At 42.8% G+C, this 259,746-nt stretch overlaps 12 protein-coding genes and 1 long non-coding RNA gene across 33 annotated transcripts; 7 read left to right on the forward strand and 6 right to left on the reverse strand.

Annotated features, from left to right (window-relative positions):
* Positions 1-933: 933 nt before the first annotated feature.
* gckr (glucokinase (hexokinase 4) regulator) lies at positions 934-6,363 on the forward strand. The gene is made up of 20 exons (XM_076978439.1): positions 934-1,216; positions 1,481-1,594; positions 1,700-1,846; positions 1,953-2,021; positions 2,150-2,218; positions 2,362-2,435; positions 2,522-2,588; positions 2,765-2,818; positions 2,937-3,031; positions 3,419-3,524; positions 3,892-4,010; positions 4,121-4,219; positions 4,309-4,406; positions 4,563-4,639; positions 4,790-4,886; positions 5,069-5,166; positions 5,282-5,362; positions 5,470-5,619; positions 5,870-6,004; positions 6,152-6,363. Exons 2-20 carry the CDS (start codon positions 1,580-1,582, stop codon positions 6,269-6,271), a joined length of 1,770 nt encoding a protein of 589 aa, XP_076834554.1. The 5' UTR covers positions 934-1,216; positions 1,481-1,579; the 3' UTR covers positions 6,272-6,363.
* A 248-nt stretch (positions 6,364-6,611) lies between these two features.
* LOC143481097 (tyrosine-protein kinase Src42A) lies at positions 6,612-10,987 on the forward strand. Its single transcript, XM_076979046.1, has 9 exons — positions 6,612-7,009; positions 8,063-8,184; positions 8,278-8,444; positions 8,553-8,709; positions 8,835-8,987; positions 9,097-9,152; positions 9,275-9,428; positions 9,508-9,636; positions 9,723-10,987. The coding sequence occupies exons 1-9, from the start codon at positions 6,717-6,719 to the stop codon at positions 9,914-9,916; spliced, it is 1,425 nt and encodes a 474-aa protein (XP_076835161.1). The 5' UTR covers positions 6,612-6,716; the 3' UTR covers positions 9,917-10,987.
* Positions 10,988-12,285: 1,298 nt separating this feature from the next.
* rp1l1a (rp1 like 1a) lies at positions 12,286-35,941 on the reverse strand. 2 transcript variants are annotated; one of them, XM_076979109.1, is made up of 4 exons: positions 35,603-35,941; positions 20,323-20,961; positions 19,741-19,918; positions 12,286-19,462 (listed from the first exon to the last, which is right to left on the reverse strand). In XM_076979109.1, the coding sequence occupies exons 2-4, from the start codon at positions 20,944-20,946 to the stop codon at positions 13,566-13,568; spliced, it is 6,699 nt and encodes a 2,232-aa protein (XP_076835224.1). In that variant the 5' UTR covers positions 20,947-20,961; positions 35,603-35,941; the 3' UTR covers positions 12,286-13,565. The 2 variants fall into 2 exon arrangements, with proteins under 2 accessions (XP_076835224.1, XP_076835225.1); XM_076979110.1 differs by lacking the exons at positions 19,741-19,918; positions 20,323-20,961; positions 35,603-35,941 and adding an exon at positions 19,657-19,708.
* c17h8orf74 (chromosome 17 C8orf74 homolog) lies at positions 35,036-39,849 on the forward strand. 3 transcript variants are annotated; one of them, XM_076979111.1, is made up of 4 exons: positions 35,036-35,163; positions 35,858-36,047; positions 36,273-36,670; positions 38,589-39,849. In XM_076979111.1, the coding sequence occupies exons 1-4, from the start codon at positions 35,116-35,118 to the stop codon at positions 38,793-38,795; spliced, it is 843 nt and encodes a 280-aa protein (XP_076835226.1). In that variant the 5' UTR covers positions 35,036-35,115; the 3' UTR covers positions 38,796-39,849. The 3 variants fall into 3 exon arrangements, with proteins under 3 accessions (XP_076835226.1, XP_076835228.1, XP_076835227.1); XM_076979113.1 differs by having other exon boundaries at positions 35,085-35,163; positions 35,862-36,047; XM_076979112.1 differs by lacking the exon at positions 35,036-35,163 and adding an exon at positions 35,200-35,696.
* A 682-nt stretch (positions 39,850-40,531) lies between these two features.
* LOC143481176 (L-threonine 3-dehydrogenase, mitochondrial-like) lies at positions 40,532-44,420 on the reverse strand. Of its 2 annotated transcripts, none has more exons than XM_076979120.1 (9): positions 44,257-44,420; positions 43,171-43,357; positions 42,901-42,943; positions 42,692-42,762; positions 42,441-42,590; positions 42,165-42,337; positions 41,916-42,006; positions 41,534-41,803; positions 40,532-41,338 (listed from the first exon to the last, which is right to left on the reverse strand). In XM_076979120.1, exons 2-9 carry the CDS (start codon positions 43,352-43,354, stop codon positions 41,199-41,201), a joined length of 1,122 nt encoding a protein of 373 aa, XP_076835235.1. In that variant the 5' UTR covers positions 43,355-43,357; positions 44,257-44,420; the 3' UTR covers positions 40,532-41,198. The 2 variants fall into 2 exon arrangements, with proteins under 2 accessions (XP_076835235.1, XP_076835234.1); XM_076979119.1 differs by having other exon boundaries at positions 43,171-43,362.
* Positions 44,421-47,825: 3,405 nt separating this feature from the next.
* xkr6a (XK, Kell blood group complex subunit-related family, member 6a) lies at positions 47,826-65,694 on the forward strand. Of its 4 annotated transcripts, none has more exons than XR_013121966.1 (4): positions 47,826-48,403; positions 57,581-57,777; positions 58,038-59,416; positions 60,193-65,694. XR_013121966.1 is itself a non-coding variant. In XM_076979115.1 (4 exons), the coding sequence occupies exons 1-4, from the start codon at positions 47,835-47,837 to the stop codon at positions 59,003-59,005; spliced, it is 1,629 nt and encodes a 542-aa protein (XP_076835230.1). In that variant the 5' UTR covers positions 47,826-47,834; the 3' UTR covers positions 59,006-65,694. The 4 variants fall into 4 exon arrangements, 3 of the variants coding, with proteins under 3 accessions (XP_076835230.1, XP_076835229.1, XP_076835231.1); XM_076979115.1 differs by having other exon boundaries at positions 47,826-48,113; positions 48,219-48,403; positions 58,038-65,694; XM_076979116.1 differs by having other exon boundaries at positions 47,983-48,117; positions 48,219-48,403; positions 58,038-65,694.
* A 1,752-nt stretch (positions 65,695-67,446) lies between these two features.
* fam167aa (family with sequence similarity 167 member Aa) lies at positions 67,447-72,911 on the reverse strand. Of its 5 annotated transcripts, none has more exons than XM_076979122.1 (6): positions 72,054-72,377; positions 71,094-71,209; positions 70,857-70,908; positions 70,676-70,761; positions 70,188-70,585; positions 67,447-69,627 (listed from the first exon to the last, which is right to left on the reverse strand). In XM_076979122.1, the coding sequence occupies exons 5-6, from the start codon at positions 70,536-70,538 to the stop codon at positions 69,364-69,366; spliced, it is 615 nt and encodes a 204-aa protein (XP_076835237.1). In that variant the 5' UTR covers positions 70,539-70,585; positions 70,676-70,761; positions 70,857-70,908; positions 71,094-71,209; positions 72,054-72,377; the 3' UTR covers positions 67,447-69,363. The 5 variants fall into 5 exon arrangements, with proteins under 5 accessions (XP_076835237.1, XP_076835238.1, XP_076835239.1 ...); XM_076979123.1 differs by lacking the exon at positions 71,094-71,209 and adding an exon at positions 71,556-71,642; XM_076979124.1 differs by lacking the exon at positions 71,094-71,209.
* On the forward strand, positions 72,753-75,846 carry enpp4 (ectonucleotide pyrophosphatase/phosphodiesterase 4). 2 transcript variants are annotated; one of them, XM_076979117.1, is made up of 4 exons: positions 72,753-72,901; positions 73,673-74,550; positions 74,639-74,809; positions 74,919-75,846. In XM_076979117.1, the coding sequence occupies exons 2-4, from the start codon at positions 73,710-73,712 to the stop codon at positions 75,287-75,289; spliced, it is 1,383 nt and encodes a 460-aa protein (XP_076835232.1). In that variant the 5' UTR covers positions 72,753-72,901; positions 73,673-73,709; the 3' UTR covers positions 75,290-75,846. The 2 variants fall into 2 exon arrangements, with proteins under 2 accessions (XP_076835232.1, XP_076835233.1); XM_076979118.1 differs by lacking the exon at positions 72,753-72,901 and adding an exon at positions 72,936-73,079.
* A 2,059-nt stretch (positions 75,847-77,905) lies between these two features.
* clic5a (chloride intracellular channel 5a) lies at positions 77,906-83,217 on the forward strand. Of its 2 annotated transcripts, none has more exons than XM_076978794.1 (6): positions 77,906-78,277; positions 79,588-79,713; positions 81,252-81,377; positions 81,478-81,584; positions 81,766-81,947; positions 82,096-83,217. In XM_076978794.1, exons 2-6 carry the CDS (start codon positions 79,658-79,660, stop codon positions 82,258-82,260), a joined length of 636 nt encoding a protein of 211 aa, XP_076834909.1. In that variant the 5' UTR covers positions 77,906-78,277; positions 79,588-79,657; the 3' UTR covers positions 82,261-83,217. The 2 variants fall into 2 exon arrangements, with proteins under 2 accessions (XP_076834909.1, XP_076834908.1); XM_076978793.1 differs by having other exon boundaries at positions 77,911-78,277; positions 79,604-79,713.
* Positions 83,218-92,454: 9,237 nt separating this feature from the next.
* On the reverse strand, positions 92,455-127,748 carry runx2a (RUNX family transcription factor 2a). Of its 4 annotated transcripts, XM_076979244.1 has the most exons (8): positions 127,620-127,748; positions 127,307-127,433; positions 110,225-110,487; positions 108,754-108,910; positions 104,830-104,934; positions 96,635-96,811; positions 95,598-95,759; positions 92,455-93,084 (listed from the first exon to the last, which is right to left on the reverse strand). In XM_076979244.1, the coding sequence occupies exons 2-8, from the start codon at positions 127,362-127,364 to the stop codon at positions 92,588-92,590; spliced, it is 1,419 nt and encodes a 472-aa protein (XP_076835359.1). In that variant the 5' UTR covers positions 127,365-127,433; positions 127,620-127,748; the 3' UTR covers positions 92,455-92,587. The 4 variants fall into 4 exon arrangements, with proteins under 4 accessions (XP_076835359.1, XP_076835361.1, XP_076835360.1 ...); XM_076979246.1 differs by lacking the exon at positions 96,635-96,811; XM_076979245.1 differs by lacking the exon at positions 127,620-127,748 and having other exon boundaries at positions 127,307-127,580.
* Positions 110,386-179,290, forward strand: supt3h (SPT3 homolog, SAGA and STAGA complex component). 5 transcript variants are annotated; one of them, XM_076979249.1, is made up of 13 exons: positions 110,386-110,526; positions 110,796-110,872; positions 115,215-115,318; positions 143,723-143,807; positions 153,121-153,207; positions 153,449-153,542; positions 156,030-156,166; positions 160,348-160,423; positions 161,923-162,035; positions 162,403-162,513; positions 163,536-163,703; positions 165,845-165,955; positions 179,006-179,290. In XM_076979249.1, the coding sequence occupies exons 3-13, from the start codon at positions 115,215-115,217 to the stop codon at positions 179,045-179,047; spliced, it is 1,128 nt and encodes a 375-aa protein (XP_076835364.1). In that variant the 5' UTR covers positions 110,386-110,526; positions 110,796-110,872; the 3' UTR covers positions 179,048-179,290. The 5 variants fall into 5 exon arrangements, with proteins under 5 accessions (XP_076835364.1, XP_076835367.1, XP_076835366.1 ...); XM_076979251.1 differs by having other exon boundaries at positions 110,414-110,541; XM_076979252.1 differs by lacking the exon at positions 110,796-110,872 and having other exon boundaries at positions 110,398-110,526.
* Positions 179,291-179,794: 504 nt separating this feature from the next.
* Positions 179,795-180,888, reverse strand: LOC143481277 (uncharacterized). The gene is made up of 2 exons (XR_013121994.1): positions 180,209-180,888; positions 179,795-180,038 (listed from the first exon to the last, which is right to left on the reverse strand). It is a non-coding gene; the product is annotated as an uncharacterized LOC143481277 (long non-coding RNA).
* Positions 180,889-199,232: 18,344 nt separating this feature from the next.
* On the reverse strand, positions 199,233-207,282 carry cdc5l (CDC5 cell division cycle 5-like (S. pombe)). The gene is made up of 16 exons (XM_076978521.1): positions 207,076-207,282; positions 206,501-206,604; positions 206,227-206,388; positions 205,996-206,123; positions 205,782-205,881; positions 205,406-205,624; positions 205,139-205,283; positions 204,682-204,870; positions 204,438-204,586; positions 204,179-204,341; positions 203,745-203,909; positions 202,914-202,994; positions 202,470-202,712; positions 201,585-201,782; positions 200,058-200,270; positions 199,233-199,823 (listed from the first exon to the last, which is right to left on the reverse strand). Exons 1-16 carry the CDS (start codon positions 207,118-207,120, stop codon positions 199,716-199,718), a joined length of 2,412 nt encoding a protein of 803 aa, XP_076834636.1. The 5' UTR covers positions 207,121-207,282; the 3' UTR covers positions 199,233-199,715.
* Between the last annotated feature and the right edge of the window lie 52,464 nt (positions 207,283-259,746).

Consider the following 259,746-nt stretch of genomic DNA (forward strand, 5'->3'; position numbering starts at 1 on the left):
TGTTATGTATTGCTTTTCTGTATACTCATATTCTAAAGTAAGTATGATTAAATAAACATAATCAAAATGAAATCTCTGCATACATGGCTGAACTAAGGAACATTGTGAATTTGGCGGTGAGCCAAAGAAACTGCTTGTGGGGTCAGGAGAGAAGAACACATCACTGCTTCAAAGGAAGCAGGTGCAATAGATGTACAGGGCTGCAGTCAGAATTGTAAGCATACTCACACTGTGCTCCGCACGCAGTGTATCAACTGAGTGCATATTTAAAGAGAAAAATCTAGAATTAATCTAATTAAATGATAAAAATCTAGTTATAAGCACAGTTCAGTAATGACAGATACAAAAGTAAAAGAAGATTTCAAAAAGGGCACCACAGATCTGCTGTGGGTCAGATGGTGATGACATGGCACTGGGTAATCTGGACATTTACCAAATGAAGGTTGACAGAAAACGAACACCATAGCTCACTCCTAAAATGGTGAGACCTAGAAACTGGTTCTCCTGTATTTGTCATTTCCTAGAGAGAATATGAGCAATATTTTAAGGTTCCTGCATTGACGTCACCTGGTATTCAGGTATGGATGTATACTGGAGAAAAGGTCACACCAGTCAGTGTTGTGCTCATGAATGGGAAATACAAAAATGGCATGCAATGCTACTTAGATGATATTATTACAGGGGAAAGTGCAGAGAAGCACTTCAAACACCTCAACACAATACTGGAAAGGTTTGCAGAGTATAGATTCAGGGCTTGTTGTGACCAGAGTGGGTTTTCGTGTCTGGCATCACTCGACCCACAACATTGATCCACTAGGGTGCATAAACTCTGAGGTCCTTTTATGGGATTTGTCATTTATTACCACAGATTTCTTCTGACCACAGACCTAACCACAATCTGTCATCCATTAAAGAGTTTGCTTCAAGGGAGCAGTAACCTTGTTTAAATTAAAATATATTTTCTGTTCACTTTAAGAAACACAGTAACTTCCTCTCCTCGAAGAGTTCCTCTCCTCGTATTTGTAGTTACAATTTCGGCTAGTTTCTGTTTTCCTTCTATGTATGCTGTGTGAGAACCTCTTTAAAGACTATTCTACCTGCAAGAAAACAGGTGTTCTTCCGTACCGGAGCTACCAGTAAATCTAGAGTCGCTAGCACTTGACCTACTGGTAGCGGCTCTGTACGCGTTCAACAGCGGGATAACACGCGTGTTCAGGTGAAACATTTACTAAATGTCAGAGAGCAGCATGGCTGATAGGCTTTAGTAAAACGTCCAATTCATTTAGAGTTCGGTGATAAAAAAAACTCACAATGCATAACATTTGATGTTTAATAAGTAAATTAATAAGTAAATAATTTATTTGAGCAATAATAGTAATGAAAGTTACTTGCCACCTATTTTCACCTGGTTGCAACTGCTTTTTATAATCTGTATCAAAGTCCAATTAGGAAGCTGTTTTGTTTTGCTAATCGCCAACAGTGAATATAGGCTATAACCAGCTTTACACACAGACTTGTGTACGTGGAGCTATTGCACACTGTCAAAAGGACACAAAATTGTGACTACAAGGTGGAAGAAATGGAACAGTGGGAGGTAAGAGTGGCGCGTGCTTCCACTGGGGCTTTAGAATACAACCTTTCTCACGTGCGTGCGTTTGATAACAATTGCATTATTTTGGTTTGTCTTTCTGCTGTACAGCGCAGTTACGAACCCTCCTTACCAATCACAGAGCAATCTAATCCAATCACCGTAGACATTGACAGAGCAAGCCCTGAGGAAATTGTACAAATGCTGAAGAAATGTGACGCAGAGATATTTGAGCGAACAGTGGATGCCGTTGGTCAGGTTTGTGCTCAAACTGCACGACGCACTCCAATGGCAAATAAATGGTAACAAGCACAATTACCTTCGGTTGTTCACAAACACCAAGCCGTTTAATGTCCATTTGCAGAAACTAAACAACTGGCCTATAGTTCAGACGATGACGGATGTTTCTAAGAGGGTGGAAAAGGTTCTCAAGGTATATAGATATATTTATCCTATCTTGGTCCCAGTGGAAATGTTAAAAAACATATATCTGAAGTATGTGGAAAATAACAAACAAGAGAAGAGTAAAGTAAAATAAATGGTAATTACTTTTTGCAATAGGATCCAGAAGACAGCATGATCATTCTAAGTGGCTGTGGGACCTCGGGCCGTGTGGCATTTCTACTGTCGGTAAAAACTAACCACAGATGTTTCTCAAACGATCAACATTAAACGTCTAAATAAGATGTAAAAATTTGATTGTTTTGTGCGGCTCACATTTCCCTCCACCTGTAGTGTTACAAGCTTTGTGTGCTTGTCTCGTTGCGATGTAGACATGCTTTAACAGACGGCTTGCTGCTCTTCATCAGAAGCAAATATGTTCTTACATCATTGCTGGGGGTGACAAGTGAGTAAACGTGGGTTGTGTGTTTGAAGTATTGGTTGGTAGTGGAACATGACTGTGCAGTATTTAAGCACTATGTATTTTTGAAGAGCCCTGCTGACATCACAGGAGTCTCCAGAGGACAGTGCCTCGCTGGGAGCTCTAATGCTGGAGAAGGTGAGAGGTAGGGCAGAGAGAGGCAGGGAGCTGTGCATGTGTCCCACTGCAGCAAGACACTCTCACTCTGGATTACAATGTGCAGCACCCAAACATTACAGAATAAGAAACAGCACTGCAGTATTTAACATATTCAGTCAAATAAATACTTTTAACCCATTGTTTTTTTTCTGCAGGCCTGTACAGGCAAGAAGCATATACTCTTCTTTGGAATATCCTGTGGCTTGTCTGTATGACTGATACATCAATATCCTTCAACTGCATATTAATTTCTCCACAGTAGCTATTATTTATAATGCCAATGAAGGTTATGACATTAAATGTATTTATTTTCTTTATATCATGAAGGCACCTTTTGTCGCAGGCCAACTTAATTTTTGTCTGAACAAATTGGAAATCTTCACTCCAGTACTGATTGGATTTAACCCCATATATATGGCACGGTACCTATGAATAAATTACTTAATTAGTCATAGGTTTGCTGCTTTTCAATCCAAATTAGTTTGTAGTGTACCTCTAATTCACAAGTGTTTCTTTATTTCTTTCTTTATCTTGGTGTATTATAGGTTTATTCAAAACATTCTGGTCTGATTTTTTGTTTTAATATTCTTTATGAAGAAAGTGGACTTGGACTGTGTTTAAGACTGAGAAACCGACCTGTATATTTCTCACCACTATCTGTGTTATGTATAATCACATATGTTCAAAACAGCAATTATAATAACATGAGGGTTGAACATTGCAAACCCACCCTTGTATTTGATAAATGGATCTGTAGGATAGAAAAGAGTTTTTTATTACAGTGTAAATTACCTTTGCTCTGCTAATAGGACCGAACCTATGCAAGACTGTCCGTGTCACTTCAAGGAGCTCGTGGAAAGAATGAGTGAAATGCAGAATCAACAAAAGGCCTTTGTGCTCAATCCAGTGGTGGGGGTATGAGCTTCCGCACTGTAATGGCTTCTGTTTAAAGATGATGTTCTGTGATTTCTGAACACTTAAATATGAGCATCCACATGATTTACTATAAACTGAAAAATACAGAAAAATATGGTCTGGAACTTTATTTGCGCTAAATCTTTTATAAAGTATTACATAGTGGCATCTAAATATATTTAGTACAAATAACAATAGTCTCTGTAGACAAGTGCACTGATAGGAAAACTATTAGAAAGCTTTGCCGAATGGCTTTCTGTTTGTCATCTTTAAGTGCAAACCAATCCAGTAATGATTGGGATCTAATGAAATATGTATTTTCATAGTATATTTTTGTTTGTTTGTTCTTGTTCTTTGCGTCTTAAAGCCTGAAGCTCTCAGTGGCTCTTCCAGAATGAAAGGAGGAAGTGCCACAAAAATACTCCTGGAAACAATCCTTTGGGCAGGATGTGATGCTGTTTACAGCAAGCAAGCCATAACACCTGAGTACATATTTCAACTCAATTCAACAGTCTTCAATTTTAACTAAAATGTTTGCAGTACACTAGTGACTTCCTCTTCTCTTCAGCTAATCTATTGCTGTATTTGTTCATCAGTGGTATTTTAGCTTCTGTCAAAATAATTGAGAAAGTTCATAAAATCACGTACTCTCAGAGTGAGAAGCTGGCAGCACTAATTCAAAAAGCTGGAATGAGGTAGGCTCTGGATTTCAGCTGTCATTCTGCATTATATCCCACATAAATCTTTAGAAGGATCTTTAGAAATAAGTCTTTTGTGAACTCAGCCTACGAGAGGAAGGACGCGTGTGCTACCTCGGATGGCAGAGTCTCGGCATTATCGGGATTATTGACGGCACTGAATGCAGTCCAACATTTGGAGCAGGTATTTCTATGGATACATGCTGTATAGTACAACTCAATACAACCAGATAAAATGTCTTTTAGAGTTTTATAAATATATTCAAAAGAATGAGTATTTCATTCTGATGTAATATTCATGATTTAATCCTGAAAATAGCCACCTTTCTTATTTACTCAGCCTTTGAAGATATCAGAGGCTTTATTAGCAATGGATTCAGTGAGATGAAGAACACAGAGGGAGACCTGTCACCCCTGGTAGGCTGGAGCCTTGGGCTCAGCTAGAATAACATGAATACTAGCAAGATGTTGTATATCTGCCTGTAGTGCTTTACTTTTTCTTTTATTTTCTGTTTGCTATCTTTTGCTTTCTCTCTCTCTTCCTGATTCACATCCTAACATGTCCAGGGAGAAGAATTTATTATTGGCCATGAGGATTTTGTGAACACTGTACTACCCAGTCTCAGCACTAAAGACATGGTGATCTTTCTCTTCACTGTGAATGGTAGGCAACATTCAGACCATGTGCTACACACATGACTATCACATGATTATCACTGTACAATGATCAGTGTACAATTATGACTGTACATTTATCACTACAATCATGACTGTACAATAATCACTGTACAATTATCATTGCAGCCTCAACAACTTTGTATCTGTGCACATGATTCTAAAATGTAGATGACCTGAATAAGGTTTCAGAGTTGGCCAGGTGTGTGAGGCAAAATACAACAAACCTTCATGCACTTGCACATGATCTTCAGGAACTCTGCATTCCTGTGAGTTAAATCACTTTGCATTTTCCATATTTTGTCTGTGGCATTTTATCTTAGACTACAAACTATAAACAGCATTTATTGTTTTTAAATAATTTGCACGATGTGACAATTTCAGGCCTTCATGCAGAGCATGTTTACAACAATTCTGACCTTTACATGGCCATCATCCTTACATGAGCAGAACACTGTCCGAATGGTAAGACAAAACTACGGTTAAAACTAGTCAGTACTAGTGTGTGTGTGTGTGTGCATGTCCTGTGATGTGTAGCAGAATAAAGTACAGCCCTCTCCATCATTACACAGAAGCAGCACTGGGAGCTTTCTACCAAGTGGTGCCTGAATGCAATCAGCACAGGGGCTCATATCCTAAAGGGGAAAGTGTACAGGAATTATATGATAGACCTCAGAGTATCTAACAGCAAACTCTACAAAAGAGCCCTTCACATGCTGGAGGTATGGTCATGCCTTGTGCCACCATCACCACAGCTCTCTCAGAGGACGTTTAAGGTGTAGGTGTAAATGCCAGATCCAATTATTTACCACAAACTCAGTGGCAAATAATTGTAGTGTCACATGGATGTGAATTGTCACTATTGCTATTGAGTAATTCTGGATTCTTGGTTAATCAACTCTTCAGTATAATCACAATTGATGTCAGATTTAAATGGAAAATTCTGTACTTTAATGTTTTTTTCATCTTCAGGAGTTCACAGGTAGCACCCACATACAGTGCAATATGACTCTTCTGAGAGCTATCTATGGTGTGGAGGTGTTGACTGATGAGATGATCTCAGCAGATGTGATACACCACACACTAATGGCTATCAAAAAGGACAGGGTAAGAACTCATTCATGTATAGCACTGAATGAAACGAGGAAGTCTTTACAAAATTCATAGGCAGTGACGAAGGTGTCAAGACATATACTATGATACACAGGAGTCCATGACTTCCATAACTGGATTGTTTTGGGTTTGTAATTGTAGGTGGTTCCCACTGCTCTGGTGATGCTGCGGTCGGGCTGTACACTAGCGGAGGCTAGATCACGCCTTGCTGCTCGCCCTGTCATTCGAGAAGCTGTGGCTGCTTGCCTGGAGTCGCCATAGTGCAGAACTACCACAAATGTAATAAAAAAATGAACAAATCAGTAGCTCGCAAGGATGTTGCTGGACGTGTTCTCAATTCTGGCATGCTAGGACATTTCTCATGTCACAAATTCTAAATAAAATTAATGTTGTTATTAATTGTTGTAATTATTTGTTACAGCGTATGAGTGCAGCTATGGTTTTATTAAACAGTGTAAAACCTGTGACCTCATTAAAAAAGGAATAGCTATAAAACACATAGCTAACTACGAAAGCATAACTAAACAAAAGACAGTTTGTGTGACAGAGAAGGAATTTTGCATTGTAATAAAAAAAACAGCTTCCTTTCCAACTGCTGGGAACGTACACAAACCAGTTCTACAACCGCTGCCATGACCGTCTATGTGCATCCGAAGTAGTCTTGTCATAACAACTAACATGGTGACCTCGAAAACATCTAGCAAAGATGGGCAACTGCACCTGCACCTGTAAGTGCTGCCGTTTGCTGTGCCCAGAACAAGAGGATGAGGAGAGCATCAGCTCAAAGGACGCCTACAAATCACTGTATGATTACCACTGTCGTTCCCTGAGGGACCTGAAGCTCAACAGAGGGGACATTCTGGAGGTGATTGCGGAGACCGAGCACTGGTTGTATGTAAAGAGGCACACAGTGAAAGACAAGAAGCATGGAGCTGTTGAGGAGGAGGGCTATGTGCCTCGAAACTACGTCAAACCAGTAACTAGTTTGGAGGCAAATATGTAAGTATTTGGATGGAGTGGTTAGAAATAAAACTGGCATGGATATTTTTTAATGGTCGAATAAAATGTATGTATGCTCTAGTTATTTTAGTGATTGGTCTGCACAAGTGATTTCAAGACTGCTGTAAGCTATGTAAAAAAAATCTAAAAATCTAAAATAGTGTGTTGTCCATTGAAACATGTTTGTCAAACCTGTCGAAACTCCGGCTTTGTAGCCTGCACTTTAGTATGAGTCAGCGCAGTAAAGAAGGATCAGGAAGAGGAAGGACGTTCCTACATGTCTGGTTCCTCAAGTTAGTTTGGTTGTTCTTTTGATTAGTCATACTGTATTATATCTCTTGAATCATGTTTGAGAGGTATAAATGGGTAATGTGTGAACAGCCCTGCTCATGTATGACGTCTCTAGTGCAGCCTTATAAACACTTGGAAATAAAATACAATTAAATGGGGAACCACCCTGAATAGCAAGGGAACATAATTACTTTTAATTATCACTTCATTAATGATCATATCACGTCAGTTTCAACTCAGAAAAGTTCGACAATGTGACTGTACTTGAAATTAGGAATAGCACTCTTGAATCACAAGCATGCAGATAAGTATTTTAAAAAAAAGGACTTAACTTATTTTTAGAAAATTTTATAGCTCATAATTAGCTTTTTATATTCTAAGCTTTTAAATGCAGAACCTTATAGTTTTTTTTTGTGGTCCTTTTGTAACAAGAGGTGGACTTTTTACTTTTTTATTGTTTATGATCATATATTTTACCATATATTTTATCATGTACTTTTATTATATATTTTACCATGTAGCACTTTGAGGTTTGTTTTCAAATGTAAAGTGCATTACAAATAAAATGTATTATTATTATTACTATTATTAATATTATTTTGTGTGTTTATTTTGTAATCAGAAATACTGTAAAGTAAAGCTGCATAAAGAAAATTGATCCAACCTGTTGCTGGTTCACAAGCCCCGTCGCTTTAAACTTGTTGATTTGCATCCTGGTTCTTATCAGTGAGCAGGTGATAATAACACCAACCTTATTTACAGATGGTATTTTGAAAATATCAAAACTCGCATTGAGGCCAAGAGGTGTTTGCTGAGACCAGAAAACTGTGAGGGTGCATATATTGTGTGGAGAAGTTCAGAGAACGATCACTTCTACCTATCTGGTAAATACTCCCCAATACTAAAATAATAACTTTTGAAGAACACCACTTTTAGTGTGACTTCACACCTGAAATCACATCTTTTTCTTTTTTCAGTAAAGAACGAGCCCCATGCAAGGCACTACAGAATTAAGGAGCAGGAAACTGACCACCGATTTTACCTTGTTTGTCAAAAAACATTCCAGACCTTGTCTGAATTAGTGCAGTTCTACTGCACACATCAGGATGGCCTGTGTGCACGCCTTAGCCAACCGTGCATCAGGGCAAGTATTCTGGGGACTTCTGACAAATACCATTTCACATTTAACAGAGCAAAGGATGGCTGTGCTGTGTTCACCGTGCGAGGCTTAACTTTGACTGATCTCCAACAGGACGTGCCTTCCCTCCCCAGCCTGTCTGTGGATGCACAGTGGGAGGTAGACAAAAACCTGCTGACCAAAGTGGAGAAACTTGGCAGTGGGGAATTTGCTGAGGTGTGGCGAGGGCTGTGGGCCAACAAGATAGATGTAGCTATTAAAGAATTTCGAGGTAACTCGTTAAAAAAATATCACGACAGATGTGTTGTCGTATTTCAGTTCAAATATGAGAAGGGAATGCTTTCTTGCGCACAAGAGCGTTCATGACTTGTCATTCACCTTTGACCTTTCGTGCAGCTGTCAGTCCAGACATACATAACGAAATAGAGATCATGAAGGAACTTTGGCATGAGCGTCTGCTGAAGCTGTATGCCGTGTGCACTATTAGTGAACCTTTCTGCATCATCACCGAGCTCATGAAGAATGGTAGTTTGAAGAAATACCTCATAAGTAAGTGAAATGATGCTAACTCAGCTGCTAAAACAGCTAATTAAAATAAAGATTGTGTATATCTTATAATTTGTTTATATAAACAATTAACATCCTTATTGTCTTTCAGATCACAAAGAGAAGAAAGATATTGAGTTTTCACTCATGGTGGACTTTGCAGTACAGGTATCAGGACCCATCTTGCTTCTGGATATATAATATGTCCAAAACAATATATAACTGACTAAGGTATTGAAATCCAAAATTGGATTTTCTAGTTTTGTTTCTGTACTTCTCCATGTTATCAGATTGCGGAAGGCATGGCGTATTTGGAGAGCAAGAAAATAGTTCACAGAGACCTGAGGGCAGACAACATCTTGCTAACTGACATGCAGTCTTGCAAGATAGCAGATTTTGGACTGGCTCAGTTTACTTTCCAAAGCGATCAGAATATTGCGTCTGGTAAGCACCATATTTATTACAACATAAATTTCATTGTCACATTATAGATTCAAGTAAGCAATGTTTCTCTAAACTTCAGTCAAGGTTCCAGTGAAGTGGATGGCACCAGAAATCTTTGATGGAAAGGAATACACAACTAAGTGCGATGTGTGGTCTTTTGGAATCCTCCTGACTGAGATCGTCACATATGGAAATGATCCATATCCAGGTAAACTCCTATTAAAAAGACTGAACGAGAATGGAGGATTTCACAGCATTGAAATTCTAACCCCTTTACGTTTTTTATGAATGCAGATCAAGACAAAATGGCTTGCATCCAGGCTATTCAGAGAGGGGAGAGGATGGCTCGGCCACCAGACTGCCCTTTAGCACTCTATGACATCATGTTGCTTTGCTGGATTTCCAATCCTGAAGAGAGGCCTTGCTTCACAGAGCTCCAGGACAGGTTAATAGCTCTGGTTCCTGAGCCTGTCTTAGAGCTTGAGTAGGGCACAATGAAGAGATAAACAGAGATTGCAAATCTTTTGTCAGAAGTCAACTTTGATCAATTGATTGTATTTCCTCCATGAACAAAATCACTAATATCATAAACATATAACCAGACACAGACACAAGATATATAGCTACACTTTACCCATCAGACTGCTGATTTTAAAGTTGATTATCTGAAGAAGATTCCAGGGAGGAACTGCACTGTAGTGTAGTACAGTCCATAATATATAACTACCTATATAACGATGTAAAGCATACCTGCTGTCTCTTCAAATCCCCAAATCTGAATATGCACGTTCTTCCACATTCTAAGCACTTTCTATCACATTCTAAGCACATTCTGGCTGTAAAGCTGCACTGACAGAAAGGCCAGCATGAGAGGCATCATGGCTGACTCCTATGTGAGGGAGTCAAAGTCCTGGGGGCATGAATGTTGGAAGTCACCAAGGCAAGCCTGACGATGCCACATCACCCAACCCCACTTCATTAAGCAAGCGGGATGAGGCTCAGAACAGCAGCAAGATTAAGTGTTCCCTCTTGTCATCTGGAAGCAAGCAGAGAGCCGACCTTGACCACCAGTTAAGGTTTCCTGTGGATCACCGTAACCTCCTTATGGCTGGATTTCTCTGTCTTTCCCTGCTAAGGTTGTTTATTGTGGCTGAGCTGACAGTTCCATGGGAAAGTACATAGAGCTAGCAGCCTAGTGCTCACACAGAGGATGGAGCCCAGGCATGTTTCCAGCAGAAACAGGTTGCAGATCACATATGAGAAGATGCTCCCGGCGCTTTCTGAGGTCTCCTGGATTCAACAGATCCATGGTCTGTGTTCATGAAGGTTCTTAAAGACCTGTCAGAAGAGGCAGCACAAGGGAGTTTTTGACTTTGGCTCCAAAGAAAGCACAAGGATTAGGAAAAGCACGGATCCTAGAGCCAGCCAGAACCCTGTACTGAGAGACGTGTACTGCGGCGCTGAACAGCACAATCACACGTGCGTCAGGCAGAACTGCCAAGGAGCTGCTGACATCCAGATTCCTCAAACTTAAACAAGTACTGTAGTATTTCGAACTCTATTATCTTTATTTGTTTGAACTTTATTATCTCTAAAAAGTGTTAGATTCTGTTCTTTCCTGATTATTGCTGCATACAACAAATTACACAACTTATCAGTGGTTATCAGTGTTTTACTTACTTACTTTAATTTGGTTCAGAATTCTGTTCACAGTCTACACTGAGGCACAATTTTCCCACCCTTAATGTTAACAAGACTGAACTTATTCATATTCTTTGGCTAAAAAAAAACCTACTCCCATGAAACTTAAAATCTGTTTTTTTTTCAAATCTCAGAATGACTTTGTTTTAATGCTGCTTTGTTTTAAGTTCAACCATAATAAGTTATTCTTCAACAGATTCATAACACTGTGAGGTTCCGATCATGCCTTTCAAATCCTATCAGTGGCTACCTTATCCATGCACACGCACACACACACACACACACACACACACACACACACACACACACACACACATACATACGATCACACTGCATTGAAGATCAGTGATGAACGTGACCACTTCCAGAGTGATTCGAATCACTTAAACACTTGATTAGTTATTGATTTGTTATTGTTAGTTTTTCTGTTACCCCTTCATGATTTTACATGACTGTATTCTACCACTGTTGTATACCACAGTACAGATAAAATAAAATATGGTATTTTAATTAAAAATTGTTTATTATTATTGTTGTTAGTAGTAGTAGTAGTAGTAGTAGTAGTAGTAGTAGTAGTTCAGCTAGTTAATATTAGTTACCTAATAGCTAAATATGTGCCTCTTGCAAATATTTCCAAAGGGCTGCACCAAGGAGCCTTAGACAGCTGAGAACAAAGCTATGCTTATGTTTTGTATGATTTATGGAGTATTATAAAACTCAGATATTTGCGTCAGCCTCCCTGCTCTTATTGGGTTAGGTTTAGTCTTTGGGTAGATTGAGATTGAGGCAGATTAGCCTTAATCCTTCCTTTTAGCTAAAGATACTTGCACTGCAAAGACAGCAGGATTAGCATGATGCAAATAATTCTGTTTTGGTGCCTAGACACACAAATAATACTATTACATACAATATAGTACAACATGTTCTGATGCACATATAGATGTTAAGTATTTCAAAGAGGAAGTCTGCGCTTTATACTGCGATTTATACTAGACTGTATTCTTTTATGAACCTCTTCTTTTACATCCCTGATTATTGTATCAAAATTAACACTGTTTTCCTTTGCATATACAATTGGCATACGGAGCCACCAAGAAAGAATATGGTCTCCAATTTGGTTTAGTAAAAAGTAACATGCCGATTTTCTTGGATTTTATTGTTTTATTGATCATAAAGTAGAGTAACAGTATTCTACAAACACTGGCCATGTGTTTGAAGTGTCATGCATTAAAAGAGGGTTCACGTTGTAAAACAGTTCAAAAATCTGAAAATCTCACAGATACAAGAATTAGTAAATAACACGTAATGCAATGCATGTAACGACTGAGACAGCAATGTAGAAATGTTTGTTCTAGTGCTCTTCTCATACTAAAAGGGCCTCACATTCCTCCAGCAGTACTCCAAATTCCACCCTTAGGCTTTGCACCCGTCGGTTTTCTCACAACAAAAACTAAAAGATGGGATTGTAACAGATTATTATTAATATACTCTGGGAAGGTACATAGTGTTGTTCATCTTAAAGACATAATTATTGTTGCTTGTGCTAGCATTCTCCCAGATGTTCTGCTGAGAAAAAAAACTATTTCTGAGAAAAGAACTTCCAGAACACTTGTTTTCATTTTGTATGGCTGGTTAAACTTTTGAGACTTCCTTACTTCTGTACAATTAACCTGATTTTTCTACATATTGCATTTTACACATGTAAGGTATGATTTGGAAGATGGATTTGTAACATCCTGGAAGTAAAATGTTCACTGTAAAGGAGTCTGTGAAGGTCTGTCCATATTGTATGGTGTCCTCTGTTTTGTGTGTATGTCAAGAATATTAACCAAATTTATTAATATATTTGTTATTTGTTTGTTTGCTTTATTTATTATAAACTAAAACATATATATTTATTAATTTTACACTTCAATATAAATTAGTTTTAACAATAGTTATCTATAAATATAAATATAAATATACACATAATATTACAATACAATAATATACAGGTTTAAATATAAGGGTGAATATTAGTCCCATATTTCACGACACTCGTAGTTACATACTCAAGTAATATGACAAATTTCTTAAAGTGTAGAATTAATGTCCAAAGAGAGACTAAAACTCATACAGTTCAATATTTCTGTCCAATGGCTTCCTTTGTTTATTGAACTTTATTGGAGACCTATTCCTTCTATTATGTGTAAATTGTCGTTCAATTACCTCATTCCATACTTCCACTTCATTGCCACATCATTGAGACTCTGTAAAAGATCCCAGTTAATCACTGGAGATTTCTATAAAACTACAATCACCTTTAGCTTTGCTTGGACTGCAAGATATTTTGAAATAATCCAATGATCATGGTTTGGATTCAACTAGATGTTTTCATTTTGTATTCTCTGCCATCCTGGCCTCCATTCCCTCATCTTCTTCTGCTCGATTTTCTCCTCATTCCCTGTGCTTTGTCTTCTCTTCTTCTCTTTCACCCTCGTCGGTGGTTTCTCCCTCACATTCCTGCTCTCCTCCCTCTACAACTCCAGATTCTTTGTCAAGTGGATCCTGATCCTCTTCAGCCTCCTCTTCTCCTTCTCCACCTCCCCGCATTGCAGTTTCTGATCGTTTGGCTTCTCCCTCTTTGTCCTTTGATCCTTTCCCCTGGTCATGTACGCCCTTCCCCTCCTCAGCCTTTCCATCTTCAGCACTCCCTCGGCCTGTTTCAATCTCCCCTTCCTCCCTCCTTTCTCCTGCTGCTGGCCCGGTGGAGCGCTCCTCTTCTGCCCCCTTCCCATCATCAAGACGTTCTTCTTCTCCTGCTTCTCCACCATCATTATTTACCCCTACATCTGCACTCTGGATCTCAGAGGCTGCAGCTGCATCCTCTGTTAAGTGTTCATCAGCATCAGCAGAATATCTCACTTCCTCCTCAGCTTTTCCAAAGTCATCCGCCCGCCTTTTCATATCACGGTGCACTTCTGGCTCCTCGCCAAGCACATCTAAATTTCCCTTCTCTTGTACTCTAAAGCAGTTAGCAGTCTCTTTTATTGGATCTTCCTGCATTGACTCTGTAGGCCTGCGAACAGGAATAAGCTGCTTTGTTTGTAGAATTCTTCTAAGATCAAAATCCACCACAACTGGAGGCAACCTCTGAGCTTCAATGTGCTGGACCGTTCTGACTGCAGTCTTCTTTCTCACGCATGTGTTACATGGACAGTACTCATCCTCGCTGCGCTGCTCACTGAACTCAGCACCACAGACAGGACTGGGAAGGACTGACTTTTTCCTCATCACTTTAAGGAGTCTTCGCCGTTGGTCAGTTTGGGCCGTAAAGTCCCTAGACAGACTGCTTATTAGTGGTTTTGGTGTCCTGCCTGCTCGACTTTGGATTTTCTGAAACTCTCGATTTATACTAGACTGTATTCTTTTATGAACCTCTTCTTTTACATCCCTGATTATTGTATCAAGCATCTCATTGTCAGTTAAATCCCATTTTACTTTGAACTCTTCCACTGCATTTGCATAGTGAGACATGAATTGCTTTTCTATTTTCTTTAACAAGCTCAAAACCCAAACTGGGTCTGGGTCTTGTGAAATGCTCTTTGTAAAAGCACCTCTCTGAACGGATGGGCATGTTCCCGAGTTAGCATTTCCCAGTTGATCCATTTCTTTATAAACTACTGGGTTTAATGTATTACTGTAATTTCTGCAGCACTTTTTACAGAAAGTTGTATCCATTTTCTTTCTTTTTTGTTGATTTTCACTTTGAATCATATCCTCACCGTGAAGGCCCTCCTCATCCTCTGGCTGTTCCCCATTTGTTTCTTCCACTTCTGGACTGCATCGCACTCTCTCAGCAATGTCTGGAGTCACAGGTTGTGAAGTGGGATATGAAACTTCTGCATTCCCTGGTGTACCAGAGTCATGCACACCCTTCTTACCAGTGTTTTCATGAATCAGCAGTGAAGGCTCCTGTTCAGCAATGGGTGCTATTCGACCCTGTGCTGTATCTGATTTCTGAACCCCACCATATACACTAACTCTGACAGACCCTAAAGAGCCACTGCTTACATCTATCCCTGATGAAGACCTTGGGTTAAATTCATCATCTGCTAAGCCATTGTCTTTAATTCTATGCTTGTCTTGCTCACTTTCAGAGGGATCAGAAAACCATAGTGATTGGAAAATGCTTAATATTTCATCGTATTTGTCATCTTTGTCATTTTTTGAGTTAATTAACTGTTGATTAATAAGGCAGTCTAGTAGGTCTTTGGCTGATGTACTTAATTTTTTCCCATATGTGGGTGAAACCTCAGGCAAGCTATTGCACCGGTCCAGTTTTGGACTGAGCAGAACCTTCATCACCTGTACTGAGGATTGACAGCGTGTAGGTAAAATTTCTCTCTTGGCTAATTTTTCAGGAGCACTGGAATTATTGCTGGCTGCAACCGTATGAGATTTCTTATTACATGTCAGTGTCTCTTCATGTATGGCACTGACATCCTGCTTGACAGTGACATTCCCTGCAGACCCTTGAAATTCTTTAATTTTTATCAGATCTTCAGACATTCCTCTTATTTCCTTGTGCAAACTCTCATCTGCATTAACAGGGACTGCTTCACTGTGCACATTTAATTCATCCCCCATGTCAAACATTGGGCCATCAACTGGTATTTTTTTAAGCCAGTCATTTACAACCTCTACAGGAGATGCATTAGGTAAATTAGATGGCATCAGTTCTAAACCCTGATCCCTATTCTTTTGTGACAAGAGGCTTTTTCCCCTCTTTTTATACCTGCTACTCTTTTCACACTTAAGACAATTCTTTGTCTCTTCAAAGGTGTTTGATCTGTTTTCTGGAGCCGAATTTCCAGACTTCTCCCCTAGCAAATCTACCGCAGACCGAGTGTGAGATAAAACACTGTCACTTGAAGAACCAAGAAGTATTGTTGGCATCGTGTTTTTGTTCAGAACTTTACCATTGTGTGACACATCAGTCACAGCCCCTGCATTTGTCCTGGATGTCTGCTCTCCTTTCTTCTGTGCTCTTTTGCCTGCTTTGGAGGGTTTAACAGACTGGATAAGGCTGGTGCCACTTCCATTTATTTCCAGGTCTGAGAAGGAACCTTTCTTGATCTTTTTAGCACATTGATCCTTACACTTAGCCAAATTTGTGGCCGTACCTTTTCCAGAGACAATTTTATTTTGACTCAATTTTGAGAACCTTTCCAATATGGCTGAAGCTTTATCTATTTCACTTTTATCACCATCTTGGCTTCCATCGACTGCTTGAGTGGCACCTTTGCTGTTTTTTATGAATGAATTGTTTTTACTTGGCTTTGAGGCTCTGCAGGATGATTTATCGCATGAGACATCCGATGACCCTGACCAACCAGAGGGCAGAGCACATCTGCTATCATTTAACTGACTATCTGTCATGTTTTCAGCCTTTGATTTTGTTGATAGGATACTCCCAGATTTAGTTGCTGAAGTAAGTGAGAAAACCTGTTTAGTATTCATGCAGTGGTCTTGCGAAACAAAAGACTTTTTTGTATTCTCTGAGAGGGCTGAGTTCATACCACTGGCTTTTATGGCCTTGTCTGAACTGTTGAGGGCACAGTCTGATGCATCAGGTTTAGGTATCATTATCTCTGCTGGACACTTCTCCTCATCTACATTGTGTGACATGCTGCTAATGGACTCTTCACTTAGGTGTTCACATTTGTCTTCCTCATTGAGTTCAAGAGAGATAGAGGCTGTGGATGTTGGACTTAGTAGTTCACCTAACTGACCATGAAGACATGCAATTGGAGATTTTTCAGATTTCAGATCACTTGCCATTGTCCGGAGGCATCCATCGTGGTTGTTAGAGTTTGCTTCTATAAGTTCTTGGTATGAAGAACAGTGACATTTGCTGGACCTTCTTGGTGATACAGTGTCAGGAATGTTGTTGTTCACTTTGTGAGACCTATAAGATATTTCAAGGCAGTGTGCTTTAAGTACTTTTCCTTCAGTTTCAGAAGTTTGGGTAGCAGCATTCTCTGTTTCACCTAATTCTCTCTGTGTTGTATTTTGCTGTATCTTATTCTGTTTTTTTCTCAGTGTGTTCAATGCTGTACATGTTTTAGAACTATCTGCTAATATATTAACTGCTTTTTCCTTTTTGCTCTCTCCTGGCACTAGGTTATATGTCTTGTCTGGTTCTATAGGTGATGGGATATTAGTATGCTGGGATTTGGCAGATTTAGAGGAGGAATTTGATTTGGTTGACATGGCACACTCCAGTATCAGCTCTTGAAACATATGTCCACTTTGAGTTTTATTTGCTGATAAAACAGGGCCATCATTTTCTTCAACATCCTGAGATGTCATCTGTTTAGTTGAAGTTTCCCCTAAATCTTGTCCTAATGTTGATACTCCATCTTTTACTGTACGGTTGGTGTTTGACTTTGCGGATGTGTATGATTCCACTGATCTAGCACTTTCAGGTTTCTTTTCAATATTTGTCACTTCAGCATTTTCAAAACACATGGATTCTGCGTCAGATGACCTGCCTCTTGTTGTCTGATCTGAATTGTTGCATTGTTTTGATAAAACAAACAGTATACTTTCAGTACACTTTCCCTGTGTATCTGCTGTGTCTGCGCCATAATTTTGTATACCATTCTTAAGCAGATCTGAAACAGGAGAAGCTATTTGTGGTACACAACGTGTATGATTTGCAAATGCATTAGACTTGTGTGACCTAGGTGACCTGACACCAGGTGACTTAACCTCAACATCTTCATTTTCCTGAGCTTGCGTATGCCGAGCATCTTCAGATAGTCCTGACTCAGCAGTGTCTGCATTTTTGCATCCGCTGCAACATGGATATACGGTGGACTTTCTAAATTGCCCTGAGAGAACACCTGTGTTGGCTGACATGGTGCTCATGAAACTATCGTCACACTCTCTTTCCCCCGCTCTCACCTCCTCAGCACCATACACATCTGACTCTGAGGTCCCAGGGCAGTTCGTTCTAGCTCTAGATTCATTACACACTTTGTTGCCCCTACACATTACAACCTGAGTGCTCTCTCCAAAACTAATGTGCATGCCAGATGCCATTAACCTTGGCAACGTCTCTCCACACCGACAAGACTGAGATCGTGAGGACACTTTTGAAGCTATAGATCTGGCACTGTCTGTCCTATAAGTGTTTGCATGATCCTTCAACTGGTGTGGCATTTCTTGCGACGGATGCACATTTCTGTACTTTTTGTGTTTTGATGAAAGAGCTGAGCAGTTTGAGGCACTGGTTGGTGGCCGGGGGGATAAACATATGTTTTCTGAAGCTTGACTGATTTTGCAATGTACAAACTGTCCAGGTTTCTCACCCTGACACCATGCACAGGCTCCCTGAGCAATTGAGGGAAGGTCATCATCATCACACCAACCCTCTTTGAGTGACTCGAAAACTTGAGATGAATCGCTGACTGCAGAATCTGAGTGATATTTTTTTGGGACTTTAGAACTCTCGGGATCACAGAGCGAGTCATGAAAATCAACTGTGTTTGGTTTTGTGTCCGCATCAGAGAGACATTTACATCCAGCATCACTCTCACATGTGCCCTCGGTGGTTCTTCTCATTTTTGCAGGAGTAGTTGATACCTCACTGCAACAGTGATTTACTGAACAATACTGAACCCTTTTTTCCCTTTCTATAGCAGTCTTTTGAAAGCACGATGCCTTCTCTACCACATGCTCAGTAAATCCTTCACTGGAGCGGGAGGGGGTGCGAACACTCTCCACCGATGCCTTTTTGTGCATGATTTTGCAAGCTGAGCTACTAAAACCAGGTGACTTTCTTCCCCCATTGTACATGGGGTTTTTCCAAATATCATACTCCTGGCAGTTTGCACAGTAAGATTCATCCAGGTGCTTTGGAGAAAAATCCTCCTCACCCTCCTCGACCTCATGTGCAGAGCTTGACTCCAGGTCAGAGAATTCAGGTTTGGCTTTAAAATAATGAGGATCTCCCTCCTTCAAAGGGCTACATTTATTCAGAGTTGCTGTTGACTTCTTGATTTCAGTGGACCAATGAAGGGTTTCGTCACTGACTAACCGGAAGCGAACTTTCATCTCCACAGAAAGGCTACCGTCTTTGTTAATAAGTACTCTTTTTTCAATGTCATCATTCAGTATGACTTCCTTTGTGCAGGGACAAGTGTTGACACAAGCAGGCTGTCCCGGGGTCACACATAATCCATTCTGGTAAGATTTCCCAGAGGAGAGTGAGAATCTCATGGATTTATTACAAGAATCCGATCTGGGATGAATGATGCTTTTCTTGGTCTCAAGCCCAAAATTCACTGTAAATACAGTATGATAAATCATAGTGAGATCTATATTGCATCTAGTATGCATACTGTACATGTTCATTTTCTTGTACCTAGCACATATTAAACAGCTATTTATATATTTGCTTACTACACTAGTATCTATTAATACAATAAGAAATCAATATATTTATTCATATTTGAATCACAATGAAAACCACTAAGACCTGATTAGAATGTTTCCTCAAACATTCTCTTCAGGGATTCAGTGTAATGAAGTCATCACGATGAAATGTGCAGTCAGGCTGTACCATATTTCTTGTTCTCATGTCCCTCGCTGCAGTTGCTGGAGAGAGATGTTGAGCTCATGCCAGGCAGGTTCTCCTCGACGTGTGTCCCCAGGGTCTCAGGCAGCAGTGCCCTGAAGGGCTCCCGGCCCACACACACCAATACACTGGGGCACTGCATCAGACTCTGAACACTGTCAATCTGTTGGAGCCAATTATATACAGTTAGGGCACAAGGGCTTTTTAAGCAATGAGTCTGCTGTGTGAAAGCTGTTGTTTATAAGCTATTGCTATTTTGAATGTAGGTGAATGGAGGTGAAAAGTTCACATTTTGTAACCATCTCTTTATTGTTTCTGAGGATTTGAGGAAACGTGTTTGCGTATCAGTTGATCAGAACTTTAATACTATTTTACAAAAGTCACAGTTGTGGTGTTTCACTGAGTAATAAAGCCTACCGCAATATTTCAACCCACTTAACATATGCTGGGGACATGACTGCTTGATGTCATTCTTACAAAATAATTGATAACTGATGCAACATCAGTAACAGTAAAATTGTTCAAACAAGAGTGCTAAGAAAGATTTGGCAGAGAGAGTGAACTGACCTTCTGTCCTTCCAATGTGTACAGTTTCCTGACTTGGTACTGCATGACTTCGGAAATCTTGCTGATGAAGGCGTGGAGGCTTCGGGCCATCCTCCTGCTTAACGTGATTGACCTTCTCATTGAAGGGTTAGTGTTCTTCACCAGTGTGATCCTCTTCAGGAACCAGTGGTGCTGCTGGCCAGAATGTGCTGTGGGGGGCTCCTCGGGGCGGACTGGCTTCTTCCAGCTGTTGTGTTGATCGCTCTTGGGCCAGACACTGGGCCTTCTCCCAGCCGCCTCTACATCCAGAGGTTTAATGGAGCGGCGGTCGGAGCAGACGTAGCAGCCTCCATCTTTGAGCTGCTCCAGGCACCGGATGGGATGGGTGCCTTTAGGTGTGGTAACGGTCCGCACGCCGAATGGCAAAGGTACCCTCTGTGTGAGGTCGTCCAGCAAGGCATCAAAGCATTTGAAGTTGCGTGTGTGAATGGCCATCTTGACGCCACTGAACTGGGTGTCCCCACTCCTGAAGAAGGTTATCTTCTTGGGTGGGTAGGAGTTGGTCACTCTGGAGATGTGGGATGCTGGACATTGAGGGTCATTCTTAACGGTGTAATTTGTTCTGGAGGAGCCTTCCTTCTGCATGTTCCTCAACGCAGACTGTTGGCGACAACATCAAATGTACATGTTCAAAATCTGAACTGCAGCAACATGGAACTGAGTGGGACAATGTTACAGATAGTTCAAGAACAAGAAAAACAGGATTTTCAGTAAGATATTTTACCAAATTGTTCCACTGCAGAAGTTTCTAAGAGTTAAACCTTATTTCTCTGGGCGTCACAAAGAAAGCAAGCATTAAATGATGTCTAAGGATTACCAGATGCTGTTTTTATAGTCATGGCTTGGACAGCACCCAGTTAGAGGGACATGTCTCCTCACACACACACACACACCAGATCTATTCTCAGTCATTTTCCCACTCCCAGTCACCTGCTTATTGACATCCATCACGTATTCCTCTGTTTAATTACATAATTCCAGTGTCATTCATTGTCATTCCTAAAACATGTCTGGTAATATCACTAAATATTCAACTCTGGTTGGTGTACTTTCTAAGAAGAGACAGCATAAAACCCAGCAGCAAGTTTCATGAAAATTTAATATAGCAAACATTGAAAAACCCAAACATATTGTATCCAACTGGTTAGACAAAAGGAATTTGGAATGAAAATATTGGGCACAGGGAAACAAAAAGTACAGAAAGATATATGAGAAATCACTACTCATGTGACTGAGAAGAATTTACTTTAAGGTTTGGTATAAACACTGACATTTGCGTGCCCCTGGCTCAGATGCTGTCTCTCTCATCACACACACACACACACACACACACACACACACACACACACACACACACACACAGTTCTTTGTTCTTTTGGAACCTGGACAATTTGTAATATCATTAGAGTTTTCCCTAGATGGGACAGCATTATTGAAAGGAGTTGATTGATATTTAGAGGATTTACTCAAGCCACAACCAATCTATAATTGACCTGCATCTTACATACACTGGAAACAACTCAAACCAGTCTCCTGCAGATCTTACCACCCACTTCTAGGTGACTTAGGAGAGGAGAAAACCAATTTTGAAGGCAAGCTAATTTCTGAAAAGTTGTTAGCTGTGATATTAGAATTTAGCCTGCAGAGAACAGCATCTCATACAGGTAGTTTGTAATTTCATTCACATGCCATAATTCAGATGAGATAATTAGGCCACAAAATCTTCTCTGAAATATTCCTAAATTATCTTTTTATGGATTTGTAATTCTTCAATTTTAACAGTCAGATTTCACAGTGTCACATCACGGCAGTTAAAAGTAATTATTTTAACAATAATTATATTTATAATTTAATAATAAGAATATGGAGAAGAAGAAAATAAACCATAAAAGTTAAACAAATGAAAAGAAACAATGTAGTCTACAGGATATGATTGTCAATAATATTAAGTATATATTCTAAGTATTAAACTAATGTCTAGTAGTTGTACATTCGGAAAGCTTTCCACAATGTGTATGACATGTACTTCTGTTAATTCACTCCTACTCTGCCAAGGCTGGGGCTTACTGTAATCTCTAGCAAAGCCTGAGCATCCTCAGCTCTCTTAAATAAAGTGACCCTCTGTTACCTTAATGTAACTCTTTGCTTAGGCTGCAACTTAGGCTGTTATAAGTAAACTTTATAAATTTTGAACTTTTTTTGAGCAACAGTTCTCTACTTGGCATTATTAGCACTGTACAACTACTGAATCAGTTTGACATAGTTTTAATAGTATATTGTACAACCTGTATACAACTGGTTTATTGTATTTTGTTTGTGATAATTCACAAAACATGGGATAAATTCAGATGAAAAGAGATTAGGGCTGGTAGGTATTTGTGAAAGCCTTTTAATCCGTGAAGTCTTTATTTTATAAGTGTATTTACATTTACTCATACATGAACATAAACCTCATACTATGAATAAATGAAAAAACACTCTCTTCTAAATATGCTTAATTATGCTTACAAATGTTTCAATTGCAAAGCAAAGTATTCAGAAACTGAATGTGTTACAAAAGACTAAAGTCCTCCTTCTCTGCTGTTAGAATCCCCATTTGGTGCTTGTGAGACTACTGGGAGCAGTGTGCTATAAAGCCAGAGAGGCATATCACTAATCTGACACAGATGCCTTTTAGGGTCCAGGAGCTGAAATAGCAACAGCAGTAGCATAACAGGTTATCCAGTGCTGTTCTATACATACAACAAATTTAAAGTGAAATCCCACTTCACTGTCATCATGTATGTGTGCACAAATGATGTAAGTAAGTAAATAAGTAAATTTTTATTTATATAGCACATTTAAAACCAAAGTTCTGTACAGGGTTTACATATTAATACCGCATTTGTCCACTTCATTCAGTACATAAAACAACACATGTGGTGGTCCGTTATCGCCGTTATCGGCGTTAACGGCGTTCGATAATGTAATACTCTTATCGGGCGATATAAAAAATATTGCCATTAATTAATTCTTAAAGTTGGGTTGGGAGCTGGGTCAAAATAGGTAAGCAAACTATGATGACTTTCACCTTGATAGTTTAGCTCGGGTGTATTCCTAAACAAACTGCACAGTAGGGGGCGAGAACGAGTTTTCAAACCTGTGAATTACAAAGACTACCACAACAAATCACACAAGTGTTTACATGAATGCAGCTACGAAGCCACCATGCTTGCTTCATGGAAAATTCATTTTTAAGAAGCTTCCTAATGGACACATTGATAAGACTAAAGTTGTTTGCACCTTATGCAACGCGGAATTAGTTTATTGAAGGAGTTTTACCAGTCTGAAGTACCATTTAAACACAAAGCACCTGTTTGCTAATGCTGCTGACGCTGGGCAGCCCAGGGGAAGAGTCGCATACGTTTAACATTAACACAGAACAGGCACGTGTAGGACTCTAATAAAGACGAGCACGGGACACTGCGCGAACGCACACTAAATAGACAGACCACATAATCCCCGCGTGATGACGAGACGAGTCACAGGTGAAACTGATGAACACTCGGACACATCCACACCCACGATGATACACAGACGCAGACAACTAGACGTAGACGACATAAACACATGCCCAAAGGGGAGGGGTCAGGGGCTGTACCGTGACAGAGTGTAACGAGGTGAGTACAGAGACGTACACACCACGTAAGAAACAGAGAAGGGAGGACCCAAGTGCCGGTTAGTAAAAAAATGCAGAGCGTAAAAAACAGAGGTGGGACCAAGTCAGTGTTTTGAAAGTCTCAAGTAAGTCCAAGTCTTTATCCTCAAGTCCCGAGTCAAGTCTCAAGCAAAGACAGTCAACTCAAGTCAAGTCTTGAGTCAAGACAGGCAACCGTCAAGTCAAGTCCCAAGTCTGAAACTTGGAATTTCAAGTCCTTTCGAGTCTTTTTTTTACAGGCACCAACGCTTTACGAATGCTACGCTGATGCATTTCTTTACTCGTTTTGTTGGTGTCCGCCAGCCAAAAGATGACAGATCATTTACATTTTATCTTCTCTTAATTACATAAATGTACTTAAACAAGAATGTTTCGTTTTCATTTTACAAGAAAATAGCAAGCTTAATCGTAAGCAAGATGCTGTCATTACGAATGGTTATTCTAAACATTTGGATAAAATGTTTAAATATAGACTAATAAAAGGTTAGGGTTATTTTTTCATTGTTTTCTGTTATTGTGGGGTCACGGTGTAGGCTACTATTGTTACCTGGAGATTCAGCGGGGTCACATATTCTGATGGCTGCTGTCAGAATTGGTCATATATTCATATATTGGTCATATTTTGGCTCGTGGATACCAACAAAACGAGTAAAGAAAGTGCATCAGCGTAGTTTACGTAGCATTCGTAAAGCATTTGTGCCTCTGAACAAAAACTGTGAAATAGCGCCCCCTGTGGTCACAAAACTCGACGGTCACAGAATCTGGTGTAACGCCGGTCTGCGTCAGAAGGACGGAAATGAAATTAATGGGGCGCACTTTATAAATATTAATATGCGTTTTAGATTTAGATTTGGGGTAAAAAAAATCAAGTCTTTGCAAGTAAACAGGTTCAAGTCCAATTCAAGTCCTAAGTTATTGGTGTAAAAGTCCAAGTCAAGTCTAAGTCTCTGAATATTTTTTCAAGTCAAGTCAAAAGTCTTAATATTAATGACTCGAGTCTGACTCGAGTCCTAGTCATGTGACTCGAGTCCCCACCTCTGGTGAAAAATGAGCGATAATGCGCGCACACACACACCTGAGCAATAAACAATACTAGAGAAAAATAAACACGACGCGCAAAAACGAAAAGGAAACTAAACCGTGTGAGCACGGTAGAAATACAAACAGAAAACAACACGGAAATATCAACGTGTAAGCAGACAAGATAATGTCGTGGAATAATAAGGTAAAAACTATAAACAGAAAACACGTGGAATCCTCAACACGTGAAAACCGAAACTAAGGACGTCAGGGAAAGACTGACAGCAGGCAAACGCCGCAACATAAAGACAACCTTCCCAAAACAATAAACAATGGATAGGAAGAGAAAACAGATTGGGGAAAACTTGAGAGGGGCCAGATAGCGGCGCAGGAGGTAGATTCTCGAATAAGTAACAGCGGAACGAGAGAGAGAGAGAGAGAGAGCGGTGGCGAGACACCTTGAAACGTAACAATATCACAGAGAGAGAGACAGGCTGAAAGCGCAACGGCAAGAGACCAAAACGATTCAGCAGTGATTCGTCTCCACAAGCTTCCTTAAGAAGCCTATAAAACAGCTGAGACGAATCACTGCTGATTATGCCGATTTAGTCTGGGACTGACTCGGGTGCCCCGTGCGGAGGTAGAGGGCGTGGCATCCGAGCCAGCCTTGACAGAGCCCCCCCCCTCTAGGCCCAAGACCACGCGGGCCCAGATTAACAGCCCTATCGCGGCGGAAGTCACGGATGAGAGAGCGGTCAACAATGAGGGACGAGGGCACCCACGACCGCTCCTCGGGCCCATACCCCAGCCAGTCCACGAGGTACTGAACACGACCCCGGACACGACGCTCATCCAACAGCCTGTTGACAGAGTACACCGGGCCCCCGTCCACTATACGGGGAGCCAGTGGCGCACGGGGCAGGCTACACAGGACCGGATGGAGCCGGGAGACGTGAAACACGGGGTGCACCCTCATGGATGGCGGGAGCAGCAACCGGTAAGTGACCGGATTAATGCGCCTATCTATCTTGAAGGGACCCAAGTAACGGGGCGCTAACTTCCTGGTACCCCCACGTATCGGCAGGTCCTTGGCGGACAGCCAAACCCGTTGACCCGGGCAAAACGAAAGAGCCGGAAGGCGATGCTTGTCGGCGTTACGACAGTAGCTGGTGGAAGCTGAGAGCTAGGCCTTACGGGCCCTACGCCAGGCCAGCCGACAACGTCGCACCATGGCCCGAGCTCCCGGGACAGCCACTTCCTCCTCCTGGTCAGCAAATATAGGAGGGGCATACCCATAAAGACACTCAAAAGGAGACATCCCGAGGGCCGAGTGCCACAGGGTGTTATGAGCAAACTCGGCCCATAGGAGCTGGTCAGACCAGGAGGAGGGGTTGGAGGAAGCCAAACACCTGAGCGTCTGTTCAAGGTCCTGGTTTGTACGTTCCGTTTGTCCATTGGTCTGGGGATGGAATCCAGACGACAAACTGGCTTTGGCCCCCAAGAGACTCAGGAAAGCACCCCAAAACCGACTGGTAAATTGGGGTCCTCTATCGGACACAACGTCAGTAGGAAAACCGTGGTGCCGGACTATGTGATGCAAGAAAAGGGAGGTGGTCTCACGGGCAGAGGGGAGCTGAGGTAAAGCTAGGAATCTCGCAGTCTTGGAAAACCAATCCACTATCACAAGAATAGTGGTGTTACCCCGAGAATGGGGTAGCCCGGTGACGAAGTCCAAAGACACATGCGTCCAAGGCCTTGACAGGCTTGGTGTGCGTAGCCTTGTTTCTGGTGCATGTTTCACACGCAGAGACAAACCGACCAACCTCCTGCTCCATCCTGGGCCACCAAAATCTACCCTGAAGGAGCTTAAGTGTACGTCGTGACCCAGGATGAGCAGCAAAAGGTGAATTGTGACCCCACTCCATAACTTTCTTCCGTAGTTTGGGGTGGATGTAAAGACAACCAGCGGGACCACCACCGGGCCCAGGATCACGAGTCAGGGATTGCTTTACCTCAGTCTCCACAGCCCACTGAAGAGGGGCCACTATTTTTGATGCTGGAAGTATAGTGCCGGGCTCAGAGGAGTGAGGGGGCGACTCCCACTGGCGGGACAGAGCATTGGGCTTGACGTTTTTACTTACGGGGTGATAGGATAGAGTAAATTCAAAACGTCCAAAGAACAAGGACCACCTGGCCTGTCTGGGGTTCAGGCGCTTAGCCTGCTGGAGGTAAGCCAGGTTTTTATGGTCTGTCCAGACAAGAAAGGGGTGCTTGGCCCCCTCCAGCCAGTGCCTCCACTCTTCAAGAGCTAACTTGACCGCTAACAGTTCCTTGTCCCCCACATCGTAATTCCGTTCGGCGGGTGTCATGCGGTGAGAGTAGTGAGCACATGGATGGAGCTTAGGAGGGGTCCCCGTTCTCTGGGAGAGGATGGCACCCACCCCATGGTCAGAGGCATCAACCTCGACCACGAACGGTAATTCGGGATCGGACATACACAATACCGGTTCTGAAGTAAACTGCCCCTTAAGGCGATCGAACGCTTGCTGGGCTTCAGAAGTCCAGACAAAGGGACCGGGTTTATTTTTTGTAAGAGTGATCAGAGGTGCAGCAAGGGTGCTGAAACCTTTGATAAAACGGCGGTAGAAGTTAGCAAAACCCAGAAAACTTTGAACCAGGCGGAGTGAAGTGGGAGTGGGCCAGTGAGCGCCAGCTCGAACCTTAGAAGGATCCATGGCTAGGGTGTTCTGGGCTATGTGATAACCGAGGAAGCCTATTTCTTTGACATGAAATAGTGACTTCTCCAGTTTGACATAGAGGTGGCTTTCGAGGAGTAACTGCAACACCCTTCGGACATGTTTTACATGTTCCGTCTCAGAGTGACTATAAATAAGGATGTCATCCAAATATACAAATACGTATCTGTCCAGGGCCTCTCTGAGAACTTCATTAATGAAGCGCTGGAACACGGCTGGGGCATTCATTAAACCAAAGGGCATGACCATATACTCATAGTGGCCAGATGGAGTTATAAAAGCGGTCTTCCACTCGTCACCCTCTCTTACCCTGACTAAATTGTAGGCGCTCCTCAGGTCGAGCTTAGTAAAAATGGTGGCCTGCTGGAGGGCCTCAAAGGTGGTGGCCATGAGGGGTAGAGGGTGACGGTCTTTGACAGTTATCTTATTGAGCCCCCGGTAGTCGATGCAAGGTCTTAGTCCCCCATCTTTTTTCCCCACAAAGGGTGGAGAGGTGGATGGTCGGATAAAGCCAGCTGCCAGAGCCTCCTGTATGTATGTTTCCATGGCTCTACGTTCCGGTACGGCCAAAGAGAAGAGACAGCCCCTAGGGGGGCTAGAACCCGGAAGTAGATCTATGGCTATGTCATAGGCTCTATGCGGAGGGAGGAAACTAGCTTTCTTTTTGCTAAAGACCTCCCTGAGGTCGTGGTAATCATCAGGGACTCGGGTAAGGCCTACTGGATCGGGTGTATGACCGGTGGTGATTTCGGGACTGTTTCTTAAGCAGGTTTCCTTGCAGAGGACCCCCCAATTCCGGACGGTGCGGGAAAGCCAATCCACTTCCGGGTTGTGGCGTTGAAGCCAAGGAAAGCCCAAGATGAGACGCATCTGGGGCGCACTGATAACATAAAGGGCCAACTGTGCTCTATGACCCCCAATGCTCATATCAAGCGGTATAGTCTGCTTGTTGACTTCACCTGATGTTAAGGCACGTCCATCAACAGCCGCCACAGACAGTGGTTGGTCGAGGTCGGTGAGCGGTACTCCCAGTTCTTTGGCCAAAGAAACATCTATAAAGTTGGCAGCGGCGCCTGAATCAACAAACGCCAACAATCGCCTATCTTCCCCCCCTCGCCAGGTAAGTGAGACATGGATATATAATCCATTGTTAGGAGGGTTTGGGACAGAACCCGCCAGGACCTCCCGTGTTACTGGCGGGCCGCTCCTTTTCCCTGTAACTCGGGGCATCTAGAACGTTGATGCCTCTCGCTACCGCAGTAAAGACATCTACCCCCCTGGAGACGCGCCTGTCTTTCTTGAGGGGACAGACGCGTGTGGCCTAGTTGCATGGGTTGCGGCTCATTAACAGTCTCACGTGACTCTAAGGCACGTGTAGTATCAACCCCCTGAAATTGTAGCCTCTTAGTGTTTTTGCGTTCACGGCGACGATTGTCGAGACGCACCGTGAACGCAATCAGTGCATCTAGGTCAGCCGGGGGGTCACGAAGCACTAGCTCATCCTTAAGGTCGTCTGACAACCCTTCCTGAAAGATTGCCATGAGTGCACCAGCACCCCATCCACTTTCTGAAGCCAATGTTCGGAATTCTAGGGAGTAGTCAGCTACTGACATCCTCCCTTGACGTAGGCGCAAGAGACGTGGACCCACTACACCCCCTGAGGATGGATGGTAAAAGGCGCTTCTCATGGCTGTAGCGAAGCGTTCATAGGAAGAACATACTTCCGCTTGAGACTCCCAAAGAGGGGTGGCCCAAGCCAACGCTCTTTCAGATAACAGCGTCAGCACGTAGGCTACTTTGGCACGCTCAGAGGGAAACCTGGAGGGCTGCTGTTCGAATATTAGAGAACATTGTAGTAAAAACCCTCTGCAACCCTCTGGATCTCCTGAATAGCGGGCCGGAGATGGGAGAGTAGGTACAAGATGTGAGGCTGAGACAGATGGTTCACTTGGGCGAGCAGGAGGGGGAACATGAGAAACAGGAGCTGAACCAGCTAGGGTCTGCATAGTGACAGTAATGTCATTAAGCTGCTTAACAATCTGCCTTAGAACCTCGTCGTGGCTGCCAAGCAACTGTCCCTGATTGGTGAGGGCAGCTCTTAACTCTGCTGACTCTTGTTTAGCGGCTGGGTCCATGTTTAGGCTGAATCGTTCTGTAACGAGGTGAGTACAGAGACGTACACACCACGTAAGAAACAGAGAAGGGAGGACCCAAGTGCCGGTTAGTTAAAAAATGCAGAGCGTAAAAAATGAGCGATAACGTGCACACACACACACCTGAGCAATAAACAATACTAGAGAAAAATAAACACGACGCGCAAAAACGAAAAGGAAACTAAACCGTGTGAGCACGGTAGAAATACAAACAGAAAACAACACGGAAATATCAACGTGTAAGCAGACAAGATAATGTCGTGGAATAATAAGGTAAAAACTATAAACAGAAAGCACGTGGAATCCTCAACACGTGAAAACCGAAACTAAGGACGTCAGGGAAAGACTGACAGCAGGCAAACGCCGCAACATAAAGACAACCTTCCCAAAACAATAAACAATGGATAGGAAGAGAAAACAGATTGGGGAAAACTTGAGAGGGGCCAGATAGCGGCGCAGGAGGTAGATACTCGAATAAGTAACAGCGGAACGAGAGAGAGAGAGAGCGGTGGCGAGACACCTTGAAACGTAACAATATCACAGAGAGAGAGACGGGCTGAAAGCGCAACGGCAAGAGACCAAAACGATTCAGCAGTGATTCGTCTCCACAAGCTTCCTTAAGAAGCCTATAAAACAGCTGAGATGAATCACTGCTGATTATGCCGATTTAGTCTGGGACTGACTCGGGTGCCCCGTGCGGAGGTAGAGGGCGTGGCATCCGAGCCAGCCCTGACACAGAGCCCCTCACCAAGGGCACTACCCATCCCGGGATGCCAACAGAACTGAATGCCCCGAACCCACGCCAATGGGCAGATCCGGAGCCCTCAGTCCTGCGTCTGGGAGATGATCGCCCTCGGTGGGGAATCCACCACAAACAGCTTAGAACACCCTCCCTGGGAAGACAGGGGAAAAGACATTAGACACAAAACATGGAACATTCACAAAAACACAAACAGGAACATTTAGACACAAAAGGGAAAAGGGGATTCGGGAGCAATACGGGGACAGACACAAACACTGGAACAAAGACACATGAAAACGGAGCCAGGCTTCGCGCCTGTAAGAGCGCTGCCAGAGAGGGAAATCCTCCCTGAGCTGCGGGCGCTGCAGAGGGCGGTCTCCCTCGCGCTCCTGCCGCAAACCCTCCACCGGTGAGCGGCACGACTGGCAGATGCCCCTGCAGTCCTCTCGGTAGGCGTGCAACCGGTCTCTTCACGCGCCCTCGGGGTGCGTGCGGTCGGGTACGCCTGCCGACGCTCGCTCTCTTGCATCCGCGAACCCCACAAGGGAACTTCACCTCCGCGTGGTAGGGAGTCCTCTGGTCTGGCTCCGGGTGAGGGTTCCTCCGTCTCCATCCCCTCCTCCGAGCCACCTGGGCTCCATATCATGGGCTCCCCTGGGGTGTGGCACCGGGAGCAGTCCATCTCGCTCCCCTCAGTGTATGGCCCGCCCTCCGAGTATTCAGATGGAGTATTATAGTATTATAATATTATACTTAGTATATTATTATAGTATTATTTTCAAATTTAACTGAATAAACCACTGAACATGTGTAGCCTATATTTTATTGAGCATGGTTTTTTTTTCTTCAAGTATCAAAGTAGAACTGTGACGTTGCGTGCAGGGCGACAAACGAGGCACAGAGTCCAACTTTACGCACAGCGACACTTTATTCGAATACAAGAAAAGCGCATACACCGCACGTTTAACATTAACACAGAACAGGCACGTGTAGGACTCTAACAAAGACGAGCACGGGACACTGCGCGAAATAGACAGACCACATAATCCCTGCGTGATGACGAGACGAGTCACAGGTGAAACTGATGAACACTCGGACACACCCACATCCACGATGATACACAGACGCAGACAACTAGACGTAGACGACATAAACACATGCCCAAAGGGGAGGGGTCAGGGGCTGTACCGTGACAAGAACAGCTTTCTCAAGCAGTCATTGATGCATTTTGGAAACAGGAGATGAGCCCCTGGTCTAATGCACCCTCTGTATTTAGAAGCCCTATCTCAAAGATTGACTTTTAGTCATTACTTGGGCAGCACGCATATTCTGAATGAGCCATTTTAATCTAGATTAATTTTAAGATTTCAGTGAGATTAATCTAGATTTAAAGAATTTATCTATGCCCACCCCTAATAATAATCATCTAAAGTGCTCCAACTGTCTAGCTTTAATCTTGATTTAAAAGTGTTTACATTATTGGCAAGCCTGATGTGAATAGGGAGCAGCCACTGAGAAATCACGATCCCTTTTTAGTTTTAGACGAGATCTTGGGACCGTCAAAAGTTTCTGAGATGCGGACCTTAATGATCTAGAAGGCCTATGCACAAAGAGCATGTTATTAATATATGCCTGAGCCTGACCATTTAGAGCTTTAAAAACCATCAATGCCAGTTTAAACTGCACACTGTAGTGTACTGGGAGCCAGTGCAGGGAAGCCAAGACTGGAGTGATGTGCTCCCTTTTCTTGGTACCAGTTAGTAGTCTGGCAGCGCTGTATAATCGTTTGACAGATGTTTCATTTATTCCCATATACAGGGCATTACAGTAATCCAGTCTAGATGTAATGAAGGCATGGATGACTTTTTCCAAATCTAAAATATTAAGAAAACCTGGTAATTGTTTTGAGCTGGAAAAAGCTGTTCCTGACCACTGCATTTATTTGCTTTTTGAATTTTAAATCAAAATAAAAAATAACTTCAAGGTTTTTAACATGTGCTTTTAAAAAGGTGGTTAATGAGCCTAGGTTCTTGGATATTGTGATGCCCGAAGGAGGAGGCATGACGAGCGTAGAAGTAGTAACACATACACACTTTAATGAACACGAAACAAAAAGTCCAGCACGTATTGCGCAAGCACGCAAAACACTCACTCACTGGCATGAACTTTAGACAAAGACGAGCACAAGACATTGCGCGAAACGCACATTAAATAGGTGATTAACGCATACCCTCGTGATCACGAGACAAAGCACAGGTGAGACTACGAACACGCTCACAGACGACCCACACCCACGGAACTACAAACATGGACATAACGGCATGCAGACAATGTAGCGACACGCCCACAATGTGTCATATTTTTGTCAATTATGATTTTTTTACACCGCAATCGAAATTTGTCCTCCGCTTTTAACCCATCTGTGCAGGTTGAACACACACACACTAGTGATTACTAGGGGGCTGTGGATCACACGTGCCCAGAGCAGTGGGCAGTCCTAGCCCGGCGCCCAGGGAGCAGTTAGGGGTAGGTGCCTTGCTCAAGGGCACCTCAGTCATGGCCTCAGGTCTGGGAATCGAACCCACGACCCTACAGTCACAAGACCAGTTCCCTACCACCAGGCCATGACTGCCCTGCACAAGGAGGGGTCCGGAGCTGTCACCGTGACAGATATGGTAGATGGACCGAATATCATGACCTCTGTTTTGCTGTCATTAATTTTAAGAAAATTGTTGGTCATCCAGTTCTTAATATCAATTATACAGTCATGAAATTTATCCATGCAAGTCATCCGCATAGCAGTGGAAGGAAATATTGTGTTTCCTAATGATTTGACCCAGGGGCAGCATATATAAAGAGAAAAGAACTGGGCCCAACACAGACGCTTGTGGCACCCCACAGGTGATGTTACAAAGTTACTTGACATATTAACATTACATGAAGAATAACAGACAACATGGGGGATTGCAACCAACAGAGCAACTAATGGTATTACTAAGAGTACTATTAAATGGCTGTTACGGAAAATGTTGAGTTGCTAGCTTCTGATGTAAGACAGTATTTTTGAAAATAGCATGCAAACAAATGAGGAAGCTCTAGGTCACTAGACTAGACTAGACTAGACTAGACTAGACGAGAGGAGGAAGAAGACAGGAATGAAGACATGTTCTAGACAGAGGACATGTTCCAGACAGAAGCAAGAGTGCTGAGTGTAAATAAATGTTTGTTTGTTTATAAATAAACACATGCTTTGTGGCAAATGTATTTGTACAATTCACATTCAAAACAGCTGAAAAACGTATTGCTTATTGCAGCAGACAACTTTCAGTTAAAACAATATGTACAATAATCCTTTAACATGAACATCAAACCATATAAACAGACATTTTCTCAAATGCCACCAACACAACTGTCTCTAATCTGACCAAGGAGGGTAAATCCTAATTAGCTCAGAGGATTTTAGAACATCCCTATTGAGTTTGACATTCAAAGGCATTACTTCAGCGTGACAAAATCCAGCATGCTGTAGCCATGCTCCTGTGCCCAGTTCTACAAACTGTACTTTTAATTATGACTTACTCATTTGATAAGGCCCAGTTCATTTTTGGTCATCATCCTTTGCCAAATGCTCTCCATAGCCACATTGCTCTTCTGTATCTAATCCCCAGAATGCCTCACACAGATTTGCAGCTCACCCTGTGGCCAAGGACTCATTGTTGTGTGTGCTGTTCCAAAAAAAAATGTCCAAACATTTTGGCACTGCCTACGTGGTTCAGCAGGCCAGCTCAGCAGGCTGCAGAACCCTGAAAATGGCTGTCATCTTTCGCACAAGCAGGTAAGGAGAAAGAGGCCATGGCTCTATCGTGACTTCACCTTCTACGCAGAGTGTCTCTCAGCACCTACAGAGACCCACTGGATGGGGTGACACGGCTGCATTGTTAACCACACACTCACTATTCCTTTCATTAGGGTAATTACCAATTGCAGGCTATCTTCCATACAGGGTGCAGGAGTGAGTCTATGAAAGAGGATTATGCTGTTCCACCATCTGTGCAAAAAATATATTAACTACAAGTTCCCCCAGAGCAAGGCATGTTGCGCATTTATATCAAATGCACCTTAACAATGTATTTATTAATTTTAAAGACAAATTTTAATTTTAAAGGGTACCGTGGTGAAGTGCCCTGGAATGATAAGGCCTATCTGATTAGAGTAAAACGTACTCTAAAGCGTTTTAACAGCTCAAAGGAACTGTACGTACTCTACCACACATTACACCTGAAACTGCAACTAGGATATTAAAATTCAAACAGGCCTACATGGTGGCTGCGCGTCCCCTAGTAACGAGTATTTCCCTAACAACAGCATGGTTCGTTCTCTAACAACATGGTCTCTATAACAGTGAACGTGTTGCAGGAGATAGCAAGGCTTGAGGTAATTACCTACACTACGATCTTAATTATTGTTTTTACCATGTTCATTTTCTGCAGTGGGTTTTAAACTTAGACAAAACGACCGTCGTTTGTTTGTGACATCTATAAGGATCCTAGCTATCTAGTAAGGCTGGCCCATTAGACGAGGAAAGGGCTTAGTAGGTTTAGAAAAGGAAGACAACAGATTTTTAGGTTATGTTTATTGTTTTGCCGATATAAACAGTCGTGCGCAACACCCGTGTGATCACTGTCCTTTACGTCTATACGGGTCGTAATGAATCTGATCTTGCTGCAGAATTTTGTTTGCGACTAATGCAACGGACCTGCAACAGGTTCGGCACCACGTACTCCTCCTCAAATCACGCCGTGTCCTACTAAGAAAGCAGAAAATCCTGGCGGGACTCACCGCAATGGACAATATGTACAACAAAGATTCTTACCTCTTTAAACCAGTGTCATTCAGCTGATCCTAGTAAACATCAGATAATGGCCAGTGGTTATTAACCGGTTCCAGTGGGTCGCTCCTCAAGGCAGGTATGCACCAGTACCTTAGATCCAAGAGCAGGCGGTGATGTGAGTGAGCTAAATCCGATAAGGTGGACCATAATACGTACAGGACTCTTAAAGCCAGCATTTATGTGGCGTTCCGTTATTTTAGTTTGCGTGGTTTGTTATCATTCTCCATTTTGTTTTAGAAAGACAAGGGGATTTTGCGACTGAGCAGCTGTTTTCAGTGGAGTGAATCTGAAGGCGACGACAAAAGACACTATTTGCACCAAGAGTTCGTCTATGAGAATGTGATGTATTCAGTACAGCGTGGGCTTGCGTGGTCTGCAGTGGCACAAGTGGCAAATATAACTAAAGTGCTCTTCTATGAGCTTAAAGGTAAAACACTGGGATTTAATGCAGTCTATTACATTTTAAACAGGGAAACTGCAATCAACTGTCTTTCTGAATTCAATTCTACGTGGCATACAATCAAATCACTTTTTTCAGCATTGAACAGATTTGAATATGGCATGGTTTTCTTTACATCTTATGACTATAATTAGTCCTAAAATGTTTTTGACGGAGAATAGGTGTGTAACCCTATCTGTGTTCCTGTGTCAGGGCTGGAGAAATCTGAGGTAATTTCTCTCATCCAGAGATGCTTGGCGCAGTGTCAGCCTCCACTCCCTCGTGATCAGCACAAAGCTTTGTACGACTTCATCGTGGAGACCTGTGTCTGTAACCACCGCCTCTACCAGGCTTTTCTAAACGGACAGGTGAATCTCCAACGCATGCATTCGCACCTTGAGATCTGTGCTCCACCACACCCCCTACCACTGAGCGAGGGCACAGAAATGGCCACGTGGGAGAAGCAGCAGGCTTTGCAAGGACTAAAGGCAGCTGAAGCTGAGAAAAAGGCAGAAATCCACAGACTCAAAGAGCAGGCCAAGGAACGACTGACTACTGAACTGCAAGCCAGTCTTGGTAACCTTTCGCTCTTAGACAGATTGAGCAAACAGGTACAGTTGTGATCAAATTTATTCAACCCCCACTGAAATAAAGTGTTTTGGCCAGTTTGACATTGATTTTGATCATTTCAGTCATCTTATTTACAATTATATCAAAGAGGCACTTATAAATTAGACAAACATAACATAATATTTATGATGGAATAACCACAAATGTCTTTACTGTGCTCACATCATTATCAGTTTTATTCAACCCCCTAGTGACATTATTTTTTAGTACTTAGTACAACATCCTTTTCCAGTTATGACAGCTTTCAAGCGTGAAGCATAGCTTGACACAAGTGTCTTGCAGCGACCTATGGGTATCTTAGCCCATTCTTCATGGGCAAAAGCCTCCAGTTCAGTCACATTCTTAGGCTTGCGCACTGCAACTGCCTTCTTTAGGTCCCACCAGAGGTTCTCAATTGGATTTAAGTCTGGTGATTGCGATGGCCACTCTAGAATGTTCCAGCCTTTCATGTTCAACCATGCTCTAGTGGACTTGGATGTGTGCTTCGGATCATTGTCCTGTTGGAAGGTCCAACGTCTCCCAAGCCGCAGGTTTGTGACTGACTCCATCACATTTTCCTCCAAGATCTCCTGGTACTGAAGGGAATTCATGGTACCCTGCACACGTTGAAGCTTTCCTGTACCATTAGAAGCAAAACAGCCCCAAAGCATAATTGACCCCCCGCCATGCTTCACAGTAGGCAAGGTGTTCTTTTGTTCATAAGCCTGGTTCTTCCTTCTCCAAACATAGCGCTGGTCCATTGTCCCAAACAGTTCTAATTTAGTTTCATCTGACCACAGTACACTGTCCCAAAACCTTTGTGGCTTGTCCACATGACTTTTGGCATACTGCAGTCGACTTTTCTTGTTCTTTGGAGTCAGCAAGGGGGTGCGTCTGGGCGTTCTGGCATGGAGGTCTTCGTTATGCAGTGCGCGCCTTATTGTCTGAGCTGAAACTTCAGTGCCCACATCTGACAGGTCTTTTTTCAGTTCCTTAGCAGTCACGCGGGGATTTTTCTCCACATTACGCTTCAGGTAGCGCACAGCAGTCGCGGTCAGGATCTTCTTTCTGCCACGACCAGGTAACGTTTCCACTGTGCCCTTTAACTTGAACTTGCGAATGATACTTCCGATAGTGTCTCTTGGAATATTTAACAACTTCGCAATCTTTTTATATCCATTGCCATTCTTGTGAAGAGCAATAACCTCTTCTCTTGTCTTCTGGGACCATTCTCTTGCCTTCACCATGCTTGGAAACACACCAGTATATTCTAGAAGGAGCTGAGTATCACAGTCCTTTTAAATCTGCCTAATTGGTGCTTATCATGCTTGATTGCTGCTCGTTGACATCCACAGATGTTTTCAATACCTGATGGAAAACACTGGAATGAACCTCTGTTCTTAGGAGTGGTAGTCGTAAAGGGGTTGAATAATTGTGTCAATGAAGAAATCACAAAAAGGCCATTTAATACTTTATGACAAAAAAAATTGATGCTATCTTAGTTGCATTTAGTTCTTTAACAAGTCCTTGTAAGATTTCATTATGAACACAATTACAAATGTGCACTGAATTCCATAAAACCCTTCGCAGCATTGGGGGTTGAATAAATTTGATCACAACTGTAAATATGTATGGTTCTTCATGGCTGTAAAGTGCTACTGTAAATGTGTGCACACGTGTTCAGTGGTAAATCAGCATAAGTGTAGGCCTAAATACTTGTGAAAATAGCATGGGGCAGTTGTTTCTCAACCCCAGCTAGGCTCGATAAACCAATTGTGTTTGTTAAGAATCTGGGGTATATTTATTTTTATATTCAATATTCTTATAGAATAACTGTACAATTGGGTATTTTGCACTTTTATCAAGGATGAGAAAGTGCTGTGTGTCCTCTTCCTGATCTTTTCTGGGACTTCCCTTTAGGCAGTGGAAAACACGGTACGTGCCTTTTTGCAGGCACAAGGAGACACTGTAAAGGATGTTCTGCTGCAGGAAATTAAAGCTGTCCAGGAGCTGCTGGACCTAAGACTGAGGCAGAGTTCTCTTCTGTTACCAGAACAGTCTTCAAACTCATTGGGCTTCTCTGAGAAGCTCTCCACACCGAGGTCCACAAAACCAACAAAGAAATGAGGTCAACAAGGATAATCTCAATATTTAGAGGAAAACATTGAAAATCATTGTTAATGTAGTAAAATACAGAATTTTGAATCCCACTTTTGCTGAAGATGCTTGCTCAGCTACACTTAGTAGTAGGCATTAGTATGAGTGCTAAGTGAATGCGCTCTGTATATGAATAAGACATGCATATAAAGCACATAATCGACACAAAGAATAAAACACTGAATCTGAGAATCATTCCATGATGTTGTAGTTACATAGTACATAAGGTGAATAAGTATATTACATGAATAATAAATCAAGGACAAAAACATGGCAAAAATCTTTAATGACAGAAATAAACAGCAAAGAGAAATCATTGTTTTAGAAAAATATACTTTAAATCACGTCTATAATTAAGGAGTGGTCCTTAAGCGTTATGAATGCCATTCTATGGGCAAAAGGGTTTAACTGGGACAGAGTGCAGAGGGAGTTGCTTTCTGTCTTTCAATAACAAGCACCATATTCGTAACAGCTGTTCCTATAAATAGCAATCTAAAACTGTTTTTCTTTGTGCATACATATGGTAGAATAAATAACAAATAAAAGCTAAATGTTACAATTGTATATTACTACCAACTCAAGAACAGTGTATTGTATGAACGTGAAAAAATACACCAAAACTGCAAAAAGACACAAAAAATGTAAAGCAATTATAAAATGTCAAGTATTTACCTTCTGTGAAAAGGGTATCATAAATATTTGGTATACAGTAACAAACCCAAGCATATGTTCTTATGCATGTTAATTGATAAAACAACATAAAATAAAAACACAATTCAGTGACACTTCATTTTTGATTTCAGCATTCAGACTAGGAATGAGTATCATTTAAAGGTTTCACATTTCACTCTAAGGATACAAAAATGCCAGGAAATTAGCTTTTAACATAACGCAATGTATTTAAACTCCTCAGCTAATAAACAAGCCCCGTGTGAGCCTAGAAATGGGTCGAGTAGGGAGACCTGTCATAGCAGAGAGACCTGTCCTAGCAAAGAGATCTGTCAGAGTGGGGAGACCAGTAAAATGGTGCAGCAGAATTCCTAAGACACACTGGCACATACTATCACACAATCACTTGGAAGTGACTGTACAACTTATGTGCTTTACTGGGATGGAATATCACAGGATGACTCACTGCAGACTTCAGTACCTCACCACAGGAATTTTTTACATTATGTTAAAATATTAGGTGTAATACATGTTATACATATATTACACCTATATTATACATATATATATTATACATATATAATAATATAGGTGTAACACATGTTAGGTGTATGTTATCTGACACACCTGCCTGTTGGTTAATATTCCAAAGAATGGTTTTATGATGTTGCAAGACACCCGATGACCCCAGGATACACCACTGATGATGAGTCCCAGTGCATCCACAAGGTGTATTTTGTATACTATTTGCACAAAACTGAACCAGTCACTGGAACCAGGCAGCAGCACCAAGCATGATTTTTAAATGACAAAGCAATTAAACCTTACAATATGTAAATTATTATTATGTAACTAGCTATATATTACCTATTCAGAAGTAAGGATGTAATCACACTTCGAAAAAAAATCTAAAATGTAGAGGTATATGACTTTTGCCTTATTGGCCTAAGAACATCCCTCTTCAGTAATCTGCCAACATACTCCACTTTCCACTTTGATATGAAAGTATACTTTATATATATATATATATATATATATATATATTAAACAAACAAACAAAAAAAAAAACCCATGGGGTGAGTAATTATGGCCATTGTCACACGCCTCAGTATTTCAAGAGTTAGGCCACTGATTAGGCAGCATTAATATGTTTTGCTTGTGGTTTGTGTTGTGCTCCACTTGTTTCATGTATTGTGAAAACAGAGCGGTCCTGGTTGGTTTTGTGTTATTTAGTCTGAACCTTGAGGCCTAAATAACACCAAACAACATACATAGCAATAATCTTAACAAGTAAAAACAAGCTAATGAAAAATGGCTGCTTGTGGGAGTGTGTGTGCATGTGGGGTTCAGCAGAAACTGTCTCCTACATGCTTGTCTCCTCAGTTTTCTTTGAACTCTCTTGCTATTTTATGTCCTTTCTGTTCTTTTCTCATCCATGTCATGTAAATGTAGCAGAAACAAATAGCACCAGCATGAAAAGTGTCCATCTTCAATACTCAAAAATCAGTCCTACACAGATGCGGTCTGAATCCTAAAGGACGCTAACACTACTTTGCTGGAAGTCAGTACCCATCCCTAGTCTTGGCTTCCAAACAGAGCATGATGAGCAGCTAAGCTAACAGCTGAAAGCTCTTCCAATGGCTGGACCCGCTTGGTGCGCACTTTCAAACACTACGCAACTGTGCAAACGCTAGGCGACGGTGTTCAGTTAGCATGTGCTGCTCTCGAGTCCGAAATGATGAAGTTTACCATTGTCTGGACAAGTTCTGGCAAGTTATATTCATGCTTCCAACCCCAGTCTTTTCTTGCATTGCTGTCTTCAAACTTCATAGGCCAGCTGTCAGCTACGCAGAAGAGAATAAAAATTTGAATTAATCAGAATAAATTTATGTAATCAAAAGTTTTTTTTTTCAGCAAGAAAGTCTATTAATGGAATATTCAGCATAAGTAAAAGTGCAACAATATAATATGCAGTTTACATTACTCCATCTCTGGCCTTAAATGAGCATGAGGATTCTCATCTACCCTTAGCCTCTTACCGATGGCCTGTCTGACTGGGTCGATGTCGTAAGTGATCTGCAGGTCAGGCATATGTTTCTGCACCTCGCGGACCAGCTCCTCAGGGGTGAAGCTCATGGCACCAATGTTATAGGTGCGCATGGTAAGCATCTCAGCAGGGGTCTCCATCACCTCCAGCGTGGCTCGCAGGCAGTCATCGATGAACATCATGGGCAGGCAGGTGTCAGGCTTCAGGTTGCACACAAACTTCCCCGCTTTCACAGCGTCGTGGAACATCTGGACGGCGTAGTCTGAGGAGATAGAGTGGTCACAGTGAAAGCAGGTCTGCAGCAAGCAAGGTCATTTACAACCCCACAGCTGCACAGTGAGGATAACAATGGAAAGGTAACATGGAATGGTAACCTGTGGTTCCTCCTCCAGGCTGTGAGTCTGCCGAAATGATGCCTGGATACCTGAGACAACGGAAGTCAAGGCCATATCTGTGGTGGTAATACTGCCAAGAGCAAAATAAACATTCACTAAGATTTCATCCTGCACCTGGACATGCATATCAGTTACAGTCAGCATTTTGGACAACTTGCCTTGTCTTCCCTCAGTATCTTAACATTTAACATTGCAAAATAAAATGATGGTGAGTAGGTAAGGGTGTACCTCTCCCATCAGCTCAGCATGGACCTTGGACACCCCGTAGATGGTTCGAGGGCGCTGGATGCACAGGTCTGGAGTGGGGTCACGCGGGGACGTGGGGCCAAACGCACCAATGGTGCTGGGAACAAAGAGCCGCACACCATGTTCGGCTGCAACGTCCAGGACATTGTGCAGACCTTAAATAGAGGAAACCCGAGTGGAAGAGAAATAAGCCAATCAGCGCCATCCTGACTTTAACACAGAAAATATGCAAATTCAAATTTTGTCTTTGTCGCTAACCAGTGATGTTGACGTCGCGAGCAAGAGTCACGTTGGCTTCACCAACTGCACTCAGTAGGGCGCTGTAGTGCACCATCCATGTTATACGATTGTTCACAACAATCTCCCGTAAATTCTTGTAGTCCAGTATATCAGAATACATAAAGGGACCTAGAAATCAATAATTACAGTATTAATTACATTGCAACTGTCTGACTGGGTGGTTTGTAATTAAAGTAATATAAATAAAAACAAAAAACACTGTAACCTACCACTTTGGTAAACATGATTTGGGGGCTTTCTAATGTCAGAAAGAATGACATTGTTTTTTCCAAATCGCTTCCTGCAAAAAAAAAATGGTAAACTGCAATACAAACTGTTATTTGATAACAGTGATATTTGATATCACACTGCTCACAAGCATTTCAACTTGTCAAAAATATCACAAGAGTGTGGCTGAGTTTTTTTAAACCAGACCTACCGAAGGAGCCCAGCCAAGCCAACGCCTAGCTGTCCAAGTCCCCCTGAAACAAACAGAGAAAATATCATCAGTGACATCAGCCGTCTGTTGCCAAGGAAACTAACAATTTTTCTAATGACTTTTAGAAGAAAGATGCTCTTTCTGTAAGAAAGACGCTCTATGTGGACATCTGCAGGGAGATAGGCCACACTACTGGCTGTAAGATGACGGGTTTCAAAGTACAAAACAACTGAGTTCATCAAAGCAGACATTACAATAATGGTTTCGCACCAGTGATGAGAACCTTGGGATGGTCAGTCTCAGAGAAGGACACGGAGTGAAAGCTGGCGTCGGACGTGACCTGGCGTGGAGAGAAACTAATGCTCCGTGCTGATGCTGAGAGAGGTTCAAAGCCACACCCTGCAGCCAGGAGGGCCTGCTGCGTGGCCTTACTCACAGCTCTGACAAAGGGCATGTCCTGTACTATCAAAACAAGGATGTGAAAAGTAATTTAGTGAAAAGGTATTGTGTGTTAATACAGGACACATTTTTGATGGTGATGACTTATGCCTGAGTCAAATCTACTCATGGTTGTATCAAAGGTGTTTTTTATACTGTCACCTTGCGGGCGTAGCATTATCATCTAAAAATAGCCGGGATGATGAAAGCTTCTCATGAAAGGGCAAATGAACCTAGTTAGCCAACTCGCTGAAATTGTGGGACTCTCACATTTGTGGAGTTTAAGTTGATAAATTCCTGAGCGAGTTTACAACTAATAAGTTTAGCTAATTGGCTGGCTGATTCACTGAAAATTAGGGAGACGATTCAAATCAATTAACTAGTTCTGTCTAGCTACTCTCGTCCTTGGCAGTTGTCTTAAATTACCTCAGTAAACCTGATAACAGCCCTTATGGTTCAGTATTTCAATACCAATAGGGGGATGCAGGATGAAGTCCAGCACAGCAATCAGGACACAGGCCAGGAGACGGCTAGCCACAGTCAAGATCACTCCCCCTTCGGCTGAGGTAAGTTAGCTAACTAGGCTAGCTAACGTTAGTAACCGGTGTTCTAGTACAACGGTGTCTATATCCCTGACCTACTGTACCGGCTAGGACACATACCATGAGCAAATGACAAAGCACTTCTGTAACGTTAGGTTATGTCGCTCTGGATAATATTGTCCGCTAAATGCCGAAAATGTAAATGTAACTAAATTCATCAAGTTATGTGGTGACGCTAGCTGTCCTACCTAGCTTAGCTAATTACCTAGGTTAGTAAGGTAGCTACTAGCTACTTTTCAACAGTCAAAACCCTAAGAGAATTGCTCTTTTCTCATACAAATTACACAACAAAGCATACAACATTATTAAGACTCACCGTTGCCAGAGATAAATGTCCCGTTTAAAGAGAAGGTATCCAGAAATGTTTCAAAATCTCTAGAAAATCATTGATGACTGGACATTTGGACGCTCTAACTGTATATATATTGCGACCTCCCGACGCTCCATAAGTAGCTATTGCATCAGATTCAGCCCTGACTCAGTAAACCAGCCGCTCTCCTCTCCTATTGGACGAGAGAACAGAGGCGTGTCTGTCCGCGGCTTTGAAAACCCTCCCCTTTTGTCCAGCATAACGTATAGGCAGACACAGAATATAGAGATTATAGAATAGTGCTGAATTGTGTGAGTAAATGATAAATGTATTCTAAAAGTGAAAATACTTTTATTTCCATGTAGTAAAGACTTTAAAAAAAACTGGTTCTGTTTTCATTATTGTTGTTATTAGTATTATAGTTTTTATTTTATTTATTTGTTTTTTATTATTTCCACTTGCAGCTGTACTTGATGAACTATTCACACACATAGTTTCATCACAATCTTTTTTGGATTATTAAATCATTTCTGTAAAGAAATTGCTCTGGTAACCAATGAGGAAGGATTTTTGCCCTATACAATTGATATTCAACAGCAAAGACTAAGTATTACTTTAAGTCAGACTGTGTTGATTTCTGCAGTCTACATAGATGCCAGTCAAACTGGCCCAATCATATGGTTCAAGTAGGTATATACACCATGCACATAGACACCTAGAGCAGGTCACATTCACTCTCGCTGATGAACATTTATAGACCGAAATGTACTACAGAAACATAAATAAAACTGTAAATGTTATTGTCATACTCTTTTTAAATAAGTGAAACCTTAATAGTTCAGGACATATTGTATAAATAAATATGTTAATGCTTTTGTGAACCAATGCTCAATGATCTTCATTTAAGAATAAGTTAAGTGGAATGCCAGCCAGCATTTATATAACTATTAGTGTCCTTATATATGGTTTAGGGGTTGAAGTAGCATATTACAACATGGATCAATTGCCAAGAGAGGATAAGTCAAAGCAATGGACAAGCTAATAGTGCAGTACATCATATGAATACTTAAAATGGGCACAGCTACCCAACAACCACTAAGCTCCATTATGTACATATCAAACCCCTCTACAGCATCCAACCTGTCACAATACCACCATATCTGGGATCTCCAGGTGTCATTTAAGTGGGCTCTAGACTGAAATCTCCTGAACACATGTCTGATTGTGTAACATAGCCAACATAACATAACTAAACCATCGCTATCCATTAGCCATCGCTAAACCTTATGAATTAAACTGAAGCTACTTACAATGAGTAAAATAAGTATTTGAACATCCTGCGACTTTGCAAGTTCTCCCACTTAGATATCATGGAGGGGTCTGAAAATTTTCATCTTAGGAGCATGTCCACTGTGAGAGACATAAACAAAAAAAAATCAGGAAATCACAATGTATGATTTTTAATAATTTATTTGTGTGTCTTTTCTAAATGGGAGAACTTGCAAAGTCGCAGGGTGTTCAAATACTTATTTCACTATATACTTATATCACTATAAGTGTGCTGAAAGATATATTTGTAATTTCAAATCCCCTAATTGCAAAGGACTAAGGATGTTTACCAACATAAATAAAAATGTAAAATTATTTAAATAAAAATATATACTTGAATGTTATTTCAAAGTCACAGTGAATTGGAAAATGAAATATTTCTGAGGTATGCCCCTTTTTCTAATTGTAAGATGTACCAATTTCATAGGTGTTTACTCATTCTAAAAAAAGACAAATCTGCCCTTAGACTGCAGTCTTCAAATACTCATTTTCTACATTAACAAGAACAACTAGAAAGCTGACAAAAGATGGATGAGCCTCAGGCTTCATCATATCACTGAGTACACCTGCAATTTCATGTGTTTTTTGTTTTTCTTACTTTTGCTAAATAAATACATAGTCAACTATATATTAAGCACGTCATTTCTGCACTCAAACCATTTCAGTTCACCAAAATTCCAAGAAAAGTTAAATTGTATTAGACTGAGTGACTAGAATAATCTGGCTATGTTATTTCATGTCTGTTCTAGTTACGGGCACATGAAAGCAATCTTCATCTCCAGGGTTTTCCCTATAGTTATCTCCCCTACATTATTCACTCCACACTCGTGCATTTACCCTCTTTGCCCTAGGGAAGATTACTGATACAGCATTTGATTTCATAAAAATGGCATGGTGTTCAGAAGGAGTAGCAAAATACACACACACACACACACACACACACACACACACACACACACACACACACACACACACACACACACACACACACACACATATTTTCTTTCATAAAAATTGCATGCTCTTGAGAAAAAGAAGAAGTAGCAGTAAGCCACACACACACTCACATGCTTTTGCACTGAGTGGGTTTCTAAATGTTACAATTTCAGGCTCAGTCACCAAAGTAGTCAAGAGAAGGCTTTCTACATCATATTTCATATGATAGACATCACTTGAGTGTATTTGAATATGTTTTCTCATAAATACACATCATACTTTCAATAGGTTTGGTTTAGAGTTTGGAAGGCTGGCTAATAGAAGATATAAAAGAGGCTTAGAAGTCTGAAAGCCTGTTTTAATGGGGTAATGACAGTGTCTATAAATTGTCCATCTCTGAAGTATTAATCCTAATTGAAAATGTATCAATATACAAAACAGATTAAATTAACGTATTTGACATAAATATATAACAATAATAACCTAGTGTTCTAATGTTAACATCATATTAGCACAGCAGCATTAATTAGTTAATTAATTAGAAAAAGCTGATTGCCACCCGATATGCCATTAATGATGATGTAACTGCCCAGAACGTAAGAGCTCTGCACTGAACACTGGATGCTGTTAACCTACCAGTTACCTTTTAACTTTCACAGAAACCAACATGTTCTAAAAGTGTTTCGACCTTTCGATTCGAATTTCTTCATAACTATGAAGAAGTCAGTGGTCTCCAACCACACCAATGGCAACACATAAAAGAAATGATGCAGAAAATGAGAGAATGAGAAGGGTGAGGTCTGAAGACTGAAAATGGGCAGATTCTAAGAGACATAAAGACACTTTGAAAAAAATGTCATTCAGAAAAATGAAAAATCAGAAAAATGTCATTATTATTAATATTCTTATTATTATTTTAGTAGTAGTAGTTGTATAATGTAGCAGTTGGGTTATTATTTCAGTGGTTCACATCGTATTTCTTATTAATAACTACTTAATACCGGTAAACAAAGTACAATACTTGATCGTTGACTCGGTTAACTAATCTTAACTTAATCTTGATTTAATCTTAAATGTCAAGATTTTCCTGTTCGACGTCACCACCCGTAAAACGTTTTTCTCAATTACCCTATCCCATATCAATTGTGCATTTGCGGTCCTCTGTATTAGAAAGACGATGCTCGTATATATCGATTAATTAAACGACAGGATTGGCTAATTAATTTCTTGCGGGGGGGGGGGGGGGGTAATAACGTACAGGTATATAGGAAGTGACGTCACTAACCCCGGAAGGGGGACGAAGTGTTTCAGAGAGCAAGATGGCAGCAAAATCTGATGGTGTGGGGGTCGTTACCGGTTTCGCCCAACTGCACAACCAGGACGAAACAGGGGGGAACGGGGATGAGGATGCTTTGGACAGTGCGGCTATACACATCTGCCACTGCTGCAACACCTCGTCTTGTTACTGGGGCTGTCGGAGCGCCTGCCTGCACTCCCTCCTGGGGAAGGGGAACGCAGCCAGGCGGCCGCAGCCAGAGGAGCGCCTGTGGTTGGACTGTCTGTGGATCGTCGTGGCGTTGCTGGTGTTCTTTTTGGATGTAGGTACGGACGTGTGGCTAGCCGTCGACTATTATTACAAAAGGGACTATCTGTGGTTCGGGCTCACCCTTTTCTTTGTGCTGGTTCCCTCGGTGCTGGTCCAGATTCTAAGCTTCAGGTGGTTCGTTCAGGATTACACCGGGGGTGGGCTCGGGGATGTCGAAGGACTCAGTCGGGCAGCAACGGCTGGACTAAGCGCAGGCGTCTATAACAGGGACATGTGCTGTCAGATCTCCATCTGGATATGGCAAATATTTGTCCACATTCTTCAGATGGGGCAGGTGTGGAGGTAAGATTGAGATTTCTGACATCAATGTAATCTAAAGCACTCTCTTACACACACACACGCGCTCCCTCTCACTCACTCATTCGCACGCACGCACACAGACACACTTCTCGTTTGTGCACTCGCACACACGTGCACGTTTTTGGCGCGCGACACCTGAGACAACAAACTGCTTCAAATGCTTCGCTCCGCTCCAGGTCGTGGGTTACGCGCAATTAAACCTTTATCCGATTAACGGCGCCATCTGTGTGAAATGAGTTGTGCAGTTGAATTTATTGAATTCCTCATGTTGGAGTGTAGGAAGGTCGATTTGGTCATCATTTTCGCTGGACACTGGCGCACTCGACGCACGGAGGAAGCTCCCCCGGAGCCTTGTACGCTGGCGCGTGGGCTCAGCAATCACGCTCGCGCGCCCGCATGACATCATATCAGCCTGTACGCGCAGCACCTGGATGTGCGTTGACCGTGTCTGGAGGCGATTATGGGTCGACTAATCGCAAACACACTGACACCTCGTCGACGATTTTGACATTTCACTCAGCAGTAGCTAAAACATCTCAGGAAATTGTAGTTGGGACTGAACATACATTGAATGTGTTTATTTATATTTGACACATTTTGCTGTTGGGTCTGTCACGTTTCAGGCTGTCAGCCTTCAGGTGGAAAGACAGATTTGCCGCGGCCTTTTAGGTGTGAAATCAATATAGATGGTAATTAGTTTACCTAAATGACCTCTAGAAGAGGTCGTGTGGGGAACGTTGATTCTCTGGTGAAAATCGAGTAGGATTTTTTTTACCGCAATCAAGCAGCAGTGCTGGTGGGTTTGCAGGTTAATCATCGTGACCACTAAATTCAAGCGGCTCAAGCTTTTCCGTGACCATAAGCCATGGAGCAGCATGACTGAACGGTGGTTAGTTGAGCACGTCAGGTCTCATTAGGCACACGACATTCCTCTGGTAGGATCGTCTTAAATGCATTTACGGATCCAGTGTGCTAAAAGAAATCCAAATTTTGGTCTTTCAGTAGGGATATAAATGTCAGCGATCAGCTTGGACGCATCGTCTAAGCCTCCCAAAACTTTTATACATGTGAGTGAGAAACTACTGAAAAAGCCTCGATATTGATTATTTGTTTATGCTTTTAATGATATTTTGCCTCATAGACTAAACTTCTTTACATCAGCAAGTTGTCCATTTGTTGCACATATATGCCCAGTTGTTACATTGCGATGTATTACCTGGACTAGAGTCTGTTGTCAGTTTAACTACTTAGGCCTGGATTATAGTCTGTTGTCTGTTTAATCACTTGGGCCGTACTAGACTACCTGTACTTTTATGCCTTGATTCATGCACTGCTGAACTTTTCTCCTTTTGACTGCTTCTCTTCCCTCATTCCAAGGATTCCCTGCATTTTTAAATCAATGCTAAACTTTTCTGTAGAAAGTAAAAAACAAAAAAGATGACTTTCTTGACAGTGAATTGTGAATTGTATACATTTTCATTTTATAGTGAATCGTATACATTTTGTATGTCCTAGACAGTACTCTGTGAGTCTGTTTAAGTTTTGAGGCACTGTTAGATTAATTATTTAACAGTGTATTGAGCACATGGTGGTTAAATGTTGGAACTCGTTCTAGTCTGTTATGCTCTGCAGAGGAGTAGATGGTTATCCTGGCTGATTGCTGCTCCGTGATTGTCCCATCAAGCGCACGGCAGGCACTGGGCTGGCAGGTGGGTGCACAGCGTTGGTTCCCTCCCTGCTGGCCTCGCTTAGCCTGACTGCATATGCACATATGCTGCCCTTGGCAAAAGCCGACCATGATGAGTCTTGATTGGAGCAGTAAGAGCCCCGGCCCCCAGCCTGATGAAGAGTTGGGTAGGCACGAAAATCCCCTGCAGCATTACTGCATTTCTCACAGTGGAAATCTTTGATTTGTAGTTTTCTTATATTAAATTTAATTAGATCTAGACCAAGACCATGATGAATGATTCAGTGCATTATGCTTTTAAAAGATCTGACCTGGGCCCAATCAACTTTTTCAGACTTCATAACATAAGTCAGTAAGTGTATAGAGGTAGGACTGAAGCAAGATGTCTATCCAAACAGAATCTTCACAGGTCCAAGTGATGGGTTTGACACACTAACCTGAATTTCCCAGTCTGTGTTTAGTGCACTCCTGATAACCCCACACCTCCACACTAGTACCTCACACACCTTCACAGCATGCAATATACAGTCTCCACTCAACCATTATATCATGTAGTTCACGTTCCTGCTTGTACATCCTGGTTTACAGTCGCAACTTCACAAAATGCAGTGCAGTTTTTTCAGGTCCACTTTGAGGACACCAGTCCCATTGAACACATTCATCATCACTTAAATGAATGTGCTGGCTCTCTTGGATACAGGCTACAAATAAAACCACACCAAGGTGGTTTTGAAATTCTGGCTAGACACAGCAATAATACAGTTTTTTACACTTGAGCAATGCAACGGATCCTCCTCTGTGTATTAACCTCTCCATCAAGAGCCCCAGCTGTGCGGTGTGATGATGGTGGGAAACAGTACAGCATAGTGGAAGAGGCAAAACGTTTAAGAGGGTGGAAAAAACAGACAGGCATTCAGTGAAAAGAAAGGAGAATGAGGCCAAAAAGAGACTCCATCTCCAGCTCAGACTGAAGATCAGCCTTTTGATGGTTAAGACCTGACAGGAGTGGAAGAATAAGTATTAATGGCTCATTGTGATGGTTCCAAATGCAGGAGAGATTTGTGTTTCTACGGCCTCAGGGATGTGTTTCTGAATAATTGCCTGCATGAATGAACAGCTTCTGCTCAAGGAGTTCCGCTGCTTTAAATTGCCTGTCGTACGAAGATATGAGACTGATCTGCAGTTCTTTTAATGAATACTTCTTGTCACTTTCTTCTCGGTTACTGTTCTAAATACCCATGGCTTTATTAAAATGTAATACTGCATGCAGAACCAAGTACTGAATCTTGTATAATAAACCTCCACAGGGACTAGCACTGAAGAGTAGTGAAGAGAGCAGCAAACCGCATGTTCAGTGCTCCCTGCAAGTAATAGCTTCATTATCCAAACCCAGAAACAGAATGTGTCATTAAACGTACCTTAAGTAATTGGACTCCAACTATGTTTTAATAATAACACCATTTCTAATAAGGTTTTAAATTATCTGCCACTGAATGAAGGTAAAGAGAAACTAATTTTGTTTGTTTGGGGTGTCTGAGGTAATTGTTATGGCCCCCTCCTCCATGATGGCCCCCCATTATGTGTTTGGTGAGTTTTTGATGTGGCTGTGTTTGAGTCTTGCTGTCTGCCACACCCCCCTCATTATGTGCCGCACCTGTGTCTTGTTATATCCCTTGTTCGCGTGCGTATTTAAATTCCTGTGTTGCTTTATTTTCTTGTCAGTTGTTGGCCAGCCCAGAGTGAGTTACGAGCTGTAGCCAGTGTGTTAGATTAATGAGCATCTTCGTGTGTGTAAACCAGTTTCATTTTGGTTTCACCGTTTGTGTTAATGAACATCATTGTTCCTCTATTGACCTCGCTTCACCATCCTGCCAAACTCCTCCTAATATGACAGGGTGACTGACCGCCAACGGAAAAAGGGGTGTAACAAAGAGGAAGCAATGCTGCACCAGCTCTGCCATGGAGGCAACGGTGCTCAGCGCTGCTCAACCGGCTCACTAGCTGCGTATGCAGGGGAACTCCCCTGGACTTTCTAACTGGGGGTAGTCGACATCTCCCTGGGACAATTCCCTCAGATCAACAATTTTAAACTTCTACAGCCCCCACTGATGTCCTTGAGGTATCATCATGTCTTGCATTGGGAGTACTGACTCCACTGGCGCCTAGAATCCACTGACGACATCCAGAGTCCTTACGTATCACTCCAGAGCCGAGGCGTCTACCCGCAGGACCACCAAAGGGGAGGACGTGCCACCTGAGCTCATAGAGGTGCTGCTGCAGGCGAAGCACTATCGGCCAGCCGGTGCCAGCCGGTGCCAGCGGCTGGGGAGTTTTCTGTAACCGGAATATTTTTCCCCTTTTTGTCGGGTCCTATTGTGTGTGTCGGTGTCACTGTTGACGTCCCTGTTCCCATCAACGTTACCCTGTCTGTACCAGTGTCTTCCTCTGTGTCCATCCCTCTTCCAGTCAGTGCACCTGTCCCTGTGCCAGTGGTTGTCTTGGTGCTTGATGTCCTCTGTCTTGCCAGCGCCAGACCACTTTTGCAGGTAGTCAGCCCTGGTCCATTGTGCCTTAGACTGGCGCTTCGGGGGACGTTACTGTAATGTCACCCCGTAACATTGCTGTTTCTCTATGGACTTCACATTTGGCATCCTGCCTATGTCCTCATTCCTCCTAGTGTGACCAACCATTATAGGTCAGTTTCTAATACAGATATAAGCCCTATAGCGACACATGTAAAGATACTTATTTTTTAACAATGCAAGACATGGATTTTGAAAAGAAGTGCTTTATACAGAAGTAGATTTATCAGAGAACATCATGGCAATCTTTGGCTGTGGCCTGCAGGGCCTAGAGGTGGATCACTGGATCACTGGGTAATTATAATGGTTTGCACTTCTGCTTCGTTTATGGCAACTTAGTCTATGGGTAATTTTTCTTCAAGTAGGTCAGTCAGAGCCTGAGAGAGAGAGAGAGACACTTTGTAACACAGAGCTAGCCTGTCACACCTAGCTCCGCCCCCTTCCTGTCTGTCTGGCCTGGCTCCTCCTCCTCTGGTCTTCTCTGTTTAGTTCCGCCTCTACATTTGTCATCTGGTTCAGCTGTTGCTTGTTGAGTGTTCATTAAGGTTTGTATAAAGTCTTTGTGTTTTGGGTTTTCTTTGTGGGTCAATGTTATGTTTGTCGGAGTCAGAGTTATATGCTTCTGTGGTTCGTGTTTTCTATCAGGTTCTTGCTGATGCTATTGTTTGTATGTTGTTGTAGGGATTAGGGTTTTCGTGTGCTTCTGTGTTTGTGTGGAAATCAGAGTCTTGTGGTGCGTGTGGTTTATGTTTCCATCTGGTTCTTGTGAGTTCTACTGTTTGTATATTGATGTCAAGTTAAGTTTTGGTTGTGCTACTGTTTGGTTATCTTCCTCTGTGTGACAGTAGCTGTGTGTACTTAGTTCTTGTGTCTATGTGTGAGGTTCGCTTTTGTTATGTTCACGTTTCCCTTTGGATGTTTGGTTTGCCTGGTGTTGTGCACGGTTAGTTGTGGTTGTGTTACATTTCCTTACGTTGCAGTCTAGCTATGTGTCGCCCTGTGTGATTGTGTTCAGTTCTAGTAGCTTACGTGTTCTGTGTTTCCTGGTATAGAGTGTTGTGTAGTATTCTAATGGTTTTCGTTTCCGTATTGTCTCATCGTATGTTTTGGTTCTTTGTATGTATTCATCCTCATGTGCTTTGTGTAATACAAGTGTCCTTTCGTGAGTATCTGTAGTCTGTTTGTCGGTGCTTTATTAACATGCCACGTAAGAGCAAAGCGCTTCGTGCGAATACCACACGGTTAGCCAGTATGGCTTCCGCTAGTGGCTGTGAGTCCCGCTCTCTTGCGCCTGTGCGTCCGCCCCCTGATCATGGCACACCCCCGACGTTACATAGCCAAAATGAGTTATGTGAGTGAAAGCCAGCTAAAAGCTTGATCCTGTGTTGTTTGGTGTGTTTACTTCTATCCACCATTCAAATAAAAAGCAGAAGGAGTGATTATTTATTTCATTAAAAGAACTCTGAGTTATCATACCTTACTTTTACCCTCTTCCCACCCACGGTTAGTTCTACATTTCACAGCAATATAAATGATGTAATGAAAAATAAATCGGTACTAATTCAATATAATTAAAAATAATTTTGTAATAAATTATAAGAAGTTAATGGATATCTATATAATCAAGGAGATGAGTATTAGGACACCCAAGGCTTCACTAACAACAGCCATTTTATGCAGTTAAATTTTGATTTTGTCTTTAGCCATTCCCCCTCAGGGTCAGCGTTCTCTCATACTTGGTCAGTTTGGTTTAGTTGTATGTTCTTTACCCTCTTCACCCCATTCTCATTTCATGAGTCCATTATTTCTTCTTTTGTTTGTTTTGCTTCAGTTGCCCCGACGGACTGGTGCCCTTACAGAGAAGCTCTTGGGTGTGGGAGGGGGGGGGGGTACACTCAGTCACACAGCAGAGAGGGCAGAGGGACCGGGTGGCCTGCTGGGCATGGGCCAAGCTCCTCGTAAGTCTCTCTCCCTACATTCATCCATACTGTCCTCTTCTGACATTGCCAGATCTTATTTATAAATGACAGCACTGAGCTCTTATACAGTAAATAACTTGGCCTTGTTTTTCACTTGCTCTGTAAAGTATTCTGTATTCTGACTGAGACGAAATGATAACGTTCCACGCATGAATCCTCGCCATTAACCAACATGGCAGCTTGTCTTTCCAGTGTGGTGTCTGTGCGCTGCTGAGGCGTCCACAGCTCAGCTAAGTGTCCCATGTGTTTGTTCGGTGAGGTGAAATAGCTAGGAGAGGTCGTTTAACAGCAAGCGCCATCAAGCTTTTATGGGAAAATCCAAGAGCCCCTTATAGGATTTCACAGACGTGTGTGTCTTTCATTGGAGACGTCGTGCAGTCGGGTTTACTGTGTACCAGATCAATAGAGGAGAACCCCTCTGATGTTATTCCACTGTGTGTATTTACCTTTGTAAAACACGCTGGGTGGGTTCATTGAACAGGCTGCTGCAAATCTTTTCATTCATCAGTTTGCGCTTGTTGTGAGTTGGTCACATGCTTGAAATGCTCCTCTTGTATGTTCCTTGCTTTCTTTTTTTCTTCTTTATGACTCTGACTCTTATGGTTATTTCTTTAGTTAATGAGGTGATGTTTTGTAGTATCAAAATACTACTTAATTTGTAATGACATCTTGTGTATTGATCTATAAATGTTCCCATATATGCACATTTATCAAGATACAAGCTGAAATCTCTGATCCTGCAGCATCAAACTGTCTTAAATGGTAATGGTTAATTTGTGTCCACCTGTCAAGCTCAAAGCTGGGACACAATTTACATTTGGAATCTGTTGGAGTGATTAAACATGAGTACCAGTATGATATTTTAAGTAAGAATTTGATTTTGAAGGTATAGGTTTTTACCCTGCTGAGGCCAAAGGTCTGCTGTTGTATGAAAGCTCTAGTGACCTCTACAAGTGGCATATGAGCTTACCCTACCATAATTCTACAGAGTTGTAGTATTTTCTGTTTCCTCTCGTCTTGATCTTCGCAAAAAACTGCAAACCACTAGCATGTACAGCAGCTTCTGATTCCTCAGTCTCCAAGCTGCACTGTTCCATCATGGCTACAGGTGTGGATCATGTGTGTGTCCTGATTTTCATTAAAACCTGGAGCTCTCTGCGTGGTTGTGGGGGCGGTCAGAATCACCAGTACATTGTTGAGGCTAATTTCCTTCAGTTGCTCATAAGCAGTGTGAGTCATGGCTGGGCTTAATCAGAGGTGCCCGTGAAGGTGTCATACGCAGGTCCTGGCGAGGCTGTGTGATTGCTGGAACCTTCAGGAGGTGGTGATGTTAAAAGCTCTGGAATAATAACTATGTCCATTTTCTACCAGAGTCTTAATACCTTTTTTCCAGATAATGTCCGAGTGTTTTGTACAGAGCTGATCTTGACTCCTTGATGTCTGACTGTGAAATGTTTCTTTTCCACTCTCGCTTTATTTGCTCATGCTGGCAATGTGCTTGTTTTCCCTGAAACACAATTTACAAAGTTTTTTATTTCATGTGAGTTCTTATGCTGCATATGTGATTTATATGACATACAGTAGCAACCTTGAGTGGTATATAAAATGCCTAGTGCGTTGTGTGGAATCGGTCCTTGAAAACTTCCTTCCTTCCTTCACTACATTTTCAATGCAAACTAAATGGATAAGGAACACTTCACTTTTCGTGCACAGCCCACCACAATGCAGTGTGAGGGTATTTTATCGAAGGACAGTCAGAGAGCAGGGCTGGTTATGCTCTTGGACTCCTGGCTAGGTGGCTTAGGCATGGTCCGAAATTGACACGTCACTGGGACATTAATCCTCTTGGCCAGTTTATACGACTTAGAAGTCCCCAAATAGGAGATTATTTATCTTACATTCTTTAATTCTTAATCCTAATAAATCTCATTCAAAGATGCCCTGTTGAGTGACTTATTCTGTAATCTCTTGTTCTAGTATTTTGTTTAGATGTCTCCATTAAAGGTGGATCGGTTTTAACTATGTGCACATAAGCTATCTATTTATCACCTGTGTGTGGTCTATCTATCTTTAGCCTACATGGGAAAATCTCATTACCGTCTGCTTGAACTAATTTCATGGACGTAAATAAATCACAGATCCCCTATGTGCCTCTAGAGTTGTGCTGCCACAGGCGTTCTGTAGGAGAGATGTTTATGTGCCACAGTTGTCCATGTTGCTCAGTCTGTCCACATTTGAGTTCCGTACTAGCTGTCAGTTCACTCAGTCTAAAACTGCTGTAGAACACCCATTACATGGTCCAGCTGTACTGGGAGCTGGAATAGAACCCATATACAGCTTAGTTGTGAGCTGGCTGACAAGTGACTTCAGAACTTCACATTTTATAATTGCAGAATACGTCTCAAATTTCTCTGGAGGCACTTTACAGAGGCATGTCAAAGTTAACTTCCTTACTGCATCATTCTTTTTAGTCACTGAAAAAAAGGATTTTTGTGAGACAGCTTTGTGGGCTCAGATCAGCTAATGTAATATCATGAGAGTGGTACCACACTGGCTGTCTGGCTGCAGGTGCATGAGAGCTACTTCTGAAGCATCGTGACCTTCATCAGCTCTGTGGCGGTCATGTTATTGTTGTGTGATGAATTCTTAGTTCCATTTTAGCTAGCATAGGTCTGAATCATTAAAGATCAGGATGGGTAGAAGGTTATTCAAATAACTGCATTCCTGCATTGAATAAGTTGAATAAGTACATCTTATGGCTATGGTTCATGAGAGAGACGTGACCATTAACTGTTTAGTTATAACGTCATTATGAATGTGACCTGATCCATTTGATGCTTTCTCATTCAACACACTTAAAAACACATTCAGATTGTCAAATTCCTGTCAACTGTGTCTCCTTTCTGAACAGGTACATCCGCACTATGTACCTGGGTGTGCAGAGCCGGCGTCAGACGAAACACAGGCGCCGTTTCTACTGGGCTATGATGTATGAGTATGCCGATGTAAGCATGCTTCGGCTGCTGGAGACCTTCTTGGAGAGCGCCCCCCAACTGGTGCTACAGCTCTGCATTATGATTCAGAGGAACCGAGCAGAGACACTACAGTGTAAGACATCCCCCATTAACCTCCAGTTACTGTCAGTCATTCCGGTTAGTAAGGTTTGAGAAAAAATATGTAATGGTTTACTGGGCACAGGATATGCTAGCCAGTTAGTGAAGCATAACTGTAAAGCACTTTTAGTCCATTACATGGCTTGATCTGAGAGTGGGAAGCCCTGGCCAGAGTGTTTTCAGTGGCTACGCACAAACCAGCAAACTGGTAAGTAGTTGCCAATACTCAATGTATTTCCACTACATGCCTTGCAGGTGTGTCCTTATTATCGTCACTGCTCTCCTTGTCCTGGGTCTTGGGGTCCTACCATAAGCTCCTGAGGGACTCCAGAGACGACAAAAAGAGCATGAGCTATCGAGGTGCTCTCATTCACATATTCTGGAGGCTCTTCACCATCTCCTCACGGGTGCTCTCCTTCGCCCTCTTCGCCTCCATCTTCCACATCTACTTTGGCATCTTCGTGGTGGTGCATTGGTGCGCCATGGCATTCTGGATCGTGCATGGCGGCACGGATTTCTGCATGTCCAAGTGGGAGGAGGTGCTGTTTAACATGGTTGTTGGTATCGTGTATATCTTCTGCTGGTTCAACGTGAAGGAAGGCAGGACCCGGTATAGGATGATGATCTATTACTTTGTGGTGCTGGCTGAGAACACGGTGCTTACCTGCCTGTGGTACGCGTACAGGGATCCGGCCACCACGGACTCCTATGCAGTACCGGTGCTTTGTGGAGTCTACTTAAGTTTCGCCTCAGGGGTGGTCTTCATGGGCATCTACTACGGTGTCCTTCACCCCATGGGCCCTAGGATCAGGGTGCTAGCCAGCTCCTGCTGTGCTGAGCTCCTCTGGGGTCTCCCGCTACCACCCGAGGCTGAGCCAATGGCCCCCACCCCTGGTCCTCATGCCTCTCAGCCCACCCCAACCCGGGTGTCCTCACTAGGATATGGCCAGCATGACGACTTGGCCGCAGACACCTGCCTGCCTGTGTTCCAGGTGCGCTCCTCCGAGCCCGCCACACCTTCGGGCCGCTACAGGTCTGAGGGGCCCCTCATCAAAATCGACATGCCCAGGAAGCGCTACCCAGCCTGGGACGCCCACTTTGTGGACAGACGCCTTAGGAGGACTATAAATATCCTGCAGTTCATCACCCCTGCGGCCGTAGGGATCCGTTACAGGGATGGCCCACTGCTCTATGAGCTCCTGCAGTACGAGTCCTCTCTGTGACCACATCCTCTTTTCCACCCTCTTCTATCTGACTCTCACTTTTTTCTCATACCATCTCATGCTTTTTCTTTTTTAAATTTGTATTAGTTCAAAATATGTCTTTTTTGCAAGTTTTTATTTTTTCTATCTTTAATATCAATAATTTAATGTGAAACTTGATCACATATATATATTTTTTTTATAAGTTTCAAACTTTGAGTGTATATTTAGTTCTTCATAAGCTTTTTCTTTATTAAGGTTCTGTTTTAAAGACGTCAGCTTCCCTTTGAAATAACATATATCTTCAATCATGGTGTTTACAGCAGGCTAAAAACTATTATACTGGAAAAATGGAGGTAGATCAACCATGCCAGCAAGTCCTATCAATCCCTTGTTATCTGAAGAAGTGAAACACTACCTTCCATCGTACCTGTGAGTTACTGTTATATTTAGTTGTCTTCCACACTGTGTGTCAGCCTGCCAGTGTCCTGAAGGGTTCCAGTTTTTGGCTGGATCTTAGACTGACCTCTGCAGGCAAAAGCCTACAACCATTTAGACTGATTACGCAATGGCATTCATTGTCTGACTGCCTTAAAATAACTTAAAGGGAAGTTGTTTTCAGAAATGTTACTCATGGAAGATATACCTCATTAACTCAGTATCGCCTAGCTTTCAGTAAAAAAAAAAACCTCACATAGCCCATTTCCCACAGTGTGTTAAATATGTATTAACATTATATTAAATATGTATGGACAGCTTATGAGGTAAGACCACAGTATTCTCTGAAATTAGTTCCTTTGTACACAGCTGAGAAAGATATATTATACTTCAGAGCATTGTATTCTCGCTCGTTGAGCGATCCCTACTTGCTCAGTGAAAAGCACAGTAAAGTCCTCTCAGAGGCAGCATCGTGTCAGTGGTCAGGTAGCTCTCCTCCATTTTTCCTGGCTTCCTGCAATCATTTTCTAGCTGGCGTTCCCACAGTGTTCAGTCCCATCCTCCATGTGGTCAAACCAGAATTCCAAGTAATAGATTTATGAGGTGCAAAAGTTTGTCAGATGTTCCGTATGGAATCATGACATGGATTTTTTTTTTCCTTCTTAATGTTGCAATTTTTACCTTTACTTTTATTCAAGCTATATTGAACAGCTAAACTGATAAAGATGGAAGTTATCTTTGGCTGAATATATCTGAATGGTTTTCCACAGAGGAGAAGACACAGCAGTGTTCCACAGCAGGACTTTCCTAATTGGTTGTGCCCAAGAGGACGCCTTCCCACGGCACAGGGCTTTCTGCCATCAGCTGAACAATACAAGGCCAAATCACATCCACTACTGTAATCTATTGCAATCCTATCTGCTATTGGTGCACCCAGCTGCCTGTTAACAACGTTGTACCATGAATAGGTGCTTATGGCAAAATCTGTTGAAAAACCTGTTGACCCTAGGCAAGCTGTTAATTGGTTTATATGGTGCTACATTTTTACATAAGTTGGCACTTGGTCATATTCTTTTGTGGTAATTATATAGTTTGAATGGCCCAGTAACACTGCTGAACTGATTTATATTTGTTTGCTTGTTTCTATTCCAGACTGTATATTTGCATCCTGTGCATGATCGTAGTCATTATCCTAGAAAACGTTCAGTTTCTCCCCATTTTGTCAGCCTCATGTTATTTTGCACATTTAGACAGAAATATGTGTCACTTAGATGACAAACACATTGCTGTGGATTTGATCACAGGTTGAGGTTGGCTCGGTGCACCATATTTAGGAGATCACTGCTGTCTTTGACTCCGTTGTGCCTGCAAAGATACTAACAACCACATGCCATGCAGGTGCATCCAATAAGGTGAAGGGTTCTTGCCAGGGATGGAGCCCAGGGGAACAGCCTATGGGGTCTATATTACTGGAGAGAATCCAGATGCTGAGGTAAATGTCTTTTTTTGCCTCTCAATATTTAATAATGTTCTGAAGATGCATAACATTAATTATATGGATTTTAAAAGATCGGGCTGGGGTAAGAGAAGCTCTTGTGTGCTGAGTCTCTTGGGCTGACCCTCTCCCTGGTTGCTGCTAGCCCTTCCCTTAAGTTAGTGTATGGCTCAGGTGGATTCTGGTGCAGATAATCTTGTTTTTTTGTTTTGTTTTGTTTCATTTTTTATGCTGCTGTTCTTTTGGGTTTGGTTTCAAATGTGTTGTGAATTAAGTGGATATTTTTATAATTTAGTACCTCTGCATAAGGAGTAAAAACTGAAACTCGGTAGCTGCTTGAGGTCTGATCGTTTCAGTTCTGCTTGAGGTCTGATCGTTTCAGTTCCAGTTTTGTGCATCCACTATATTCTGGTTCACTGTTGTTTGCTGGAGAATGTCCCATCTAAACTGTTCTAGCATGTTTTAGTTATTTAAATGGGCCTTAATTTGCAAAAAATATTTATATAGATTGCTGCTAGATATGTCCAGTGGAACATTTACCCTCCGGGTGCTAATACACTGTGATGTTTTTTTCTTTTCTCATTGCCAACATCTCTCCACTTGAAATGTGCTCACCAGACAAAGACGTAATGTTGAATCATAAAGCTGAGTTTGTTTTTTTTATGATTCTGTTTATTAAAAATGCTACGTAGAAAATCACACCAACTAAATCCTCAGGAGCTTCCAGTGCTGTCTAAGGATTCAAACTGTATTGTAACTGTGGTTCATCTTTAGGTTTTAGAAAACATGCTCACAACCATTCCCTTTGCACTAGCCTTTATTTTGTGTACTGGAGCATTATTTTGTGATGATGCATGGTCTTGTGGACAATAAGATGCAACTAATCATGGCAACTGTAAACATTTACTCAGTCACATACCTGTCACAGCAGCTTTGTCTTGATAATGGTGTACACACACACAATAATTGTGCATAAGTCATTTAAATTATTTTCTCCATACCTCTCTTTATTTGACTTTGTGGTGCCTTTATATCATCGGTGCTTAAAACCGCCAAGGCAGCCAGTCCAGCAAACAACAATGGCCAGTGCATATGTACGTGGGTTCTTTGCTTTGTTTAATTGTTAATCCTTCCTTTGATGAGACATATATCAACATGTACAACATGTCATTGCAGCGGGTGGTTCTGTATACATTCCAGTGTTGTTGCAGACAGGAGGTGAGGGGGGGGGGGGGGGGGCGTGGGAAGCTCCCAGGCAGAGCCGTTCTCTGCACTGCTCTCGAGAGGATTTTAGCTGAACGCACAGCAATACTAGATATCGGTGACACTTCATATTTACTTACATGATGACTCTGAGGAAGTAGAGTAAACCGTTTCGAGGACTGTAGAGTTGATATTCCTACATTTGATTTACAGTATTGCTCTATTAGTGGGGACTTTTGGGAACAGTATCCTCAAGGTGCTAATGCTGAACCTCCTTTGTATATTCTGGTGGTATGAATATGTAAATAGAACTTCCTGTAAAGCCTTATTGTATATTAATCACTTTTACAGACTGTTCTGTAAACAGAAATGGAACAGAAATTGCTTGTAAATAGTGTAAAACACATAGTTTGGTTATGTACAGAAATGCAGCCTTTTAATTTACTTACAGTGTGTCCTCTTATTTGACAGTGAGTTCATTGGCACTATAAAATGAACATGCACATGGGAGTGATGTTAAACTGTCGAATGTTTGTGGAACAGCCAAAATGTTTTCATTTTCATTCAATTCCAAGCTTTTAAAAATTGGCTTTAAGCAAACTGATATCGTATAAACCCCGTTTCCAGGCCTGGGATGAATATGATAAACGTGGGCTTAACGGAGGTCTCCAGTGTGGAATAGGGTCTTTTTTCATTTAGTAATTATCCACCATGTAAAGGAGCTACTTTCTGTGTTATTTTTGAAATAGATTTACTATTTCATTAACAAAATGAATCTGGTAAAAAATCACGAACATTTAAACATTAGGATCTGGTTTTTTGATAGAAAGTTATTACTCAAAACTATGCAATCTGTGACATGTACAATTACATAATCTATAAATCATACTTATTTTTACACTGAGTACTTTTCTCAGAGTCAGTGTAAGAGAAACGAATATCCTCTGGACTACTACAGATGCACAGAGACCAAAACTCAAACTGCCTCATAGTCCTCAACATTGCATTGACATAATCCTAGTGGTCAGAATCTATAATCAGGGCTTTTGCTTTAATGCTGTTTGGCTGGGCAGTGGAAAGGCATTCTTTCCATATTCACTTTGAGGTTTTTTGACTGCACAACTTTCAGGTGTTTTATGTTCTTTCTTAAATTCGAATAGCTCATTACCTGAACAGAGTCAAGCCTGACAAGTTGTACAAGAACATTTACTCATTGTAGGTCCTCCACACGTTTCCTAGTACACGGTTCTTCAGATACTAAATTTGTTCATTTGTACATATCAAATGCATCTTACTTTGTTTTTAACTAAGCAAACTAAGTGCTCATTGTGTCCTGTCATAAATGTAGTGGTGTTCTTCTTCCTTTTTTATTTTTATCAATATGTAAACAGTGGAATATGTAAACGGTAGAAATGTTCACATTTATTATTTATAATGTCATGGTAAACTATGATTTATGGAGTTGAATCATAGTCAGAAATACCATGACTACATTGAATCACTTCATGTTAGTCAAGTGAAAACCAAAGTACTTTTGGAAATCCCATCTAAATCTCACTTGTCACAGTAGACTTGTGTTAACATCAGCATTACCCTTGTGTTCTGCCCTTGTGTTGTGTTCTGTAGTTTCCTAAAAGGGGACATCACCTTGTCTGGTGGAACTGCGTTTCCTGTTGAAGCACAAGAAAACGTTCTTTGGTATCCAAACAATGCAGTATAATTGCTTCCTCTCTTCTGGTTCTGACACCAGTTGCTTTGCTAAAGAATATCACACCACTTTTATTTTTCTGCATTTAGATAAAGTGAAAATGCAAATACTGTACAAAATGTGTAATTAATAATGTATGCAAAATATATATTTGTTTTCTGCTAATATAATCCATATATTTTGCCAGTGGTATAGAAAACAGGACTTTTGATAAGGTGGTACACTTATTATACATTCAATAGCTTATATTTATGATATACTGTGAAATGAAGCTATATTTCTGTACTTTTTGTCCAATTGTGAGGTGATGGCATCACAACTGTGAGGTCATTATTGTCTACCAATTATTGCTTGACCTAGTATTTTCGCTGTGGACCTCAAAAACCAATTGCCTGGATCATGTAATGGCAACTCCTGTCAAGGAACAGAATGTGCAGACAATTGAAGACAAAGTTTAAGACAAAACATTCTGTGCGACAACTCCAAGTTATCCATTATTACAGCACTCACTGGTACAAATGAAGATATAATAACAATAACAGACCATGGTTATGGTTCTTTAAGGGCTATCAAATAGCTAGACTACATGGTCAAGTATTTTTCGTAATGGCATCAAAAAGTGTAATAGTCAGAAGTACTTTTGCTCTTGTGGAGCAATACCAAATATACTGGCACAACAAGGTGATTGCCCCTTGCTTTCACAGGACTTTTAATGTGCACATTAAAGAGTCTTTACTCACTCATTTGTTTTGTTTGTTTGCTGTTTTTTTTTGTTTTTTGTTTTTGTTTTGCTGGTTTTTGCTTGACATTTTTTGAAAGCACGTGTAATGTTGTAACAATATTTTTATGGTTCTCCACAATAGTCCTGTGTGTTTGAATGAAATCTAGATCTTAATCTGTATGTGTGTGTATGCATGTGTTTCCCCATGTTTGAGATGTTTCCCATGTTTTCATGCTTTACCAGGTTCAATTTACAAGTTTGGCTGAGTGTCTCAGTGTGTCCAACTGGTATCAAATGGATTACTTTTCAGGCTTAAAAGAGTTTAACTTCTGAATAATGTTTTTTTCTATAACACATAAAACAGATCAGATTTGGAAAACTGGTTCTATAATCATTCAGTCCAAAAGACTGAACACTTCTGCTAACCCAGTTAGGGCCAAGCTTTTCACTTCTTGACTCCAGTAGAGAATTCAATAACTGAAGTAATGTTCTTTTGAAATGTCTACACACAGTGAAGTAACATAAGTCATAGCAGAACTGTGAATGAAACAGAATTATAATGTGCACTATGTTTAGTAGCTAGGCAGGGTAGTGCTATAACAGATAATCTGCAAAAAAAATTTTGGTTTGATTCTTTCCGAAAGCACTATGAACATTGCATGATTATCATGATATTCTGTGTAGTTTTTTTTTTCTTTCATATTTCCTCCTCTAAAACACAATTATTAAATGTTAGCAGCATAATTAAATGTCCTACATCTTGCTTATTATTATATTAATACCATGTTACCTCTACCATTAAACAGTACCCAAACACAGAAACAGGGCAAATATTTGGAACTGCATTATATGGAACTACATGTAATTAGATGGATGCCAATGACCAATAATTAGTAATCTAAATAATTAAGATAGCTGGGAAAAAAAAGCTATGCTTTAACGCATCAGACCTAAGTATTACAAAAATGTATATAGCTTTTATATATATATATATTAGCTGGCAGGTGGGGTAGGGGGGCCAAGTTAATCAAAACTTGTTACATAAACATGAAAGTAGCAGACTGCATTGGGTTTTTAGATGTTGAAAAACAAACAAAAAAAAAAGCTGAAAAATGTCCTTATGATATCTAGTCCTGAATGTTAAATGTTTCTGTAATTGGAAATACCTCACCTTACATTACATGTACCTTCCATTTTTTTGTGCCATCACCCAAGACCACGCTTACCTCACGTAGTGCAGTTCATGGCTCTTCTAGAACATTCGGTGTTTTCCTGAAAACAGGCAAGGTACTGCCGCACTTCAGGTGTTGTGCATTCCCACAAAAAGTATTAGGGTTTTTTAGAATAGAAAGGCCTGTATCTAGCAGTGGTAAATTGTTAATCTACATGTAATACCTTTTAAACACAATTGTATCATGTCAATTTTCCTCATTTTAAAAATCAATTAGTGCTTATTAATAAATAGTTTAGTCAGGGCATACATCATCAAAAGTGTTATATTGGATATCACTATAGAGATGTTCCAAAAGAAAAACTGGTCTATCCAGGTACAACTAGGTACAGGTAATTCCTATGCAGAATTAATAAAAAGGAATTTGTTCAAAATAAATATTGCCATCCAAACTGTGTATGACATCAAATAATATGTTTAAATCGTAAAAGTTTTGTTTTTACTTCTAGTAAGATTTGTAGGAAGCATTTCAGTCCTGATTTGTGCTATTCATGACTACAAGCTGGTCTATTTATTTATTCATTCTTTTGGGACACATCTTTTTTGTTGTTTTCTTTGCTTATTTGTTACTTAGGATTTGTGTTTCACATACTTTAAAATGTCTTTAGGATGTTCACATACTTTAAAATGACATTTAACCTTCAATGTCTGACTGGGAGGTTTGTTTTTAACTAAGGTATTTCATTGTAGTATGTTGATCTATGAACAATATTGTTAGTTAATGTTATCTGATTGAAGTAAATGTCAAATAAATATGAGATTCTTTTAATCATAAATGTTATTTATTTTTTTGGATGGTGTAATGTGCTGTCCAGCAGCAGTTTGTAATCTGAATATGTATGTTAGCTAGCCTATCTGACTGATGTGGTTTAGCTGTATCTTTATCAATGAACTGTATGTTTTGGTAGCTTTCGAGATTTGCTGAAATATGAGTTTAGAAAAAATGTCTGTGTAATTTTGCATGGGTATCTAATGGTGCATTGAGGAATACTAAAGATTAAGATTCAGGGGTTTGTTAAGATTTGTTTTTTATCTTGTTACATAGTGTGTAGGGCAGTTCAATGTGACTTTGTGTCAGAATATGATTTTATGGTCCCTTAGTACCTTCAACTGTGAGACTCTTGATCAGACTCCTCCAGACAGCATAGAGACTGAGAGAAGCTGTTTGTTGTGTTATGAGGCACCTCTGAAGTGTTCACCAGCAAGAGCTTTACCTGAAATACTGGCTGATAGATTTCTATTTTAAAAGTATTTTACTGTATGTAAGGAGATGACCAGTTGGCCGGCTTTCTTTGAGGGTAAACAAATGTATGGTATCCCTATATTTTACAGTACATCAGTATTTTTACACAATTACTTAATTTCAACCTATAGCGCTGTACTTCACTGTGCATAAATCAACCATCTGAGATAGAAATACATGTGATGTGTTGGTGGTTCATAGTAGACAGTAATATAAAATCACAACTCCAAATACAGAATCCTTGCTATGTATTTTAGTTAATGGAATCACGCAGTGTTTAATCACCAGCCATCAATACAATGCATTTGTACTGAACATTTTGAATTATAAACAAAAGTGTCCAGCACTAACAGAAAGGGGGAAAAAATGAACCCACCTATTTTAATCTTATTTAAAGTATCTCAAATATTTTTATGACCGCTATGACATGCTTATGTTGGCTTATTCCATACAGTATAACTTATCTATCACATGAGTATTCTATTTTACAGCTATGGTTGTTTATGGTCTTTAGTTTAGAGTTGTCTTCCCTTGTAAGAAAAATGAATGTAAGTAATCCACAAGATTGATTTCTTTGGATTGTATCCAAATTGCTTCATGTTAAAATGCGTACGAGTGCAAAAAAATATTCTATTTGATTTTAATAGTTGACAGATCCTGAAGCATCTGAGACTGGAATGTCATTTTCTTTGTGTTTACACTTTTATACATCACCTTACGTTTTATGAATATACAAAAATATGTAATGTACAGATGAATAAGAAGATACAAATGTTCACAAATCATTTTCTATCTTTGTCATTTTAATACATTAAAGTGTTGTGACTAAAATTAAGAAAAACCATATAAACATTTCATTTTCCTACAATTATGAGTGACGTGTTTTTTTAAACACCTACATTGAGGAAGTATGCATGTATGCTTAAATATCCATAATAAACAATATTGGGAACTGTTTGAATCACTAGTTACCACTTATGGCCTTTAGGTGGTGCCATGGTCTCTGTACTTCAACACTGAATAAATGTTTTAGGTCCTAAAACAATAAAATATAGGACGTCTATAACGCAGATGTCTACCTTATTAACTTCTTTGAATTACAACACAAATGTATACTCACATCTACTAATCATGGCCTCAAATAAATGTATAAACATACATATAAGTGTGTACCAAAATCTGGCCCTACTAGTTTGTAAAAGCATTGCAAAGCAGATCACAAACACACAAACGATCACATGTTGCACAGGTACACAGCTAAAATTACACAGCCATAACTATTTTGATAACCCAAACAGCATCATGGTATTTAGGCCCAATAATTGCATTCTCTCACTGACAGGGAATGAAATATAAATAACAAACAAGAAATGTTTTAGTACTGAAAATGGTATTAAAATAAGCAGAACTGTAAATACTTGAATCAGTCTGCTTCCTTAAGGAAGCAGGAACCTCTAACTTCCTCCTTACATACGACTCACACACGTCACATAGAATCACACACAGCAAGCAGGTCCTGGTTACAAACAGGCCACACATACATACATACATACATCTCCATACATGCATGGAAATCTAAAGAGTATATCAAATTACAGTAGCAAACCGAAAAGGTGTCAATGGAGATGGTTTAATGTAGTCTTAGTTAAAGGTAGCAGTAACCTTATACAAAGTAATGTAAATATGTGTTATGTATATTTTCACATTCTATTGGATAAAATAACAATTGGAGGTTATCCAATAAATTGGAGCACACATACAAATAAGAGACATAGAAAAAAATCTCTTTATAGAACAATGTGAAATATTCCATGACTAGCCTGTTTCTAAGGTGATGCGGTATCAAGAATACATCTTGACAACTTCTCTTGATCACTTGATGCAAGTTACAACAATTGTTTTTCTAAAAATCTTTAAATTAATCATTCACAAAGCTTCCATATCTTGCAATATTAAAATGTACACAGATTATAACCTACAGTAACCTACAGATTATTGAAACATGCTAGAAAGCAGGCCAAATTAAGACTTTAACAATATTTTTGTTGCTTTTTTAATCCTTGAACTTCAGGAAAACAGTAGCAGTTATCGATCACATATTGATTTAAAAATGAGTCACTTTATGAGGAGAGTTATAAAAACTTATTTTCCAGATATATGCCACATTAATTCTAAGAGTAAACGCCTTATTTAACAACTATTGAATTCCACTATAAAGTGAAATGTGTAAACATGACTAATAAGCTGTATCAGTAAATGTATCACTAAAGCTCTCAGACTAGATCTTCAGCACATATTATTAACTTGTGAAGGGACCCAAAACGTGTGTGCACATGGCTGCTAGCAGAGGGAGAAGCGTCTGGAGTTGATGTTCATCTTTGTGATGCCGATGAGCTTGAGGGGTGTGGAGAGGCTGAATCCAGAGGAGACAGGCACGTCGCACAGCAGGTCCAGCATCTCGTCACGCTCCTCCAGCTCAAACGTAGCATCGTTTAGCATCTTGCGGTGTTGGCTACACGTCTGCTCGATTTTCAGCTTGTTGAGATCACTGTGCAGATGTATTAGCTGGTGGGCCAGCTGCTGGTCCTGCAAGTGCATCTCTCTCTATAGCAGAATGTACATCGTAACAGACAATCATCACAATATTAAATTATGTCAAGCATTTCAGAAAACACATACCGGTATTTAGAGATATTCGAAATTGGTTAAAAGATAATTGTTTATATCTGAGGTACTTGTAGATTCACCATGAATTAGCACCCCCAGCAAAAACACAAACACACACATACATACACACACTATTGTGCTTCCACATACATACACACACTATTGTGCTTCCACATCCTAGCTGTTTTTTTAAAGTACACTACAATCCCTCTATAGTAATCACTGGCCAATTTCTGCCAACAGCATCACTGCTCAGTAACATACTACTCCCCACCCAAAATGAACACTGACGTGTTGGTGGGAAGGCTGTGGGTCCTGAACCGACTGTAGTTCTGTGACATGGACAATGGGGTAAAGGGGTATGGGATGGATAATTGTCAATGGCAACAGGTGAGCTATTCCCCTTACACAGCGTGAATGTGTATCTAAGGGAAAGGATTTTCCAAGAAAGCGGCTGATGAGAATATGTAAACGAACGGTTTGTATGCATGACTCACCAGCTCTTTTCTAAGCCATTCCAAGGTCTCACCTACACTTCCAAACCCTGTCAGGCTCTGAGGGGAATGACTCTGTTCCGGCTGCACAGCACAGCTCAGCGACGACTTCTGCCACCTCAGAGAACTCCAGGCTCGCAGTGGCCCTTCATTGACTGCCACCGCCGAGGCCTCTGGGCCCCTGGCTCTCTGAGTCTCCAGCTGGCTCCTCCAATCCAGGGGGGATGGTCTCTTTGTCTCCAGCTGTAGCTTCTCAGCCAAGGCCTTCAAAGTGGAAAGGTGGTCATTCTGCTTGTCTGGATCATTTGGGGTCTCCAGTGTAGTCTGGGGGACTGGTATTGTCTTCATGGACATTCTGAACAATATAAAGGCTCAAGGAAATGTCTAAAACACATTGATGTCTGCAATAAAAAAGAAGGCATTTAAAACTATCTTAAGTACATAAATTGTATATATCACTAATTCAAGAAGATACAAGTATTTGTTTTTACCTTGGCAATTACTTTTATGGTTTGATATTTTACTTTTTTTGCTGGAGGGTACCCATTTAGGGATAAGTGAGACGTGTACTGATCACCTATAAGAAAACAAACAATTTATGAACTTATATAGTGAAATATTATCCACTAGCTACATATTCTACTTGCATAACAAAAAAATATATTTTTGTACATATGGATCCACCGTGAGGCTTCTTGATATCTGCTGAATGACCTATAGACTTCTAGAAAAGATAAACAATAAATTAGCTACTTATCAAGGACTTGCAGACAATATAACCAAACAAGAATACATAAAGGAATTGTTTCTGGTTTAAAGTATTAGTATTACTATAATTGTAAAAGTATTCATTGATGACACTGTATTAAGAAAAAAAAAATAGATAGAGGCATCATAAACACTGGTTACCTCATGAGTTTTCTGTACGCAAAATAACCTCAGTGTAAACAGTTCGTTGTACGCAGAGTCTTATGACCACCCTATCTATCAGGCTTACAGTTTCCACTGTGGTCAAACAAATTTAGCTGTGTGTGTACAGGGTACAGGTTACAGGAAGACTCATGCCAGCAATGTGTGTGTCTTCACACTTCACAACATTTTCATCACATGAATTGGATCAAGGGAGGAGCTTTAACAGTTTTGTTAAAAACTAAATACACATACTACACATTTAATAACAAATCTACAAAATAAAATGCCCTCGTATATTAGAAAATGTACTGACATTTTTTAGAGTGTTTGGCTGAGCTTTTCTAGGTCCTGAGATGTTCTTGCAGAGAGTGAATAGTGAAGTAGGCCACAGTGTTGCCTGCTAAACTGAGAACCCCCTGAGTCCAGCCCGAGCCATCTCCCTACCCCTCTACATCTCACCTGCTCAGCAACAGGAAAGCTCCTGATCTCAGGACAACTGCCAGTTCCTTAAGCCTTTCCCACCAGCAAGCAAATAGCTAAGCATAACTAAAATATAAACAGGCAACAGGACAACAGGGCTTCTGTAAGACTGGTTTGTTGTTGTATTGTGCAACACACTTGCCAGAAACTATTGAACAATATGATGTAAAATATAGAAATCTTGAATCATGCAGTCATAAATATGCCAAAATAGATTGATTATACAATAACTATTAGCATATTGTGCCCTCTTCGTCATATCCCAAATGAATTTAGTGTTCCATACACCTTTAAATATTTAAAATACAACTATCCTGACATTTGAATTCACTCACAGTCCATCAACACCCAGTAGCAAGACATTCCAAAATACCATGAAGAGAAATACAGAGAGAGAGAGAGAGAGAGAGAGAGAGAGAGAGAGAGAGAGAGAGAGAGAGAGAGAGAGAGAGAGAGAGAGAGAGGCAAGCCATTTACCAACACTGACTACATGCACCACCTGGAATGTTCAAACACTGCCAACATGTAAGAGGAATATGAATAAGACTGAGCTATGTATTTGGTAGGCTGGTTTTACATTTCACAAAACACAATTTAAAAGAATTATCTTTTACATACACGCCCACGCCCACACACCCCGTTGCTCTTCTTCTGATAATATAGCAATGATATAACCTAAACCGAATGCCCCATCGTCTCAGCACAAACTATAACGCCGAATAAAGGAGTGGTTTCTTCCGCATTTCAGAACATAGCATAACGCTTTTGTATTATGCCGCATAGCGGTCTAACTGGCATGCATGGGATAAATGATCAGTTACCTTCAAGATATATTAATGCGGCGTCAACACAGGTGCGCGTCCGCAGTCTCGATAGCACCCAGTACGTTAGACATCACCGCTCAAGCTCATCGGAAGGGAGTGAGGTGGGGGCGTTTATGGGGTCGTTGCCCAAACACATATGAGTAATGCCCCAAAAGATCTCCATCCACGCATTGGGATGGTCATTTAACAGGTAGCTTTTGGCAGACGGGTGCTATTCCTATTAAAATGTTAAAATATACTTGTTTATTTTTCCAACAAATTCCAAATGATGGTATATCCAAAGTATGTGCTATCCCTCAGTTGCTGAAGTGCTTGAGGTAGAACACTAGCTCCACAGCCGAGTGTGTGTCGGCGTCGGCGGGCACCTGCCCCTCCACGAGTGCGCGCATTTGGGGCGCTGACATTTTGCGACTGCTCCATTGGCCTGTTCGTTTATTTACTACGTCACGGAAAGCATATTTTTTGAGGAAGTGAGAAAGTCGGCAGTAGTCAACTGGCTCGGTAGGTAAAGCGACATTCGTTACTCCGTTGTCCGTTCAGCATGATAATATGTCGTAGCTAAACAAACGTGCGGACGAGGCTGTCGTTGCGCTTTCAGTAACAGTTAGGCGAGTGTGTCCGCGTGCGCGTGCTGCGTATGTATTATGACGCTCTCGGTCGCCTAGCTAACGTTAGCGAGGTAACGCACCTAGTTAGCCAGATAACGCTAACTAGCTTGAATGTAAAGTATTATCCGTAATAAATAGTTAGGTAGCTAGCTAGTATGTAGTTTGTTTTATTCTTGTTGAATGGTCCTCCCTCTCATGGTATCAACTAACTTAAACATAGGTTGGCTTCGTTATCTATGTCTAGTTAATTACTTCCTAACTCTAGTGAGAACTTGTTTCATCACTTTACATTAATTTGTTAGAAGACTATCGGGCTAACTTGCTTATTCTTAGCTAGCTACGTGGCTAACTAAGCTAGCAAAGTAAACAATACAGTTCAGATAGCCGGGTAACTGAGCTGACAGCTCACATTGGATTCAGAATAATGTGTGATACTGCCAGTGTTCCCCTTTTTCCGGGATAATGTCCACTTTCGAAAAGATTACTGGTAAAACCGTCATTAATAACAGCTTCTGGAACTGTTGGTTATGTAATGTTAACTCAGAATGAGGACTCCTACTATTCAATTTTTAGTCACACAGTGACTACAAAATCACAGATATTACACCTAATATGTCTTGATGAGTTCTAACAGTTTTACTGATAGAAATGTTTCCCTCCACAGTACAGGAAGCTGTAAGAAGCCTACACATGTTCACAGGATGAATCTCAAGGCTGTTTTATGTGTCCTGGCAGCTTTCTGTGAATCGGTCATCTCTCTAAAGACAGAAAATGGGACGGAGACTGCAAAAGACCCGAACCCTCTACTGATTTTATCATTTGATGGCTTCCGAGCAGACTACCTGAATAAATTCGCTTTTCCTAATCTGCAGAAGTTCTACTCAGATGGTGTTCTTATTAACCAACTTACCAATGTCTTTACTACTAAAACCTTTCCTAACCATTACAGTCTTGCCACTGGACTTTTTGCAGAAAATCATGGTATGTTGGCTAGTCGCATGTATGACCCACGAGTTAAAAAGTCATTCACTCTTCAAAACGATAGTGATCCTTTTTGGTGGAATGAAGCAACGCCAATTTGGGTGTCACTACAGAAATGGGGTTATAAATCAGCAGCTGCTATGTGGCCAGGAACGGACCTGCAGATCCAAAATCACACATCCTCATACTTCCTGAAGTATGACTCAAAGGTGAGCTTCAGGGAGAGACTGGGGAACATTACAAAATGGCTGACCAAAGATGACACTGTAAAGTTTGCAGCTTTGTATTGGGAGGAGCCAGACCGCACAGGACATATTTACGGACCGGAGAACACAACAGAGATGGCCAGGGCACTGAAAGAGGTGGATGACCATGTAGGTCTTCTGATGGAACAGCTGAACCAGACGGGGCTATGGGACCGAATGAATGTTATCATTACTAGTGATCACGGCATGGTCCAGTGCTCCCAAGACAGACTTATTCAACTGAACAAGTGTGTCAATTCCAGCACCTATGTTTTGGTGGATCTTGCACCAGTGACTGCCATCCTCCCTCTCATTGGTTGGTATTAGCCAGTAAAAAGGTGTTATATAATATATAGCTAAATTTGCTATATATAATTTTTATTTTTGTTCATTTTGGTTTATAGAAGTGTCGGATCTGTATGAAAATCTTAGCAACTGCAACGTTCACATGAAGGCTTACCTGAAGGCAGCAATACCTGATAGGCTGCACTACAGAAACAACGACAGGATTCAGCCAATCATCTTGGTGGCTGATGAAGGTTGGACAATTGTCCAGCAGGGCAACCTCAAGCGATGTAAGTGCAGCCTTTGATTTTACAATCAGTTGTTTGTGCTCTGGTGTTTGCACACAGCACTTCATTTTGACACTAATTATACATAATCTTTCTCTTTTGTTTTAATCAGTGGGCGATCATGGCTATGATAACGCTTTACCCAGTATGCACCCATTCTTGGCAGCCCATGGCCCTGCCTTCCGCAAGGGCTATAGGATGAACAGCATTAACAGTGTGGACCTGTACCCCCTCATGTGTCACCTTCTGGGCATCCAAGAGATGCCCAACAACGGCAGCTTCTCTGCCGTGCGGTGCATGCTGCTCAACCAGAAATGCACTGACCTGGCTATGGTTGTGGGTATTGTGATCGGGGTCCTCATAGTCCTCACGACCATCACCTTCCTCTTCAGACTGATGAAGAACAGAGAGCCGTCGGCGTCGCGCCCATTCGCGCGCTTGGAGCTGCAGGAGGATGATGATGATGACCCTTTGCTCGACTGAGCTGCTGAATGAGTTGGAGCAGACGCATGTGCTTACTTGGATAGAGGGCTTTATATGCTGGCTCATTCTCGTCAGGTGAAGATGAGGAAAGTCAGACAAGATGATCATGCATGGAGTTTAGGGGAAAATGACACAATTTGTAGTGGAATTCATAGTAATCTATTGTGCCTCCTTTGTCAAAAGTGGGATAATTGTTGCTTTATTTCAGCAGTATAAAAAAGCCACATATTTCTAGCTATGCATTACAGGAGGTTACTCTGAGTTGGCAGATTGGTTACTAATTTGGTCAGCCATAGTTTCTCCAGCTCTCATAATGGACCAAAAATATCCTGGGGTTTTTTTTTTTTGGTCATTGTACAGGAGGAGTTTGAAGTTACTTTAGGAAAATTGCAGATAAAATAGAGTCATGGTTATAGCAGTATGTGTTGTTTTTTTTCTGAAACATTTTTTCCAGTGCAGATGAATGCCTTGACATTGAACTTTAAGCTTCAACTCGGACAATATTTGAATAATTTGATGCATACCCCAGACAATATGCATTAAAACCTTTGACTGCATAGGCTGATGGTTGGTGTCAGATATACTCACACCACGCACTGAACATTTTGCTTTCTGATGAGACTTATGACTGGTACCTTTTATTTATTCAACAAAATGATTTTTTTGGTGTGCACTGAACTATAATAATGTTTTGTGGCCTTCCAAAGTGATGCCTATTCTGTATTATCTTTCTGTAGATCGAATGTTCTGCAGAGAGCTGAGGTGATATTCTGCTGCAACATGTGCTACAGGGTTATGAACACTGGCCTTTTATATTTGGCCACGTTCCTGGACATAGATTATGCTTGTTTGTGAACTAAATTGCAATCCTAGAATGGTTCACCATTAAAAAGCCTTTTTAGATGAGGCATGCAGTTAATCTGGGGTTTTGAAAACTAGATTTTTGTGTGTTTTGCTGTGTACTGTAAATTAAACATCCTATATTAGGGATTCAGGGAATGTTGTTTTTCTTTACTTCAATCAGAGCTTTTAAATTATATATATGCTATTGATATATAGGATAATGTTTGTTTTGATGTGTCCATTATTAATCATTTAAAGAACATAATAAGCCTTCATAAAATGAATAAGGAATTACTATGGGTGTTTGCCATACTTACATTAATTGAGAAACCTGTTTTGCACTTAGCTCATGATTGTTGTGAGAATGAGAAACGTTTGGTTGTTTCCCAGAAACATCTCTCATTTCATACAATGGTTAATTTTATCATGTAATAGTCTTCCCTCAGTACACTAGTTTTGTAATTCAAAGTATTTGTTTTGAGGACTGTGTAATTGAATCTATGCAAAGGAAGGTGCATAAAAATGCTATGTGTGAACAATAAGGAGATTTGTACGATGTAAAGATTTTATTTCAATTATAGTTATGCATTTTGTTTCTATGCCAACCTCGTTTCTATATTCCTTCATTGGAAGTAACACACTGGTAATAAGGTGATATTTATTTATTTATTTGCCCACTAGAGGTCACTCTTTTGCATTTGTTCAAAATAAATAGCAAAAATGACTTAATGGGTCATTCTGATCAGGTTTCATAGATTCATCCTATAAATCAAGTAATAGTCTTCTTTAATGTATATATATATTCTTTTTCTGAAGGTTGGTCAGAATGAAAAATGGAATGTTGCTTGAAATATCTTTCAAGGTCTTTAATAAATTGACTTTTTTTAAATAGTTGACCTATTTCTTTAAAAATGATTACTCACACAATATATATATATATATATATATATATATATATATATATATATATATATATATATATATATATATATATATATATATATATCTCCATTTAAGTATTAATATGTCTTTGCTCCAGGAGAGAGTTTCCATATCCAAAGAGAAAGATTTGTTTCCAACCTAAGTGCCAGCATTTTCTAACTGTGGTTGGATCACAGTGGATATGGTGTGAGCTGGGAAATGTGGGATTGAGTTAGAAGTCTATATTTAGAGAGGACTGGGTAGAATCTCTGCTCCCTAGACAACCCCCAGCATTTAACCAACCAATGACTCACTATAAATAACCTTTACTCGTACTCCCCCTACAGATTGTCATGTCCATAAATACTGTTGATGAGTATTGTAGATTTCTAACATGCCCTGGACACATCACTTCCTATTTTACATATTACATGCTTCCTGTAATACACAATGCCTTATGTTAATCTATGCATTAAGACCTTCATATTTTTTTTATTTACCAATACAGATTAAACCGGTAACATGCTTTGTAGCTCATGCCGTTCTTAGTACTAAAAATAATTTAGAATTAGCATTTGTTTTTCAAGTCAAACTCTTTACTTGCTTCAGTGTTTGTTTATCAGTTAGTGGTGTGGTGTTTCTCTCGTACCCAAGTATTCCTGACACCTCATATGATCTGGGTGTTCTTGGGCCTCCCCCTCTGGGCCTTCACTGCAGGAGGGTGGAACATCACAGCTCTCAGGGTGACACACTGAATCAGTTCTCACAGAAGGCGCTGAGAAGCGCTCAGTCACTGGCAGTATATACCAGACCCAGGGATAGTGCAGAGGGAGTGGAGGTGACACAGGAGCAGGAGCTGTCAGCTCCTCCCTCTCCTCTGCACTGGCTATTTTTGGCCTGCCTGTGAGAGTCAGAGCACGCTCCCCCTGACAGCTGGCCACAGGGGCCAAATCAGAACCAGCCTGCAGCCGTGTACACTTGTTGCAGGACTGACACCATCTCTTCAGGCAGCCGGGTGGGGGGGGGAAACAGTAAAGTGCGAGCCAGCTCTTTTCCAGTTGAGTAATCGTCCCGCCAAGACCTGAGCTTATCCTGGACTAGCATCTCATCTTCAAAGAAAGCCAGAGTGGGGAAGGGAACGTCAGTACAGTCTGAAACAAAATGACTGACTTGGCCTCGGCAAATGAAGAGGACAAGGATCCCGACATTGAGCTCTTTGTAAAAGTAAGAGTGCTGACAATCTCACTGCAGTCACCGTTACATACCACACGGCTCTGTCCATTTCCTTTAGCTCAGTGGGATTCTGCACGCCACTGCTTGGAGTGCTGTTAAAAACTCCCCATTCTAACAATATTGTGATGTTTCTCGTATGTCCGGCGGTTCAGTGTCTTGGGGTGCTACAGTGGGATCTTAAGTGCTGCTGGTTGCTGGGGTAGATGTGCAGGTGTTTCAATAGCGCTCTTTCTACTCTGCAGACATTCTCCCTCCTTAATTATTTCTCTCTTCCTATCGACACTCCACGCTCTGATTCCTCTGTGTGTGACTGCGAGTCTAAATTACACTAGAGGTAGTTTTTGAGATTTGCTTTATCAAGTTTGATGGAGGGATTTATGTCAATAGTAGATTATGACATCAGTAACAGATTATTGTCATTATTATTGTTAATTTGATTATCTCTGTTATGAGGGTGCTGATGAAAGTGAAGTGACTACTCTGGCTTCCTGGTTATACTGTACCCTTCCAATATCAGATTCACTGCATCTGCTGCATAGTTTGTGCAGGTAGTCTCAGCCCCAGTCTCAATACTTGCTTGCTTAATTTGTTAACTGCATGTATTTAGGGTATCTGTAAATCTACCCATTAACATCACTTGCATAGCTGCTCTGTCAAAAAGGCCAGAAAGTGGATGCTGTTAGTGAATATACTGTCAAAATGACATCCATCTTGTGTATGCCTGGCTGTGGGTGAGACTTTTCAAATGGAAGGTTATGCCTTATTTCCAACTGATTTTGTCTCAGCTAGGCAAAGGATCGTTGGTTCTTTGAATCCCCTAAAATAAGCCTTCAAAATCTAAAGGCTGGGCATTTCAACCTGTTGTGTTAAAGCTGGATTAATTGAAGGGGTTAGGAAAACGTCAGCTTCAAGGTTCTGTTGACAAGTCAGATCCAAACTCTATGGGCTAAGGGCTAATGAGCCAGGTAATGGAATTTCCATCAATAATTTAGCTCAAGCTGAGATCTGATGACCAGATCGTCTTTCCAGCCCAGTTTAATGATGTTAATGAATAGCATGATCTCTTCATTTCAGCTATGGCTATACAGTTGTGATTCTGATTGCTGCTTTGTGTAGTTTTTATACTGGGGCCTTGCTAATTGAAGCTCTATTAGGAGTGACTATTAGAATAAAAGGTCACCTGCAATTCATGAAATATAGAACATGTGTAATAATCTCCTGGCTGGCCCACAATGACTCAATGTTTTATTTTTTTAGCCTTCCCCTCAAGCTTTATTGAATTGTTGTTGTTTAATGGTTAGCTTCACTGTCCCTCAGGCAGGCAGTGATGGGGAGAGCATCGGAAACTGTCCCTTCTCCCAAAGACTCTTCATGATCCTGTGGTTAAAGGGGGTGGTGTTCAATGTCACCACTGTTGATCTGAAAAGGTAATAATGAAAAACAGCAAGTGTGTCCTCAACAACAGACCAATGGACCGCCTGCATTCTGCATGCTCATGCGTTCTTGCAATTAGGATATTCTATGGAGTGAGATTACTGTCGTTAATATAAGAGCGCAAAGATAAGGTTAAATCGAGCAAATGAGACACACTGAGCATGTAAAATAAAAAAATGAGCAAAACCAGTGACAGCGAGAGCAGAGGAACAATACTTGCTTGGCTCATTTCTTGCAGCCCCACGAGCGCTTGACTGTTTTCAGCGTGCGTTTCAGTTCTTTGCTCGCTTCTAAAATTTCTGCTGGCTTGATGATTACAAGAGGAAAAATGTCACAGATCAAGGCTTGATAGATGATTACCTGAACCATCGATTGCAACTGCCAGTGGGCCATGTCGCTACCTAATTTGAACTGGAAACTCGATTTGGACTACGCATGCTCGCAATTGCACGCAACCTCCGATAAATCTTATGGCACAAGCCTTTTTAAACAATAAGACGTCATGGTTAGCTGAAGTTCCACAAATAATAACATTTACCCTCAAAGCCAAAGAAATGTTGCATGTGTTGCAATTGTGAATTAATTCCTTGTGAATCTGAAGTTACAGAGAGTTAGTCACCTAATGTATTTTAGGTACTAATGACCAAAAGAACAAACAAAATTTGAAAATTGTGGGAACATTTCTTGGAATCCAGAAGTAGCTACTACCTAGATGAATGAAAACACTGCATAAATCTATATCTAGCTAGTCACCAACGTAGCGATTGCTACAGTGAAGCCGCATCCTAAACTTTGCTTTGGATGTTTTGCTAATTCCGGCTAGGTTTAACGGCTGACGCATCTGTTAAGTAGCTAGATTAAGTAGTTACAGCTAGCAGACTCCACTTTATCAAAATGAAATCATGCTGATATGTTTCAGTTTAGGATGTGGTTTAGCCATATCACTACGTAGTTAACTAAGTATTTTGGAATGTTGGTTTTTATTGAACAATTGCGGTTGACAAACATTCAACGTTTCTTTGGTTGAGTGGTAAATGTTATCATCTGTGGTACTTTAGTTAACCATGACGTCTAATTGTTTAAAAAGGCTTATCGCTTTTCAATTACGCGCATGCGTAGTTCAATTCGGGTATCCGGTTCAATTCGTGGTGACCCACTGGCAGTTGCAATCGATGGTTCAGGTAATCATCTACCAAGCCTTGATCTGTGACGTATTTCCTCTTGTAATCATGAAGCGAGCAGAAATTTTGGAAGCGAGCAAAATACTGAAACATGAATATTTAACTGAGCAATTATTGTTTCTCTGCTCTCACTGTCATTGTTTTTGCTCGGTTTTCTTGATTTTGTGCTCTCATATTAAAGACAGTAATCTCACTCCATAGATATCTGCCAATATCACAAACTGAGAAGATATAATTTACTTTAAAAACCAAGGTACTTAATACCTTGCAGTGATGTTAGTAAATGCAGTATGTGAGTACCCTCACATCTGAAAATCCAGTGCAGCATTGTTTGCTTTTTGCTGTTTTAGGAAACCCGCCGATCTTCATAATCTGGCCCCTGGAACACACCCGCCTTTCCTCACATTCAATGGAGAAGTGCGGACCGACGTCAACAAGATAGAGGAGTACCTGGAGGACATGCTAGCTCCTCCAAAGTGTGTTCTCAGGCCCAGAGGCATGCGGCTGGGTGTGCTGTGAGAACTGCTTGTGAGGGTTCAGTGATACATTCTTCTGTCTGACATTCTTTCCCTCAAGGTACCCCAAACTAGCTGCAAAGAACAGGGAGTCAAACACAGCAGGAAACGACATCTTTGCAAAGTTCTCTGCGTATGTTAAGAACACAAAACCCGAGGCTAATGCCAGTGAGTGTCATGTCCTGTCTTTGCCAGATTGTGTCTTATTGTTGCCTTTTGGAAACACACTGGTGTTTAGTAATGGCCCTAATGACTTATCCACAGATCAGTTCTCTGTTAAAGGATGGGCAGAATGCCTGTTGCACCATTCAGTAGACGTTTGCCTTTTAAAAATCTGTTTGCCTTGCAGAGCTGGAGAAGGGGCTTCTGAAGGCCTTGAGAAAACTGGACCACTACATGAGCTCCCCTCTACCTGAGGAGATTGATGCTGACAGCATGGAAGAAGAGAAGGGATCCACTCGCAAATTCCTGGATGGCAATGAATTAACCCTAGCAGACTGCAACTTGCTCCCTAAACTGCATGTTGTCAAGGTGAGCGCTCAAACACACTATTTTTGGTGTCCTATTTTTTTCTATCAAACATCAGGAATCCATTTCCATGAGTAGCCCAAGAAACTAATGGAAGAATTCAATATAAGATCCCCAGGGAATTTACCAACTAACAAATTCTCATTTTTAGGTTGTTTCAAAGACATACCGTAACTTTGATATACCAGGGGAGCTCGCGGGAGTGTGGCGATATCTACACAATGCCTACGCACGGGACGAGTTCACCAACACTTGCGCAGCCGACAAGGAGATAGAACTGGCCTACCAAGACGTAGCTAGGAGGCTGGCCAAGTGAAACCTAACTCTAGATCGTATTTCAAGATGCACTAATTGTCATAGACACAACTGCAATGCTGTTTTGGAAAAAAAATGCGGTGTTTCATAAAATATTTACATTTATTTCGTTGAGGATTTTAAGATTTATCAGCTTTTTTTGTGTGAATATTGCCTTTAGGACACCATATTGGACTGGTCCTGTAAATGCCCTAGATAGACAGTTGTCTGGTCTGATGCTGCCTGTGTTCACTTTGCATGATGTTGCCATATTACTCCATGGGTGTAAGTGGCACGAAACCCACATTATCAGCAACTCTGTAATGGGCTTGAGCAAACAACACTGTGCCACTATAATCGTTCGTTTAATATCTCATCTCTGCTATTTCCGATCTCTTTCAGTGCAGAATGTTCGAGGTTAGTTTATACAGTGTTTTTCATTTGCTGCCGCGCTGTTCTGGTCTTTTTTCCTCATATCATCAGTGATGAAGGAACACACCTTTTCAGACTACAGATCAATTAGGCCTAAGCGTTCTCACTCAAAATGAGCCCTGTTAAATGCAATGTTAATTCAGAAATGGGGTTTTTGCTGAAATCCGTTTTTCTGTCTCACACACGGTAGATAAAGGTATTATCACGTCCATGTATTTTGAAGTTTTTAAAAATATTTGTGTAGTTTGCTTTTAATTGGTTTCATTTGTGTTACATTAATCTGTGAACATGTTATAATCTATCAGAATGTAGCCTAAATTGTTTTAATTAGGCCTATATGTAACTTAAGGCTGATTTTTGCAAGTTAATGTGCTTACTTATGTGCTGTTTTTTAATGTTAATTTAAGGAAATAGATTTTGAAACTGGGTAATCGTGTTGGAACAGGATTTTTCTCTCACGAAAAAGGATCAACTAAAAAAAAAAAAACAGCGCCATCTTGTGTTGGAATATTAAAAGTAAAAAGAACAACGTTTTTGTTCTCTAGTCCAGTTTCATGTTGTGTAAGGATTATGTAATTCGTTATTTGCCGTTTTCTAAATGTTTTCTAAAACGTTGTCCACTGGAGTGTCTACACTCAACTAAAATATAGACATAGGGGAATATGATTTATGTATCTCCAAATGTCCTGAGTTAATTGTGAATTTTGGATAGCTCTCAGGTAGCTTGTAACTGGTATTTCGATATTCTAATGTGCTTGGATAAAATCCTCTTCTATTGACAAATAAATTTATTTTTATAACACGTTTTGACAGTTGATATATGTATGCTTGAAAAATTATGTGTCTCACTGCAAATAATCCTCTTGAAATCAATTTCCTTTTTCTTTCTCTTGTACATACTTTTGTACACAAACATCACCTAATCTTGTGCGGATACAGCTTGAATTTAGATTCAACATAATCGTATATGAATTAATATTCTCCGTTTAAATGCCTGTATTTGATAATATTTCCTGCTCTAGGCCGGTCGGCCTGACAGATAAACAACATGGCCGCAGTGTGGCGGGGATCGTGTGGGGTGAAACTGGAGAGGTGGCGCTCCGCCGCGGTATCCCAGGGCACCGTGGCCTCCTGGGCTTTAATTACTGCGCTTCCTGTCGAGGAAGACCTTTCACCAGCTTGGGTCTGTCCAACACGTTTCTTTCACTGGAAATTCAAACCACCTGCATATATGTCTGCAATCTTTATTTGGGGGTGAGGGGTGAGGGGAGGGGGTGCTGTCAAACGTGCACTTGGCTCCTTCTTTGATTACTGAAGCAAGTTTCAGGACGATAAAATGTCCCGCCTCGGGCACGCGCGCAGTCCTTGCGATTCGGTCCGTCACACCACACGTCATCGTTTGGCACTCTAGAGTACGCTGGGCAGAGACACGTCAGAAATATATTTATGATGTGCCAGACTTCTCTTAGCCGAGATAATTTAATCAGTATTGGATACACCAAACGCATTTGATCTTATATTAGACTTTACATCTAAAAACAAGAACTTACCTTTCAAAAGTGATCCAACTATATGCCCTGCCATAGACCATCAGCTAATGTTTATATTTTCAAATGTGTAATTCTCAGGACTATCATATGCCACAGTACTGAAATTCAAATGTTTTCAAAATGACTTTGCAAGGTCCTTGATATGTATTAATATACTACTATAAGAGAAAACATGCCTTAAACTACTCTGTTTCTTTTTCGGTCCACTGTTATACAAGGATTCTGGTTCTTGGCTATGTGGATGGGGGAAGCCCAGATCACTAATGGGCCTCAGTGGTTAAACCCTTTGGTTGCAATCCAGCCCTAAAACCACAGAGGAAATGGGCCGTACATGTCTGTAGCTCACCTTGGATCACATCACCTAGAAAATATAAGATTCTACATGTCTTGTCCAACCCCTGAGGTACAGCAGTATGTTTAGGTTGATCTTGGTGCCTGATTCTACAACTGTATATGCTATGTATGGTGCTGGACTGAGAAAGCTGAAAAAAGAACTTTTGTGATATAGCATCTAAAAATGACAATTAGATCCACGAGTTACAATTAAAGTCTATATTTTCCATTTGACTGTAGCACCCTCTGTTGGGTGTGGAGGAATAATTACACTGTTTCTTCACTCATTGCCTTGAACTCCTAGTGCTTGTGTAGTAGACAGGGTCGTTGTATATGTGCGTTGTAGCAGTTTCTCCAAACTTAAATGGCATCAAAGTGAATGGAATAAAACGACTAGCAGTTCTCACTTCCCACTTGATTTAACTTGTGCAGAAGTGGCAATTCCATTTTCATGGCCCTAAACCTGATCCACATGCAGGATAATCCAAAGCAGAGCCTGTGACAAGGACAGCACCACAGGCCCATGCAAGAGGCATGCCCACCAGCCACAAGCTCAAGTCACTGACTTCACAAGCACGCTGGCCTGTAAAGTTTGTCGTTGATCGAGGGGAACTTGTAGTTCAGTTAGAGGTTTCATTCCAAAAACATTTTTTTTCAGTCTTATAATTATAGAGCTGAAGCAGATTTGGGCAGCCCGGCACAGTATCTCCTGAGATCTTGCTGGATTAGTTACTGAGGGCTGGTTGTGCATCGGTGCCACTGGCCAGGCTCTAAATAATACCAAATGTTTCAGCTTGCCCCTGTTTGAGACTGCAGGGTATGTGTGGGGATAGATTGGTTAGATCTTGATTTAGACTTCAGTGCTGTCCATCTGCACCTCATAGAAAGATCCAAGAAGTTTCATGTTTTATGGTGGAAAATTAGATGTGTTCGTTTCGAGTGTGTATGTGATGGCATTCCGTATTGTTTGCATTGGTAAAAATATTTTTTGTTCGCTGCCAGGCTGAATGTTTGGATTTTCAGGAGCAATATATAGCCTTTCACTATCAACACCATGTTTCCATATCTCTTTGAAGCACTAAAGGCTAGATACCACCCTTACTTCACAATACCCGATTCTGACCTTGGGCCATATGATTTGGGATAGTGTTAGTCCTATACATTTTTTATGTGAGTTCTTATATATCTTTTTACTCTTTTGATTTACAACTTGTTTATCAGTGTTGCTTATCAAAAGGTAAACTCAGAAACCTCTTCACAGGGGTATCTAGAGTGGCTAAAGAATGCCACATGTGTGAAATAAGGCTCAGCAAATGCAAAATACCTGCCACTAACTTGCACTAAATCACTCATATGCACACACACACACACACCCAGGACACTGTGGAATAGGTCTTTCATGGCTACGTCCTAGCCTGCTTTGAGGAGAGGTCTGGGGTGCTGGAGTGCTGGCCGTGGGACGCTCTGGCCATGGCAGATTGAGAGGGTGATTCCGACGGGCAGCGACAGTGTCACTCTCAGACATGTGTGTTTGTTTAGCTTTTGGCACCACGCTGCTTCCACTGAGGTGTCAGAACCGGGCCTCACTTCTGTTTTGCACATCGTTCTTTTTCTTTTTTCAACCTTGGCGTGAGCGTGCTTCTGTGAATGAAGGGAGAGTAATGACATGCTGAGGTGTGCGAGTAGGGGGGAAGTGTTGCGCACTGACGGGTGGATGGGTGTCGGGATGCAGGTGTACAGGTTGGAAGGACATCACTGTTCTCTGCCAGCAATTCTGGTCACTCCAGAAGGACTCCTTCCCCACAGCAGAATCTTACTGTATGGAAGTATTAACATAGCTAAAACCATTAATAAATACTATGACATAATATGGCGATAATATGTAAAATCTTTTAATGACTGATTTCAAATATTGCGATTTTGTTTTGTCTCTGGGAACACTGAACATAAGAATTTAGGCATCAAACATGATGTAAACATACTTAAACATAACCTATTATTTAAACTCTATTTAGTGCTCTGAGAGCCTTCTAAATGGAGTTATGGAGTTGTAATAGAACAATGCAAGCATGTAACCCAAGAAAGCAATTTGATTTGATCCTGGCTCAGGAACGAATCAAATTGCTCTCAAGTCATTTTTCCTTCCTTTTTGATTGGGCACAGTGCATGTTGTTACCCAATCAGGATTGGCTTGATTCCAAAACGGAACCAGATCTAATGCAGACGTCACCATGGAATTCATAACCACAGGTTTACAGGTTCTATTTGTAGTACCTTGTTAACTGTAGGTATATAATATACCAACATTTTCTTTGTTGTCTGGTTTTGAGAGACATATCTTCCTGGGCTGTGATGATATGGCCATTATTACAATGGATTAAAATTTGACAGATATACCTGCTTATTATTGGTTTTCACTTACCTTCTACATGACACCAAAAACGACATTTCTTTACAGGCCCTTATTAGAATAACAGTTAATGTTACTTCTTTCAAGGTGGTTCTGTTAACTGGGGTTTCAGTGACATTTAATAAGCTATATAATAATCTTTTAAAATCTGTTAACAATATCCACAAGAGGGCAGTATTTCTTGCTTTTACAGACTTACTTGTGAAGCATGAGATGTCCTTGAACCGTCATCTTTATAGTCCTCATATAAAAAAAGTTTTCCCTTTTCTTTATTCGACATCTGCGTTGAAACCTTTTTTGACTTGCTGAAACTGCTGCAAACTCAACTTAATCACGCCTCGTGCACGTATCATTTCAGACACCGCGGATTAGTTGCTCTCTGATCAAATGGGCGATGTTCTCGCCGCGCACGAGCATCGTGCTCAGTTGCGCTCGCGACCCGACGTGCTGTAAGTGTTTAGTGACTCCGCGTTGCCGCCCTCCTTACTCCCCTGAGCTTCACACTTCATTTGTCCGGATCCCTCCCTGTGGCAGCAAATATTTCACCAGCACCGGCCGCTGCGCTGCCAGCATAAATCACTGGGTCGACGATCCCGTCTGCAGTCCTTAGACAGCCCAGGGACACCGAGGGGCTCTATTTTCAGACGTACCACGAAAAGTAGGGCCGGCAGGTTTGGGCCGCACCCCCTGTAAAAGGCGTTTGGGCATTGTCGTTGGCACGTGGCCAGCGGGCTTGGGACGGCACAAGGCAGAATGTGATTGCTTGTGAAATGATTTGGAGCGACCAGGGGTTTAGGTATATGAGAAATGACTGACCCTCACAACACGCAGTGAAACCAGAGCCCTCGTATTTCAACCGAAGAGAAATATAGGAAATGATGCGTAAATCAGTGCTTCTAAAATAAAGACGGAGATGTGAGCAAGAAAACACAGAGGTTCTGTTGGTTTGGACACCACAGCTCTTGGCAGTTGTCGTAGTCGGATTCATTTATCATATGGTCTTTTCACTTTTTCACTCAGATTCATGACCTGATGTCCATTATGTTGAAATGCTCTTGCATTGGGAGTGCCTTTGATAGACTACACACCATCACACTACAATATTGCTCACGAACAACGATTCAATACAGTCTACAAAAATTATATATATATATATATATATATATATATATATATATATATATATATATATATATATATATATATATATATAATCCTATATATTTTTTTGTACTGAAATATACAACATGAAGAGAGCCATGTGTTGGAGTAATGCTTAACCCAATGCTACAAATAATTCTCAATTGCTTATAACCTATTACTATATATTTTTTGTAATTGTATCTATTAGCAGGTAGTATTACAAAAGCCATTGAGTTTCTACACTGATGTGATCCAAGCCAGATCCCAGCAGAGATTTAGGGTGTTTGCATTCATTGGCATGGTGGCTTAAATGGCCGTTGGTACAGCTCTAGACAAACAGTCTGTGATGTGTTTAAAAACCTCTCTGCATTTACTGACCCTTTTCATCTAACGAATCAGTCTGTGTTAATCATCACATGACACACAACGGTCCATTTGTACTTCACATCCTGAATGTTATGAAAGTCTTTGGTGGAAATTTACAATATAGCAAATGCGTCTGACTGAGTGACAAGACATCTTCTGGAGACTTATGGAGATATGGATCTGTGTGCACTCCGCATCAGCAAAACATACTGAGATAAACTTCATTCAACAAACATACTCAGTGAATATTAATATTTCTCTTTGTAGGAAATCAGAATCAGAGCTGAGCAGTGGGCCCTGGGGACGGGAGCGTTCGCCTGCCCTACGATCGCCATTAGAGATGTGTAAAGAGCCCGATTCATGTTTCACATGTCTGACTGGGAATGTTAATGTGAAACGCAGCTCTGTTGTGCACGTGTTTCTTAGAAAAGAATCCCTGCAAAACTGCTCTCAACCAAACAAAGGTCATCTCAACATCAGGTAAACGCTATAGGCTTCAGTTCAATGAATCGTCAGCAACAGAACGTCAGCTGACATTCTATATGGAACGTCACATTCTGGAATAATCATGACTTATGACACACTGGATGAGCATAAGACTGCAGCCTAATGGACTGCATACGACTGCTGCCTTTAGATAACCATGGGGGGGATACCAGGAATACTTGCACAATATTCAGATCTGGTGCCTAAGGGAATGTTATTCTTAGTAAAAATTAAAGTAGTTCTTGCACTCCCCTCAGTGATTTCAGCACCACTCCACTTTTAGGTAGGAAGCACCTGCTGTCTGCTCACATTTAGTACTTGTGCAGATGAATTCTGCAGTTGATCGAGGATAATATACCTCTTTCATTCTGTGACGGAGACCATCAACTTAAGTTTAATGTGTGTTCTGGCTTCTCTGTCAGAGAGCTGGCTCTTTGGTCCAGTGTTCAGAACTCGTATTTACCTCCTAATGGACCCGATGTTCAAGCCCTGGGTTGTGTGGCTGCTTTAAGCCTTTGTCACACAGCCTGTCAGTGTCCTCAGGACATTGATTGCCTCATAACTTCACTGACGTTTCCTCTCCAGAGAAGGGGGGGGGGGGGGGGGGGGGTGAGTTGGAACCGCATGTAGTCTGCATATTTTAACAAAATGCATTTTTATTCTCCAAGACCAATGATACAATCATTAGAAATGTTCAACAATCTCACAATTTTTACAGGATTGTTAGTCCCACAGAATCTGCTGAAAGTTTCACAAATTAATCAAACAAATGAATAATGTGAGACAGCAAACAAGGATGACTGACCAATTAAACAACGATCTGTACAGTATGTGCATAGAAAGCAATCTTGAAAGTAAACAAATCATGTTCCGCAGCAGTTTACAAACTTAACATTTATGAAGGTTAATCAAAACAATGTACATTTATGTATAAAATTGTGAAGGGTTTATTTCCAGAATAATACATACAAAACACTGTATTTGAGTGACATGTTCTAACGTGATGTTAGAGGAGTATGAGATGCTGTGTGGAAGCGTTTCTATTGCTGTTCTCTGCTGGCTGGTTTGCTGCTGAATTCTCTACACTGGAAAAAAAAATGCTAAAGGTTTAAATTTGTAGAGGATCTACAAAAAAATAGCACAACTTGTTAAAAGTCCTCATGTTCTCCCAGCTTACAGGCCTTTTCTTAGCTTGCTTAATTTGAAGGGAACATTCTTATTTGGTTATTTATGAAACATAAGTGACCCACAAAGACCTTGACGCTATAAGCCCCACCAATCACTTGAAAATATAAAACATAAAAAATTGTGGAGTGAAATTCAGCAGTGAGTTTGTAGACCACAGCCTGTGATGAACGTTCCCCATAAGCCATTTATAAAGCTGAGGACTCTGACAGAGCCTTGGGTTTGTCAGCTGTTTGACGCAAACCCTTAACTATCCAAAATCACTCGTAAGACTTTGGCTTTGAGATGTAACCAAAACACATCATTCAGACAGACCAAGTCATTCGTTTTTTTTGGTTATATTAAACTCTGCCATAAAGCAGTTGTTACAAATAACAGTGCACAGGCTCTTAACGTTCTCTCGCCATTTTGTAAACATGTTTGCACTCATCACAGCCAAACGACAACATTTAAAGAAAGCATGTACTCCAAGTGAATGGCAGGTGCTGGGAAGGCGTGTGGTCACTCTGGGGTAGAGTGTCATCACTGCAGCCCACACCGGCCCTGTCAAGCAGGCTACTATTACGACCACTCACAACCATGGGCAGTTCAGCTGTTCAGATGATAGCCTCCCTTGTCCTCAACACATTAGGCTTCATTCATTAGAAAAGAAAACAAAAAAGCCGAAAGAACATAAAAGAAGTGCTTTGCTTCAGATAAAATAAAGAAAACAAAACAAAAGCATCGGGTCCCCAGGGTGCTGCCTGCAGCCTCTTAAGTTACAATTAAGAATGAAGTACCACATGTTGCCTGAATCCAAAACCATACACACACATATTCGAAGACCTTGATTAAAACTTGTAAAAAATTACACCTTTACAAATATAAAACTGGTGACATTTTTTGCAGATCTCTTAGAAAGAAATCTATCTTGACACATAACGGTTCGTCAAGCAATAAATAAATCAACAATTAGAGACAGAAATGGTAGATGGTCTTTGTGTAAATTAATGGTATTAAGTAATTTAGATAATTGGAAAAAGCCTCTATGTCTGCATGTTCTAAAGACAAAGTTTGCATTATGAAATATAACATCTTCAAATCTTCATATCTAATACAGACATTCTTCCCTCGTTTGTCTTCTAATGAATCACCTGGAATTACTGAAATGCATTTCACTCAACACCACATTACATTTGTGAGGTGTGGAAGAGTGGAGTTACAAAATAAACATCAGAGACACAATCACTGATAATAATCTCCGAGGTTGCATAGTGCTCACCTGACTTCACAAGTACACAGTTAATAGTCCAGTTTAAGAATTACAGGCTGATCACACAGATGAATTGTGTACATGTACTGAGTCTGTAAGACTGAAAGACTTATTGCATTCATAAGGGCAGGACTGATGTAAACTAAAAGAACATTAACTGTAGTGTTAACAGGCACTCAGATGTGAACACAGCTCCACGTGAACACGGGAAGACAGAGGCTCCTCCTGCATGCTGCTGGTCTTAATCAACAACACCGTTAAATAGCAAAAGACATTTCAAATAAATTAACTTGATAAACATTAGATACAAAGTCAGGAAAAGGACTGAGAGTGGAATATGCCACATATGTGTAAATAGTCAGTTCCCTCAGTTCAGGTCTTGGTATCTTTTGCAAGTGCTCTGCATTTTTAGTCCAATCGTCCTTCCCAATCCCACTGCGTTCTATGGATAAAAACCCCAAAACAACTGAGATACATTGAATCTGACCACAGAGTCTGACTACTGCATGAGCTCTTTCCTTCATTGTTTACATACTGGATATTTGGTTGTCTTACAATAATGATAAAACATATTTTAAATTACTAATGAGTAAATATACAGTTAAGTTATTAATTGTCCTCAAAATATTATTCAAGCGTTTAAAAATTTTGTCCCACTAACCACTTTGCATAATTTAAATTTATATGGCTTATATCGTTTCTTATTCAGTACCACATGTGCTACAATTTTATACATAAATTAATAAGTTCAAAGGGCTTATACAAAGTCACCAGGTACTGTCTAAAATAGCTGACCTCTTGCATAAATAAAAGAAACCAAAAAGATTTTCAGTGTTAAAAAAAAATTGCTAAATTTGCTAAATTATACTGAGTTAGTATGAAAATAATCTCAGTCAAAAGTCTGGAAGACGACCTAATACAATAGAAGTTCTTCTCTATGCCAGTTAAACTCAGTGACGGAGTGCGTGTGCACTGGTTGTGCAGTGGAATGTCAGATAGCTCAAAAAATAATGCCTTGTTTCATTCCCTGTAAGGACACTCTCCAAGTTATAGATACACTGCTTTGTGTGTGGTAGACTCTGAAATCGTGATTCCTCAAAACCTTTTTTTTTTTGGGCTTGAGAGACCATTTCTGTGAAGACACTCATCGCTGAGCTTAGCTCCCAAACGGCTCCCCGGACGCAGGCGGTGCTCAGTACGGCCGCCACACGGACTCGTCCATCCTGCCGCTGGAGTTGAGCACGGTGGGCGAGCTGCTGTGGCTCCCGTCGGCCTCCCCGGCCTCGTTCTGGCCGCCCAGGTTGGGGTTGATGAGGGAGCCGCTGGAGGAGGCGCTGGAGCAGGCGGGGGGCATACGCGAGGGCGAGCGCTCCCCTCCGGGCACCATGGAGAACTGGTAGGAGCCGGAGGACGCCCCGTAGTAGAGGTAAGGGGTGCTGCTGGTCTGGAAGGGCCCGCTCTGGTTCTGGGTGGAGCCGGGGTAGGGTGGCGGCAGGTAGGTGTGGTAGTGGGTGGTGGTGGACATGCCCAGGGTCATGGCGGATGTGGCGGGGGTCGGCGTGTAGGTGAACGTCGCTGGATAGTGCATGCGAGGGCCCGGAAAGCGACTCTCCGTCAGAGAGGACAGGCTGGGGAACTGACGCTCGAACTGGCGCGGATCAGCCGCAAAATGGCTCAGATCAGACGTACCTGAGGGCGGAAAATTTCAGCTTTGCTCAGTAGAAAATTCAGCTATGTTCAGTAGAACACAAAATTTTGTTCAATAGTGTTTTTTTTTAAACCACATGTGCTGAACACATTTGTACGACAACCTATATTTGACTTTTAGCTTGAACAAAAGGGGGCGCTGTGAAGCATCACTTTTTATCTGTACTCTATGGACGCCAGACTTCTCCCGTGTTATCTAACACAAAACCTCACAAAAGAATGCTTTATCTTTGAATGGTACATTTCCTGAATTTGGGTGATGAACTCCAAATGTCAAAACAAATATGGTAATTTAACTGCATAATGTTATCATCACAATCACCTGAAAACCTGTTCACAGGTAATCACTCTCCACGCTCCCTCATCTCCCAAGACAGCTACAAACATTAAAGCTCTTAACTGCCTGCTATTACCACTAACTCGCTAAAACAACACAAAGATCTGCCTTGTTAACACCTATGCGTTTCTCGATTGCTGTACAGGGAAATAATCTCCCACATCATCTGTTGCAGAGCAAGATGACCTGCCATATTCCAGGATGTGTGTGTGTGTGTGTGTGTGTGTGTGTGTGTGTGTGTGTGTGTGTGAGTTTGTTGTGTGTGTTCTTAGTGTACACACACACACATACATTTGTGGAAAAAAAAAATCAAAGAGGAAATAATGGCAGTGTACAGCGGCCGCACACATGGAAGCAGTTTGAGGGCAAAACTGTTTCCACGGGATGCATAATGAGAGGCCTCAGATGTAGTGGCACGTCTGCCATTAGCCAGAGAGAAGTGGCAGACCTGCTCTCTCCTTCGCCTGGCTTCCCCAACAATGCTAAACCCCTCATGGCCCATGGCTCACACAGCAATGGAGCAGCCTGGCACAAACGCTGAAAACGACGCCCCCGTGCCTCCTGCCCCTCGTGCCTCCTGCCCCCCGTCATCACCCGGCTTCCCCGCGTCCCGTGCACCTCCGTCACGCTCCGCTCGCCCCATCGTGTCCTCGCCAACGACGCTGCAGTCTGGCTGTGTGAGCTCATCTCTTCTCTGGCTCCTTGGCCGGGTGGAGGGGGGGGGGGGGGGGGGGGGGGGCGCTGGCAAGACGACGCCCCTCTGTCTGCGTACCAATGAGTGACGGGCTGGCACGCACAGCACCACACGTGTGGCCAATTATGCGCACGTCGGGTCTCTGCACTGTCAGCCCTGTGCTGCTTCAACTCTAAAGGAAATACTAGTCTGAGGACAATGCAATACAGAATGCCACCAGTGATCTTATGCATCCTTGCCACATCCTTGAAGAATTATGCTATAAACCTTTGGAAACGAGTCTGATGTCTTCTGCTTAATGAAATGAAATGATCCTTTACTGAAACTCTGGAGACCATCTTCACATACCACAGGATTTTAAACATCACTTTACTAAACACAGTATATGCTTTTGTGAGTCTCTTGGCCTAAAGATCTCAGAGGTGGTACAAGCACCACTATGTCACACAAGTTATCCACTAGTAGGCCAAGAAGACCACGAACACATCCAGACGCAGCATATAAAACACCCAACTGTGACAGACCGTTCATAGCTTATTCTCCTTATTCTTGTTCATCTTCTCTGTCACTGGGGCCGCGTTGCTTTGCTGAAGGAATAAAGAGGCCGACTGTAACGTGAGACAGTGAAGGAGGAGAGAAGGACAGAACGGGCCAGCTGCTAGGAACACGCTGTACGGGGACGGCCCCCTTCCTACAGAGGGACAGGCACAGCTCATCAAAGCAAGAACAGAGGGCGTTAGGACCCAGAGGTGCGTGCGTCTCTCTGAGGAAAGAACAAAGGCTGACATCTCCGAGATGAAAGGGGGGGGGGGGTGGGGGTGGGCGGGTGAAATCTAAACTAATCAAACCCAAAGAGGCAGCTGGACAGGGTTCAAAAGGCAGGCAATGAACAGCCACACCGAAGAGTCATTTAAACTTTCACATTCACCGTGCGCTCAAAGAAAACAGGGTGGGGAGCCGTGGGGGGTTGGTGGGGGGGTGAAAGAAAAGTTCAAAAACAACCTGGCAAAAAGTCAAACAGGTGTATTGAAGAAGACGGGTCTGCTTCGTGTTTGCTTGTAGTGAGGTGAACGCTTGTTGGATTAATAAAAGCTCAGACACAGAGTTCTACCTATTCTACCTATTGAGCTGTATGAGCCAGACCCTCTATTCTTCTACTTGTGTCTTTTTAAGCATGTTCAAAGCAAGTTCTTCTCAGGTTCAAAGGCTCAAGGGTTCGGGATTGGTGCAAGGAGAGATATGCTTTCATATTCTGTCTATTTTTAAAGGTGCTGCTGATTGGCAGATATTTGCGCGTGGGCGTGGCGTTCCAGCCGCACCCGCTGCGAGTGGACACTGGAGAGTCCAGGAAGGTGAGGTAAGACGTGCCTCACAACCTCAGAGGTGGAGCTGCTGAACAAGATGTGGCTGGTGTTGTAGCTTAGAGTGGGTGGTGGTGGTGGTGGTGGTGGTGGGTGCCTTTACCTGGGAGGCGTCTTGGCACATCACTGATGGCTGGCAGGCCTGTGGCTCGGGTGGAGGAAAGTGGGGTGGTGGAGTGGATGGATGGGGAAGTCATCTGGCTCAGGTAGGGCGTGTACGGCTGCTCGTATGACCACGGTGGAGATGATTGCGTCTGCCGTGGGTCTGTGAACACGAAGCAGACACAACAAAGGGCAGATTTAGAAGTGAACTTCAAAATTCGACAATTCAATGCGTCTTCTCTGCACGAACTCTGTACAACACTAGGAAATGCACATCTGCAGGTGTAACGTTAAAACGGCAAAGAGCTGAAGTGAAAGTGGGTTTGTTATTTGTAGAATGAACACAGCTGCCTGAAAGCTAATGGTAGTTCAGTTATCATGATTTCCAGTATGTTGTACAAGAATATTACAAACATCAAGTAGCAAAGAGCCTCTCTGCTACCTCCCCACGCAGCGCACACAGGTTGGGCTCTGTGAAAATGAAAGTGTGGCCTCAGCATGCAAACAGTGAAATGGTGACAAAATGAGGAGCAAGCCAAGAATGTCTTCCTGTTTGCTTTCTACTCTCATCTGGTAACCACAGTGTCTGCTCTGACTAGCTCACGACTGGAAGGGCTCCAAGTAAATGACAAACATTTGCATATAGGTCTGAAGTTGGAGAAACTTGAAAAACACCTTGTACAGCTATGATTTGCCAGGGCAGAGAAGGAAGCCTTTTTGAATATAGAAAGTGAAATAGAATTGAACTGATTATCAGTCAGTACGGAGTGTTCAATATCTTCTGCATTAAACAAAAGCCGTGTGGAGGGCTGAGCTGAATGTGAGCTGAATGTCCCACTCAACGTTTGGCCCTCTTACCTGTCCAGATCTCATCTTTGCTCTTTCTCACATCCAGTCCAAGGCCCTGTACTCATATCAGCTTATAGCCCCACCCCCATAATCTGTTTAATGGCCTTGCCCTTATACCTGCTCATCGCCTCACCCTCATACTTGGTCATGGCCCCGCCCTCGTACCTGCTCTTGGCCCCACCCCCATACCTGAGATCTGTGTCTGTCCCTGTGGGCTGAAGGAGTTGGCGGCGGTGTTGAGCGTGGGCCGTGGGCTCTGCGTTGGCACGGCGACCCGCATGGTGGTCTGCCGTAGGCGTTCGAGCTCGCTCAGGCGCTCGGAGAAGAGGCCGGGCTTCGGTGGCTCCTCCAGCTTCTGCCGGTGTCCTGGCAAAGCAAGCAGGGCGGAGCGTCACCAAGTGGGCCCGGCGGTTACTGGGTCGGGGGGTGGGGCTACCGGACGGTTACAGGGTCGGGGGGTGGGGCTACCGGACGGTTACAGGGTCGGGGTGGGGCAACTAAGAACACGATGAGACTCTGCCCTGCCCAGATACATTAGAACACGGAACTGACAACACTGGAAAAAGCAGAGAGTATGATTTATGTGCTTGTGGTTTAGCACCACGATAATTACCCACGATGACACTCACAATTAAACTTGTCTGCGGCTAAATTTTCATATTAAGAGAAGTATGATTAAAGGTGTGTGTCTTTAAGAAAAGACAATGACCTGCTGTTAAAAAAGTCATCCTATAATAGAAAGCTAGTTAAGGCAGGACCACTTCCCCTAGCCCTGGCCCCTAGGGAGCGTGCCTGGGTGTAAAGGCGTGGCATGTGGGACCCTAAATCCCTTCAGCAAAAGGCCACAAAATGCACACTCACTGCAGCCCAACCTTTGTGTCAACACGGGAGAATGCTAAGGCTTAAACAGAGTTTTAAAGTCAAGTTTTAAGCCGTGTTTTTCCTTCCTCCTCAGTCAGAGTGTGTGTGTCTGTCGAGGCGAGCTCGGCTGCCCTGAATGGAAGTAAAGTAAACATCAAACGCATGAAAAGAGAACGTGCTGCTGCAGCTTGGCAGAGCTCCAGCTGACAGGGACGGCTACCTCCGACCTCGCTAAACCTGATTGTGCTGCTGTGCTAAGCTGAGCAAACAGCGCTCCATGAGACGGAGTCCTGCCCGAGTCCCGCCCGAGTCCCGCCTGAGTCCTCAGTGAGGGGCTCCTGCCTGCCGCTGTTGCCGCACGCCAGCCCTCTGCTTCCTGAGCGAGACTAATCCCTGGGAGTATTCCCTGCACATGGAAACACCGAGGGAACCGGAGTAAACACACGCCCCTCTCCGCTGGTGCTGAAAAGGGGGAACTGGTTTAATTTCATTTCACCCCTGCTGAATGGCTGAATGAATACACCTCTGTGTCTATAAGGAACTAAGCTTGTCACAAATTACATGAGGGGTTACATGCAACATGAAACAGAATCTGCCAATATACTCGCCATATTGAATTTTATTAGAGGCCTAAAATCACTGAGGGTTTAATGCTCCTTGTACCATAAATATCAACACAGGATGCCCCACACAAACCTGCCATTGTGTTAGTGAATCGGACAGTCATACCTCATCACCATCACCCGGCCCCTAACAGCTGTGGACAGTCCTATGACCACACAGCAATGTTACACAGGTCATGTAAAAGCAGCGCTCTTCTCTTAAATATATTTCATCATTAAAGTAAAATGACAGCATTCAAAGTATACCTGTCATATACCTGTCATAATTCCACTGAACATTATGAATGAGTATGAACGCATGTGTATGTTAACATCTTTTACAGGATACAGACAGAGGAACATATCATGTAGATCCCTGTAGTAGCATTTTAAGCTTAATTAGGTCATCCAGGAAGAAAGGCAATAAACCTTTGAAAAGCAGGGGAAAAATGACTTGGACTAGACTAAATATCCAGAGGGCGAGAGAGTATAAACCACAGTAATGCGAATGATCCAACGCTAAGGAAAGTTCATAATGCTCATATCCTCCATGACAAATAACAGCATTACATCAGTGTCGGAATAAAAATAGCAAATCAAACGTTATGTCTAGAGTCACAAGTAGGGATGACAATTACATACAGCAGATCACAACGTAAGTGATGAGCTTATGCTTCTCAAGAGTATCCTGCCACTAGCTCTGTGTCTGGGAGGTGGGTCGGCCCTGGAGTGGCCACAGTCAACACACACAGGCTCCAAGCCCTTGGCACAAGAAAACTGCAAAAGCTTTTGTCTTTCCAAGAACCAGAAAACGGCACGCACAGTAAATAATATGAGCGTATAAATACCGTGTGGCTGTATTTCTGGCACGGTTCCTGTCTGCATGTGAAATTGCCATCTGATAGCATTACGACCTGCAAAAACACCCCTTACTCGTTAAACGTCGGCGCCCTCGCTACATCAAATATCAGCCCGGGCCGTCAGCCTGCATCAATCATGCCATGGCGACACAGCGAATAAAACGGATGGGAGAAGAAAGGGAAACATCCATCTGTCTCGATTTCATTTCTTTAATTGGTGTGCGGCAGCAGGGCAGGCCGAGGGAAACAATGGATTATTTCACATGGCAGCACTGCGCGAGGAGCCAGTGGAATTAGCGAGTGCAAAAGAGACAAAAAAAAAGCAAAGCAATAGGAGTCGGGACAAGGGGGCAAACACACGTCTGCTCTCCGGATCAGAGAGAAGGGCGGGCACGAGGGAGAGGGGGGAGGGGGGGGGGGGGGGGAGAGAGACAGGGAGGGAGAGGGAGAGACAGGGAGGGAGAGGGAGAGAGGGAGCTGGATCCTTGCCAATCTCTTGTGTGGTCTGTGTGCTCCAGGATTCAGGAAGCAAAGAAAGCCAAGAAAGGGCACAAATACTACCAGAGCCATATAAATCAACAAATACTACCAGAGCCTTATAAATCGACAGGCTGACCTCAGACACCATGCAACTTCACAACATAAACAACCAAACTTTTTACCCAATGGCCAACACATATTTGTTTGAGGGGTTACGCAAGGTCACTCAAAGTAACGCACACCACAGAGCAGGAGTCGGCCCAGGTCCACCCTGCAGTCTTCCCCACCGAGCAGCTATGCTGGAGAACTGGGACGGCGGTGTAAACGAAGATGGATGAAGGCTCAGATCTGAACACTCAGACAGATGATACTTACAGATGATATACTTCCAGCGGTCCCAGAAAGTCACTTTAAATGTGTTTCAATAATATGAATGTGCCGTTCCGTCCACACATTGTGCCAACAGTGTTCACAGCAGGGGGACCCTGGGGGTAGGGGTCGATGGGGGCGGGGGTGTAGCACACTGGGGCTGTGTGCTGAAAAGACAAGGAGATTTTACCCAACTGTACAGCTTGGTCCAAGCTGTCAGCTTGCAGCCACTAACACAAGCCCCTCAGTTTGCCCTCGGCCAACAGCAACAGAAACAGACTTTGCTTAAGTTCACTTCACAATTGGAAATGTGCTTAGGGAAAGTACATCTAGATCCTTTCTTGTGCAAGTCAATCTGAACTGCGTTTATTTTCAGTGGCTCGCGCTGCCTTTTGACTGCGGGGCTGAGCGCGGGCGGGTTTTGTTGTGGGAGCCCGTACCTGTCGGGACACGCACGAGGCGTCCAAAGCCTGCAGGAGCTTCGAAAATTCACCACTAATGCTCAGTTCAGGCTCTGGTAATTAGAATGGCTCCACGCACAAACCACAACGTAAACCAGCCAACATTAGCGGCAGTTTTTTTTGCGAATGGCAGCCGTAGCTGATACCGACAGCACTCTGCAGTGAGCGCACAATCACCTTCTGAAATCCAAACGCTTCACACTGCCAGTGAGGTACACTGGGAAGGAACAGTAAGAGAAAAACAGAAGGGATTATGGATGGAGTCCAGGGGTAGAGACCCAACGTCATTTACTGTCCTGCTCAAACGCACAAACATTGAGGTGAGGCTTTGAAGCCAATCTGGCTACTGCTTCACTGGAGTCCAAACTGAGACAATAGCTCCTTTCCAGCCTTCTGCATGGCAGTCAAAACACAGACTGAGCTCGGAAAATACAGACAGTGTGCAGACGGTGCACAACAGACAGCGTGCTTTCCGTCTTACTAACGTAATGTGCCATTAATACACACAGCAGGCCCTGATTTCCCATGTACCTATTCTGGTGTGCTGTCTTCTCAACATGTGATCGTACAAACCTGGAGTGTCTGAACATTTTGGATCGATACGCTCGAATGGAGTTGTGGTGATGAGGCCAGGACAAAACTATAACATTCACCTGAGATTATCCCACGGTGCGCTGCTCTGAGAAGTTGTGTGTTCGTGTCAGAGTAGCAGTGTGCCAGCACTAAACTGTAGGCCACCCTGACCCACTCACACGCTGTGTAACTGGTGTTTGGTGATAAAGATACTACCAAACATTTTTAAATCAAGCCCCACTGAGCTTGACTTACTGTATAATGTCATTCAATCACCATATTTATACAGCTAACTCTATAAATTCAAACATTTCTTTGTTAGTATCCTTTAGTCAAATACATGCTTAGCTGAAGATGCTCAGATGTAAACAAACAAAGCAAAGCGTACATTTATACAGTGCTGTTCTTCAGCCATGGAAGCTTGATCAGAAGCCAAATGAACCACAGCAGCATTCCACACACTTTTACAAATTAATTCCACATGTCCAAGGGGCGCTTGCCCCTCCAACACTGACAGTATCTTGTGTGGTATCATAAATGCTCCTACTTCCAAGTGCGAGTCTTTTCCAATATGAAGGGACTGCACAGGACGTGACTGTTTCCTCACCACTCACGAGCTTAGGCCTGTCATTTCTGTCCTCTTACCCTCATTCAGTGTATAATGTTGCTGTCCCAAATGTATTACCAGCTAACCGCTATATCAGTAGTGAGATAAATGTCTCACATTAGTTATGCCTAGACCTTCCTTAAGAAGGCTCACATTATAATAGCTTGCAAAGGCCTGGTGTCAGCCATGGTGGGATGTGAAACACAGAGGTCTCTATAAAGGACCGACATGACTCCACCTAGTCTATTAGTTTAAATTACTCTTAATAAGCACAGCTACACCAAATAATTACAACACTGTTGAGTTCACACTCAGATGAGGCACTGTGCTCACCAAACACAACTCAAATTGTCCTCAAGTATGTATTTCTTGCAGCTTAGTCTAAATGCACAGGCAAAACCTGGAAAGTAATCAGGAATTATTAGCTAAGATTAACTTAGAACCATACTCAGGCCAACTAATGATTCAAAATAGCACCCACTAGTAAACAACGGATCAGATGTCTGAGGCCCCATATTATGTCCAGAGCAACTGTTCATCACTGTACAATGTTAAAGTAAAAGGATGTTGGTCGTGGACCCCTTTAAGTGTCTGTTTGCTTGCTTGTTTTCTCTTGACCAGTGTCCCTTGTCTCCTGAATGATACCATTGCATTTGTGCAAATGAAGCACACCTCTGGTTCCTCAGAAACTGCTGTCTGTTAGCTAGCTGCTAGCCATTTGTCTTGGTAAGATATGCTTTTACTTTGTGCTCCATGGGAATGTATTTGAAACTCTCAAGAGATTTTACACTAATTACACCATAATCACCAAAATGTTTGCCCTTACAATATCACATCTATTAAGGTAGGTATTTCATTAGCATGTATTATACAGTTCCTTGCCATAGCATGCCAAGAAAAACATATTTCAACTGTTAATTAGAGCTTTAGAGCTACAAGAGACAAGGGAGCATTGTTTGACACTATAAAGGTGTTGTGAACCGTGTTGGTTTGTCTAGGAATGTCTATGGGCTAGTCCCTCTCTCTGTTTTTGTCTATGATTATACTCAAGGGAACAGATAAACAGGCAGATGGAGGCAGCTTCACAACACACTCACAGGAGGTTGCACAACTCAGAATGCCTCTGTGTGTCATTTCCTGCCTGGCCACCTGCCTGATGCTTAGCAAGACCACATGGATGAGTGAGAGAGAGAGAAAGAGACAGAGGGTGAAAGAGGTAGAGAAAGAGGGGTAATGGGGAAATAGGAAATAAGAGAAAATGTTAGCATAGGCCAGGGAGATGATGGCAACACTGTAACCCTTTTTTTAAGCAAAGTGATCTGAGGAAAGCTAGTGTGTTTTGGTCATGTGCAAAGATATCTTCACTGAAAACTCTCCTAGAATGACGACCACTACTATCTGATCATGGAACCAACATGCATTTTGAACAAAAATAATGCCAGCTGTGAGATCAATGGCTGTGTATGGTGGAGATAAATAACTTCATGGACATTAACTCTCTGCTGCTGTGTACCACTGCCCCAACTACACTACGGCAGGCCAACACTCATAAAAGGCCAGTGTCAAATCCACTCATTACTCAAACTTTAATGTTTACATCAACAGAGGCCATGTTTGGAAGCCATGTACTTCTGTTTCCCCTGAGAACGGCACTCAAAAATAGGGGGAGAAGAAGCAGATCAAAGTCCTGTCAAATCAGTGATGCCACAGGGCACATTTAATCCAATAATGAGCGATGATCATGCCCTGGTATGAAGTGGCTCCAAACGTCTGTGGCCAGATGCGTTAATTGAGAGGAACGCGAGCGGATGGTAGAAGGACCAGAAAAACTCCATGTGAAGTGATAGCATTGATTTTGCTGCCAAAAAAACTTTAGCAGACAAAAATACAACTATCTATGCATCTAAGAATAAAGAGCGTGTGGGAACAGCTGCGTGCCAGGCTGCTTGGCACAGCTATCACACTCTCTCCTCTTTCACGGGTCCCCCACCAGACGGGGGCAGAGAGGTGCATTGGGCCCTCACACGCCACACAGCACGGCACAGCTGGGGACCTGTGGCAGGACCAGGGCATGATGGGCAGGCAAGAGGACGAGCCTAATGGGGCCAAGTTAATAGAGAAGTGCTGTTAACAGGGGATTAACTGCACTGAGGAAAAAAAGGAAGTGAATAATCTGACACAATCACTTACCAAAAAACCTCATGATGTCACATGCCAGTTACTAAAAACCGGCTCTAATTGTAAACAAGAATGTTAATCAAATAATTGTAACCGTCATGTCACATTATAAAAGCTTGTTTTGACTTGTTTCATGCCCGAATGAAACAAATTGTCAAACACATAAACAGCAGGAACGTTGACAAGAAGTATTTTTCAGGGATGGAGTTTTAATTACCCTGCATCTGTCATTCGGGATGAACAGGTGACGGAACCTGAGCCTGCTTTGTGAGATTTGTCTGCTACAAAGGGTGCATTTCGCACAGTTTTAGCCAAAATGTCAACCTGCAACAGGCTTTAAAATAAACACAGACTGAAATGAGTTGAACTCTGTATGTGGGCCACGTGAAAGTAATTTCTGACAGCTCGTGTGTATTTCCAGCTTCTGGGGCCCCATGCGAAAACTGAAATTTGGAAGTGTTATGTGTTTGCTTTACTCTTTGTAGGTACGGAGAGCAGTCATATGCTGTGAGAAACACTGCTCTTGTGGTCTCCAGGGGAGCAGAAAGGCTTTGTGAGAGACACTAATCGATAGAAGCTGCACTTTCAGAGCTGGATGACAACTGAGCCTTGTTTTTGCCAGAAAGAGTCCATATGCATCACAGTGTGTGCAGTGACCCACACAAGATGCAAAGAATCAGCTTTGAACACTTGCTGTGTTGTACTAGGACATTGGGACAACACACACGATAGAGCGATAGCCTGCGTCAAACAAAAACGAACAGTTTATACTTTAGCTTTCTGGTTGTGCGGCAGTGTATCCGCCTTCCTGTCATTTGCACAAGACCAAGGCTTGACACCTTGTTTTGGCTCTGCATAGCTTCCAGACAGTCCTGCCGTGTGTGTGTGTGTACGTGATTATGTGTGTGTGGGACGGAGCCTCAGGTGAAAGGTTGGGGAGCTGCCTCTGCACTGCGAAGGACACAGACACGACGCAGATACAGTAAACATTTTCGCAAGGCGAGCGGCACCATGGAGCGTGTTTGTGTTTGCCTCTCACTTAGCGAGCCCTCTGCTGCTCAAAGGGGGCCTTTGTGCATTCAGGCACGTTGGATCCATTTTTTAAAACAGCGCCCTAACACAATCCATGCACCCATTCATCCATCATCCACCCCAACCTCCACCCCCCCACACACACCCCCCCCCAGCAGACCTCGCCCTTGCTTCCCGCCTCTGGGCTGGGCTGAGGGGCAGGAGTCCAGTGGGGGAGACATCCAGTCAGTCAGCAGCATGGTTCATGTATTGGACAGCCCTTAGAAGCATCACTCATATATTGGACGGGCTTCAGAAGCATGCATCTCTTTGTGCGTGTTAATTGTTATCACATGATGGCTGATCTTGGGGGGGCACTTACTTCTTGGCTCGCGCGGACCGTCCACTGTGACCTTTATGGCTCGGTGGTAAGTAGCCACTTGGGGTGGGTTTGTGAATACTGTGATTGTCAGAGTGAAGCTTTTTCCTGCAAGACACACAAAGGTTCATTCCCCATTAGACCTCGACACAATGTCTCACATTCACTGTGCCCTGCACATTTGCATTTTGTCTGGTGATGATGATGATGATGCCAACTGTAGGATTTTAACTGACACTGGAGTTAATAAATTTGAAACAGAGTTCAAACAATAGACAATAATGCCATTAAATTGAAATAGAATGTCACCCAAGATCATTATTGGCTACTATAAGGCAGGATGTGGGAGGCTTTGCTTTTACACAGCAAAGCAGAATAAACAGTGATTTTACATACATCTAGTGCTAATATATGGCACAAGTCTGTTGTAATGCAGTTTCAGATCTTTGCAATGTTTCCTGCTACATTCGTGGTTGCCTTTTCTTTAACATGTTCTCCAACATCGCCTCAGCCATCAGTGTTCTCAGGACCACGATGTCATGTGTTAAAGGGGTTCAACGTAAAGCTAGTCCCACGGCGTCTTCTCTGTCCTCACACGACCTTTTGAGTCCTCACAAGACCCTTCACACAATTCAATCTCAACGGTAAATATTTCAGTGAATGAAAGAAAGTCTACTGGCTGTTGAATTTTGAGTTACGGTTATTGATATATTTATTGTAAACATGAGTTTAATGGTAAGGAGATCTGGAGAGGCAGGCTCAGGCAGTTTCAGAACTTCCAACCTGTGCGCTCTTCAGATGCTGTAATGCTGCAGTAGTACAATAAAACGACACTTTCTCACGACAACACAGGAAGCTCGAAGAGGCTCTTCAAAAGGAACAAACTCAGCAGTGAGAGTAATCTGCAAAGTATGCTGTGAAGTCAGGCATGACACATTCTCTGAGCTGCAATCTGCTGCTGGGGCAGGAAGAGGTGGGCGGAAAGCAAGTGACTCAGTGAAGCAGCCAGCCACACTTGGGCCGCGCGAGTGAGGAACCACTATCTCACCACTTTATTGATTGGACTCTTTTTGCATAAACAGCCATGTATGTGTGTGTGTATATATATATATATATATATATATATATATATATATATATATATATGCATAAATAGCCATGCATACTTATGCATTTTGTTTAAACAGTCATCAGTGAATCAATACATTTACATTTAGTAGACCCTTTTTGTTCAGAGGGTGTCTTGTCTCCAAAGAAGAAAATCAGAAGTTGAATATTAAATAGAATGGACTCTAAAAGGGGATTTGTAGGTGTGTAGGTGTACCCAAGAAATCAGCAACTCTGTGTATATATACCGTATATGTACATAGTATAACAAGCTGTTACTGTGGCCGTCATGTTGCCTTATCATAATGTGGAGCCTGTGATTATCATATTTGAGGGAGCCTATGTTTTGGACTTCCTATGTTTTGTATATTTTTAAGCTTTAAGCTTGCCAGCCTTGATGGAGCTGTTACTGTCATTCTCAAGTCGTCTTGCTAAAGTCGTTCTCTTGCTTTCTGCCTCAGGAATCTGTCCTGTAGCCCTCAAACTCACATTTGTGTCCAACAATCAAACCCAGCCCTGCCCTTCCCAGTAACCAGATCCCACACCCACACCGCAAGCCCAGTGCCCAGACTGCCCTGCCTCAGCTCTGCATCTAGCAGTGACACATCGCCACCTAAAAATACCCCCTGCCTCTACTGCTGACCACCTGCCTCTACTGCTGCCCACCCTGCCTCTACTGCTGACCACCCTGCCTCTACTGCTGACCACCTGCCTCTACTGCTGACCACCCTGACTCTACTGCTGACCACCCTGACTCTACTGCTGACCACCCTGACTCTACTGCTGAGCTCCTGCCTCTACTTCTGACCACCTGCCTCTACTGCTGACCACCTGCCTCTACTGCTGCCCACCCTGCCTCTACTGCTGACCACCTGCCTCTACTGCTGACCACCTGCGTCTACTGTTGACCACCTGCCTCTACTGTTGACCACCTGCCTCTACTGCTGACCACCCTGACTCTACTGCTGAGCTCCTGCCTCTACTTCTGACCACCTGCCTCTACTGCTGACCACCGGCCTCTACTGCTGACCACCCTGACTCTACTGCTGTCCATCTGCCTCTACTGCTAAGCTCCTGCCTCTACTGCTGACCACCTGCCTCTACTGCTGACCACTCTGACTCTACTGCTGACCCCCTGACTCTACTGCTGACCCCCTGACTCTACTGCCCAATTGTTGCCCAAACAGTCACAGGCAATAGCAACATAAACGTATAAAGACCTCACCGATCTTGTTTGATAATTACTATCCTGATAGATGTCGTTACCTTAATCCTAAATCAAAACATTACGTGTTGACTCAAGATAAACTTCAGCTTATGTCAGTATGGCAGAATAAAGCTGCTGCATTAAGTTTTCATCCTTTAATTTGGTGATTTTGGTCATTTGTATCTAATCTGAATCTACATGCATGCAGGATGATTTTCCATATTTAATTTCCTTATGCTGTGCTATCTCCTCTGTGACTTCCTCCTGCAGATCCCATGTCAGAGATAGGAGAAACCCAAGCCTGGTGAGGTGTGGGTCCTCATGTGGGCCAAGGCCCTCTTCTCTGTGACAGCTGTGAGCAGATAAAACACACACACTTGCTCTATCTATCTCTGACACACATACATACAGTCACCCATCCACCTACCCACATACACCCCACCACACACACACACACACACACACATACACACACACACACACACACACACACACACACACACACACTACATGTGAACTAAGGGTGTGTGTAGGGAACGTGTGATACACAAAGAATGTGCTGAGCCTAGTGGTTGGAAACAAGTCAGATGTCCGTCAGAGGTGCCTGAGCAAACACTGTTTGCATGTTCATTCTGATGGATGACTGGTGTGTTTCCCGTGGTTAAACAGAGAAAATGCTTACATACTTGACGTTACCTTATCATACAGCCTCCATACCTTGCCGAGCGGGCTTCTTGGGGGACTTGAATTGAACATTTATCAACACATTTCAGTCAGCGTGTTTCCAAGAGGCCTTTGTAGGGATCCTTAACCGAACACCTGAGTGCTTAATTCCAAGAGCCTGTTAAGATTAGAGAGGCAAGTCTAGACTGCTCTCGCGGGCGCTCGGCTGCCTCCAGCACCAGACTCCCTGGTCCTCTGATCCCTATGCCTCTCCTGTCTTCTTCAAAGGCCTGCTTTCTGAACGGGGTCTTCCCACAGGATCACAAGGACTGGGGCTCTTTTCTGGAGTAATTGCTCCCATATCAAAAGCCGCATTCATCTGTGCACGCCGGGCCTGAGAGGAATATACATGTAACACTAACGCCTAAGCCCTGTACATGGGCCGCAATTATCCCCTGTGGAAGTGTACATGGGTCCAGTGTATAAATATGCGTGTGTTTGGAACATGCCATCATAATTAATTATCATAAAACTCACAAGACCAGACTTCAAAGGTGGAAATATTCCAGCACGCCCACTGGTTTCTTGTCCTTCAGCGAGGAAGCACTCAAATTACGCTCCATGATATGTAACGCAGCTACCCTTCAATAACGTGTTTACATGTTCTTTCAACTGCTACAACTTCAGAAGAATGCTGCAATCAAATGCCGACACCGGAATTTGTGCAGAATGAAATCGTGAACTATGCTGCCTACTCCAGGTATCCGTGGTAAAAATGTGGTTTGGTATCTCCATGGATGATCTACCACATGCATAACCACTATTACTATGCCCTTGATTTTCCAACATGCGTCGTCATGTGTCTTTACCACATCGTGTGGTTCACAGAAAAAAGAAAGCATCGCCTGAACTTATGAACAGTTAAAAAATAGAACAGGGGAGCTACTGACCTCGTCCACTCCTGCCTACGAACCTCAGGTCGTTAAAGCGGGCCACTTGGTTCTTCATGACCGCAGATGCGTTGCGCAGCTCTGCAGAATAGTTCTCATCGTTTCCTGCCATGACCGTCACCACGGTCCCATCGGGAACATCGCCCAGTGCAAGAACCTGTGCCACAAAGCAGACTGCTGTCATTCCATCACAGCATTATTTAGCCAATGTGTTGTGTCTGTTCTTGTCATCAGTAACACAAACAACTAGTTCAAAAAATACATTAGGACCATATTACTGTAAGACCACACAAGTCTGAAGAGATGAATATTAATAAAATTCAAGTATCCATGTACTGCCACTAATCAACCAAAATATGTACTGTGTGTAAAGTGTGCATATGAACCCTTAAGAAAAAAAAACCCCCACAAATTTTAAATATACTATTAAATGCTCAAGGCCTCAGTCAACGTGAAGTATGGAAATTGGAAATTGCTGTTAATGTACTAGAATATTCTTATGTAAACCCTAAATACAAACACACGCAAAAATTCATGAAGGCACGAAGGCAAAAAGACATGAACAACATTGAGATAATAGATTGATTAGCTACAGTTTGAGAAGGATTTTTAAACTACAGATGAAAGTTAAAATTAATTCTTAAAGCTTAAACGTAGTTTAGAACTCGCAAGAAATTTTAATTTAATTTATTTTGAGTTTAAATTTCACAAACATTCTATTACAGTGGCCTATAGCCTATTATCTTAAAAATACTTCTATTGCTTTGGGCTATATTACAAAGAATATAAATTTCACATAAAGGCCCATTTGCCTAATAAATAAATAAATAGATAGATAGATAGATAGATAGATAGATAGATAGATAGATAGATAGATAGATAGATAGGTAATGTGAATAAATAAAATGGCTCATTGATTTACGTGACTTAAACAAAGTTTAGTTCAACATTTAATTTCCACTGCTTTATTTAACAGCTCGAGCAGAAGCCTCCAATTATATCAAGATGCAGTTACGGCTTGAATCCTATTTGGTTACTTTTAATGTACTTTATTTTTACTGATCTTTTTAATGTAAGAATTAGTTTTCTATTAAGATGTTTAGTCCACGTGATGATCAAATATTCATGCGAATGTCGCCACGAATAGCCCTACTTTCTCAAATTTCAGTTGATTCCATCATTACGGAGACACTTTGGTGACATCTATTTTTATATACAGTTTGTACGTGTACGTGCACACAGCAAAAAGTGCAAAAGTGTCAATAGAGCAAGTTTTAATTAATTACATGTAATTACAAACTTGCTTTATGGCGATTTGTGTAATAGTTCTATCAAAGACCTAAACTTTTAAAAAGAAAATATGCAACCAGAGAGGACAAGTGAGTGATGAAGTTTTCAGACAGAATGAAACCTTCTCTGTATTTTAATGACCATCAGTGAATATGAGATAAAGAGCAGAGACAGCACCTACCTTAAAGGCGACTGGGAGAGTTTTGTTACATCTCCAGTGAGATGGCAGGACGGAACATAGGAAGTTTGGACTATCCGTTCGAACCAGTTCTGCGGGGTGATCTGCGATGATTTCCACCATGGTTCTGTTATCGTGGGCTCGGAGTCTCGGTACCGCCGAGCTCGCCTCTTGCTGAGCGGTAGTCGAGCTCACATCGGTCACTTTTCCCGGAACCGCTTGAAGACTGCTGGACGGCGGACTGAACCTCCGGCTGGTGCTGGGATCTATCGGAATTCGCATTACGACAATCAGTGGCAGCAAAGGTACGGCTTCTCCAGGTGAACTCGACAGTCTTTTTTTAATTTTAATGTATTTAAGTCCTCCCGAGCTTCCACCGAGAAGCTGATGGGACAGTTCGGGCTGGTTTAAATGAGCATCTTTGGAAGTCGGTGCGTCCCTCAGCTCGGTCGCTCCCACACAAGCGCGCCTCACCACCCGAAACTGAAATTGCGTTGCGTGTGAGAGTTTGTCTAAGTATTTCTGCTCAGAAGAATTACAGGCATGATCTGTCAGCTCCCTTGTTTCTCCGCAGTTGGAGTTTTACAAGTGTAAAGCATAAAGGTCCCGGACAAAATCGCGCATCCTGAGACACGAGGAACGCCGACTAAGGTCAGTCTATAGGAAACTTGTTGAAGAAATACAAACCCCGATAGGAAAAACAGATGTCATGTCAAAAAGCGCAACCCTGGAATAAAAGCAAGCTAATCATTTAAATGCGGCTCTCGAATATATCTTTAAGACGGACTTTTCCTCCTAACTGCCACGATCACAGTCAAGGGTTAAAAAATGTGTCTCCAAAAAGTTGTGGTTAGAGATGAAGGAGATAGAAACCCGCAGTTTTTTGTCTCGTTGTGTGGTTTGTCTTTTGGAGGCAGGGACTTCGAGAGCTCAGGTTTTGTGGTTTATATATGCCGAGGCGAGATGATTATTATGCTGATGAGCCATGAGCACGTGGTGTATATAGGACCGGTCATCTCGGGGAATCAGAATAAACGGAGGAAAAAAAAACGGCGGATATGTAGGGTTTCCATCTAAAGTACAAAACTCATCAACACTCTACATAGCTGTAACAGGCTAAAGACATTGAAGCAGCCCAGTAATGAAGCTCTTGCAGATGAGATGAGTGACATTTAAATCCGCACTTAAATATTTCTAAAAGAAAGTTGATATAGTGGCGTTATTAAACAGACATATTTACACGTGCACACAAGTGCTATCCCTCTTCTTCATGTAAATAAGTAGACTAATGAACTTACAAACTAAACGGGCATAAATGGGCACGACAACCAAATGGCCAACAGCCAATTGGCACAACAACAACAACAACAACAACAACAACAATGTGCAAACTCAAATGGGCCTAATACAGGACACTTGTTCTCACATGCCTCCTGTCACGGACAAGCTAAATGCTCTCTCAAATGTCTGTTCGTGTCTTTTCCTGTCTTTGGCGTAATTAATTTAGATTAAACAGATCAAAAGACCCAGTTTATATCCACTTCAATACGTCTCTATTATACATTTGTTGTTGTAAATGTCTGTATGCTTTTCATCCCACTTTGACAGCGTAAAGAAGCACAGGTTGAACGAACATAACGATCTTTGGGTGGCGCTGTTGAACGTACGATTTCGTATTTCATTGTGCGACTCAAAACTGTTGGGAACTACAGGGGTGCTAGTTTTCGACTGAGCTATAGCCTTAAACATCACGTAAAACTACAATACCCATAGACCACCGCGACAACCCAGTGTGACGTCAAAAGCAATCACCCGGAAAGTTCAATACGCGTAGCTAGTAAAGAGAGAGAGACGCCGAATAAGTTAGGAGAGCAAATACGAAGGGGACTCGATATTGTCTAGTTATCAGAGAGGTAAACGCATTCTCACAGGGCGTGCAGTCACAGTCGTGATGAGAATTAAACTATAATAACTTCTCTTTTCTTCACCTCCCACAGACTGCACTGCATGCACGAGCCCCTCATGATGTTACAACATTAGACTTAATCGCGTTGCGATCTCGTGCAGCTCATCAAGTGCTAGACTAGCTACATTTCTACTTTTATTTAGTCATTTGCCGTTTAATTAACCATTGTGCATTCTCCATCCAGTGTGTGTTACCTAGTTAAGCAGAGACGTGAACAGTTTGCGTTTTAGATCCTCTAACTTGGATGATCTAACGGTGCACTTGCACAGGTATCCGGTGAGTTTAGTAGCGGCTGTGAGGACGTATTCGTGCATTTATTGCGAGTGCAGAGGAGGTACCAGCAGGCAGGGGTGCAGACGTCGTTGTGCAAACACACACGAGAACGATTTTTGCCAGCGACGTTCACTCGTTTAACAAAGGCCCGATGCCTCCACCGATTTCTCATTTGCATAGACGTCCACGAGTCTTTAGTGCATTATTTTGGATGCAGGAAAACTATTTTTGCATTAATTCACTTTCTTATGCAAACAAAGCGAGGCGCAGGTAGTCGCACCGCGCAGTGGGAGGTAGGAGGGATGTAGGGTTGATATTAACTTTGAATATCACTTCTGTTGCTTTTTCATTATGGCGTCCAATACATTTCACACACTGCTCATCTTGGCTGAGCACTTGTAGGTTCTAAACTTGTTCATTTCATGTCGTTGTGGTAGTTTTAGGTGGATGTAGCTAAACGTTTCCTTTTTTAATTTTTCAAAACTAATTTTACTGGGGTGTTATAACAGCATCATCAGAACAGGAATTACACTGTCACTTGGGACATTGAAGGTGTTTACTTGTAAAGTAGCAGGCAATACAACACTGAACAAAACTTATTTGAAAAGAGCATAGGCTAATCCATAACTGTTTTTCCAACAGTGTTTTATTCTTTCTTTATTTCATCAGTATAATTACAAGGGCAATAACTTTTACCTAGAATGTACTAAACACCACCAAAGCTTCTGAACACTCGATCCCATGCCCAAGATTAAATTGGTAAATTAACGAGGCGCCTGAAGAGAAAGAAATGTAAAAGCAAAGCTATATAAAAGTCTAGTTAATTATAGAGAGGAAAATGCAATAAATAGAAAAGGCTTCCCTGTTCTGCTTGTTCAAAGTAAAGCACTCTTTCAGACCTTTGCATGTTGAAGTAATCTTGATTCATTTGCCACATCTGAATTCATTTTGCCTAGTATGGTGACCATCTGCCTTCAAAAGTCAGTGCAAAGGCTGAAGCTTTCATCCAACAGAGGGGGTGAAAACAGAAGGATGTGAAACGCTGGGCCCGGGTGGATTTACTGGGGAAGAGAGTCCTGTCTACACTCCTGCTCCAGGGACACTTTAAACGCTTTAGCTTTATGTGTCCTATTGTAAACTAGCAGTTTTATGTTTGCTGTGTTGTTTGTTGTCTACTTTGATGTGTGTTGGATGTGGACAGCATTAAATTGGACTGAGAATAGTCAGCGACAATGGGGACGGACTATTGGGGCTTTTGTTCCCTATCAGTAAGAGAAGGGAGTGCACCTGGGTGATTTGACAGTCTGATGACTGGGCTTTGCCATAGGAAGCCAGTGGTTTTGAATTCAGTCAAGCCACCAGCTGATGCATCAGGTGATTTTGTTCATATAAATTTGGTGGGCTGTCAAAACTCGCCTGGCTCTGCTTCCAAATGTAAATCTCACCACGTTCAACAATCGGGACATTTACATTTTGCAAGGTCTATTTCTAGGTGAACGTCTGCATCCTGTTAATTTGTTTTCTTAGACAGGGATTTGTGTTTGAGAAGGCCTAACTGCAAAATGTCAGGATAGCTGTGTGATGAATGCTATCTCCAGTGCATATTCTGTAACAAAGTCTGCCTCCCTTAATTACGTTTAGAATTAGCAAGGAATGTGCTTAATTTAGTGGCAGTTTAAACAGGTTTATTAATGTAGTTGTGATTATAAGGTCTTTGGCCTCAGTGTTGACTAGGAGAGATCTAGGAAGAGCAGTATTACCTAGATACACTGTAATGTTGTCAGGGACCAATGCCAATGCAGGATGATATTGACATGACACACTGTTAGTACCAATAGTATTCATTAACACACTGTGATGTTATTATTGTATTTTGCAGTTTTATGCATAATCGTACAGCCTAATTTGATGTCCATGAATAGTATTGTAAAACATATTTCCACTCTAGGTTTGGCACTTTTTAGCCATAAAAACAGAAAAGCTGAAATTTGTTGTAATTTTAGTATTTTAATTTTGGGTATTTTTGATTTGGTATTGATAGTTAAAAAATTTCAGATGAAAAGTGAAACCAGATGTCAAGGCTTTCTTTACTATTTTTAAAATGTTTCTCACAAGGAAATTTGGCAGAATTCAGTGGTGAATTTGCACAAAATGAGAGCAGTGTGTGTGTGTGTGTGTATATATATATTTTTTTTCTGTTGGAACGTGGATAATGGAAATTACAGTATTTTGTCCCAAGTGCCATCTGACCCTTGCTGAAGTGGTTTGTGTAAATACCCTGTTTGGTGAGCACCACAACCCAGTTTAATCACATCTGAATAGCTAGTTGCTTTGAACCATTCATATATCAAGAATTATTTGCAAATTTCTGCTGACTTGCCCTTGCTATGAGGATTTGCCAGCTTTCCCATTATAAGGATTCAGAGTTTCACATTTAAAAGTACATTTTGCATATTATACAGAGTATTACGTGGCCACAGTTCAGACTAAACTGTACTGCTTGCTGTATTCCTTCTGACATCTGCTGACTTCTGTACCATTCTGGAGAGTCTTTTGTCATGATTCAGGTTCAGTCTTATGTGGTGTGTTTCCCCGCTCTTGTCAGTCGATGCATCAGGAACCGTTTTCTTTGTGAAGTGGCTTTATAATTGCGTTGGCTTTGATGGAACACACGGGAAAATGAGCAGCGCCTGAAAGCCTTGTGTTCTCTCTCTCTCTCGTGTGTGTGTGTGTGTGTGTGTGTATATAAAACAGATGAGCAACAGTGCTGCAAGCCCCCTGGTAGCCAGCAGCACCTCTGGCGCAGGAAGAGGATCTGCAAAGACAACCAGCTTCATCCCAGAGCTCCAGAGCATGATGTAAGTAGATGAAGGCCCGTCTCCCACTCTGCCCTGAATCCTCATCCTCATCCACTGGACCACATTCATGTTCATCATATCTGTCGCTCCACGTTAATGCTCACCATGTCTAGCATTTCTCCATTATCTACCACTCTCCACATTCACCATATCAACCACTATTTACACTAATGTAACCATCTTTATACCATTCTCTACAATGATATACAACTTCTCTACAATTACCTTAATTATTATTCATTATATCAGCCACTCTGCACATTAATATTCACCTTATGTACCACTTCACAATCAGATTCACTGTGTCTACTATTTTGCATAGTTCTATACTCCCGTTTGCTAAGGATTCAGTTTACCCTTTTATAACTGAAATAGCCTGCCAGGAGTATCAGCAAAAGAGTCTAGAACACCGCTTTCCTTACACATACATACATGCATCTGTATGTACATACCTGTCTTATTGATGGATATGCTAAGGTCCCTTGTCATCATTTTCATCATGAGTTCAAAGCCGGTGGTCGTTTTGCACACAAGGGCAGACCCTAACTACATCATAGGTGAGAAGGTCTCGCGCCATTCCCCAAACCTCAAAAGGCACGATGAATCAAACTCCGCACCATCAAGCAGCATTTAGCCTTAGTTCAGATATTTTGCTCATCGCCAGTGAAAGAAATAATATGCAGAAGAACGACAGGCCTCATGAAGAACAGGCTGGGTGCACACGCACCAGTTATCAGGCCATGTGGTCCATATGAGCTGCTTGTTTACTGGAGGTCATCACTGGAGCTCTGGCCATGCACCGCCTGAGAACATGAGTGTACTGTAGTTTAGCCAGAAAAGTCTTGCTTCTCTGACAAATAACTATCACTGAATCTGGAGTGTGTAATACGATGCCACTCTCCAGATCTCTCCGCTGGGTTAACTCAAGAAATGAAGCAGTCCAGTGGCCTTTCATCCACATGGTGTTTGTGGTTTGGGAAGCCGCAGTGAAATAAATTCTGCGGTGTTACCTTTGAACCCCACCTGAGGACACCTTGATCGGGTGCAGATACGCAGAGTACACAGACCGGGAAGAACAGGATAAATGAAATTGCACAAAAAAATCTGTCCTGTTTAAAACGCTCGCAGTGATACCTCGTCCCCTTTTGGACTCGTTTTTGGACTGCATCTCTGAGTCTGTATAAAAATTTATGTGAGCCAGGATACCACAGTGACCGTATAGAAGAACAGTGACACGCAGTGTAGTACAGAGCTACAATATAGTGTAGTCAGTGTACTATAATAGTAATAATAATAATTAGTAAAAGTAATCTTAGATTATTATTTGAAGCCATACATCTGCTTTAAAAGGTGGGCCAAAGGTGATGTGTCATCCCTGGTCCCGTTAGAGAAAATGCGAAGGTGAACACGTCAGGTCAGGAATCCACCCGTGGGAGGGTTAGTTGCATTATTAGCTACGGCAGCAAGCAGTGTGTAATCTTGCGTCTAATCTTGCGTCTAACCTTGCGTGTCGCTTCTTTGACTGGCGTGGACAGCACGCTCCACATTACAGAGTGTGCGAGCACGCTTTATATTACCCCTTCAGACTCCGCTTTGTTGAAAAGTTCATAAACATATGACTCCAAGAACCCCAGTTTACAGGCCTATATTTTGCAAGACATTTAATTACAGGCTGCGGTGATGAGCACTTTTGAGGGAGTGTAAAAGGGCTCGGCTGAAAGACATTTCTTTTCATTCCTGGCAAGCTTTGTGTTACGTTGAATGATGATCTGGAAAAATGATCTTCTCTCTCACGCAGCGCTCTTAACGATGTAGTACAAAGCCACACCCCCTGCTAGCAGCACGCTCTTCCCTGCAGTTAGCTTTTCTTTGTCCTAGCAAGCGCTAATAACTCTGTACTGGAATCTCTTCCAGTAGGGAAAAAAAGTGGCCGCCACGTGCAGGATGACGCTAGGAAAGCGTGTGTTCCTGCCGTTGACGTCGGCGTACCGTAAAACAGCCGTGTTGGAGTGCGTGCGCTTCTGACGCCGTCTACCCAGGGCATGGCAACCGTCTGGGGCGGTGAGGGAGGAAGATGTAAAGATGGTTTCCTCTGGCTCCGGCTGCCATGACTGTCTGCCGCCTCCTGCCTTCATGGAGGTCCCTAATTGAGATCACTTGTACTTATAAATGGCAGGAAGTTCTGTGGTTCATACGAGAAGAAATTGAACTGTAGTAATGCCTCTTTAAACGAGAAACAAGCTAAACAAAACAGGGGCTACTGTCGCAGTGATCTGACTGAGTGTCAAGGAACTTTCTGTTTATGGTAGTCTTTTTCAAAGGTTTCAGGCGTTCAGCTAAGTACTGGGCCGGAAGGACACCGCAGGATTGTCCTGAGGGAGTCCGTTGCGTAAATGTGAGCAAATGTCACAGCAGGTCCAAATTGTACAAATCCGCCTCTGTTCTTTGTGCAGTCGACGGTGATCACTTAAGCACGCTTTATTGGTGGTAGCAATGGAGGGCATGGTTAAGAGCTAAACTGTGGTTGAGTGGGTGTGGGCTAAATTACACCTTTCCCCGGAATGTTTTGGTAATGCTCCGCTGTTTGCTTTCAATAACAGTAATAAAAACAATAGAATTAACAGTCGGCTAAGTGCAGCGGCGTGCTTCCGATTTGACGGTTGAAGACGAGGACCCGTTTTCTCAGGACCCGTGCCAGCGATGCTTCCCGCCGTCCACGCCTGAACGAGCTTTGCTGCTGGGCGGCTCAGGCTCCACTCGCCTGGTGCTGCGACCTCGGAGAGGAGGTCAGGGCAGCAGCTCACAGCTTATCTGCCCCCCCCCCCCCCACTGCCCCCTTTGATGAGGCCATGTCCTTCACTGTGCTGTGTTGCCATGACATGTACATCATTGGGTTGGGGGGGGGGGGGGGGGGGGGGGGTTTCTATACTCCACACGTTGGGTGCTGAAGAAGAGAACCCAGCCAGCTGAGTGCGGACAGCGTTCAGCTTTTCCCTTCTCTGTGGATTTGACACGACTTCGTTGCTTGCCTGAATTGGCTCCACAGTTTAAATACATACGTTATAAAATGTATTCTTGTATGATTGATGAGTTGGTTTTGTAGAGTTGCAGGTTAGTGAGATGTAGGTTGAACATGACATTTGTGTGACATAGAAAGAGTCCAGTTTCAGAAGCGACCAGACTGAGGTCCAAGAGCACTCCTGGTGCCATGCGTCTGTCCGCTGGGGTTGGGCCAGGATCAGATCCATGCTCAGGTCGCCACAGAGAAATGGGGAAGTGGCTCCCTGGTCATGTGGTCCAAAGGTCCTTTAACTATTGACGACTCGGAGCATATCATTGCCTGTGGCTGCAACTGGATCACCGTGACTTTCTAAGGAAACCTAACGTGAGCTCTGCAGGTCATCAGCACCACTGTGCCAGTTGCATGAAAAAGTTCAAATGAGGTGAAACTGCGTTTCTGTAGCTTCAGGACTGTGTGACCGTTGAACATATCTCCTCACACAGACATTGGGGGGGGGGCACAGCAATACTAAATTAACTGAAACGCTAGAAATAATAATTTATCTTTAGCTCATATGCTGTTGTGCAACACTCAGACTTGGTTGGTACAAATATTTATTTTGTATTTGTAGCATGGTGTTAATATGATGGTGTTTGTATGCCCAGACCAAAGCCACAACAGCATACTTGTGGGCTTGAGGCTGACTAGCATTTCGTTCTGTTTTCTACTGGCTGCTTGTATCTGATGTGCTAGATAAAGCTCCTCGAAGTTGTACATACACCACTGTGGTAACTGAGCTATATGTCAGAATCAGCTGCTGAAATGTTAGTATGGCATTCATCACTTTCATTAGAATTAGTTTCTGGCATATTTCCCAGAATTAAGTCTTTTCCATTGAAGTGCTTCATAGTAGTAGTTTAGCATTTACTAAAACCATTACATTGCAATGATTGGTATAATTCTCCAAAGCTAATGACCTACAAATCATTTCATAACTTGTATAACCATCACCTACTTATTACATAAGGGCATATCTTGAATTTGATGTTTAGGGCATTTATCCATAGAGTGTTTACTTATAAAGCTCAGCTTCCTGAATTAGGAGTATTTTTCTTCAATATTTGTGTTTCTCTGTTAAGTACAAAACTGTTTTTGCTTCCATATCTGTGATTAGTTGCGGTGAGCAGTGGTGAGGCCAGCTGTCACTACAGCTACGGGCTGTTTAGAAAACCTGCCCGTCAAATGAGGTCAGAGCAGGGCTCCTCCCCCCTGCATATGTCTGCCTTTTACTGTGTCTTACTGTAATTACTTATGCTTTTTGTCTTTTGTAATGTCACTTCCCAGTGTGAGTGCTGTGTGTCACATTTGCACAGATCACCACATTGCTTCGGTTTTAAGTGATCTCTTTAGTGTTGCCACACGCACCCACGAGCTGTTGAATATCCACAGAGACTGTGGCATTACAGGCATTTAGAAGTATTATCACTTTTGAACTAATAGTGGTTTTGTCATGTGGCTTTATTAATGCTTGACAAGTTTGTTAGTGTGGATGAATTGACATCCAGTGAATCCAGTCAGACTTGTTCTTATTTTTAGTGTCTGTGTAAAAGACACAGAGTCTTTCTGAGAGCTGGATTAATAAGCTGTATTCATTTCAAGAGAAATCCTTTCTTCTTATTCATTGTTTTTATGGCTCCTTGGGCCGCTCCGCCTGTCTCCCTCACAAATGCTGATGTGCGTTATGACTCATCTCCATCTCATGGATACACCAAAGCTCTTTAGGACGAGGAGGTGAGACGTTAAGCCACATCCAGTAATCGAAGAACATTGCTGTTCAGTGCTTGATGTTGAAGAGACTGGTGTACATCTCAAGCTGCCCTAACCAGTGCTGTTCCATACCACCCCACCCCCCTCCAGTATCACTCTCATGCACAGGCTCAGGCCCACTGTTGAAGAAGCTGGCCAGTGCTGGCCACATTCAGGACAGTGTCTTCAGGGCTACTGTCATTCTAAAGCCTTCTTTACTTTCAAGGCCCTGTGAATGTTTTCCTAAACTTGGTTGGAGACGGGTCCCATTGGAAGCTGGAATACGAGTTGGCACACACAGACTCTGGTTAACCAGACTGTAATTTGGGGGACTGAATAGAACCTCTCATTACTATTGAGTATTTGTTTACTGCAGTTTGACTCTTGTGTTTCTGAGAAGGCGCAGTGCCAGGTACTCCGGTTTGAACCTTTTCTGTTCACTGAGATGATCTGAGTACTTTGAGCAGTTTTTTGTGCTTTTATAATCCCACTATGCATATGTATGTGTACACACATCTGTATTTTTTTTTATCAAACTGTAGATATATAATTATGTATGTAGAAACCTATAATTATTTTTTCTTTTACCCCCAGTAAACCCTCCCACCCCTTCTGACTTATTACCATTAACCCTGATATAACACAGCAAGGCTGCAAATGTTTGAAACCTGATTTCAGGGAAATAAGGTTTGTTAGTTTTTCTCTCTTTTTTGTGATTGCTTGATTATACACCGAGTATAATTGTGTCCCTTAAAAAGATGCCTAGAATTTCACATTGATCTATCAGCAAACCTCATAAAAAATCACTGATCCAAAACCAGTAGTCTTACTTGAATGTCTTATTTTGAATCCTTATCTAGCATTGTAAAATTAATGTGTACATTTTCCACATTTATTCAGTCAAATATAATATGACAGCATGATGGTGAGTGTTTAGGATTTATTAGCTGAGGTTTATAAAAACAAAACAAGGTATCAAACCCCTGGAGATGTAGGAGCGTATCTCGTATGTCAAGTTCCACTCTCGGCTCATTAGCGACATGCGTTCGGGACTTCTTCATTCTCCATTCTCCTGGAAACGTGTTTTCCTGGAAACGTGCTTTCCAAGACAGATTCAACCGAGAATGCTGGGATTGCACTATCATACAAAGCTGTACATCTGATCTGCTCTCAAAGAATGAGGCAAAAACATCAATTTTGATAATAATAATAAAAAACGGTTTCTGTTTTTATTTTGGCCTTTTTTTGCTTGCTTGGTTCAAGTTTAGCACATCAATATTTTAAAATATCCAGATGATCTTACAGCAAAAAAACAAGCGTAGAGCACAGAGCCCGGTGTCCCATCTTCTCAAATGCTTGCCTCACCATTTCTGCTTCTCTTTTCTACCCCTTCTAATTCTGTTCAGACTGCTTTCAACTCTCATCTTAGGAAATCATGTTTATTAATGGGTAACATTGTTAATATTTAGGTGCAGAGAATCAAAATGTGCCCTGCAGTCTCTGTCAGCAGAATGACGGGTTCTGTGCTTAAACTCTGAAGGTGTTTGGAACCTCAAGTTATTCCCTATTTTTTATTTTTTTGTCAAAATTACCTCCAAGTTGATCAAACTCAAACGCTACCCCTCATTTTCTTGTGGAAAACAATAATTTGGAGGATTTGCCTTTGGACTTGTAATGCATATTTAAAGCAGCGGAGACGTTGTTAACCTTGCGCAGAGGGTCTGACTGATAAATTTTACATTAGACCCGGCCTTTATACTGGGATAGAAAGGTGGTATTTCTCTGAAGTACTCAAAGGATTCACAGATATCCCAAAACATCTTTACGAGCAGTTAGTGCTTACAGTAAACATATGAGACAATGAAATGAGAGCTGCATTGTGGGCTGGGTAACCATAGCAGCCTCCTGCATGCTGTCACTGGATGAGTCAACAGCCATTCTAATCAGAAAAACAGCATTGTAGACAGCAGACTCTGATGTAGAGTTAATACTTAATTGCAGAGCTGGAGCCAGTGTTTTCCTGCTCTGAACTCAACCAGAGTCTCACTAACTGGAGTCCCAAAGAAGAAATTAAGGTTAATTTAAATTAATAATAAACTAATAAAATTATTGTCTTCTGTTTGGCATAAAAGGATGCCAACAGCAATAAACTAAATAATTGTAAGTATTTTTGTTTTTGGGGAGGAGGGAGCAAATGTATAACTCTTAAGAAGTGGTATTCCAGCAAAACCTATACTTTTAAAGTCATATGGTGTAGCATATATTTTAAGAAGCTTCACCCAGTTTTTTTTTACTTGAGGGGAATTACTTAAGAAGAACATTTTCTAGGTCCCATTTATTTCATTAGTTATTTATTCCAGTGGCCTGTAGGTCAACTTTGCAGAAACTGCGTTAAAGGTTCTGAGATTTTGCTCTGTGGCCCAACAAAATGTGGCTTCCAGCCCTTGAAATATTAGAGGAGAATCGGATACTGTAGAAACAGACATCGCATGTGTCATAGCAGCGCGGCACTCTCTGAGCGGTAATTCGACTCTCGCAGGTGTCTGCGCCTCGCTCTCTGTGATTGGTTTGCAGGAGCATGGCTGTGGTCAGATTACCATGTGTTGTCCTTCAGTGGTAATGGTTTGGTTTCCACATGCAGGGGGAGGTGTGCACCTCTCCAACATGGCCTTAAGTGACTGGCTGTGACGTAGGTGCTGCTACACGGGCCAAACGAGTGTTTCCTAGCCCCGCGTCCATCACCCTGACTCACCGACCCCATCATCGTGTTATCAACCTTCCTTTCTCTCTCCTGACCCCTCTCTCTCCTATAATCTCTAGCAAAAACAACTTTTAAATCTGTTCTCCTCCTGCAGGCTCTGTCTTTAAGGCCAGCACTGTTGGGGAGAGTCAGAGACAGTTTTTAGTTGATTTTCTTATTGTTTAGGTATCAAAGGTGTACAATTTTTAAAAGGAAATAAAGCTTTGCTAGGGTCAGTTTGAAAACACCGGGTTTCCTCTGTGGAGAAGTATGAAACCACCGTTGGAAGGGGAAACCGAGGAGGGGAGATAGTGGCAGTGCCACCCCCCCCACACACCCGTACCCCCGTACCCCCACTCGCCTGCCTCAGACCTTGCCTTTTTATGTCCTGTTTTTCCTTATAGCTCTTGTGTGTATCGTATTATAAATGTTTTAAAGTAATCCCCTAGTCAAAGAAATGTCTGCATTCCAGCGGAGGTTAAATCAATAGAGCGTGGCGGGTTTGGCTGCGGCTGGTGTTGGGCAGAACAGGTAGCGCCTTGTTGAGTGTGGAGCCTCTGTAGTCTCGGCCTCACTTCATTATAGTGGAGTCCAAACAGCCATGTGGAGTCCATGTCCACTTATCTGAACATTAAATATTTTCCTCTCTGAACTGCCTGAAGCCTGCACACACTGAAATTGCCTGTTAAATTAACCAGCACCAGGGTACTTTTTATAACATATGGAAGGATTACTCTGTTTAAGTAGTATGTGTTTCTTTAGCTGTATCCTTCCTCCCATTCCAAATAGTCCCACCAAAAGAAATATAAGATGAGGTAAGTGACTTGAGTATGTAAAATCCGAAAGTCTTTCGCTGTGTATGGTTGACTATTTCTGAGTAAAGACATTGTAACTAAAGATGTGATAGAAAATCACTTTTTGATATATATTTTAATCTAATATATGCAATATTATTTATTTACGCCCCGTGATTTGCGCTGATATCTTTACTTCAATTTTTTTCTTCGAGCAGGAGATAATAACGAGCAGGGAAGGAAGTGTGAGACGCATTTCGTGTGTAAAGAAGCGTTCTAAGTAGCTGCCGTTTTGGCGTTGTCACGGCAGCACTCCAGTGCAACCGTGCTGCTCATCTTCTCCGTTATGGCACAGGGAGCACTGAGATAAGGGAGGAACTAGCTATGGGCTACAAACGTCCTATGAGATGCGCTTCCATCAAACATGAGCTTTTCCTCTGACAAGAGCCGCGGTCTTCCGTACGTGTTCCCAGTATTTGCCATCGTGGCACAGAGACGCACTAGACGAACGCACCGCCTGGCTCCTGTTTAGGGCTGGTTTGTGGCCACTCTGATGGTTTGTTAACCCGGGTTTCTATGTTACACAAGTCAAGTTTCTTTGTGTTAGGAGAGTATTTATTGTTTCCCGCTTTGAATGTTGTGTTTGGCACAGCCGTACTCCACACCGAAGTGTCTGATTGTTTTTTCAGAAGCCCTCTCCAAGTTTGTAAGAGACATCAATGCTTTTCTTTGTCATCTCAAGGAACACATTGGATATACTCTGTGGGGCATGATTTCCAAGGAAGAAGTGTTTATCATTTGTAACATTATGAATGAGGCGTGTGGATGTGAGTGTGTGTGTGTGTGTGTGTGTCCTCACTGTCTGTTTATTATTAACTTGTTGTTGACTTTATGCTGATAAATTTAAAGTTTATGGACTCAGGTGTGTATTCATGTGTACATATATTAAGAAGTTAGAGTGAGTTCATTTTTAGAGTGAGGCCCATTGCATTTACTCTTACTACCACAGTGTAAATACCTAAACGTCACATTTGAATAGTATCTCTGGTTTTGTTTGGCCTTTGAAAGGCAGAGAACACACTGAGACCTGTTTATGTCCAAACCCCACTGTCTGCGTTTCGGATACAATGATCCATATTTCTGTGACTTTCATACTTGCAGACTTTGAAGTCCTCTGACTGTATCAAAAAAAAAAAGTCCTTATGCAACAGTGTCCATATCGAGTTTCTTTCCAGTCCTTTGAACAGTTCGGTCATTTTTCTTCAAGCCTTTCTATTTACCCTGTGGTTTGCAAACCTTCTAATTATGTTTTCTTTTTTTTGAGAGTACACACTTAGACAAACTTTCGCCGCATATTGCGCAGTTCTCTTTTGCATTTGATTGAAATTGTGTACAGATTTGTAGATGATTCCAGGTTTTTGTGAGCTCTCTATTAGTAAATATGGAGGAGGAGGAGGAGAGAGATGATTGGCTCCCTGCACCACACATGCTAGACTTATTTCAAGCACTCAGATATACATCTCAATTATAATATGCACATTATAAAGACATCAGAGCTACTGATCCACTTGTTGTGAAAGCTAAAACCAAAGCAATATAATGTCTCTGTCCTCACCATCCAAACTGCACATTTGCTGATGTCCAGGTAAGTGTAGTAGTTGTGCTCACAGCAGCCTCAGACTCGTATCACTGAGATTTAGGCAAAACGTCAATGAGCAAATATGACGCTCTTGTAGATAATAGTGTGTTAAAGAGCCCTAATTAGTTGCTGGACATCACTTCAGACTGGTAGTCAAACGCAACTCTGCTGATGTCTGCCACCTCCAAGCATTTGTGTGAGCATAAATAGGTGTAGCAAGGGTGGGTGTTAAAAACCAGAGACGAGATTTATGCAGGGGCCTTAAACGTTACATTTAATTAACCTTTAGCATTGCCTTTAATTATCTGTTTCTCTGGGGGTGGGCCGAGCCCTCTCTCTCTATAGCTGGGTCACTGTCCATCCATTAACAGTGTTTTTCCAGTGTAAAGGAGAGTTGTGCTAACCAATTAGCAGAATGAACGTGCATCGTTCAGACCGCAGGACCCACCGCGTCTAGCCAAATGAGAAGCACATGGTGCAGTGAGCCGTGGAGCACGCTGCAGATGGACCAGTGGTGGCGGGAAAAACGCCCTCGCTTAGAGTAGTCCAACGTCACCTCAGGCTTCTGCATGGAAGCGCTCCTTCAGGTGAGACTGCCACAGCTCGCGCCTCGCTCTGATTTCTGAATTGTTTATGTACACGTTCCCATTCTGTTCATTATATGTACAGTATGTGATAGCAACTTGGGCAAATAAAAAAACAAAACAAGTTCTAGGTATTCAGCGATCATGCAGTTTTAAGAATGCGAATGGTTTTCTTATCCTAAAATACAGTCAACCAGCAAGCGCATTTGCTCAGAGAGCTGAAGGAACATGATATTTCCTGGCTCTGTCGCTCCCCTTGTGTGCTAGTGACACCATCTTTAATGCCTTGATGCCCCATGATGACGGAACCTCTTAACCCTGTTTGGCTGGGCCAGGCTCTATGGCCAGGCTGAATATTTGTGCTCCAGAGGTCTGTAATTTAGCAAGAATGAGAAAGCTTATGATGAAAGTACTGTAAGTATTCTTTTTCATGATCGCCTTTTTCTAAAAATCCGTTGTTATATAAAACACTTGTGCGTCAAATGTGTCTTGTTTTTTTGGCAGCTTTGTGGACTACACTTCATACATTTGTGTGTGTGTGTGTGTGTGTGTGTGTGTGTGTGTGTGTGTGTGTGTGTGTGTGTGTGTGTGTGTGTGTGTGTGTGTGTGTGTGTGTGTGTGTGTATGTATATATATATATATATATATATATATATATATATATATATATATATATGCTTGCTTACTGCTACTCAGTCTTGTTTCATGGTTTGCATATATTAGTATATTTTGAAAATTTGAGGTATTCAAAGTTAGCTTTGCATATATTTTGATTTTGCTTGCGGCTTTTTGTCTCATGATTGACTTCACAGGTCTGGCCTAGACGTCTTACATTGCAGTATTCAATCATTTTACAGAATTACACAGAATCTCTTTTTTTTAAATAAAAAAGTTCAATTTTAGTAGTATTTTCATGTCCAGTGTCTGGTTTCTGCTCATGTTTGAAGAAGCAGATATCAAAACTAAGAAAAAGGGCATTCGTGCGTTTGGTTTGCTCCACTAATCCTTTCCCTGTAAACTGCTTTTAAATTCTCATAATACACATAGCACATGCTGCTTCCATAGTCAGTTTTAGACTGAATTTTTCCACATCTTGTTTTAATGTTGGTCTGTAAATCGAACCGGAGTGAATGTTTATACATTCAGAACTGTTTTTTTTTTCTTCCTCATCATTCCACAAATATAGTCTTAAGTTATACAAACATGTCAGCTCCTTAGCATGTTTACAGATGTAAACACTGCAACTATTGACGTTTCTGAAGTGGCTTTTTCTCTTTGTGCCCTGCCTTTGATAAGGTGGGTGTGCATGTATGTGTGGCTGGTTATTGACCTGGAGCTGGTGCCTTTCGACAGAGGCGTCTTCCCACCGGCCCCGGCCCGAACCACAGTGCGCTCAAATGAAAAGAATGTTTCATAGCACTTACCCCAGAAGAAGTTCTGCTGACATGGAGTGACCGAGCTGAAAAGACTATTAGACGCCATAGCCACACTTGGTTATCCTCGGGTGGATAATTCTCCTTTTGAGGTCGTGGTGGCCCTTGAGGTCCTAAACTGAGAACGCAAACCATATCAGGGCATATTGAAAAACACAAACCGCCACCCCGAAATATAATTAATGAACTGCGTGTGCACACAATTAGTGTACTGCCACATGTCACAAGCTCAGAGAGAGTGCAGACCCAGATACTGGATGGAGCACCATCCAGGCATATATGAATGTGGTTAGAGACTACTTACTGACTGGCTGGCTCTCTGGGGCTGGGGTGACCCGCGCCGATTAACCATTTACACCCCAGTGGCTCCCTCCTGACGTGGTGGGGAGAACTCTCGCACCGCACTTGTGGTTCTGTGGTTGTTTGTGAGGGGAATGAAACATTCTCACAGTCCAAAAAACGTGTACGCTTTAAAAGCCGCTTTTTTTCCCTCCTCACGGGCTGTTACTGGAGAGGCTGGGTCATGTGTTTTGTGACATCAGAGCACAAAAGTGAAGTGGGACAGCCTATCGTCCTCCTTTTCTCTTACACCCCCCCTCCTCCTCCTCTTCCTCCTTTTTGTCCTGTCAGCGACGCAGCATTTCCTCCTCACATCCACAGGCGTAGCGCTCCAGCGTGCCGGGGCTCCAGCTTTCCATACAGCGCCGACTCCCTGGAACAGGCAGCGGATCTTTCCCCGCATGCTCTGCTGGGCGTTAACCCCATTCACCCCCCCACCACCCACCCACCCCCCATCCTCCACTGTGCTGGGGTTTAGGCGATGATGGGCACAGCGGCGCAGCAAACCCCCCCCCCCGAAGCTCCGCGATGATTAACAGCAAATGACATCAGGACGCCGCTCCCTGATCCCACCAGGGCTCCTGCTGTCTGCATTGCTGTTTTAAATGGAGGGTTCCGGTGCCGTACTTACGCACGTATGTGTGTGCTTGTGAAGCAGTCTGTGCTGTGTAATTGGGCCGGCTGGAAGTGACAGACTGGGGACTCCTTGGTCAGTGGCACCCTCCCACCGACGCCCTCGTACAGGAGGCTAGCGCCGGGCCGGCCGGTCAGCAGTACGGATTAGCCCCACTGATTCATCGTGTGCTCCCCACAGCTGTGAGGCTGGCACACAGGCTTTGGACCCGTCCAGGGTTTGCTCACGTATCTGTGTTGGCAGATAAAGAGTGAGGTCCTTCTGATGTCCACTCTGTTTTGGATCAAGTTAGGTGCCGTATTGAAGTTGTTTAGTTGTTCAGTTCCTTAAACATGTCAAATGTAGAGATGGAAATAAGCCTTGCTTGGAGTTTTTGAAATTTTTTTTTTTTTTTTTTCGGGGGGGGGGGGGGGGGGGGGGTGATATTCTAGTTGTATCTGCCTTATGTGTACACTCAAGTTCACTCTAATAGATGGGCTTTTCTAAACATGTATTCCTTTTAAATGTATCTTGCTGTGTTAAATGAGGAATGAGTCACCCAAGTCAGGATTTCTTCCTTGAAGCTGTGAACATAAAAATAATGGAAATCTACCCTGAGATGTCAGGAGAGGATGTGGCTAGCCTATAAGAGGAAACCCACAATGGTCTGCTCTCCACACCGCCTCCTAGGGCCCCCAAGTGATATCAGGATTTACTTCCAAAAGTATATGAAGCATACGTTACATTACGCTCATTTCTCTTGTACTTTATAGCACCTTTGTGGATATCATATGCACTGGTTCAGAACTTGACTGCCAAACCAAATTAAAACATGCTAAACCTGGGTTGGAATCATGTTCTTTCCATGAAATTATTCAATGATTGAAGCAAACGTTACAGTCTGCTGAGTGAGAGAGTTGCCCGTTTTGGGTGAATTTTGTAGTGGTTCTGAGCGCCCTCTCCGCTCCCTGGTGTCTGGTACTCAGGCAAGGTGGGGCTAAGCCATGACTGGGGGTGGGGCTGAAGAGTGGCTGGGCGTGGCCAAGCACTCACTGGGCGGAGCTGTGCATCAACTGGGTAGGTAAGGCTGTGAATGGGTGGGAGTGTGTCGCTGCTGGGTGGGTTCATGCTGTGCTCAGCTACCTGCGGTGGTCCCCGTGCCACGGCCTTTTTCATGGCCAATGTAAAAAGAGAAAGCGGTGTGTGTGTGTGTGTGTGTGTGTGTGTGTGTGTACGCGTGCGCACACGTGCCCTTTTCCAACTAGCTTTAGCTTGGCTCAGCCCAGCATGGACCACACAGGCATAACCAGGGTCTTAGATGTCGGAGCATAACTCCGGGTCTCTGGACAGGTCTGCATGCCTCTCAGTGTCACGATTCCTCCACTGTTTGATTTTACATGGTAAAAACAAGCTGGTCTTTTCCTGCAGTGTTTTGCTGTTTATATACTCGTAATCAAATACGTGTAGAAGCGTGGAACATGAGCTTTTGGCGCACTGCTTTGTGTGCACTTTAATATTTATATTTGTTATGTTTTATTCTGATGAAGATTAAATAAATTAAAATAAAACTTAGAAACTGGTCAAATCCAAGCGAGAGGTAGCTGCGGCAGTAGAGTGGACACAAGGCCATCTTTGCTGACTTTAGTCTCAAAGAACATTATTTAATTGTTTAGCACCATGTGAAATCTTGTCAACTCAAGCAAAACAGTTCAAAAATACAAAATTGCACGCAATGGCAGAAAGTGTTTTTTTTTTTCTTCATGTAGGCGGCTCAAAATGTAGAATTGGTCTGGGTTTGTGTTTTTTTTTTTATATATATATTTCTGGCGTAATCAGGGATTTTCTCCAGTACAAACACATCACTGCCTACACTGAAGCTTAAAAATACAGCAAGTTTTTCAAATTCATGCCGTGTGTCTCATGGAGCTCTTTCAGGCGTTATTTGACTCTGACTTGATCCCGCTGCTCAGCCGTCTCATTGTGTAGCTCATTTACATATGTCCACACCAACTTGTGTCTGACGGTGATAAATAGTGTAAATTCTACAATGGTGGTTGGGGGGGGTGTACAGCCACCGGTGTGGACGGCATTAGCAGCACCATCGAGCCCCGTCAGTTGGAACAGGATCCCGACCTGCTCACACCCAGCCGGTCCTCCGTGTGCGTGATCAGGCCTGGCGGGTTTGCTCCGCCCCGGTGGCTTTCTCCTGCGGTGAGGGCACATCCCGAGAATGGCAATTAAAGGAGAAGAGCCTGCCATTTTTGACAATTATCGCAAGTGCGGTTGCCTAGCAAACTGGTGCTGACTGCTCAATGACGCTCGGACATTGGGACTCATCTCCGTCAGACTGGTGCTTTCTTTCAAAGTGATGTCAGTCACAGCCTAAGACCTTACACCAGCAAAAGAGATGATTTCAGCCGTGTTTATGTTTTCTGACTCTCTATGACGTAACAGATTTAAAAGGGATAAATGGAAAGGTCACATTCTAATCGCCCAAACACGCAATCATAAGTTAGAGGATTAGTCACAGTTTAGACGTTTTGCCCTGTTGTAGGGAACAGTGCGTTTATTTCTGAGATGGTAAATTTATCTGAAACGTGCCCTGTAGACTGTTCATAGTAAAATCTTAAAATGAATTTCATCGGGATTGTGATCTATGAACAGAAGAATGATGTCAGAGGTATTGTGCAAATGAAAGTTGAAAATAAGCTTTCCTAATATTTTACATGACTGAAGGTTTGTGTTTTGGCAGTCAGTGGTGATATAATATGGTGATGTAATACGGTCTTTCAGAGTGGCTAGTATTAAATGCCGATTGAGAGTCCGTGGAGACGAGTTGTTTAAGGAGAGTTTGTCAACAGCCTGGTGATAATTCCGTTTCAGATTAAAGATATTCTTTGCAGATTTGTTAACGTGATTGGCACTTGGCACTGCTGGGGTTTAAACCCAGGTTGTGTGTATTATGAGCCGGGGAGTGAATGACGCCTCTGAAGACACTTCGTGTCTTCGTGCAGCGTCTCTGTTTCACGGCTGCTCGGTTCGCGTCTGTGCGGCAGGAGTACACCGCTACACACACGCACGTCGGCTGCACCGGTACCAGCCCGATATCCTCACACTCCCCTGCTTCAGTCCCACACTTTAAGCTATTATTTATTAACCCCACTGACATTGTTGTTTTCTCCTTTGCTACTCGCAGCATTGGGTCACTGCTCGTTGATCAGCAAGCGGGCCTCCCAGACAGGGCCGTGAGCTCACAGTGGGCTGGTTGTGTTGGCCACGACTTTAGAAACCAGTGGGTTTAGCTAATATGGTGCAGAGGCTTGTGTGAACATGTGGTAGCATTCAGTGGGACCACACTTCAGTGTCATTCAGGTCAGCCTCCCCTCCTAACTGCAGGATCTGGGAGCACTTCTTGGGTTTGGCAGGTTTCTCATCGTTTTCAGGAGTTTCTGGCAGCACCTCTTGATGTAGGATGTTGGAAAACATTCATTAAGTGAGGATGGATAGTGGCCTTGTAAGTGCTGGACAGTTGAGAGAAGCAGTTACAGTAGCTGATATGATGGTGTTCAAAATGGCTGAAAGGCAGTTTAGCACTATTGTGTGACATTTTTCAACTTGGAGGGATCATTCCATAGAACCTGAAGTTACCCATTACATCCAGTTCTCCTGTATGTGTAACTTTTTTTATCTTGAAAACTCAAGTGTGGTATTAAATATAAGTGATCGATTGATTAGCAGGGATGTATTGGAGTTGTATTGGTATTGGAGTCGAGAGTGCAAAGGAAGCCCGTGTCCTAGCTAAATTTCTCTGAAAGGCTTATGCATAAGAGCGTTTCACAATTTACCCAGTGAATAATATTTGCATAATTTAAGTGGTTAGCAGTATTCAAATGCAAGGTACAACTGGCCACCTTCATGGCAAAATCCAATTTGTATTGTATTCAAACTATCATTCAAAATGGATGTAACATGAAACCAATGTAAACTTCACTCCAGACAGGTGTTAATGTCCCCTGCAAAGTTATGCCTTCCGAACAGAGATGCAAAATGGCAGGTAGCTCTACGAACCATGTGTCAACTCCACTTTCTGCTTGTAATTTGATATTGAACAGCAAAGGCGTAAAACAGATAGTGGCTTGTTTCATCAAACAGGGTGTGTATGATGTGCAGTAAATGTGTAAGAACAATAACAGGCTTTATTTGTCTTGGAATAGTCTTCGTTTTTTTCTTTTACCTTCAGGGCATGCTGCCTTTTAAAAAATATGGACTTGTGGGAAAATTGATGAACAAAAGAAAGGAAAAAAAAACAACAAATGAAAAAAAATGAACAAACAAAAACACCCTTTTACCTTCTAATGTTTTTTCTGTGAAAAAGACTGGATGGAATGACTCTTACGTGTTGACAGATTGTTCAGACTCCGTAGAAAAGCATGCGTGCTGACTTCAGGAGACGTGATGAACATCCTGCACCGTGACCGTCTGAATGCTGATAAGCCTGTAGAAGTAGTGCAGCTCTATGGAAGGTTATTGTTTTTAACACGTTAGATTATTATTGAACGTCTGTTACGTTATTGTTTTTAACGTCTCTGTTATGTCTGCTCACTCTTGTTTCACGTTAATCAGTCAGTATGTTGTGATGTCCTCAGAAAAGAAAAAAAACATTTAGTGTTAGATTTATTGCATGGAATATTCTATTGCTGCCAATATTTGTCAAAGGTGTTTTGATCAGATAAAATTAAATATTTAAAAAAATATGTATTATGTAAATAATTCAGAATGTGCATTCCTAAGATGACATGAGATGACGTGGCCTTCGTGAGAAAAAGTTGCACATTATGAAAAAGTAAAATAATTTGCTTAGTTAGCTCGGTTTCACTGTGTGTGCCAGTCTGCATGCAGCCCTTATTTTCCAGCAATGGTTGCCAGACCTTTGCAGTGTTCACCACCAGACTGGAACCTGTAAGGAACTAAGGAAATTTTCTTTTAACAAACCATGCAGTGTAATTGTCCAGGTGTCACTCAAATTGACACAGACCCTTATTGGCACACAGCGCTGTCAGTCATACGTTTTCCGTCCATTTGGAACGTCCTCAACCAGCCAGGTTCCACACCAAGCCGTTGCATTGCTGGATATCTCCATTTAATGCAGGCATGATTTTTCATTAGGGTTACAGTCAACAGTAGATATGGCAATGTATAATAATAATTGTATTACATTTTTTTGGAATATAGTTATGAAACTGTGTCCATGCACACGCGCGCGCGCGCGCACACACACACACACACACACACACACACACACACACACACACCGAGGTCTGTTTCATCCTGCGTTTGAGGAGAAGCTTGTGGAAGATAACTTGTCCGCTGAAGGCAAGCCATCAATATTCCGCCAAACCGATACCACTACAACCCACACCAGAGCGTCAGATACGTCCCAGCCCTTCGTTGGATAGCACGTGTTTATTTTAGCAGTGCTAGGAAAATAACCGCTGTCAAGTAAGTGCCATGGTCATGTGCTTTGAGTTTCTGACACAGAAGCTCCAGTTAGGAGCCAGGGTGTGCATGATTGCTGCTAGTAAGGATTTCAAAGGGAGGGGACTAATGTATACAGGTCGTAATGAATTAAGTCTGGTAAAGTTTATCTGTAGGTCTGAGGCGGTGAATGAGGGTAGTGGGTCAGGAAGACCTAGCTCCTGAGGGACCTGCAGCTGGTTTAATCTCTCTAACAGAAACACTTTATTAGGGACTTCAAGTGGAGCCATTTACCACATGTGCAAAAAAAAAAAGAAGAAAATACAGAAAACTTCTGTGGACACCCAGGTTTCTCCCCATGCGTGATCTCTCCGTGTCCCTTGGCCTAGAGGTCCAGGACGCATGTGAACACTTTGTGGAAGCCAGTGTTACAAATACGTAATTTCTCGAGCAGAACGGCACGTCCGTTGCATATTTAATGAATGTGTGTTGACTTTTTTTTTTCCATCAAATAGTATGTGATGACTTTTCACTGTATAAATGGTATAGATCTGAGCTCATTTGTGGGAATGGCTAGTAGCACTGACACTGGGCAGATGGGCTGATTGGGACTGTGAACATTTGGGCTCATAACGGGAGCAGTGTCTGTGACGCTGTGGTTAAGGTCGGCCAGGCTGAGGTGGTAATGACGACATACACACTGGGTCACCTCACCGCCTGCTCTCCACTGGACCCTTCAGTACAAGCTACTCTTGTCTCTCTCATTTTTGCTTTGGCACCCTGAGACAGCACTATTTGTTAATAAACAAGTTAATAAGTCATCCTCTCCGTTCCTGTACCTCAGCGGGCTTTCGCAAGGTCCTGACCAAGTCTTTTACCTTAAACTTCCTGTAAGTAAGACATGAAGTGAAGCCCCTCAGGAGGCACTGTGTAAAATTCCTTGTAGGCAGCTTTGCAGCTCCTTCGGGGTGGTTTCCTGCGCTTCGCCGTAAGCGCGCTGTGATCCGTGCTGCAGCGTTTGCGGGTGGGCCACGTTCCTACCGCGGTCGCCTTGTGCCCGCGGGCTCTTGGTGAGCACTTGATGACGAGCTTCAGCCCCCAGACCTGCGGCCCCCGCCGCCCTCCGCTGATGAAAAGGAGCAATAAAATCATAAGCCCCCGAAGACGTCGGCTAATTGCGGTAATAGGCCGGAGCCGGGAGGCCGGGTGAGCGCGGATGCCTCCTCGGCGCTGAAAGAAGGCACGCTTTTCTGGCCAGCTCTGCGGCCTTGTGGTTTTCTGTCATCTTCCCAAGTAAATCTCTCCCCTGCCACCACCGTCTCCCCCTCCCCGTCCTCAAGGGTCAGCAAGCTGTCAGATTATCCTCCGGCCTGTGCCAGGCCGTAGCCCTGCTGCCGCTGGGGCTTTCTGCCTCTGGAACGACAGATGATTACAAAGGTCAATATTAAATTAAAATCTCTCACATGGGTAGGTTTGCTTTTAAAACCTTTGGTCCCTGGTAAATGGTCATTCAAACCCCAGGCACATTTTCTCACTTAACAATAAATGCACAACTGCACAATTAAATTAGGCAAAGGCAATATTTATTATGGTGGTTTACCTAACTAAATTAAGTTACAACTTATTTTATTCAGGGTAGTCAGTTTTCTGAAACTAAACCGAATATGCCCGGCAAATGTGGATGTTTTTTGTTGTTTTTTGTGAGGAATTAAAGAAGTTAAGAAGTTAAACCTTTTCTACATTTTTTTCTACAGTTCAAAAAGTCAAAACTTAAATGGTAGAACTCCTGTCTAATCTAACGGAAGTCAATGAGATTGACCAGAGGATTATAAAAGTGCAAATGTTATGAGATTTTTGATGTGGCTGTAGTCGATGCAAATTTTTTCAGCAGAGGTTTTTTTCATTTTTGCAAAATTAGATAATTGATTTATTCTCTTTATTGGATACATTTATGGATCACTTATGTTTCTATCTTGTACCCACTGCTGACACACTCATTCACTTTACATATTCTGAGTACATTTTACTATTTGTGTTATATATATATATATGTGAAACGACCAAACATTGTTGCTATGGTTTAGAAAATAAATGTCTAACAGCTGTGCAATAGTATTTTTAGAGCTGCTTTTGGGCACTGCGACGTGGTTATTTTGTCTGAGCCCCATGTTGGATGTTGGGTTATGCATTTTGCAGTGTATCCCCCGTCTTCCAGTTCGGTCCACTGTAATTGCAGGTTGCTATTCATATCCAATCTAAGGAACCAGGCTGGAAGTGCAGAAGTAACGGTGTTTTTCCTCCGCTTCAGTCATGCCATGCAAAGTTTGTTGAGAGTAATTCCTAATGGCCTGTGTTTTTCCCCTCCTTTAGTTTTTCTTTTGGTATATGATGGTGACTGTCATAACCACTCAGAGTGAAAGAACATTCCGGAACAGCTCTTGGAGTGACTTGACTCTGCTCATTCTCTAATTTGGTAATGATTCAGCTTCCTGGCCGCCTGACGCCTGTCTGAGGCACTTTGGAGTGAAATAGTGGGGCTCGGGGTGGGCGGGGGCGGGCGTGGTGTGTGGGGGGGTAGAGGTAGAGGCTAGCGTGCAGGACATGTAATGCGTTTCAGGCGTTACACTGAGGGTAGCAGAAGCCACCCTGGCTGGCGATCTGATTGTAGTGAATCCTGTAGGCGCGGGCGGTGTGGGCCTCACACATATGGAAGCACTCTCCAGGACGAGAGGCAAGAGGCACGGCAGCCCACGACACGAGCTGCTTAAACGAGCCACGGCTGGAATTAGGAAACTGCTATCAGCTTTCTGCTGCTGTCATGTTGCATGCACTGCAGTATATAATTAGTAGAGGGGAAAAAAACATATTTGCAAAACACTGTATTCCTCATCCTGTTTGGTACACAAGATCTTTTTGTCATTACAATGGTATTTGATTTGCTAAGTTGGTATTTAATTCGCTAAGTAGGTATTTGATTTCTACATGCTACATATTTACTTTTTTTGAGAAGTAAAAACCTGCTCTTGATCATTTTACTTTTGAAGTGCATTTGCATTGAATTCATTCCTCTACAGCAGGGTGAGTGTGTAGCCATTTCCAGAAATGAATCTGACGTTACACCAACACCGCGGGCATTGTGTAGTGTCTTGCTCTATCTTTGTTAGGTAAAACCCAGTACCCAAATGAAATGGGCTGGAAGGCTAATGGTCTATGTGATGAGAGTGGTCCCCACCCAGCCCAGGGTCTGCAGCAGGTGCTGGACCTTTTGTGATTCAGGATGTGGCTTTCTCTGGGACTTATTGTTCTAAACAAGAGAATCAGGTTGTCCATGACACAGCAAGCTGGCCTCATGTTGGGTGTGTGGCTTGGAGAAGTAACCCCCTGCACCACTGTGGTCGTACCTTAGACGTCAGCTACTGGAACAGGGCAGATCAAGATCATCTTCACATGGCATTTCTAGTTCAGTTTTAAATGTGTATTAAATACTAGTCAACAGTGATTTAATGCAAAAAAAAGTTGATTTATATATTTTTCATTGCAGAATCCAAATATGTCCTCTGATTTCTCCATCACTGATTTTTTAAAAGTTGACATGCAGTATACTTATTGCATGTCAATATGAATACTATGGAAAAGTGGTACGAAGGAAGGTGGATCCCTTTTCTCTTCAGATTACTGCTGGACACAGGGATGTTCCTGAGAACAAGGCAAAAGTCCTCCGTTGCACATTTAGAAGTCGTTTTGTAGATATTTTAAGAATGTTAATTTTTTAAAAATAAGTAATATGTAATGTAAACATTTTTTTAATGCCCTACCCCTATGCTTGATAGAATATTCTAAAAGGGATTCAAATTTGGTGTAAAGAAAAATACTATAATGTCCTTCTATTTTAGTTTACTAACCAAATTGGTATCCTCTCAATAGGGATTATTCTACCAGATCAGGAACCTTTACCACCCACATTGCCTTCTCAGGGCATCTGTTCCAATCAGTACGCTGTCCTACCCATTTTCCTGGGACTTTTATTTTGGTTTATTTTAGATAGCTTTGTTTTGAAAGTTTGACTTCAATTAGAAAGAGGCACGACAGCAGTGCAGGGACTGAGCTATCTGCTTTACCAGATGGCTGCAGCATGTTACTGCTTTGTAAGGGTGTGGTTGGACAACAGTGCGTTTTAATTCACTTGTTAAACTCTTAATGACCAATATCATTGCAAAAGCACCCTCTGTGCCACTATAGCTGGGGACAATTTCATGTGAAATTTCTTTATATACCCACTGTGTGCTTTTATAGGATTCATTCATTTACCTAAGCACATTCTTGAGATTTACAAGAACAGTTTTAGAAAACCAGACTCCATAACAGGAAGAATACAGGAGAAAAAAGTCAGAAAATTCCCCATGAACAGGGTGGTTAAACCAGAATCTTGAAATCACACAGAAGCTGTGGCTGAATTTAAATGCTGTTTTTGCTTCTTTTTTTTCCCAGAACAACCTATACTAACCATATCCTGTTATTGCAGTAATGACATCTTTATTGAAGTGTGACTGAGATAAGTGAAATGTAGATTTACTCTCTATGACCTCGATCAAAACTATGGTGCTCTAAACCACAGTTTGTCTTCCTCTGATGGCATGGATGTGTGTCACCTTATTAGTGGTGGTGAATTATTCTGAATGGTTGTGTGGGGGTGTGGGTGGTACCCCAGGTCTTACTGTTTGCTGCGGTCATGTGTTGGTGTAGTTCTACTAATGGCAGAGATTTTGTAGTGCTACTTTTCTAACCTGCCAGCACACTAAAGGGTTGTTGACCATTCTTGGCAGTGTTCTGCCCATAAATGCACATCACATCTATGTTAATGTTGATTCACAACCAGATGTTTCACCACCTAATTGGACCTAAGGTATCCAGAGAGCCAACCGCCATTGCAGATCACAGCTGATGAGTGTTATGAACAGATATGAAGACTGATATGAAGAGTCACGGCTCGTCCTATGGCTGGTCTTCGTGTTTCAAAAAATGAGGAAAAAAATCCTATTTTTTTTTTTTTACCAGCTTGGATATATGTGGCTTGTAAGCAGTGACGGAAACAGTCTGAAAAAAACTTAAAAGGTGGCAGCTTGAAAATCTACCACCGAGTCCTCCTCCCCCTTTGCCAGCTGTGTTGGGGTATGGGGGGTGAGGGTGGAGGACCAAGGCTTCCAGGAGAATCAAGAGCAGACAAGATCACAGGGAAGGAACCTGGACAACGTGGCCTGAAAACCAGAACCTCCTTGCCTGATGCTAGAACCATGCAGCACTACTGTTTAGCAGACATTCAGCAACTTGCATTTAAGCTGAGTATACATAATATATTAAAAACACAAACTTCAAGCCAAAGAGATCACGTGTACACTGACAACAGATAATTAGCAAATATTTTCACAGTATTCTGAAAAAAATGTGACTGATATCTTAATAAAGAAATGCAGAAATATTGCAGTGCAGGTATGACCAGTCTGCTGGTAAATAAGTCTGATATATGAAACGGCTTAAAAGATTAAGCAGATGGGTTGAGGCTGAAGAGAAGACAATAAAGGACCGTGACCCTGTTTAAAGCGGCCGCTGTAGGCTCTCTCCGCCTCTACACAACCACAGGGTGCTTATCACTTCTTTATCTCCATTATGTGGTGGTAAGCAGAAGTGTGATTTGCAGGTAGCATGTGTTTATGATAAAGCGGTTCTCCTGGGCTCTTGTGCACACACGGGTGGGTGAGTTTGGCATGTTGTCCCACACTCAGCCCCAGGTGGTTCTCTGCACACACTTTAACCCAAATCAAAGTGAAACCCTGTGCAGAAATGGTTAAACGTTCAAGCTCTCTTCTCTGCTTGGACAGTTGGACTGCTGTGGGGGTGAAGGTGCCGTTCCTGTTACTTTAGTGTTGCCATCACAGCACCTTAGAATGTGAAGGATTATGTTGCTCAAGGCCACTGATATGAATCTTTTTTTTTTTGTTTGTTTCCCATGAATATCCCCTTTTAAATAAACATTTGCGGGTTATTGTATGAAAAAACAAAATTAGATGCTCCTTAGAAATGGTCTCTGCTCCTGTTGAACATTGTTAAAGAGATTTTTTCTTAATAATCATAAAGGATCTAATGTGATATGAAAAAGCTTTCAAATTGACATACTTCAGGGTGTTAAAACATAATATGTACATTACTACTATTCCAAGACCAGGATACTGTACCGCTCTTACATGAAACTCCTGTGTTTGAGCAGACAAAGTCAAATAAACGAACCGTAATAAGTGCTGAAGGTCTCGATATTGCCTGCCAATGCATTGAACAAAATAACAAACTCTGCCTTTAGTTATGACTGGGGCTGCTACAGCTGTTTATTTTTCTGGACAGCCTCTGCCAATAACCTTACAGATTTCGAAATGGGCAGTTTTAAAACCCAGTCGTTTCACAGATGAAAAACACTGTATGTAGAAGTACATTCATCACAAAGATTCCCCTGTGGTCTCTGAGGAGCCGTCGTGGAGCTGCTGTTGCATGGAGTTATCTAGCTCATTTACTAGCTGCACACAAAGGCTCACCATTGAAAGACTATTCAAATGCATTTCATATTTCTCATAATTAGCAGACCTTCTCATTAGGCAAGTGTGGATCTCAAGATGTTTTTCTAAGTTTTCTGAGCACTAGTTTTCCCATATCAAAATTCTACCCGGTCTTGCAGTGCTGTCTGGAGCTACAACTCTCCTAAAATAGCCAAGCCAGGCCGACCCCACCCTGCCGCTATAAACGCCTCCTAGCCTGGAAAGGTCCACGGTGGCTTCTGTTAGAGGACACACATGCTGTAAATCCACTTCCAAATGGAAAAATCCTGCAGAATGGGTTGTGGATTGCTCCAGAGCAGACTTCAGGGTTTCTAAGGCTGAAGTTGGATATTCGTGGTGGGAAGATCTCCCATGTGTCGGTTTGTGTTGGGCTTAAACACACATTCCTGTTACGGACCTCATAATCACATAGTCTCATCTACGTTACCTGTCAACATTACAAATATACAAAAAAATCGAAACAAACCCGTCTGTTAATTTTATGACTGACAGTATCAAAAATGCATTAAACGTAGCCATTATCTAGTATGGAGAGCAAACCACCCAGCCCATAATAATTACTAGTTATTGCTCTGAGTTTGTCACATTATTTTGAAGTCACAGCCTGTATCCAGGAGCATTGTATTAAAGGCTGAAAAATCTCCCTCTCTCTCACCGTGCTGTGTGTCGATGCAAAACTCCTAGATACACATAAGAATATCCATAAAACAGGGATTACCATACACATAACATAGGGATGATCATATACAAGGTTTTCTTGTGTTTAGAACTACCCTAGTATTTAATTTGAACAACAGTTGTTGCTCTTTAATTATGATTAAAATAACTCTCATCTAACTTGACAATTCTGAAGTTTCAAATGCACTTTTATAATTCGCTACTTTAAAATCAAATATTTATCCTGCCTACTTTAATGATTTCCAAGTGCTAGAACATCATCCTGAAAACTTGCAGATTTCAGGACTTCATGAAGAGCACATGAAGCATCACTGTCCTTCGCTGGTTCAGCCCTAATTACATTACGTCTGTAGACTGAACCTTTTCTTTTTTGGCTTAACCCTGAGAACATCATTCTGAGCATTTATAAATATTCTGAGGATCTTTTAAAAATAATAATTAAGCTGCAAAGTTTTTCAAACTATGTAGTTGGCATCTAGCTTTTTGCTTTAATTATTCAGTTCCACAAAATAAATGTGGTATATTAACACAAACCCAACTTCCTCTTGCTAGTAGGGCAAATGGACATTTCAGATGAAGCCATGATGGTTTTGGCTGGTGTGTGCACTGCATGCGTGTCTGTGTGGACTTTGACTATTATTTTTTTAAGTCAGTAAAAATACTTTGGGGGGTGTTTCTCTAGGCGTCGTCTTCAATTGACGTATTGGCTGCATTTCTAAAGGGAAGCGAGTATTGACCTTCCATTGACCTTCAGTGATCAAGTTATGGGATTTTTCTCGAGAAACCAAGCAAACAAAGAAACATGCAAATGACTTTGAATCATTTTGCATGTGTTGTCAAATCAAAGTGGCCTCTCTGTTACTAAGTAACGTCCTCCACTGTGTCCATCCCTGTGCTGCTGGACGTTGAGCCCAAAGCCTGTGGTCAAACGCCCGGCCCGTTCTGGCCAAGCGGTTGTGCTCTGTTGACTTTTTTTGTGCCGCATCTTTTGTGCAGAGTGTCGTATCTGGAAGTAAACAAGCAGGTACCTAAGGAGTCGATGATTGGCTGTGCTAAGTTGACGTCAGTGTGCCTGGGACATGCACTTCTGAAGCATGCTCAGTGCTGCTAACACACACACACACACACACACACACCAAGGCCTGTTTACTGCTGCATTTGTCTAATGCCTTTGAGTTGTTGCTTTGCCTTTCCCAATTTCCATATTTGTTTCAATTCCAAGTGTTTTGATCAGAGTTTGTAAATGAATTACGCCCAGCCCTTATAAACAGAGCTTTATTCCAGAGGAGACACTAAGACAAAATTGAGTCAACAGCAAAATGATTTCCCAGTTAGTGGTAGTGAGAATGATCAGTGTGCAGGCGGCTTCTACGCGCTCAGGACGGCATCCCTAGTGTCTTAGGACTGAAGTATCTAAACAAATGGAATAAATGATGTGATGCAACTGGAGTAAATTGCTGATTTTCCTCTGGAAGTCATCTGGATTAAAATCCATTTATTTGAAGTAAATAACTGAACCAGGGATATAATAAAAGTTTATTGATAGGGATGTGGTTCAGATGGCCTGTACCCAGACGTAGGTCTCTATACAGCCATTTTAAGTAGTAGATGTATTCTTTTGTTATTGAACCATAAAAGAAATAAAAAGTTAGTTGATGGTCTTTAATTGTCCTTAATATTTGTTGTCTTGCCCAAAAGTAACTGCACTTTATATGAACACTTGGATAAACAGTAACATGACTTCAGTAAAACTTAAAATTTAACTTTAGATTTAAGTCTCAAAGGCTTGGAGAAGACTTTTTTCACCGTTTAAGATGGTATTTAATAAAAATATATCTTTGCATACACATTTTTGTGCAGAATAAATGTCATTCTTTCCCTGTATTTAAATCCTTCGTTAGCCAATTCTCGTCAGTGTTTTTAGTAATTGTACTCGTACAGCATAAGTGTGGTGCCTCACATGGTAGTTTCCATATTCTCTCTTAAACAGAGAGAGCCTTTGGCAGTTTAGTGGTTTCCGGTTATATTCGATGAAACCACTGTGTCGATATTAAGAACACTGAATGTGGGAAACTTTGGCAGCTCCAGTGTGGGAACAACTGTGAGTAAAGGCATGGAGAATTAGTAAACAGCACTCTGTCTATGCATAAAGGTGTGACTAATTGCTCTAGTTGCTTGCTATGGATGTAGGCTGTGTACGGTAATTGTCAGAGGTTTCTTTTAATTTATTTTAGTGAATACATTTTTTAATTTTATTTTTCAAAGTTTAAAGAGCGTTTCACAGGTAACGTCAGCAGATCTGTAGTCCTGATTCAGCTTCTTATTTCTAGAGAACGGAACAGTTTCACTCACTGGAGTTGAACCAGGTTCAGGTCAGGTTATCCAAATATCAGCTTTTGGAGTGAATACTCTAAGATATTTGTGTACCATTTAACAAAGTTCTATGTGTTCAAGCACATTAGATTAAAACAGCCCTTGATTGTGTTCAGGATGAACATGCAGTTGCTGAAATATTACCCCTTCTTCAACTGTACAACTGTCAACAGTTTTGAATATGTATATTATGCTTGTGAATGTAGCCAGTGTGTGACACAGAATCTGAGAATCAGAATCTGTTGTAATTATTTACGAGTTCTTCAGCAGAACATTATAGTCTGAGAGTCTGACCTGAGAGACCACTGTGTGTGTTGTTTATTGTAGGTATGCTCTAGGTGATTCTCGGAGACCTCTGCATGAGACCGCCGCCCTTGTGGAGGACATAGTGCATACCCAGCTCATCAACTTGGTAAGTCAGGAGGTCATATTTCATTAAAAACACACAGAATTCCTAACCAGGATTTATGGTGTTTTGGAGTTGATTTTTCTTCTTTTTTTTTTAAAAGCAGTGTTGCATTGTTGTTCTTTTAAAGTGCTTACAATAGCTCTAAACCCTATAGCTGATTCACTCTATGACAAAGCCTTTTGACATTTGCATGTGGGAAAAGGTTTAAGAGAGATCTGTAATTAGGTATAAATAGTGCGAGAGCATGCGACCGCCGTTCCCTCCTGCTTTACACACAGTGCTCAGAAATGGCAGCCACCTCCCAGAATTTCCCAGCAGCCCTGCCCTCTCAGACGGAGCTCAGGGTCACTCCAGCCCCTGCAGCGAGATACGAGAAATGGACAAAAGTAAACAGCTCTTTCAAAGCCGAGTGCTTTCGTTGCCTCTGTAAACGCTGCTCCATCCCTGCATATAGCTCGTCGTGATTTTAAACAAATGAAGGTGGCGACTCCAGCAGCTGACTGTTTCTCCTCATCAGCGACGACTCCTGTGACAGCTTTGGGTGTTTGTGTGGGAAATATCTTCAAGCACATAAGCAGACATGCTTACAGGGAACTGACCTGTATAACGTTGGGGTCAGTGCAGACAGTGTGTTCTGCTGTCTTCAGACGGGTCCAGTAGTTGGTGTGCATTCTGCGAGCTGTCCACAAGGGGCCCAGCAGCCAACATTGACACATGCGGTAGATTTAACCTTTCACCCCATAACTCCACAGTACCCTGGCTCACTACGAGGGGGAAAAGTAGCTCTTAACATTCATTGTTTTGACCTTTGGCCCACTGAGTCAGAGGGCTCTTAAATCAGATGGGCCCTCCTGTTTGTGCTCTTCTTGGAGAGACAGTGCAGTTTAGCCCCTCCGTCACCTCCACCCACCCCACCTCCACCCCCATCTCCACCCGATGGCCCAGTAGCTGGCCTCTCCTGGCTCAGACCTTCACTCATGCACTCTTAAACACACAGGAGCTATTTCTGCCTCTCTATTGTATGTGTTTTGTGTGGTCTTCTGTTTTTCTTCCCAGAGCCAAACCAGTATGGTTGTTGACGTTGTCGTAGAAAAAGCGGACTTTTAACATGGCTGCGACCAGCAGGCCCGTGCCATATCAAACAGAACATCCAACCAGCTTTCAGCCCCCCTCCCCGCGCACAGGGCGAGTTTAGGGGCATCCGTCCGTGCCGTTGACGGCGTGGCGCACTCGACCCGTGTGCTGGCGTTTGCCTTCAGGGTTTTTTTTTTTTTTTTTTGTGAATCGCATCACAGATTCTGTTGCGCATTTCTCCCAAGTCGGGACCTGTTTGCAGCTATTCCGAGGGCGTCGCTCTGAGGGTGCTCCACTCATCTGTTTCCCCGTAAGTCTCAGAGTGAGCAGCTGCCGTCCAGGCTCCAGAGGAAGCACCCTTCCTTACCTCCCGCCCGGAAGCCCGTGTCCTTGTCTTGTTCACTTAACACATTAATGTTAACTGTCATCTGCTCGCCCTATATTTCCTGACAGTGGCCAGCGCCAGACAGATTTATAGACGTGCTGGCATTCAATCAGATGAGCCGAAAAAACAAAAACCCTCCATATTACAAATCGCAGACCTAAAAACTATTGTGGAGTGGAACATAAAAAGGCAGGACAGCCTAAAGTAATTTATGAACTGCTCCCAGAGGATATATAACTCTGTTCTGTAGGTCTGAGGATTCATGGAACCCAGCATGTTAAAGACATGCGTGATAAAGCTCCATCCCACACACATCACAGCAGGCTGCAGAAGTACCATCTCAGTGAGAATCATCGAGAATTTGTCAAAACTTGGAGCTACCATTTCTCATATATATATATATATATATATATATATATATATATATATATATATATATATATATATATATATATAGTATTCTACTCAGGACTTTATATCATTTTAGACAGCTGTTCTTTCGTTTTTCATTGTCCTCTTATCTCCACATCCATAAACTCTTCACTTAATTGTATCATGACAGCTCATGAGGAGAGACTGAGACTCATGAGGAGAGACTGAGACTCATGAGGAGAGACTGAGACTCATGAAGAGTTTTTTTTTCTCCTGTTAGTGTGTAACGCTACAGGATTTTTATTTTTTCAGAACTATAAATAACCCTCAGCGGTACTAAACAGGCCATGATGGTGATAACCCTCAATTAATTGCCTGTTAGCTCCCTCTCAGGTTTATTGTTGTTCAGAGAGGCCAGGTGTATGCCCTGCTGAGTGCACCATAATTGTGTTCATGCCACTTAGACCAAGACCGCAGTGGTCATAAACCAAATTACACAATAAATCCTTCCCAGATGGCCTGCAAAACACTTCACACTGCTTTGGGAGTGTGGAGTGGGTAACCCCCCCTAATCAACATATGCAGTTCAGTGAACGACTTCAATTGATCTCAGAATCCCTCATATGCTTCCCCATGTTGCACCTTTCTTTGATTTTCTTCAAGTGTATGTCTTCTGTACTTTTAAAGTACACTGAGCTTCAGCATAACCGAGTTGAAGCTGTTGATGTCTGTTAGGTGAGCTAGGAGTTAGCAGGTTTGGTGACTTTTTGTTATCGATGAAGTGTTGGTGCAGTGCTTCAAGAGGACCCAGCGCTGGCCCTGGGATGATGGGTGACCGTGAATATGCTGGTGGCTGTTGCCCTCAGGGACAGAGGTAGTGGAGTGGTGAGACAATAGCTATGACCATGCGGTGGATAAGGCAGCTCTTAGGGGTAACAGCTGAGCACAGCTAGCACAGGAACCTGCCGCTGCTGTTTCCTGTCCTCAGACAGAACTTGCTGTACAGACTTACTGGACATCAGGTTCCTTGTTTGAGAGACACACTCATAAACAGTGAAGCTGATACAGACACATGTTCTTGTATGATGTAAGAAATCTTTTTGTGTGTGTGTGTGTGTGTGTGTGTGTGTGCGTGTTTTGTTTTTTTTTTTTGTGCGGGCGTATGCACAAAATGATGCATGTGAAACTTCAAGACTCCTGTAAGGTTTTTTGGACTTTTTGCAGGTGCACTTCCGGAACATTCCTAAAGAGAACTCACTCAGAACTTGTGATGTGTGGAGGGGAGCATGTTAATCCGTCCTGCCCTCTCCCCTGCGGCTTGACTGACTGCTCACAGGAGCCAGCCGTAGACATCCACCCCCCCCACCCCCCCTCCGAAACCCAAACAGTGCAGTGAAAAGCCTTCATGTCTCGCCTGCCGGGCTGTGTGTGAAGCAGAGGTCACTTGGCTGGTGCCTGTACCGCCAGGTGCAAAAGCTGGCAGGGTCGGCTCTTCCAGGCACTCACTCACTCCTGTGCACTCTGTCCAGACCTTCTCTCAGTCCCCTGGGCCTTGTTTTCTTGCTACGATGGCAATTTCCTTATATGACTATCAACATTGATCGTTGCTGTAAATTTGATTAGGCCATGTGAAAATGGCAAGTGCCCGTGTTTTCAAAGGATTATATTTATCTTATATTTATGAGTTCATTGGTCACGTTAATTAAATTTAGCAGTAGTCCGCTGGTGAAGTGGGGTCTATGGGTTTGTACAGTGTGCAGATTTCTTTCCCGGTGTTAGAGAGGTTTCCCCTCGCTGTACAGTGTTAGAGAAGTTTGCGCCTGGGTGTTCAGTGTTAGACAGGTTAGTCCCTGGGTGTTTGGTGTTGAACAGGTTAATGTCTGGGTGTTCAGTGTTGAATAGGTTAATGTCTGGGTGTTCGGTGTTGAACATGTTAGTGTCTGGGTGTTCGGTGTTGAACATGTTAGTGTCTGGGTGTTCGGTGTTGAACATGTTAGTGTTTGGGTGTTCGGTGTTGAACATGTTAGTGTTTGGGTGTTCGGTGTTGAACATGTTAGTGTCTGGGTGTTCGGTGTTGAACAGGTTAGTGTCTGGGTGTTCGGTGTTGAACATGTTAGTGTTTGGGTTAGAGAGGTTTGCCCCTAGTTCAGTCATCTTACTCCAGCTGTCTCTGCAGATTTTCTCAGTGGGAATTGCCTCATTTCATATCTGCATATGCAACACGGCATCTAATCATAACATGTTTGCATGAAATTAGGGGAGTTTGTATTTTGTTTGTTTGTTTGTGTGTTTGTTTTTTATAAACATTTAGCTTAATTGATCCGAAAAATATGTACACTGTGACCGTGTCAATATCTTGACACTATATTTATATTATACAGAGAATAAAAATGTTAATTAAACATTGAACATTATACATTAAAATGGCCTTGTTACCTGTGGGAACATTTCAGGACAGTGAGCCACATAAGGGAACTTTGAGAGCTGCGAAACTCTCCAGACCTGTTTTTGTTTACATATTCTGTTGGCCTGGTTGCCTTTTTTATTACATTTGGTTGACTGTTTATTTTGTGGATTCTGCTTTCCACCTAAGAACATGATGGGTGGTCTCAGGTAATGATGATCCAGATATATTTAGCTTTAACATTTATTATTTTTTTTTTGCATTTTTTTTTTTCTAACTTTTTAAAAATCCATTTAGGAAATGCTACGGTGTAGCCTCGGTCCAGAGGCTGTAGGTTTAGATGTAATAGAAGTCTATTCATCCACACGTCCTGTGGTTGTTGGTTAGGAGAGGGCTGCCAGACCCCAGCCAGCCGAAGCCCAGACATGAGCACACGGACTCCTTCACTAGGAATCACTCCATGGATATATGAGGTCGGAATTTGCTTGGGGGGGGGCAAAGTGGGGGAATGGTGGGGGGGGGGGGGGGAACTATGTCTGTCACCTCTTGTCCAGATGCTAAAACTGACATATATCAGAGGTTTTTGAATGCCTAAATCAATTAGCCCTTTACAGTGAGAAGGGAAGGCATGTTGGTGTATTTTGAATGTTGGACCTAAGCAATGTTTTTTCAAGGGGAGCAAAGATTTTAACGACCTGTAGTCTCCTCTTTCTTTAGAGTACGCGGTTCCTCCATTGAAACAATATTTCGTCTACCAGTCAAGACTGGTCATACCACACCTAATTTAGTATAGGAGCTTCTGTACTCTTCGTAATTACCTTATTTACCACATCTGAGAATTAAGTTGTTGTTGTTATTGTTGTTGTTTTGCTTGGAATATTTGTTGTGTACTGTTTAATGTGGCTGTGTTTGAGCATTGCTCTTCTTGAGCGTGGCCCCTTTTTTTGGGAGAGGTTCGTTTAGCTCAAGCGTGCTGACGAGCCCTCAAACCTGGGTGTGTGGGAGACGGTTTGCCACACAGCAGGTGCCTTTCTTAAAACGCAGGCTAGCTCCAGGCCTTCGCGTTTGGTGCGGCCGGGTTACACCCGGAGCGCCTCCTCGACTGGGGAGCTCTCTTGTTTTATTTTTCCAACAGGCCAGCTCTCAGGGTCTCTCAGTTTCGCAAAACATTGATAATGTCCCCTTCCAAACAGTGTCATTAAACCACAAGGAACAAGCAAAACACCAAGTCCGAGCAAACGCTCATGGAATTCCCGTCGCTCTGATAACACGGCTGCTTTGATAGTTTCTACCTTAATTGTTTATGATGAGTTATGGCACTTATTTCTTATGTTATAAAGCTAGGCATTCAATAGCCACAGGGCTAGCATCTCATGGCCACAGCTGTTGTGATAGTTCCGTTATGGTATAGACCCCATTAACCTAACTCAGTATAACATTACCCAGACAGTGACATGTAAAAGACATGGTAATTAGGTAAATGTAATGGTCATGGGGTTTGGAGTTATTTTAGTCCTGAGAGCTCGGGGTTCTGCAGTTGAGTAATCTGCCTGGCAGGTGAGTTCTGAAAACATGAAGTGGCTTTGTTTCCCCCGCCCCCACTTTCAAAGGAAATGGTGGACCTGATCCCGGCAAGGAAGCAGCGGATTGGAGGACTACCCCAGCTTCCTGTTACCTTTCCCAGTGTAATCAAATAATGGATTTCGTTTCAAAAAGGGAGCAGTAGTGGTGCAGGGGAAATTATGTTCAGCAGGTTTGTTTATTTGACTTCTGCCATTCTGTTGCATGAAAGCTAGTCCTTTTTCTCCTACACTGTAATGTGAAGGGAACCAGTCCGCCGAGGCCAGTGTCACTTGAAAATGCGCAGTAATTAAAATTGATCCCTCTAATTAGAGCCCCAGGCGAGTCAGCGTTCCCTGGCCTATGATACACTTCTGCACTTGCTGTCACGAAGCTCACACGCTTGCTCTTCTAAGGAAGTGTTTTTGGGCCTCTTATCCTGGCAAATCTGTCCTGATTTAGCCAACATTTCAAACTCCAGGTCATTAACTGCACTTCTCTCCTGACTTATTATAATCATATAGAAGTGAGACAGCTGCCTGGAAAGCAACTCGGACGGTTTGAGCTTTCTTTGTGTACGTTGCTAGTTGAGATTTGTTCAGAGAAAGGTCGGCGTACACTTCGCACAGGCCAGAGTCTGAGATGACCATCTCGGGCATCAGTGTTTGTCTCCAGTTCCTGTCTGCACTCCGATTTGTATGGTTTCTGTTACGCAAGCATTAACCACAATATCAAAATGGAGCAAAACGCCCTCCTTCATATGAATGCCTGTGCGTTGTGATAGCTGAGGCATCCCAGAAATGGTAAAACAGTCCTTCGCTGCTCAAGTAAACTGTCAACAGTGTCGGCTTCTGAGCCTCTGGAAATAGACCACAGAGATCTCAGTGTTCGCCGAGACGGGGAGCCAGGCTGAGTGAAATAACCCTCCCGACATCATTCAGTCTCTCCGCTCCAGAGACTGCTTTCATCCAAGTGTGATCTTGGAGCAATTATGAAAATTAATCTGTTAGTTTAACAAAATCTAACAGTTTTGTGAGCCAGGGACCTTAAAGGTGGGGACAAACTGGCTTTAAAAGAACATTTGAGTAAGAATGGGCTTCGGGTTAATTCTCATTAGTTTTCCTTTGGATCTGTTACTTAGGTTAAGCTGAAACTATTATAAGTTAGAAACCAAATTTTGCTGATGAACGTTTTATGTCCATAGCTTTCCTCTGCAGGCAGAAAATAGCCCTGTTCTTTCATTCCATTGTAAAGCCATTGAAATCATCCTTCCAATATTAACCTCATGATACGCAGATGCCTTTTTTAAAACCTAATGAAAAGGTTTAGTTTATCACTCGCAGTCAGTGCTGTAGTGTCCTTTTGTAAATAGTCATTTCAGAGGCAGACGGCGTCCGACTCTGAGGCTTAAGACTGTTTGGGCTCGGTTACGTTTGGAGAGGGAAGGATGAGAGGCACACTTAAAGCCATTTTTGTGTATTTCCCCGTTAAATGGAGGGACAGATATGGCAGCCAGTCTGTCAGCATTGGTCTGATGCCAGACCAGAGGGAATTAAATGAAGCCCTGCGAGCTCCCTCTCTCCCTCTCCCTCTATCTCTCTCTCTCTCCCCCTCTCTCCCTCTTTCACTCTCTCCCTGTATGTGTGGGGCCTGTGTGTACACCCAACACCACGCTGACATCTACATTTGCAGGCAAACATATTTTATGACCAGTCTGTTTGCAAGCCTCTAAGATGTACTTTTGTGTATTTCTAGATTTAACTTCTCCTGAGCTATTTTGAATGTTTGCATTTCAATTAATAAAATTAAACTTTTCAATTATTGAGTCTCAGGAATATAACTGACCTTACATGAATCAAACAGCAACAAATCCAAGACATTTTGAGTAGCTTTATTACCTTACTGAGCAGATAAATCTTTATTTATTACATTCTTTATCAGTCATTTTGTGCTTTTTGGACTTATTTTACCTTTAAGTTTGTAGCCTTTTTAAAAGATGATATATAATATCCCAGATATATATCTCTGATATATATCTGACTGAAATGGGTAACTTGAATAAAGACTATTTTATGCCTCTGTTAATTTTGTTTCGTGGTAAAAACAGTGTGTTGTTACAGTGATGGTATGTATCGGATGTACTCATCATTTTTTCATTTTTTATATTCTGACTTCACAGTCAGTATTAAGTGACATTGTGCTGACCAAAATACGTAAGCACATTTTATCTGCAAATAACCAAATTTTCCTTTCTCCAATTACATGTGTTTGCTTTGTCTCATATCATAAAGCACGTCTCAGATCATTACCTGTGCTAATGAGGTCCTAGAGAATTGTGTTGGTCAGAAATAGATTTAAATAAATGGTTTAGCTTAACCCATTATCATCTGTTTCCTTTTGTAAGGCTTAGGGTTAAAAATATCAGTAAGTTGATACTGTAGCCTTACCATACAGTCCCTTAACCCCCAAAGAGTTCATTTGATTCACTGATTTGAGTGTGGACAGCTATCATTTTCAGAAGACGGTGACGGCGATAGATGAGGTGTTCTTGCTCTTTTTGGCAACAAAATGAAACGGCTGTGTGTAAGTGATGGGGCCGTGTGCTGTTCCTTGAACTTGTACAGATGATTTCCATATGAATGCGAGATCACTGTGCACTTTTTACACATAACCCAATAAAGATGATGAATAAGGACATTATATTCTGTGAAGTCTATGCAGTAGGCCCTGACGCATATTAACGACTTAATTGGCAAACCACACACACACACACACACACACACACACACACACGAGGAGAGCTTGTGCTAAAATGCTTGTGTAGTGCCTTGTTCCTGTAAAACTGCCATAGTCATATTCGTAGTATGCACTCAGAGATTTTACAAGACTGTACTACAGCCAATTCATTTTTTTCAGTTTTTATAAAACTTCGCAAAATCTGAGCAGAAGAAATGGACCAGTTTACTGTTGGCTCCCTTGTTCCTCTTCACGTCATGCTTGTGGGTTGCAAAGAAGCATCATTGTGCACAGACGTGTTGGAGTGACAGTTGTAGCGGGGGCAGTTGTAGCATACGCAGTTCTAGTAGGGGCGATTGTAGCATATTTCTTATGGTCCGTTAGGCCATTTTAAGATAACTGGTTGCTTCCTCATTATTATTTCGAATAATTCCTTGTTTATGCCAAAGGCAAGGACAGCTGTGCTGTTATTTTTAAGTGCTGAGAAAGCAAAACAAATGTTACCTCTTCCAATATTCCAGCCGTTTATGGACACCCTGTGTAACTATGAAAGTGCTAGTCTCAAAATATTTGGTTTCTTATCAGTTCTCTCAAGGTTTTTGAACAGCAGGTTCTGTGACTCATTCAGCCAGCATGCACTGACTGGCAGAATGTAGAACAAACATCTCAAGTGAGATCTTGTTGACTGCTGACTTCTGCAAGCACTTTGAACTCTAAGAAGTCAAAGTTCTGTTTGTGTGTGGGTGTCTGTCTGTCCCTCGTTTTCTCTTGCTCATTCTCCCCAGCTCCACCAGGCAGCTGAGGTGGCTGTTCTCCGAGGAGCCAGGGTAATCTCCCCAGAGGATATCATCTTCCTCATGAGGAAAGACAAGGTAAACGAACGCGCAGGCAGCCTCGGAGCATATTATCAAAATAAACACAACTGACAGCATGTACTAATTTATGGCCTTTCAGCACCTGATAGGTGATTGTTCCAGTATGTGGTATGGTTGGAATGATTGGTACTACGATTAGGCCTCCACCCTGCCATTTCAAAAGCATGTTTAATCTTTGGCTTACATCAACTCTTTTTAGTCTGTCAGCCCTCTGCTTTGTCATTTGTACCCTTTTCAGAAGAAACTGCGAAGACTGCTGAAGTACATGCAGTTTCGAGACCACAAATCCAAACTTCTAAAAACACTGGATGATGAGGACCCACTGGACACGGGTACAGTATTTTTTAGTATATTTTCAGCAAAATAACTGTTTTGCGATATACAGGCCTCTCACATTTTATGACATTCTCCCTAGTAGATGTCTCAAGAATTTTTCCTCCACACAAACAGAATTTTAGGCTTTAAATGACGCGGGTATCCATAATGACTGGAGTCAGCCAAAGTAATTTTGTATGCCACAGTCAATCAGCAGGAGTCGTTAGCAGTGCGCGGGCGGAAGCCAGGCTAGGCCTCCGCCTCTCTCCGCCTTCGCCATCAGCAGCGTGGCGAGAGGAAAACCATCCGCAAAGACGCTGCCGTGCCGTCTCATGCCATGATGAGTATCATTAGGCTTCTTGCTCCTCATCTGGCCTGTAACCTGAGAGACGGAATAACGTTAAATGCAGCGTTCAGAGGGAGCGGCCCTCAGAGTCGATTGAGAAGGAGTCAGCATGTCTGTGTGCATTCAGACTCTTTTTCTTTTTTTTCCTCAACCCCCCCACCCCCCCCCCCTTTCCCCCCCTCTGTTTCCACGGAAGCGTGATGGGCCCGCTCTGTTTAACGGTTTGCTCTGAAGCGTTTGTTTGGCGCTCTGAAGGATTGACGTTTCCCTAAACGACCCTCATTCTGTCAGGGAAACTGGATTTGGAAATACGTTTTTCTTATTCTTGACTTTTGTTTCAGTGTTTTCCCCAAAAACAAATGGGGGGGAAAAAAAGCCCCAAAAAGTACCATCAAGGGAGTTGAGTAGTGTTGGCGGTGGGAACACACCTCCTCCCAGTGGCAGGACGATGCGGGACTCAGCTGTGGTGTGTGTGGTGGCACTGACAGGGGCACAAGCGTGGCTGACGGCAGCCATTACGGCTCTGACCACAGAGGCTAGTAACACTAACCCCAGCAGTAATGCCCTGTGCACTTAGGCTGTGGAAAACACCGCGGGGCCCCCATTCAACCAGCGCACCGGCTGTGACCCCCAAAACCCCAGCAGACTCCCGTACAGAGCTACCGCGTCCCTTCCCCTCTACCGTTTCCATGGATGACGAGCAGTTCTTACGGTGGCCTCTCGGGGGGGCAGGTTGTGATTACAGCGCTATTAAAAGATTAGAATTGGTCATGGTTGGCTGTTTAACCTTCAGCATATGCTTGGATCATTTTAGGGAGCATCTGTGGGGGTCTTCTTGAGAATTCTGCCATGTCTTCCAGAAAGGTTTTTACTACACACAGCAGTGTACCTAAAACATTTTGACGTCTGAAACATAGATTTTGTTTGTAAAATATTCCAGTGCCCATTTAAAACAGCATTTGCTGTAGTGGGGGTATTGTTAGTGGATCAAAGATGATGTCTGTTTTTTTTGTCTGTTCTAGTGTTTATTTTGTTAGATTTTAATGCTCTGTTTCATCATTGCAGATTAGCTTTGTTTACTTATTCACCCAAACCAAGATTTTCCAAGCTCTTTTATTCCAGTAAACAAGCCACTGCATCAAATGGTAAATTTAGAGTACATTAAAGCCAAAAATATAGAACTAATTATGTGCATCACCATATTTGTATCATTTGAAAGCAAGTTTATACAAAGTGACATTTTTTAACATTTTGATTGAATTGCCCGTTTACATAGGAAGTTCACAATTACAGTTCTGTTCAGGACTAAGCCACTGCAGCAGGAGGAACATGAGGTCCTACAGTAGTGCTGTTATTAAGGTGTCACGATTTCCCTCACCCTGATTAAACACGTTCTGAGGCTTTTAATGCCATGTCAAGCAGACGTTATGTTAGAGTTGCATTTGATCGCCACATTTCCTCTTTTAATGTACATTTTCCCCTCCATTCATTTTTCCCAGCTCAGCTTTTTAAGGTTTTAATTGACAGGGTTTCTCAACACTTCTTGGAGTAAAAAGCAAAGAAACTCGTTTCCTGGGCCGTGTTAAAGATCAGGGACATGTACCCCCCTGTGCCTGTCTGACTATACCTGAAGGAAATATTTGGCCTCTCAAAATAACATTTCTTCTAATTTCTCGGGTGTTGTGTACCATACTTGATCAGATGTTCTAAATGTGTGGTCAGGTATATTTCTGCCTGTCCCTTACCTTGTCATTCTTAAAGATCACCTGTACTTAACTTCACAACTCACTTCAGGACAGATCCAAGTGCTAGTACAAAACAAAATGCTAATTGGCCAGTGATGGAGAGAAGTAATAAGAGCGTTGCTATGGGAACTAATGGCCAGAGGAGGCCGTGGCTGTTCTGTGCATGTGTGGGGCGGGTGGGGTTTAGGACCTGTGGGACTAAGGTAGGGTCGGGGCGAACGCCAGTGGAGGGGGCGGCCTGCACATCAGAGCCCTTCCATCATGGCTCAGGTGTAAACAAGGCCTACAGCTGGCCTGCAGATGTGGCCGGGGGCGATTCAGCAAATGTGTGTGTATGTGTATGTGTATGTGTGTGTGTGTGTGTGTGTGTGTGTGTGTGTGTGTGATGTGTGGGTGTGCACACCCACTTCTAGACAAATACTCCAGCAGCAGTGTGAACAAAAGGCAGAGATTGGTGCAGGACTTCCTGGGCTCCATCGACCAGACAGGGGAATTCTTGACGCTGCTGGGGGTGGAGGAGGTGGACGAAGTCAAGCAGGAAAGGATGGAGGTGAGTGGGAGGAAAGTCCCGGAAATGTGCACACACACACGCACCTCTCCCTGTGAGGCTAACGTACAGGAGATTATCATGTTGGGGGGGTCTTGTGGTCATAGAGCAACGTAGCTGTTGGGTACCTGTACGATTAGACACAGGGTTTCTCAATTGGGAATAGGATCTTGCTAAAACAAGGTGTTTAAACACGTTAAAGGCACTCTCTGACCACAGGAACACTTGATAGTCTGTCTGCACTGCAAAAGAGCAGTGTTCAGGTTCCATTGAAGACTAGTGGCCAGACCTCAGAGGCCTGTCAACCTCCTCTGCTTCTTTTTGTTGTCATCAAATAGACTAATGGACTTAACATTTCAACAGACTTTCCAGTGCGATGCTAGATTCGTCTACTTTCCATTACGCAGATCCAGACATGCAAATTAGCCTCAAAGTGAAACCCAGGAAGGTGGAGAGAAAGTTTAGTCCTAACCTGTCCAGTGTCATTATGAAGTATGTGGGAGTTCTTCAGGCTGTGTTGCTTTAGGGCGTTAAAATAGTGGTAAAACAACTGTTAACAGTCCAAAACTGCTGGACACGGAGGCCGCTAGCCTGCACCGCTGCAGTTGTGTAAAGAAACATGTGCCAAGCTGTCAACCCCACGGCCTCCGCTGCTACACACCCCTTGGGGCAGGGCGGGGGGGCATCTGCCTGTCCCCCTGCCGCCAATTGAAATAAAGACCCACGGATGAAAGATGTAATTAACAGAGTGAAACAAGGAACCGTGGACATGCTCAGGAAAAAAAAAAAAGGGGGGGGGGGGGGGGGGGGGGGGCATGAGACTTTCTACATCCCCATTCAATTAAAACCAAGCAGTGTCGTCGTGGACGGGGTCCAGAAAGCTTGCGGTTTGCCCACAAACTTTGTTCCTGCTGAGTGTTTTAATGGGTGTGTTTTAGCCATCAGGATGGCCTGGGGGTAAAGAGCCATGTTCTCCTGGGCCTCAGCGTAGAGCTCTGGGTAGCCGTTTCCCTCTTCTAACGCTGTCCGCTCAGGTGTGGAGTGTAATGGGTGCCTGTCCCTCGTCTGTGGCTCTCCCTGGGCCCTCAAACACCTTGGCTCTGAAATGGTCCGAACACCAAGCTCACCTTTAGGCGAGACATAGAAATAAGTGATATAAGTGCGGATTTCTCTTTTCAGAAGACTGACAGTTGGGGTTTGTTTTGACTGGGTCTGTAAGTGGGATGTCTCGGGTGTCTTCGCCCGTCTCTCCATAGTTCTCACTAATCACTGACATTTTTTGAATGCAGTTCCTATTTACAGTAAATGACCCTTTGACAAAGCCTCCTGCTGTATCCCCCATTTACTCACCAAAGGTTTCTCAGCGGTGTAAATATATTACAACACTTGTGTAAATACCGTAGACATTGTTTCGCGGGATTTCCAAAGCCACAGCTCATGGGTCAAGTGCTCGGTGGATCCAGTCCTCGGAACACCCATGCGCCGGCCAGCTCGCTACACCTCGGGTCAGACGGGGTTCGCGAGGAGCTGCTCTCTTGCACGCTTGATCAGACGGCGACTGCTTTGCTTTTGTCAGTGGTGTGTGGATTGTATTTCCTCAGGCGGACTATCAATCTTCTCAAGGATCCTCTAAGATCTCTTGACAATGTGTTATTTTCTTGGCCACGTTCAGATGGGAACGCTTAAAAGTCTCTTTGTCATGTTGTGTGGGATCCACATTGTTTTGGCCTTAATGCCACGATGACAGCGAACTCCAGAGAATGCTATTCGGGGACTCCGGGGAAACATATTTTTCAAATTCCACAAGAAGTTTTGAACACTGAAAGAGCAATCTAAACTTTAATCTCACTTATACTTTTATGTGTTTCAGCAAGCTTATTAGAACTTCCTCTGAATTCTCCGTGTAATTGCATAAGTTTCCTGTTTTGTCAGAGAACAAAGAACAGCTCTCAATTCATTTGCTTCTTAATTATAGCACTTTGAAAAAAGGCTGTTGTTTTAGAGGGCATAAAAGCTTGTCTCTTGAATTAAATTTATTTAATTGCCTAACCCTTAAAAAAACGACAACAACAAAAACTTTGTATTATAGTGGTGTCAGCTCATAATGTGCTCTGGAATCTGATTAGTTCCCTTCGTTGCTGTCTAGGATTGTTGTACCACTTCATTATTTTGTTCTGTGATCTCCTACAAGCTGGTAGTCAGTTCCTTTCGCAACGAAAGTGTTTCATTCGGACTTCTTTAAAGCAACCGTTGGGGCCATGGTGAGCAGTGCCCAGTCCTGTCCACAGGGCCTCACAGTGCTTCCCAGGTACCCACAGACATTCATGACGGTGTCATGCACATAATGGAAGTAAAGGTAAAAAGACAAAACCCACTACTGACACAAAAGTTTTTAATATTTTGCTTGGTCTCTAAAATATATTTTGGGTTTCGGCCTATTGAAGTTTAAGGCTAGCAATAGTACAAATTGATATTCTCTTTTTGCAAACCACATTGGCACAAAATGAAAGCATCAGACCGCCAAATCAAATATTTTTCAGTGTCCAATCATATAGCACGGCTTCAGTTGTGGGTATGATCTGGCTATTAGCAGGTGGGTTGAAGTTTTGATTTAATCAATGGCTAAACATAGTATTCAAATGTAAAATCCCCCTGCCGGGCTTCTGAGTTCATAAGCCCCAGTAATAACATTTCTCCTGTCTCGGGCTGTCTGCTTGACTGGAGTTATTTGAGTTCAGCAGCCCCACTCGCGTATCACTGGTGGCCCAGCCTGGAGTGGAGCGCAGACAGCTAGGCTGCTGTGAATTCCCCCCTCGGCGCTGTGAACCAGACCTCCACTCCGCGTCTTAACGACACTAATCGGAATCACAGCTCTGGCTCTGCCCGACAGACAGGCAGGGCGGGCGGCCTTCCCGTGCCCTCATTAGTATGCATTTTCAAAAGACAGAATTTCCATCGGCTGCCGGCCAGCTAAATAAAAAGGCTCCGGTTAGTTTGGGTGGGCTGACGCCGATCGCCGACGCCCGGGCAACATGTCGCCGGGTCGGAGGAGGAGAGGGCGTGCGACGGCAAAGTCTGATCAGCCCAGAGGCCCAGCGGCACTCTTTTACAGCCACGGAAATAAAAAAAAGTCAGCGCACAGCTTTGAAAGGGAAAAACCCTCATAAACCCTCATGCTTTTGTTTTTTCAACGCACACCCTGTTAGAACGGCCTGATGGACTGTTTCATGGACGTATAAGGAAATGCCTAATTACAGGTTCTGACCTGCAACTTAACACGTTCAGCTGTAAATCTAAGCTGAAAGCTATTGGGTTGCTATTAAGAAGGTTGGTTGCAGCTCGGCTCTCTCCTAAAGTCGAGCGGAGACAGTGGTTCTCTTGTCATCGTCCTCCACTTCGCCACGTGCCTAAAGCTATTAAACACTGACTTTCTGCTGTCGTATTCTCTGCGGTTTTGTGATGACACTCGAACAACTGCGTCAGCGCAAATTTTTGTGGAACCGCAGCGTCCCAGCTAAGGCCGGCGAGGTGGTGGAGGGGATTATTGCCGGACTAGCAGATGTCTTCAGAATAAATGCCCATTGTGCTGCTGAAGGACTCTCCGCTGGCCGCACAAGCCTCGCTGTTCCTCGTTGAGCCAGGCAGCCAAGCGGTGCCGATGTACACACAGATCACGTCTACCTGCTAATCAAACCAGTGCTGTATCACCCCTCGCTGCTGCGCCACTGCGTGTCTTAAGGTGACGTGTTGGTTCAGCTCTGGCTCACAGGCGCTGTGTTTTAGTCCCTTGTAAAGCAAAACCGTCTCCCTGTCGGTAGCATCTGGAAGCACGCTCGAACCGATGAACCAAGCCTGCAGCGGGCTCCTCGGTCCCGGCCGTGGGCCACGCCCTCGCTGGGGGTCGCCGGGCTTCCGTCTGTGGCCGCACGTGTGCGCTCTTTGACGGCCCCAGGTGTGTAGTGGGGCCTTTGGTTTTACAGCAGAACATTATGTAATTAGCCGCAAGTTACTCACCCATTTACTGCAACTATGTTCAAGAGCACCGTGATGCTGCTGGGAAGGGTTACAGGCAGGCTGCGCACTAACACAGCCCAGCGTGGACAGGGGGGGAAAGTAACCCAGCATTAAACGGGCCAGCCATCTCGACACGGGCTCAGCCTGCACTCTCCTCTCTCTACCTCCAGAGACTCGAGAAGCAGACGCGACACATGGACCCGGTCCAGTATAGCGATTTCTGTGAGAGTCGACAGCTCAGCTTTTGTGAGTATTCTGCATCACCCACCTCTTGTCTCCTTATGAAAAAATGATTGAATGTTACACGTCTGACTTATTTGAAGATGATTGTTAATGTTATGGCAGCTCCCATAGGCCATTGCTGATGGCAGTTGGCTGCTAAGCCGCTTTGGATCTGGGAGGGGTATTAAAGCCTTGCTGCAGGATGTGAACACACTGGTTTGTTAGAACCACATTTCAAGACTGATAGCTTGTTGACAGGCTTCAGACCTCAGTAGCCACTGGTGTGTGTGTCCAGACACTGGCCTGAGTAACCCACAGTCTCACTCCTCCGAGGGCCACAGACTGCATTGGAAATGGGATTGCTTCAACTTGCTGAAATAAATATGAATAATCATTAATATAAATTTGTTACTTTATAAACACATAATGAGCATACGCACTGATATGTAGTGCAGTTCTGCATAGCTTCAGTTGTGTTTGTTGTTTACCCAAATAAAATAACATTAAATTACAAAATCAATATCAATTCAAACCCGAAATCAAATGAAAGGTGATATTTTAAAAAGCCTCTGCGTAGACTGTGCGCAGTTACTCCAGGGTTCATATCCTCATTTGTCTTTACAGTGTGTGTTACATTTCATATCAGCTCATAACCATAGACAATAAATCTAGTGTATACGTTGTATTCTTCAGTTTCTCACAGGTGTTTTAAATACTCATGAACTATTTGTTTAGCAAAATTTATCCTCAGTGGTTTTGTGCCAAATTTAAGACTTGTTATCTTTACACACGGTTAAGTGTGTAAAGGTTTGCAAAGCACAGCGAAGGGTCATCAACACTGTTGGTGGATTGGTGGCGGCCCCTGCCTTCCCTGGGAGGTGTCTGATGTTCTTGTTGCCTTAGCTGGTGCACCTCCATCCTCAGAGACTCCTTCCATCCTGCGTATCATTAGTTGACCTTCTGCCCTCGGGCAGGTGCTTCAGGTCACTCCAAGCCTGCACCACTAGACTCAGACGTTTTTATATTTTTTTCCCCTCGAGCCATAAGAATGAAATAATCAACACTCATAAATGTTCATACGCAATATTCTTCACATGGAGATTTCATTTCACCTACGTGCAGTATGTCCATGGTTGCATGCAATATTTAAGTATTGTAAATATTTAAGTACATTATTTTTAATGTATTTGCTGTTTGACTTCTAAATTAGATAAATACCTGTTTTTTTATGTCTTATCTATTGTTTGTACCCAGGGCTAGCACCTGTAATCTCATTATATGCAGTATATATTGACAAAAAAGCCAATCTGATTCTGTATGTATTCAGGGCTACACCTACTTTGGTAAACACATCACAATATCCCTACTTTATATCTTTACTGGACTCAAACATCAGGCTACATTATGTCTTCTTTGTGTTTTTAGAGTCATAAATGCTTTTTAGTCTATTTTATTTGCTTTGGACCCTTCTCTAATGCAACTACGTGCCAAATCTAATATTGTTCTCTAAATTTGTTGTTAAGCTAAAAAGGCTTCCAAATTTCGGGAGTGGCTAGACTGCAGCAGCCTTGACGTGAAGCCTAATGGAGTTTCCATGGAGATCCTGTCGTATTTGGCCTATGAGACAGTAGCCCAGGTAACGTACAGTATTTCAGTCAGAAGATCAGTGATGGGGTGAGGGAGATGGTGCCATGCTTCACTTTAGCACTGTTTTTGACTTCCTTGGCATGCAGGAGAATGAAGTCATTTCACCCTAGGCCACTAGTGTTTCCTAAAAAACAAAAAAAAATGACACACACACTGATTTCTTGAAAGGAGTTTTGGCATTTTCTGAACTGGTAGCTTCTATCCTAGCATCTCTTTTCCACGCTTCAATGCAGGGAACTAACACAAAAACCAGAACTCCTAAACCTAACCCCAAGAGTCATCAGATAACACTGTGTAAAGTTTCTGTTATCTAGATGAGATGATAATTGATAAATGATATTGCTGATTTGTTTCAGATTGTTGACCTAGCCCTGCTGGTGAAGCAGGACATGAGCCCCAAAGCAGGCGAACCTTTTCTCCAAGCCATATCGGCCACATTCTTCCAGTACCAAAGTTCAAGTGCTGAGGTGAGCAAGACACCAGTCAGTTCCAGCCAGTGAACGCTTGTATCTGGAGTCCCTGTGCAACCAGAGCAAAACCAGCTCGACCTGTTCAAAGGTTTTCATGCAATAATGAAACTATTGAAAAGATCCTTACTGTGTGCCCATTTATAGACGCAGTCTAAGGTTTTATCGCATGCGGACACACTCTTGTCATTTAAAGTGAGCGTGCTTTTGTTTTAGATTTTTTTTTCTGTTTGATGGAATCCAGGAGATGCTGCTGCTTGTCCTTAGTGAGCTCCGGATTACGTTTGGAAGATTTACTGTGAATCTGTAGTTAGGCATCACTGAGCATCAGTGACCCTGTTTGTTGTCAACAGCGCGCCGTCTCTGTCCCGGCTGCTAGGACTCGACCTTCAGCCAAGCAGGGCTGCCAAGTTTGTGCAAGGTGGTTTTGTACTGTGGGATCTCTTCCACAGAGGGGCTTTTCTGTCACTGCAACCACAACCCCCCCCCCCCCCCCTTTCTCTCTCTCTCTCTCTCTCTCTCTCTCTCTCTCTCTCACTATCGCTCTTTCCCTTTCTCATGTGTTCGGATTCAGCCAAGGCCACTCTGGGGTTGGAAGTACACAGGCAGTGTCAGCCTGGCTTTCATTACCGCTGTTGTTTTTTCCCACCCAAACCTTGAGGGTCCCGTGTGAAGGGATAGGCTAGAGGAGACGCCACAGAAGGGCAGTCATGGTCTGTTCAGCTCCCTCCGACTGACCAGCTAGAAACTACACGCTGTTAAACAATACACAGCCTTGCTGCTCAGTACACGTGCAAATTATTCTTAGCCTGCCATTTTATTTTCACCCACTGTAAAGGTTGGTTTTCAATGTGATTAGACACTGAAAATTTTAGTATAAATTACCCTTTAGATAGACACTCCACATCACCAGATATAATTAAGATTTGTACTTTAACTTTTGGAGTTTTCAGATAATTAGTGCATATTGTAGCCTACGTGAGGTGGGATGATTATGCAGTTTTCTTCTGATTTATCCGCAGGCTGCATCTACTAAAAGGGAGGCGGAGTCTCCGGAGAACACGCCTCCATCCACGCCCAGCGCCCCGGTGGGGCCAGGCCACCAAGGCAAGCTGCACTCTGTTGCCCAGGGCAACGGTGGGCTCCCACAAGACGCCAGCAGCAAAGCCAAACAACGCAAGAGGAAGAAGGTACCAGTGTGGAAAACTGCTGGTGAATGCAATGGAGTTATTAGCATCTCTGCATGAATGGTTCCTCAAATGTGACATCACAATGATTCATAAACATGTAACAATGCACATTTTATTTTAAGAAATAAATACACATGGGATTCTATTTTGCCATATCATATTGAACACATGGTTTGAACAGTCAAGGTCATTGATGGACAAAGTGAACCTTTTATTGTATGTTGTAACTAGTGGAACCTCTTTGCTGGCAGTAACTTCAACCAAGCCCCCAGTGTAGCTGCTGCTCAGTCTTGTGCAGGGGGTTTGGCCCCGTCCTCCATACAGGACTGTTTTTGTTCATGTGTGGTTTTAGGATGTCTTGCTCAAACGGCCTGCTTCAAATCACACCACATCATTACAATAGGACTGAGGTCGGAGCTCGGACTTCGTACAATACAGCCCTTCTTCTGTTAGAGCCATACTGTTGTTGATTTAGTTCTATGCTTTGGATCATTGTCATGTTGCATGACCTGAACTTGAGTTTAAGAAGTCAGACGTTTCAGTTTAAATCTCTCGATAGAGGTTGGAATCTGGTTTTCTCCTCAGTGATTGCAGGCTGTTTAGCGCTGAGGAGGCCAAGCTTTACATCCGGCACATCCCCCGTCATGCTTCTCAGCTAGGATAAGGGTTAGGTGTTAGTCTTTATTTATCTGTATGTTTATTGGTTTGTTTTCCTTCTTTTTGGAGAATGAGGGTTGCTTTTATAACCTTCATTGCATAATTTATTTTCTTATAATGAAAGTAGCCCAGATCTGATTCATTTGCCTATGGATGATGTAAATCCAGAGTTCACTTTTCAAGCACGTGGGGGCAACCTACTGAAATCGTATACTTGCCATAATAAAGACAAGGTTCAATATTTCATACCTGGGTTACAGTCAACTGCTTACATTCAAAGACTTTACTTTAAGTGTGAGTGTGACTATTATTAACCTGTTTTAGTAAAACTGTTGAACCGCTTTTGTGTTCTTGGTGGCTGTCAAATTATTGGACATTCTACAGTAATAATGTCACTATTAGGATTCATACACCAATGCAATGATTTTAAAATCTTTGCAAACTTTTTTTCTTCCTTCTAACGAATGTGTTGTGGTTGGAGAAAACAGGGAGGATTCTTGAAAAAATAATTTCACATGTTTTTCTCACATTTTTTCATAAGGGTGACTGTTTTTGATTTGGAGTAAAACATTCTTTCATTATCAATATTTGTCATACACTATCATTTTGTGTAGTCTAGGTACGAAAAGGCGGTAAAGGGTTTGAGGAGGAACATAGAGGGGCTTCAAAATCAGTTTTGCCTTTCTGTGTGTGTGTGTGTGTGTGTGTGTGTGTGTGTGTGTGTGTGTGTGTGTGTGTGTGTGTGTGTGTGTGTGTGTGTGTGTGTGTGTGCGCGCGTGTGTGAAAGGTACCGATGCATAGATGATGGTAGTATTTGTTCTGTAATACATGTGGTAATGAGCAAACTGACTTGAGATGGGAAATGTATATAAAATATATATATATAATGTATATATAATATGTATACGTCCCATCCTAAAGTCATGAGGGAAGTTCATTGGTCATCTCCATAGTGATTCCAGTCTCGGCATCTAGAGTGGAAACCTTGGTAGGAAATGTGTACTCTTTCTTATATGTCCTGCCATGTCGATTCTACCGCAGACGATTTATTACGAAGATCAAAATAGGGAAGCCGCTCTTCCTCCCAACCCCCCAAAGTCAAATAATTTCTTCATGTCTGATGCCAAACAGAACCCAGTCCAATTACAGCTGATCACATACAGCAAATAACAGTTCACTAACATTCACTGTCAGACCTCTATATATCAGATTAACTCCTGTACTGAAAGTACATAAAGCATAAAGTGACACATAGCATTTATATGTCTGTGGAGGTATGGGCTTGGCATTCTCATTACCCAATCCTGACTCAGACCGTCCTAAAAAATGTATTATGTGTGTGTCACGTCTGGACAACCTCCCCTGGCTGTGTTTGTGCGTAAAACGGCCTGTCTCCCACTGTGTTTTTGATTTAGTAATAATATTGTCTCTCTCTCTCTCCCTCTCTCTCTCCCTCTCTCTCCCTCCCTCCCTCCCCAAAACAGAGTGCAGCAGCCTGTAGCATGGAGACTCAGAGCAGTGCCATCCAGCCCGCCCACATCAGAGAGGCCATCAGGCGCTACAGCCGCAAGATTGGCCCACTCTCCCCCTTCTCCGTGCGTAATAACAGAGCCGTAAAGGAGTTATATTTATAATCGCAGCACAGCCCCATTTTAAAGTGGTTAAATTCTGAAGTATTGGAATTGTTGAGCGCAATTTGTGGTTAGTGTAATTTTCCTCGTAAAAGTTGCATAATTCTACTGCAGAATTAAATAAGCGTAATGTCTATCCTTTCTGGAAATACAAAGCATGTTTAATTTTGTTTTGTTTGCTGTGAGTTCTGTTTATAGCTGAGAAATGCATGCTTATTTTGCTTGCATATGTATATGGCCCTGCCCTCTTGCCGTAGGAGAGTTATAATCTCCCATCGTGCAGAGTGGTGTGGGTGTCGTAAGTGCTTGAGCATGAAAACACTGCTTGCTGAGGCTGGGCAGAGGTCTCAGACGACCAGCCAGTGTTTGCTGTTGTGGTCAGTGTGTAATTCACAGGTAATGAGCAATTTACTATCAGCTCATACAACTTGACTCTTTCAAAGTCAGTAATATCTAGAGATGTGGGCAGTATTAATACAGAATACATCCTGCATCAAGTGCATTTGTTCCCCTCATGGTACTTTGTAAATCCTTGTTAACAGCTAAATTGGTTTTGATGGTGAGAGGTACTTTTCCCTATGATGTAATTCAATTAGTGTCTGGTAAACCATTTTTTGTTTGTTTTGTTTTTTTTACTGCAGCCATTTACTTGATGTCATTTTTCCTTTTCGTTGCAAAAGAAAGTTTATGAGCAGATTTCTCTCTTCACTATCACAGAACACTTCCAGAGGTTTTAATGGCGTACTGAGTAGAATAAGCACAGCTCATAGGAGCCTTTACAAGTGTACAGGGAAACACAGTAGTGTTTGTCCAGGAGCCTGGAGTGCAAACAACAATACGTACAAAATACAGGAGCATAATATCACAGAAACATGTACATGACACTGAGTGGGCGGAGTGCTTGTGTCCAAAATGTAACATTCAAGTACATGTACAGCATATGTGAGAGCACCAGTCATGGAGTTAGCCAATGCAACAATATAAGAATATTGCTAAATGGAATTTGTTAAATACTAATTTCTTATGAGATGTATAGAAAAAGTGGAGTAATAAGTGTGTGTGTGTGTGTGCGTGTGCCACGTGTGTGTCAGGTCACACTCTGTGCGTTGAGGAATCTGGTGGCTTGGGGGAAGAATTGTTGCACAGTCTGGCCATGAAGTCTAAATGCTTCTGTGCCTTTTCCCAGACAGCGGGGTCCTGTGAGTTCTGTGAGGTGTGTGTGGGATCGTCCCCCGTGCTGGTAGCTTTATGGATGCAGCTTGTGGTGTAGATGGTCGTGATGGAGGGGAGAGAGACCTCGATGATCTACAGCTGCTCAACAAACTCATACAAACTTCTTATATATGAGCCACTGGCTATAGTAGCTCATGTATAATTTCAGTGTCAAGACCCTTGTTGGGAGAGTGCAGGATTGCAGGAGTCCTGTTTCCTGTAGATGGAGGGCACTAAGATCGCTAAAGATTGTTGTTTTGTAATTGTTTTGTATTTGCAGCAATCACAGTGAATGTCTTTCACGGCTGGCTTTTATCTGTGCTCTCAACAGCATATTGTGGTTTTAAGTTGATGGCAGCTGTCATTACTGCCCCAACCACCATGCCTCCACCCCCTGTAGCTGAGAGTACTACCCCAACAACCAGAACTGCTACACCCCCCCCCCCCCCCCCCCCCCCCCCCACACACACACACACACACACACACACCTGGTAGCTGTCACCACTGCCCCAACCTGGTAGTCTCAGCTGTCAAGTTGCTCTTTTATAGGGACTTTAGCTCTAAACACTGGTGTAAGTATAATTGAATAATAAGGACCCTGTTGTTATATATATGGGGTGTTAAATTTAAAAGTGTAATGAACAGAAATGCTAGATTACAATGTGGTGTATTGAATCTTAGCTCATGTCCATGACTTGCGTAACTGCAAACATGGCCGGGCGTGTTTAGTTGAAAGAAACTAGGAAGTGCATTAGTTTGCCCTGTACTGTGTGGTGGATAAAGCAGGTGCTCTATGGGTTTTCCACCCTATGATGATGAGTGAAGAGTTCCACATGTTCCTCTAGTGCTGCTGATCTCTGAGTCTGATGAGCTGCTCACAGTCCCTCATCAGCAGTGGCAAGAAAATAGGTGTGTGTGTGTGTGTGTGTGTGTGTGTGTGTGTGTGTGTGTGTGTGTGTGTGTGTGTGTGTGTGTGTTGGAGGTGGAGTTGTCTTGTAATTGGTTTTGTTTTATTGCAGCTGGGGCCAGTTTAAGCCCATGATTAATTGCACCAATAAGTAATTTTCGGGCCTTTACCACATGCTCAGTGCTTTGGTACAGAATGGCGCTCTTGTGTGTCAGTGTAAGCTGTAGCTGTGTTGGCCTCCTGACACCTGAGGCATCGTCTCATTTAGCTGTTCATAATTATGATCTATGCTGCAATCAAGAGACATTAGCTGATAATGTGTGTGAATTTTCTAGGGTTATTGAGGTGTACAAAAAAAACTGAAATCTAGAAATAGTTCATTAAAAGTTTTAAATCCTGTTTTGTCATCGGTAATGTATAATTGAACATAGTTGTCCGCCCATACGATTGGATATGCTCATAGGCTTTATCTGTCTTGCATTACCATAGTCAAGATGCTGCGAGGTAATTAACTTCAGAATTGAATTAAGGAGCTAATCTAAGAGCTAAGGAAATCAAGGCTAGCTTGATTATTCTCAAAAATAGGCAGGAGCTGAATGAGAGCCCCCGAGGGCCGTCCTTCTGTGTCAGTGGAGCCAGCAGCATCAAGGTTGGTTTGAGAATCGCTTTCATCATCCAGGATTGATTGCTTGTCTGCTTGTTCATGGTGCATCTATAAACCTCTTTGTATAAACCTCTTTTACCAAACGTATGCCAAAAAAACATTGTGTGTTGTTAAAGTTGGAGTTACACTTAAGTTACTGATTACAGTGAATCACTTTAAATGAAGTTTTCATTTGAATGTGTTGTTTGAGCAATCAGCTCAAACTGAGGCACAAAGCTCAAGGTTATTAAAAAGGAAGTTTCAGAGGAGCTGAAAGTCTAAACCGTGGCGGGGTACATGATGGGGCGTTGGATAAACGTGGTCACAGCCGGGACTCTGAAGATATGGTGCATCTTCAAACGTGGCGGAGCTGTTGGTCCTATGTGGGCGGAGTTCCGGCGTCCGTGGCTGCAGTGTTTTGTACCTTGTTTGTGGTTTTCCCCAGTCTTACTTTACTCAGCCCTCCATACCTAAGAGAGCAGGCGCAGGAGTGATGAACTCCACGCATGTTTATCGGCCCGCCGTCTCCAGCTCTTTGTGTGTGGAAAGACAACTCGTGCTGCGCTGCTGACCTCCGCTTGTAGCGCTGTGCCCTTCACAGCGCCCCACAAACAGTCCGCTGAACGCACAATTGACCCAGTTTTATGCCTCTGCGTTTCACTTCCATCCTCAACACTGGCACTAAACACTGGTGCCGACACTAGGTGTCTCTGAGGCCATTCAAAACCTTTTCTTAACAATTGCACATTTACAAGTGGAGACATTCTTCTGTGCGGTTTGAATACCTTGTTATTAAACCATGAAATTGCCTTTTGGACGTGAAGTGAATGGCTGGACTAGCAGAATCATACTGTACATAATAAGTCATTTGGAAAGGAAAAGACATTCTGTAGTGATCTAGCCAAGCTGTGTTTTATCTGCAGTAAATGGTGTCCAAACCCCCCAATGCCAGAATACAACATTAAGTGTTGGAGCCACTGATGTAAAAGGATAATATTTATTGTTGAAATAAGTTTATTAGAAATACAGGAGAACAGTAGTAGGCAGCCACTCTGCTCTGTGGGCCGTTCCACACGACATGTTTGTGTTTTATTGTGTGCCAAAAAACTTAGCAGTGGTAGCCAACCTTTCATATTTGCTGAAACATTGATATGAAAATACTATACCATTGAAAGGTCGAAGTTAAACGTTTTTTCCCCTAAAGAAGTCTGCTATTTCTGTGGATTTATGGAACTGCTCTTTTTCTTTCTTTTTTTTTTTAGCACGATTCCTGTCGTGCTGCGTCTGGAAGTGTTTATTTCTGTGCCATGTCATTCATCTCCTGGTGCGGTAAACAGACTGGCTATTATTTGGGAATGAGGTCTCATCTTTAGGCGTCGTGAGTGGAGTGTGCTGTCTGCTCGCCACAGCCCGGGAGATGCCCCTGATTTACGGTGGGTTTTTTCCGCACGCTGACCCTCGGATCCCACTTCACAGCGAGGTGGTGTACAGTACGGTCCATTAATCCCGGGTTCTGGGGATGCTCTTCCCTGCTGGAGCCCGGTGGACCTGGCTGGGTTCCCCCTACCCCACCCCCACCCAAAAAATAAAATGAAGAAATGTCAGGGCTCTACTGCAAAATAACAACTCTAATCCTTTGCCCAGAAATCTCGGAGGTGCGGCTTTGCTGTAAATCACGGGGCTCTTCCCGGGCCGCACTCCCTGCCTCTGGGTCAGTTCCACAGAGGCTGTAGCTACCGCCTTTGGCCAAGTGCTCAGTTTTAAAAAGACGTTTTACAATGGAGATATTCAGGCCCATCCCAGAAGCAGTGGTGCAATACTGCACTATCTATACTGTGTATCTAATTTCACCACAGCAATGCTCATATTCAGCCGATCGCTTGAGTAGCACCCTTACAGAATGCAGGTGTCTCAGATGTGATGGGGAGGGAAACCCGCGATGCATTTTTGAAAACCACAGAGTGCTTTTACCACCTGTTTTGTGAGTGTCTGATGACTGGTGCACTTGTGCAGCCCAGTGAATGCACAGACGCTGGAGCAGAGGAGAGCATTCAGCGCTTCTTGAAGTCCATCACGTTTGAACCCAAGTCTTCTTGCCCATATTTTCTCTACGATATTCTCTTGTGAAACTGAAGATGTCTGCAGAGCCAGCAGGAGTGTCATTATACCCTCACACCCTCCCTCATCCCCTTATACCCTCCCTCATCCCCTTATAGCCTCCCTCATCCCCTTATAGCCTCCCTCATCCCCTTATACCCTCCCTCATCCCCTCACACCCTCCCTCATCCCCTCACACCCTCCCTCATCCCCTCACACCCTCCCTCATCACCTCCATCATCCCCTTATACCCTCCATCATCCCCTTATACCCTCCCTCATCCCCTTATACCCTCCCTCATCCCCTTATACCCTCCCTCATCCCCTTATACCCTCCCTCGCCCTCACACCCTCCCTCGCCCTCACACCCTCCCTTATCCCCTTATACCCTCCATCATCCCCTTATACCCTCCCTCGCCCTCACATCCTCCCTCGCCCTCACATCCTCCCTCGCCCTCACACCCTCCCTCGCCCTCACACCCTCCCTCGCCCTCACACCCTCCCTCGCCCTCACACCCTCCCTCGCCCTCACACCCTCCCTCATCCCCTTATACCCTACATCATCCCCTTATACCCTCCCTCGCCCCCTTATACCCTCCCTCGCCCTCACACCCTCCCTCATCCCCTTATACCCTCCCTCGCCCTCACACCCTCCCTCGCCCTCACACCCTCCCTTGCCCTCACACCCTCCCTCGCCCTCACATCCTCCCTCATCCCCTTATACCCTCCATCATACCCTCACACTCACCCTCACACCCTCCCTCATCGCCTTATACTCTCCCTCATCCCCTTATACCCTCCCTCGCCCTCACACCCTCCCTCATCCCCTTATACCCTCCCTCGCCCTCACACCCTCCCTCGCCCTCACACCCTCCCTCGCCCTCACATCATCCCTCATCCCCTCACACCCTCCCTCATCCCCTTACACCCTCCCTCATCCCCTCACACCCTCCCTCATCCCCTCACACCCTCCCTCGCCCCCTCACACCCTCCCTCGCCCCCTCACACCTTCCCTCATCCCCTTACACCAGAGGTCACCAACAGGCGGAGCGCGGTCCGGATCCGGACCCAATCTCATTCCTGATTAACTGGATACGGACCCAAACGCAGTCCTGTCCGGACCCAATCTCATTCCTGATTAACTGGATACGGACCCAAATGCCATCCCATCCGGACCCAGAATAAATTGTTAAAAATATTTCTTAATTTTGACGGGAGAATTAATTTTAAACCGGAGCATTTATTTCAGTGCTATTGAAAAAAACACTCCGTCACGAGTGTTACGTTCGCCACACCCCCCCCCCCCTCACACCCTCCCTCATCCCCTTACACCCTCCCTCGCCCTCACACCCTCCCTCATCCCCTTACACCCTCCCTCGCCCTCACACCCTCCCTCGCCCTCACACCCTCCCTCGCCCTCACACCCTCCCTCGCCCTCACACCCTCCCTCGCCCCCTCACACCCTCCCTCGCCCCCTCACACCCTCCCTCGCCCCCTCACACCCTCCCTCGCCCCCTCACACCCTCCCTCGCCCCCTCACACCCTCCCTCGCCCCCTCACACCCTCCCTCGCCCCCTCACACCCTCCCTCGCCCTCACACCCTCCCTCGCCCTCACACCCTCCCTCATCCCCTCACACCCTCCCTCCCCCTCACACCCTCCCTCGCCCTCACACCCTCCCTCGCCCTCACACCCTCCCTCATCCCCTTACACCCTCCCTCATCCCCTCACACCCTCCCTCGCCCTCACACCCTCCCTCGCCCTCACACCCTCCCTCATCCCCTTACACCCTCCCTCATCCCCTTACACCCTCCCTCATCCCCTTACACCCTCCCTCATCCCCTTGCACCCTCCCTCTCACCCTTGCACCCTCCCTCGCCCTTGCATCCCCCCTCACTGACACGTGTTGACTGGTAGCCTGTGAGTGGGGAAGTCCCCGGTGAGGGCCGTGTGGGGTGCAGCTTTGATCCAATTCAGCAGTCTCCACGCAGGCAGAGACAATGTCTCTGCCTGTTTCTCTCTCTCTCTCTCTCTCTCTCATATGCTTGCCTTTGCCCTTTCTTCAGTCCCGTGAAGCCAACACACACACTCAGATGAACAGCCCCCCACCATGACGGGTGACACTTGTGAATATGCATGAGCAACCATGTCGCTTACAGCAACATCTCATTAGGGCCTGAGAATTGCTTGATCATGACATTTTTCACTATCTCGTTCTTTGCCATTAGCCTCGTCACTTTTGCATTTCCAAGCTCTGCATGTTCTCCCTTGTGTTGGGAGCCAGGCACCGTTTCTGACAGTTCTTTGTTTTCCTTTGCTAGTATTTATGTTCTTTTTGCACTCGGCGGTAAAAGCGTGTTCCTAACCCTTTATGTCTGATGTGTGTCTTGGCCTCCACTCTTTACAAAAAGGACAAAAGCCGAGCCATAGGAGGTGCCCAGGCTGAATTATGGGAGCTGTTCTGTTTTATGGCGCACATTAAGGACTTTATGTTTTGTTTATGGCTGTTAACAAGGTTTCTGTGCGTCCTAGCCGCCTGTTCCCTCCATTCGGGAACAGTTAAATAGTGACGACGTGTAACGCAGCGCTTTCACAGAATGGTCGCACACAGACAGTCTCAACAATGTCTGTACATGCTGAATTCTTTATGATGTGAGATAAACAATGCCTGATGGCCCTTGCTTTCGTTGGGCATAGAAAGAGGAAGACAGTGAAGTGATACTGCAGCTAATCTGTCGCATGTGTGCTTACCCCTCTGGTACAAGGCTGATAATTGGAGTGTCGTTTCTTGGTGTAGAAGAAACATCCTGTCTCTGGGGTTCTGGGGGGGCCCCAGCAGTCAGTGCGAGGACATGACACGTCTGATCAAAGATCTAGTCTGCATCTGTCACACGCGGCCGTGTTCTGCGTCTTCACTGGGGGGTCGTCTGTCACACACGTCTGCGTCCTGCCCCTGCAGCAGCCTGGAGTCAGCAGTGCACACGGCGTCCTTACTCGTCAAACGGCCCCCACAGCTCCAGAACGCCTCTCTTTCAACTACACTCTTTTTCCTGCGGGCCCACCTGCTTCACGTAAAATGGTCAAACATCAAGAGTTCTCTGATATTACTTTAACCCACTTCTCCAACACATTTTAATATCTTCTGATCTGGCTGTTGACTGATCTTTCTCATGAGCTTGATTGCAGTAATTAATTGATGACTCCAGAGATTAACCAAACTGATTAATATTTTTAGATGTGAATCACCTCGTGTGGACCTGGCTTCTAACTCTCTCACACTCACATTTAACATTATTCAGTATATGGGGGCACTGTCAACAATGAAAACTTTGGAACAAAATCTAAAAGAAAAAAAAACTATATCAAATGTATATAGTCCTTAAAATCGAAAACAACTACAACTACACCTTAGAGCTGAAGACTGCCATAAGCCGAATTGAAGACTAGATTGAATAGACAGGATAGATTGAACAGGCATTCAGTCTCGATTTGAAGTTGGCGTAGTTTTGAGATTCTGTGAAAGATGATTCTATCTAAGAGCTGCATAGAAGCTTAATGCAATATTATAGAACACTGAACATGTCACTCATCCAAACCAGATGATCATTGTCCTTGCACTTAGAAAGTTCCGGTAACAAATCTAACAAGTCAGAAATGTAATGCAATACAGCACCGGAAGAGTAAATCGCACTTGTATCAGTATGTCATATCAGTTACACTAATGCCAGCAAGATGCGTATAGCACAGTGTGGATGGTGAATACAGCTCAGATGTTCTCCCACACCTCCTACGTAGGACTCCATCACATATATGCTCTGCTTACATATGAAACATAAGATACAAATTAAGCATTTAAGCTCCGTATGTACTCGCAGTCATGATGCTGTCAAGGTTTGTCAGCAACACTAGCCCATCTTAAGAATATTGAAACTTCAAAGCTTTAAGATATAAGGCATTTTGAACAGAGTGTTTGCACAAATTATTCACCATTGTAGAAAACTACTCAGCACACGTCCAAATCCAGTCATTGAAATACCCCACCCCAATTATTCCTAGTACCACTGCTGTGAAAAATCGGACTTAAATAAATAAGCAAATAACCGAAAAAATTCAGAACGCGTCTTGGCATTGTTGCTTAGCAACAAAGCTGTTTTGAAGGCAAATAATGGCATACAGTAACATGACCTGCAACAAGCCAACAACCCTCTAGTGCTGGGGGTAGTTCAACAGGAACTTTAATCTTTAAAATGTGTCTGTGTGCCCCTTCAACCATATGTACATTCTTTTGTGCTTTCCTGAAAGTTTTCCACAATCCAATTAATTCAGAACGTGCAAATGAATTCTAATACAACAGCTTGTGCAAATAACCACCAGCATGTGGTGACCATGTTTCTAGAAGCTATCAGTTTGGATGCGTGCATGTGCAATTGTAACCCCGTGCAGGTGTAGGCTCGTGCGGTCATGAGCCTTTGACTTTACAGGCCTGTGCGGGTATAGGAGCAACGGCCTCCAGACCCCCCTCCGTCCTTGTGAATCCACCCATCCTCGTGGTCCTGATATGTACACTCTGGATTTCTGCAGAGCTGCTAACATGTACAGGCAGTAAAGTCAGAGTGGGTCAATGCCTGGGCTACTGGAATCCACTTTTACAGTGTGGCGTCTGGTCACCACACCGCCTCTTCCCTCTTGTTCCGTCAGCAGAGTGCTATTTCATCCGTCCGGCCGCTCCCCCCACTCACATGGACTTTCTTTGCTGAGATGGGGGAGTTTTTTTTTTTTTTTTTTCTCCTCCCCTTGTGCAAGTTTTTCTTGGACCCCATCAGCACAATTTGCCCCGGCATAGCTGTGGATGGCGGCAGTGGCCTGCCACCCACTGCCAAGGCCGGGGGCCTGGACGAGTGGGGCGTGTGTGTGAGGCCGGCTGGCCCCAACCTGAGGACCTCCACGGAGTGTTTCCATAAGGGGAAGAGAAGGCCTTACTTAGCACTGTTTAACTGCAGTGTGGAGATTTATGAATGGCAGAGAGGAGGCATAGCCAAGCGAGGTTTGCAGAGGGACTTTAAAGTATGAATGTAGCATTTATCATCGATCAGAGCCTCACTTTGAGCTTGTGTGCAGCTTTGTCTAGCATTTACACTTTTGATGCTGCTGTTAATGCAATTTAGGGACAGAAGACCAACACGCTAGCTGAGTAGGGCACTCTCCCTGCCTTAATGATGTTTGCCATTCTGATCTTCTTTCACCACATTAAATTTACATTTTGCTATGCAAGTCTGGGCTTCTGACCTTTCTTAAATCTATTCTTTTTCACAGCTCTCAGAAACCACTTTTCGCTGTTTATTTTTTCACCCCATAGTCCAAGCACATCGGAACCGTGAGCCGGATGTGCACGTGAGCCCGGGCCCTTGCGCCGTCGCACACTGCTGCTGCACTCCCGTCCTCACAGCAGATTTGTTTGAGTTCTTCGTCTTTGGTGCGGTCCGCTAAGCGCTGGAACGTGCGGAGCTCCTCTTCCTTTTGTTTTGTTTTGTTTTTTTTACACAGTATAAATAATTAGTTGAGGGAGGAGCTGCAGAAGGGATGGTGAGGGGAGTATTATGTGAGTCTGATTTAAAATATATTCTATTCAGGAAGGAACTCTTCCCTGATATATATCTCAATTACTTCCTGCTGGATGCCTACATTAAGTTCATATATCAGGACAAATGTCCTTCTTGTATGCTCTCTGGGTTCCTCAAAGAGCTGCTGTCTGTCAACTTTCTCCGGGAGGTGTACATTTACTTTAGAAACATTACCATTGACCAGACATATTTTTGAAACGATTCTGCATAATCTGTATTTGTAAATGTTGAAAAACCGGGAAGTAGTTCATTGTGGTGTGTAAAGTGAGTGAGGTCCTGGTAAAAGAAACTTGAAGCAGTGGGCTTCTCCCAGCTGTATACCTGCTGAACGTTAGCCCTGATCAGTGTTGGGAACGTTACTTTAAAAAAGTAATTAGTTATAGTTACTCACTACTTGTTCAAAAAAGTAATTGAGTTAGTAACTGAATTACTCTGTTTGTTAATGACTTGTTAAGTTAAACAGGAGTTACACCGAGAACTGTGACTTATCGGGATCTGTTACTCCTCACTAGCCTGGGCAGCGGTCCGCTCGCATTAGTATATCAATATGTAGTAACGCACCGCTTTTAATGACCAGTAACGTAAACGGCGTTGTAACGACAGGAAAAGTAACTAATTATATTATCCCGTTACTGACAAAATGACGACGTTACCTAACGCCGTTATTTTTAACGGCGTTATTCGCAACACTGGCCCTGATGCTAAACCATTTCATTTGGCCTGTATTGTTTTCTTTACTATTGCTAAATAGTTTCAAGACACTGTAAATGAAACTTTCATACAAACTGTGTTAACTCCCTCATCACTTTTCAAGTTTTTGAAAATGTCTAAGGAACGTCTAAACAAAAGCCTACATTTTCCCTCCAGTCTGGATGTGTAACAGATCCAGGTGTGGGGCTCCTCAAATCAGGACTAGCTTCAGAGAGCTGGCTCAAATGTTCCCTAAGCCCTGTTTGTCCTGACTAGAAATCTCTTATGCAGTTTGCTGATCCTATAATTTCACTCACAGATAATGACACTGAGAAACAGAAGTCGCAAGCAAATCAAGAAGCAACCTTAGAGGACTGAAACCCAGGAATCTTCTGTTTTATAAATTCCAGGTTGGCCTTGTGGACTGAGAGCCTTCACTGTTTCTCTTTCTCAGTCTCCGTGTTGAGCCCCCTTGCTTGCCTTCTCATCCTGGTTTTCCAGTGGACCAGCCAGTTCAGGTTTCTGGGCCTGCATCTTGTTTAAGGAGCCTCGGCCGTCTTGTTTTCCTAAATCAAACTCCTCACTGCCTGGGACCGGTCTCCATTTTCTATTTATTCTCAAAATGCCAGACAAACTGGGAGAGGACAACCATAATAAGAGCGGAGGGAAAGAAACACGCATCAAAAACAAATTGTATTGCATTGAGATCTTTTCAGAAAAGAACACATCTGGTTTGAGTTCTCAGTTTCTTTTATGACGAGGAAATTAAATGACATATATAACAATGTAGCACTCCGTGAGGATTTGGACTCTGATCCGGCCGGCTATCTCCTCCCTTCTGCTTGTTCATATGTTGGGAACCGAGAGCACTCTCGTTTTTAACCAGCATACACCACTATGGAATATTGGGGGGCATGGACTTCTTTTTCCTCCTCTCTGTGGCCAAGAAAGAATAATTAGTGGTACTATGGTACAACCACAAGAGCCTGTCAAAAGAGCCTCACACATTGCATCTTTTTTTTTTTTTTATGTTGATCATTACAAGTTCGTCATTCTTTCGTTCTTTTCCTTCGACCCCGGGCATGCGAGGACTTTGCTGCACTGAGGGTTTATTTGTAAAGGTCTGATATTCATCCATCTAACCCCCCTGGCACAATTTAGTAATTCAGAACCTCACCCCTAAATTAATGTAATTATGTAGCTGTGATCATGTATTATTACTGTCAAACCAAGTGGTCGTGGAGCTCTAACTGAAAGTGTTTTGCAGAGAGAGGTTTTTGAGCAAAGTAAGAGAGTTAAGCATTTAAATGTTCAAGAATTTCCTTCAGTGTTTTTAAGGTGTGGTTTTCTTTATACTTGCCTTTTTCCATATGAACATATCTCCATTTTATTTTTCAGTTTCTCAGTTTAATTGCGTGTGTGTGTGTTAAGATGCACTGGAATCATTTTAATGACTTCCAGAGTCATTTAGTTACATTGTAATGCAGTCTCTCATTGAGATTTAGATTAGAATTCAATAAACTGCAAATTTCCACAGACTGATTTCATGAACCACTTGTTAACCTCTCTTAGTGTATTATTTTTTGTATCTCCATGTTTTTTAGTCTAGAATGGAGTCTTATAACCCACACAACCATAAATGCTTAGATTAAACATAAAAGGAGGGGAAAAGACACATTCCAGCCAGTGTTGTCTACAAAAGCAGAAAACAAGGCCATGCCTCTCTGGAGCTCCGCTGCTAATTCATCACAGCTTTTCCTCTCCTCTCTCCCCCTCTACCTCCTCTTTTCCTCCACTCTCTCCCCCTCTACCTCCTCTTCTGCTCCCTCCACCTCCTCTTCTCCAGAGTGCCTACCGCAGGAGCAGCATGCCTTTCCTGGCCTGCTGACTGAGACAGTGGAGCAGAGGAGTCCCAGAGCAGCTCATCTCTGCTCTCCTGCCCAGTTGCCGCACGGGCACACAGCCACCCTCATTTCGCCTGGGGTGCTGGCCATGACACTCAGGCACGAGAACGTCCTGGGGGAGGGGGTCCATACAGCGGGATCTGCCTTGAATTTCAAGACTCACTTGGTCCATTATTTTATGAATATTATAAATGACAAAAATAAAGATACGTCATTTTGATAGGGTGCTGCTGTTTCGTACGTGTATTTGTTTATAATGAAATGCCTGAATCCATCCATTTATGGATAATTACTTTTAAGACATTGTAATTGTACCCTGGTGGAATTCTTTTTTGTTATTGACTTGTTGGCGTATTAAGTACGCTTTTAAGTACGTTTTTTTTTACGCATCCTAGTAAAAAAAATAAAATCCTTTTTGAGGAAATAATACACTGCTCAAAAAAATAAAGGGAACACTTAAACAACACAATGTAACTCCAAGTCATCCACACTTCGTGTTCAGATAGGAAGCAACACTGATTCTGAATCAGTTTCAACTGTTCTTGTGCAAATGGAACAGACAACAGGTAGAAATGAGATTTTCAACTGATTTCAAAGGTTTTTATTAATTGAGATCTAGGATGTTATTTTAGTGTTCCTTTTATTTTTTTTGAGCAGTATATATGAAGGGAGAAAACACGGTCAACAACTTTCGTTCGCCACCCCCCACCACTCTTTCATTCGGGGGGTGCCGATAGTATGTTTGCATACACCTCAGAACCCTGCCTCCCTCCCTAGTGTGCATAGCATTAGCAGAGCCATCCGCTCACCTGTATTCATTTTCAGATATCAGTTAGTCTAATATCTGAAATATCTGAGATGTATAATAAGCTGTACTGGTTGTCCTGACAGCATGTGGATTTATTGGCCTGTGTCTGACATGCCAGGACACCTGAGGGGGCTGCTCCTCGTATAAGGATGACCTGCTTCCTTCCACTGTATAATGATAACAATGCAGCAAGAGCAAAAATGTCAGCTTTCAATTCTTAAAATATTTTGAGGAGCACAAACTCTGTATAAATAAACCTTCAAACTGTTAAAAGCGCATTACTTCATTTGCCACAATCATTGGGGGGGGGGGGGGGGTGGAGGGTGTTGGGTCTCACCACAGAGCTCCTGAGGTCGCTGTGTTACCTCAGGTGAGGGGACCGTTGGGGTGCTTTCTCTCCGGGGAAGAGGGAACGGTGTGGGCTGGCGGAGAGGACGCGAATGAAACCCCAGCTGCCTTCCGTTTGAGTGCGATGCCCTCTGGGGGATGGGAGCTGTCGTGCTCGGCCTGCTCGTGGGCTCCGAGTGATACTCGAAGCGTAACGTGAGCAGTCAGGAGTGCCGTGACTATCTCGGCGTTGTCGGCTCCCCTTAGAGCTGACGCGTCGCTCGCGCCGGCGCGCAACACGCTACTGCGCTTTATCGAAAGGGAAAGTACCCGGTGGGATTGCTGGTGACAGGCTTCGATTTGCCTGCCTCGTTACGTCTCTTACTGTGGCTTAAGTTGATTATCAGTGCACAGAACCGCTGGACACACGTCTCTAGAACCGAACTGCGGCCTTTAATGTCTTTAATGCGCGCACATTTTTCTGTCACCACCCTATAAACGTCTCTGTGTAATATCCTCCATGATAGTTCAAGGTGTTATCTGTTTGTGCAGAAAGCTCAGCATATCAGCGAGTGTATCCTCGTAAATTATGATGTGGAATCCTGGCTTTCTCTCCGAGGAGCCCGGGTGAGATTTATAGGTGCTGAAGTGATCTGACAGCTTGCCTTTTATTTTCTTTTATTGCGCTCTCCTTCCCTCCCCTCCTCCGTCCGTCTGCCTACGTCTGCTTCCTCTGTTGGCGTCCGCGAACCCCGACATAGCCCCGCAGGGAGCAGAGCGCCTCGGCTTTCTTCATACTGTGAACTTTTGCATTATCATTATTACTTTAAATTTTTTCCCCATTGTTTTTTTTTTCATTCTTTTTTATGCCCAATAGCCATAATGTCAATGAAATGCAAACTTTTTGACAGCAATTACAGACTTCACTTACCTTGGAAAACAGTCTGTTTTACAACATATGCTAGAGGTTGTGTGTGTGTGTGTGTGTGTGTGTGTGTGTGTGTGTGTGTGTGTGTGTGTGTGTGTGTGTGTGTGTGTGTGAGAGAGAGAGAGAGAGAGAGATTGAGTTGTGAGAGACAGTCTTCCCATGCCCCTAACCCCTATTTTGGTAAAATAGAGCCAAGCCTGTAGCTGGGCCCTGTACCTGGACCCTGTCCTGTAGCTGGGCCCTGTGGCCTGGCTGTCACACATGGTCTGTGCTTTATGGTCCTCGCCTTGTGGAGCCTTCCCTCATGCCCTGTCACAGCTTATGTGCTTTCATGGCCAGCCTGCAGACCTTGTCGGATCATCACCGCTTTGAATTATAGCTCACCACTGCTGATCAGCTTATCTGTAAAAGCAATGCGCCTCTCCCTGATTCTCATTCCAGTTTACAGTGGAACTAATTTAACAACGAACTTGTGGGCCCCAAGCTTATGGTTTTGTTCTCTCTGTCAGGTCACTAGTTTTTTGCCAACAGCTAATGTAAAAATGTCAGTCTCATTTTTGTTTTATTTTGCATGAGTAATAGCAGATGAATTTCATGAATGAGCAGCAGATGAATAGATGAGTTTCATGTAGCCGTCTAAAAACGGTAAAAGGAAGCAAAAACTGACATAAGTCTTTTCATTAGAATTCCCCACCCCCTTCTGATAGGGCCGTGTAAACTGTCTGGGTTAACACCTAAAACCGGTTTATTCATGTTTGTGATGCTGGAATGCAGAGTAAAATCAATAGACAATGAAGTACAATGCTTGTTTATGAATTTAAAATCACAAGCGCCTTCTTTACTTCATCTTCCTTCATGCATAAGCTGTTATACTTCTCAACCATTCCATCACCCACGAGAAATGCAATGGCTTTAATGCAAAAAAATGAAAACATTTACAAATCCACAAGTGAAATTAGATAATAGCCTTTATTTAAGGTCAATAAAGCGTGACATTTGTGATTCTTCAACTTGAAGTGTATTCACAATGTGGTGTGCATTAAACAACTGTTTATTATTCTTATTTTTTCAGCAGAACAAGGGATAGTTCCTACGTTAACGGGCTGGCAGAGACTGTCAGGCTTTTGCTGAGCCGTCAGCTGAGCTCTGAGTGTTTGACGCTCCTAAACGCTGGACGTATCACTCCGTGCTTCACTCTCCTCCGTATAAAGGGGTGTCAGGAGATCTTGCAGCTCTCTCTGGAGAGTGCTTTCTGCATCCACGCTTCTACATGCAGAAAGCATGCAAAAGCAGCGCGATCGGCTTTCAGGCGCTGGAGCTGCGGGGCTGTTGAGAGAAGGGCGGCCCGCTAATGGGAGCTGACAGACAGGAGACGACGTGACCGAGGGGGAGTGTGGCACCGGAGCTATGAAAACAAACAGCTGGAAGGCTGAACAGAAAGGGCCTGGCTCAAGCTCAGGTGGATTGGAGGGATTTCACATTAATCCTATTACACAACTATTGAGTAGTGCTGTTGTTAAACAAAAATATGTCTAAATTATGAGGAGGATTGGGATAATTGTGTTAAATTACACATTAAATTCAGTGGTTACCTGTTTTTGTGCATATTGGAAAATAATCTGAAGTAAAATCTCCTCTGATGCCATTGATGTGCCAAAATGTGCATATGTGAAATTTGAATTGTTATTCCTCTCTGAAGATGTGGTAGGTCGAGTTCAATGAAAGCTCCCACACATTATTATGGTAGTAAGATGACTTCTGTAAGGCCTTCTATTGGCTGTCAGATTATATCATGTCAATGCTCTGGCTTGGTAAACGCCAGCCTGGTTCTCTGAGACCTTCAGCCAATCCACACATTTTGTTCTTTTCAAGTTCCAAACTTAGCCAGCCTAGGTAACCCTAACATTTTTCATTTGACCCAGGTCTGTCAGTAGCTGGAGTAGAAAACCGAAGTAAAAAAACTGAACATTGGCTGGAAATTGTCATTTCAGTGTTTTAAATGTTTGCTTTTTATAAAATCATAAGATTAAATGCCAGGGATATATTAGTGGCTTCTCCCAATATTGTTCGTTGAAAGTGTCCACAGCATGTGTTAGTCTGGCTCCATGTCCATGTGTGCACTGTGCGAGATAAATTCAGCAGATAGATCAGCTCTGGTTTTGATAAGACCGTAATAATTAATGACTGCTGACAAAGCCATTCTTGAAATTATGAGAGTATCTCCATGCTTTCTCGTTTCTGGGCCGGGTGCAACACATGGGTATTCTTTCTGGGTTGAGCAACACTAATTCACCTCTTTAACATATTGGCTCTTAACTAATTAGTGGTCGCACTTGGGCCAGGTTCATGGCCCCAGGGATGCTTGGTCTGTGACTGACAGCACTGCACATACTAGAGGCTAAGATGGCCATTATGAAGAGTCAAGACTTCAATGCAGGCACTGGCAGTAATAAAAATTGGGTAAGTCAACCTAGGAGAGAAAATGGGGGTGCTGAGTGATGAACCTTTGTGTACAACATTACAGTGTTTTTCTGTAAAGAGAGTGTGATTATATCAATTGATTGTAATGGCGTGTGGAATTCTGTGTCAAATGAGGATTGTTGTCTGTGTCCTGCAGCAACACAACATGCCCAGAAAGACGACATCATTTACTCCCTTGACTCCTATAAAGTGGATTGTAGAGAAGACTCCCTCTTTCTTTCTTTCTTTCTTTCTTAAATACTCTAAATTAATGGTTTCCAGATGTAAATGCAAAACTGGTACATTTTTAATGAAATTAAAACCATTTCGTGGCATTTTGTTGCACTTTGACCACGGAAAATTGAAACACTTGATGTACATGGGCGGTGACCTCTTACAGTGTAACCTCTTTATTATAGTGTCAATAGTGAGTAGAGTAAACAGAAATACTGTAATTCCAGTTTTGGCTCACATCCATCGGGGACCCAGTAAAGCTCACGAGTAATGGGCAGTGGACTTCCTGTTTTAGACTTTATTAGGTTCCATTTAAGTGCACCAAGTCTCACCATGGCCTTCCTGTGAGGTTCAAACTCTCCTAATGTACATTACGCATGATTGCCCCTCTCAGGGCGCTGATTACTAAAGCATGCCAGATATTGGTTTTGGACTGGTTTAATGGTCAGATAGCATGCACCTATGACTAGTATCACATTAAAGCAGGAATAATTCCTAGTGGGCTCATATTTTGCCACTACCTGTGTTCAAGACATTGAGGCGGAGCAGGAAAGTTTAGTCTAGGTCATTCTTCTGATGGAATGCTCTGTTTTGACCTAAAGTTACCCTGGGCAAAGGTACTAAAGGCAAAGTAACAACACCCTGCTTTGAAACAGCTCCATTTGATCTTGAGATGTTGTGTATGAAGTGTTTCAGTGTCATGCTGACTCTGAATGGCTCCGTCATACAGTAATGACTCCTTCATACAGTAAGCTCTCTCACTGTGAAGTCTGAAACACAAAGCAGATTCTTGCAACTCCCTCATAAATCAGAGCCAAGGCACTGACTAATATAGAGTCTCGGAGGGGGAGCAAAGGCCACTCGGGAAAAGCATGCAAAGGCATCAATTATGAGCCAATAAAACGTGTGACTCCTTGAATCGGGTATTTTTTTTCTGCCTTTAGCCCCACTTGCCAGAGCAGACGCCTGGCTCTGTTCAAACACTTACACCAAATCAGCTCAGCCCAACACAACAACCCCCCCATACGTGACTCATGGAGGAGAATATAGCAACCCAACACCCCCCCCCCCCCCCCCCCCCCCCCCCCCACTCACACCAATAGCTTCACACTTCCATGGGTAACCCAGCCGGCGTGAATGATTGGCTGATTGATGGAGCTGAGTTCGGCTGCTGGATTTTGGGGGGGGGGGGGGGGGGGGGGGGTATGGAGGGGTTTGGGTGGTGCTGAGGTGGTTGGATTGGATGGTGGAGCTTAGCTTGGCAGCTGGATTGGGGAAGGAGGTTTGGGTGGTGCTAGGGGATCATGAAACAAATGGAGTGCGGGAAGCATTGGCTGAAACCTCGTCTCATTGGCTGAAACCTCGTCTCAGGGCTGCAGAATCTGATGGGATGGAACCAAGAAGCAATATGTAACCTTAGAGCTGCCATATCACTAGAAATGTCTGATAAAAATCTCATAAAAATAATATCTCTCAAATGCCTAACCCCAACTCTAGAACTTAGATTTTTCTCTTTTGCATCATTTTCCAAACCTTGCTTCTTTGTCATAATTAATTATTCATGCTAAATATTACAACTCTGCAGTTTATGTCTAATGTATGAGCATAGGCTGATAGATATTCTTTGAGGAGGATGTAAATTCATGTCAAATCAAGTCAGACTTCCTAACGCTAAATCTATCATGTGAAGGATCAAATGTCCTTTTTCATAGGGCGTCTCAGAGTGCTCTTGATGTCTAGGTCTCAATTATAGACGACTTCCTGCAAGGTAAGCAAGAACTGGCGGAGTGGCCAGTGAGTGTATTGGAGACAAGCTCTCGCACACGCTGTGTGCTGTGTATGGGCTCTGGACACGACCCTCCAGAGGATCCTTCAGGAAAGCCCGATCAGAGCGGGACCCAGGCTTAAATAACCTGTCCGATAAACACAACCAGTGCGCTGAATGCTTTACAGATGAGAGCAGGCCTTTAAATGCTTTTTTGTCTGTTTTGGAGTGATGGGACCGATAGTGAAATGATTTACACAGAGGTTAGTGAAGAAAGCTGCCTTTCATGGGCTTCTGATATGGAGTGATAAGAGTTGTGCAGTAGTGCTGGCAGAATGGATATAAACACTGAACACTGCGAGCGGAGCTCTCTGGGGAGCTTAAGTGCTTGCCTTCGCATGGAAGTGAATGCCAGTGCCCAGCTGTTATGAGTCTAATATCTATTGATATGCTCACTGACAGGGTATTAAACTGGTAACTACATTTATTGACTAACCACATAACTGTCTGTGGGAAGAATCTCATAAAAGACAGGCTTGTTCTGTTCTAAGGGTACAAAAGGAATCCAGTGAATCATGTATTTTGCACTACATGAAGTTTCACTTGCTCAGGTCTGTGTTTAAGAAATTAAATGTAAGAATAAAGGATAATCTAAGGAAGAAAAACAACACCAAATGATTCTGTCTGGATCCATTTATGAGGCAGGGTTTTATTCAAATGATGTTTCTGTGATGCATTTACATGTGGTCTCAGATACCTATGATTGACTGGTGTGTACCTTGAAGATTCTTATAATTATAGCATGTTATTCACACAGAGTACTTGCAGCTGGTGACTGGATAAGTGATCTTTTGAAACAGTATGCCTTACTCATAGGACTATTTTACTGCACAGATAAAGTCTTTTTTCTTAGATTAAATGAAATATCCTCATTCACATTAGTTTAGTTTAGGACTGCTTTAAAACAAGACCTTTTGGTCTTTCCACTGATGATATTATAACAGACTGTGGTGAGATATTTAAACCATGGAGTTCCCTGTTCTGAAATGGGACTCACAGTGGAACTTGGAAAAATGAGAGATTTTCCCTCTGTTTTAAGTAAACAGAGAGAAAATCTTTCTTTCTTTCCTTCTTGCTTTATACTTTCTTCCACAGATTGTGTAACTTTAACTAGAACCAAGTCCTTTTGGCACATCCATCATGAGGACATGGCTAATTGCAAAGTGAATAAAATCAGGAACACACAATGCTACTGCAGACTCCTCGTTCTCCTCTCTAATCAGCAGGCCCTGCAGCTAGTCGGGCCTGGAAAAGCACTCGGGACAAAGAATATATTAATATATTTTTTCACTTGCAGCCTAATTATACGAAAATAACAGCCAAGGTAGAACAGCATACCTTTTCATCAGAAAGAAGAGAGAAAGAGAGAGAGAGAGACAGAAAGGCATTTTTGCTTAGCTTGGCATTTGAAACTGGTTCTCGATATTTGACACCTCTTCAGTGTAGCTTGCCAAACTGAGCTGTTGCTGCCTTCTAAAGCCTAGAGCTCAAATGTGCCAGGGAGCTCCTGGGTGTCTTGATGCTTGACAAGAAACAGGCCACAAACTGGAAAAAAAAATGTCTCAGCAATGCTCTGTTTCTTTTAACAGGTGGTCCTGAAGCAAGCAGCTCTGAAACAGGGCTGAGCACACGCCTTCAACAGTTTAGTTCGGCTGAGAAGTTGATAGTGTCGCTTGAATTACACATGGAGTCAACTTTACATGATACATGCATGTGGCATGGATGAGGCTCTACAAAATGTTGTTACACTATTTACCTTTTGCATATTTTGTTGGTGTTTGACGTGTTCACTGTTTTACAGTAATTAAGATGCTGATTAACTCAAGCCACTGATGTCCAGCATGGTAGATATTTGTGAGTCACACGGGAGACATTCATAGAGACAGAGAGACAAATCTTACATGTCCATGATTAGGCCAAGCATTATTTAAATGCAACTGCACATAAAGATACACCAGAAATCTAGACACATTAAGTAACAGAAGATAAATTAGTCTGTGTCTGTTTCAGGTGATTTTCTAATTACTGCTCGGTGTGAGACAGACTACAAAGCACATTTGTTCTTTTTATAGAAAGCAGCAGGAGTTGATCAGGAGTCCCGCCACTCCTAAGTACACATTGTCCGACCATGATACATCCATTTAAAAAATAGCCTTGTTTAGGAAATTCCCCTTGAAGCGACCCTCGCTTGAGATCGCATGAGATTGTTCACAGATATAATGTTACTTTCATCTGCTTTGTCCTTATGGTTTTTTTTAATGACAGGCTGTTGGTTGAGCTGGCTGCGTGCATGCTTGGTTAGGATCCGACCCCTCAGTGGTCTTTAGATTAGAGGGTTGGGTTCACCGCAGTGATTCGATCTCGTCCAAGGCCAGGGGACACGCCCTCGCGCTGCTGTCCCGTCCATACGTCCAAACCACCTTCCTTAATAAAGTCGCAATCACAAGGTCATTTATAATTAAACATAATTATACTTGTGGAACAACGGAGAGGCGATTTACTAGTTGCTGTAAAAGTAATAGTTAAATATATTTAAACGTGTTCTAATATATTACATGAAATAAACTATAAGGACATATCTATAGAAAACATGAAAATTTGGTCGTTGATGGCGTTTTGTGAACTTTGAACTTTTAGGAACCAGTGGATGGACGTGCTTTTGTCATTATTTCGCATTGACACGGGCAGTTTTTTCAAATAAAAAAATATATAATTACAATTATAATTATAAATGGCAAGGAAAGCGAGTCAGCAGAATGCTGATGAGTTCACCAGAAACTGCGCTCGTGTATTTTAAGAAGCTGTTTTCTTAAATACTCTCAGTGAGAGTTCATGCCATGTCCGCCCAGCATATTTCACATCAGAATAAATATATGTTTTCAAATGTTTACATTTTAGCAGTGAAATGTTTTATACATTTTGGAGCCTCACCGTCTCGCGAATGAGCTGCATTCATTTCATCTATATAATACATCAAGACACTTCTGCAAAATATACTCAGAATTTCCAAATCCCGACCCATGATATAGTGTGAACATATTGAAGATCCATTATAACACACACATTACTTTCAGATATTCAAATCAGGGGGATGTGATGGCTCGTGATTTACATGATGAAAGCCGTTAAATCTGCCAGAGATGTCGGAGGAGGAGGTTCGTTGAGACAGGCTGAAGCCTCTGCGTCTCGCGGTGCTGACGCTTAGCCGCGCTCTCGAGACGTACGCGAGCGCGCTCGAGCGCAGCTCCACACAGCGCGCTGCCTCTGCGGCCCTGACCACCATCCAGCCCTCTCACCACAGACCCCTCCGCTAACCCCTCAGTTAAGTGCTGGCCTCCGTGAAAGAGAGGAGGGGAGACCACACAACTCTGCTGCATTTTCAACACACCAAGCATATTATTTAAAAAAAAAAAAAAAAAGTTGGAATTTTGAGGCTAACACTTCCCTTCAACTAGTTTTAACCCTATTTTACAGAAACGGTGACGTGTTCTCCTGCTTTCACTGCCTAACGTTCACAAGGCTGATTATTACTTGTGTGTATGTAAAGTGCCACCAGCCATTTATTTTGGTTTACCAAGTGCATGTTTGGAATTTAGTGAGTTCCAAAATTTATTTTTGCAATTTTTTCTCTAGAAACAGTATTGTATTTTATATTTTATTTATTGTCTTTATTAATGTGTCTGTATAAATATAAAATACTGTAAATTACTCCATAAAAATGTAATGTATAAACAAAACGTATATAAGTATATAAATAGTAGTTAGAATAAATGTATGTATATATATATATATATATATATATATATATATATATATATATATATATATATATATATATATATATATATATATATATATATATATATATATATATATATATATATATACACCTCTGTCCGAATGTCCTGTTTCTCTGGAATCTTTGTGTACGTATCTTCCCAAACATATATATATACAGCAGCAGGACATTTCCTGATTGTCAGAAAAAAAAACATATGATGAAAGTATATGATATTCATTTACGTATTATTATTATTTATTATTATTGTTATTTTTATTTATTATGTTTTTTCCGTCAAGACTTAATTATTTATTAAAATTGCCCACTGTTTATTAGATATTATTAGCCTGTTATTTATTTTGGGCCTTTTGGGTTAAGTTAATAAAAAATTATATTTTAGACAAATAATATTCGAATAAATGTTGCTTTACTGGTGATACTGGGTTTATAAATGTTTTTCAAATCATATAGGACATCACCGGAAAATGAAACAGGGCCAGGAACACTCGGAGTTACTGCCGTTTCTCATTCAGTAGCTTTATGAATGAACTAAATGTAATGTGAACGACTTCACACCTTGGCAATGGAGCCCACTGAACGTTTCCATCCCGCGTATAAGGGCTACGCAGCACAACACCGCCACCTGCTGGAAAAATTCTGGAAAAGTCTTAACAAAAAAAATGGAATAGCATAGATATGCCAGGCATGCCTCTGATCATAGAGTATCCACTGTGAGCTGAACCCACAACTATGTTGTTTAATCGGTTTGAGGGTTATCCTGGTCTTAATTTCATCATCATTAAGTTGTAGTTGAATTAAGCCCACAAGGCAATTACAATTTTATATAATAGCGTATTAGATTACTCTTAAATTTTTAAATAATATAACCATTTGACCATCTGTTTGATTTCTCATTTCTTTTAAAACATATTCATACATATCACACCTATTATAGGTAACACGTTGGATGAAGATTTTACCCTTAAGTGAACTTAAGTCAGCAAGAGGCATCTGTGCAGTGTAGCTATAGACCATACCCATACCCACTGAACTGCACATTTACACATATGTGCAGTGTAGCTATAGACCATACACATACCCACTGAACTACACATTTACACATCAGTACAGTGTAGCTATAGACCATACACATACCCACTGAACTACACATTTACACATCAGTACAGTGTAGCTATAGACCGTACCCATACCCACTGAACTACACATTTACACATCAGTACAGTGTAGCTACAGACCGTACCCATACCCACTGAACTACACATTTACACATCAGTACAGTGTAGCTATAGACCGTACCCATACCCAGTGAACTACACATTTACACATCAGTACAGTGTAGCTATAGACCGTACCCATACCCACTGAACTACACATTTACACATCAGTACAGTGTAGCTATAGACCATACCCATACCCAGTGAACTACACATTTACACATTAGTACAGTGTAGCTATAGACCATACCCATACCCACTGAACTACACATTTACACATCAGTAGTGTAGCTATAGACCGTACCCATACCCACTGAACTACACATTTACACATCAGTACAGTGTAGCTATAGACCATACCCATACCCAGTGAACTACACATTTACACATCAGTACAGTGTAGCTATAGACCGTACCCATACCCACTGAACTACACATTTACACATCAGTACAGTGTAGCTATAGACCGTACCCATACCCAGTGAACTACACATTTACACATCAGTACAGTGTAGCTATAGACCGTACCCATACCCACTGAACTACACATTTACACATCAGTACAGTGTAGCTATAGACCATACCCATACCCAGTGAACTACACATTTACACATCAGTACAGTGTAGCTATAGACCATACCCATACCCACTGAACTACACATTTACACATCAGTAGTGTAGCTATAGACCGTACCCATACCCACTGAACTACACATTTACACATCAGTACAGTGTAGCTATAGACCATACCCATACCCAGTGAACTACACATTTACACATCAGTACAGTGTAGCTATAGACCATACCCATACCCACTGAACTACACATTTACACATCAGTACAGTGTAGCTATAGACCATACCCATACCCACTGAACTACACATTTACACATCAGTACAGTGTAGCTATAGACCATACCCATACCCAGTGAACTACACATTTACACATCAGTACAGTGTAGCTATAGACCGTACCCATACCCAGTGAACTACACATTTACACATCAGTACAGTGTAGCTATAGACCGTACCCATACCCAGTGAACTACACATTTACACATCAGTACAGTGTAGCTATAGACCGTACCCATACCCAGTGAACTACACATTTACACATCAGTACAGTGTAGCTATAGACCATACCCATACCCAGTGAACTACACATTTACACATCAGCACAGTGTAGCTATAGACCGTACCCATACCCAGTGAACTACACATTTACACATCAGTACAGTGTAGCTATAGACCATACCCATACCCAGTGAACTACACATTTACACATCAGTACAGTGTAGCTATAGACCGTACCCATACCCACCGAACTACACATTTACACATCAGTACAGTGTAGCTATAGACCGTACCCATACCCACCGAACTACACATTTCACAGGCAGAAGGACACAGTTCCAGATCAGTGTTGCTCACTCCCCTGTCTGCTGCAGAGCAGCAGCACTGGAGCCTCTTCGTTCACCCCAGAGACCACATCAGAGTCTGGGATCCCCAGAGATCACATCAGAGTCTGGGATCCCCAGAGATCACATCATGGGAGAGTCTGGGGTCCTAAGAGGCTACAGTACAGGGGAGTATGGGATCCCCAGAGACCACATCAGAGTCTGGGATCCCCAGAGACCACATCAGAGTCTGGGATCCCCAGAGATCACATCATGGGAGAGTCTGGGGTCCTAAGAGGCTACAGTACAGGGGAGTATGGGATCCCCAGAGAACACAGTGTGGGGGGGAGTCTAGGGTCCTTAGATTTCTCAGGGGCCCGGGGGCCTAACTGCCTCACTCTGCCACCCTGGCCCAGGCTGGTCACACAGAGATCAAACACCCTGCTGGGCAGTGGAGAGTTCATGCTACGGGCATGCTTCTCACAGTACAAATAATGTTTGTGTGTTACATAAATCTCACTTAGGCTCTTTACTATACTGTGGTATATTTGATTTGTATGTTAATCTAAATCCTGTGAGTAAAACAGAATTTGTACTCATTGTTTTCTTTGTTCAGTCAGATGTAGAAATAACTGAAATGGTTCCTCAGTTTGGGCCTTGCTTTCTTAGAGAAACCCCTCACTGGGAACCACGTAGAATAATGCACTACAACACTCACCAAAGACCTCATCAGAGCACGCTTCAAATACGTACCATCTGGCAACCCCTGCACTCATTTTATAAAGCACTTTGAAATTACACTACAGTTTAATCATGCAAAACAGAGTCAGTTCAAATGTCAGACGTATATGTCATTTGGATGTGATAAAGTGCATTGTCTGACGGCCATCTCTAATGGGCACTCAGTGGGAACTGGCAGCATACGTTCTGTTATTGCCAACACAGAAAAAGCTCAGTTCTCATTCAGCTGTGACATATTTGGAAGTTTGGAACTAGAGCAGCAAAAAAAAAGCCTTTAAATCTATCTCCCTCTCCTCTAAATTACAACCCTGCATTTTTAATTTCCTCTCTATATATAATGCTATTCACAGACATCCAAACCAAATACAGCTCATGGAGTCTGAACAGCTTGGGAGAACAAACTGTCCTGTTTAAGGGTTTTACATGTCAATGACATAATATAGATCACAAATTCTCAAGGGCCTGTCGATACGAAGAGGTGTAGTCAAACAAAGGGCTTAAATCAAGAAGGGTGTTTGAACAAAGACTCACATGAATGAAACAGTATAATCAAACAAACAAAACAGCTGGGATTCTGAGCCCACCAGGCCTGTGCCCCTTACTGAACTCGCTCAAAGAAAGATGTATTCTTCCACCTACTATGTATCTTATTATTGCAGAATAAAAAACATTTCTTTATTCTAGAGGAAGGGAGGGGGGGTACACAGTTCAGTCATGGGGAGGTCATGCTGGGTGAATACAATACCAAAATCATTAAAAACATCTTGCATAAATCACCATGACTCCATTTGTAATTACCAATGCTCAGATTCAATTCCAACAGACGGGGTCTGAATTTGACAAAAGATTTCCATCCAGTGCAGTTTTGCTGCATATAAAACAGGACTGGTGTTTGATTTGTAACCGTATCCCCTCTCCCTCGGGGGTTTCCAATTCTGACTGTAATAACAGGCTAACGCGCCCGAGCCCTGCCTTTGCCCTCTTGCTTTATAATCACTGCCGAGACCATCACACTCGTGTAAACGGGTCAAGAGTGGGGTTGTAAGAAACACAATTGACGCTGCCGACCAGAAGAAAGACACCAGAAGCCCTTGATGTGAAAGTCAAAACAGAAGGTCGGTGCGATGGCTTCTCGCTGTCACCGTGTGCAATCTGTTTAAATTTAGACCCTGAGGACAGCTCCTATTTACGATTTACCCGCAGACCATATCTGTATAGATTGTTATTATGTTTGGAAATGTTTTAGATTTGATTCCAGAGAACAATGCTGACCTTTGCTTTATAGTCAGCTCCACCAGGGCCCGGCCCGCGGATCCAGACTTGGCCAGACAACAGGAGTTCTCCCAAACGAAAAACATTCTGTCTTTTTGTTCTGTTCTTCTCTGCTTGTATTCTGTCTCCAACACGAAAAAGGAAACATGTCTAATTCAGCATCAGCCTGAATGACACAGTGTTGGTGTTCTGCCGATTGCGTTCGTAGCCTCCGCGTTAACCCACCGCTGAAGGCTGCTCTGTTCTTGTTTGTCCATTGACGCATCCTTTGAAGTTGTTTCCTCTCTGTGCCTAAACGGCTTTCTCTCTCTCTTCTCTCAGACTAAGAAAGCGTGCACTGTGTTTCAAATAAGTTTCACCTCTGCTTAAAGGCAGCCTCAGAGAGGAGATAATTGTCATTTTCTTTGTTTTCTGTTTAGTGTACGATCACTGAATGCTGCAGTCATGGCCGGGGCAACCTTGCCACCTGCTGCAGCCTCACCGAGCCTAGGGTTTGAGAGTCTGAGAGTCTGTATCCTGTTTACTGTTTGTGTTCTGTGAGTCTGTATCCTGTTTACTGTGCGAATTTGTTTGAGAATGAAAGTGGAATAACTGAAGGAGGCTCTGAGGTAATTAAGTTACCCTAATTCTTAACAGCCTGTCAATGGATTGCTTCCTTCCTGTTGAGTGCTGAGACTGACATGGTCCCAATAAGAAATGTCACCACCAAGAAAACATTTGTGAATTGTGAATTACTTAGTTCTCTAGCCGTCCTCCAGGATAACACATGTAACAGTTTAATTCACAAGCAAATACAACAAAGTCAAATTCCGCTAAGAAGTTGAGCCGTGGAAATACTCCTGCCTTTATCAAACCATATTCAGATGCCAGTACAGTTGTTAAAATTCATGTAAGTTCTTGACCATGTTTGCACAGTCTTTTCATTTCAGTCATCAGCTGACGATTTCAGGCTGAGGTGAAGTAAATGCGGATTCTAGGAAATGTTTTTCCATAGTTTGTGTCCAGACTTGGATCTCAAGTGAGCTAAAATCATCAGCAACACAGCAGTCATACAGGAGTCATGCATATTTTTATATAACATCCTCCCACTTCAGATCAAAGGTAATCTTATGAATGAACACAATGTGAAGTGTGTAATTTGGACATTTGGTCATCTGAAGCATGGGCACCTATCTCTGCCTCTACATTGCCTACCTCTGAAACATGAGAACACCCTCACATGGAGTCATGATGCCATCTTGGACGTCACCCGGATTAACAAAGTCGAATGTCAAAGAACCAGGACAATTCTGTGATAAGTGGACTACGGGAACAAACTGTAGGTGGATGAGGATGGTTAACATGAAGCTAATATAATGTGAAAGAGCAAACAGAATGTGGAAGGTTAGCATCAAGGCTGTCTCAAGAGTGGCAGGGAGCGGCTCTAACAGACCCCAGAAACAACAACTCGTCTCAGTCCAGAAGAAGACAATCCTAGAAACATCAAAAACAATAATAAAAAAAGATTTGACCATCAATTGGAACGGTGAAAATTGAATTATTTTATATATATGTGTATACATACATTTTATATACATATGTATTACGGAATCTGCCAGGGACTTTGGCGTATGGGGTAGTTACATCAGTAAAGCCAAGCATGACAAGGACCTTTGAAATCCTGTGCACCTCTGTGCACTTATTTAGTTCAAATCTAATCTTTACTGCATGCTGTCAATAGTGGTTAATGGTTGTTTTGTGCATTGTGTTGATTCAGTTGGAATTGTTTCTGCCTGTTTCTGGTTTGTGTAGTTCTATGTGTGTGGCTGTTTCTGGTTTTATAGGTGTAGGTGTGTGGCTCTTTTTTGTTTGAATAGGTGTAGGTGTGTACATGCTTCCTGCTTGTGTAGTTATAGGTATGTGCCAGTTTTTGGTTTGTATAGTTATAGGTGTGCGCCAGTTTTGTATAGGTGCATGTGTGTGCCCGTTTCTGGTCTGTATAGTTGTAGATGTTTGCCTGTTACTGGTCTGTATAATTGTAGATGTGTGCCTGTTACTGGTTTGTATAGTTCTAGCTGTGTGCCTGTTTCTGGTTTGTAGATGTGTGTCTTTGTGGATCTCCTTCTGTTTCCTTCTTGCTTGTTTGCTGCATAAGTCTTTTATAGACTTTGCTTTGCAGTAAAGAATGGTTATTTCCAATCTAAATGGCATTCCAGTGTTTTGCTACCAGGCTGGCATTACAGATCCACAACAACACTAAAACCACTTACAGGTCAAGTGAAAAACATTTATTCACTCATCACAGTGGCACCTGTGAAGGGGTGTGGGATATATTACACAACAAGTGTAAGGATCTGAAAGACTGACAAGCCAAACTGATGGCTAGATGACTGGATCAGAGAATCTCCAAAATGGAAGATCTTGTGAGGAGTTCCTGGTATGCATTGATTTATACCTATCAAGAATGGGCCAAGGAAAAACAATCAGTGGACTGGTGACAAGGTCAGGTCAAGGTCACAAGGTCAATGTGACCTCTCACTCTCATGATACAGCGGCCACTCTGGGATCTCGGTGCTTTACACCGTGGCCCCGGGGAAACTTTAATTTCCCACTGGTGGGGTCAATAAAGTTTATTGTATTATAATGGCAGTGGTCTATTTCAGTAGGATAATGAACATTGCCACATGGGAGAAATTGTGTTCAAGGTGTTGACTTGGCCTGAAAAATTCCACAGATCTCAGCTGTGGGATGTGCTGGGAAAACAAGTCTGACCCATGGAGGAAAAAGCCAGACTCAAAACAAGCAGTTAACACGAGACCTCCTCCTGCACGTGACCTCCACCTGGTAGAGTTACATGAAGAAGATCCACTGCAGAACATCAATGAGAGAACAAAAGGAAACAGGCACAAAGAAAAAGAGGGAGAGACAGACCAAGAGAGAGAGAGAGAGAGAACAGGAGAGCAAGAGAGTGAGAGCTGACTCAGGTGGGGAGTGGTCCAACCAGCCCAGATGGCAGGGGATGGAATAGCCTTGGCACCATCATGCCAACAGCAGGAAGCTCAGGTGGCACAGGTCAGACTGCAAAGCTGAGAAGGGCAGCAGGGTGCCAGCCAGAGTGATGGCAGGTGGCAAAGATACAGTAGTAAGTTTCAGCCTAACATAACTGGTGGCAAGCAACATTCCCCAGCCTCCATAGTTAGTGGGGCCCCAGGGAATCACCTGTAGCACATATACCATGTTCAAGCCCTCACCACCTCCAGATGTGTTTTGCATCTACTCTGGAGTCGTATTGTGTTGGAGGAAAATATACTACAGTGCTTTCACAATAGTCCAACAGTGTCTCGGTTTCATCAAACTAAACCCCAAACTACAAAATTCAGGCAATCTATGGTACTCTATTGAAAATGGATAGCATTGTGCTACTTCCAATGAAACATGGTGCCAATCACACAACTCATAAAATCAGCTATTCGATCTCCAAAGGGACTGTGTAAAGGGCCATGAGAACTTCACTGTCATACGAACCTTGCATACTGTTAATCAATTTAATCCAGAATGGAGATCAAAACGGTGGAGACATTATTTTTATCCTAGAAAGAACTCTTCACTGAAACCATATGCAGGGCACATGAAGTCAAAAACTCTGGTCTCGGTTTAACTCATTTTAAACATCAGTTGCAAACTAACATTTTTACCTTTACTAAATTTAATAGGCAAAAAAAAAACAACAACAAAAACAAAACATCTGATAAGCCTTAGATGTTGAGAAATTGTTCCACTGTAGGAGGCCTCTCTCTGGGCCGTGTGCTTCAAAGTGTTAAACATTTAATCAGTCCTGAATTAATGGATTTACATATAATCGCTTCCTCCAGTGCAGACAGACAAGCTATGCCACCCACCCAGTCACATTTACTTCATCACTCCAGTGGAATAATGAAAGGGGCCTTGAATGATCTTTCATGAGGCTTACAAAGGGAACACTGAACAGCATTGACAACTCCAGAATAAGAGCTTTCAAAACCACATCCGCTCTTCCCAATATGTTGTGAAGCCAGAGGCGTGATTCCTTCCCTGGTAATGGGAGACTGACATAGTGCAACTACACTTGAAAATATAGTGGCAGTCTGTAACAGTTTCAAGGCAGTTTTCCCTCATCTCGCCAAACCCCACTGCTGTGCTCCCAGACAGAGTCCCTCCATAATGTGAAAATGGAGACACCACTAAATCCTTGCAGGCTAGAAGTGCTTGAACAGCAATATTCATTTTGGGAAATAAAAGTAGTTTAGTTTTATCCTTTATGGACTTGAGATGTAATTTACCTTGAAGGCATGTGTGTCAACCTCCAGTTTGAAGCCCCACTAATACTGACTACGTGCACTCGATATGAGAAGCTAATGGGCTATTTAATGGGGAAGTTTTGGCTTTCAGAAAAGCATGTCACTTTCATTTCCTCTAAATGTAAAAGGTTCTGAGAGGTTGAGTTTGCGGGTGGGGTAGTTAACAGAATGTTTCCTGCTAGATAGGGTAATTATTTTAGCATCAAATCAGCTGTCAAATACGTAGTCAAAAATGCTGAACATCGCATGTCCATGTAGTCAAAATGTAAATTCCAGGTGTAATCAGCGCATCTACTGTGAATCAGGTAATGTAACTAACCTGATTGATAAGTAGCCAATGTTTTGAAACCAGTGACATTGCCCTGAGGGACTGACGCCCTCATATCAAGACTGCTAACAGCTTGTGAAGTTTCGGACTGCATGACAGCCAAGCACCTTAGCATGTTAACCGTTACCATCAATGGGTGCTGATGTACAGGGAGATGGAGCTACATGAACACAACACGCCATCCTGAGTAGAGTTTGTGATATGATTTGCCATTTAATACGTTTCCACAGCAGTACTGTACTTTTGGTAGCAGTTTTAGATGGTCAAAAGTAACGTAAAACATCAACACATCCCCTCCATCTAGGCATTATTCACCTTGTTTGTTCTTCCAGCAGCAGAATTGTCACTTTGTATCATGTTTTAAGAAGTTTCCAGAATCCCTTAACTAGCTGCTATACAGTAAGTGGCAAAGGTTTAAATCTTAAAAGGAGGTGACGAGAACTTGCTTTGGCTTTTAGAGGCCAATACAACATCCTTTATGAGTTTGGATTACTGTAATAGAAAAGAAGCAGCAGTGGTAGATTTTACAAGTGATGGTTTATTGCGTAAACTAGTACTGTCAAAGCCAATGAGGATATACAGATTCCTTTGATATTAACATACTAATGAAAGGGTACAAGAACTGCTTATCTTGAGTGTAATCCTCAAAATATCCTCATTCTGGGGAGGGGAAAAAATATACTGCCAGACATTATTTACACAAATTGTCACCAATATGAAAAAAATCATCTTTAAAAACAAACTCCAAATTCTCCTTGGGATCACAAGTGCTGACTGAATCACAACTTCACACTCACAAGCTTTGAGAAGAGATCAAAATGTTGCAGAAACTAAAAGGGGGTCCTATGGTAACACGGTATGCAGTTACATCTGTGCTGTTGTACAAGCTGAATAATTAAAAACAAACAACTCAAAGCTTCAATTGTTTCATTTAGATTTACAACCAGTGTAGACAGCCAAGGTTGGAGAAAGTTCCACATACATTTGGAAAGGATTTGCGTTCAGAACTTGTCTGAAAGTAACGTTTCTTTTTCAAGGAGGAGGTCGGCAAACCTCTGCTGAAGCTCCTTCTCTCGGTCCTGCTGCCTCTGCACGTCCTCTCTCAGAGCCTCATCACACACAAAATACAAACGTAGTGTTATGCCCATTATAGGTCAGCTACCATGCCATACCAGTTTCTTGCTAAAACAGGTCCTATTAAAATGTTCAAAATTCAAAATATTCAACTCAGGATACGAACACATGTGAACACATCAAGGCTAGTCATTGATCTGACGCTAGACTGACTCGTTTTGCTGTGGCTAGCTGGAATGGTTTGGCTAAAGCTAGCTGGCAGTAGTCACCTCTTGTCTGCGCGGGATGGCCGTGTCCTCCTGCTTCTTCAGTTCCTCGAAGGTGTGCAGCTCCACGTGGGCCTGTTCCACCTGGTCCCATAGATCGCCCAGCTGCTTCATCAGGCCCATGGCCCGTGACTGGTAGCCACCCAGCAGAACCTTCATCTTCTTCTCCAACTTGGCTGCACGCTTGGCATCCATAGTCATGTGACCTCTGTTGATCTGGATCATGAAATATGTTGGTGCTTTGATTAGCTTCTGGCTTGTAAGTAGTCATGCAGTTCCACAAAAATCCATTCAAGGTTTATTACCATTTAGTAATGCATTATTATTGCACTGCAAGAAACTACATTACTTTGGCAATTCACTTTAGCGTTGTATTAGTTTTAGATATGTTAAGGGTTAAGAAATGACAGGATTTAATGAGAGTATAGTGTCTGACATTTGAGAAAGTTCAAACCCCACTTATATCCCAATAACATCTAGCCGTCCCCTCCTCCAGTAGATGCTGGTAGGGACCTCTTGTTGACACCGACAGACTGGGCTTTCAATCAACCCCTGCTGAGGTGGTGGCAGCGTACAGAAGGTGACGGAACCCACCTCAGAGGGCCTCGGTACTCCCCAGTGGTGCGGTTTGGCGCGTTTAAAGCTCCCGAACCCCCACTGGCTACGTTTGCTCTGCGTGGCCGAGCGGATGCTCAGGGGACCCGTGGTAAAGGCTGAGGGTGTGCTGCTGTTTATGGCTCCTGCCACAGATGGCACCCCCCCACCCCCCCCAGAAGTGCACGGCTCTGAGCTGGGCCCATTAATAAATGTGGCGTGCAGCTGCACCGCCTTACATCCCGTCACGTCTCAGAGTGAGTGAGAGGAGCATGGTCGTGCTCAGCTTTGACACCCTCTCAGGAACGCACCCCCCCCCCCCCACTACGAGTGGGCTGCTGTGTGAATGGGCTCCAAGTTTCCGCCCTGCACTCCCAGCCAAGAAATATGAAACAAGCGCACCCTTTGTAAGATGGTGGTTGCCTTGATTAACCGAAACTTAGCGCATATGCCCTGAAACCAAGGCCAGCTCACTGTCTTTTCATGGTGATCTTTTTTTTGTCTGTATTGAAGGACATGTTGGCAAAGGAACAAAATGAAGATAGTATTCTTTTGTCTTTATAGTCAGAATTATAGTACTGGTTGACTAATCTGTTTCTCTTGGCGTAGGTATGAGCTATGTAACTTCAGGCACTAAATGTTTTTTAAATGAGCCAACAACTACATTAACATTGACTGTATGCTTTACTGCATTAAATTCCCTGATTTAGAGTTTAATACACTGGGTCACTGAAGTTGAAAATGATTCTCTGCAGTGACAAATCTCTCCATTTAAAAAACTCAGTGAGGCTAAAGATATTAACAGTCATGTATTTGCAGTTCAGAGACTCTACAGAGCACCAACAAATCCCAGATTCAAATGCTAATGCAGCCAGTGCCACCTGTTGGACCATTTAGGAACTGCAAATGAACAACGGTGGCATGGCGCTCCTTTACCTCAAGTTTCTTCTCCAAGGACTCGATCCTGTCCTTCTTGCTGGCCAGGTTGGCTCTGGTGTAGCGGTTCTGTCCGGGCAGGTACAGCACCTGACTGTAGCACTCCTCCCACACTTGGTTGTAGGCGTCGATGGAGAGGTCGCCGTGACCCATGCCGTGCTTCACCACCTCCATCTCCTGACGTAGCAGCTCCTTAGCCTGGCACACACGACACACCATGTCAACTACTCCAACCATCAGTGGCCATCCTAGAGTCTGTTGGGGCCCTAGTCAAAAATTCTGCAAACTGCACATTGCCTCTGCTGTAGTTGGTTGGCCCTCAGGGGCCCCCCCTTTGGCCTGGGGCCCCAAGCAGTTTCCTGCTTTGCCTGGTGGTAAGTAGAGCCACTGTCAATCATCCCACAGCACACAAAAAAGACTCTTTAATATGTAAAGTACACAAATAACAAAAAAGCCAGGTGATGCCATGGCCATCCGTGGGCAGGATCCTGAAAGCCAACCTGTGCGTGCCCTCTGGCTCCCTCAGTCTCCTGTCAGTTACAAGCAACATGGCTCAATCTGGGAGCTCGAGCTCCTGAAAGGGGGGAGCAGGTGGCCCCGTGTTCTTGGTGCACAACTCTGTCCCCCGACAGCAAAGCCACAGCTTGAAACCCTGTGATGAGTGACTGCATGGGGCTGGAAGGAACACGTCCTCCATGATTGACAGCTGTCGCGTGACGGGGGAGATTACCTGAGGGGCGGGAACTAGCTACGTCTGAATTGGAGAGAGAAATCAGACAAGCCAGTGTTGCTATGGGAAATACACTAGCTGAGACGCATCACGGTTTCTTACTGCCTGTAAGAAAAAGAAAAAAAGAACAAAGAAAAAGACCACAGAACACTGACCTTTCTAAAATCATCGTCGGGGACTTTCTCATAGGGGGTTTTGTCGAGATAAGCGATGTGGTCGGCACTGCCAGAGCTGGAGCCTGCTCCTTTGCCTTTCTTGGCCAACGCCTCTGTGTAGGGGTGGTGCAGACTGTCATGGTGGATCATTGTGATCATCTCTTTTTTAATGAGCTCCTCCGCTTGCTGAAGGTCTGTGAGGGGAGGCTCCACGTTCTGGGGCCTCAGAATGGTCTCATTTACCTGGTTACACACACACATACACACACACAATACATCTCAATGCATTCAGGATCGATGTAAAGCAATTTGAGAGTATTGTTCATAGTGCTTAGAGGCAAGATGGTTGTAGAGTTAGAAGAGGTGATCAAGTCCGTGATCCATCCTGAGGACTGATCTGCATGTTTTAGTAGGTGGGTCGTGCAGGAGGGGGGGAGGACTCACGTCCGAGGGCCTGGGTAAGCTCCGCTGCACAGCTGTGTGTCTCTGCTTCAGTTCCTTCTCTCGCTCAGCGTCTCTGGCTGCCTGCAAAAAACACCACATTCCACATCCTTTAGCAAGCTTCTTCATCTCAGACAAAATCCCCTTTGGCAAATCTTATGGTTCTCCTCATGTTCAATTCATTTAGGGTACTTCACATAGCTCTAACAATTACAGGAACTCACTATGCACTACAACTCGTGTCTTTGGCAGGAAAGGTCATCAGGTGACACACAATCCAGCCAATGAGGAGTAGGCTGGCATGAGCCCCTCAGCCAGGCTGACTTGGGTTTGGAGTTGTGATGGCAAATGGGACGCTAGTTGGTTTAAAAGCAAAATGTAATGGATGTTGCAAGTGATGCACTTACAACAGTGCAAGAAATAAGGCAGTGAAATTGAGCAAAGATGTTGCTATGGCATTGTCATTACTGTTGCCATGGTTGTCATCTTTTCATCCATTTTTAATTCCCTAGTTATCTAGGTACCTCAGTTTGCCAAATTACACAGAATGCCCCAAATGAGTGGTGGTATGACAGTAGTACCCATTTGACTCAAACACCTCAATGTGAGATTATGGCACTGAAAGGGTTTAAATGTCAGAGACCTGTACTTGCATGAATAAACCCATCCTGAATGTATGGCATAACTGCACATATCTCTGAAAAGTAGCACCTGGAATTAATCATACAATCTTTTACAATATTTAGCTCTCAGTGGTCATTAAGAGTTGTATTTATGAGTAATAAAGTAATTATGAAAGGTGTGAGGAGGTGGAGGAGGAGAGGAAGGACTGACTTGTTTGCGGTATTCAATGTCAGCTGCGTCCTCCACAAAGCTCTCGTCTGCCTCAGACTCCTCCAGATCCCGCTCAGCGTTCTCTGGGAGAACGATCTCAAAGTCGTTTTTGGGCAGAGGCAGAGACAGCAGACCCACTCGCAGCTGCTCCCGGGACTCCCGTTGCTGTAAAACACACGGTGCGCACGCACGCACGCACGCACGCACGCACGCACGCACACACACACACACACACACACACACACACACACACACACACACACACACACACACACACACACACACACACACACACACACACACACACACACACACACACACACACACACACACACACACACACACACACATAAGCTCTCCAAGATGGGAACCCTGGCCATGTGGTCTTACCCCATTCCTTCATATTGGATTCTGAGGTGTGTGTTTGGTCATACCAGGTGCTTGGTGTAAGCCGGGTCAGTGTAGTCCACAGCGCCGTCCTCTGTGTTGATGTTGAGTTTGTCGCGCAGGGGAGTCCGGCCTGGGGTGACTCCCATGGTTGGCTTAGGGGTCATACCAGTGTGAGGGGTCAATCCTTCTGCACCATGACTTGGGGTTCTGGCACCAAAACAAACAAAGAAAAAGCTATTATTTTAAGATCATCTGCAGATACAATTCTAGCACCAACTATGCTGAATATTAATAGACATGTACCTGAAAGGTGTTGAGAGCACAGTGTTAGGGGTCTGGACCACCTGTCGCTGTGGGGTGACCCCAGAGAAGTCACTCTCATGCAGAGGTGTGTTCAGACCGCCCTTTAGAGGCGTGTCCACGTTAGTAAGTGCCATCAGATTCTGGGCTTCCTGGCAGTGCAAATAAAGAAAAGTCACATAAAACACTGAAGATGACAAACATATATCAGAACACTAAATTCTCTGGGTGGATGAGGACTGGATACCTGCAGGATCTTGTCCTGTGCTGCAGGAGTCTGTGGCGTGCGCAGGGCTATGGCGTTATTGGTGACACTGTACTCAGAGAGCAGTGCGCTGGAGGCGGAGTTTGTGATGCCCGACTCCTCGGCTGTCTGGCGGGCGATCTCACTGGCCTGGCCCAGCTTGACCACCTCCTCCAGTTCAGCATCAGAGATCTGAAAAAAGAGCAGAACATCTCTGTACCCGTGGGGCAGTCCTGCACCATCTCTGTACCCGTGGGGCAGTCCTGCACCATCTCTGTACCCGTGGGGCAGTCCTGCACCATCTCTGTACCCGTGGGGCAGTCCTGCACCATCTCTGTACCCGTGGGGCAGTCCTGCACCATCTCTGTACCCGTGGGGCAGTCCTGCACCATCTCTGTACCCGTGGGGCAGTCCTGCACCATCTCTGTACCCGTGGGGCAGTCCTGCACCATCTCTTTACCTGTGGGGAAGGCAGAACCAGCTTGCTCCTCTTCTTAGTGAACTCAGACACCCCACTGGTCTGCAGAATGGCTGATGGTAGATCTGACTCCTTCTTCTTCTTAATCTTCTGCCTGTCCTTTTTACGCTCCTTCTCCTCCTTCTCACTGTGTCCAGGAAAAACACATTAACATTCAGGAAATATAAAAAACACAATGTATTAAAGGTCACTGGTCCAGAAGTTGGGGAGGATGGGTGATGGGTTTAAATGTGAGGTTTGGTCACTCACCTTCTGAGCTCCCCATCAAGATGCTGTTGGCGAAGTCTTTTGAAGTCAGGCTCAAGTGGGTCATACTGCTCCATGGATGTATCGTAGAATCCCTGAGCGGGCTTCTTCTCAAAGGGAATCTCTGCGTTGTAGTCCACGCCTCTCTTTTTCTTCCGCTTCTTCTGAATGTCGATGCCTGCAGCACGAAGCTCTCTGCGCTTCTGCAGGGCTGCCAATCGCCTGTGGGGAGGAGAAGAGGATGGGGCTCATACGGACGCCACTGCATATTTCAGAAGCAACATCCAGAAGCTGCAGTTTTACAAGAGACACGGCAGTCCTCAAATCACCAATTGCATATACTTTATTGGCGTATCTGAAAACATGTAATTGCTCTCACCTAGCCTCCTCAAGCTGCTTCTCCCTGGCTTTCCGCTTGGCCTTCTTGCCCTGGGTGTTGGCTAGACGGGCCCTGGCTTCAGACAACATCTCCAGCTCATCTGTAGGTGGGACAGTACTGCCTCAGTTACTTGAGCATTACTCTTTAGTACTTTGTCAGTGGTGATAAACTGACCCGTTTGATAAAGAGCAAACTTAGAAGACAAAACGCTGACCTTCATCCATGTCCACAGGGTCCGGCCTGGCTGGCTTAGTTTCAGGGTTAGGGTCAATCTCCCCCGGCTTGAGTTTGCGAGGGTCATCTCCAGTGTCCTCCTCGTTGTCTCTCTGTGCAGCTTTGTCTCTGTGATCAGAAAATCATACAGTACAGCAATTTCTCTCACAAGTCTTGAATTTCACACACCTAATGTACGACGCGCACACACACAGCGAGGACCAGCACTCACAGCAGGTATTCATAGTGCTCAAGGCACTGTGCAGCCGTCCTGCCAATGATGGGGGCTATGGTTCGCCATTGAGTGGGCATCAGCTTGGCCAAATGCAGAAGCTTCTCCTCTTCTTCCCGAGACCATTCTGTTTTCTTAATGCTGGGATCCAGCCACTCATACCTAGATTGTGAACACAATTACATTTTCTGCATTTGAAAAGTAAGTGGATATACATGTACTTACAATAAACTCTATGAAATGCTTTTACACGAGGTACATGAGGAACACTTACCATCTTGCTTTACACTGTTTGGCCGACTTTCTGTGGAGCAGCGAGGCAATTCTTGACCACTGATTCTTGCCATATTTCATCACCGCTGCCTTGAGGATCTCATCCTGCACAAACACAGAACCCACTTTTACAGGTGGAGTAGGAGAAGTGTGCCTAGCTGCTAACGTAACTAACACAACCAGTAAACAATATGGGACACGCGTATTCTTTAACAAGTGTTTATAAAGGAGTAAGTAAATGACACAGCTAGGGCGGAGTTGTGTCTAGATGAATAATCTTCACCTCGGAGTAGCTATGCTACATTAGCTACAAGCGTTGTGGCCACAACTAAGTTAGCTAGGATAGCGACTCAGCTAACGCTTGCTTCATAAGTATGCAAGGTAACTATGAAATCATATTAAAAGATAATTACATATTTAAAATATGTAATTAATATCATGTATATCCTACCAATACATGTTCAGTACAGATGATGATATTATTCAGGTTAACAGTTCAACGTTGATTAGCTACATTGCTACCTGACTAGCTAGCTACCGCTAACGCCAGAACCGGCTATTTATTTATTAACCTACCTCAGTGTTGCGCCAGACGCCTCCTTTAATCATAATACGCGGCATCTTGGCGGCTTGGTCCTTACACAAGTCTCAAAATAACAACTAAACCTGAAAACAGCAGTAGTTTAGCTACACGGCTAACATTCGAGTTTAGGTGAGCGCTGCCCAGCAAGGAAACCTCGCAAAACCATGGCACTGTTAACAAAGCATTGTGGGATATTCGATGGCGGCTTCCGTAGGGTTGCCAGATATCTGCCACCAACTCCCCTTGTGTGGAGATTGATTTTACCTGGCTTGTCCCAAGTTCCCTCATTTATGCAAATTGGTGAGTGGGGAGTTTTGTAGAGTGAACCTGGTACCTACGACACATAACTGTGTCAGAGATGTTGTAGTGTACGTGCTTAATTATGGACTGGTAGGCCTTAGCACCGAGGTGTCTAACTGACAAGCTTGTAGAGCATCGACTTTCTACAGTTAGCTAGCAGGTAATGTAGGTCATTTGTTAAATCACTGATATTCTCTATGACATGCATGTGACCCACTGCTAGGCTAAAATATTAATTGTAAATAGAGCAGATATCTGGTCACCCCACAAAGTAGCTCTGACTCTGAATTGTGCAAATGACCTGATCCATCCCTTGTACAAATCGAAAACAAACGTGCAAAAACAAATACAAGAGGCTTGCTACAGTCCCCTTCTTTCTTGGTTTTCTTGTGCTGTATAAACACAATTTCCACACGCATTCTCCATCAGGCTCACTCTTGATAAGAGACATCTCCCTCCACTCTAATCTTTATAGCCCCAACTCACTCCCACCCTCTACCTCTACTGTTTTAACTCCAATATGGCAACACTATTCCTCTCTGCATCTTGGAGATCACATTAAGTGTCAGAGATTTATACTGCCATCTAGTGATTTTAGTAACTTAGAACTAAAATCGTCACACTTACTTTGATGGATGATAAATTGAATTTTCAGCATTATTATAAAGATAGATATTGCCTCATTACCTCAAGCAGTAAATCATATAAATAAATAAAATTCATTGATGGATAAAAAGTTTAGCTGGTCATTATCACTGTTTTTAAAAACAGAACACAATAATTTTATGAGCTGTTAAGATTTATTCCATATATTAACTTTAAATAACCATTTTAGTTCTGTACAGACTAAATATAGTTTGATATAGTTTAATATAGACTTTTAAACAGTTCCTTCACAAAGAATGTGTTACCTCAAATGTGTACAATAAATACAAATGTAGATAAATCAGTTAAAGATATTTTATGTTTTCAAGATTTTTAAATTTTGTTGGGGGAGGGAGTGTCATTGTTTTCCACTGCCTCATCATAATGAGCTGGTGTGGCTGTTCATTTGTTTGTGTTTTGAGATGTTCTAAAGGTACTTTAAACATGTATATATAAAGTATTATCCAGAAGTGAAACAGACTTTATTCTACGCTTACTTTGATTCATTCTATTCTAACTGACTGACTTACTCTGCCCTAATCACCATCCAAAACTCTTGGTATATCTTGGTATATCAGGTCCTCTTGAGCTGCTGTGCTCTGCGTTGACAGAAACTGCACTTGGTTTTCTCTGAAGCCACTGATGGATCGAGGCAAGACGAAGCTCCCAAAGCCTGGTATGTTTCTTCTGTTCTAGGTCATCCGCTCTGTTCATGGATTATGTGTGGATTAACAGGGACAGATGGCGGGAAGAGGTGGTATCTGGCCACGCTTATGTGGTGGGACAAATCTGCTACGCAGGGCCTCCACAGCTGCTGGCAGCCCCGGTGTGAGGACTATTGTGCGGGTGTGGGAGCTGCACCTTACCTTACCAGCAGGCAGCAGAGTGGTGGCCTCACTGACCAGGAGGCTTGCAATTCTGCATCTGGGACAAGGTGCAGAAACAGCTGCTGAGCTGTTCCTCCCGTGCCAGCGTTGAGCTGGGGAGTGGACTCGGTGCTGTGGCACACTTGGAGAAGACTCGAGCAGCTGCAGCGAGATGCAGTCAGTGGCCTAAATGTTTTAATTTGGACCTTCTCACAAGGAGCCCTTTCATCTGGTTGCCTCCCACTAGCGGCTGGCGTGGGGCGGTTTGCAGAGTTGCTTGTGCAGGAGTGTGTGTAGAACTCACCGTCACTGGTCACAGCCTGGCTGTGTCGGAGCATGGCAGAGCCCGTTGATTGGTGCCGAATCCAGAACTCTTGCTAAGTTTTCTGGGATCTCTGGCTAGACCTAACTGGATTTTGCCATTTCAGCAAAAAGTCACAAGCAAGACCTAAGTAGTCATTTACTAAAGGATCTTTCATTAGAATAGGCGAACACTGTAATGCTCTAGGCGCTGGGCGAATAGTAGGTGGTTGCAGTTGCTGAGAGGAGGGAGATTTATTATGGGCAAACCCATAACCAGAGTGCTTTAAACAGTGCATGGTCGTATTAGGTAGGCAGTCAGACATAGAACAATAACCAATTTGAAGAGACATGACTAAAGTAAGGGAAACACCAGATACATGAAAGAAAACTAGGCTGAACACACAACCATGGAAGATGAAACCAAACAGTGAATGAGACAAGACAACAGGTTAAACATACAATACTAAACGCAGGGATTTTCTGAGGACAGACCAAACAGAGGCTTCAAACAGGTGACACTGATTAACAAGAGGCATGGTTACAGACAGGAGGGGCCAACCAAAATGACAACATACATGGGAAACATAAACACAAGCACATGGAACAAGGAAGCCAGGGAACAGGAGACACGACTGACAGGTGGGGGTGGGGCTAGACATTTGCATTTTAAATAATCACACTACAACACTGTAATTTCAACAGAAATTAGAAAATGGCGGTTAATACATTTAAAAGCCATTTGGCCATAATTATTTGGTTTTCAATTTCTTTGTAATAATTTCACTACTGAAAGTAGCATTATTCTACAGTACTGTAAATCTAATACAAGATCAGCAATAATCACTAGACAGCCATGTAATGTAGAAGTGGGGCACTGAGGCTGCCTTGAGCGAAGGGAGCAGACTGAGATCCTGTAGGCGGAGCAGAACGGCTCAGACCTCAGCTGCACTCAGGAGCTCTTCACTCTTGCAGAAATGACCCTTCAAGAAATTTGGGGGCTTTTCACGAGTCTTACCAAAGCCTCTCTTTAAATATATACTCCTTTCATTATTGTATTGTGCAATTATTAGTGTTACAGGCTTTTAACCATAAATCACATTAAATACATACATGTATATGCTTTTTGATAATATTTATTTGCTGCCATGGTCTCCACATCCAGAAACATGTTTGAAATCATGCAAACACTGACCTAGACAAATGATATATATAAATAAAAAAATTACCAGTACACATTTTTGATATTTTATCAGAGCCTCTCAACCAGAGGTGGCAGGTACATGTGTGATTCAGGTACAGGAACAGGCTCATGATATTAGTTGCTAATTTTTATGTACTTCGGCCCATAGAGGGCACTATAGAATGAAGAGAATGGTATCAAAACTAATGTATACTTTGCCCCAATACTTGATGCATCTCAAGCTGGACAGCCTTGGAAGATTTTTTACTCCAAGTCAGCATATGAACATTAGCCATCATTCTATTGGTCTTCACTGAGCTTGAGTGAACATATGTCTCATTCTGCCTCAAACATGCCGCAGTTTAAAGGCAGACAAACAGTATAGTAGACAGAGAGAAGTCTTTGCAAGGCTTACCAATGTTAGAATGGTGAATAAAACATATACAGCCCTGTTCCTGACCTAGTCTGAACCTTCTGAGCATGGTCCTTCAACAAATCTGAAACATCTCCTGACTCTCTTACATCAGCACATGCAACTATATTTTAATCCAATATGTAGACTGTGTATATAAATATTTTGAGGAGTTTGAAAGATCAAAAAAATTACAAGCTCACTACAAAATGACGATGTTTAGTAACACAAAGATGTTTATAACAGATATGATTTAAGAAAATCTGTGGGGTTTAATGTGTGGGAGCAGTCAGCATGGGTAGCAGAGATTGAACAATAAAGAGGGTATTTAGAGGCATAGCACATAATCTGTAATCACATTGTGGCATTGTGTTTCTCTGACTGAAACAAGTCTAACTCATTCAAACCAATAAACTTTACAAGCTCAGTGAGAAGCAGCATGACAGAGGATAAATGAACAGGATGTGACAGCATCCAGTTTTTACTCCAAGAGAAAAAGCATTCAGTTTGCCTATATGTTACGTTTTTCAGCATAAGAATCCATTAGAAATTAGAATCAAATCATGTATTATATTAGCAAAGATCATTAATTAGTATTAATCAAGTATGCAGTATCAAAATGACATGTACATGGACAACCAAGCCAAAAATGTATTATTTTGATTCCCAGTAAATAATATAATGAGAAACATGTGTTTAGTATTCATTGACTGATGCATTTTGTTTCAAGTACTCACTGTTCACTGTTTTTGTAAAAGAAGCACATTCATACCTGTATTCATACTCTATGTAGATCTGTATTCCTGCACTATGTAGATCTGTATTCATATATTATGTAAATTTGTATTCATACACTATATAGACCTGTGTTCATATATGCTCACACTGTTCATTCTGCCCAGCTTTACATCATCTTCAATGACTTTAGAAGGCCACGTCTGGGTTTAATTAAAAAACAGCAGTTAAACACATAAACAAACCTCTAAACAAAGCACGTAACAAAAGGACCCTAGCTGGCACACAGAGCTGTCAGCGTGTGGCTACAGAAACTGGTGTGAGATCGACCGTTTCTCAGCTCATGCCGGGTCTTCCGTACTCGGTGGAGGTCAGTGTGCTGGAGGCGGCCATGTCAGCCGCCGAGGAGACGACCCGGCAGCCGTCCGTCTGTTGAGCAGGTGCACCGGGGCCGATACCCCAGCACACTACAGTTTGAGAGGGCGTGTCAGGTTGCTTGTGCTCTGTGTAAAACACAAAAATATTGATTTGATCCCTGCAGTAAATGTGAGCATTTACCTTCTAGGTTTTTTCAAAGCAACATTGTGAAAAAAAGGAATACAAGTCATTTTAGGAACATTTTCCCATTCAATATCTGTTTGATCAGTGGTCCAGCAGGAGTGTTGGTCTCTGTTCCCCACACAGCTAATGTTGAAAAAGTGTGCCATCAATCATGTGCTATTCCAAGAAGCACTACTGCCTTCTGACAGTGTCTGCTGAACTGAAACTTTATATTCAAAACTTCCCTCCCACCAGTCCACTTCTCAAGTGCATATATTTTCTCATTCTTTTCTCAGAATATGAATACTCACCATAGCACTGCACTTGAAAGAGAGAGAAAGAGAGAGAGAGAGAGAGAGAGAGAGAGAGAGAGAGATAAAAGACTGTTACATTCAACTTAGGTAGTCATGGCAACCCTTTATCCAACTTGGACCTCCTACTGGGCCGATTGATTTATTAAGATCTGAGAGACTGCCCTGACACTTTTCTGGTCAAAGAGCAATTTAAAATAATTTCATATGAACACTGTGGCTACAGGAAAGATGTAAAAAATCTATTGGCTCACCTAAAAATCACCTCTTTGCTTCAAAATTGTGTTACATGGGTTTAACACTCGAAGACCTTCAAATGTGCCCATGGGGGTCTCAGCTGAAGTAAGAACCACAAAGTTAATGTGGAGGATCAGCGGCAAAAGGAATTGCAAGTTGAAACAACAACAAAAAAGTAGTCATTAATAAGAAATACAACCATACAAATCGTTTGATTACTTTGATTTGACTTTTTCCTTTCTTTATATGAAGGCATTTATATAAAAAGCATGACGTTTAATATTTAAATGTTTAAATGTTCCACCATGTACACTTTATGGCCAAAACTACAGTATGTGGACCTTTTATTAGTGAGGTCTGGCTACAATTGCTAACAGGAATATACAATCAAGCAAATATCCAGAGATAATCTCCAGAGATGAGCACAGCCAGTAGAATGGATCATCCTGAACAGCTCAGTGATCTTAAACACTGCACTGTGATAGGACGACACAGCCATAAGTCGGTTTGTGAAACCTCTGTTTGGTGCTGTGACCTACAGGGATTCAGAGCTAAGGCTGTATTATAATTCCATCATACATTAATACTTTTAAGTGTACTTAAATAAAAAATTTTTTTAAGTAAATATCTTAGATGTCTACACTTCTTAATGGCCCTTTGTTCTTTTTTAATGTACAAACCGGATTCCAAAAAAGTTGGGACAACTTCCCATCCCAACTTCGATGTCTAGATGGGAGCAGATGTTGTTCTAGAACCTGAACATAGTTATCTGCATTAATGGTGCCTTTCCAGACATGCAAGCTGTCCATGCCACAAGCATGCAACCCCATACCATCAGTGATGCAGGCTTCTGAACAAAGCGTTGATAACTTGGGTTATCCTTGTCCTCTCTGGTTTGGATGATATGGCGTCCCAGTGTTCCATAAAGAACTTCTAATCATGCCTCATCTGACCACAGAACAGTCTTCCATTTTGCCACACTCCATTTTAAAGGATGTCTGAGCTTGTGGAGCTTGCTTAGAAATAGCTTCCTTAGCTTCCTCTTTGCACTGTAGAGTTTCAGCTGGCAACGCGCGGACGGCACAGTGGATTGTGTTCACTGACAATACTTTCTGGAAGTATTCCTGAGCCCATTCTGTTATTTCCTTGACAGTGGCATTCCTGTTTGAGGTGCAGTGACGTTTAAGGGCCCGCAGATCACGAGCATCCAGTAGTTTTATGGCCTTGACACTTACGTGATTGTTCCAGATTCTCTGAATCTTTTGATGATGTTATGCATGGTTGATGATGATAACTTAAAAGTCTTTGCTATTTTACGCTGGGTAACATCATTCTGGTATTGCTGCACTATCTTTGTGTGCAACAATGGTGAAATTGGTGATCCTCTTACCATCTTGGCTTCAGAGAGACACTGACACTCTGATAAGCTCTTTTTATACCCAATCATGTTGTCAACTGACCTATTTAGTGTTAATTTATCTTCCAGCTCTTTGTTATATGCTCAATTTCCTTTTTCCAGCTACTTATTGCTACTTGTCCCAACTTTTTTGCAATTTGTTGACACTGTGAAATTTTGAATCAACATATTTTTCCTTTAAAATGTGACATTTGCTCAGATCAAACGAATAAAATATTGACATTTGCCATCTTCACATCATTGCATTCAGTTTTTATTCACAATTTGTTTAGTGTCCCAACTTTTTTGGAATCTGGTTTGTATGCCTGTTAAATGTAACCTTTAAAACTTTTTATTCACATTTAATTAAATGTTTTTATTTAAATTTATGTACCACTACTCCCACTTTACTTTAGCGAACTGGATTCCTCAGATCTGATTTAAATGTCTTTTGAGCATTTGTGTCCAATGTCATGTCTAAAATGCTATCAGGAATACACTTTAATACCAGGCTTTCAGGTGGGAAAAACAGCAGTGCAAAATCATGCAAATGAAATGAAATTATAATGCCCAGAAGCAAGTGCAGTCAGCAAAAATGCTTTCCTTCAGAAAAATCCAAGACCCCCCCCCCTCTTTTGAAAAGTGTTTATTTCTTTTCTCCAATCCAACAGTAGTCCTTCAGCCAAAGACGCAAATTATTTTCACCTTTATAACTAAGTGCACCTTAGAATTTTTCTGATTTGAAGTCCTGTTTTGTCTGGCCATATTGATTTTTGCATATTGCATTTCAGTGGCCTAGACCCAATAATCTCCTCTCTCGAAAAAAAAAGCAAGTTCATGGAATTATAATGCAGCACATATTACACAAAGCCTTTACAGCTCCTTGGAACCAGAAAACTCATTTTTAAAAAGTGAGAATTTGACAGGCCCTCGAGCCATCTCCTCACAGCCATCATAGCACCTTACTCTATCCCCGTGGTGCTATCCCCACACTCTATCTCTATGGTTCTATCCCCCCACTCTATCCCCGTGGTGCTATACCCCTTCTCTATCCCCATGGTTCTATCCCCCCACTCTATCCCCGTGGTGCTATACCCCTTCTCTATCCCCATGGTTCTATCCCCCCACTCTATCTCTATGGTTCTATCCCCCCACTCTATCTCTATGGTTCTATCCCCCCACTCTATCTCCGTGGTTCTATCCCCCCACTCTATCTCTATGGTTCTATCCCCCCACTCTATCCCCGTGGTTCTATCCCCCCACTCTATCCCTGTGGTTCTATACCCCCACTCTATCTCTATGGTTCTATCCCCCCACTCTATCCCCGTGGTTCTATCCCCCCACTCTATCTCTATGGTTCTATCCCCCCACTCTATCTCCGTGGTTCTATCCCCCCACTCTATCTCTATGGTTCTATCCCCCCACTCTATCCCCGTGGTTCTATCCCCCCACTCTATCCCTGTGGTGCTGCAACAGGAGATCCAACTCTGCTCTATGGATCGTAACTTGTCCCTCTGCTGAGATGTGCGCCCAACAGACAGACCATGCAGCTGCTACCTACCCAGAATAATTCCAGCGTTTACCAGGATGAGAGCCGAATGCCTTTGGTGCCTTTCTGATGGAGAGAACTTGAGTGGTTGTGTCCTAGCATGCTCATAGTATTAAACCCAGACTGTCTACAGGCTGACTGCCATTCAGAGCAATGGCTTATTCTTCTTCAGCCTTCAGGCCAAGTGTTGACAAATTTCTGTGGATGTTAATAAAAGAACAGGATGGCATGTGTTGTTCAAACACCAGCGCAGATATTAAACCCCTTTCCTCAGTGGTAACAGAGTGTGCATTTATGGTCAAATTACAAAACTTGTTTTATGACTAATGAGATTCCTGCTTGTTAAAAAATCTGGGTGTTTTCTGAGCATATATTTACCTTTTCTTCTCTAGTAAACACCGATGCTTTGCCTTATGACATAGCTTTGTGTTTTGAACTTGACACAGAATTGACACATAACGAGTGACCCCCACTTCTTTCCTCTTCGACGGTCTGTTCATAGCATGAAAATAACCCCCCGTAATCTCACTGAGGTGCCATGTCAAATCTATGCCAGCTGCGCTGCTGCACAAACTTAACGCATCCTGAAACATGTTGAGAATAATGATTTTCCTGAGTTTTCTTTCAAGACGTCATGAATCTTGATGAAACAACTCGCGGCAATCTCATGCTGTCAGACCACCTGGTGAGAACCGCTGATTTGCTAATCTGACTGTATCAGGTGTAGGACTCCTTCAGATCCTGATGAACTACAGTTCCCATTCAAACAACCATCATCACATGGACCGTTCAATTCATTAGGCCATTAGGGGTGGGTTTGTGGGAGTGCGGGTGGCTGTGGTGTGTGATTTACAACACCCTGACAAAATCACGTTGTGTGGTGCCAAGCTGTTTACGAGTTTGGTGAAGGTCTGCACCCAGCGATGGGGGGTCAGAGAGGACCCAGTGAGAGCTGGGCTGAACCAACGGTGCTGTCTCCCACCATGCTGGACAGGCTTAAGGTGCCCAGGCAGAGCTACAAATGAGTTCAAAGTCTGATACACGGATTCAACAAAGTCAGGAGTAGATGCCAAACCACAGAAAAGCACTCTTTTCCAACATGGGGAATTCATGCAGTTTTCTAGCTAAAATCACTGGGTTTTAGGATTTATTTCATCAGTGGCATTGCACATTATGAGGAGTGCTTTTGATGCTTTTTATTACTGTACAGTAGTCTAGTGTAGGGGTTGTTGAAATCAATTCAGTGCTTATTTCATAATGTCTTCTCATGCACAGTATGGAATGGACAGACTCTTTTTGTGCATGATGTTCCTGAAAGATTATGCCCAGACATGTGAACAAGTCACTAAGTTGCAAGTAACAAGTAAGTCTCAAGTCTTCACAATCAAGTCTCGAGTCAAGTCCCAAGTCAATACAATCAAGTCTCGAGTCAAGTCCCAAGTCAATACAAGCGAGTCTCGAGTCAAGTCCCAAGTCTTAAACTTCAAGTCCATTCAAGTCACCAGATGTAATTTCAATATTTAACACAATTGATGCAGTTGATTAGTAGTATATTAAGTTAGTCAGACTAACTAACGTTAGGCGTTTGAGTGTTTCGGTTCGCTTGAGTGAGATGTCGTCACCCCCCCTCGCCATACCTGTCAAGTGTCCCGTTTTGGCCGAGACAGTCCCGTATTTTACCGCTCTGTCCCGGCGACGTCCCGTATTTTTATTTTCCCGTATTTTTCCCGTATTTTCAGTTTTCAATTTTTATTTTTTTAAAGCATTCATGTGCCGCTCCAAACAGAATTCTGTCACTAGCCTCGCGAGAACTGCCACCCAGACTACAGCAGGTAGCAGTTCTCACGTGGCTAGTGACAGAATTCTGTTTGGCGCGGCACATGAATGCTTTAAAAAATATATAAATTAAAACTCGCGGGTTTAGTGTCGACAGTGGGAGCAAACGTGGAACAAAAAAAAAAAAAAAAAAAAAGCCTAAAAGCCTAAAAAGCCTAAAAAGCTAAGCGTACGTGTAAGTACCTTGACGAATGGGACAGGGAATTTACTTTCCTAAAGAGGAGCATGAAGGGGCATAGCTACTCATTCTGAAAGATATGTAGCTGTGATTTTAGTGTCTCTCATGGGGGAAGGAACGATGTCCGTCAGCACGAACTATCTGCCAAGCACAAACGTGGGCTAAAGGCACAGAAATATGCCCAGGAGATGTCCCCATTTGTAGCTAGAAATACCACTAGAATTTTTAATTTTTTTTATTCATTTGTAATTCAAAACATATTTGGGGTGTTTTTTCTTCACTTTTGCCACTCCAAAGATGTTTTCGTTTCTCCTACAGCCTCGATTGCGGCTATATGCAAATAACTGATTATGCAAATTAGGCGATGACGTCATATACGGGAAATGTCCCGTATTTTTAAATACAAAACTTGACAGGTATGCCCCTCGCCTCAGTGACTTTCGTTTGTTCGTCCGTCAGTCCCCCCGGTCCCCGCTTTCGAATTATCGTTGGTGCGGACCGCTGACCCAAGTCAAGTTGCTCAAGTTGGACCCTTGTAAAAGTTCATTTCCGACCCCTGAGTTATCACATCCCAGCTAGCTAGCTAACCGTTATAGCATTATGTTAAATATACATGTATATATGTATATATGTATAGCAGAGACTTGCTTTTTTTGTGCAGCCTCAAATGTCGAACAGTTTGAAGTGGTTGCATCTCCATCTCTTATCCTGACTCCACATGCCTTGCATGTCGCAGTTCCTATTTCATTCACAACAGCATAATCTTAATAATTGAACAGGATCATTTTTGGGAGCATGTTGCTTGTCCTCTCCGCACAAATTCAACGCTGCTGCCCCCCCTCTCCCCCTCTCACCCTCTCCCCCTCTCGGTTACGGATAAACTGAGCTGAGCAGGTCACATTTTACAGCACCATTTAATACAAATTGATCCAGTTATGTGATTCTATATTACTTATTTATTGTGTTAAAATAAGCATTTCAAGTCTTTTCAAGTCTTAAAGCTCAAGTCCGATTCCAAGTCCAAGTCAGTAAAGGTAAAGTCTAAGTCAAGTCGCAAGTCTTCAGTGATGTTGTCGAGTCAAGTCACAAGTCATCAGTTTAGTGACTCGAGTCGGACTCGAGTCCAAGTCATGTGACTCGAGTCCACACGTCTGATTATGCCCAATATGTTGATTATGTAAATCTGTCTAAATCATGATCTATATGAAATGTTTTATTTGCCATGTTTCTAGACCAGTCGCCATTCTGCCCTCCTTGTGGACGCTGGCATCACCCCACTGGCACAACCCAACCCCAAGGGACTCCCATCAACTGGTGAAGCCTTATGCCACATCAAAGCTGAAACTGCAACTGTCACTTCACCTCATTAGATTCTCAGCACAGTGTCCTCTCTCCACCTTCTCTCCCTACTTCTGTCTTTCAGCTCCATCTATCACTCTCTTTCTCCATCTTGTAGGTCCAATATCCTCATTGTTTTAATTTGCTACTTTTGCCCTGTTGATTTTTTAGAGCTTAAAAAAGGTCCTGCATCTGCTCACCACTGCCATCAGTCTCCATAATACTCCAGCTTCTACTTCCTCCCGGCATGGCCCTTGGCTGTCACAGAGCATCTCCCCGTTTGGCAGTTCCACTGCTGGGCAGGCCAAGCAGCATCTGACTGACAGCAACACTGGAAATGATTGGGAATGGTGGTGGTTTCAGGCCAGTATAGAGTGCATGGACCCAGTAGTCTATATTACGCTGGATAAGGCAGAGTTGTCAAAACAATGAAATGAATAATGAGTGTGATGGAGTGGCAGACTTTTCTAATCTCCTGAGACCCACATGCTCATTTGAGGACTTGGTGACTCAGGAGCTTAATGGGATCCTGGAGAGATGATCAGAAGTTCCAGACTTGCAGTGGAGGGGGAAAGAAAACACGCTAGGTGATCTCTGAGGTGGGCCGGTATTTTTGTGGTCACATAATTGCAATCTACAACAACCTGACTAAGTCGTTTGCTTTTCTGCAGCTTGGCCCTGGTGCAGAACCTTCTTCAAAATGTTTGCATCTCCTGGAGAGAAACACCTAATTACAGGGTGATGAGAATCCCGTGTACAGTCATCACGCTTTCCTCACGTGAAACGTTGAGCTCTCTGCTGGATCATACTCTCATCCTCCAAACGACTTCTGTTCTCAGGAACTTTTAAGAGCTTATCTCTGGCTAACATGCTTTTAATGGATTCAGCCTATTACCACTCTGCTGGCCGCTTGAATGAGTCGAAAAATGAAGTGATAAACTGTCACATCCAGTAGAATATTAAATCCCTTTTCACATAAATATGGCAATGTAGAAGCCATTCTGATTGCCATTAAACGGCTGTTAGTCAGTCATTATGGCAGAATAATGGCTATTTATTACCAAAGTAAAGGCTGGATATCTGTCAGGGAGGGTAGGAAGGCTTTGATGAAAGAGACTTGCTGTTAAGCTTTAACAAAAGCCACTGTCTATTAACTCTCCTCCCACGGAGCCCACTGCCCCGCTGCCAGGCACATTAAGGTGCAGCAGTAAATGATTTTGCCTGCCAAGATGTGCTGAGTGTCACCTGCACCTCGCTACTAGCTCTTGTGTGCTAACTGTGTGTGCATGGTAATTATGGCAAACCTCAAGAAAGACGCAGACACACACCAGCATCACCCACAGCTGGAGTGGCAGTTCACGCTGTTGAGATTAAAGTCCAGGGATTGTCCCAAATATGAAGTTATGAGGCTATTCAGAGGTTGGTGTGCTGCACAGAGGACCAAAGACCAAAATATCAAAACTGCTGATGTTTGAGGGTTGCATGCTGTTTATAACCGATGGAATTATCGTTGAGCTGCTGAAAAGCCAAACTGATGCACATTCCACCCAGCTTTGCCACTTTACACCTACTGTTTGTGGATCAATGCATTTGCCAGTGTACGCATCTGTGTGTGTGGCTTGCAAAGTTTGTCTGCACCCTAGCTAGTGTATCTGTTTGTTAGTGTGTGTGTATGTGTGTGTGTGTGTGTGTGTGTGTGTGTGTGTGTGTGTGTCTGCCTGTGTATACAGACTACCATGGCTGTGCAAATGTAGGAGCTTATCTTCCTCAGGCAGGCTAGCGGGTACCTTCGGCCCAGCCCCACAGCAGGCTGGCATGCTGTTCCATGAGCAGGTGTCCATGTGGAAAGTTCTGCTGGGGAGGGCTGGGGAGGGCTGGGGCATTTGACACTCATCTGGAAGAGCTTTTATACGCTGCCTTATGTAATCACTGTAATGATAGATATGCTATGTTTGTGGAATGGATGTGAGGCAAAAGTGATTAGCTAAGAGAATAAAAGTTTGCAAGGGAGGGAATGTGCATATGTCTGTTGCCACACACACACACACACACACACACACACACACACACACACACACACACACACACACACACACACACACACACACACACACAAACAAATGCATTAGCCTCATTACCCTTCAGTGTTTATTCTTATTAAAACAGGAGAGAGTGGACAAAGTGTAATGAGATCCTAGAGTTAAGCCCATTCACACAACACAGACAGATTGTTCAGCTTTACACTGATATGGCTCCATGCATCTTTCAATCTAAAGTACACCACTCATTTTAATATGAATTTATATGGGAGATCGGAGGTTAATGAGCTATACTGTGCTGGAGATTTAGAGCATAGGACAGTCTTTGCCAATGCCTTAAACAGTACTAGCTCACCTCTCTCCCTCAATCCCCTGTGCTTTGGCCTTGGCACTGCGTTACCAGGGGGATCTGTAAATAAAGTCTTAGTTGTGTTTCACTGAGCCCAGCAGTGGCCATTAGCCAAAGAGAGAGAACCCTCCTGAGAGAGAGAGCCCTCTGAGGGAGAGAGCCCTCTGACAGGTTGAGCCCAGCCAAACTGGCCTCACACAGGACCAAACGATTCTGTGCCCTTTTTGCCTTCAGTGGTAACCATAGGTTAAACAGCTTGTTTAGAAATACACTCACTTCGATTAACATGCCTGCATATGCCTTCTGTTCAAATTAGCCTCATATTATAACCGACCGCTGCAACAGTAGAGATTATCACTGGAATTACTGGAAGTGGAATTACTATGGAATGTGATTATTCCACTTCAGCTATACAGACTTCACACAAAGGACTTCGGCTACCAGAAATAAAATCATTAAACTAAAATGTTAAAACATTTTCTACATTTTACACTACCACAAGGTGGCACATCATCTTCATGGTGTAGCTGTTTCTAGTATCTCTCTCTTCCTCATCCTTTCTGTGTGTGTATGTGTGTGTGTGTGTGTGTGTGTGTGTGTGTGTGTGTTTGTTAGGTAAATGACTAGGCTTGACTAGAGATTCCAGTGTCCGTGTGGAAAGGCTTAAGCAGTAGCTACCTGGAGGACTGATTAAATGTATCCTTTGGGCTCGTAAGGAGAAAGTCAGGTATACTTAAGCTGTTGAAATAAAACAGGATCAGACATTGATTCAGATTAATCTGGGCTCTCAGGGATCCTCTGCCCTCCTTTAAAGCATTAGTACTTCACAGAAAGATCATTTTTGGTGTTCCCATTTGATTGCAAACCCATTAGGCTAAATTAAAAAGAACTGCTTAAAGGGGCTGCAGTCTCAGCAGAAAACATGGAAAAAAACCCAGACACTAAACAAACAAATAAACAAAAGGGTTATTTGCACTCATGTTGCTTCAGTCATACCTGAGTCTTACAATCTTCTACTGTGGTTGAACCCCTTTCCCTTCATAATCCACATTATAGAACCCATTTTCCCGTCAAAATCCACATTATATAACCCCTTTCCCTTCATAATCCACATTATAGAACCCATTTTCCCGTCAAAATCCACATTATAGAACCCCTTTCCCTTCATAATCCACATTATATAACCCATTTCCCCTTCTTAATCCACATTATAGAACCCATTTCCCCTTCAAAATCCACATTATATAACCCCTTTCCCTTCATAATCCACATTATATAACCCATATCCCCTTCATAATCCACACTATGGAACCCATTTCCCCTTCAAAATCCACATTATAGAACCCATTTCCCCTTTAAAATCCACATTATATAACCCCTTTCCCTTCATAATCTACATTATATAACCCATTTCCCCTTCATAATCCACATTATAGAACCAATTTCCCCCTTCATAATTCTCATTATAGAACCCCTTTCCTCTTCATAATCCAAATTATAGAACCCCTTTCCCCTTCATAATCTACATTATAGAACCAATTTCCCCTTCATAATCCTCATTATAGAACCCATTTCCCCTTCAAAATCCATATTACCATTCAAAGAAATGAAACAGCGACAACACTTAATGGCAGGATAAACAAAACTAATAAAGTAAAGCAAAAGTTCTAACTGCACAGATGGGTTAAAAGCGGAGGACAAATTTCGATTGGGGTATAAATTCACAATTGACAAATATGGCACATTTCATTTCATTTCATTTCAAGATGTAAATACCCAATCTGAATCTATAAACATATCTGTTTATTTGCACATCTAAGCACTGTAAGTCGCTCAGATAAGAGTGTCTGCTAAATGCCCAAAAATGAGAAAAAAGTCAAACTGAATATTTGAGTCTATTTGAGACTATCTGGGTCAAACTGACCACACAGACCATTTGAGTCTATCTGAGTCAAACTGACCACTCTGAGTATTTGAGCACTTTTTGATATGATTACCCAAAACACAGCAGGAATAATCAATTCAAGCGACCAAATGGTGTTATTTCTCTGTAAATTACCAGCATGAAAATAGATTCAGTTTCTAGGTCTACAAGGATATTGTTCATTCTGTTACGGATTTTTGAAATGAGAAAAATTATTCTTTTTGTCAGAAGCACTTTGGCCACTGTGAATAAAAAGTGCTTTATAAAAAACTGTCAGATGCACCTATGCAGACGTATCACGGGTGAATCGATTAATTAAGCTCTGCAGATAATCTTACATGAACTGCTGAGCATTGTGCTTGGCTTCATACTGAATATTTAATATTTCAAGAGTATGAATGTAATGTGCAGCTCTGTAATGGGGTGGAGAGGGGGAGGGGGGTTTGGGAGGAGGGCTGGATCATTGGCCCCCTGACTGAAGACAGATTTACTGTAATCTCTGTGGCCTGCAGTCCGGCTCCTACACCCTCCACTGGACATAAATCCTGTCCCACTCTGCGTCTTCCCTTCTTTCTTGCCCCGAAAATGAAATCCCTGTAAAAGCTGACCAGGAAATGATTGTTCCACGCCGCAGCCAATCATCACCCAGACAGATTAGCACGTTTTTGCCGACAAATCTGACAAACCAACAACAGCAAGAGCAGAAACGTGAGCGGCCATGACACTGTTCAGCAAAGTGCTCGAAATGCACGCGCCACTGCCATAAACACGGTCATAAGAAACAGTGATATAATCAAGGTCGGTGAGTTCTGCACTGTAATTGTGATTTATTATGGTGTATTTGAAAGCTTGTCTTTCCCTATGACTGGAGCTATTCTTAGACTACTGAGCTCACTGAAGTTGACCAGGGTCTTGCAGGCAGTGTATCTAAATCCCAAATGGTGCCTGGATGGATACTTTAATATTGAAAACACAGTCATGGATCTCCTCATAATGTGTAAAAATGATTAAAAATCGGTTAACACCCCCGTTTCAGGGCTATGCTCCTGCCGTCAGAAACGGACATTTGGTTTTCAGTGTGCGCCTTGTTCTTCTTGGTGCCATTACACACACCGTCTTCCCATAGATGTGTGGCATTCACAGTGGCCCTGGCCCTCGCGCTCCACTTTTGCGCCAAGAAACGCCCAAACTCTCCCGCCGCGACACCAGTCAATTTAACATCGATAATTGGAAATTGAATCCAGACGGGAGATGCTACGATAAAAATAGGCAACCTGAGCGGGAGTGGGCAGGACAGCTATGTTTGGCTGGAGGTGGTGACGGGCAGGATCCTTGTTCCGCGTGCAGGGACAGCCTGTCTCACCCTGCTGCTTTGATTAGCTGTCCATGAGCTCCGGTTCCTCCTCCGTATCATACGCTGACGTAGCGTATGATAACACGCACCTCATGCCTGCATGCTAAATGGTCAGGGACGCTTTGCGTGCACATCTAGAGATTATCACACATTTTGTTTGTTACCAAAGAAAAGCAGATGTTCTTAACAAGCTTTATAACTTAAGTGGCAAATTTAAGAACTCCCCAATTCCCTGTGCAGTCTCAATCAGTGGCGGAGTCAAAGGGGGGGCAGGGGTGGCAATTGCCACCCCCAACAGAGCCCTTGCCACCCCTAGTGCCACCCCACTGGAAATTGTCATTTTAAGTGTTTCCTTTCGTTCATCATTTGTATATGGACCCCTCCGATAAAGCCTTGGTAACCCTTTGAAAAAAGTCTAGCTCCGCCCTGGTCTCTATATGACACTGAAATCCCATGCATCTGATTAAGTAGAGTTTTGCATTAATTTCAAACAAATGACCAGAATTTGCTGATTTGCATGGAGCGTGGTTTCAGGACAGAGTTCATTTCCCATTGGGATCTGAGTCACTTATAAACAAATGAAGACTTTTACTTCACAATTGAATCTGGAGAAAAAAACCCATAAAGGACAATTACTGTAAGACCTGTGCTAGCAAAGTAGCTATTGTCAGGAACTTAGAGCTAAGAGGGTAAGGTTTTTACTTCAGCCTTCAAATACATGTATGGAAGAATATTAGACCCTTTTACTGTAAATATGAATTAACCTATCTGGCATCTCCAGCAGGTGACAGGTGGCTATTGTTCAGGCTCCTGTTCAAATTCAGATGAAGATAGTCTATGATATAATGCTGCTCTGTCAAAAATAAAAGAAGGAAAATGGCTTTGGTGTGCTATAGAACACCGGGTGAATAGGACAGTGGTTTCATAGTGATATGGAATATTATTTTCTAGGAAGTGAAGAGAGCATTTACCCAACTGCAGAAACATTTCTGTTATCAACTATTTTACATGGCATCACAATTCCTTATTTTGCAATGACCAGAGGTGTCTCTTCAAAACCATCATAAAGGGGAAGATCATATTAACACGAGAACTTTCATTCTTATGAAAGGCTCACATTTGGGTAGTTCAGATGTTGACCAAATGTTTACGGTAAATATGGCAATGTCATTGTGAAACCCACCCAAACCAGGTCTCATAATTAGGAACACATGCATCACACAATATAGCCTAATAATGGGTGGCCTCTCAGTACTCTGGTACTCTGGTACTCTATACCTGCACTGTCCTGTGAGTTCGCTCTGAAGGCACCATGTCGTGGGTCCATGGAGTTTGGTTGACCCCACGTGTGCTGAGACTCCACACAGGTGCAGCTTTTAGTCTGAGTCTGAACTGCATCTGTCAAAGTTCTTGCTAGCAGCTTTTTTTGTACTGTAAATTCATTATTGTACTTTAAATTCTTCAGGGCATTGCTGGACTAAAAACATTATATATACCTGTTTTCCATACAAGCAGTAATAAGGTAAAGGAATAGCATAAACGCAGCATAATATTAAGTATTAAGAGTGAAAATAATAATATGGATTAATAATGTAGAGTAATATGGCAGTTTCTCCTTGAGGCTTGTCTTCGTAAACTAGACATGCATCCCCTGGTTTCTCTGACACATGTTGACACAAAGCTGTGGTCATCCAATCACGATCAAGGTTCAGCAGAGCGAAATAGACAGCATGGTGAAGGGATTTTATAGGACGGCGAACATGTCTGCCCAATTTATGGAACAAAATTTGACACTGTGAAATCAATCATGTGTTTCCTTTCTGGCATGATATTTTCTTGCTTATATTTTGAATTTCTTTTTCATTTCCCTGCCTGATTTCAGACAGGATTTTTATAATAAATTACATAACATGAATTACAATTAGTGCCATCAGCTAAAACAAATATGAGTAGAAAAATCTGAATGGTTAAGAATAAAAGATGCATACTTGGTGTAAAGAAAGGGTCCATTTTGGTTTGCTCCGTCGTGGAAATTCTCCATCACGACACCCGGGGTCTCTCTGTAAGGATAGTTATGACCGCTCTGAGAGTATCAGTGAAAGCAACGCAAGTTTGTTACTTCACCAAAGCACTCTAGTTTATTTAACATTTTGCCAGTCCTTATATATGTTGAGGGACTGGTCATATACACAAATAAATACACCATTCAGAGACACAAGATCAGACAGATGAGTCATTTGCCAATCATCAGTACACCTGACTAAAGCATCAGTCTCCCTCTTTCCTGGGGGAACATTTATTTCCGTCTGGATCATGTCTTCATTCCTGTCTTCTCTTTTCCACCCTCGTTTGGTCCCTTGACCCAGAGAATGACCAACAATGTCCTTATTTAGGCTGCATGCGATGTTCTAAAATAATGTCCGCAATTAGAAGATGGAACATGGTTCTCTTCCCCCACAGCTAAGCCTGTCTTTCTTAGAAAATATGAGGGCTTTTATTCTGTTTGTTCATCCAGAGGTTTTAGTCTCACAGTTTTGATTTACTGTAGGAAGTAGACTACTCTTCAGACCAGTGGGCTTTTATCAGTTGCTACATTTGCAGAGATAAGAGGGAACTACTGGATGGAAGTTCTGCTCTGAAGCATAACAGAAGCTCTGGTGGTCAGAAGGGATATATATGGATATATATGGCATATTGTTCTTGTGTCTCACTTTAAAATCGACCTTCCACATGAGACTAACAGTGATTTTAAGTCTTCTGTTGCCCATGGCAATGCCTCCAAGCAATAAATCAGAGGTGTTGGCTAGTCTCTGACAACAATAGTGAAGGTTCCTTGATGTTCCTTAATAGCTTTTCCTGCTTGTATAATTAGCTTTAAAAGATAATGGTTCATGTCATTGCATGTCATTGTCAGTTTGTTCTGTGATGGGATGGATGATTGTCAGTCACTCACACACAGAGGGAGAGAGAGATACGTGAGAAAATTGATGTTGAATAGAAACCTACGAAATAAAACAAATATATAACACGTGCCTGACTTCACAGTTGTACCCATTTAGAGCTCCCATACCACACCTCAGAACATCACCTCCCTCCAGGCCAGTCGGTCTACTCCATGCATCTGTTTATCAGCAGCTGAGCGCAAAGGCAACAAGAGCCCATCCGTTGTGGGACAGCTGATTGTACCCGAGCTAATGTTCTTAAAAAGCTTCTGCATTAAATTTCTGCATTCGTGTCCCCGTGTACTTGGGTGTGCATGGGTCGTTTTGTTGCTGCTTTCTGACTGGGGGCTGCTCGTTCGGCGGTTTGAGAGCGGATGTCCGTAGCCATCTGCCTGCACTGCCAAGGGTCTGTGGGCTTCGAGCTGCATCGTTCTGTCTGCCTGCTTTGATTAGCGACTTGGCGTGCTCTCTCTTGTTGGTCTTCCATACTGGGAGCTTGGCAGCACCAGTCTCTATGGTTATCATTCCAAGTGGACCCCTCTGTGACACACATACACACACAAATACACATGCACATTCTCTTCTTCTGGGACACACACACACACACACACACACACACACACACACACACACACACACACACACACACACACACACACATACACACACACACACACACACACACACTCTTCCTCTGTGTCTCTAGCAAGCTCTGTTGTCCATTCCTTGCTTCTTGCTGTAGTGACCTAATCGCAGTGCAGCCACTGGGCCTGCCTGTGCACACACTCCACCTCCCACAGGGGTTCTGAGGCCCGTGGGCCAGCCGGCCCTAGGAAGAGCTCTGCTGAGCTGTAATATTTTGCGGAGAGCTATGACGTGGAAGGATTGTCATTATTCTTGATCTGCAAGATTCATTAAGTGCCGTTACACAGCTCAGCCCTTTGCTTGTTGAAGCTTGTTTAACAGAATGCAGTGTGTGATGCCCGGACTCCCTGTGGGTTACTGACCCACGGGTATGTCTCACCAGTAACTAAGTGCTGTTTGGGGGCTAGAAGCAATTCCCTGGCTGAGATTTTTCTAGTGACACCACATTTGTTTGCTGTGAAACAGAAATGATTTCCAAAGGCAGCACTTTGTAATTTGTGATGTAATTCCTCAAAACCAGTGATTCTCAAACCTTTTCTATCATTCCCCACCTCAGAAGAAGGGTAAATTCCACGCATGTTTAAATTCCATTTTAAACATCCGGGGCTTATGAAAACCGAACAGGCATTAAAACAACAGGCTTAAAAAGGTTCATTTCTTCCAATTGCTTGCACCCCACCTGCAATACCCATGCGCCCCACTAGTGGGGCGCGCCCCACACTTTAAACCAGTTAAACCAGTTTGTCAGGGACTCACATGTGCATTGCTATGGTGGAACAATCTACCCACAGGCCTCTGAAAACCACACAGGCACTATACAGGACTACAGGACACAAGGAAAATTTTGATATTCTCTTTGTGCTTCCTAGTAAAGGTACACATTTGGAGCTGATCAACAAGCTGATATAGATATGTTTAAAACTGATACTGTCTCAGTGGTGCACAGTTTAAAGAGATACTTCAATGTTATAGTATTTAAAATATTTTTTCCTACATTCTACAACCATGCACTAACTGTTACAATTATTATTATTACAATTGTTACAATTATTAACCAAACAGTGCCTAAGTTTAATATAGCTTTAGACTGCAAAAGTTATATCATTCTGTTATGGCAATAATGTACAGTAATATGTAATGGTTAAGGAACCTTAGGTTTTGCTCCATTAATGAGGTCTTTTGTCCTGAAAAAAGTAGTGTTTTTTCTGTGTTATTGAGAAACAATAAAAAGGGTGATTAAAGGGTCATTTTATTTTCCTAAGACGAGTTTGGATCTATCGGCTGGCAAAGTGCCTGGATTCTACGCACAGCTGGTGCTGACCCAGGCCCTCTGCAGCCAGCAGTGGTGTGTGAACTCAGGAAATCAGACGTCTGAGACTGCTGAGGGGACCTAAACCACAGACACGATTTAGGCATCCAAGAATGCCACATCTGTCAACGAGTGCAGACAACGTGCAACATTTGTCACACTAGCGACGCTACAGCCCTTATCAACAAAGCAGCCTTATGTAGCCCTTGGTACAGGTGCACCACAGTGAGACCCTGTACGGAATGTCCACATCAAGGGCACAGGGCAATCAATACATCATTAAAGCTCCGCCCACTCCAAGCATGGAAGCAATCTTGTCAATTCCGATGCCTTGTCGCTTTCGCGGGAGCGATGTGGGACTGAAATATTGCCCATCATGGAGGAGACTGCTGCTGTGTAAAGATAAAGCTGTTGAGTAATGCATTGCCAGTGGACTGACTTCTCAGTGTGCACCTGCACAAAGGTGTCCCAGAATGAGAATGGACTGGAATGTGCGATAAATAATTCCACGCTCTCAGCGAAGCTGGCCACTGCTCTTTATCAAGCTAATGTGATCTACTGAAGCTGCAGTTTGTCTTATGCTGTCATGTGCTCAAAGCATGCAAACCTCTCCGCACATTCCTCGCACGTCCGAAACAAGTTTTCAACCTGCTGCGGTCCCATAATGATCTGGGCGCCTTTCCCAAAGCACTCCGGATACGGACCACTCGGAGTGCAAGGCTCAGCCGGTGCTCCTGTCGGCTCCATTAGCTGACAGGTGTATGTGCAAGACCGCGGGGCCGCCTCTGCTGGAGGCACCCAGGCCTGGCTGACATTGCCCTGGCCTTGGGAGACTGAGTGAGTGTGTGTGTGTGTGTGTGTGTGTGTGTGTGTGCACACGCATGTGCAGATAAAAGCATCCCTTGATTGCCAGCCATGCACAGAAATGGGGATGTGACCAGCCGTGTGACAAGACTCGCGGGGGCCTACTTTAATCCCGCCTTTACTCTTTCATCTCCTGCATGACACAGAGGCATTATGGGGGATCAATGCAGAGCAAGCAGTCATTTAGGGAACCTTTGTGCAGTGCACCCTCTCCTTACAGCTGCTCCTAATTCAACACTTAAGAGGCGCGCACAGCAAAGCCCAGAGTCATTTACTCAGGTAGTGTGGGGGAGTAATAACTCGCGCGCGTGCAGCGGGGATCGATGGACTCATAATTGGTTACGATGCCCTGAGTTTTTGTTCTCCCCATTGCCTGTCTGGAGACTGTCCTAACCGCTTTGTGTTTTGTTGCGTCTTTCATAATGACGTTTCTTTTTCATAAGGCTGAATTCAAATTTCATTAGAATATCGCGGACGTCTGTGATAAGGAGGTTAATTTCCAGAGTCTCGCATCCTCCCTGATCCACACCAAGTCTGCTGCATTATTAATGGGGGAAATGGCAGACCATTGGCCCACACACTCCCCACACACTCAATCTCTCCTCCAGTCCACCCTCTATCGCCATGACTACCCCAGCTATTCCTAATGAGCTCAGTCTAAACTGATCATTTATTGACCACAAAAGGTCTGACCAACAGATAACAAAACAAACAAAGCGAGAGCAGGTAGAGGATGTCCAAGTGGCTGCAGTACAACTGTATGTGTTGCATTTGTGGTGTGCCGTACATGAGCCAAATCGGGACAGTTACGGCTGTAGGAGAGCTTGTTTTTCTGATCATCGGATCATCATGCGTCTCATGGAGCCGCAGAACCTTGTGTGCATTGCTTTGAAAGATCCACACTGAAATTCAGCATGTGAGATGCTACCACTTTGCCTTTCGATTTTCCATCAGCTTACCTCAATGGCAGCTTGTCCCGTTCCTGTACTACGCAACAATTCAACATGATCATTAATCCCCCTGCCATGACCCATTCCAACAGCAGCGGAGTCTCTTGACTGAATAGAGTATAACGGATCTTCAAAGCAATAGAAGGTTCCCGTAATAATTGGAACACCACTTACAATGAAGAGTAATGAGTAATTACTGGGTTTGTGAAGGTGACATTTCAAAATGATTCTCAGTGGGAGAACACACACACACACAGTCCATAAAAAAAGCAGTCTATAGGGCCCAGGAGGACAGGCCTGACACACTGTAGCAACTTTCCTGTCTTTCATAACACAACCTAAAATGAGAGAGAGAGAGAGAGAGAGAGAGAGAGAGAGAGAAGGAGACTATTTAAAAACAGAATAATAGGAAATCTCTTGACATAATACTGTAATGTGACAATGCTGATGATTCATCTTCATTTCAAAACAGTGGGCTCAGAAATCTATATTTATGACTCAGAATAAGTGAATAAGTTTCAAAGATGAATCTATGAAGCCATGCAAGATGCTGAACTCTTGCTTAGGTATGGGATGTTAGCAATATGGGAAGGAGTATAGTCTGTTTACATATGGCATTAATCAGACCTCAAGGAGCAGAGATATTCTAAACCACCACTGCATGAAACCAAGGAGCAGTTGGTGTAGTTATTAAAAACCTTCTTTCAAACATCTGTATCAGTGTGGCCTACATGCCGTTAAATACAGATGCATTGGCCGGTCCAGATAAGAGTCCTGAGTGCAGGAAGGTCCAGAGTAATTACTTTAAAATGTCATGCTCGAGTACTTCTAGCATAAATCCTTCAGTCAACTGTGGCAAATTCACATTTGCATTCATGAGAATTCAAAGCTGCAGCTCAAAGTAAATACTGAAAATATACTCAGAGTGAATACATGGGTGGAGGTATAACATGCCTTCATATTAATGAAGTTCATCATGTTTCATCATGTTTAGTATGATTCAGTGAACTGTTGTGTCATTTAGCATAATTCATTCAGTGAATGAAGCTGATTTCTTTTGTCTTTTTTCTTTCTTTCTCTACCTCCCTCTCTTTCTCTAGTCAGTGTATAGTGTAGATTTGGCACAGTGATGGAGTTCAAATTTCCCACACCTGAAGTGAGAGATTTGAGGCATCAAGGACATCAAGAAAAAAAAAGACGAACAAAAGTGCAGGTGCCAGAACAGACTACTGTGTGCTAGAGCAGACTTCAGCACTCTAGAGCAGACTACAGCACACCAGAGCAGACTACAGCATGCTAGAGCAGACTACAGCATGCTAGAGCAGACTACAGCGTGTTAGAGCAGACTATAGCACGCTAGAGCAGACTACAGCATGCCAGAGCAGACTACAGCGCGCTAGAGTAGACTACAGCACGCTAGAGCAGACTACAGCACGCTAGAGCAGACTACAGCACGCTAGAGCAGACTATAGTGCACTAGAGCAAACTACAGCGCTCTAGAGCAGACTACAGCATGCTAGAGTAGTTTACAACATGCTAAAGCAGTCTTAAGCGCACGAGAGCAGACTAAAGTGTGCTAGAGCAGACTACAGCATGCTAGAGCAGACTTCAGCGCACAAGAGCAGACTAAAGTGTGCTAGAGCAGACTACAGCATGTTAGAGCAGACTTCAGCGCACAAGAGCAGACTAAAGTGTGCTAGACCAGACTACATGCTAGAGCAGACTTCAGCGCATAAGAGCAGACTACAGTGCACTAGAGCATTTTTTCCACTAGCATCTCTGGTAGTCCTCTTTTTTGTTCTTTTATGAAAGCACTCGAGGGGAAGAGCCCTGTGTCTCAGCTGGTCTGCCTGCCTTGTGATTATGTATGGAGGGCACTCGGTTCTGCACAATCAATTTCCTCAGTGGACAAAAGACTCAACGCAAGAAGTTGATTGGCAGACCACAGAGCAGCGACATTAATTGCCCACCTGACAATTGAAGAGTCAATAGCACTGACATCACTAGCAGAAGTATATGAACTAAATACACACACACAACACACAATCTTGTACATACTGTGTATGTTTTTAAGTGTGTAACAAGTGATCCGTGCTGGAAGCAAGCATTGCATTTTTCATTGACAGACTTGTTCCCAGACAGACTGCCCATTCATTTTCTGTTGTCATGAATGAATTTCTCAATTTTTCACTACGGTTATAGGAGACACAGTGAGGATTCAGAAGAAGATGGCAATGGTAAATGTAATTAGGTGGTTTAATGTGACAGTGGAAATATTTGCAGAGGCTGAGATTGATTGTGACAGCATCACTGTAAGAAGTATTAACCTGTATCTCCATCTAGCAGAATGACACACTGCAGATTACACTGAGTTTAACACAGATGGTTATAGCAGTATGCGCAGCTTACAGACATTTTTATAAAGTCAATAACTGTTTTTTATGACAAATGCAAAATTATCTCATTTTATATTTTGTGGTGCAATAATTGCATCTGGGTTCTAATGTGAATGTCAATTTTTTTTTCTTATTCAGTTTTTTATGGTGATTTACTGAGGAAAAAATACATTTCTGTAGAGTTCTTTTCAATGTAATTATTAATGGAGTCAGTAATAGGTTGGGGTATTCTGATATTCTATTGGACAAGTGCTGTGGTAGAATATCTGAAAAAAATAATAGGCACATATCTTTTAAAAAATACATTAAACATTCATGGTATAGTGGTATTTGTATTGAATTATCATGTAATTAAAATTTGACACGAATTCAGTGCCATCACAGTACATGTATAAAACATGCTACATTCTACCATCCAGACTGGTTGAGTCCTTCATCAAATGTAATGATAATGACTCGGGAAGATAAACGGAATATCCAAGTGCCCAAGCAAACAGGTTGGCACTTCTTGTGCCTCCTTTCTCCACACCTCTTCCACTTCTCCACACTTCTTCCTCTTCTCCACACCTCTTCCATTTTTCTTCCTCTTCCTCAACTGCCTCGTGCTTTGAAAGCAGCCCATTAATTTAGCGGCGAGTGCAGTAACATCTGTGACAAGCCCACAGGCATCATCACTCCAGCGTGATTTATGACTGCGAGGGCCAAATCATAAAACAGCCGCCCAACACAGACACAGCGTTCGCTGCTGATCTCTCTCCTCCAATCTACAGTGCACTGGTAAATCACAGGCAGCCGTGCACTGTAAAGTGACTGTGCACGCCCCTCTCTGCTCAGCCCCATGAATCACATTTTGGTAATGGTGGCAAGGGTGCTGCCTGTTTGTTTAAACCTGCAGTACTGAAGGATTTCCACCTATGATTGATACACCATTCTGTATGGGGTGATAACGGCTGGTTTTCACGTAAAGTAAAAAAAGGTGTGAGGTAATGCATTAAAATTTGCCACAACTGCCCATTGCAGGGCTCAAAACCTTAGGAAATTGGAAGGGGAAAACCTTCAGCCTAATTGGTTTGGATGAACTTTCCAAAACTACAAGACACAAGCATAAACTTTGGTCCTGAAAAGGATACCTACACACGTCATGCACCACGATGGGTAGTGACATGCATTAGGAAATTAAGTTTACTTTGTCGGTCGTTGAGTTTGATTTAATGATGTTGAATGTGATATGGTAAAATTGAGAAAGACCTATTGTAGATCAGGCCATATAGTATACAATAAAAGATCCTGCACTACTAGAGCATTTTAGGGTTAGCTATGGTGTGCAGGATTTGCCAAAGATTATTTATAATAATATTTATGAAAATAAACAATTAACTGATTTGATTCCTACATTGTTATGTTATGAGAATAGTATTCTTTCTGCACCTTGTCTCACCTGGTGTTAAAAAGGACCCCAGCAAACAACGAATGAATGATGTCTCTTCATTCTTTTTTTTTTGTGGCCCACCTCCACCCCCCCATCTTTGGAGGACAACTTTGTTTTTATATACAGATCAAATGATAACAATTCTGTATAATATAGTGCAATAGTGATAATAATTGGGGTTAGGTGGACCATACAGGAGAAGATATAAAAGTGGAGGAGAGAAATTAAAAAGGGAAAAGACAGAAGGGCAGAAAAACCCCCCAGCTCAAATGACCACTGCAATGGTTGTCTCTTCATTCAAACATGGGCAAACTTTATTATTATTTGTATGGAATATGGGTGGCATGGTGGTGTGGTGGTTAGCGCTGTTACCTCACAGCAAGGCAGTCTGGGTTAGATTCATGGTCCGGTCCACTCTGTGTGGAGTTTGTGTGTTCTCCTTGTGCCTGTGTGGGTTTTCTCCAGGTACTCCAGTTTCCTCCCACAGTCCAAAGACATGTGTGTTAGGTTGATTAGTCACTCTAAATTGCCCATAGGTGTCTCTGTGTGTGTGTATGTGTGTGTGTGTGTGTGTATGTGTGTGTTGGCCATGTGGAGGTCTGACGACCTGCCCACGGTGTACCCTGCCTTTGCCTGATGATGCTGGGATTGGCTCCAGCCCCCCGTAACCCTGACTAGTGGGATTAAGCGGTAAAGATAATGGATGGAATATTGGTGATACCAGAATTTAATTGGTGAAACAAGAATTTAAGCCAACATCTGTTGATATTAAAAAAGCAAAGCACAATGCCCACAGTAAGGTACAATTCCTTATGAAATTCTTGGGCACCAATGAAGAAATTGAAAAATATTCTAATCCTCTAACCTATAATGTAACCACAAACAAAACAACTTATCAATGTATTTCACTTAATAAATGAGAAATAAAAAAGTGTAATTGACATTCACATAACAAAAAATTCAACAAGGACCATCAGTCACATGTGAAAATTTTGTCCCAGAAAATGTTAATAATAATGTTGTTCTCTCCTGGGTAGTTTTGTTGCAGCAGTGATTTTGTGATAAAGGTCTGCTGGGCAACTGCACAATTGTTTAGAACATTTTGTCTGCAGGTTTTAAATGACCACATTTGGGATATTAAGGGGAATGGGAAAAGTTGACCCCTCGAGCCCTCAGCAGACCTCGGGGGCAGACTCACGGCAGCAGTCGATTACTCAATATAGACCACATCCCAGACAGAGGCCACAAACAACAGCAAGCTACCGCGGACGCAACGTATCCTAAATCTGTACTTTAATAAGCACGGCTACACATAAAGTGATCCCTCAGGCTTGCTGTATATTGACTGAGTCTGGTTTATAGATAAATTAGATGTCTAGACACACCTGATGGTGGGAAGAAATGACACGAGGACACAATCAGGTAGATTCAGATGTGCAAGGCCTTAAGCATTTGAGCTGGCGTCTGAATGCTGAACGCCATCAGCACAAACACTGATGCTATACCACAGCGCAAGGCGAGAATCGCCCTGTTCGCCTGTTCCTTGCTTGCAGCTAAATCCTTCATGGCAATCCCCAGTGTGTTAAAGAAGAGGGAGGTAGTGAATCTTACTGCCGCTGCATTAATATTCAGAGAAGCGGTGCTCCTGAAACCATTCTGAGAATTGAGTGTGTGAGGCCTGGGAGTGTGTGGGCTTAACGAACCCAGCGCAATTTGTCAACCTGTGCCGAGCAACCCAGTAGTCTAAAAAGCTCTCCAACCATGCGTGAAACGCCAGCGTGGACTCAGCACTCCTCCTGGCCCCCTCCCCGCACCACATAACACTGTTTACATCAACTGACCTTTAGCCTGTTTCCAAACAACAGAATCAGTTCTGTTATGGAGAAATAAACCTACCCACACCATGTAATAAAAGCTGATTTCAGCCAGTAATGCTACACTGACCTGGATCTCAGGGTGAGTTGGTTTTGCCACTTAAGAATTCATTAACTCATTATCATCATCTCAGTGGGTCAACCACAAAGGACCTTTATCATGGCAGACTAAAGGTCATCAAAACCTTAAACATGGTGATCCACCACACAACTACACTTCCCAAAAAGGACCATGAGATCACAGGAGAATAAAATAAATAATAATAACAAATGTAAAAATAATGGAAGGTTATATAAGTTTCTCCCAAAACACAGTTCCTCAGCCATGACTGAGGCCTTGAAGTCATTGTTTGACTTTGCTTCTCATTGAATGCACTACTGCATACATCTGATTAGGACAACTTAGAAAGGCATATCATAAGAACACATTCAAAGTTATTCAAGTAAACCTATAAGAAAAAGTTAACATTTACTGTTGGTGTTTATTAGATATAGAATAGTGACATTCTTTATTGTGCAGTCCTGTCTAGACAGTACACACAGAACTATTATTCCATAAGACTGCTGTTTAGGCAGATCTTTTAGGTGGCCATTTTATAGTTGAACACAATCTGAGTGGACCTGCAGACTACTCTCTCTCCCAGTGTCATCTGTGTCTACCTCCACTACACATACTCTGGATAAAGGTTTTGGTTTACTAACTGAGGCACAAGACTGTAGTATGGAGAGATGTTACCTCAGGTTTTGGTCCTTGACGTTTCTGCTGTCAGCTATGGGCCCGAACCTCTACTTCACTGTTTTCTCTCTCCACACTGCCAGTCCTGACACAACGTGGGCTCATTACACCATGAGCTGGATCATAAAACAGACTACAGTACAGAAGCATCTGTCTTTGTTTATTTGGATGAAAGAAATTACTACAGAAAAGGATCAATATAATAAACAAAATTATGTTATCTGAAAACCATTTGCACATCTAATCTACTCTGGAAAGATACTAAGAAATATCAGATTTTTAAAAGCCAATATCTTCATTCTATTTGATCAAGGACCCTTCAACATAAACACACTGTTCAATTGAACAGTGCTAACCTGGTAAAGCTACACTCATACACTTGAACCAGGGGAGGTGTGAGGGGGTGACTTATGGGACTTAAGCCCTGGAAGATTTGCCAAAATATGCTTTACCATGTAGGTTATGTGTTTATGTTAAGACATTTAACCTCATAAACTAACCTCTGTTTGAACTCATGAGTTGGCTGGCGTCATGTTAAAATTAAAGATGAAAATATGTAAATCCTATGTGCAAGCCAAGCAATAGCGATATGTGAAATTAAAGGGAGCATGGCAAATGCCTGGGCACAACAGTGGGCCTGGTGTTTACAAAAAATGCCCAGAGCAATGGCTGAAGATAATGGTGTGCAAAAATGCTGAGTCCGTAAGAAATTAGTAAACAGTGGTGTTTTTCATGAACAATCCAGAAGAGGGAAGAGGGTGTAGAAAAACAGGAAAAAACAGGAAAGACTGATACTCAACTCCTTTATAGGAGTAAATAGGGATAGGGATAAAAGCAGACACCAGACTTAATGTTTTCAGTTGTTCTTGAGACAACTCTTTTGTTGTATACCTTTAATGGTGTTCAATAAAGATCTTCTGTTTTCTCAACCACCTTGGATGCTGAGTGTCATTGCTTGCTGAGTGTCTGATAGTAGGTATGACACTAAACTTTCATTTGTGTAATACAGTCCTTATAAGATGATACAATAATTTCAGATTTAGGCTTAGTCTCATTTCTTATTTTTATCCCTATCACTTGTTTTTCAGTGTCCCCTTGCTCCTTGGAACTAAGTTACAAGGGGTGGTGGTTGCGATCGTCCCCTACGAAATGGGACATCCCTTCAAAGACATGATAAATCATCACTAGCCCTTGAAAGCTTTTATGTAATCATACTTGACTAGTTTTGGCTGGACGTCTCCAATATGCTGTCCTCACCCATGGTGACCCCACCCCACCCCTTTTTACGGTCGTCTGTTGTCATTCACAAGTTCAGTATGAGCCATCAATTAGTCACCAAACATAAAAGGACACCGTTTCCTTGCCAGCTAGAGGTTTGGGTCGGGGATGGCAGGATTCTTGCATAGTTTGGTGCACTGCTTATTTTTTTCACAAATTAATTGCCACCGATGACACTGAACATGACAAAACTGCACTAGACTATGACATTCGGTTTGACACTTGTTTCTGTTAATACATTTTTTATTAGTCATTAGATCTGATCTCTGTACAGTGATACTTAGAGCTTCACTCTCAACCAGTTTGATAGCTACAGAAACTCATTGGTTTGTCACCAATGCCACCCAGCTGTGATCTCCCTCATTTACTCTAGCTTGTACTTTAGAAAACCAGGATAGACAATCTTCTCAGTACTTATTCTGCTGTTTAATCTGTACATTGTTGCTGGTATGGTGTTGTTGACAAGAGGATAATGGGTGCCCCATTTGAGTCCTGGTTCCTCTCAAGGTTTCTTCCTCATGTTCTACGGAGTTGAAGGGCTTGAAGGGCTTGGACTCAAACAATCCACAATCAAAAAATTCACAATGGAACACAAAAAAGAATGATAATTTTGAGAATTTTGGCAAATGGAAAGTATTTTTCACCAGTGAACATGAACATGTGAAAATGAAGACAGAGCAGTACAGAGAGGTTGAGAGGTGAAGACAGAGCACGGACCAAAGCCAGGCCTGAATGTATACAGCACCACTCACGGAATAGTGACCACGGCCATGTTAAAATGACTGGACAACCCACTGGACCCAACCTCACCTGACAATGTTTTCCACAGGCTGAGAATGTACTCATGGTAGTGGTTGGCACTGCATGTGACCAGTGATGTAAGCCCGGTGATTTTCTGCAGCTACAATTTACAGATGTGCCCTAAACGTCTCTCATGCTGGTAGGCACTAGCTGAGCGCCTGTGCTCAAAGAGCCTCTGGACCTGCTGCAGCGCAACTCAAATGAGTGAGGCCAAAAATGAGATGGTTTGAAAAGAGTGAAGTAAAGCGTCAGAGAGTGAAGATTTGATCTACGTGGCTGGACTGCCCAAGTGCATGGAAAACACTGCAAACCCTTTATTCATTCTAATCTTGTTGCAACAGCAAGCGTTTGGAAATCTTATACTGTATATTCAATTAAAGTGGAACAGTTCAGGCTCTGGCCACATTACAGAGCACTTTTACAAGCGTACACAATTACCTTGTTTTTTTTTTTTTACCAGTAGACTATGTATTGCATACTGTATTCAGTATATACTCTATACTATCTGAATATTGGTCCCCATTGTATACAGTAATTTCCAGTATGCGCAAACCATATGATGTTGCATGATGGTTCCACCGACTTGTGAAAGATTTTCCACCACTGGTTCACAATGGAATGTGAATAGACTGTGTTCAAAATAACCTACTACATGCTATTCTGAAATCAGTAATAAAATAAAAAGTTTCAGAACACAAGTGCCATGCCTGGCGCCGCCTCTAGTCTCAGTGTTTTTCCATTCTTTCCTTGTCGTCTGTAACCCTGCCCCTCATTAGTATTCTCAGGTGTGTCATGTTTTCCTTGGTGTGTCTTGTTGTTTGTGCCTGTAAGTCTTTCAACTATCTGTTTGGTTTAGTCTTTGTAATATTATAATGTGGAACTCTTTAATGGATTTGACCTTAGCCTGCTTATATGACTCTGATTTTGGATTAACCTTCTCGCTCTTCTCAGCATTTGTGTCTGCCTCTTCGCTCCATGATACCCTATGAGTCACACAATGCAGGGTTGCCAACTCTCAGGCAATGAGCGTGAGACACACGCATTTGACTGTCTTCACACACTCACACATCCGATATCTCACGCTGAAAAAAAAATCTAGTTTATTTATCTCTGATCTACATCTATGATTCAATGAGTTAGTAGTTTGCCAACCACTGGCGATCGATTGATCGCCATATAATACTTAATTTGTGTCCATTTTACAACCCCCCCGCTAACAATTTACACTTGCCACCCCCCTGTCAACAATTCACAGTCGCCACCCCACAAAAAGGTAAAATCTCACTCCAAGTGATCTTGAAAAGTTGGCAACCCTGCACAATGGATAACTCAGTGGTTCGGCATACTTTAAACGTCATACTGATTTGGTTCCTAAGCTGTGAGTTGTAAGTAGTAGGCTAGTTCAAACACAGACCCTTTTTCCATATTTAAATTTTTTATGTTGAGGAGAGTTCAACTGTTGTTCAATTGAGTTGTAAACATCCCAGTAATTGGCTGATCTTTTACAGAGGAAGATTTTATTGCTCAAATAATGTCTCTGGAGACTTGTTTGTGATTCTCACTTATGTTTCATTATGAGATCAACTTTGTCACAGATGTTTCTCCTAAAATTGCATTAGGAGAAATAGCACTCGGCAAAATTGACATGAAATAGAACTGTCCAATTAGCCTTGCTTTTAATTGTTGAACCTTTTATTTCTTGAACAGAAATCATTTTGCATATTAAAAAAATGCATTTATTGCATTTCTTATACAACAGATAAATGAACTATGTGGCTAACAGCAGTAGTAAAACAATATTCCCAACATAAAACCTATGCAATATATATATTTTTAATGCCGGCTGATGAAACATATAATCCAGAGTAACTGTAAAGTCTAAAATGCTTAGCTAATCTCAGTGTGATGTATCAAAAGTGAACTCAAATTCATTCAATATACAGGGTTGCCAACTTTTGAAGATCGCTTGGAGTGAGATTTGAACCTGGAGGAGGTGGCGAGTGTAAATTGTTGACGGGGGGGTTGGCGAACGTAAAATGAACACAAATTAAGTATTATATCGCGATCTATCGATCGCCGGTGGTTGGCGCCAGAGCGAACTAGTAACTCATTGAATCATAGATGTGGATCAAAGGTAAATAACGTGAGATATCGGAAGTGTGGCGTGAGAGCGTGTGAAGACGATCAAATGCGTGTGTCTCACGTTCAATGCAATATATGTAATATTTTCTAAATGTTTCTAAATGGTAAATTTCTGGACTCTTTCTTGTTTTAAGGAAATTTACAAGATGAAAATCTAATCACGCGTTCATGCTTAGAAGCATGACAAATGATTTATCAGTGGTGGACAAAAAACCATATAGGCTACAATATTTGAGTAAAGTTAACGGCGGCTTAAACAGTTAGCCGAACACCCATGCCACATTCATAGTCTGGAGCCCCATATACATGTATACGTTTCATAACCAGATGCAAATACGGAATAATTTTGTTTTCCAAAACAATTTATGTAGCTACCAGGCATTTGTATGATAAAAAAACTGTTGCTACTGCTAACATTAGCTTATCAGCACTATCCTGCTAGCAAACAGGCTATGCTACAAGACTAACAATAGCTAGCTGGCTAAAACACACCTGCTACAGTATTTGTTGAACAAAAAGCTCAAAAAGTTGCTAAAAACAAAACACAATCTCTGAATATGTATATATGTGAACATGCAATATGCTCTACAATATATTTTCGGCTACTTAACTTGTATTTCAACTTCCCTGCCTAGTTTTTTGCAAGGAACTTGGGACTGCAAAAACGGTCGGTTAATACAAATGTGATTCCAATGTGAATCCATATGTGTTCGATACACAACTATCAAGGGGTATACAATGGTACAGGGAAAAAAAGAAATTCACAGTGTGAGATCTGAAACAGCTCTTAGCCTTTGGGTGAAAAATGGTTCATATTGAGACTCCTGTCTTTGGTAAACAAATTTTATTATTTTAGGTGAATCTGAGCATAATATGAGACTTTACTGAGATCTGTACTAAAGCTTGATAAGAGACACATGTGAGATTACCAAGGTCTTTATCTCAGGAGACACATTTGAGCAGCAGGAGAGTTATGCTAAAGTATACTTTGTCTTTCCATTAGATCTCATTGTTGTTTAGGAAAAACTACAGAGCCATTAAGGAGATCTTTTTTTTCTTTCCTCTGGGAAACTATAAATGTACACACAAACATTTAAGCAGCAGGACTAAAAAATAAAAATAATAGTTGACATAATGTATAACTACATGTACATTTCTATACAGGCTATTAAAAACAGATTTTAAAACTAAAATGGCACAAATACAAAACCTCCAACATAGGTTTGTAAGTAACCTAGATGAACAGAAACTTTACATTGATACCCTGTTACTATAAATTCATTGTATAAGTTGTGGTATAGCCACATAGTTCTTATAAGCTGGTTATTCATAGTATGCTAGTGATATTCGTATTCACAAATGACCTCTTAATTTTCTCTAATGTGATCTCCTTGGTTATCTTTTGTTAATGTCCTTATCTGCAACATCCTTCTTGATTATTTTGTGTTGTACTGCATCTTTCCTTGCGTGTGCTGTAGGCTAGACCCTCACATCAACACCTGAAACACAGCCTCTGTAAATCTGTACATCTCAATACCTAAATATGCGGCAGGCAACCCTGCACTGATATCAGAGGAGGGACAAAGTTTAGGAACTTCACTGCTGGTCTTTAGTTACATTTTGGGCATCTTACACCTTTAAGAGCAGGGGTTCAAGAGCAGGGGCTGTGATAAAAATATTTGAAAATGCAAGTTTGCTGTATACAGATCAGCAATATAATATTGCAAGGTTAACTGGCCATCTACTGAAACTAGCAATTTTTGTATTTCTGTTATGAAGAAAAGAAACTTTTCAAAAATACTTGAAATGACCTTAAGATAAGACAATGGCTATTGTATTTTGTTTCTTTATTAACAGAGAAAATATGTCAATTTCTTTTGCCGAAAATGCTCCGGCAGCCATCTTGACATCTTTGCTACTCTATGTCCTTTACAAGGTCATGTAGCTCAACCACTTTGCTCTACCCTTCTATTTGAAAAAAAAAAAATGGGGATAGCCTAACCAGAGGTGTGGCTATACAAAAGGGGGGGAGGTGGGGGGCCTAGGGGAGAAAGGGGTGAAATGGGATTGGGCCTTTGTGTCATGATACATTCCAGTTGTATATATGAGTAAATATAAAAAAAATAAACTTGTGTTTATACATGTTTCATAAAACAAGAATCTGCCAGAAAGCCTTTGTGTTTTGATTGACACAAAACATTAAAATGTTATCTGGCTGTCAGACTGTCTCCTTCTTGCTCTGTCTCTTGTCCTCACCCCTTCTCTCTCTTATTTTCTTTCTCTCACTTATCCCCTCCCCCTCTCTCACTCTCCTCTTTTGGAAAAAGCAGTGGATGCACTTTTTTCACCCATGCCTTTAAAGCAAAAAATAATTGCAATTAAACAAGAGCTATTGAGTTATTCTGATGAATTTTCTACAGCTGGTGAAAAGAGGACATTTTGTGTAAGGTCCACCAACTGCACCCCCCCCCCCCCCCCCTCCACACATCCACCCCCCACCCACACACACACGCATACATCCACACAACCCCACTTCCACACCCAAAGGTGTACTTGATGCCGCGTATTGTTTCACACTTAACAAGTTTGTTCGCACCTAATGAATTCACGTCTGAAATCAAGTTACATGTAATATGTCTGTGTAATCATGTTGATTATTTCCTGATACATTTGAAGTTAGTGTTGTCAAATGTCTTTTGATTGAAATGATTTTCAGCCTTCTTAAAAATATCACAATAATTTTCATTCCGTACACATGTTTTGGATGGTTGCAGTACACATGATAGATGATAGAGGGACAATAGTTAGTACTGATACAAACTACAGCATATGTGTCCCAAATATGAATGGCCCTGATACTAAAGGAGATTTTTATCAGATGCACTGAGCAGGAGTGGTCTGTAGTAATCTGCAGATCTGTAGGTCTGTAGTGATGATCAGTCCAGAGTAATAAAGACCACAGCAACAGGATTAATCAGATGGACCGAGCAGGACTGATGTGGTCTGCAGTAATCTGCAGATCTGTGGTTCTGCAGAGGTGATCAGGCCAGAGTAATCAAGAGCAGCTAGATTATTTCTTCTAAGAAATTGAATAGTTCCAGCTTCCACAGAGACAGTGCCAGAGTCTTGCCATCTACTCAGTGAAAGATATATGCTCAGTGCGGCGGGCCCTCTAACTTTCTTTGTTACTTTCTTTTTTGGAAGGGTGCCCACTGCTGTGTACCTCTTATTCACCTGGCAGTCACTTAAGACTGGCTCTGCTATAGCCAATCCTGGGTAGTGCTGTAGATGGACAGGAGTGGAGCTCTAAGGCATTGTTCCTGCCCAGGGAGAACAGAAAGAACTCTCAAGCACTCCTGGCCAAGGAGGAATATGGCATCACTGGGATTCCTGCTCTGGCTTTGGCAATAGGACACAGCAGTCTTACTTGAGAAGTTTTTTTTTCTGCATAACTGGTTAAAGGTGGCTTAGTTGTAAATTGCACCTGTGTATATTGAATTTGAGCTGGCGGTGTGAGAAAGTGTTGGAGTTCATTGGAATACCAAGCCTGCAGTTCTTTCCCATGTCAATAGAAGTGTCTCTCATCCTCAGAGAAACCCACTGACCGTACCAAAATCATACAATTCATACAAAAAGTTTAGCTAATCACCAAAGACATGGTGAGTGCAGGCCACTCAGGCTAGAAACAGGCTGAGAACAATGTACACACAGGCAGTGTCTCCGGGTGCTGTGTGCACTAATATGCTCTAATGGTTTTCCTGCATCTCTTGGAGAGGACATTGTGTCCTGCCTGTAATTACAGACTGAAGGACATTTACTTTTTGCTCTTCCTTTCAATAAGCAGACCCAAGCTGAAATGTGCGCCTTTAGAGAGCAGCAGGCTGCTGCCAAGTGTGTCTCTTCAATAGCCAGACTTGCTGCCGCCTTCGTCTGTGAAACAGCAACGGCAAACAGAGCCTCTCGGGAAGCTCAGCGAGTGTGTTCATAGACACAGCAGCACACACTGCACGGTCACGCTGCCTTAGTGCAGAACTGGAAGTGAAACACACAAAGGGTCAAATAGTACATAAAAATAGTTTCAAGACACTTATGGAAGACTATATACTCCTGTCATGATCATAACCCTGTGTATCATCCAGAGCTGCATGGGACAGATGGAAACTTATTTGTTTTTTCTCTGTCCTAATACCCATTTCATACCGACAACCATGTCATACCGATGGAGTCAGCTGATGAGAATTTAAAAAAGTGCATGTGCTATATAAATGGGTAGATAAAGGAGTGGGTAAAGGTACGATGGTAGACATCGACAGCCTTAGTGTCAGTTTCATTATATGTCTGCTACTCTTCTAGGTCGGGTTTGTATCGTATTTATCCTCAATCCCTTTATATAAAATGTAACTATGTCATAGTTTATCAAGTCAGCTGATGAATTATAAAGTGCTTCATAGATTTAAATGTTGATAGATCACTCTTGAAAAATCTTTAATGAGTCCATTTTATCCTTTGCAATGATCTGAGTACAGCGAATAACAAAAGGCAACGGATCATTGTTCAACTTAGCCAGAAGGTTACAGGCATTAGCTTGAGTGGCCTCAGTCATCTTTATGAACCCTAACCCTAGATCCATAAAGAGGGCAAAGGTCATCACCCCCTCCATGCATGTCATCTGCCATAAGGACTTTCCCAAATCACACAGATATCTGTGATCATTCATGTAAATTAGCAATATTATAATGGTATTTACCATATGTATGTTATATGTAGCTGTTTTTAAGGAAATTATGATGATAATAATAACAATTATTATTATTATTATTATTATTATTAATAATAATAATAATAATAATAATAATAATAATTATTATTATTATTATTATTATTATTATTAACAATGCACTGCATATTTATGTGTACAGCTTGGCTAATACCAATAATAGATTGTGAAGAAGAGAACTTGAGATTGAGATGAGATATGAAGGAGAGATATAAGAGGAAGAATGTGAGAGCAGGATGGATGGCCAATTCTGGACCAAAGAGGTAGGACAAAGAAGGCCGGTGCATCCTACAACCACTGAGAGCCAAGGTGTGTTCCGTCTCCTCGGAGACAAGCGGACTGTGAGTGGAGTTGATAAAGCGTGCAGTTAGCGCGTGACCTTTGCCCAGCCACCCTCTCGCTTAACTGCCGGTGCTATGAACACACAGCCCCAGGAGAGTAAATGACTAGCTCTCAAACACTTTGTCTTCCAGCAGTGCCCAGCTGAGCTAGGTGAGGAACCTGACCGTCATGGTGTCATTTGCTGAATGCCCGTCAATCCATGAGAGATGCCCCTGGTCCCACCCTGCTGTGGACATCGAGATGCTTCTCTCTGGAATCTGGTATCTACTACAGACTGTGAAACAGACAATGCTTACTAACAAACAGGATCAAGAGTTTGTCAGGTAATCAGTGAACTATTAACCATCAGTGAGTAATAACCATTACGTTAGCACAGCAAGACCATTGCAAACATAATAAGTAAGGATGAATGCTTGCAACATGCAGGCCACATTGTCTAAGTCACACAGATTAAAACTATTTGTAAGTGAGCAATTAAGTGCATTTTACGCCATGCCACAGGTTTTTCTGGAAAGGGTGTTATCTATCAAACATTTCTATGCTGATGGAGGCAATTCCGCTCACATCCCGAAGCGCTCCAACCTCTACCTTCTGCCAAGACCCCTGGAACAAAACCAGCCGTGACCCAGATGGTGGCAGCTCTTCAGACACCTCCGCTGAGGATCATCTGGATGGATGTATGCACACCACCGCTCCTATTCCAAGTGCCATTTTGTGTTCCGCCAGTGTACTGCTACTGAATTTTAAGTGTGATGAACATCTCACTCACGCCCTGTCTGTCAAAAGGCAGTTTACAGGCTTCAGAATTATTCATTATATGCCACCATTCTCAAGACTTTTTTTTTTTACACTCCTGGTCATTTGGGTCACTCTGGAGGATTCAGGGCATATTTTGCATTCCAGAACTGGTGTAATAATATGCATCTGTTTATCATCACTGTGGCAGCAGGAGAATTTAGAATTAAGAACACCTAATAGGAAACTGTCAGTGAATAATACATTGATCCAAAAGCTTATTTTCTCAATGAACTGCAATAGCAAATTCTTTCGAATTAAAAATATACACATAGCAAGTTGCGATGCTACGGAGGGCTTGTCACTGCCATGTTCAAATGGCAGCTGTACCATGTGTTGTTCATAGCTGCACATGCTTGAGGACAGGAGTGTCCTCGTCTCCCACTGCTTCACCAGGCAGAGACAAGCACATGCCACTCCGCTGGGACTGAGACATCTGCTAACATTGTGGCTAAAAAGGGAGTTAGTACATGCTAGTCTTCTTAGACTGGAGTTTCACACAAAAAAAGTCATTCTTAAATATTTGAAACAACTAGCTACCATAACGCTACCGTGTCTATATCTTCCAGTTGGTGTTGTCGTTCTAGTCTAGCCGAAGTGTTTTGTAAATTCCCATGGCAGTGTGAGTCGGGGAGGCAGCCAGTGGCAGGAGCAGGAGATAGAGTGGTAAGGATGGCACCGTGCTGGAGGCAACCTGGTGAAGTCATGCTTCATCTGGGCTCTAGCACATCCTCCTGCTGACTGGATCTGGATACTGTGCAGAATTCTGCACCCACTAGGGTCTGGAATTACTTAGCCTCAAAGCTCCTATGCTGAACTGAACTGCTGAACACTGCTTCACTGTGCATCGCTCTCTCTCTCTCTCTCTCTCTCACACACACACACACACACACACACACACACACACACACACACACACACACACACACAAGGCGAGGATGTCACACAATAACGCTAACAGCTGTCTCTTTCTTCCCACAGTAACAAGCCCCTGTACGCTTCTTGTTTGCTTGTGTTTACTGTTATTCCTGATACTGCCGCCTTCCCTCCTCAACCATTATCTTCCACACACATCAGTGGAACAACCCCTTCCGCTCGCCAGCCCTTTCACCGGCTCAAAACAGGAAATTAGTTTTGCAAATGCCAGTCATAGTGCAGGGGAAACAGCCACTCCAGAGAACTGCAGCAGTTTGGTAAGCAAAGTGCAGTGTATTAACACCAGACACAGGGCACAGGTACTGCTTATTGACAATATAAAGCCTGCCATTCAGTTTGAGAAGCCAGCACTCAATTATGAGGATTTATTAATGAATTGCTCTCTGCTGAAGATGTTGAATTGCCCTTTGCCTACAAGGAATACATGTATTTTCAAATGTCCTCTATCATATAGTGGAGATTCAGAGTGAAGATTCTTAAGTCAGAGAGAGATATGCTATAACAAGCAGGTTATCATTATCAGGCTTTATCATCAGTGACCTCCGCTATAAATAAACAATGATCTGACTTTGCTGTCTGAGTCTGTATTTGTAGAGTTTGTGAATGAGCTCCATTATAAAGAATCTAATAAAACTTTGGCAAGTAGACGCTTGATCCTTAAATGTGTGTCAGAAACTACTAGCATGTGTCACGGTGAAGGCTCCGGACCCTTCCCTGTGGGCGTGTCATGACGTCGTCTGCGTGCTGTTATGTCCATGTTTGTACTTCCGTGGGTGTGGGTTGTTTGTGAGCGTGTTCGTTTGTTACACCTGTGCCTTGTCTCGAGGTCACGTGGGTCTGTGTAACTCACCTATTTAATGTGCGTTCGCGCAGTGTCGTGTGCTCGTCTTTGTCTAAAGTTCATGCCTGTGCAAACATCGCGTCTGCGTGCTTGCCCCGCTAGTGCTGGACTTTACGTGTTTTCTGTTCATTAAATGTTACGTGTGCATCGCAAAGACGCTAGTTGTGTCGCATCCTTCCTCGCACACACCAGCGTCACAGAAAGACGAGCCGAGAATACGGATGCCCGGATACGCCAAGCGTGCAAAGGGGAAGAAAAACCGACATCACCACGGTACTTCCCCAGTGCGGCGGCGCGAAGTCCCCATCGCCGTGCAGACGATGGAGCAGGACCCGTTCTGCGCGTACATGCTCCGCGCTGCGCAGGACGCAGAGGACGCAGAGACGGCAGAACACTTCCGCCAGACCGCGGTCCGCGTGTGGAGGGAGAGAAAGAACCCCGCGTCCGTGGACCTGCCACCCCGTGCAACGGGCACCTGCGAAAGCGAGGAAGACAGCGCACTTCTCCCGGTCTTCCCCGAGGAGGAGGAGACCGGTGAGCCATTTCTGGTGGGTACGGGCGCCTTGTCCCTCACCCCTCCCGAGGATGAGTTCGGGGAAACGGACTCTCCAGGCGAGGAGGAGGACGAGACCTACCCCCCGTCGGAGTGTTCAGAAGCCACCCTGGACTACGGCAAGGCGGAGGGAGACGACGAGGCATACCCCCCATCGGTGTGTTCCGAGTCTACTCTAGACTACGGGGAGGGTGATGAGGACACCAGCTCTCTTCCCTCCAGCCACACGTTCTCCGCAGAGCGACACGAAGTGGAGGTCGACGTCAGTCCTCCCCCTTCCGTATTCTCGGCTCCTACCGTATACTACGGAGAGGGGGAGGACGCCAGCCGCTCTCCATCTGTGTGTTCATCACCCTTCGGGAGTGAGGACGAGAGCGAGGGGGTGGAGAGCGTCTCGGGACGTTCGGGGAGTACGGTGCACCTCAAGAAGGAGGTACCCCGGTCCTCCTCAGCGGCAAGCAGCATGGCCTGGTCCCGCTGCCCGACCCCGGAGGAATCCATGTCGCTGGGTCGGAGCGTCTCCGAGAGCGAGGAGGGATAGCGCCACCGTGTGCGCTTTGGCCGGCAGCCGGAGCGATGCCATGGCTGCCTGTCCCTATATGTTTGTCTATTCCCCTGTGTCTCCCTAATTTCCTTTTCCCGTTCGTTCCTCTTGTGTTTCATATGCCAGTGTGTGTGTTTGTCAGCGTGCCATTGTTTAATGTTTTCTCCCCTGTCTTCCCAGGGAGGGTGTGCTAGAGCTGTTCGCGGCGGTTCCCGCCGTCGGGGGTGACGGCTCTCGGAGGCTCGTGATCCCGGCGGCTCCGGACCTGCACCGTCGGTGTTGGTTCGGGGCTTCCCAGCTGCGCGGGACGCTCCGGGAGTAGCGAGCCCCTGGCGGAGGGTTCTGTCACGGTGAAGGCTCCGGACCCTTCCCTGTGGGCGTGTCATGACGTCGTCTGCGTGCTGTTATGTCCATGTTTGTACTTCCGTGGGTGTGGGTTGTTTGTGAGCATGTTCGTTTGTTACACCTGTGCCTTGTCTCGAGGTCACGTGGGTCTGTGTAACTCACCTATTTAATGTGCGTTCGCGCAGTGTCGTGTGCTCGTCTTTGTCTAAAGTTCATGCCTGTGCAAACATCGCGTCTGCGTGCTTGCCCCGCTAGTGCTGGACTTTACGTGTTTTCTGTTCATTAAATGTTACGTGTGCATCGCAAAGACGCTAGTTGTGTCGCATCCTTCCTCGCACACACCAGCGTCACAGCATGTATGAGCTCATGTATACAAGTTTGCATTAAGTTGCCTATTCCTGCTGACGTCCTGCTAGGCTCTTTATTTCTACTGTGATTCTAGGTTTTCTCTAGTAAACAAACAAAGTAGTGATAATTACCTATATTCATGCAGTAATTTTAGTTTTGGTGCAACACAAAACAGCTTACATTTACCTTTGTAGAATTTCTCACCTCTGGGGAATTGGAAGAACATCTAGAAAGATCTTATTGCTTGGGGAGTTAACAGGAACATCCAGAGTAAAAAAAAACACAAAGCACAAAGAAGTGAGAGCAGAAGCTTAGAAGCATGACAAATGATTGGCAAGAGATGACAGCAGTACCAAAAACTGGTATGAGGAGTGATGTTATTGGAGGAAGGATAAGGGAGGAGGAGTGATGTTATTGGAGGAAGGATAAGGGAGGAGGAGGAGGAGAAAAAGCACAAAACCTGATCAAACATGATTACAGAGGGAAGAAGAGAGAGATGGAAAGAGAGGGAGAGAGATGGAAAGAGTGTACAAGATGGAGTGAGTGAGTGAGGGAGTGAGTTTGCTTGTAGATAAACAGGGAAAGAGTGAATGGTGGAAAATGGAAGCACTGGAATGATCCATCTATCTGTTTGAGCGATAGCAAGATAAGACCTGGAGACTGAAAATGCAGTGAGGGAGGTAGACAAGGGAAAGAATGAGCTTAGAGGAAAAAAGACAAAGAACCTCCTGAAGCCTGATACTCAGTGATGTGGGTTATCCAGAGGTGCAGGACTGGAATCATTTTAGAGGTCAATTAAGTGGTGGTGCTGTTGAAGTGAGTTATGAATGAGTGCAGCCCCCATTTGTAAATCTATGTTTAAAGATTTCAACAATTCAGATCTTGTTTACTCCAGATTTTAGTAAGCTTCCTGTGTATAGAGGTGCAGAACATGAAGCCCTTGATCATAGAATGTTCTGGTAATCTGAGGTGTTGATCATCCAATCATTTTGTGCATTCACTTGGATTTGTGATGATGTAATATGACATGTCTCGGAGAGCCCAAAGGGCTGTGGTCGCCCTCTCCGCCTGAGTTGTGCTACTACAGATTGACCTCCCATTGCTGCATACTGATCACTGGCACATGTCTGTGGTATGAGGACTGGTCATCATCTGTGCATTGTTCATCCTTACAGATCGTTCTGTCTTATTTGCATGTTGCTGTGGTGATGATGTCAACGTGGTGATGAGTAGCTCAGACTGCCACACTTAAACTGAACTGGCTACATGGACAAAACATAATGTAATAAACCATGAACTGTTTATGAACTGGGACTCCATGGAGGTTGGGTGCCCCCCTGAGTCTTGGGCCTCCAAGGGTTTCTTCCTTAATTCCACACAGTGAGTTTTTCATTGCCACTTCTGCTCATTAGGAATTTGGACCCAAACATTTGAAATGCTGCTTTGTGGCGTTGCATGTTTACAAAAAACGCCATAAAAATATATTTGACTTTTTAAATGCCTTCACTGAAGCACAAAATCATTATTGAGATCATCATTTAGCATGAAATCATTATTGCTTGTTTACATGTTGTTCAAATGCCTAACCAAAGGGAAACCGATGACACATGACTTCTCACTATAAGGGACTGATCAGCAGTACAGCAGTCAGAGGGAAGGGAGAAGATTAGACAGGCGGTGGAGGTATTAGAAGATATTACAACACAGTATTACAAGATGCAAATAAGCGCAAATGCTGGAGAATATGAAACCGCTGCATTACTTTATTAAAAACCATGTTCCTGTATGATTCTGAATATAATGCTCGTTGTTCTGTATTGCGTTTTTGCTATAGTAGAACCTAGGAGGTTATTTTCACTGCTTTTAATTTGTAATGCTGACTCGCATTTGCAACACAAAGCATGTGACCGGTGACTTGATTGTGATGTCTTAAATTCTGATGACAAAATGATGAAAAACACTGTAATAACCAGAGTGGCCCAGGCAACACAGTGTACATGAATAACCAGAGTGTTCCAGGCTATACACTGAACACGTTACACATTTAAGGATGCTTGAACATTGACCAATGTGTCATAAGTTCCTTCTTCTGCATAAGGATATGTGCAGGGTTTAGGAAATGGTACTTCCATGTTTCCTGAAAAGCTACCAGATCTCTCTACAAAACGGTACATCATTTGAAGAGAGAGAGAGAGAGAGAGAGAGAGAGAGAGAGAGAGAGAGAGAGAGAGAGAGAGAGAGAGAGAGAGAGAGAGAAAGGAGAGCTGCTTTCCTTTGTTGTGTCAGTAACAAAGACCATCAGGCGCTCACGATCACATGCTAGTACATGCTCACATTCTGCTTTTGTCGTTTGTGCAAATAAGCGCAGGGTCCCATGGGCTCGGTGGCATGGCTGTGGAGACGCTCCGCGCAGAGCCCACATCCGCTCCCATCATATTATATTTACCTTGTCCCAGCTTTCAGTCACGGTCTGCCAGTGTTTGCTCAGGACTAATGTCGAATTATTTTCCTCTGCCTAACATATAACCGAATACCACGAGATGACGAAGTGAGAGTTCTTTTGTCAGAGCAATTTTGTCTGAAAAGTAAACAGATGATGAGGATAGAATTAAATGGCCTTCCGAGGCCAGTAGACATGCGGTTTCCTTTCAGCCTGACAAGCCACAGCAGGCACACCTCAGTCTCGCCACAGTTCTCCCTCAACATGGCTTAGTGTTGTTTCACTGGGATTCAGAAGCACATGTGCCAGCTCTTGACAAACATGTGGTCTATAAAAATAAGCTCTAAAGCCTTTTTATAATTTAAATGGAGTTTGATCACACCAAAAAAAGTCATACGGATTATTTTGTGAGTGAAACGTAATTGGATTTTGTAAGAATAAAGTTGTAAGAAAAGGTGTGAGTGAGACTTGACATTGGGCCACTTTAACCATCCAAATCTTCCCAGAGTCTGCAAATTCTTACCAATTTGCAAAGGTGAGATCATGCTGCTTGGATAGTGTTATCAATATGACTACTTATACTTTTAAAAAAGTATTTCTTTAAACACAAGCCACAAGGTACATTGTTCCCTAAGCCTGCAATCTACATCCTCTATCCTTGCAGGCTCCTTCTCATGAAGAACCATGCAACCATGCTGGTGCTACAATCTCCTCTGTTGCTACACTGTGTTCAAATGTAATTTTATTTATTTGTATTATAAACAGCGAATCTTTCAGTGTATTTTAAACTGGACACTAAAAACTCTATGTATGTATTTAGCCACTGGTAGAGAGAGAAAAAACGAAAATAAACAAGTTCTGACTCAAGACGGCTTATTAATGTGCTTTGAAAATAATGGCTGCATTTCCAAGCAGGTTCAAATTATGTTATTTGTTGTTGTTAAAAATTTTTCTTTTTTGTTAAGCAAACTGCACTCCTGTGAGCTAAACTAGGTTTTAAATCCCAAGTCTGTTATCATAAAATTGTTTTATTGGGTCGAGTATTAAAATGTGTCCATGTCTCTTACTGATCACCCAAGCCCAGCCAAGTCTATGCAGCCTGAGGCCAAGGTGATATTGTCCTTGCATCATTACCAGGACTCTGATGCCTGGCCCCTCAGCAACATCCCATGTTGCTGTGAACCAATCCCCAACGTTCCAGACAGGAAGCAGCAACGTCGAGTCCAGAACATGGACCTCCTCAGTCTTTCACTGCCTGCCCTTTCCCAGTGAGCAGGAGAAGGACCAAGGACAAAGTGGCGATGCCTGCCATAGTCGACAGGTGCATGCTTGGGTCCAGGATCTTCCTAGCCACCCTCCATCTGTGCTGAACCACACTGGCTACACAAGCTATTTCTGAATGAATGACATTGTGAGGGACTAAGTCTGGGGAGTTCTGTGTCCCATTCAGCCAATCGTAGATGACTAAATTTTGATTGAAAGAGCTTTAGCAAATATGCGCCACATCAACCTGTGCTTTACACAATTGTGAGAACAAAATGTTCCTATGCAAGTTTTCAGATAATCATTATTGATGCAACTGCAGGTCAACTGAATTCAACAATTCATTGACTGATTCAAAACCCAGGATAAACGTAGATGACAAATATAAGATATTTTACAAGAAATATGAAGCAGAAAGATCTAAAAGTGAGAGCAGTACTTAAGAAAAAATTTTTAAAAGCAAGCTGCATAGGGGAATAATTACCCAGGCTCATCAGTCATCACATTTCCATTATCGAACAGCTCTGCTTTTCAGATGAAGGTCACAGACCCACTCTTCAGATGTCCTCGTCTTACAGCCCTCTAAATAGTCAAACACTAACATTCTTATTTACCCCTTAATTACTGCTAAGCTGCCTGCATGAATGGAGATCAAGTGAAAGGATGAGAAAAACACAAAGAAAAAGGTGACGTTCTCACATTAAATGGCTGACACCAAAGAGCCATCTTATCAAAGCCGTACCGACAATGAAATTTCAGTGAACCTCAATCTCCCAACTAGACACATTTTGTCCAGCTGGAGAATTAGTAATTCTACCTTTTCCTTTCAGGAGGGTAGTGCTTATTTAAAGGAAGGTGTTTAAAGATCAGCCATCGTATTTGTACATTACTGCTGTTGAGGGTGGGGGGGGGGTTTGTGAAGTGGGGTGGCGAAGTGGCCATTTCAGTACAGGCAGATGTTCCCCCAGTCAGATAGGAAAAACCATTTTAATGAGATAAAGTAATGAGGGAATACACAAATGAGATAATGGGTTTGCTCAAAGGCTTCACAGGATCAGAAGCAAAGTCCTAACTAAATGTTACTCACAAATATGAAATGCCGGAATTCTTTTAGGAGGCAAAAAACCAAAGGAAAGTGGAGTTAAAAACATCCACACAACCTGCTACTGGTTCGTACTGTATAATTGGTGCCAGAGCTACAGAACGTTAATAATTCAGAAAGGAGAGGACTGGAACAAGCTCCGGGGACAATGTATGTCCTTGGACCGAGGGTCTGATTTCCAACAGAACTCTGTAGAATGCCAGGACTGGGCTGTGCACCAGCCAAAGCTCATAATAATCTATTGTTTAAAAAATCATGAACATTCGGCATACTTTTCCTGAGTGACTGATACCGTCTCCAAACACATAATTGTTAACAAAAACAAAATCATTATCTTCTCACTTGAAGCATGTTGCTTGATTCCTCTTCCAGGCAACCCAGCCCCTCTATATTCAAACACAATGATGGAATTTTCCACTGAATTTAACTGTACCTCTGACATTTAAGATCACAGTTAAAAAAAAAAACCAGAATGTTTTTCATGTTGCAGTAGCATTTCCACTACTCCGTGTGCTAATCAGTGGCTGTGACTGTGCAGTGAAAACCTCACATTTTTATTTGTAGTACAAACATGAAGCGATGTCTTGTCCCTATTCAGGGAAATGAAGCTATCGAACTATACTTCAAAAAAGAAGTCTGCTTAAAGCACTGGTACGATGACTCCCTGCTTCAGCAATGACTCTCTTCTCCAGGAGAAGCACCAAACAATTATGCCACAATACCGGTGTCCCTCTGCAGCCAGACACCGAGTCAGAGTCAGAGCACACAGTGAGACCTGGGCAGTCGCAATGTACTGAGATGTGGATGTCACAAAACAGCAGCAAGCCTTTTAGAGAACTGCCCCAATCAGAGCAGCGTTGTGAACATGCACGTAAGACACAAGATCTCCCAACAGTGGCCTAGTTTATTTAAATACCAGCAGGGGTTTGATGGCTGGCTGTGATTGATGGCTGTGAAGACCCGGGCTGGGGGAGAGGCTGCCGGTGAAGGGCTGAACAGGTGCAGCTAGGAGAAGCACAGGCTTCTCAGGCTACAAGACTTGCTCTACACTCACCAGAGCCAGACACCACCACCCACTCTAAACCTTACTAGGATCAGCTTTTCCAACAGCATGAGGCAGTGCTGTTGGGTGGGATAGGGCAGAGGGGTGGGATGTTGGTCTATGGGGAGAGGGGAGGGATGTTGGTCTATGGGGAGAGGGGAGGGATGTTGGTCTATGGGGAGAGGGGAGGGATGTTGGTCTATGGGGAGAGGGGAGGGATGTTGGTCTATGGGGAGAGGGGAGGGATGTTGGTCTATGGGGAGAGGGGAGGGATGTTGGTCTATGATTAGAGGGGAGGGATGTTGGTCTATGATTAGAGGGGAGGGATGTTGGTCTATGATTAGAGGGGTGGGATGTTGGTCTATGGGGAGAGGGGAGGGATGTTGGTCTATGATTAGAGGGGAGGGATGTTGGTCTATGATTAGAGGGGAGGGATGTTGGTCTATGGGGAGAGGGGAGGGATGTTGGTCTATGATTAGAGGGATGTTGGTCTATGGGCAGAGGGGTGGGATGTTGGTCTATAAGGAGAGGGGAGTGATGTTGGTCTATGGGGAGAGGGGAGGGATGTTGGTCTATGATTAGAGGGGAGGGATGTTGGTCTATGGGGAGAGGGGTGGGATGTTGGTCTATGGGGAGAGGGGAGGGATGTTGGTCTATGGGGAGAGGGGAGGGATGTTGGTCTATGATTAGAGGGGAGGGATATTGGTCTATGGGGAGAGGGGAGGGATGTTGGTCTATAAGGAGAGGGGTGGGATGTTGGTCTATGGGGAGGGGGGAGGGATGTTGGTCTATGGGGAGGGGGGAGGGATGTTGGTCTATGGGGAGAGGGGAGGGATGTTGGTCTATGGGGAGAGGGGAGGGATGTTGGTCTATGATTAGAGGGGAGGGATGTTGGTCTATGGGGAGAGGGGAGGGATGTTGGTCTATGATTAGAGGGGAGGGATGTTGGTCTATGGGGAGAGGGGAGGGATGTTGGTCTATGATTAGAGGGGAGGGATGTTGGTCTATAAGGAGAGGGGAGGGATGTTGGTCTATGGGGAGAGGGGAGGGATGTTGGTCTATGATTAGAGGGGAGGGATGTTGGTCTATGGGGAGAGGGGAGGGATGTTGGTCTATGATTAGAGGGGAGGGATGTTGGTCTATAAGGAGAGGGGAGGGATGTTGGTCTATGGGGAGAGGGGAGGGATGTTGGTCTATGGGGAGAGGGGAGGGATGTTGGTCTATGGGGAGAGGGGAGGGATGTTGGTCTATGATTAGAGGGGAGGGATGTTGGTCTATAAGGAGAGGGGAGGGATGTTGGTCTATGGGGAGAGGGGAGGGATGTTGGTCTATGGGGAGAGGGGAGGGATGTTGGTCTATGGGGAGAGGGGAGGGATGTTGGTCTATGGGGAGAGGGGTGGGGCGAGAGGTTGGGAGAAGACAAGAAAGCAGGAGTGTGAATAGGTTGCCACAAGGCCAGCAATACATATCTGTATGATCCTCCTTTCTGCTAGAAGAAGAAGGGACTTTATCAGAGCCATGAGGCAGGATGATAAAGCCACCTTTATCAAAAAAATCTGGAACTTTGCTTTTCATAAACTTTACTGAGATTAACAATGATGGTGGCTCTGTGGTTTTCTGCTTCTGTTCCAGTGTTTCTGAAGTTTAGACAGACATCACGAAAAAGGCATTTAAATCTAGTGCCAGGTAACCCTGCATAAGGGACCGCCTGGATTTTGTTGGACTTTCCTATCTATCCATTTGTACATTACTTGTTTTCTTAATGCAGAAAACCGCAACAATCATAATTAAGAGAAAACACAAGTCATCCTTATGAATCAACATTGTATTCTCCATAATTATTATTGTTAGAATTAATGATGAAGTCCTCTCATTAATTTAAACAATAATAGTTATATGGCAACGATCAATTGCTCATTTTGGTACATAACATTTCATTAACATACTATACATTTTTCTAAAAACAACTGTCATCACTTTAAGTTCCTAAAATAAACAATATAATTTTTCTCCCTCTAAATTCCAGAGAATCCTGTTCAATTCCAACAGTGTGCCAAGTGTCCTGCAGGCCTAAGTCAGTTGACTTGCTTGGCAAACAGTGATTGCACAGGGAACAAAGGCAAAAGAAAATCCCATTTTCCCTCCAAGCTCCAGATCATTTGTGCTTTGGCAGAGTGCAAGACAAAAGTGCAGCAGTCCATGACAAAACTTCCCATCCCAGGGCAGTCCCGTCTGCAGTCCAGGTCCAGAATGGAGGCCTTTGGCTGTCCTGCCCAAGCCACTGGCATCGGAAGTCATTAGGATGGACAGAATCAGTCGCATCGGTGGGTGTCACCAGCAGTACTGTGTGCTGGAGGTCCTGGAATAGGAATGCTTTTTCACATTGGACACAAACGCACTCCCTTTTATATCTAACTGTCACTATGGTAAAAGTAAGAGCCATCACATCAGAATGCTCATGCAACCCAAGTTTCAGCA

The sequence above is a fragment of the Brachyhypopomus gauderio genome, chromosome 17, assembly GCF_052324685.1.
Source record: "Brachyhypopomus gauderio isolate BG-103 chromosome 17, BGAUD_0.2, whole genome shotgun sequence".
In the NCBI taxonomy this organism is placed as follows: Eukaryota; Metazoa; Chordata; class Actinopteri; order Gymnotiformes; family Hypopomidae; genus Brachyhypopomus; species Brachyhypopomus gauderio.

What these genes read in the sequence shown, in the direction of transcription:
- gckr (XM_076978439.1), top strand. An exon ending in GGGTGGAAAAGGTTCTCAAG is followed by an intron (nt 2,022 to 2,149) that starts GTATATAGATAT and finishes TTTTTGCAATAG; the next exon opens with GATCCAGAAGACAGCATGAT. An exon ending in AAGCAAGCCATAACACCTGA is followed by an intron (nt 4,011 to 4,120) that starts GTACATATTTCA and finishes TTTGTTCATCAG; the next exon opens with TGGTATTTTAGCTTCTGTCA.
- LOC143481097 (XM_076979046.1), top strand. Translation starts at nt 6,717, where the DNA reads ATGGGCAACTGCACCTGCACCTGTAAGTGCTGCCGTTTGCTGTGCCCA. An exon ending in TTAGCCAACCGTGCATCAGG is followed by an intron (nt 8,445 to 8,552) that starts GCAAGTATTCTG and finishes GATCTCCAACAG; the next exon opens with GACGTGCCTTCCCTCCCCAG. An exon ending in TGGAAATGATCCATATCCAG is followed by an intron (nt 9,637 to 9,722) that starts GTAAACTCCTAT and finishes TTATGAATGCAG; the next exon opens with ATCAAGACAAAATGGCTTGC.
- rp1l1a (XM_076979109.1), bottom strand. Translation starts at nt 20,946, where the DNA reads ATGCAGAAGGAAGGCTCCTCCAGAACAAATTACACCGTTAAGAATGAC. An exon ending in ACACATTGGAAGGACAGAAG is followed by an intron (nt 19,919 to 20,322) that starts GTCAGTTCACTC and finishes TGGCTCCAACAG; the next exon opens with ATTGACAGTGTTCAGAGTCT. An exon ending in ACATGAGAACAAGAAATATG is followed by an intron (nt 19,463 to 19,740) that starts GTACAGCCTGAC and finishes CTGTATTTACAG; the next exon opens with TGAATTTTGGGCTTGAGACC.
- c17h8orf74 (XM_076979111.1), top strand. Translation starts at nt 35,116, where the DNA reads ATGGTCTCTATAACAGTGAACGTGTTGCAGGAGATAGCAAGGCTTGAG. An exon ending in AGGAGATAGCAAGGCTTGAG is followed by an intron (nt 35,164 to 35,857) that starts GTAATTACCTAC and finishes ATTTTGTTTTAG; the next exon opens with AAAGACAAGGGGATTTTGCG. An exon ending in TAGACAGATTGAGCAAACAG is followed by an intron (nt 36,671 to 38,588) that starts GTACAGTTGTGA and finishes ACTTCCCTTTAG; the next exon opens with GCAGTGGAAAACACGGTACG.
- LOC143481176 (XM_076979120.1), bottom strand. Translation starts at nt 43,354, where the DNA reads ATGCCCTTTGTCAGAGCTGTGAGTAAGGCCACGCAGCAGGCCCTCCTG. An exon ending in TCCCAAGGTTCTCATCACTG is followed by an intron (nt 42,944 to 43,170) that starts GTGCGAAACCAT and finishes TGTTTGTTTCAG; the next exon opens with GGGGACTTGGACAGCTAGGC. An exon ending in ATGCTGAGCTGATGGGAGAG is followed by an intron (nt 42,007 to 42,164) that starts GTACACCCTTAC and finishes TGCTCTTGGCAG; the next exon opens with TATTACCACCACAGATATGG.
- xkr6a (XM_076979114.1), top strand. Translation starts at nt 47,835, where the DNA reads ATGGCAGCAAAATCTGATGGTGTGGGGGTCGTTACCGGTTTCGCCCAA. An exon ending in CAGATGGGGCAGGTGTGGAG is followed by an intron (nt 48,404 to 57,580) that starts GTAAGATTGAGA and finishes CTTTCTGAACAG; the next exon opens with GTACATCCGCACTATGTACC. An exon ending in CCGAGCAGAGACACTACAGT is followed by an intron (nt 57,778 to 58,037) that starts GTAAGACATCCC and finishes CATGCCTTGCAG; the next exon opens with GTGTGTCCTTATTATCGTCA.
- fam167aa (XM_076979121.1), bottom strand. Translation starts at nt 70,538, where the DNA reads ATGTCCATGAAGACAATACCAGTCCCCCAGACTACACTGGAGACCCCA. An exon ending in AATGGCTTAGAAAAGAGCTG is followed by an intron (nt 69,628 to 70,187) that starts GTGAGTCATGCA and finishes ATTCTGCTATAG; the next exon opens with AGAGAGATGCACTTGCAGGA.
- enpp4 (XM_076979117.1), top strand. Translation starts at nt 73,710, where the DNA reads ATGAATCTCAAGGCTGTTTTATGTGTCCTGGCAGCTTTCTGTGAATCG. An exon ending in TGCCATCCTCCCTCTCATTG is followed by an intron (nt 74,551 to 74,638) that starts GTTGGTATTAGC and finishes TTTGGTTTATAG; the next exon opens with AAGTGTCGGATCTGTATGAA. An exon ending in GCAGGGCAACCTCAAGCGAT is followed by an intron (nt 74,810 to 74,918) that starts GTAAGTGCAGCC and finishes TGTTTTAATCAG; the next exon opens with TGGGCGATCATGGCTATGAT.
- clic5a (XM_076978793.1), top strand. Translation starts at nt 78,215, where the DNA reads ATGACTGACTTGGCCTCGGCAAATGAAGAGGACAAGGATCCCGACATT. An exon ending in ACCACTGTTGATCTGAAAAG is followed by an intron (nt 79,714 to 81,251) that starts GTAATAATGAAA and finishes TTGCTGTTTTAG; the next exon opens with GAAACCCGCCGATCTTCATA. An exon ending in GACATGCTAGCTCCTCCAAA is followed by an intron (nt 81,378 to 81,477) that starts GTGTGTTCTCAG and finishes CTTTCCCTCAAG; the next exon opens with GTACCCCAAACTAGCTGCAA.
- supt3h (XM_076979249.1), top strand. Translation starts at nt 115,215, where the DNA reads ATGAGCAACAGTGCTGCAAGCCCCCTGGTAGCCAGCAGCACCTCTGGC. An exon ending in TCCTCATGAGGAAAGACAAG is followed by an intron (nt 153,208 to 153,448) that starts GTAAACGAACGC and finishes TACCCTTTTCAG; the next exon opens with AAGAAACTGCGAAGACTGCT. An exon ending in ACCAAAGTTCAAGTGCTGAG is followed by an intron (nt 162,514 to 163,535) that starts GTGAGCAAGACA and finishes ATTTATCCGCAG; the next exon opens with GCTGCATCTACTAAAAGGGA.
- runx2a (XM_076979244.1), bottom strand. Translation starts at nt 127,364, where the DNA reads ATGGCGTCTAATAGTCTTTTCAGCTCGGTCACTCCATGTCAGCAGAAC. An exon ending in TCAGCAGAACTTCTTCTGGG is followed by an intron (nt 110,488 to 127,306) that starts GTAAGTGCTATG and finishes GAATTCCGATAG; the next exon opens with ATCCCAGCACCAGCCGGAGG. An exon ending in CGGTCCGCGCGAGCCAAGAA is followed by an intron (nt 96,812 to 104,829) that starts GTAAGTGCCCCC and finishes TTGCTTTGCCAG; the next exon opens with GACACCGGCAGAAGCTGGAG.
- cdc5l (XM_076978521.1), bottom strand. Translation starts at nt 207,120, where the DNA reads ATGCCGCGTATTATGATTAAAGGAGGCGTCTGGCGCAACACTGAG. An exon ending in GTGCTCTCAACACCTTTCAG is followed by an intron (nt 204,342 to 204,437) that starts GTACATGTCTAT and finishes TTTTGGTGCCAG; the next exon opens with AACCCCAAGTCATGGTGCAG. An exon ending in CGGCTTACACCAAGCACCTG is followed by an intron (nt 203,910 to 204,178) that starts GTATGACCAAAC and finishes TGTGTTTTACAG; the next exon opens with CAACGGGAGTCCCGGGAGCA.